The following is a 288,358-nucleotide window of genomic DNA, read 5'->3' on the forward strand; positions in this document are numbered from 1 at the left end:
ACTGAAACTAATACAGTGATTACATACTGTACACTATACTAATGACACTGTCTGGGAAGGGGTTAACATCTAGGAGCAATCAAGATGTTAACTGTGTGCCTAACAGATGTAATGTGTGCTGCTTTTACTCACATATCTAGCTTTTTTTTCTTTTTATCCCTGCTTTTCCTGGAAAAGAAACAGCCAGATCACTGTTGTGTTACACAGAGTTCTTTGTGTTTGTAAACACAGAATTCTGTGCTGTGATTGGACACAGCAGGACAGCAGCTTTCAGACAAAACCATTGGCTGAAACCTGCTGACAAGCTTGTGCTGTGTCCAATCACAGCACAGGTCAGCAGAAGGCATGTACCCGAAACCCAGAAGCCTGACGGCAACGTATGGGTATGGATGCCTAGGCTGTGCCATGTACTGCAGGTGGACGGCAGTTAAAATGGATTTGTAGGGCTTTGTACAATGTGATGTTCAATACATTTCACAACTTTAAAAGTGCAGAATATTTTTTATTTCCATGGCTGGTGGTGTTGTTGCTGAGGATGGAGAGTCGATAGTACACACGCACGCGCACACACACGCACATACTGTGTCTGTGTGTGTATATATATATATATATATATATATATATATATATATATACACTATATTGCCAAAAGTATTGGGACTCCTGCCTTTACACACTGTGAACTGTAATGGCATCCCAGTCTTAGTCCGTAGGGTTCAATATTGAGTTGCGTCTTCTGATGAGGAGGGTTGATGAAAATCACCATGCAGGTTCACTGCAGTTAGCTAAAGAAGTAGAAAGCAAAACTGGGGTAATTGTTGCCACAATACGGTGTATATTGCAGAAAAATGGCAAGCATGGGTGTTGTCCATGAAGGAAGCCTCTCCTAAAGCCCATGCACAAAAAAGTCCATGCTGAAAAAGAAGACTACTGGGACTCTGTACTCTGGAGTGATGAGACCAAGATAAATGTTTTTGGAACTGATTACAGTACAAAGAAACATGCATGGTGACTACAGTAAAATATGGTGGTGGCAGTGACACCCGCATGAGTGCTGCTGGTGTTGGGGAGCTTCATTTCATTGATGGTATCATGAATTCACAGATGTACTGCTGTATATTAAAATAAAAAATGCTACCATTAATCCGTGCCCTTGGTCCTTGTGCATTTTTCCAACATGACAATGATCCAAAACACACATCTAAGGCCTGTCAGGAAAGGACTCATCGCTGCTGGTGCTGATGGGCTGCAGTACCAGTTCTTGCCAGCGGGTGCTTTTCAGCAGCCAGGATCTCACCTCCTGCAATCAGGCCATCACCTGAGACTGATTGCAGGAGGTGTATTTAAGCAGCAATCATGCCTGTAACCAGTGCCTTGGTGTTTTGTTCCCATGTGCCTGTGATAGCCTGTTTCCCTGTTTCCCTGCTCCCTGTTCCTGTTCCTGTGATCTGCTCCGTGTCCTGTCTGCCTCTCCCTACCCCATGCTTGATCAACTGTGTATGACCCCGGCTAGCCCTGACTACTCTTTTGTTCTGTATATATTGGGTGAAGGTTTCTGATTATTTGGTTTTTACTTGCACGGTGTGTTTTGTATATTGGTTTGTCGCACAAATAAACTATATTATTATTACATTACTCCTGAAGCCTGCTATTACCTGTGTCAGTCCACACATCTCTGGTCACATCCGGATCCTTGACATAACACCAAGGCCAGTCCTGACCAGAAGTGGCTGCACAGGGAAGCCATCTTGGTTTGTTGTTTGTGAAGGATGCATCCTGAGGAGGTTGTGTATTTGTCTCTGCTAGCAATAGAAGATAGAGAATACTGCTATAAGATTCTGAAGGAGTGGGCCAGGGATCAGCTGCTAGAGTGCATGCAGGTTGCTCATTCCCTAGTAGATCAGGGCACAGTGTTTTCTGAGGTGCAGCCATTGATCCAGGCTTGTGCTGAATTGGCTCTGTCCAGTACCCCTGAAAGCAGGAATGACTTTTCTCCGCCATTCAGTACAGAACAAGTAGAGTCACAGGTATGGTTGTTGGAGGATGATCCAGATTATTTCTTGGAGCATTATTCAGCATGTTCACAACATATGCTTGTTGATTGTATAAACGCAGTGCAGTCTTTGGTCAGACAGGCTAGGTGTAGGCTGAGCTTTATTAAACCAGTACTACAGACATGGTCAGATTTGTTACACCCAGCCTCAGTCAGCTTGCAAGAACCCAGTCCCGCTTCTAATCCATTTTCTCAAAGCTCTATTCCTGCATTCCCGACGGCACCCCCAGTTACAGCCCAGTATACCCTGCTATCAACCACATGTCAGTACCCTGTTCCCACTCGCTGCACCTATCCTGCCTTTAACCCCGTCAAGAAGTCCTCTGTAGCAACTGCTCCCTCCTCTGTTCCATCCTTCAGCTCTTCTCTGTTTTCAGCTGCTCCCTTTGTTTACAGCCCTGCATTCACTTGCAGTGCTCCAGTATCCAAACCCAAGAAGAAGCAAAAATTCTTTCCAACCAGTACCATCCAGCCAGTATCCAAATTGGCCAACCTGGTGTCTGAGAACCCGCCTTCTGTTATCCCGCCTGATGACTCGATGCCTGTTATCCAGCCTGATGACCCGGTGTTCTCTATCCAGCCTGATGACCCGGTGCCTGCTGTCCAACCTGATGACCCGGTGCCTGCTGTCCAACCTGATGACCCGGTGCCCGCTGTGCAGCCTGATGACCCGGTGCCCGCTGTGCAGCCTGACGACCCAGTGCCCGCTGTCCAGCCTGAGGACCCGGTGCCCGCTGTCCAGCCTGACGAACCGGTGCCCGCTATCCAGCCTGACGACCCGGTGCCTGCTATCCAACCTGAGGAACCGATAATTGCCATCTGGCCTGAGGACCCGGTGCCTGCTGCCCAACCTGATGACCCGGTGCCCGCTGCCCAGCCTGATGACCCGGTGCCTGCTGCCCAGCCTGATGACCCGGTGCCCGCTGCCCAGCCTGATGACCCACTGCCCTCTGCCCAGCCTGATGACCCGCTGCCCAGCCTGATGACCCGGTGCCTGCTATCCAGCCTAATGACCTGGTGCTCTCTATCCAGCCTGATGACCTGGTGCTCTCTATCCAGCCTGATGACCCAGTGCCCGCTGTGCAGCCAGATGACCCAGTACCCGCTGTCCAGCCTGACGATCCAGACACATATGGATCCTTGACAAGGCCACTGTTGCATTTCTGAAGAAGAACAGGGGGAAAGTGATTCAGTATGTGTCCTGATCTGAACCCAATTGAACACCTATTGGGAATTCTGAAGAGAAAAGAGACTGATAAGAGGCATGAAGGATCTCATCTATGAGGAAAGATTAGAGGAACTGAATTTATTCTCTCTTGAGAAGAGGAGATTAAGGGGGATATGATCAACATGTATAAATACATCAGTGGTTCATATAGTGAACTCGGTGTAGAGCTATTCACCCTGAGGTCATCACAGAAGACAAGGGGACACTCTTTACGTCTGGAGGAAAATAAATTTAATCTCCAACCACGGAAACGTTTGTTCACAGTGAGAGCTGTGAAAATGTGGAATAGACTCCCTCAAGAGTTGGTAAAAAAGGGCAGAAATGTAATAATATCTCCATCTTTAGTGCCTTGTTTCAGGCCAAAAGGCACTTTTAATGCACTGGAAATGTCCCTCTACTCCATCCCCGCAAGTCTGGACTGCTCAGATGAGCACCATTCTCTGGTTTAAAAAAAGTCATCTACCTACACATGGGCTGTTCCCAATGGGATGGATGGTTGTGCATACCAGGCTTAGCACAGGTGGAATTCATCTTGCATCAACTGCTGCATTAGGGGTGAATATACGTATGATTGTTTGGATTTTCTGTAGATTGCTCAGTGGTCTGATTGCATTAGCTGGGGTGAATCCATGCTTTATCACTATGTAACCAGTATCATTGTATGTCCGACAGCAAAATGATCTGCTGTACTTTGATGTTGTAACACATATGTTCTGGAAAAGAGCAAAATAGGGCACACTCTCCTTGTACATTACCGTGATAAAAAATAATTTATTAAAAATGACAAAGTGTATACTCACAAACAAAGAATCATAAATAAAAGCAAGGAACCAATGTGACAGTCCCAGCAAATGGTAGTCTTGCAACAGGGTGTGCACACGGTAATGCACGAGGAGAGTGCGCCCTTTTTTGCTCTTTTCCAGTATTATCATGATTCCCAGATCTTTAGAGGGCTGCAAGTCAGCGAGTGACTGCTACCATGTTCCTAGGACGTTTATGGACCTGAGCGCTGGTTTTGCTTTTCATTCTTGTGTTAACATACGTTCTGGAATCTGTCTTTGTTTGTGACACAGATGTTCTGGAATCTGTCTTTGTTCATTCAATAAACTTTATTCCTGTTTGACAGGACAAGACTCTGTCACTGTGAAATTTATCAGTTAAAGGACACAGGGTGTACACATTAGATGAGTGCAAGACTACGGAGTATAGCTGTTGAGTGGAGAAAACTGCTTTTGCAGCTTTCTCCAGGTTTTGGTATTCCTGAAAGGGGCTCCGTAGTTTGGAGATTCCATGGTGTCTTGGGCAGGACAGAATCTCCAACCCAGTATCTGGATTTTGTGGAGGAACAGCAGGGTGTGTGCCCAGCTGCACACAGCCCTTATAATGGAGGTTTAGTAATACCTCAGGGCTCCACCTAAGAGAGACAGAAGGTCTCCTACAGGAGTCAGAGAGGCTGCATGTGGCAACTGAAGTATGAATGTCTGCAAGAGACAGTTAATGGCCTAAGCAGTAGGCCAGAGGAGCCGTGTGTATGAGAAGCTCTAAGCTGTGTGCCTGGAAAAGCTGGTGGTCAGAGGGACCAGTATCTAGAGCAGAAGTGCTAGGTAGAGTAGCCAGGTGCAAGAGTAGCCAGGTGGGCTAGCATTTTCATTTGGACTGTGTATATTTTACTGGAGAAGAATCCCTGCGTGGGAAACCTTATGTTGGACTTTTGTTTTTGCCTTTCCTTTTAATAAAAGTGGGCTACCAAGCCCTGAAATATAGTTCCTGACTGGCGTGAACTCACTTGAAAATGCAACCACCACTGAGCTAAACATCACGAATGTCACACCTGATTTTAAAAAGAAAATAGTATCATTAGTAGTAACCAGCATGGATTTATGAATGTGTGCTCTTACCAGACCAATGTCACATACCTGAGGGGAGACTGAAATGAGGAGGTTGACTGCTCTTGTATCTTTAGCCCAGGCCCCACTCAGAGTGGAACAGAGGGTACCGAGGAACAGGAGGAACATCAGTGCCATCGGATGTTGATAGGAGAACTTGCAGCAGGAGATGCAATACCAGGAAGGGAGGTGGAACATCAGGTTAGGAACAGCAGCTGTGCTCAGTGGTCCAGCTGAGGTCAAAGGAGCACTCCAGATGTGCTTCAGGTCCTGGACGTGTGGCTTGTTGGAGCTCTCAGCAGACTTGAGACAGAAGCACCCAATAGTGTGCAGAGCTGGTATAGTGGACAGCCAGGCAGGCACCTGAGCAGGATGGGAAGCCAGGATTAGAGACAGAAGCATGGTCACAGGAATAACTAAGGTCATCAATGGGTGGACAGTGAGTACCAAATCATAAGCAGAGCAGAAATCAGGAACAGAGCCGAGGTCAGGAAGAGATAAGTCAGAAGCAGAATCCAAGGTTAGGTCAGCAGCAAGCCGGGTCAGCAACAAGGGAGCACACAGGATGAACGCAGGACACAAGGAACAGATGAAAGACCAGTCAGCATAGGTTGTCTGGTGCCAACAGGCACCGTGAGTGCGCCTGTGCACGCATGTTCTTTCCCGTGCACATTGCTGCACGCATGCGTGTGCCTGGTCACCATAATATGGGAAATGCCAAATGCATGCACATTCCTGCATGCCAGAAGTCATACAGTAATTCCCTGACATTGCCCCCCCCGTCAGGGATCCTACCGCGGTAGCCTCTAGCACTCCACAGACCAGACTCCCCCAAGGCAAGGAATCTAAGCTCCGACCTGCTTGTTCACCAGGGCCCCTGATGGTGGGGATGGACTTGGAGCAGGCCGAGACCAGGTCGCGGCCCCTGGGTTCACCCAGCTGTGGTAGAAACACTGTTGGAGGTGTATAGCAGGTGAGAGTCTGATGTGAGGAGGTAACAAGAGCAGCGTCGGGCAGGCCGGGTCGGTAACAGTGGTGGCGGTGTAGTACAAAATCAGCAGGCACAGGGATAAACAGGTCACAAGCCGGGTTTGTTAACAGGAGATCAGGAGAACGTGCAGGGTTAAGCAGGAGAATGGTCAGACAAGCCAGGGATCAGAGCAGGAGACAGACAGCAAATCAGGGTCAGGCAGGGTTGGCAACAAAGCAATCTACTAATCAGGAACTTCAGGAAACAGGTAAGACCATACAGCAATTCACTGCAGTCTAATCCTGTTTCAAATAGGGCGCCATGCGCCCTGATTGGTGCCAGGCTCGCGCCCGTGATCGCGAGTGCGCATGTGCGAGCGCTGCTGCAATCGCAGGTGCCCTGGTCCCAATGCTCGCATGCTAGTGCAGCCAGGCACACAGCGCATGCGCAGACCCGCACACGATCGCGGCAACCACTGGGGTCCCTGACATTGCCCCCCCTTATGGGCAGCCTCCGGATGCCCACCTGATTCTTCCTTTGGGGCTGGTTACGCAGCAATTCCCGCATTAATCTGGGGGCATGGACATTCTGGGCAGGTTCCCACGAGTTCTCCTCTGGCCCATAGCCTTTCCACTTAATTAGGTATTGTACCTGACTATCCCTCCTCCTACAATCCAAAATTGCCTCCACCTAGAATTCTTCCTCCCCGTTGATGTCTATGGCTTCTGGAGGTCTAGACCTGCGGTCTAAAAAGGGATCTGGAACTGCAGGTTTTAACAACGATACATGGAAGACTGGATGTATCTTGAGGGATTCGGGGAGAGCCAGTTTAAACGCTACTTCATTAATCTTGCATTCTACTTGGAAGGGTCCCACAAACTTGGGTGACAATTTTCTGGATGGGCAAGTCAGTTTTAGGTTGACTGTTGATAACTAAACCCGATCCCCAGGGTGTATAACCAATTCTCCCTTTCTCCTCCTGTCACAGAACCTTTTACTGTCTTCTTGGGCCTTAGCCATTGTTTCCTGTAATAGCTTGTTATTGGTAGTGAAGAATTCTAAGGTGTCCTGGGCTGCCGGGACTGAGTTCTCAGGAACCAGGTCTGGCAGGAAGGTAGGGTGGAACCCATAATTAGCGAAGAATGGAGATTGGTTGGTGGCGGAATGATTCGCATTATTATATGAATTCCGCCATGGGTAAAAGTGTCAGCCAGTCATCCTGCAGGAAAGATGTATAGTATCTCAGATATTGCTCAAGCGTCTGATTGGTTTGCTCTGTCTGCCCGTTTGTCTGGGGGTGATATGCTGACGAGAAAGAAAACCTAAACTACAGCCCCTCACATAGCGCTTTCCAAAATCTGGATGTAAATTCACCCAGCCTACCAGTTGCTATACTTTCAGCTTAATCCGGTCACAAGAGCCCACTGAATTGCAGTGCACCCTCAGTCACCAATGAGCTCCTGTATTGCTGTAGTTTGCCACTTGGGTCACAAGAGGAATTAATCCCTATAAATAGGGCTTCTGTTCACGCTTTAATCCCTGCCTAATTTTAGATTTTACCCTGTGTGTGTTAAAGGGGTACCGTCAAGGCTACCTACCACTTAAAGGGGCAGCTCTTTTCTTTTGTACTCACACCTTATTAACGTCTACAATTGCTTCTAGAGGGATTTGAATTCTTAAAATGCACCAACTAGGGCCCCACTGATCACGCAGAGGATCTTATACTGCAGTTCAAAGAGAAAGTGACCTACTCAATCCAAGAGTTTTCTTTCTTAGCCTCAGAAATAAACCCTGTCCCCTGGTTACTGGGGATACCATGTAGTTGGATCACTTCTTTGATAAAGACAGATGCAGTCTCAGAAGCAGAAGGAATAACTTTTAACGGCACAAAATGGGCCATTTTAGATAAATGGTCCACCACCACAAAGATGGTGATAAATCCTTCTGATGGGGGTAACTCTACAATAAAGTCCATGGAGATTGTGCAGCATAAGTCATTAGGAACAGGAAGCTGTTCCTGTAATCACCAATTCTTAGCTCTATCAGATTTGTTTTGTAAACATACATTGCATGATTGCACCAAGTCTGGCCACCAGAACAAGCGAAGAACTAAGTCTGAGGTCTTATGAGCTCCAAAATGACCTGCCAAAGGATGATCATGGCACATGTAAAGAACTGTAGCCTGAAATTGAGATCCTTCTTTATTTGAAGATGAAGTTCCTGAGGTGGAGAATGATTCATGACTATTGCCTTCATCCGAAGGTCAGCCTGTATTAAAAGGAAATTTTCAGTGGGTAAAATCGTGTCAGGTTCCGGGGCACCCCAGTATTTTGAAACATATGAAATGGGGCATCAGGCTTTCCATTCTTTGATCCAGGCCAATAAGTAATATGGAAGGTTAACCTAAAGAAGAAAAATGCCCATCTGGCCTGGCCTTAAATATTTAGCTGCCTTTAAATACTCTAGGTGCCTATGGACTGTGAGGACAAGAATAGGAAGTGCCACCCCTTCCAGCAGGTAACACCATTCCTCCAAAGCTGATTTAATGGCTAGTAGTTCCTGATTGTCTACATCATAGTTCCTCTCTGGAGGGCTTAACTTTTTAGAGAAGAAGGTGACAGGATGAAGTAAGGGCCCCCAGTGGCGTCCCGAGGCAGGTGCGTGGGGGTGCGGTCCGCACCGGGTGATACTGACCGCACGGGGTGACACCGGACCCGCTCCAAGAAAAGGTAAGTTGTAAAGAAAGCCGACGATCCCCGCAGGATGGATCGGATCTGTGGATTGAGCATAATGGATCGGAGTCCGATCCATTATGCTCAATCCGCAGATCTGATCCATTCTGCGGGGATCATCAGAGGGGGTGTCACCAAGTGTTGCCACACCAGGTAACACCAACCCTAGGGACGCCTCTGAGGGTCCACATGGCATTTTTGGAAGCATCCACCTCCAGGACATATGGTAATATGGGATCAGAATGTTTTAAGATTAGAGTAGATGTAAAGAGATCCCTCAGCTTCTCAAAAACAGCTTGAGATTCCAGAGTCTATCTGAAAGCTGTGTGTTGTTTTAACAGTTTTATCACGTTGGGTAAAAAATACCAGAATAGTGTTTGATGAACTTTCTGTAGAAATTATACAAAACGTGAATACAGTGAGTGATAGTACCGCAACTGCACCACATCCCTTTAAACATAGAGAGGGAATCAGTAGAAATTGGATTTTTGAGGTGCAAAATATGTAGACTCCAAAGTATAATACATATTAAAAAATATTTGATTGTTAAAATCAGGTACATTCATATCATGATCACATGTAATATATTTGGTCTAGTGGTGTACAGATGTTTTGCCCAATCCGGGCTTCTTCAGAGAAAAGCCACTATTACTCAAGAATCATATCAAAGATACACGATGGCAGCTTTTTTCCACAATAGACACAGCTGGTGGTAAGATGATTGCACCTTAAAAATTCCCATTTCTACTGGTTCCCTCTTTCTATAAAATTAGCAAACCCCACTAACTGCTGTTTTCTTGTCCATGGCAGCAGGCCAATCAAGTATTGCAGACTTTTTCTGATGGTCCATGGCAATTCCATTAGCAGAGATAATAAGTCGCAGAAACTGAATGGTACATTTCTCTAATTCATACTTTTCGGGTTTCACATAAATGGTGTTCCCTTAGCTTGCTCAACATTTTCCTTATGTGGATTTCTAATGAAGTAGAAAAGATGAGAATATCATCTAAGTACACGATAATGAACAGTCTAGAAAGTCCTGAAAAATGTTGTTCACAAAGCCATGAAATGTAGCTGGCGCATTGCAGAGGCCAAAGGTCATCACAAGATATTCAAAGTGCCCAAAGTGAGCCTAGAAGTTCATTTTTCACTCATCCTCTTCCCTGTTTCTTGTTAGAAATTCTGCATATATCCCTAAAGAACCCTACAGCCCTACAGTTTCATCGACAATTACACTTCTACTGATGGTTATCTTGTCATGTCTTGGTGTAGAATTTTGTATCCCTTTTGAGATACCCCACAAGTATACTTTCCTTTGAGCAAGCATCCCGTTTTGTATGTTTTTCTTTTGGAATGTTCACAAAGGCTTTGCTTCCAAAAAATTTTAGATAGTTCAAATTCACCTTTTTATTCCAAAGTTCATATGGAGTTTTGTCAGTTGATTTTTCTACTAGTCAATTTTGGAGATAGCATGTGGTTATAATTGCCTTCCCTAAGTATGTGGTTGGCATATCTGCATCAAACAGCATGATTTTTCTACTCTCACATAGATTATGATTCATTCTTCTGTAACCCTGTTTTATTTTGGGTTGCATGGTACAGTAGTTTGAAATATTATGCCTTGCTTTCTGAGAATTGCCCATCTGTCATCACCTGTGCATTCATTTCCATTGTCTGTGCGCAAAACATTCAACAATTTTGCCAAATGTATTGCTTACTTAAGCCTAATACTGTTCACGTTTCTCTGGTACTTCACATTGAAAAGATCGGAGTAAATTAGGTTCAGAGGTTTTTTAGCTCTGCTGTTACATAGCTTTAGAAAGACTTTTGTTGTAATGTTTCCTTTTATACAGTTGGTGCATTTCATTGTGTCATCACATGGACTCATTTTTATTCCACTTGCATAGTCATTCTCAGTTAATTTCCTTATTATGTCAGGACGTCTTTGCCCAAGTTGTCTGTGCCATACGTGAATGAAGTTTGAATGTCATCCTCCTTGGCAGTATTAACCACCTCATTGCAGTTCAGCTGATAGAATTCATCTGTAATTTTAGCCTTTGCAAGTAAGATTTCCCCTTTTGTGACGGCACAACTTTCATCTTGGAAGGTCGCTGTTTGCTGAGCTAATTCAGTGACAAAAGATTAGATTCAAGAGCAGGAACATAGAGGACATTTTTCACAGGTATCATTCTGGTGACACCCAGACAGTTTCTTGAAACCTGTACTGCGCCCTTCTGTAGCTTAGAATTGTGCCCTCCTGATCACCCCCCCCCCCCACCCCATACTGAGCCCTTCTGCCTCCCCCCGTTCCTGTACTGTGCCCTTTGTGTTAATTAGTCTTTGATTTATGGCATGTTTTCTTATTGTTTAAAACTGATACATACTGTACCAACCATGTGGTGCACTATCCCTTTATATCTCTCAATACAAAAAATAAACCCTAAATTAAATATGTCTATTAATAAATACTAAAAAAGTCCATAATAGTGTTTATAGTCCATTATCACAAATTTGGTGCTGTGCAAACAAAAGTTGTGCTGTCCCTCCTTTGTGTGAAAAACTTGCTCACCTTGTGATTAGACCTACAAATCAATATAGGTCAAGTGTGCTGTGTTATTGTTTCAGACCAACTCTTCTATCTGGACTCTCCTTGATGGTTTCAAAGATGTGGAAAATATGCTCGAACAAAAAAACATATATTTCATAGTGCAACACTGTATGACTAATATGATGTGAATAACCTCAACAAGTGCACTCACATACAAGAGTAGTTAGAAATGTGCTCATTCAACCAAAATACCCTCTCTTATGGGTGGTGGCGATTCTCAAACAACACCTTCAAAGTGTGTTCAATACCCAATCACCACTAGGTGCAATGCACGCTCACCTTCTCAATTGACCCATATAATCAAAGGTCACAATTTCTTGACATTCATCCCACTTGGTGTATTAGCTTCCACCTCTTTGCAGCTACTTCACTCCTCCTGTCCCTTTAAGGGACCTGTAACTTGCTGTATGCATCCAGATGAGTATAGGCTCAAAGGGAAAAAGGATAATTTATAGTGCAAACCCATATAAACATAAAATCATTTATTGAAGTAAAATATCACCCTCGCAGAGTAAAAAGGAAGGCTGATTAATGAGGAAGGCATGTGAGGAAGTCACGTGACCAGTGACACAACACGTCAGGAGGAGCCTAGTGACGTCACTTCCGGTACCGCAGAAACCGGAAGTATTACTGCAAAAGCCATTTTGATAAAGGGAATCAGCTACAGGCCTCAGAGTCCAAGATACTGGAAATATAGTGTGTAACTGAAGGGAAACTGTCAGAATAGTATGAGCAAACTGTTGTAATTCCTACACCGTTCACCTGATTTGGATGTAAATACCCTCAAATTAAAGCTGACAGTCTGCAGTTATAGCACATCTTGTTCGTTTCATTTCAAATCCGTTGTGGTAGTGTATAGAGCCAAAAATGTTAGAATTGTGTCGATGTCCCAATATTTATGGACCTGACTGTATATATACACACACACAGACACACACTGAACTGGATGGACTGGTGTCTTTATTCAAACTTATCAACTATGTAAGAGTGTGTGGCCACTTTGGGCAGGCATACCTATTGAGTGTTGTTCTTGCAGAAATGCAGTGGCAAAATAAATTGCCTGTCAATCACCCGATATATGGTACAACCACATGCTGGCATTCGACATTGAGCTGCAGCAGCTGCACCAGAAGTGGGGAGCCATCTATGAGTATCTATGCTTTTATGAGAAAAGGACAGCCTGTGGAGAGTTGGGATTTTTTTCCACCATGTCAGTGGCTTCTGATTCAAGATGCATACATCATCTTGTCACCATCTGACCAAAATGGTCCAGAATGGTAAGCCATAATGAGGCAGGGATTAGCAGCACTATCCCTATGGTGTTCTTCCTAGAGCACACACTGTGTGGTGTTATAAACCAGGCACTAAAGATACAGTACCAGGAAGAAGATGAGGACTTCCTGCTGTCTATGAGCTATGAAGAGTTGTACATGGGTGGGGTGAAGACTGTTTTCTTCAGCAACACATAGCACTCAGGTTTCTCTGCTGTAGGACGTTTGTGGCATTCATGCTGAAATGCCTGCACAAGAACCCCAAAATTCAAAATGGGGAAGCGCTTGTCCTTAATAGGGATATCATTCACATAGCTCTATTCTCCTCTGACATCAACAAGGTATTCTCATCCACACAACTGTTACTCACTGGATATTTTCTCTTTTTTAGACGATTATCTGTAAATCCTAGAGATGGTTGTACGTGAAAATCCCAGTAGATCAGCAGTTTTAGAAATATTCAGATCAACCCGTGTGACACCAACAACCATGCCACGTTCAAAGTCACTTAAATCCCCTTTCTTCCCCATTGTGATGCTTGATTTGAGCTTCAGCAAGTCATATTTCTTTAATATAAACCGGTAGATATATTATAAGACAAAAAGAAAGTGAATAGCGAAAAATATAGGTGCATAGTCTTCAATTCAGAAACGTATTTCTTACTAAAATTTATGTATCTCTGGAGAGATATATAATCCAGGGGTTCTCCAATAAGGTAAGTTTATCATTTAAGATTGTGGAGAAATGTTCATTATCCAAGAAAGTTTTGTATTAACTAACTCAAATGGGATTGTTGGTGATTTTCAAGATTTGACAATAGATATTTTAGCTGCCATAAATATAAAGGCAATTAATCTTTTTATATGTCTCGGTGTTTTCCTCACTGAGTGACATAATGAGGTTTGTTGAGGGGATTTTTGTAAATGTATGTAGGTGAGAGTGAAGATAAGATTATATATGTGTCCAATACGTTTTATCTTTGGGCACTGCCACCAAATATGGAAAGCTCTCCCCTCGTAGACACATCCCCTAAAGCAAAGCTGAGAGGCTTCCAGGACATACGATGCTACCAGGACATACGATGCTAATTGGAACCAAACACCATTTTAACATAATTTTGTATTTAGCCTCTATTGCTGACGTGTTTATGATAGATCTGAAAGTGTATTGAGCAAGTTTATGCCATTCTGTTAATTCCAAAGTCTCACCAAGGTCACGTTCCCATTTATCCATATAAGGTAATTTTTGCAACACCGTAGTCAATATGGCATAAATTCTTGAAATATGTCCTTTCAGACTTGTTACAAAGAGTTTCCATATCGGACATGTAAGGTATATCTGTATTTTGCTTCAGATTGATTAAAAATGTTTTAATTAATTATATCAGAATAGTTCCGAATGTGGTAATTTGTATTTTTCCTATAAAACCTGCTTAGACAAAATATCGGATTTATCACAAAAATCTGCAATGCGTAAAAAACATTTATTAATCCACTATTTGAATGAGTAAAGATGGAGGCTGAGTTATAAAAGATGGGAGCTAGAGAACTCTGAGAATATGAGACGTGATTCTTGTGAGCTACTATGGTGTATCTTATAAAAAATATATATTAAGTGAATATAGAAAAAAATACAGTAAGTTAATATACTGAACTGAGTGGCATATATACAAAGATAAAATATATATTAAATAAACTAGTGTGTGAAATATTAAAATAAATAAATGAGTGGGTCGCCTACACTATACACATACTAGTACAAGTCTGTCACTATAAATTAATCAAAATACACTGTCCCTAGGGGACAGCTTACGCGCATAAAGAGGAATTGCACAAGGGATACGGACTATATGGAACAAAGTGCAATTCTAGCACACAGGTTTACTAATAAAGGATATAAGCAAGATATGCTAGAAAAAGAAAGGCACGTAGTAGGACAGTGTGATAGAAACACCATACTAAAGGATAAACCACAAGAAAATAAGGGGAATTTTGATTTACCAGTTGTTTTACAATATAATAAACAATACAGAGCAGTGGAGAACATTATTTCAAAATACTGGAATGTATTGAGATTTGATAAACATCTTAAAAATATTATACCAGAAAAACCTAAGTTTATTTACAAAAAGGCACCCAACTTGAGAGATAAATTGGTGAAAAATGTTATAGAGCCCCCCACACACACATCGAAAGTTAGTTTTTTTCAGAGAATTGGCTTCTACACATCTGGGAGATGTTATAGCTGTAGTAGAGTCACTAACAACCTGAGCAGAAGATTCACCTTCCAAAATTCCCACACTGGGATGGAATATGAAATCAAACAATTTATCTCTTACAATACGAAGGGAGTAGTTTATGCTCTAAAATGTCCTTGTAACCTTATCTATATAGGGAGGACTAAAAGAGCCTTGAAAGATAGAATAAAGGAACATGTCTATAACATAAATAGGGGTTACAAATATCATCATTTGTCACAGCATTTTCGTATATTCCATAACAAGGACTCCAGTCTTCTGCAATTTTGGGGCATTGAAAAACACACCAGCCATTTGAGAGGGGACAATAAAATCAGAGAATTAAGTAAAAAAGAATCCAGATGGATTCATGAGATGAAGAGTCTAGCTCCAATGGGCCTTAATAAAGAATTTGATATCTCGTGTTTCATTTGTAACTATTAAAATATATTTTACCTTCATTAAGAATAATTAACTTAATATTCACAATAGCATCAACATACAATTTATATTTATACTTAGCAGTGGTAGTAGATATGGTCATCCGCCTCTGGGCAGAGTGACTACCAAGATAATTTTTAAATATTTGTATAATTATAAAATATATTTATAATATACAATTTTATCATACTTTTAATTTAGTATATACACTTCATACTAATTATAGAAATAATATAACATAATATAGGCTCATAGAGCAATATTGATCTGATGTATAATAATTTTATTTATATTATTTTGCACTATTTGCACAAAGAATTAAACCTCTATCTTATTATCAATTATAAAACCCACATTTTCAATATGATTTAATTCCACCAATTTAACATCCAGAATAGCATCACGTTTATTATATTTTTAATTAGTAGGAATATGGTAGCACTGGTACTAGTTACAGTCACCTGCCTATGGGTAGAATGCAGATACTAATATTTATTACAAATTTTGAATTTAAGTGGTATATAATAATATAGAGACATAGAGCATTAGTGATGCTATATGTATGGATTATTAATTATTTTGCACAACTGTACCTTGAATTTTAATTATTTATATGTAAATTTTAAATGTAATATTTTTATATTTTTTCTTTATTTTTAGAACATATTATTTAAAATATATCTTCGTTTGTGTGCCCCACACACACACACACAATACCTGCCCAGATACCTGTTTTTTTCCATAATAGCTGTGGCAATTATTGTCCTCATTATATACCCACATAAGGTTAAATGTACCCAGCAAATAAATTGAAATTCATCTATATATAATTTATGCCACAATAATTAGCAAGTCATTCTATTTAGCCATAAATATGGTGGGGGAGAATGGTGAAAGTAGCAATGCAGCTGGATCCATCACGTTATCAAGATGGATCTGACACACTGCACGCTGATTGTACAAACTCCGATTACTATAAGATGAATCTGGCCCCATAAACATGGCTGCCGCCATGCGGACCACTAGAAAATGGCACCCGAAGTTCCTATATAAATCAATGAATGCCATGTCGTCCAATCATTTCCCCCTGATGAAGCCACGTGACCCAGTGGCATAATGCGTAGCGGAGGGGCTCTGATGTCACGACGCTTAAAGGCAACTACACAGCAAGTATATTGGAGTGTGGCAAACACATTGAGGATCCTGTATTTTTGTATAAAAAGCAATTTGAATTCATATTTCATTTGAGTGCACTACATTTGTTTAATAAATTTAAGAAGAAGATAAGGTACTATATTCTATTTTTTAAATTACATGGCACTTATACATTATGGAGAGAAAAATTTGAAGGGAGTGAAGAGATCCCTTAGTGGGAAGAGGGATAACTCCATCCATCTGCCTCCAAGAAATAGGTCTATAGGAAGTAGCGAGACCCCCTGCTGGGAAAAGGGAAACACTCCACTCATCCATCCATCCAGGAAGCAGGGATACATGTATCTACTGATCTCTGAGTCCAATTAAAGGGACACAAGCTTTTTTGACCTCACGTAACGGTTTGGTCACCTACGTCAGGTGACAGCACAACTGGTGAAGGAGCACATAAGTTAAAGATTGGTGGACTATACGATACCTATTTTTATTACACTATTGAAAGACACATCATAGTCATGGATTATTTAAAGACAAGCACGCAGCATCAGTATGATTGCAATATCATGCTGCTGAATTAATGATGAACTCACTCACGTTATTTTATTAATATATTATTTATATATATATATATATATATATATATATATATATATGCAGCGCTCCTTCAGTGTTACCTATAATACTGCCTCCTCCTCTTCACTCCCTTTTTCTGTAGGGGTCCCTCAAGGTTCTGTCCTTGGACCCCTTCTCTTCTCCATCTACACCTCCTCCCTTGGTCACTTGATAAAATCCCATGGCTTTAAGTACCATCTCTATGCTGATGACATACAAATTTATCTTTCTACCCCTCACCTCACCCCTTCAGTCTCCTCTCGCATTACTAACCTACTAAGTGACATATCGGCATGGATGTCACTCTACTTCCTCAAACTCAATCTTTCCAAAACTAAGCTCTTAGTATTCCCCTCAGCCCGTGCCCCCTCCCCTGACTTCTCCATCAAGATCAATAACACAATCATCAGTCCCTCCCCTCATGCCAAGGTACTAGGTGTAATCCTAGACTCCCATCTGTCCTTTCAGCCCCAAATCCAATCACTGTCCAAATCTTGTAGACTCCACCTCCGCAACATCTCCAAGATACGCCCGTTCTTAACCTCAGAAATCACTAAGCAACTTATTCACTCCCTTGTTATATCTCGCCTTGACTATTGTAACCCCCTCCTCATTGGCCTACCTCATCGCAGGCTATCCCCTCTTCAGTCTATCATGAATGCTGCTGCCAGATTCATCCAGCTTACTAATCGTTCTGTATCTGCCACCCATCTCTGCCAATCCCTCCACTGGCTTCCCGTTGCCCAACGAATAAAATTCAAAACACTAACAATAACGTGTAAAGCCATTTATAACTCTGCTCCGATCTTGTCTCTAAATATCACCCAAACCGTACTCTCCGCTCCTCGCAAGATCTCTTACTCTCTAGCTCCCTTGTCTCCTCCTCCCATGCTTGTCTCCAGGACTTCTCCAGAGCTTCCCCCATCCTCTGGAACTCTCTACCCCAATTTATCAGACTATCCCCTACTCTGCTCACTTTTAGACGATCTCTGAAAACCTATCTCTTCAGGGAAGCCTATCCTGCCCTCAGCTAATACTGGAATCTTCTACTCTTCCAACCAGTCCATCCCCCACAGTTACAAACTTTTGTACCACTAGCCCCTCCCTCCTAGATTGTAAGTTCCAAGGAGCAGGGCCCTCAAATCCCTCTTGTATTGAACTGTATTGTTACTGTATTGTCTCCCGTTATATTGTAAAGCTCTGAGTAAACTGTTGGTGCTATATAAATCCTGTATAATAATAATAATTATATATATATATATATATATATATATATATTTGTGTATGCTTATATTTCACATTATATTTATTTATATTTTTTGTCAGTGGAGCGCGACACCTTGTATTTTGATTGAACTATGAGAAGACTCTTACATATGTGTTAGGGACAGTCTATCCCATATGCTAAATAAATGGGGTAAGGAAGGGCATAAGATAGCAGGTCTGTCTTTAGGCACTAGCCATAAAAAATGTGCAATCGGCTTGGATGCTAGAGCAGAAGATTCCACTTTCATCAAAGTAGGTTTCTGTGGGGGCTGCGATAAACACCTCACTAAAAATAAACATTAAATACACAGCACATCAAAAAAATAATTTACACACACAAAATTTAAAACATGTAAATATACGGTCTATCGTATATTGTATATATTATGAGGTTCACAGGTGTATAATTTTTAGCTCACACCACAATGCATCCATATTGCTGCTTTTAAGTCATGAACAAAATCTAGCGTATGTTGTCCTCATTCCACCAATAACTATCTGTGCACTCTGTGACAATCTCTTTGGCACAGGAACTGCACTATAAACTGGACCTCAACTAATGTACATGATGGAAACCAATAGACATCCAGGTTCATATAAGGACAAAATTTATCACTGTCTTCCCAGTCAGGGCCATCTTTAACCCCTTCACGCCTAAGGGTAAAACAAATCTAAATGCCTAAGCACAATTCTGCAACGTTGACGTGTTAGTAAAACCGTACATATCGTCACAACTACTTTGTACATCCAGGTGGATTATACCTTGTTTTTTTCAGGACAAATTGGGCTTTCATTTGGTGGTAAATGGTAATGGATAGCTCCTAATTTTTTTTTTATTATTAAAGGAAAACTGGGCCAAAATAGTAAAAAAAATCATTTTTTTAAATTTAACTGTGTGTTTCTTGTTACGACCATAACCTACCACCAAAGAACAACCCAAAATACATTCTCCAGTTCTTGACGATCGCAGCGATACCATATATGTGTATGTTATTTGTTGTTTGTACCCGTAGTACAGTCCAGAAACAACAGTGCGCATTTTGTTTTTGTCTTTTTTTTTTTTTTACATAAAATACACTGTCACTGACATTAACACTAACTGACACTGATACCAATTTTTTTTTAAATCCTGACCTTTGACCCTGACCTTTGCCCTTGACCCTGACCTTTGACCCTGACCTTGACCCAAACACTAACCCTGGTACTGAACTAGATCAAACCTTGATCTAGGTATTTTTCTTTATTTTTTCTTTTATTTTTTAATATTTATTTATCTTTTTTTTTTTTTTTTACAAACTTTTTTTTTATCTCTCTATGTCAGGAGTTCGAGAGATACAATGTATCTCTCTTCTCCATTCATAGAGAGAGAGAAAACAAGGGGGCCGGGCTGCACAGTGATTGATCACTGTGATAGCCAATCAGAGGCTATCACAGCGATCACGTGACCCGGAATCGGGAGTCCCGGGTCCCGATCGTTAGAACGGGACCCGGGACTCTCAGTGACACCGCGGTCTTGCTGCTGGGAGCGCGCCGAGCGGCGCGCTCCCAGCACAAAGACAGGTACGCAAATATGCGGCCCCACGGAAAAAAGCCCAGGTCCGTGAGGCCGCATATTTGTGTTATGTCGGTGTCAAGGGGTTAAGGAAGGGCAAAAGAGGCAGCTGCCCTGGGCCAAGTCATTGTTGTGGGACCCAATGCAGCTGCCCCATGCTTGCCAACTGTCCAGGTTTAAATTCCTTTGAAGTGTTTTCCCATGCTGTGTCCAGATATCTCAGTGTGATAGTGCTGCCACTTATGATGACCAGTTCTGCCCTATTTCCATGTACAGATAACTCATGTGAGCAGACCATGTCAGCATTGACACATAAACAACTGGCATTCATATGTAAATAACGATGGCACTGTGGCATTCATATGTAAATAGCGGAGGCATTCATGTGTATATTATGTTTCAGCCACCATGACCTCTGCTGAATTCTGGCCACTGAGGAAGGTAAACATATAATATATATAATGTTTGGGGGTTTAAAGTAATTTTCTAGTGAAAAATACAGATTTTTTTCATGTTACAGGGTCAGAAAAGGCTTAATCTTTAAGTGGTTAGAAGAGTGGGTGATGTTTAGCATAAGATTCTAATGTTGGGCATAAAATTCCAGGACAGTTCAAATACCCCCCAAATGACCCCTGTTTGGAAAGTAGACACCCCAATCTATTTGCTGAGAGCCATGTTGAGTGCATGGAAATTTTTATTTTTTCCACAAGTTTTTGGAAAATGACAATCCATTATCTGGATCTTATAAAAATTGTTGAAGATACAAATAAAATGTCATGCTGGGTTTGTATGGTACAATATAGTACTAAAAATGAATAATGAAATTCCTGAGCTAATGTATTGATAATGAAATAAAGATTTTTTAAATATTTTCTACTGAATTATATAGTGTGGATCTTTTAAAGGGATACATTACTAAAGTCACTAAAGGAAAGACAAGTGGTTGATGAATTATACACTATATTGCCAAAGGTATTGGAACACCCTTCCAAATCATTGGATTCAGGTGTTCCAATCACCTCCATGGCACCTAGCACCTAGGCATGCAAACTGCTTCAGCAAACATTTGCGAAAGAATGGGTCGCTCTCAGGAGCTCAGTGAATTCAAGCGTGGTACCGTGATTGGTTCCCACCTGTGCAATAAGTCCATCCGTGAACTTTCCTTGCTACTAAGTATTCCACGGTCAACTGTTAGTGGTATTATAACAACGTGTAAGCAACTGGGAGCAACGGTAACTCAGCCATGAAGTGGTAGGCCACAAAAAATGACAGAGCGGGATCAGCGCATGCTGAAGTGCACAGTGTGCAGAAGTCGCCAACTGTCTGCAGAGTCAATAGTTAAGACCTCCAAACTTCGTGTTGCCTCCAGATTAGCACAACAATAGTGCATAGAGAGCTTCATGGAATGGGTTTCCATGGCTGAGCAGCTGCATCCAAGCCTTACATCATCAAGTGCAATGCAAAGCATCGGACGCAGTGGTGTAAAGCACACCACCATTGGACTCTACTGCAGTGGAGACGTGTTCTGGAGTGACGAATCACACATCTCTGTCTGGCAATCCAATGGACATGTCTGGGTTTGGCTGTTGCCAGGAGAATGGTACTTTTCTGACTACATTGTGCCAAGTGTAAAGGTTGTTGGAGGGGGGATTGTGGTGTGGGCAGAGGTGGACTGACCATTCAACCACTCGGGCACTGCCCGAGGGCCCGGGGTCAGTAGGGGGCCCCATGAAGTGTCCCTGGTACCTTTTTTATAGGCTTTTTTGGGTGTGCTTTGAGCGTGGGCAAAGACACAGGGGCACCATGATCCCCTATTGCCCGGGGGCCCCATGACTTATCAGTCCACCCCTGGGTGTTGGGTTGTTTTTCAGGGGTTAGGCATGGCCCCTTAGTTCCAGTGACGAGAACTCTGAAGGTGTCAGCATACCAAGACATTTTGGACAATTTTATTCTTCCAACTTTGTGGGAACAGTTTGGGGATGGCCCCTTCCTGTTCCAACATGACTGTGCACCAGTGCACAAAGCAAGGTCCATAAAGACATGGATGAGTGAGTTTTGGGTGGAGGAACTTGACTTGCCTGCACAAAGTCCTGACCTCAACCTGATAGAACACCTTTGGGATGAATTAAAGCGGTGACTATGAGCCAGGCCTTCTTGTCCAACATCAGTGCCTGACCTCATAATGTGCTTCTGGAAGAATGGTCAAAAATTCCCATAGGCACACTTCTAAACCTTGTGGACAGCCTTCCCAGAAGAGTTGAAGCTGTTATAGCTGCAAAGGGTGGGCCAGCTCAATATTGAACCCTATAGCCTAAAACTGGGATGCCATTAATGTGTGTGTAAAGGCAGGCGTCCCAATACTTTTGGCAATATAGTGTATATGAACAAACAGTGTATATTATAAAATGATATAATAAATAAAATACAAAAGGTAAAAGGGGATAACTTTGGAACAAGGAACTAAAATAAATTGAATTGAAACGGTATCATAAAAAAAAAAATTATAAGAATATATCAATATTATATAGTTTTTTATAATCCATGGTGCTGAGTGTATGCTTATATGTGGCCTCATGGAAGTGGGTCTTTATCTGTGAGGCCACATATATGCACCACTGTGTGTTGAGAGTGCACTGCACAAGGAGGCCCGGATCCTGATTGTCTTATCGCTGTGATAGTCTCTGACTATCACAGTGATCAGTCTGTTCAACTTGCCCCTGTGGTTTTTTTCTTCTATTGAATGTAGAAAAAGATACATTGTATTGTTTTCTTCTTGCTAGAGGAGAAAAGTGTAATCAAGGAAGTGTGTATAAAAATAATAATAATAATAATAATAATAATAAAAAAAAAGAAATACATTTGGTTTGATCTAGGTCAGTGTTAGGGTTAAAGTAAGGGTCAAACTGCAGAGTCAGTGTATTTAAGGTAGGATTAAGAAAAATAATTTTTAAATTTAGTGTCAGCCTGAGTTCACATATATGTGGTTCGATATATCGAATGTGATTCGCACAGGAACCACACAGCCACTTTGTATGGCTCTAATTGCACCGCACCCACATCAAAAAAGGTGCAGGACACTTTTTTGGGTCCACACTAGAATCGGATTGCATGGGTATTCACACCTATGCGATCCGATTCTGCACATTGCACCGTATTTTGTGGACTGCTTTGGGGGTGTTGTTAACTTACCATACACACCCACAGTGGTTTGCATGAACGGGGCGCGATTCTGATGCGGCACAGAATTTGCACAGAAAAAGCTGCGAATTCTGCACCGCATCAGTGTGAACCAGGGCTCAGTGTCAGTGTGTCAGGAAGGATTAAAAAGAAAAACATGCGCTATTGTTTCTGGGACCTACTACGGGTAAAAATAACAAATGACATACACATATGTGGTATCGCTGCAATCGTCAGGAGCAAGAGAATTTATTTTGGGTTGCTCTTAGTGACAGGTTATGGTAATAGGAAGAAATATACAGCTTACTTTTAAAAAATATATTTGATTAGTATTTTATGCCAGTTTTCCTTTGATAAAAAATCAGAAGATATCCATTACTATTTACCACCAAATAAAAGCCCAATTTGTCCTGAAAGAAAAAATTCCTGACAAAATTCACCTGGATACCTTGAGTAGTTGGGCTGACATGTACAGTTTTACTAACATATGTCAAAAGTGTGGTCAGGCAATAATATGTGTGTTACCCTCCGTCATGAAGGGGTTCATTTGCCTATAGTCTCACTTTACATATCATCTACAGTGTTGTGCCTAATTCATAACCATTTTTTGGCATTGCTTACCCTTTAAAAATCTGAACCTGCTGCTACATAGCTCTTTACAAATACTGTAGTACAAAGTGAGCATAGCGTCATCTGACTATGGAAAAGTCTTCTTTAACCGCCTCCCACCTGCCATATAAGAAAATGATGGGAGCAAGGCAGTTCTCTCGTTCTGGGGAGGACGTCATATGACGTCCTCCCACTTTAACTGCGGGGGGCACGCAGCGCAGTGATCAGTGGTGCACTGTGTTCCTGGGACACAACGGATTACCGATCAACGGAAGGAGCCGAAGACGTCGGTTCTGTCATGTGATCAGCTGTGTCCAATCACAGCTGATCGCATGTAAATAAGGAAATGCTGGTTATTGGCAATTCTATCCTCACGAGCTGTCAGTGCCGCCTATCAGTGCCAGTCAGTGCCACCTATCAGTGCCATATATGAGTGCTGCCTTTCAGTACCCATCAGTGATGCCTGTCAATGCCCATCAGTGCCACCTACCAGTACCTCCTCATCAGTGCCCATCAGTGCCGCCTATCAGTGCCCATCACTGCAGCCTCATTAGCGCACATCAATGAAGGAAAAAAATAACTTATTTACAACATTTTAAAATAGAAACTAAGAAAAAAAGTTTTTTTTTCAAAATTTTCAGTTGTTTTTGGTTTGTTTAGCAAAAAATAAAAAACCCGGAGGTGATTAAATACCACCAAAAGAAAGCTCTATCTGTCTAAAAAAAAAGATAAAAATTTCATAGGGGTACAGTGTTGCATGACCGTGCAATTATCATTCAAAGTGCTACAGTGCTGAAAGCTGAAAATTGGCCTGGGCAGGAAGGGGGTATAAGTGCCAAGTAGGCAAGTGTTTAATTGACTTTACCATGCTACTTTCAGTTTTGTTTTATGATTGAATTGCAAACATAGAAGTGTGGGCTACAAATCGGCAAAGACGACAGTGGGCTTTATGAAGACAAGTAACAACTCGGCGACGTTTATTGCATGGTTCACAATATTTACAGGTTTGTGCTCATGGTAAAAAGAAAAGGCTGGAACAGACTCTGTGCCTGCACAGTCCACCTCAAGCACCTCTATGAGAAGTAGCAAGTTCAGGGAGCTGTCTGGACTACATCATCCTGCAAGGTAAGCGCGAGAAACCTTTCAAATGTGTTCCAGGGTCTGCTTAACAAAGTGATGGGATGAGTACATTGTGTAAGACGGAGACATATATGAATTCCTATGTGTAGTTTGTTTGGTAAATGTCTGTACAGGAGTGACAAGCTGTGCTCCTTCCTGAGGTCCACATGTCAACTTAAACCTAGAGGTGTGGAGGGGGGCTCTTCTCTAGTTTTCTAAAATAGACTGATTTGTTTTCAATTGGTATATACATACATTCATATAGTATAGAATATAGTTCATATAGTATATACAGTCATACTATAGTATATATATAGCTCATATGGTATATACATTTATAGTATAGTATATATATAGCTATAGTTCATATAATATGCACATTCATAGTATAGTGTAGTGTAGTATATATAGCTCATATAGTATATACAATCATACTATAGTATATATAGCTCATATAGTATATACATTCATAGTATAGTGTATATAGTTCATATAATATATACATTCATACTATAGTGTAGTATAGTATATATAGCTCATCTAGTATATACATTCATAGTATAGTGTATATAGCTCATATAGTATATACATTCATAGTATAGTGTATATAGTTCATATAATATATATATTCATACTATAGTGTAGTATAGTATATATAGCTCATATAGTATATACATTCATAGTATAGTGTACAGTATATAGCTCATATAGTATATTCATAGTATAGTATATATAGCTCATATAGTATATACATTCATAGTATTCTATAGTGTATATAGTTCATATAGTATATACATTCATAGTATAGTGTAGTATAGTATATTTAGCTCATATAGTATATACATTCATAGTATTCTATAGTGTATATAGTTCATACAGTATATACATTCATAGTATAGTGTAGTATAGTGTATATATAGCTCATACAGTTTACATATTCATACAGGGGCGGACTGACCATTTGGAAACTCGGGCACTGCCCAAGGGCCCGGGGTCAGTAGCGGGCCCCATGAGATGCCCCTGGTACCTTTTTCATAGGCTTTTTTAAGTTTGGGCAAGGACACAGGGGCCCCATGATCCCCTATTGCCCGGGGGCCCCATGAGTTGTCAGTCCACCCGTGCATTCATAGTATAGTGTATATAGTTCATATAGTATATTCATAGTATAGTGTATATAGTTCATATAGTATATTCATAGTATAGTGTATATAGTTCATATAGTATATTCATAGTATAGTGTATATAGTTCATATAGTATATACATTCATAGTGTATTATATATTGTTCATATAGTATATACATTCATAGTGTAGTATATATAGTTCATATAGTATATACATTCATAGTGTAGTATATATAGTTCATATAGTATATACATTCATTGTATAGTATAATATTGTATATAATATATAGTATGTGCATCCATAGTATAGTATAGTATATAGCAGTAGTTGTCAACTTATGAGCTAATGGGGGCCTCAAATGCAGCCCTTGACATCACCAAAGGGCCGCACATAATGTTTAGTATATGCAATGCTCAAAGACTTTCAGAAACAACAGATCTACGACCCCGGTCATGCTGGATACGAATTGGCATGCGATTTGCAAATCGCATGCCAAATCGCAGTCTATTGTCTGCAATTGGTGCGGTTCCAACTTGGTCAGGGCCGCACTGATTTCTAAAGTAGTACATGCACTGCTACATGTGATTTGTGTGCAGTGTGATTGGAGCCATACATTTTGTATGGCTCTAATCGCACCGCACCCGCACCAAAAAGATGCAGGACTGTTTTTTGGGTCTGAACTAGAATCGGATCGCGTGAGTATTAACACCTATGCGATCTGATTCTGCACATCGCACTGTGTTTTGCGGACCGCTTTCAGGGTGTTGTTAACTTACCATACACACCTGCAGCGGTTCGCATGAACGGGGTGCGATTCTGATGCGGTACGGAATTTGCACAGAAAAAGCTGCAAATTCCGCACCACATCAGTGTGAACCAGGGCTCAGTGTCAGTGTGCTAGGAAGGATTAATAAGCAAAACGTGCGCTATTATTTCTGGGACCTACTACGGGTAAAGACAGCAAATGACATACACATATGTGGTATCGCTGCTATTGTCAGGACAAGAGAATTTATTTTGGGTTGCTCTTAGTGGCAGGTTATGGTAATAGGAAGAAATATACAGCTTACTTTTTTTTTTTACTATTTTATGCCAGTTTTCCTTTTTTTAAAAAATCAGGAGATATCCATTACTATTTACCACCAAATGAAAGCCCAATTTGTCCTGAATGAAGAAGAAAAAAATCCTGACAAAATTCACCTGGATACCTTGAGTAGTTGGGCTGACATGTACAGTTTTACTAACATATGTCAAAAGTGTGGTCAGGCAATAATATGTGTGTTACCCTCCGTCATGAAGGGGTTCATTTGCATATAGTCTCACTTTACATATCATCTATAGCGTTGTGCCTAATTCATGATCATTTTTCGGCATTGCTTACCCTTTAAAAATCTGATCCTGCTGCTACATAGCTCCTTACAAATACTGTAGTACAAAGCGAGCATAGCGTCATCTGACTATGGAAAAGTCTTCTTTAATTGACTTTACCATGCTACTTTCAGTTTTGTTTTATGATTGAATTGCAAACATAGAAGTGTGGGCTACAAATCGGCAAAGACGACAGTGGGCTTTATGAAGACAAGTGATAACTCGGCGACGTTTATTGCATGGTTCACAGTGTTCACAGCTTTGTGCTCATGGTAAAAAGAAAAGGCTGGAACAGACTCTGTGCCTGCACAGTCCGTCCTCCAGCACTTCTGTGCGAAGTAGCAAGTTCAGGGAGCTGTCTGGACTACATCATCCTGCAAGGTGAGCGCGAGAAACCTTTCAATGTGTTCCAGGGTCTGCTTAACAAAGTGATGGGATGAGTACATTGTGTAAGACGGAGACATATATGAATTCCTATGTGTAGTTTGTTTGGTAAAAGTCTGTACAGGAGTGACAAGCTGTGCTCCTTCCTGAGGTCCACATGTCAAGTGTAGTGTATATAGCTCATATCGTATATACATTCATAGTATAGTGTATATAGCTCATATCATATATACATTCATAGTATAGTATATATAGCTCATATCGTATATACATTCATAGTATAGTGTATATAGCTCATATCATATATACATTCATAGTATAGTGTATATAGCTCATATCATATATACATTCATAGTATAGTGTATATAGTTCATATAATATATACATTCATAGTATAGTGTATATAGCTCATATCGTATATACATTCATAGTATAGTGTATATAGCTCATATCATATATACATTCATAGTATAGTGTATATAGCTCATATCATATATACATTCATAGTATAGTGTATATAGCTCATATCGTATATACATTCATAGTATAGTGTATATAGCTCATATCGTATATACATTCATAGTATAGTGTATATAGCTCATATCGTATATACATTCATAGTATAGTGTATATAGCTCATATAGTATATACATTCATAGTATAGTGTATATAGCTCATATCGTATATACATTCATAGTATAGTGTATATAACTCATATAGTATATTCATAGTATTCATAGTATAGTATATACAAAATATAGTATATATAGCTCATATAGTATATATATTCATAGTATAATGTGTATATATATATATTTAGTTCATATAGTATTTACATTCATAGTATAGTATATATAGCTCATATAGTATATACATTTATAGTATAGTATATATAGTTCATACAGTATATACATTCATAGTATAGTGCATATATATTCATATAGTATATACATTCATAGTATAGTGTGTGTATATATATATATATATATATATATATATATAGTTCATATAGTATATACATTTATTGTATAGTAAATACATTCATAGTATAGTGTAGTATAGTGTATATATAGCTCATATATACATTCATAGAAAATACATATATATAGTTCATATAGTATATACATTCATAGTATAGTGTATATAGCTCATATTCATAGTATAGTATATACTGTATAGTTCATATAGTATAAATGTTCCTAGTGCAGTATATATAGTTCATATAGTATATACAATCATTGTATAGTATAGTATTGTATATAATATATAGCTCATATAGTATGTGCATCCATAGTATAGTATAGTATAGTATAGTATAGTATAGTATAGTATAGTATATAGCAGTAGTTGTCAACTTATGAGCTAATGGGGGCCTCAGATGCAGCCCTTGACATCACCACAAGGCCGCACATAATGTTTAGTATATGCAATGCTCGTAAAGACTTTCAGAAACAGCAGACCTACGACCCAAATCGCAGCCTATTGTCCGCAATCAGTGCGGTTCAGACTTGGTCAGGGCCGCACCGATTTCTAAAGTAGTACATGCACTACTTTTGGTACGGTTTGCATGGACATCTGTATCAGATGTCTTGCAAATCGCACCTGAAATCGGCATATCATTCTACTTTGAACATTTTTTATCCATGAGTACGGATACTTTGCAGTGTGATTTGCGTTAATGGATGCAAATCTCACCGCAAAGAATAGGATGCGATTTGAACAGGAATGTGATTCGTGTCCAAATCCCCCATGAGTTGTCAGTCCACCCCTGGTAAATATCTTTCTTTTTTTAAATACATCACCGTACACTTTAAACTGGAATGTTACTTAAAAAGTCCTGCTGGTTCACTCCCTTCTCCCAGGTTTTGTTTTGGGGGGGAACAAGTTGTGTGTTTTTTAAGCAATACCTTCTCCCACTTCTGCGGTCCTCACCTGAGTGAGAATAACGCACCTTGCCCCCCTCGCCTCCCGCAGCAGGACCATTCACAATGTGCCGCACGGGATCGCACGTGAGCAGTGGGGAGCTAGGGACCTGCAGAGGTAGCAACTACAAACTGTGGAAGACTGCAATGGACTACAGGCACCTGATCTTTTAAGTCAGCACCTACAGTAATATATAAAAACAAAAAAAACTGTAGTTCCTCATAATGTGTAATGGTGTGTATCCCATTGTCTGCAGGTGACTGTTCTGCTCAAAATCCTTCATGCTTTGTTGCCTTCACAGTCACCACATAATGCACGCAGTGGCTGTCTTTCTGCACTGTGAAGGCTAACAGCAGCGTTTCCTGAAGTTGTGCCGCTCAACTGCCCCCTCCTTCCTGCGCCATTCATAGAACTCATACTACATTCCCATAATGCATCATATTTTGTGAATGGGTGGAGGGGGTGCTAAAATTCTACTCCTCCAACATTTACAGAATGTGATGCATTATGGGATAATAGTAAGGCAAGTTCTATGAATGGCGGAGGAGGCAGAAGTGAGTGGGCGAGTGGCTCAACTTTTTGGATTTCGAGCTGCTGCTGTTAACCTTCATTGACTGAGCTGTCATCAACACCTTCCATAGTCGCTAGTTATGATTGGAACGGCAGGATGGACTACTAAGCAGTCATATTATGAGAAAGTCCATCCTGTCCCCTCCTCCCGCCTAAAGTCTCTACAATGAAAAAGGTGCTGCAGTTGGGAAGAGATTAAACTTCTTTGGCCAGCTCTACCACCTACTGAATGGACAGCAAAGGCTTGTCTGCAGGTACTACATACATCGGGATGAAATTAGTAGTTATACATTACACAACTATAGAAAATATGTTTTTGGTTTATTCAAAAAAGGTTTATGTGGAAAAAGGGCCATTCTGTGCATGTTTAAGTTCTCATGCACACTTGACGTTTTTACAGCGGCTGTTTTTGGCTTTTGACGGGGTTTTTTTCTACAGCTAGTAAACCCCCCAGCATGTTATCCTATGGCTGGCCATACACTATACAATTTTCTTACAAATTTCTGTCCTATTTCATTTAGATTTACCTTCAACTATGTAGTGCAGGGACCTGCCTAATTGGATACAATTGGAAGTGTTGTTTAGGTTTGATCTCATACTATATGGTTTTTGGTAAATCTAAAGCAAAATTCTCAAGAAAATTGTATAGTGTATGGCCAGCCTATGTGTTCATGCACACATAGACTGTAATCAACGTTTTTTGGCAGGGGTGTTTTTTGGCTGGAAAAAAAACCCAGGACTAGTGGGTTTCTAGAGGAGTTTTTAGCTGTAAAAACACTCTAATGCTGAAAAATGCGGAAAAATTTGGTAAAACACAGTAAACTGCCGCAAACCTGCGTTTTTGGACTTTTTTTGAGCCAAAAAAATTTTGGGGGGTAACAAGCCACTAACAAATGCAAATACGGAAAAACACGGGAAAACTCCACTAAACGCTAAAAAAAAAGCTGAAAAACTTACACAGCTATCATTACCAGTGTTACCAAAACATCCAGCGTGCATGACGATTTAGCTTCATGCACACTGGGCGTTTTTACAGCTGCTGTTTTGGGCATTAAGCATTTTTTTCTGCAGCCAGTAAACTACCCAGCATGTTATCCAATGTGTTCATGCACACATAGGCTTTTACCAGCATTTTTGGCAGGGGCTTTTTCAGGCTGGAACAATAACTGCATTTCTAGAAGAGTTTTTCTGCTGTAAAAATGCTCTAACACGGAACAATGCTGCAAAATGTTAAGTAACGCTGAATAACTCTGAAAATGTGGCTATCCAGCTTTTATGAGAATTTTTGATCCTCAAACTTTTGTGTGAGTATAATTTTGCTAAAAAAACACTGCAAAAATGCTAATACAAAGCTACTAGAAAACTAGACAAAACTGGAGTCTTTCACGCAGCATTCTACAATTAACACTGCTGCGTTTTTATAACATCCAGTGTGCACGAGGCCCTAATGTGGTTTTCTGTATTAAATGTTACATCTGCTTGGGGAGTATTTTATCAGCTTACTTCCTCTTATAAATAAATATGTTTTAGCAGCTTTAGATCTCTGCAGTATAGTTTCTAATTAGATTTGAGCATATATTATCCATTCATTTGCAGGTGAAGTAACATAAACTCTTAATCTCAGGGTTTTTTTTGGCATTTGAAGATTTTTTTTATTAGTGTAGTTTGTAGCAATCATCGAATGTGTTTAGGTCGTGTTGTCCATGCTATTTAGTGTTTGTTTGCAACTACTGTGTATCGTTAATTCAGACTCTGGCGTGTTGCCATGTGAAAGCAAAAGTAAAATGATTATGGGCTGACATCCAAGGAAGACGGGATAGGGACTTTCCAGGAGCCTCGTTTATTCTACTCTCTTCTGAGAAATGGTCTGACTTTGAAGATACTTAGGAACAAACAGGTGTATGCCTCCCATTCTCTTTATATAAGGGCGTGATTGCATAGATCATTGCAAATACAGCACAGAACAGGCTCCATGTCTGTCTACTGAAATATCTGAAATCATTTCATGTTTGTTTGTATGCACAGGACCAGTTCACACTACATGCGTTTTAGTTGCTTTTTTTCTGCATCCAAAAAGCACAGAAAGGTTATATTGTTGTCAATGACATCATTCACATCAGTGTCAATAAATCATAAAACAGTGCAGTGCTCTAAGAATTAAATAATAATAAATCAATAAAATAAAATAAATATGAATAAAATAATAGTGCCAAAAAACATAAAAAATTAGTGCCAAACCATAATAGAAATAAAGACAAGGTGTCAAACCATAAAAATAAATGGTGTGTACACAATTGATAATAATAAATCACACTCCAAAAGAAACCATCCAATGTAAGAAAACTTAGCAGTGCTCACATAGTGCCACAAAAAAATGAACATGAGTAAATGCATCCAAAGCAATGTCCTTATAGTGAAAAAATGACATAAATCTTAACAGTGCTCACATAGTGCCACAAAAAAATGAACATGAATAAATGTATCCAAAGCAATATCCTTATAGTGAAAAATCACATCAGTGCTTGCAGTTTCAGTGCATTCCAGTTGCAGAAAAAAAAAAGTAGAACAGGTTGTATTTTTCCTGCACAGAACTGTACTGGAACGCGGTAAAACGCATCAAAAACACACTGGAACACACATGTCCCTATTTAAATTGAAGAAAAAGAAAAAGGAAAAAATTAACTGGAATGCATCAAAAACGCACTGGAACCCATCAAAAACGCATGAAAAATGCACTGGAATGCACCAAGAATGCATAAAAAATGTTCATTCAAAATCGCATCCGGAACGCATCTGGACTGCGTTTCTATAGTGTGAACCGGCCCAAAAATGCACTCCAGATGCATTCTGGATATGGTTTTGCTTACAGTTCACACCATACACAGTTCCGGTGCCATTTTGATGCAGTTTGCTATGTTCCAGTATGGTTCTATGCAGAAAAAATGTTCTACTTTTTTTCGACACCGGAAACGGACTGGAACTGACTGCACTAGTGTGAACCAGGGCCATTGCAATACATGAAACACTGTGCATGCATTTTTGATGCAGAAATAAAGCGCACTGAACTGCATCTAGTATGAACTAGCCCTTAGGGCTAGTTCACACTACATGCATTTCAGTTGCTTTGTTTCTGCATCCAAAACGCACAGAAAGTAGGTTATATGGTTGACAGTGTCACATCAGTGCTTGCAGTTCCAGTGCGTTGCAGTTGCAGAAAAAAAGTAGAACATGCTCCACTTTTTCTGTACACAACTGCACTGAAACGTGGTAAAATGCATAAAAAATGCACCGGAACGCACTGCAATACACCAAAACGCACCAAAAATAAACTGGAATGCACATGTTCCTAATTAAATTGAAGAAAAAGATAGAGGAAAAATAAACTCGAATGCATAAAAAACACCCTGGAATGCTTCAAAAACACGCCAAAAACGCGCATGCAAAAAGAGATCCAGAACACATCTGGACTGCGTTTCTATAGTGTGAACCGGCCCTTAGTGTACTAAACTGTGAAGTGATCTGCTGTGCAAGGATGTAAACTTGTATTGACTTTGCATCAGCAGATTACAGTGGCGTATTATGAAATCAGTCACTGTGTCGGAGTCAGTGGGAGGAAGAAATGCTGTTGTGTTGGTGATGTCGATTTGAAGAGAACTGATTTGGCAACTATGTCAGTGGGAGGAAAGTAGGGAGCTACAAGACTGGGTGGGCTCTTTGGGGTACACTGAACTGTGGAGGACGAAATTCAGAATTAATACTAACGATTCAAACACAACAGGATGTACACAAAGGAATTTGGACTGTGAGACTGCTTGGGGCCGCTGTGTAAATTGGGGCTGTGAGCTTGTAGGAATGTTCTGGGGTGTTTTGCAGGTAGGGAGGGAAAAAGAATAAGACCTAAATTACACTTGCGGTTTGGTGGTTTTTCTTTATTTTATTCTTCTTTGTTTTACTTTTCTTTTCTGAAGTCATTTTCCTGTTCTGCTAATATTTTTCTCTTAGAATATTTTGTGTAACAACAACACGTTATTAATTTTTCTTAAATTTTTGCATTAAAAAAAGCAGAAGAAAAATGCTTGACCATTAAATCCTATGGAACTCTTCGTACTGGTCAATGGAGGTCCATTGTGTCCAGACACTACGAGACACTATGTTCATTAAAGTGGTTGTAAAGGCTAAAGGTTTTTTTACGTTCATGCATTCTATACATGAAGGTAAAAAAACCATCTGTGAGCAGCAGTCCCCATCCAGCCCCACTAATACTTACCTGAGCCCCATCGTGATCCAGCAATGGGCACGAGAGCCTCGGCTATCCCAGATCTCTCCCTCCTCATTGGCTAAGACAGCAGAGGGAGCCATTGGCACTGGGAAAACAGTTGATTCCCTGTAAAGGATGGGAAACATTAAATTTTTTTTTAATAAAGGTGGGCATGTGGCCTGGTATTTTTCAGGAGAGGGGACTGCATGCCTGGTATGGATTGTAAGGGACCCCAATGCCATTTTTATTTTTTAGCTTCCCTGACAGGATCCTTTGCATACATTCTGCTTTCAGCTGGGCATCCCCAGCTGATAGCAGGGCTGAGTCATTGGTTGTTAGGATGCTGCTGGGTGCTGCCTCCTTAATAGCCTATGACTCATCCCTGCTGCTGACAGCAGGGATAAGTCACTGGTTGTTAGGAGGCTTGCGGGTGCTGGCTTCTTAACAACCAATGATTCATCCCCGCTGGCTGACACAGAGGTGTGGGAATGTTTTAAAAATTACTTGTCCAGGGACTAAATCGGGGTCCCAATCTACTTGTCCCTCATGACAATCTACTTATCCTGATAAAAAAAAATAATTCTAACCAAGCCATATTTAAATCTGAGGTGCTTTTAGGAATGTCTGGGGCTTTTAAAAACAAAAGGGGTTTTATTGGGATTTAAACTTTTAATGTTTTTAACATTGCACTGTTTGACTCTGCGTGTCTCCAGCACCGCACCCGGGGACTAGCAGGGAGGAGAGAGACCTTGCAGTGTAATGAGCACTGATTGAGTGCTTGTCAGGAAAGGGGAGTGTCGGGCTGTCTGAACACTCAGCAGAAGCGCATTTGATGAGTGAGTAAATGAGGCGCCGACCCCAATGAGAAAAAAGAAAAACTTTATTCCTTCAGGTTACCCTCGCACGTGGAAACACTTGGCTGCTCGGTACAAGCTCTTGCTGAGTCAATCTCCACTGTCCACTCCATTAAAGGATAAGTTCACATTTTTTAAAAAAATGTGCAAGTACTTTTTTTGCAAGTAAAAAAAGCATGCATTTAATTTTTTTTTTATAGGAGCCTGTAAAGCATTGCACCAGCGATCAACAGATCTCTGGTGCCATGCAGGACTCCAGCAGACTGTCAGTGTAGTCTGTCTGTCCGTATATTGTACAGGCAGACAGTTTCACACTGACAGGAAGAATCAATGACTACCAGAGTGCTCCACAGCACCGTAGTAGTTCACTGAGAACTACAAGCTGACATTCGCAAAGTATGTTGGTACTCATAGTTGATTTATTCACAGAACTCTGTGAATGGATGATACAGCCATGTTGGCGGAACCCCACACAGCTGCACTCTTTTAAAAAAGTGACATCTTGTACGGGGAACTAATCCCTGCAGTGCTGTCATACAGAGTGCTCAGATCGCCGAGTCACTGCAGGAGCAGGAACATGTTACATGTTCTACCCTTAGCCCTCATGAACACTTGATGTTTTTACAGCGGCTGTTTTTGGCGTTTGATGTTTTTTTCTACAGTCTATAAACCCCCCAGCATGTTATCCTATGTGTCCATTCACACATAGGATGTAATCAATGTTTTGTGGCTGGGACATTTTTTGGCTGGAAAAAAACCCCAAAACTAGTGGGTTTCTAGAGGAGTTTTTCAGCCGTAAAAACGCTCTACCACTGAAAAATGCGGCAAAACACCACAAACCGGCGATTTTGGGCTTTTTTTGACCCCCAAATAAATGCTAAAAAACGCAATGTGGAAAAACGCAGGAAAACACAGCTGATCGCGGCAAAATGCCACTAAACGCTAATGCAAAAACACTAAAAAAAGTTTTTAATGTGACTTTACACAGCTAACGTCAAAGTTTCTTTCACTTCCCCCCCCCCACCCTTTTTTTTTTCTTTTTTCTTTCTCTCTCTCCTTTTGCTGTTTTTTTTTTTTTTTCGTTTAGTGCATTTTGTCTTCTCATGGTATTTATAGTGCCTGATTGTTTATTCCCCTTTTTTTTCTCTTCCTCTATAAATGCACCATATATAATATTGTATATATCAAATAAGCCGTACCTCTCCGGAGCAGTTTAATTGCCCCCCATACTTACCATCGGTGCTTGAAACGGTCCATTGACACTGTCTATTGGCCCTGCCCTTCTGGTCCCAGTGGTGAGTATTAGACATTTAAGTCCATTCAGTCTTGTTATTTGGTCAAGATACTGGTTATCTTTTGACCCCCTGGTTATGTTTATATACACTTTCGTTATTAGGTTTGTACATTTGTAAGTTATACATGTTGGAAGATCTTTGTCAATTAATATATCATTTCAGATCATACAGATATATGTATCTATAATTGTAAGTTGGAATTGCATGTGTACTGATGTCATGGATGTTTTCACTGTCGTTTTGGTCATATCATATACATATGGAGTGGAACTGCCCGTCATAAAGTGGTGATTATATTTGGTCTATGCTCTATAACCCTTATGTTTTTTTTCAGCATATTATAACCATGTCTATACTTTTTGTTTCAACTTGTTTTTTAAAAAATTATAATGGGTCTTAAGGTAATACATGTACAAGGTTTTAACCTTCCTCAAAAACGTAAAAAAAGCCTTCCGCCACTACAAAAGATTGAAAGCGGATATAATCCTTCTACAAGAAACTCATTTTTCAACTTCTAATCACCCATTGTACGTTGACAAATCTTACGGTCAGTTTCACCATAGTTCATTTTCATCTAAATCTCGTGGTGTGGCCATTTTTATACGCAATTCATTCGTTTTTGAAACTCAGAATGTTTATAAAGATCCTGAAAGTCGCTTTTTGATTTTAAAGGGTTTGTGCAGAGGTTGGCTTGTTACAGTGGCCTCAGTTTATGCCCCCAACAAATCACAGGTCACTTTCTTTAAAAAAAGTTTGAGGTTCTTGATCGTTACCACTCCCCACATCTTATTATTTATTTTGACTGCCCATCCTATATTAGATAGAAGTAGAGTTTTACCTTCCACTAAGGCATTTACTAAATCTCTTTCTAGCTCATGGAACAGTTTCCAATTGATTGATACATGGAGAACACACAACATTGGGGTTAAGGACTTTACATTTTACTCCCATCCACATGATAGTTACGCCCTCTTCGACTATATTTTTTTTACTCCAATACTGCTAGCTAATTCTTCTACTGCAGACATACATATATGCCCATGGTCGGATCATCATATTGTTTCCTTCACTACCTCTCATATTAGTTTAGCTCCTACTCCATATAGATGACTCCTTGTTATCATCTCCTGAAATTATACCTCAACCTTCTACATACATAGAAGATTATTTCACCCTCAATACAAACTCGGATATATCTCCCACCTCCCTTTGGACTGCACACAAAGCAGTTATGCGTGGACACTTAATTAGCGTGGCTGTTGCAAAAACAGAACTAAATTGTCTGATATTAGAATGCTCACTAGAGAATTAGACCGTTTATATATTAGACATAGTCAATCCCCCTCCCCAGATCTCTTTGGCCAAATACAAAATAAAAGAAGGGATTTAGACACTATATTATCTTCGGATACTGAAAAATCTCTTAGATGGTCCAGAGCTAAATTTCTTTTACATAGCAATTCCACATCAACCATGTTTGCTAGAAAATGAAATCATCCAATCTAACCACCCCACATATATAAACTTAAAAATGTGTTGGGAGATTTGGTTTCTCACCCTCAGGAAGTTTTGAATATCTTTTCCGACTTCTATAAGAATTTACTTTATACTCCCCAAACATCTCCTGATTCATCTTCTATGTCATGGTTAGATAGAATTTCACTTCCTGCTCTTTCTTAACAACAAACCGATATACTTAACGTTCCATGTTCTGACCTGGATATAACCAACATTATTAAATCACTTAAGACTTCTACTGCTTCAGGCCCCGATGGTTTTTCGACCACGTATTATAAAAAATGTTCTTCAATTTTAGTTCCCCACTTAACTAAATTATAGAACTTCATTTTTCAAGGAAATCACTTTCCTGAAGAAATGCTATTAGCAAACATGTCCCTGCTACCCAAACCCCATAAAGATCACACTTTGCCACAAAATGTTCGCCCAATATCTGTTGTTAATAATGATCTCAAAATTTTTGGTCGTCTACTAGCTGATAAACTAGCTAAAGTTATCACTTCTTTGATTCAACCAGACCAAACTGGATTTATCCCAGGTAGACAAATAACAGATAATTTTCACTTAGCCACTAATATTATTTAAGACTCAAATCTTCATTCCTGGTTAGTTTGTATACTCAGCCTGGACATACACAAGGCTTTTGATAGCGTTAGTTGGCCCTATTTAAATATGCTACTCCCTAAATATGGTATTTCTGATAAATTCCCATTAGGATTTAAAGCTTTATATCATGCTCCTCAAACAAGAATTAAACTCCATGGTAGTAATTCTAACTTTTTTTCTTTAACACGTGGAACTAGACAGGGTTGCCCTCTTTCCCCACTTTTATTTGCTCTGTCTATTGAGCCACTAGCTTGCGCTATTAGAAACAATATGAATATTAAAGGATATGTGCGGGGTCCAAAGGAGTTTAAACTGAGTCTTTATGCAGATGATGTACTTTTGTTCCTAACAGACCCCCTTATATCCATACGAGATCTGAACTAAATATTTTTCACAATCTTTCAGGTCTAGGGGTAAGTTTATCCAAATGTTCAGCGATGCCTATTAATCTTTTGCCCTTGTTGTTGGCTTCTCTGTGGGAAAGCTTCCCATTTTCATGGTATACACACTATTTTCATTATCTGGGTATCTCCCTTACACCTTTATATAAATCACTTTTTCAAACAAATTATCCATCACTCTTTATATGTATCAAATCTTTATTATCAATATGGTATTCTTATCATGTTTAATTTCTTGGAAGGGTGGTGGCGGTCAAGTTGGTCATTCTATCAAAATTGCTATTCTATTTTAGAGCTTTACCAGTATTGTTCTCTAAGTCTACTTTAGACTCTCTGCAGAGAGAGATAAATAAATTAATTTGGTCAGACAGAAGATCTAGATTTGGAAGATCTCTCGTGCATAGATCCCAACGCAAGGGCAATTTAGGACTCCCCTACTTATGGTTGTACTATTTATCTGCAAGATTTACTCAATTAGATCAATGGTTCGCTCCTTCATGTAATATTCCTTGGCTCTCTTTTGAAAAAGATTCAATATTTCCTTTTTATCTACAAGGGTTGCTATGGTCTAAATCGATCCTTCCACGTTAGCTTTAGCAATACTTTCTACTTCGTTCCACTTATGGCATCGGCATAAAAACAAATTTAATTTGATATCTTCCACTCCCCCCTTAGCCTCATTCATTGGTGACCCAAATTTCTCCCCCCCCCCCCCCGCTTTCCATTACAAAGTCTCTTTTATTTCATGGCAACAGCACAAACTCACTAATTTAAAATCTTTTATCAGAAATACAATAGGTTCAGATCATTTGACTCCTTATAATCAGAATATAACTTACCGATATGAGACTTTCCAAATTATATTCAAATTAGAGATTTTTTTACGAAGTACTACTCTTTAACTCTTCGTATACCTTTTACTCCATTTGAACAAATTTGTATATCTTCCCCTAGGGACAGGGTGGGTCATTTCTCGTATACAGTTGCAAGAAAAAGTATGTGAACCCCTTGGGATTACGTGGATTTTTGCATGAATTGGGCATAAAATGTGCTCTGAACGTCATCTAAGTCACAACAATAGAAGAACACAGTCTGCTGAACATAATACTACACAAACATTAGATGTTGCCATGGTTTAATTGCACATAACATGTAAACATTCACAGTGCAGGGAGGAAAAAGTATGTGAACCTTTGGACTTAATAACTGACTGACCCTCCTTTGGCAGCAATAACCTCAACCAAACGTTTCCTGTAGTTGCAGATCAGACCTGCACAACAATCTGGAGTAATTTTGGACCACTCCTCTTCACAAAACTGTTTCAGTGTAGCAATATTCTTGGGATGTCTGGTGTGAATCGCTCTCTTAAGGTCATGCCACAGCATTTCAATTGGGTTGAGGTCAGGACTCTGACTGGGCCACTCCAGAAGGCGTATTCTGTGCTGTTGCAGCCATTGTTTTGTTGAATTACTTGTATGCTTTGGGTCATTTTCCTGTTGCATCACCCATCCTCTGCGGAGCTTCAGTTGCCGGACAGATGGTCATACGTTTTCCTGCAAAATGTCTTGATAAACTCTGGAATTCATTTTCCCATCAATGACAACAATCCATCCAGGCCCTGAGGCAGCAAAGCTGCCCCAAACCATGATGTTCTCTCCGCCATGTTTTACAGTGGGGATGAGGTTTTGATGTTGGTGTGCTGTGCCTTTTTTTCTCCACACATAGTGTTGTGTGTTCTTCCCAAACAACTCAATCTTGGTTTCATCTGTCCACAGTATATTTTGCCAGTAGTGCTTTGGAACATCCAGGTGCTCTTTTGCAAACTTCAAACGTGCTGCAATATTCTTGTTTAATGTTTTCCCTATTGTAGATGTGTCAACAAAAATGTTAGCATGTGCCAGAGATTTCTGTAGGTCTTTAGCTGACACTCTGGGATTCTTCTTTACCTCATGCAGCATTCTGCACTGTGCTCTTGCAGTCATTTTCACAGGACGACCACGCCTAGGGAGAGTAGCAACAGTGCTAAACTTTCTCCATTTGTAGACAGTCTGTCTTACCGTGGACACATGAACATCAAGGCTTTTGGAGATACTTTTGTAACCCTTTCCAGATTCATGCAAGTCAACAAATTCTTGATCGTAGGTCTTCTGAGAGCTCTTTTCTGCGAGGCATGGTTCACATCAAACAGTGCTTCTTGAAACCAGTAAACCCAAAACAGGTGTGTGTTTTTTAAGGGCAGGACAGCTGTCAGCAACACATCCAATATCACCACACTGATTGGAGTCAAGGTTGGCTCACTCCTGGCTCCAATTAGCTCTGGGAGAAGTGATTAAGCTGGGGCCTCACATACTTTTTCCTTCATTCATTCTTTGAAAAACAGGTGGCAATTATTGCCCTTATTTAAGGAAGGAAGGCAGCAAATGTTGTACATGCTGGTTACAGTGCATTTGTCTCTGAAATTCTGAGGAAAATGGGTCGTTCCAGACATTGTTCAGAAGAACAGCGTACCTTGATTAAAAAGTTGATTGGAGAGGGGAAAACATATAAAGAAGTGCAGAAAATGATAGGCTGCTCAGCTAAATGATCGCAAATGCTTTAAAATGGCAACCAAAACCTGAAAGACGTGGAAGAAAGCGAAAAACTACCATTCGAATGGATAGAAGAATAGCCAAAATGGCAAAGCCAACAATCAGCTCCAGGAAGATCAAAGAAGGTCTAAAGTTGCCTGTGAGTACTGTTACAATTAGAAAACGCCTATGTGAAGCCAAGCTATCTGCAAGAAGCCCCCGCAAAGTCCCACTGTTGAAAAAAAGACATGTGCTGAAGAGGTTACAATTTGTTAAAGAGCACATTGACTGGCCTAAAGAGAAATGGCGCAACATTTTGTGGACTGATGAAAGTAAGATTGTTCTTTTTGAGTCTAGTGGCCGGAGACAGTTTGTCACACGACCCCCAAACACTGAATTCAAGCCACAGTACTCTGTGAAGACAGTGAAGCGTGGTTGCGCAAGCATCATGATATGGGGATGTTTCTCATACTACGGTGTTGGGCCTATTTATCGCATACCAGGGATCATGGATCAGTTTGAATACATCAGAATACTTGAAGAGGTCATGCTGCCTTATGCTGAAGAGGAAATACCTTTGAAATGGGTGTTCCAACAAGACAACGACCCCAAACACACCAGTAAACGTGCAACATCTTGGTTCTAGACCAACAAGGTTGACGTTATGGAGTGGCCAGCCCAATCCCTGAATCTTAATCCAATAGAAAACTTGTGGGGTGACATCAAAAATGCAGTTTCTTGGACAAAACCAAGAAATAGAGAAGAACTGTGGAATGTAGTCCAATCATCCTGGGCTGGAATACCTGTTCACAGGTGCCAGAAGTTGGTCGACTCCATGCAACACAGATGTACAGCAGTTCTCAGAAACAGTGCTTATACAACTAAATATTCATTAAGTGATTCAAAGGAAAGCAAAATCTTCAAACATTTTTCAGTTTATATAGTGAATGTTTGAGTTTGTAAAGAAGAATACAAACACTGCTATTTTTTTGAACAGTCTAATATTCACTTTTCTTTAATTTTTTTAGAGGAACAACACAAATTTGATATATTTTTCTTCATGTTTTGATTTGGAATAGAATGTGTAGCGTTCCCAATACATTTGTGTGTATGGAAATAAAAGCTATTAGAAGGATTTTGAGCTTTAGTCACTTTTTTTCAACACACTGCTATTATTTTGAACACAACTGTATGTCTCAATATTTAAGTGAGGTTGTTTAACTCTGACTTCTCTGTACCTGATACTCCATAGCATTTTTGTATTTATGTCTATTTGATTGTACTTGAACTTGATCTTCCCAATAAAAAAATAGTTTGTAAACAAAAAAGAATATGTAACATTCCCGAAGGTGAACTTATTCTTTATCCCATTCCCTGCAAGAGTTGATTGCACACACGTTTAAAAAATCATTTTAGGCCTGAAGATTACACAAAACCCCAAAACATTATATATTTTATGAAAGCAGACACCCTAGAGAATAAAATATTGGTAGTTCCAATGTTTTTATGCCACAGGATATTACCACAAAGGTTTTAGTAAAAAACACATTTATGTTAATATTAGGGCACAGAAAGGCAATAAATTACCCATTTTTTGGTAGAATACAATAGATGAGGTTGCACCAAGTAAATAGATACTCAACATGGCAAACCTTAAATTTGCATGCACTTGAGAGAGCGACAAACATTAGTACCCTATATTTTTTATAGGCGACACTTTTAAAAGCCCCTTATAGGTCATCAGTTTAGTGTTATGGAGGAGGTCTAGTGCTAGAATTATTGCCCTCATTTCCGCGTACTGGGCGATCTGTAATGTGTATCATCATTGACGTTGTAATGGGTAGGCGCCCAACGTGTGCGTTTACGTTCATATGAGTATATGTTAGGGGGCCTCAAAACTTTTGGGGGGAAGGGAGTTATGTGCTTGGGGGTAACTTTTTGCAATGAAAAAAAAATTTTTTTTTTGTACTTAACTTTTTTTTCCCCATCACATAGGGAACAAAAAGTATCAATGGTTCAGGCTGGTGGTGTAATGGTGTGGGGATATTTTTTGGGCACTAGCAAAGTTTACCTAATAAAGTGGCCAGTGAGTATGTATATATGTGTATATATATATATATATATATATAAACACACACGCACAGTATATATAGTTATAGTGCTTTTAGGCCCTGTTCACATCTGAGCAATGCAGAATCACAGGCAGAATTGCAGAATTCTGCCTGCGATTCCAAATCACACTAAAATAGTGTCAGAATGTGCAACACGCTTTTGGGTGCCATTCATTGTTAATGCAACCCCAATTACGGATACCAGATATGCGTTTTGCCTATTTTTAAAAAACACACAACGCTGCATGCTGCAGGGGGTTCAATTTTGTATGTTGTCACTTTTTTAACGTGCATTTTGGTACAGTTTTTTTCAATCACATTTTGGCTATTTTTTCAACACATTTTGGCACTTTTTTAACGTGTTTTAGCACACATTTTAACACATTTTAAAGAGCACTAAAATGCATGTTAAAAACCACACCAAAATGTGCATAAAAAAACCTGTGTCAAAATGCGTGTTAAAAAAGCACCAAAATGCACCTTAAAATACCAGAGGCAAAATGCACGTTAAAAAATTCTTCAATATGGCCGTTAAAAAAGGGGCAAAATGCTTATTAAAAAAATGCTAAAATGCACTATAGAAAGGGCAAAAATATGTATTTAAAGAATGGGCCACAATGCGCATAAAAACAACTGCACCAAAATGCATGCTAAAATAAAGCACCAGTGCTCAGTGCTTATTGATTTCATGTAATTATGTTTTCTTTATGGTTTCACTTTTTAATCTTGACTGCATTGTAATCTCACACTATCTTGCAAGGTCACAGGCTTCCTTCCCCCTTTCCCTTAGATCTCAGCCATTCTCAGAGGAAAATCATTTCCTCTCTTCTCCTTCTGAGAACAAAAGTAGTCCGCTTCATGAGCAGTCTGTCAGAGGACATGGTTTTTCCTCTGAAAATTGCAGAGAAGTGAGTTGAAATAAATTATCTCCATTTCATAAGTGTGTCCCTAAGCACGATGCCACAAACCACAATAAGAATCTAGCAGGTTTCCTCTTTGTGGGAAATGGCAGGTTCCCTCCACATTGGAGCGCTGGCTTCATTAAGAGAGAAATAACATGATTTAGGAACATTTCCCCCCCCCCCCATGGGCATAACATAGAGTGGGACATCAATTGTTTCATTAATTACAGCTGATGGTCCCTAGGATTGTGACACGTAGAGTATATGAGAATGTTTCACCAATAACAGTTGATGAGTTCCAGTGTTGCGATACATGTTTATGTGACTTTTGTCAGAAAAGATAGTTGGTAAAAATTTGTGGAAATTTTCCAGCGTGCTGGATATAGTGTAAGCTAGTGAGAAGGATGTAGCAGATGATTTCCAGCTGCTAGGACAGTTTTTCTACATTAATTCCATTTAGGTTTTTTTGCTTTTTTCAGTGTTTACACATGGCATTTAATAGTCTGGTGACTGCTTATCACTGTGTAAGAATATTCTCAGTTTGTATGCATTTGTGATTATGTGCTATTTCCTTGATAATGTTTTTATTTTATTATTGCATGTCTGTAACTGTTTGGAGATACTTTACAATTTGAGTGTATGTGCACATTTATTTGTTTGAAATAATTCACTTTAGTTCTCTGGTGATGTGATCCTTCCTCTTTTTGTTATTTGTTTTTTTTTTTGTATTTAATTCACATAGATTTTTATGACAACCATTTATATCCGCTTGATGGCGCTATTCTAATGATGTGTGCATTTTGTTTGCTCTCTATTTGGATGCTTTTATGCTCTCAGTGTCCACTAGAGGTTATTTTTCTAATACAATTCATTGCCAATGAGGACTATATAAGCTGAATGATGGTGGTGTGCGTCCATGACCCTGATCTACATGCAGCAGGATTTCGAATGCTTCCCGTTTGGGCACATATATGCCATCGCAATGTGATTCGGACCTGTTTATATCCATTTACGCATAGAAATGCATTTCTGTCCGCTTTTCATCCATTAATGGGTGGATGAAAAACAGACAGATGGAACAGCCGTGTCAAAGGGACTTTACTTCGGCACTTTTTTATATGTAATTATCTCACCCACCACAAAGCCACCAAAAAAAAATTCTGTTGCTGGGAAATAAATTCAGTAAACAGTTCCTTAAAAACGGTGCAACCTTTGTTCCAATACTGAGCAAAACCATCTAAACAGCACGAGTGCCAGCAGAAGGAAGCACAGAATGCATTAGGGGACTCTGGCATCTAACACACCCAGAAATATCAGATGTAAGGAGCCTTCAGGTAGCTTTGCTCAGTAGTGAACATTCGAAAAATTGGCACCGAACCAGGTAAGTATAAACTCTTTTCTTAACAGGAGCTTCTTTACTGTATTTTTTTACTGACAAGAGTCAGTTTAGAATTTTTTTGGAATGTTATGTTTTTTTTTCTTTCCCTTTCTTTCAATGCAATATATTTCTACAGTCCCCTTAAAAGTACCTTTTGCCACAGTTTATATTTCTCTCAGCAAGATTTTGTTATTAAACAATAGACATACTCAGACACCTGTTTTTTTCCTCTATTGAACTACTTGATAAAGGGACTTAAAGAGTATGTAAACCCAACATTTCATATTCTTTATATGTTCCTGCTGTACCATGTACTTGTATGAAAAAGTATCCTGTTCTCTTTGTACTGCTTCCTTTGTGTAAATCGCTGGTGTTCCTGCCAGTCTCTCTGCTTTCCTATTAAAAACCGACCACACTAGGCATGAGAACACAGTATTGTCAGTTTTCTAGCTGTGCTGGCAACTTAGTTTGCTCTCCTCCAATGATCAGACTTGTCCTGAAACCTCCCCCCCCCCACCAACAGCATTTCACTGGGAAGATCAGTGTTCAGTGTACTGCTATTTCTCCTCCCCCAGCTCTTATGCAGCTGAGAACAAAGGGTATGTGATATACAAATATATAAAAAAAAAGTGTTTAGAATGTGTTTTTTATACAGTATCTATAAACAAATGTTTTGTCTTTCATTTCTATTTTAAACTGGATTGTTTTGCAATTCACATCTGAGCGTAGCATTTTGTGTGCATATTTTACTGTGATATTTGTGTGTTTTTGAGCTTTGACGTTCTTTTATTAGCCAACAGAGAAAAATATAATCTGTTGCATCATTTATTGCTAGGTTTTTCTGCTTCAGCTTTTCCATCAGCTTTTATTTATTTTTTATTATTATTAAATTATGAATTATTTTGTTAATTTATTATTTATTAATTATTTTTGTTAGGGTGATTATGATAATGATAACAAAAATAATAATAATAATAATAATAAAAATCAATAAATAAATGTTAAATAAATATACAAGTAAATAAATATAATCATAAATAAATGCTATGTAATAATAAATAAATAATAAATAATCTTAACCCCTAAAAGTATATTACATTATTATTATTATTATTATTATTAATAATAATAATAAATACCTAAACTAAACAAATAATAATACAAAATTAAAAATACACAAATAAATAAAAATAATCATAAATAAATACTTGTAATAATAAATTAATATTAATAATTAACCCATACACTTAACCCCCTAAAACTAAAAAAAGTTAAAAAACAACAACCAACCAAACAAACAACAACCCAACAACCAAACAGCAACAACCAAACAAACAAACCAACCAACAGCAACCAAACAAACAAACAAACCAACAACAACCAACCAAACAACAACAATCAAACAAAGAACAAGAACAACAAAAACCCTAACCCTTTTTTGAAGGTTAGGGGTTAATTATTATTTATTTTACATTTATTTATTCATATATTATTACTATTGTTTTAAAAACATATGTTCATTTGAGCAGAAAATCGTGCAAAATGTTAAAATGCGCAAAAACACGCCAATTGCACATTTCTATTCTTTTCTATGAGAATAAAAACGCACCAAAAACTTGCAAATCTGCCCAATTTGAGCTACAAAAGTAGCTCCAAAACTTTTTCGAGCTTCAGGTGTTCTACTTCAGGCAACTGGGAGTAGAGATGTGAACCATCTCCATAGAGTTTTTTTTATTTTTTTCCCCCATGAGCATTTTGGAGCTTCATGCTACAAAGCGCTCAGGTGTGAATGGGGACTAAAGGTGACAACAAAAAACATAATTTTCCGTGCCTGGAAGGGCTACAACCAGAAACGTTGGGTTATATAATCTATATGTCTGTAGTGTTTTAATAGATTTTTAAACTGGATAATATTGTTCTTTTGATTTTTTTTTTTTTAAGTTTCCCCATGCAAAGTAATATCATAATGTGCTAGTATACATCGCATACTAGCACACTATTAAACGCTTGCCTTTAAACAAAGCCCTTCAGTGGAGCACTGTCACTACTGACAGGGCTTCCATCCTCACCCAATCTTCCTTCCGGGTTCACTGGCTCCAGCTGTCTGAGGGTATGCTGTTGCTTCAGAGTCACACCGGCGGCTGCTAGCTGGAATATATCCTAAATGGTGCATGTTTACGAGATATTCATTTTACCTACAGGCAAGTGTTATAATAAGCTCACCTGTAGATAAAGCTCAACATGGAGAGTTTACAACCACTTTAATAAATAAAGTTGTGTACTTTTTTTCTTCAGTTCATTAGTGAGTGTGAATAATGCTCCTATATGCACCCTTATTGGATTCTAATGTGTCATTATTGTCCTTATGTTTTGTGATTGGCTTTATATATTACTATACGGCTTTCTAAGATGAAGATCGTGATGAAAGAGGAAGTAAGGTAAACTTATTTCAGCTTCTCTCATGTGCTATAATCGGAAGTTTTGCATAACGTCTCCGGATCTGTGGATAAATATATCACTAGAATTCAGAGCATACAGTAGGTCTACAAATGTGGCTATTTGTTCCAACCAATGGGAAGGTTCTGGTAAAACCGTTTACATTCTCTGTTTGAGAACTTATTCATGTGATTAGCAGAGAAAAGATAATAGTACCCTGTTGTGACATGACTGGAAAGAGAGAGTAATATTTACATATATTTCTGTTCTGGACATGACAGTGATATTAGGTTGCCTACTACAAAATGAATTTTGTTATTTTTTAGCCTTGTCATAAACTTTTTTTTATTTGGGTTGTCTTTTTGCACAAACAGGTTTAAAGTATTTTTTTCATTTCATTTTAATATTTAGGACAAATAAACCACCATCATGAGGGTTCTTTCGGACGAGTGTTCTGATCAAATATGCATGTCAATTTTTCAGAGAGATCTGAAAAGAATCTCAATGTTAGTTTATGGGCAGGTGGATGTAAACTTGTATGCATCCATCTATATCTGATGACCTCCATGTCTGTGTAGATCCACAAAAAAAGGAAAAGGTTTGCGTAATTTTACATTTTTTTCACTAAAACTAATCATGATAAATTGGAGGTAAAAGGATGTAAATGAAAACCCTCCCTTTTACACCCACCTGCCCATAGACCACACAGTATGTCTGTTACAAGATGCAGGAAAAAACTGACTGGACAAGGATATCACAATGCAAACCTTTTTGCAGATGTCCCTAGTGAAGACTGTTAACTCATATGTAGGTTAAAAAGGATTCCTGTCGGAATTAAAGGAAAAGTAGGGACGAAGCTCTTTTGTCCCTGTGTCTCCTATGGATCACAAAACTGCACTTCATTCTGCAGTCCTGTAACCCATTTTCAGCCGACAATGGGCTAAAGCCCGCTTTTGGCTGATGTCACTGAGCCTCTCCAGGTCCTGGAGAGATTCTGACTTTAAAGTCGGGATCCACTCAGATTCCTGATTGGCAGCTGGCTCTTGCTCCTTGCACAGCCTGGCTCTCCAGAGAGTGCTGAAAAGGCAGAGCAGTCACTCGGTCTTCAGTTACTGAAGACCGAGAGTTGAGCATTCAGCATTCTTTGATTGCTCGGTTTTCGGTCTTATAGGCAGCGGGGGGCCGCACGCAGCATCGGACCGATGCTGCATCCACCTAGGTGAATATGCATTTAGTTTTTTTATTCCCAAACTTCTCTTTTAAATCAGAACTCTGATATCCATATTTTATTTGCTTCAGGGAATTAATGAATGTATTGAATCCATTTTCTGAGCATGACAGCCAGACAGCTAGCATTTTCAAAAGAATAGGAAATCAGTGTCAGTCTACATGTTCCCTTAGTACAAGTTTCCTTTAAAAAAAAATAGAAAACATAAATATAGAAAATAGAAAAAAAAATCACTTTTCATCATTGGAGCCCTTAGCCCCTAGCTGACCCACAGGAAGGGAAAAAACTTTGCAAAAGCATTTATATGGCTTGCACACTGTTATTCACAGTTTGAAACTAAATGGAAGTTCTTTAAAGGAAGCAAAACAGGTTTACTTGGTAAAATTGCTTCAAGAAATTAACATATAGTAAAATCCATATAAAGTTTATCACGTATCAGTTCTGGAAAAGTCTTGCAGCCTCCAATAAAACTAAAGAAGGAAACATTCAAACTTAAATAGAAACACAAAGGAAGCTCACTGAACTAATGCTGTAAAAATCAGTTATTGTTTAATTATTGAGAACATATAGTGATACATTTACATATCCACATTTCAAAGCAGGACTGTAACATACAAAACAGTTATATACAAGTTCATGTATGTTACAGTCATTTTTTTTCCTATGGACAATTCAAGCTTTTCAGTGCTTATAGCCAGTCCTTACTATTTTTTAACTCCAGTACTGAAAATCTGAAAATCCCTCCTTTTGGTGTATTTAAGGTAGAACTACAGGGAAAAGTTTTTTCAGTTTGGATAGAGTAAAGAAATTTTAGAACCCCATTCAGTTTTTTGCCATCAATGTCCTATTGGGGAACTTTCCCTTTACTTCCGGTCCCATAGCCAAAACAGGTAGTTACTAGGATCACCAGAACTAGGGCCTACATTGGAAGATTTTTCATCCATTCCTGTCCTGGTGAAAACCCAAAATTGTGGATTTTCTTTTACTTTCACTCTTGGTAATAACCACAGAAGGCACAGACAACAGAAAAACCTGACAAGTGTTTACACACACACACACACACACACACACACACCACCAACACCACCACTCTCCAAAATGAAAAAAAAAAAACCTTCCCACATGGAAGAAAAATATATTTGAGATATATTTAAAAAATATTCTTCCCAAATATTTTGACATATATTTGAAATACTACAATTTTGGCAATATTCAATATATTTGTATATATTACATATATTTGTAAATGCATTCCAAAAATGTAAAATATTCTTCATATATTTTGTAATAAAAATGCATTTCAACATACTATATATATATATATATATATATATATATATATATATATATATATATTTATATTTATTGAAATATAATTTGAAATATATTGAATATGGCTGAAATTGTAGCATTTCAAATATATGTCAATATATTTGGGAAGAATATTTTTAATATATATTTCAAATATATTTTTCTTCTATATGGATTACAACTTTAGCTAAAAGTTGAAATCCAGGCAACCAGCTGAGCTAGAGTGGCTTGATTTGTCTCTACTGCAGTTAAGCAATTTAGATTGGCCACCACCCTGGCTCCAGCTTGTTGTGTGTGTGTGATAGAGCTTGACTGAAGTGAAAATTGGTTCTGATGGACATACGTAGGGTACATTCTTCTTCAAAAAGCAGATCTATGATGAAAATATACTTGTACTTTGTTCTTGGCCTATGCTACTACCTCTTGGATCATGACAAAGGGAGTGCTAAATAGATGGTAAATTATTGGACATGCATGGAGGAGCAGCAAGTACAAAAGTTAATTTCACTTAAAGGTCTTTCTGAAATATTTAACAGTTAAGAATATCAAATACAGCCAATGTGTTTGCTGGGCAAAAGCCTCTACCTTCTTCAGGGATTGAGCAGTTGATAGACCTGTATTAAAGTGTTACTAAACCCATGACCCTGCACACTATATCTGGTCTCCAACAGAGCATGGAGCTGCAATTGATTTAGTAAATATAAACTGCTAAATACCTCTTCAGCAGTATATACTGTATTTTACACATTTTCTAGTAAAGAAATAGCTGAATCCTTTTTTTCTTTCTACTGTAGATTATGATTGTTCAAGAAAGGAGTTCAGCGGGAGCTACCCACAGCTATTGAGCAGTGATATGGATCAGCTTGATTGTGATATAAAAGGTAATTTAGCTTTTAGTGTCCAGGATCATTTTATTATGTTCTCCCCCTTTTCATATTTTGACTCTCCAGGTAATATTTTAGTCTATAAATCTGCTAAAAGGGTATATGTACTATAATGTGTTAACATAAACTACTACAGGAAAAAAATGCAGACACCTCAGTTATTTTCAACTGTTTAGGAGTCCCTCTAATTCAGTGCCTCTCTGTTGGTTAGTGAGCCTGTCTATTACATGGTAGGAATGATAGTTGGGTGTTGAGGGGGTGAGCCAGAGGTGCATACTACTGTGCAAAAGTTAATATTTGTATTATAGAACACCTTATCTTTGGGAGCTCCCAGGTGCTATAGAAGATAGCTAGGTTCCTGATTTTGCTGCCTACTTTCAGTTAATTCTGGTAATCTTTATACATGTCAGAAGCATGCCAGAAGCTCATTAAAATATTTTTAAAATACAAGCTTTTTAAATATTAGTTTTGTTCTTTAGGTATTGTAATAGATTAGCCAGAGCTGGATTTCCCTTTCAGAAGTCTATAGACACAGAAAATCTGGTGCCTTAAGCAACATAAGCAGGCCATATCCCAAACCACACCCCTGTTCTGTTTTTTTCACCATCACACAGAAAAAAAAAACGAGCAGTTGGATTGGGTCTACCTTTTTTAGACGGACCGAATCGGACCCTCCAATCTCCTCGATGAAGCTGCGGATGTAACTGAACACCCGCTTACCTCCAAAATATTCTGACAAAAACAAATGTATGGAGATCTGTTCCCATCCATCTGGGTGGATCGGAGCACAGCGCAGTCGGGTGTTAATATCCGACTGCCCATAGAGCTGTGTCCATGTTGTGCCCATACCCCCAAAAGACAGGCTCAAATAATTATATTCAAAGCAAAGTCCAACAAGGGTATTTGTCCTCTACTGGACATAAAAATGCTAGGCCTAATGGTGGCCTCATTTGAGGCTGTTCAATTCGACCAATTTCATTGGAGACCTCTGCAACACAGCATCTTGTTGACATGAAACAAGCATGCTCTTTCTCTCAACCTACCCATGCTCCTGTCCAGCCAAGCACAAAATTCCGTGGCATGGTGGTTCCAGCCCAGCTTTGACAATGGGGAAGTCTTTTCTTCCTTATCACTGGAAAGTAATGACAACAGATGCCAGTCTTTCAGACCAGAGAAGAATATTCCAGTCCCTTGTTGTAAGGGGTAACATGGCCATCAGTGGAAGCCAAACTCCCCATCAGCATCTTGGAGCTCAGGGCAATAAGGATGTCTCTGAAGCACTGGACACCCCTTCTGCATAGACACCCAATCGGTGCAAGCAGATAATGCCATGGCTGTGGCCTATGTTAACTGTAGAGGGGGGCACTAAAAGTCATGCAGCCTTGAAGGAATTAAGACAGATCATCTCATGGATGGGAACTCACTGTCCAGCATTGTCTGCTGTCCACATCCCAGGAGTAGACAACTGGAATACAACTGACCTCAATTGCCACTGCCTGGACAAAGGCCAGTGTATCCTCAATGTGTATGTACAACCTGATAAGTCAGAGATGGGGGATCCCATATGTGGATATCCTGACCTCCAGACTTAACAGCAGACTACCACAGGTTGTGGCCAAGACAAAGGTTCCTCTAGCACTAGCATTGGATGGCTTTATAATCTCGCGTTCTCAGGTCAGAATAATTTATGCCTTCCCTGTAGTGCAAATTCTATTTTGGTCCACAAAATACAGCAAAAGAATAAGCCAGTAATTCTCATTGCACCAAATTGGCCCAGAAAAACCTGTTTCACAGAAATACTCGCACTACTGTGTGATGTAATAAAAAAAAGAAAAAAGAGGCTTCGCCAACCTAGTGCATTACCTCAATGGTGATTTTATTGATAATAAAAATAGTAGATGTGTACACACAAACAACACAAATGAAAAGGCATATCAAACTCCATAATGAACATGAGAAAGTCTGGTCTCCTAGACTAATCCCAAATGCGTGAAGACCTGGCTGACACGTTTCAAAGGGTGAGCCCTTGTTCCTCAGAGCCAATTTTGGATGCTGCATAACAAGTCTTTAATACCTGAATAGGTTCACATGATCAGCCCCCAAGTCTCCTCTCCTTTGTGAGAGGGTATATAGAGTGTTTACCAAACCTTTCTACTCAAACAGACACAGTATATAGTTCCGTGCTTTAGGATGGGTGCTGTCAATAATGTTAAGTTGTATCAGGATCTATATCTGGATATAGTAAGCACTAGGTTTGGAGAAACACAGATACATTCGTATAGTATAGTGCAAGTGTATACATATAATATGGAATATGTAGTAAAGTTCTGTATATAAATATATAATTCTATATAAAAACTACACAAACCCATTAATAAGAGGCAGTGAAGTACAGCCTAGTTTTTACAGGCGTACAGAAGTGTGTCTTGTCAGAACAGCTACTCATGCTTGGGAGCATAATAATCCAAGATGGATGGCAAGCGGCTCTGGAAAGCATGCTGTCAAAAACAAAAGTGCCTCTAGGCAAAGGTCTAAATGAGGACCTTGAGATTCATAACCTTTTACAGTAATATTCATCTTTTTATGCCCAGATGTGTGATTCGCTTTGGGCCAGGACTTGTGATTCCTTAGATCTCATTCTTTCCATTTTTTCTGTTCAGCGCCTTCTTGTGTGTGTGCTCCTTTTGATGTCCTTTACCTATAACTAACGTCTAAGAATACACTAGTAATGAGGCGAAAGAACCACTCTAATTTTCCAGGTTTTTTAGATTTGTTATAGATGTATATACAAAAACATTTTTCATATATACAGTATCTCACAGAAGTGAGTACACTCCTCATATTTTTGTACATATTTTATTATATCTTTTCATGTGACAACACTGAAGAAATGACACTTTGCTACAATGTAAAGTAGTGAGTGTACAGCTTGTATAACAGTAAATTTGCTGTCCCCTCAAAATAACTCAACACACAGCCATTACTGTCTAAACCGCTGGCAACAAAAGTGAGTACACCCCTAAGTGAAAATGTCCAAATTGGGCCCCAAGTGTCAATATTTTGTGTGGCTACCATCATTTTCCAGCACTGTCTTAATCCTCTTGGGCATGGAGTTCACCAGAGCTTCACAGGTTGCCACTAGAATCCTCTTCCACTGCTTCATGACGACATCACAGAGCTGGTGGATGTTAGAGACCTTGCGCTCCTCCACCTTCTGTTTGAGGATGGCCCACAGATGCTCAATAGGGTTTAGGTCTGAAAACATGCTTGGCCAGTCCATCACCTTTACCCTCAGCTTCTTTAGCAAGGCAGTGGTTGTCTTGGAGGTCGTCCCACACCGGCTAAAATGCCTCCTCACCTCCACGCCCAGACCCCAAGGGGCCAAGAGGCTTTCAGGACACTCACTGCAGGGGCCCTATAAGTGGAATCCTAAATGGCGATGTAGGGATGATATCCCCCTCACTGGTGGACCATACTATCATTCTTCACAAAGACAGGTTAGTCATTTGCCCAAGACCATTTTTTCTATCAAAGGTGGTATCTGTGTTCTACCTTAGTGAAAACATAGTCCTTCCATCTTTGTGCCCTACTCCAAAGCATCCAAAGGAAATTGCTCTTCATTGCCTGGATGTAGTCAGAGCCATCAGAGTCTGTCTCAACAGCTTTTGTCAGGAAGCTGGACTTCCAGGATGGTGGTTGTTTCCTGGTCATTCTGACACCAATTTTCTGCAGCCAAGCTTTGTAAGGTCTCCACCCGTTCTTCTATTCATACCTCTTAAAAGTGTTATCAGGTGGACACCCGTTTTGGGTATGCAGGTTTTGACTGCATGGTCCTTGTAGCAGGACTCTGAAGTTGGGTCAGTTGATCCATGTTGTTGGACCTATTGGCACACTTTCTGTTTAACTAATTATTGCCCACCACTGTCATTCATTGCTCAGGGGTCCCAGTGTCTATGAATACTGTGTGTACTGTGCCTGTGTACTGTACTGAACGATTAAGAAAATAATTTTCACATACCTGTAAACACCATATCCTGAAGTACAGCACAAGACAGAGCTACCCTCACTTCTATTCATTGCTTGTTACAAAACTCAGGACTTACAAAGTGAGGTTGGGGTTATAGGGGAGGTGCACAAGGGGCATGTCCTCAAAATATTTGCCAGTGTCCAGTCACCTGAAGGTATGAGCCTTTACACTCACTGCCAACTTTATTAGGTACACCTGGATCAATTGCTTAGTAGCACAAATTGCTAATCAGCCAATCACATGGCAGAAACTGCATTTAGGCATCTAGAAGTAGCGAAGACGACTTGCTGAACTTGAAATCGAGCATCAGAATGGGGAAGAAATGGGATTTAAGTGACTTTAAAAATGGCATGGTTGTTGGTGCCAGACGGGCTGGTCTGAGTATTTCAAAAACTGCTGATCTGCTGGAATTTTCACACACAACTATCTCTAGGGTATACAGAGAATGGTCCGAAAAAGAGAAAACATCCAGTGAGTGGCAGTTGTGTGGACGAAAATGCCTTGTCGAGGTCAGAGGTCAGAGGAGAATGGGCAGACTGGGTTGAGATGATAGAAAGGCAACAGCAACTCAAATAACCACTTGTTATAACCAAGTTATGCAGAATACCATCTCTGAATGCACAACACATTGAACCTTGAAGCAGGTGGGCTACAGCAGTAGAAAACCACACCCAGTATCAAGGTGTACCTTATAAAGTGGCCAGTGAGTGTAATTCACAGGTAAGTCAGAATACCTCTTATCTGTGTCAAAGTCAAAATTATTTGGGAGTGCTTTTAGAGTCTTTCTGTTAAAAGAAACTTTTCAAACATTTTTGTGTAATGTGCTGTTAAAAAGTCTTCAGCATGCTTATGCAGTGTATTTATTCATCATGTATAGAGAGGATAGTACCTCCTGCTCAAGTTCCTCTACTTTACAGGAAACTTGAGATGAGGTTCCAAATTATATTTATTTATTTACATATACATATATGGGATGCGTATATGGGAAATACAGTGTCTGCCCTCACTGTATTAGGCAGACCCACAGTTACAATCTAGATATGTGTTTGCAATAAACAACTTGAAATATCCACCTCCCATCGGGCCGTTGTATATAAACAGCCGGACGGTGGCAGTGCAGGGGCAGGTTGCTGTTTATAAATGGCCTCCCCGCCCCCTGCTTGTGCGTGCTCCCCAGGAGCGCGCAGCACCGCGATCCAGTGCCTGCTGTGTCCTCCAGACAAAGTGGAACACTGATCGTCGTATGGGACCTCTGTGCGAGGTCCCGATCATGTGATCACTGATTGGCCAATCAGTGATCACATGCAGTGTAGTAAGCAAGATGTCACTTCTGACATCATTGCTTACTACGTGTGAAATCTGTGAATGATCACAGAGGTCACATGGTACAAGGCTATTCGCAACAGCCTTGTACCATGTGACAAGCTGTGACCAATCACAGCTCACTCAGTAGTTCTCAATGGCTGCAAGAATGCAGCCAGAGAAAAGGAGAAATGATTGCTTTTACAGCCTTTAAGGGTGTAAAAGCAATCAGTGTGAAAGAAAAAAAAAATCTTCATCACCCCCACAAGTAGTACAGTGTCACCATAGTGACACTGTACTACTAGGGTGACAAGTATGTAAAAAACAAAAACATAAATAAAAATATAAAAAATAAAAAAAATGTAAAAAAAATTTAGAAATTATAATTTTCTGGTTATTTTATTAGAAAAACAAGTTTTTTCAAAATTTTTGGACTTTTTCATTTACATAGCAAAAAAAATAAAAATCCCAGTGGTGAATAAATACCACTAAAATAAAGTGTTATCTGTCTCGAAAAAAATGCTAAAAAATGCATATGGGTACAGTGTTGCATGACCGCGCAATTGTCATTCAAAGTGTGATAGCACTGAAAGCTGAAAATTGGTCTGGACAGGAAGGAGGTAAAAGTGTCTGGACTGGAAGTGGATATGTGAAGTTATGGATAGAAGCACAAAATGGAGTATATATAGCCATCTTATAATATCATATATATATATATATATATATATATATATATATATATGAGTGACTCAGTAAGGATCATAGTTATCCCTACACAATCATTAACAAATAAATGGGCTTCTACTTTACCTAACTTATCAAATAACTGCAATTCTCTGTAGAACAAAAACAAAATATACTTTTGGTATAAGGATAACTTATATAATGCATTGTTTTTGTATCTATTAGACATGCAAAACTCTGTGGATATACCTTTTGGTATTGATCTATGTGATGACAGCTGTGATATAGATATTAACTTCAGTGACACAGGTAAGAAATATTAAACTTTTCAATTATCTTTTTATTTTTTGTGCTGTTTGAAGGAATCTATTCATGCAGGATTTGGAAATGTTTTTAGTGACATACAGCTTTAAAAGGCTTTCTTGTTTCAAGTTTAGTGGTTCATATAGTGAACTCAGTGTAGAGCTATTCACCCTGAGGTCAACACAGAGGACACTTTTTACGTCTGGAGGAAAAGAAATTTAATCTCCAAACACGGAAAGGTTTCTTCACAGTGAGAGCTGTGAACATGTGGAATAGACTCCCTCAAGAGTTGGTTCTGGCCAGCTCAGTGGATTGTTTTAAAAAAGGCCTGGATTCTTTCACTGGATACACAGAATATAACTGGTTACTAACATTTATAGGTAACGTTGATCCAGGGAATATCCGATTGCCTCTCAGGGGATCAGGAAGGAATTTTATTTACCCTGCAGGTGCAAATTGGATCGTGCTTTGCTGGGTTTTTTTGCCTTCCTCTGGATCAACTGTGGGTATAAGATTATAACTTTTTTTTTTTTAATGGTTGAACTGGATGGACTTTTGTCTTTTTTCAGCCAGACTGACTATGTAACTATGTAAGGTGATACATACTGTAGATGCCTCTATGTTGAATAACTCACAATATTTTTATATCTTTCACCTGTTGTGGCAGTTATCATAGGAAATGAATAATTTGCATTGCTAGGTTCCAAACAATTTGTTGTACATTGAAGAGAATGATCAGGAGTGGAACCCCTTCACTTAGCTTTGCAGTGGCCATGATGGTAGTCATCAGACCTGAGCTTGCTGTTTGAGTCTCATAGCAATGTAAGACATTGGTGAGGGATTCAGCCTATTATGTACTCAAACTAAAATATGAGTTTTGATCTGGGTTATAAAAGTGAAAGTACAGTTTAACCAACAGAATATGTGTTCCAAGTGGGTTTCAGATTAGTTTGCATCACCGCAAGCAGATTTGTTTGCAGACATCCTGACCTCATCTAATAAATAGAAAACGGTCAGCAAGCATTATCCCCCAAGCTGTGCTTTATTCTGGCAACAGGCAGTCTGATCAGAGAAAGGTGCAACCCCCTGCCAGATGCATACGTGTGTTTCTTATGAATTTCTTTCTGTTCTCTTTAAGACATGCTATGCACAACAAGCTGTCAATTTTTGACTAACCTTCCTCAGTGGAGTTGGACAAAAATGATTTGAAGAAAACAATGTAAAAAATTTAATACTTAGAATTACCATAATTATGATTGTTTTATATTTCCGTCATGGCCAATAAGATAATTAATGTTAAATCAAAGTGTAGCTTTAGAAACAAAAAGAGAAATAGTATAGTCACCACAAATTTTCCTGTTCTTAAAGTCCAATTCAGGGATTTGAGATCTCTCCAAACAACCTCCCTATTCCCCTGGTGCCCCTACCCCATCATCCACCACCCAGTGTGTATGGTATGATTGTTTTGTTCTATTATACCTAGCCTTTTTTGGTGTCTCCTGGTCGGTCACATGATGTGGTGGGTCCTCTTTCTCTCCTAATCTTCTCCATCTGTGGGCTGTCCTTGGAGGTGCTGGAAGAGGCACTAACATAATGATCAATAATATTGGCAACTCAGAAAGCTTCTTAATGGAAATCTCTTTTGGTTACATAATTGCAGGATCCATAAAGCTGATGTGTTTCAGCTTCATAAAGCCTTATTCATAGAATACAAAATGTCACTAAAAACTCAACATATATAGTATAGAAAATACTACCCACAAAGCTCTAATGTGGTAGTGTATCAATTAAAAGCAATTAGGATAATTACTGACACATGGACAGAAAACCAAACAACAACAAAAAAATAAAGCAGAAGAAAGCAATAAAGAGCTTTTTCGGCTTCAAGATGATGATTTTTTCCCAGTTGGTGGCTAATAAAAGAGAAGTGCCTGCACGTTGTTTTCTATAGATTTTAGTGGTCACCTCCCCACTCATCATATGTCCTGCAAGGGTCAGGTCCAGATCAATCCGTTCGGGGTGATAATTACAAAATAATTCTAGATTCAAACAATTATCATTTAAATACACCCTGAACTAATCAATTACAGTAACTGGACCCTTCCATACTAGGATCAGGTCGTCAATGAAGCAACCATACCAGATTATATACAGTTGTGTTCAAAATAATAGCAGTCAGACATCACTAACCTGATCAATAACTGTTTTTGGTAGAAATGATATTTCTACATGGCAAATAATTTACTAGCAGGTGTAGTAGAGTAATAGAAATCCAACAGACCCAACAGTCATGACATGCATGCTGCTGATTCTGTGTAATTGAATCACTAATTGAAAGGGGCATGTTCAAAATAATAGCAGTGTGGAGTTCTATTAGTGAGGTCATTCATTCTTTGAAAAACAGGTGGCAATTATTGCCCTTATTTAAGGAAGGAAGGCAGCAAATGTTGATCATGCTGGTTACAGTGCATTTCTCTCTGAAATTCTGAGGAAAATGGGTCGTTCCAGACATTAGGGAAGTGCCAAGCTATTTTTATCCTGTGTACATGTACCTCTGGTCTGGCCGTTTATGAGCAGCTGAACCTTTGTTAGTAAGTTCTTTTCTGATTATTTATCTACTTTAATAAACGATATCACACTATTTGAGGCCTTTTTCCACGGGCTCTTTATTTCTGGGGAGCCTGTAATTCTGAAGGTCCTGGGGCTGAGCTTAGCAAAGAACACATCTGCAAGTGACATCCCTGGATCCATGACACAGCTCCTCCTGGAACGGATGACATCTAGTGGTCGCCCTATAGATGACATCCGCCTGATCCTCTAATACAGTGGCTGGACTCAGCTTCCATCCGGATAGATGACATCTAGTGGTCACCCTATAGATGACACCTCCTTGCTCCAGTGATACAGTGGCTGAGCACCAGGGGCAGGTCTTAAATGCTCCATGCGCTTTAATATGCGCTATCTGGTTAGTGCATTATTTGGCTATTTCTTATCATTTCTGAAAGTCACTACTTTTGGTTCTTTACATATTGGAGACTGTATGCATTTTCAGTACATCTGATGAACTTACACTGACATTTTACTGATCCACAATCATATGTGGTCTATCATATGTTTAAACGCTATTTGGGTTAGCGCTGCACTCTCATTCTTTATCGTTCCAGACATTGTTCAGAAGAACAGCGTACCTTGATTAAAAAGATGATTGGAGAGGGGAAAACATATAAAGAAGTGCAGAAAATGATAGGCTGCTCAGCTAAAATGATCGCAAATGCTTTAAAATGGCAACCAAAACCTGAAAGACGTGGAAGAAAGTGAAAAACTACCATTCGAATGGATAGAAGAATAGCCAAAATGGCAAGGACTCAGCCAACAATCAGCTCCAGGAAGATCAAAGAAGGTCTAAAGTTACCTGTGAGTACTGTTACAATTAGAAGACGCCTATGTGAAGCCAAGCTATCTGCAAGAAGCCCCCGCAAAGTCCCACTGTTGAAAAAAAGACGTGCTGAAGAGGTTACAATTTGCCAAAGAGCACATTGACTGGCCTAAACAGAAATGGTGCAACATTTTGTGGACTGATTAAAGTAAGATTGTTCTTTTTGGGTCTAGTGGCCGGAGACAGTTTGTCAGATGACCCCCAAATACTGAATTCAAGCCACAGTACACTGTGAAGACAGTGAAGCATGGTTGTGCAAGCATCATGATATAGGGATGTTTCTCATACTACGGTGTTGGGCCTATTTATCGCATACCAGGGATCATGGATCAGTTTGAATACATCAGAATACTTGAAGAGGTCATGCTGCCTTATGCTGAAGAGGAAATGCCCTTGAAATGGGTGTAACAACAAGACAACGACCCCAAACACACCAGTAAACGTGCAACATCTTGGTTCCAGACCAACAAGATTGACGTTATGGAGTGGCCAGCCCAATCCCTGGATCTTAATCCAATAGAAAATTTGTGGGGTGACATCAAAATTGCAGTTTCTAAGGCAAAACCAAGAAATAGAGAAGAACTGTGGAATGTAGTCCAATCATCCTGGGCTGGAATACCTGTTCACAGGTGCCAGAAGTTGGTTGACTCCATGCAACACAGATGTACAGCAGTTCTCAGAAACAGTGGTTATACAACTAAATATTAATTAAGTGATTCAAAGGAAAGCAAAATCTTCAAACATTTTTCAGTTTATATAGTGAATGTTTGAGTTTGTAAAGAAGAATACAAACACTGCTATTTTTTTGAACAGTCTAATATTCACTTTTCTTCAATTCTTTTAGAGGAACAACACAAATTTGATATATTTTTCTTCATGTTTTGATTTGGAATAGAATGTGTAATGTTCCCAATGCATTTGTGTGTATGGAAATAAAAGCTATTAGAAGGATTTTGAGCTGTATTCACTTTTTTCAACACACTGCTATTATTTTGAACACAACTGTATGTTTTATATGGATTGTTGTGGGGGAATAAAAACATTTCCTCCTATGTAACTTGGCTCCCATCAAGGCACCTCTACATTGAACATAATATTTCTGATCAAATATAAAAAAAATTATGCTTCAACAGAAATTTGATTGCCATACATAGAAATTCTCTCATTTCTGGGCTATAATGCTGTAATTATCCAAATGATATCGAATGGATTCCAATACTAGATGATGGGGTATACTAGAGTATAATGATTTAACATCAATCGTTAACCATGTGCATTCGGTACACCACTTGATCTCATGTATGTGAGCTAAGACATGGGCAGTATCCTTTAAATATCCTGGTAAACGCATGACAAGCGGTTGTAAATACTCGCCAACCCATTCACTGAGCCTTTCCAGCAAGGAACCTATCCATGCTACAATGGGCTGTCCTTGCACTGGAATGCCTTGTGTGTGAACTTTTGGAAGATGGTGGAATATTGGTGTTATAGGGTGTTCCACCATCAAAAAAAAAAAGACCTTCTAATCTAGGACAAACATCTCCTTACCCATGTCTAAGAGATGTCTCATAGTGCGATGAATGGCAAGTATCTATATCACTTAGTTGTCTGAATTCTTCTTGCCTATAGCTATCTGTATCCAGAATCACAATGGAACCACCCTTATCAGCCTGGTGGATAATTATGTCTTTTCTATCTTTTAAATTTTTTAAAGCTCTTAATTCTGCCTTCAGATGTTTCTGGTGACCTGAAATTAACCTTTTTATTGGCTGCAGACTCAGATATTATTTTGAGTATATATTGTGGAAACCTTTTGCTTTTATTGCGAACATACACCATGGCTTTCTCATAATCTTTTAAATTGCGTAGGTATTTGGATCTTTTAGTTTTGATAATCTCAGCTTCCAGATTCTTAATATTAGACAGAAAATCTGAATTCCGATTTTCATAAGAGGAAAGCTGGCGATATTGCAAAAGGATTTCTTTTGAGGAGATTATGCTTTGATTTACTTCCACCAATATTTCGTCTTCATATGACCGTATTAACTTCATGAGGTTGAGAGAACAAGTGGTAAGGATGTCATTCAATTCTGTAAGGAAAATATATGAATAAATTGTAGAAGGAAATTTTCTGATCCTTAAACCACTAGGAATCATGCTCTCATTAATATACCTCTGGAGACCTGTGTAATCCCACCAGAGCCGCATTTCCTTACGCATCAAAGTATGAATCTGGTATGGATTTTAAGGGGAACCCATGCCAAATTAAAAAAAAATGGAATGGGGTCCCTCCCTTAAATCCATACTAAACCCTTATTCGAGCATGCAGCCTGGTAGGCCAAGAAAGGGGGGCAAGTGAGCATTCCCCCCCCCTGAACCATGGAACCAGGAAAGAGGGGGGAGTACATGTCAGTTACCGGGTGACCCAACCCCCCTCCCCCAAAGCACCCCTCATGTTGAGGGCATGTGGCCTGGTATGGTTCGAGGGGTGCTCACTTGTCCCCCCTTTCCTGGCCTGTCGGGCTGCATGCTCAGAGGGTCTGGTACGGATTGTGGGGGGGGGGGCACACCATTTTGTTTGTTTTTTTAATTTTGGCATGGGGTTCCCCTGAAAATCCATATCAGACCCAAAGCGCCTGGTATGGATTGGGGGGGACCCCCATGCTGGTTTTTTTTAATTTTTAACTGACACTTCGTTTGTTTGCATTCTGCTGACAGCAGGGAATCCCTTTGACAGCAGTTGAGTCATGGTTGTTAAGGACATGGCGCCCTCTCCTTAACAACCAGGCTATTCTGATTGAAACTAGCCAAATACTAAAGATTCAAAATTAATTCCAAAAATGAATAGGGTCCATTAACAAGTGCATCCAAAACAAATTCTTCAATTAATAAAACAAAATAAAAAATTTTCGGAATGTCTACACTACATTCTCATGCATTCAGGAACATTTAGGTATGCTGTGTTAGGCACCCCATTTACAATTAATGGGCTACAACACACCTCAAGTCATGAAAAATAGCTCATGCTGCATTTTGGCATTGTGATGTGCTGCCATGCATTGCAGTGCACATATGTTGTGAAGGTGCATTTGGGTGCTGTTCAAATTGAATAGCATTGAAACACTCCAAGACTTTTAATGTGTGTTACTGCATCAAGGTTAGTGTGAATGAGCCCTTAAGGATCCTACAGATAGGAAGCCAGAGGTCGTGGTGGTGATCTATGTGTTCTGCGACTGGATAACTAATTTGTCCCATGCTGGCCTGGGTTCCAGATGACCCAAATGATTGAAGAATAGACAAGGCATTTATGTTATAACTTAGCAAGGAATCTCTTATTTACATGATCTATTAGAAGATGCAAGACCTTCTGCTTCTGTTAACCTCTGGAGACACATCTCCGAACCCTGGGCCTCCTTTATTTAACTGCAACCAAAGCACCTATCACCCTGCACCCTCTAGCAGCAGCCACAATCCACAAAATTTAGTCTCCATTCCTCTTTTTCCCCAAACCAGTCCACCCTTCTCCTCTGCCCTCTTGAATGCTCGCTCTGTCTGTAACAAACTCACCTCTGTTTATGACCTCTTTGTCACTAACTCATCTACTTGTTATCACTGAAACCTGGCTTCATGCATCTGACATTGCTTCTCCTGCTTTCCTCTCCCATAGTGGTCTTCTCTGAACTCACTCACCCAGACCAAGTGGACGCAAGGGAGGTGGAGTGGGAATCCTCCTATCCCCACAGAGCACCTTTCAGGTTCTGCACTCTCCTTCCCTTCTGTCCCTCTCATCGTTCGAAGCACACTTTGTACATCTGTTTTCTCCAATTTCTTTTTTAATTTTTATCATCTACTGGCCACCTGGACCATTATCAACTTTCCTTGATGACTTCTCTGCCTGGCTACCCTACTTTCTCTCTTCTGAAATTCCCACAATCATTCTCGGAGACTTCAACATCCCTGTTGATACTAACACTCCTTCTACTTCTAAACCTCTTAGTCTAACCTCCTAATTTGACCTGAAGTAATGGGTACATGCTCCTACTTACTCTGAAGGCAACACCTTTATCTTTGTATTTTCCTACCTATGCACTTCGTCCAACCTATTCAACAATCCTTTTCCTCTCTCTGATCACTACCTTATTAGTTTCACTCTTTCCCTGTTCTCCACCACCTTTCCTTCCAACTGCCTAACAATTACCCGTAGAGACCTTTGCCACGTTAACCCTTCTCTTCTCCACTGTGCTACTGACCACCTCTATGACAATATCTCACCCCTGTTCTGCCCCAATCTAGCCACTTTTTTCTACAATAGATCCCTGTCCTCCACCCTTAACGAGCTCGCCCCTCTCAATACACACAAAATCAGGCCCTGACCCCTACAACCCTGGCAAACAGACAAGAGCAGAAGCCTCAAAAAACGCAGCCATGCTATTGAGTGTAAGTGGCGTAAGAATAAGTCTCACAAAAACTTCAACCAATATAAAACTGCCCTCCAAAAATACAACTCCTTCCTCCACACTGCCAAGCAGACCTATTTTATCACTCTCATTAACACCTTCTCATCCAGTCCCTGTCAACTCTTCTCTACTTTTAACACTCTTCTTCGTCCTCCACTGCCTCCACCCACTAACTCACGCACTGCCCAGTAGATCGCCAATCACTTCAAAAATAAGATCCATGCAATTTATAATGAAATCTCCACTCTGCAGATAACTCCCTCACTTAACACCCCATGTCCACGGGTACACTTAACATTACCCTTATTCAACCTTGCTACTACAGACAAAATTGCTAAACTTCTTTCTAATACCCACCTAACCACCTGTCCCCTGGACCCTATTATCTCGAATACTGTGGTCACCCTCTGGCTCTATACTTCACTTTCTAACTCACATCTTGAATCTTCCTCTCTCATCTGGCACATTTCCCAACACTCTAAAATGCACACTAGTCACCCCCATACTTAAAAAGCCTTCTTTGGACCCCACCAATCTTAACCTATGCCCCATCTCCTTGCTCCCCTTTTCCTCCAAACTCATTGAACTCCTTGAATACCTGATCTATTAACAACTGAGCAGCCACCTCATCATGAATAACCTTCTTGATCCCCTTCAGTCTAGATTTCGCCCTCAACACTCCACAGAAACTGCTCTCCTAAAACTCACAAACGATTTACTAACAGAAGAAACCAATGGACACTATTCTGTACTCCTCCTTCTAGACCTCTCAGGTGCCTTTGATACTGTTGACCACCCCTCCTCCTCAAAAAACTTTACTCCCTTGATATACGTGACTCTGCTGTTCGTTGGTTCTCATCCTGCCTGTCTCACTGCACCTTTAGTGTCTTACAATTCTACTTCCTCCTCTCCTCTTCCTTTTTTCTTTTCTTGGACCTCTCCTATTCTCAATCTACACCTCCTCCCAACGTCAGCTGATAGCCTCCCATGGCTTTCAATATAATTTCTATGCAGATGACACCAAAATATATCTCTCAACCCTTCAGCTCACAACAGTCTCCTCACGTATCACTAACTTACTGACCTACATATCAGCCTGGATGTCCCACCACTTCCTCAAACTCAATCTATTAAAAACCGAGCTCATAATATTTCCTCCCCCATACGCCCTTTCCCCTGACCTTTCTGTCAAGATCAATGGCACAACCACCAACCGATCCCTGCATGCCAGGGTGCTAGGGGTGATCCTAGACCCTGAACTCATCTTCCAGCCCCACATCCAATCACTTTCCAAAGCTTGCCGTCTCCACCTCCGCAACATCTCCAAAATACGCCCCTTCCTAACCAATGACACCACAAAGCTCCTAATTCACTACCAGGTTATCTTTTGCCTCAACTACTGAAACTCCCTCCTCATTGGCTTACCTTTACATAGGCTATCCCCCTCCAGTCCATCATGAATGCTGCCATACCCTCCATTGACTGCGCCTCACCCAACGAATTAAATTCAAAATACTAACAACAACTTACAAAGCCATCCACAACTCGGCCCCCACCTAGATCACTAACCTAGTCCCAAAATACCAACCAAATCACACTCTTCATTCCTCCCAAGACCTCCTGCTCTCTAGTTCCCTTGTCACCTCCTCCCATGCTCGCCTGCAGAACTTCTCCCAAGCCTCTCCCATCCTATGAAATTCCCTACCCCAATCTGTTCGACTGTCCCCTATTCTGTCCACTTTTAGGAGATCCTTGAAAACTTTTCTCTTCAGAGAAGCCTATCCTGCCTCCACCTAAGAACTGTACATGCATTTTCTCCATAAACTTATCCACCACAGTTATTACCTTTTGTATCACTTGACCCTCCCCTTTTAGATTGTAAGCTCTAACAAGCAGGGCCCTCTGCTTCCTCCTGTATTTAATTGTAACTGTACTGTTTGCCCTTACATTGTAAAGTGCTGCTCAAACTGTGGGCGCTATATAAATCCTGTATAAAAAAAAAAAAATTAAGTACTTTACCATTGTGGTGCTGGATTCTGGGGCTCTGACATCTCAGCTTTGTGATGTACTGTATCTATGTGGGATCTTCTGGCTGAAATTCAGACTAATGAAAGAAGTGTCTAAAAAAGCTTTGCAGATCTACTATTTGTGTGACTGTCTGTTTGGGGTGACACTGCATAAGATTATTAAGAGTCTAACAGGTGGTAAGAGTACTATTCTGCATCAGCCACACAAGGACAAGGAACCTATTGTAGGTTCCCAAGGGAACTCTGACGCAGGTACCAAAATTCCAAGGTCTTCAGTGTCAGCAGCCCTTAAACAGGCTAGCAGGGCACGTCTTCTCAGCCAGCAGAGATGTTCTCCTCCACATGAAATTTTGCCTGCATCTGTTTCCTTTTAATCATCTATTCAGTTTATTTATTGTAGCGGAAATTCAATAACAGTTTATGCCTCCTCCCTTCCCTTTTCCCTTCCCTTGGTTGTTTACCAAAGTGTTAGCACCAATACTGGCTCTTCTATGCCTGGGGTATCTCAGTGGTTGGAATGTCTTAGTGACCTATTACTCTGAACAGATCTTTCTCTACAGTTGGAAACAAATGCATTACTCTGAGATCACTGGAGGATTTCAGTGGGTTTAAAAATTAGGATTCAGAATACAAACATATACATGTATCTAAGTACAAATATTTGTTTCTTATATAGTTGTGTGTGTATTTGATGTAGAGGCAGGGTGTCATTTCCAAACATGTTCTGAGCCAAAATAAATCTAATTATATCACTTTGGAGGCCATGCTGGGGAGTGTATACATCATTGATCCTGGGTATATAATAGTGGGACCTATTGGGCACTTTACATGACTAACCAATATCTGCTGCAGTGCCCTATATGGTGTTTCTCAGCTACTTTTAAAGGTGAGTACTTTCCGTTTGGATTTGCTCAGCACCTATTGGCTTGCTGTGGTACATTTAGATGTAGTCTCATTTGTTCTCATCCAAGAACGTCTCTGCCTTAGTGTCTCCTGTCACCAATCCAGGAATTCCTGTCTTACACAAAATTGTTGTTTAAAGCAGTTTATTGGACTTCTTTACAATGCAGGGTCAATGGACATAGGAGGTAGCTCAATTGTCTGTCAATGCTCTGGAGGTTCAAACCTTTCTGCTGAATCTCCTCCTGAGGACAGATTTCCTTGCAGGACACAAATTAAAGATGCAATTTGGCAATGCCACAGTCATGGTTTATGTAAATGTCAGTGGGGAAACCACGTTTGATAGTGATACAGGAAGTGGGTCTCATCCTACACTAGGCAAGAAGGTACATTCTACTCCTTTCCACAGTGTAATTCCCAGGCAGCAGCACTTTGCAGGCAGCCTGGAATTAGTTCTTGAATCAGGAGGCATTAGTTAGATCTGTGGGAGATGACAGATGCTGGATATACAGTGGGGAAAATAAGTATTTGATCTCCTGCAGATTTTGTAAGTTTGCACACTTACAAAGAAATTAAGGGTCTATAAATTTTATCATAGGTGTATTTTAAATTATAGAGACAGAATATCAATCAATAATCCAGAAAAAACACATGATACAAATGTTATAAATGGAGGTGCAGTTCAGTGAGTAAAATAAGTATTTGATCCCCTACCAACCAACAATAATTCTGGCTCCCACAGACTGGCTATGTGCTCATGTGGTACACAGATTAGTTCTGTCAATTTAAGAAGGTGCTCTTAGCAACAACTCATCCATTCACACACGGAGCCGTGACTTGGCCCCACCTCCTCTCTCTTCTCATTGACTGATTGGCTGTGATTGACAGCAGTGGGAACCAATGGCTCCCGCTTCCTGTCTCAGCCAATGAGGAGGCAGAGACCTGGGACAGCCGAGGCTGTCGTTCACATCACTGGCTCGTGATGAGGTTCAGGTAAGGATTGAGGGGGCTGGGGGCACAGCTGCACACAGAAGGTTTTTTACCTTCCTGCCTTTACAACCACTTTAAGGATTTAGAGAAGATCTGTAAAGAAGAGTGCACCAAAATCCCTCATGAGATGTGTGAAAATCTGGTAACCAACTGCAAGAAATGTCTTACCTCTGTACTTGCCAATAAAGGTTTCTCCACCAAGTACTAAGTTTTGCTTGGGAATCAAATACTTATTTTACTCACTGAACTGCAACTCAATTAAGAACATTTGTATCAGGGTTTTTTTCTGCATTTTTGGTTGAAATTCTGTCACTATCACTTAAAATACACCTATGATAAAAATTGTAGACCCTTCATTTCTTTGTAAGTAGGCAAACTTACAAAATTTGCAGGGGATCAAATAATTATTTTCGTCACTGTAGATCCTTTGAAAGACAAGGGATTTATTGGCAGACAAGACAGATGCTTTGGTAGCTTAATAGAAACAGTACCACTTAATCTATGCATTTTCACCAAAAAAACCTATTGCACAACTGCTTCACAAAATAATGGGGATCCTAATCTTTCTCAAGGGTCTTGAATTGTCTAGAGGACTTGGTACACGAACTTGGTTGATCTGTCATCAGTTGCCCTGTGGCATCCGCCATGGGCCATCTGTCACACGGTCTAATCTTGCTCCCATCTTGGTCACAGGATTTAATGGCATGGCAGTTGAAGCCCAGTTACTTAAAGACACAGCCAAGTCAGTCTTTTCAACTATGTTGAAGGCTTGTAAATCAATTTTGTGCAAGGTCTGTAATCAAACCATGACAACCTTTATTGGTTGCTGGGAGGCCCTGGATGTTCATTTACATTCCTTTTTTGATTGGCATGATTTTCAACTTATTAGAAAAGGTGAATGCCTCACCTTGAGTGCTATTAATTTTTTTCCACACTTTCATACAAGAAGTGACTCATGTTGTTATACCTGTTTGTACACCCCTTGCTCAGTGAAACTTACAGAAGGTCAGGCTGAATGAAAAAAATTAAACAGATTCCCCTCTCTGCTCTGTAAAGTTCAGATGGATGATTCTACCACTGTGGCAGTGGCTATTGTGTTCTGACAGCCAGTTGCTGTCAGAATACCCAAACAGCAGCTGCTTCTGAATTGAAAATGTATATTATATAGGGCGCGCTTGTTGGAGCCCAACCTCTGTAGCTGTAGGAAAAAGGTGCCAGTTGGATATCAGGGATGGATGGATGCATGGATGGGAGCAGTAACACTGAGGCAGCTCTTCTTAGAGTGGAAGCAAGGCTCTAATGCAGTAACAAGAAAAAGAGAGGAAGGCACCTCTAAGTGCAGTATTGACAATTTATTTAGTAAACAATGGATAAATTGCACTTACAAGATAAATAGTTAAAAAGACTCATCGTGTGATGTATTAAGATCCAGGTGGGACATCCAGCCGTCCAGCAGCAAACTCTGTCTATAGGATCAGGAAGTAGAGTCCAGGATGTGCCTGTGCATCAAAATGAAGCTTGGAGTGCGGAGTCGGATGTAAGAGGTGAAGGGGGCAGTAATGCATTTTGGAGCATGCTCCTGAAGAAGGAGCCTATTGAGCATGCTCCGATATGCATTACCGCCCCCTTCACCTCTTACATCCAGAGGGTGTTTCCAAAGCTATGGCAGCTTTGAATTTTTAAACTCTAAATGTTTTTTACTTTAATACATTCCTTGCATTAAGATAAAAATGCTCCACTAACTGTTTCCCCACCCCCTCCAACCCTAAACACTTACCTGACACCTCTCACCGCTCCAGCGCCATTCCATCTTCAGCCTTCTCTCTTCCTTGTCTTACAAACTCCTGTGAGGAAGGAGTGGGGACGTGGCTTGCTGACACTGTGTGTGTATGGACGCACACAGCCCAGCTCAGGAGCATGCTCACATGGGTGCCCTCTTAGCTGATGGCTTGCTGAGGGGGCTTTTGGAAGGAGAAGGGGTGGACAGCACTGATGTGGAACTGCTAAAGAGGAGGTATAGGACCTCTCTGTGCAATATCTTTGCCTAGAGCAGGTAACTATAACATCTTTTTCATTTTAGGGAAAATAAATTGCCTTTAATATAACTTCCACTTTCACTAGGTGGATACGCCAGGTTTTTTTTAGGCTTATGCCTTGAATTATAAGAAACCACCTTTTCCCATTACTTCTTATTCCACCAGAGCAGTTAGTGCTTCATGGGTTTCTGCCCTCTAGTCTCTATGTCTCAGGTCTCTAATGCGGCAAACTGGACTTTAGAGAATGCCTTAGCTAATCTCTATAAGGTTGTTGCGGCAGAATGTAGTTTTGCCACAAGGTTGTGCAGCTGGTGGAGTGATTCATCCAATGTGGGCTTAGGCATCTTTATATTTTTGTTGGTGTTTTCTGCCTACCTGCTATGGGTAATGTTTGTGGATGTTCTGCTTGTCTAATTAACAAAGCTGTATCACTCAATGAACGAGAAAATATAATTTTTGTACCTACTGTAAAATTCTTTTCTGTGAGTTCATTGGAGGACACAGCTTCTGAACTGCTAATATTTTGCTTGACCTGTTGCCTGTGTTAAAGTTTATGCTTCTCTTACTGCTTGCTATTAACTGAGCTCTCTTTCCGCAAAGTTAGCCATTGAGTGTTGCTGCCTCTTTAGGCTGCTTTTTTTTTTATATTTCAATGGTTTTTATTAATTTTTAAACAGTATAAAACAGAGGCAACAAAACACGCCCATGCAGGGGCTATCACTTGCACAGATAAAAAAAATGCAAAAAAAATTTAAAAAAACAGTGCTCTAACGCCAACAGGGCAAAAGGTACGCCCACGCAGGGGCTATCAATTACACATAAGTTACAAAACATTAATGTAACTGACTATAATAACTAAAGGTAGCTGTCCACTGTCACACCAAAAACAAACAGAGAAAGAGAGAAAGGAAGAAAAAAAAAAAAAAGAGCAGGGGTCCAAGAGCGCCAATCCCAAACGCCATTACATCCCCAGACCAGCAGGGGGAGCGTGGGAAAGGCATATTGCAATCACGGCTCCCATATTTTCAAAAATTTACGTTGGGAGTCGTTGCAGATACTCGCCATCTGTTCGTTAAGCATCATAGTGGTCATACGATCCCGCACCCCCTGAAGAGGGAAAAACTGACTCTTCCAGGCCTGAGCAATTGTTCTAGTAGCCGATAAAAACAAATAGGAAGCCTACTTCTGCTGGTGAGCCAAGAGGCCGGGTATGGGGCAATGAAGCAAGGCACACCGAGCATCCCGGCGTATGGAGAGATGGAACAAGGTGAAAAAGAAGCCAAACACACGAGACCAAAAACGAAACAGTCTCGGGCATGACCACCAGATATGCAAAGGCTGCTTTTTTTTTAACCCAGCATCCTCCTCCTGCAGGAAGCATGTTTAATGAATAAAGCCATGTCCCTAAAATTTCACAGGGAAAAGAATTTTACAGTGAGTACAACAATTCTGTTTTTTCTATTATAGATTTTAATGGACTTTTACGGTATGTGAATGATGAAAAAATTGATGAAGAAAATAAAGACCAACTGCAAGATTTACTGAGTAAGTAAAAATCAAAGGAGTAGTTTACAAAACTCAAATTTAAAAAACAAAATCAGGAATGTATAATTTTTTTCTGTTCCTACAACATTAAAATGGAACTTAAAGTAGAACTATAGGCAAAACCTTTTTTTTTAGTTTTGGATGGAGCAAGGGAGGGTTATAGACCCTGTCAGATTTTTTTCACCATCTTAGTCCCATTGTAGAGATTTCCCTTCACTTCCTGTCTCATAGCCAAACAGGGAGTGAGAGGAAATCCCAGCAAATTAAGGGAATTTCTTGGGGACCCCCAGGTCACCAGAACTAGTGCCCCCATTGGAAGATTTTGCCTTTATTACTTTTCTGGAGACAACCCAAAATTTGGGAATTTCTTTTACTCTCACTTTCAATAACCGTAAAGAGAACAAATAGAGAAGGTGAATCTCCTTAATGGAGGCAAAGACAGCAATAGAAACTGACAGGTGTTCTAATCCCTCTTCCCTCTATCTGAAACTAAAAAAGTTTTGCATTTATTTATACTTTAACTGTATCTGAGCTCCACAAACCCAGAACACTAATTAATTCATTTTTAATATGCAAAGCAAACTCACCCTTCCATCCATGTCTCCATGCTTTATTTTGTTTATGAATGGACTTGGGTTATTCTGCCGAGAGTGCTGTAGGGCCATGTCATTCTTACAGGCTAGACCGGCAGAAGAACTCCGGGCAGATGACTAAATGCACCACTAAATTATCTGTATGTTTATTTGTCATAGCTGTAGTAATTTTGTTGACCCAGTCTTGTGATATACATACTTTTTAAAGGTAAAATGAAATTGTAGCCATGTTAGTGCAAAAACAACAGAGTACTATGCATGATACATTTTAATTGTTGGAGCCTATACAGTGCTAGGGACCCTGACCCTTGGCAACTAGCCACTGCTATCTGACAGCATTATATTAATGTTGGTATAGGTCAGGGGTCTGCAACCTTTAAGACATAAAGAGCCACTTGGACCCATTTCCGAAGGGAAAAAAAAGACTGGGAGCCGCAAAACCATTGCAACATTTAAAACGAATCCGACACTGCATATATTGTTTCTTACCTTAATGCTATATACAGGATCGTGCAGTTAGCTGTCAATCTGAAGAAAAAAAGAACTTTTTCACTTAACAATGTAAAATATATTTTTGCACATTAATAGCTAATTAAAATATTTAATTTATCTGGTTAATGGGATTTTTTCTCCTGAACCTCAGTGCACAGTGTCTGCACATCAGGGCTGTAAGACGTCACCTTCATTTTCACACAGGCTTGCAAGCTGTCATCTGTGAGGCGTGATCGATGTTTGTTTTTAATATAGTTCATGTTGGAGAAGACCTGCTCACATACATATGTGGAGCCGAAGATCGACAGCACTCCAAATGCATACTTTTTATTTTGAGAGCCACATTTTTAAAACTGAAAATACATCCCCCATATAGTAATTCATCCCCCATAGTAATTCATCCCCCATAGTAATTCATCCCCCATATAGTAATTCATCCCCCATAGTAATTCATCCCCCATATAGTAATTCATCCCCCATAGTAATTCATCCCCCATATAGTAATTCATCCCCCATATAGTAATTCATCCCCTATAGTAATTCATCCCCCATAGTAATTCATCCCCCATATAGTAATTCATCCCCTATATAGTAATTCATCCCCCATATAGTAATTCATCCCCCATAATAATTAATCCCCCATAGTAATTCATCCCCCATATAGTAATTCACCCCCCATAGTAATTCATCCCCCATATAGTAATTCATCCCCCATAGTAATTCATCCCCCATATAGTAATTCATCCCCCCTATAGTAATTCATCCCCCATAGTAATTCACCCCCCCTATAGTAATTCATTCCCCATAGTAATTCATCCCCCCTATAGTAATTCATTCCCCATATAGTAATTCATCCCCCCTATAGTAATTCATTCCCCATATAGTAATTCATCCCCCCTATAGTAATTTATCCCCCATAGTAATTCATCCCCCATAGTAATTCATCCCCCATAGTAATTAATTCCCCATATAGTAATTCATCCCCCCTATAGTAATTCATTCCCCATATAGTAATTCATCCCCCCTATAGTAATTCATTCCCCATATTGTGTCAATTCACTTACCTTTGCTCCGCGCGTTCCTCTCGCCGTGTTCCCGTGCCGTTCCGGTCTTCAGGGCGGACTGTGAGAGGAGCCTAGCTCCCCTCACGTTCGTCACGCTGCCCCGCCTACACACATTCTGACAGCCAATGTATCCCGCGCCGTTCCGGTCTTCAGGGCGGACTGTGAGAGGAGAGGAGTTTGTCATGCTGCCCCGCCTACATCCTGACAGCCAATGTTTGCCACGCTGAAACCCTATTGCCTGTCACCTGGTGGGCAGTGTGCTCCAGAGCCGCAGCAAAGGTGAAAAAGAGCCGCATGCGGCTCTGGAGCCGCGGGTTGCCGACACCCGGTATAGGTGATCTGGCCACTCAGCAGGCAGCTTCTACAGCCAATGGAATACAGTATTAATAAGAGCTGAAGCACCACAACACTGCTCAATACAATAAAGCAGCCAAACCCGCTGCTTAGAGGACCTTGTGAAAATACCACCCAGGTTCCAGGTAATATTCAGTCCTATGAACTGTCTTCTATTCCAAGCACTGATGAAGGGGCATTTTTTGAGCCTCAAAACACATTGGCCACCTTTTTAAATGTTTGTCTGACCTTTAGGCAGAAAAACTATCCAAAACCAAAAAGAGAGGGGCATATAAATGTCTATATTATTATTAAATAATACCACATCCATAATTAAATGTATACAAAAAACCCTAACACAGAAAAACTACAGGACTTTAAATGTACCAGCTCTTAACAACATTATATAAAATTGCATATTTTATTCACATCATTAGAGATATTGATATAAAATACATGTTAAAAGCTTTTCCACGTACATATAAGCTTAATATACATCAGTTGACCCCAGATACTCCAACACTGATATTCAACTATATTAGTTAATTCGCATTACGTAATTCCATTATTTCTTTCAAGTAGGTATTGGGGTATCGAATACTGAGCACATTTCTTGGGTCAGTGGCTGCTTCTTCAGTAAACCGCAGACAGTAATCTGCAATGCAAATCACAGATTATTTGTATCATATTGTATCAAAAATAGCATACAATTTTGTATAAGGGCCAAAAGACCTACCTCTTGTACAGCAATAACCCAACATTTTCATTCAGATTACAATAAAGTTCTCAGTGGTGAATAGATTCCATCATCCAGCATGTTAATCACAGAGGAGGGGCTTTACCAAACAGTCAATAAGGGAACAGCATAGGCCAAAAAGACCTCATAGAGGTTTGGTGGTAGTATACGCAATCCCATATAATAATATAAAATCCTATATAAGCTATTGTACTAACTGTAAACCTATGTAAAGAAAATATCATTGCTCTATTTCAGTTATAAAACTCAATAAAAACATAATATAAATAAATGTAAATAAATATTATTAATATAACTATATCTGGAATATTAAGCAGTAGTATGGTGTATCCATTCTTAAGTATACTGTTTGTCTGTAAGAAGACCTGTTCCTGTGTAAAGGGTGCACATCTTAAGTCCCTTCCCAAAGCACAGGAATAAATAAAAAGAAATCTAAGAAGGCATTACACTCAATCACAACGACAGCTCACCCTATTTTTTATATTACATGAAACGACAGCTATGCTAAGTACTCTTTTCATATACAGAGGTTAGACAAAAAAATAGAAACACTACATGATTTGCAGGTGGAAAGCAGAAGTGATGTAACATTATTTTGCTTACACTGTGTGATGAGACAACTAGCTAACAGGTGGGAAGCCTCACTTTCGTCATTCACTGCGTGCATTGCTACATTGCTAGCAATACATCATGTCAGAGCTTACTGAGCTTCAAAGAGGGCAGACAAAGTTTTCCTAAAAACTGTATATGTTGTCATAACCTTTAATACTGTACCTTGAGACACAGCATATACATTGCCAACTTCAGTCACAAAGGTAACAGCTAAGTGGGCACCAAACAATTTGCCTCTTTGAAGCTCAGTAGACTCCGTCCAGACTCCATTTTACTAGTAGTGTACACAGTGAATGACAAAAATGAGGCTTCCCTCCTGTTAGCTAGGTGTCTCATCACACAGCGGAAGCAAAAGAATGTTACATCACTTCCACTTTCAACGCAAAACATGTCAGCACTTTCACACCTTCAAATCATGTAGTGTTTCCATTTTTTTGTATAATCCCTGGAAGTAACTTCACATTGATGGTAACAAGTAGAGTCCTTTTAATTTGATTGGTGTACACATTATAGGGAGGGGAAAGTCACCTGGAATGGCTGTGGAAAAAAACTTCAGAAGGAACAGAAGCTGCTATTGCAGTCACTAAATGAAATATATATGTAGCGTCCTGTGTATTTGCTGATTGACAGTCTTTGTGATCAGGACCATTACATTTTTAGGGATTGCACTGCACACATCTTGTGGTGTTTATGTGTGAGCCCTAATCAACAAAGTTGTGAAGACAAACATATAAGACAAACTATCTATGTGTTTTTATGCAGAGGAATTTTCAAAAGAGGCTCAAGAGCCACCAAAAAGGCACGTGAGAAGATGTGAGTAGCTAACCTTTGTTTTATTATAGCAATTTGTGCTGTATTTGAATAATAATGAAATTATTCATAGTATTATTATATATAACGTAAAACTAACAAAAGTGTACCTGTCCCAGAACAGTGAGGTAGAGATTAAAACAAACAATGGTAAATCAGGAAAGGAATGCAGAAGTACAACAATGGTCAGTATGTGCAGGATTGGAGTATGGAGGATATGACAGGTAAGGAATATAAAAAGGATATGATAGGATATGAGTTCAAAGGGTATGATTGGAAGCAATATGTACAGGAGAAGCATGCATGGGTATGATGATGGGAGAGAAGTGTAGAGAGTATAACAATGGGCAATATGTGAAGGAGGAGGCTGTGGAGTATATGATAGTAAGCAGCATGTGCAGGAGAGAAGTGTAGAAAGTATGACAACAGGCAATATGTAAAGGAGAGGAGTGTTGAGGGTATGACAGTGGGAAGTCTATGCAGAAGAGAAATGTGGAGAGTATGAAGGTGCAGGAGAGGAGTATGGTGGTATCATGGGGGTGGTATGTGCAAAAACTAGAGTGCAGAGGGTATGATAACTTGCAGATCAGTATATTCTTTGACTTTACATAGATAGGAAGTAATGATCCTTCCTTGTGTGTTATCTATTCAGTGTTTCCAACTCTCTGTGATACCGATATCTCTTACATGGTCATAAATCCTCCTACGAGTTACCTTTTAGTTTTACCCATGCAAAATGCATTACATGAACATTGCAACAAATATATCACTGTTACTATTGCCAAGCTTCCTCCTCCAGCCAACATACCAGGTCCAACACCACACTCAAAACTCTCCTCCTTCGACCCAGTTACCACCGAGGAAGTTACAGAACTCCTTTCCAAGGCTTACTTCACCACCTGTCCCCTGGACCCTGTCCCCTCTTGATTATTGCAGCCTCCTTCCTGCTCTATCCTAAACTCTCTAACCCACATCTTCAACCTCTCACTCTCCATGAGAACCTTTCCCTCCCCGCTCAAACATGCACTGATTACCCCATACTTAAAAAACCTTCACTGGACCCCATCTGTTTGAATAACTTAAGACTCATCTCTCTGCTCCCGTTTGCCTCCAAGATTCTTGAGCACCTTGTTCACAACCGTATGAACTGCTACCTCACCGACAACAACCTTCTTGATCCCCTACAGTCTGGCTTCCTCCCACAACATTGCACTGAAACTCTACTACTAAAACTCACTAATGGCCTACTAACTACTAAAACCAATGGCCATTACTCTATACTCATACTCCTAGACCTTTCTGCTGCCTTTGACACAGTCGACCATCCACTCCTCCTCAGTAAACTCCACTCCATCGGCCTCCGTGACTCTGTTCTCTCCTGGTTCTCCTCTTACCTTTCTCACTGCACTTTCAGCGTCACATACAACTCCTCCTCCACTCCTCTCCCTTTTAATGTTGGGGTACCCTAAGGCTTTGTCCTTGGGCCCCTCCTTTTCTCTCTCTACACCTCCTCCCAGGGCCAATTGATAACTTCCCATGGCTTTCAATACCACATCTATGCTGATGACACCCAGATCTATCTCTTTACTCCCCACTGGCTAAATCCTGCCGCCTCAACCTTCGGAACATTTCCAAAATCCGGCCCTTTCTGACCAATGACACCACAAAACAACTTGTCCACGCCTTGGTTTTATCCCACCTTGATTACTGTAACTCCCTCCTCACTAGTCTACCATTTTCCCACCCTTCAGTCTATTATGAATGCTGCTGCTAGACTCATACACCTTACCAACCGATCAGTGACTGCTGCCCCTGTCTGCCAATCCCTTCACTGGCTTCCACTAACCCAACGTATAAAATTCAAAATACTAACCACAGCATAAAAAAGCCATCCACAACACTGCCCCTAGCTACATCACCACCCTCTTCCACAGATATCATACAAATCGCCCACTCCACTCCTCACAAGACATCTTGCTCTCTATCTCCCTTGTCATCTCCTCCCACACTCGCCTCCAGGACTTCTCCAGAGCCTCTCACCCTCTGGAACTCCCTACCGCAGTATGTCCGGTCAGCCCCCACCCTGTCTGCCTTTAGGCGATCTTTGAAAACTCACCTATTCAGGGAAGCCTACCCCACCTCCACCTAAGAACTGTACTTGTCTCACCTCCATCAGAACATCACCTACAGCTATCACCTTTTGTACCACCTCCCCCTTCCTTTACATTGTAAGCTCCACGAGCAGGGCCCTCCTATTCCTTCTGTACTGAAATGTATTGTAATTGTACTGTCTCCCTTATATTGTAAAGTGCTGCACAAACTGTTGGCGCATATAAATCCTGTATAATAGTAATAATAATAATAATAATATTGTTGAACAATTTACAAAATGCTTTGGAAAAAAACGTTGCCCATTCAGTAGTCTTATTTGTTTGGATGCATAGATATGACAGCATTGATTGCAGCTGCCACATCTGAATATTCCTTTAACCACTTCCTGTCACTAGGCCAGGGGTGGGCAAACTTTTTGACTTGAGGGCCGCAATGGGTTCATATATTGGACCCGGGGGCCGGACCAAGAGTAGATGAATGATGTGTATGTGTCATCCATAGTAAGTATAGTAATATTCCCCCATAGTAAGCATAGTAATTCATCCCCCATATAGTAATTCATCCCCCATATAGTAATTCATCCCCCATAGTAATTCATCCCCCATATAGTAATTCATCCCCCATATAGTAATTCATCCCCCATAGTAATTCATCCCCCATATAGTAATTCATCCCCCATAGTAATTCATCCCCCCTATAGTAATTCATCCCCCCTATAGTAATTCATCCCCCATAGTAATTCATCCCCCATAGTAATTCATCTTCCATATAGTAATTCATCCCCCCTATAGTAATTCATTCCCCATATTAATTCATCCCCCATATTAAGTCCCCAAGTCCCCCCTGTGTCAATTCACTTACCTTTGCTCCGCGCGTTCCTCTCGCCGTGTTCCCGCGCCGTTCCAGCGTAGCATGAAAATCTATCTCCTATGAGGATCTGTCCCCCTCGACGTATCTGCGCATGTGCCAGTTTCAGGCATTAGCAGCCGATCGGCGATCTCCGGCACATGCACAGATACGTCGAGGGGGGACAGATCCTCATAGGAGACAGATTTTCATGCTACACCGGTCTTCAGGGCGGACTGTGAGAGGAGCCTAGCGGGAGCCTAGCTCCGCGGGCCGGATTAAAAGGTCCGCCGGGCCGTAGTTTGCCCATTGCTGCACTAGGCCATTTTGTCCTGGACTTGAAGTCTTTAAAAGTGTCATTTTTCAGCCGTCGATCGACTGTTCAGTAAAAGTGTCACTGTAGTTTTTCATCATTTCATGGGCACATACAATTTTGAGTCTTGACATGTTTAATATCTACTGTATTTACTCAATGCAACTGCATCCGTTATATTTAAAAAAAAATGGGTAAAGCATTGTGTTTGTGTCTAAAATTAACTTTAATGTATTTTGTTCTAAAAATATGCATTTTATAAACAGCTGCACAAATGTCGTGCAAAGGAAAACTGCAACAGCCACCACTCCAGGACCTCTCCTTTCAGAAAATATCAAATGCTTTGGGGTCCTAAGTAATTTTCCAGCAAAAAATGCTGTTGTGTGTGTGAAAATTTTTTAAAAATGGGCATGTTAAAAATAAAAAATTGCAACGGACACAATGTGGTCAGTAGAGGGTGCAAAAATATGTTTTTCTGAATCGTAAGGATTGTATATAAGGGAGTCTCTCAGAAATTGTGCCCGTCTACATGTAATATGTGGACTGTCACTAAGAAATTGTTTTAATGTTCTATTTCCTTTTTAGTAAATACCAATGTTTTATAAGTAAAATCTACCATTATATTAATGTTTAAATCTAGTAATCAGTCTTCCTTATTAGTGTTCTTATGTTTAAAGATAAGATCCCCCTATATTTCTCTTTTGCCCCCATGCACGTTTTCCTGAAGGTCTTTTTTTTACCTTACCTTCTCTGTCTAATGCTGGGTATACACGCATAGTTTTGTTTTGGTTCAGCCCGTGGGTTGAATGAAAAACAATCTGACATACTCACGCATCCACATAAGCGATGTGGATACTGGGATCTCCTCTGCTATTCGCTGCATGTACTGATTGACTTCTGGTTTTCCAGCAGGACAGTTTTACAGATGCCAGTCATTAGACTGGCTTCTATTGAACAGACAGGGGTTCCTGATGAACTTCGGTCTGTGTGTAAATAAAGGTTTGTCTCCTTCCTGTTTGAGTTCTTGTTCTTTTGAACAGTTACAGCAGAGTCTCAGACACTGACCATATGGGATAAATTTAATGAGAAAAGTACCACAAATGCAACAACTCCTCCTGCGCTCAGGGACCCAGATCCGTAGGGGACCGATGGACCAGTACTCTTGAAGAATATGGAGGTTCGGCCAAGACCGATCAAAGGCTGTGCAGCTCAGACAAAAAGCTGGGGAAGCTCGATACAGGACACTTATGCTCAAAGGCATAACTAGAACCTTTAGGGCCCCCTTGCAACAAACCACAAAGGAGCCCCTTGACCCTTGCCCAGGGCCCTTCCCACTGATCTGGGTGCCCTTTACTCCCATTGTGGGGCCCTTTATTACAGTCCTGCAGCAAGACCCTTTCACATATTCTGAAGTGGGTACCCTTCCTGCCATCTTGGGCCCGCCATGGTGAGGGAACACCAGTGTCCAGTCGCAAATAAAACCTTTGAGACCCTGGTAGGTATACCACTGGTATCAGTAGGGTTTTTTTTGTTATTTTTTCATGATTTGTTTACAATTTAATTTTTTTTTTTTTTTTTTTTTACAATTTTTTTAGGAGCCCCATTGGGGGGCTTTAGTGAGATATCAGGGGTCTAAACAAATCTCTGGTGTTCACTTTTGAGACAGAGAAAGGAGATTAAGGACACAGCCCTTAATCTCCATCTCTGCATCCTCAGCAGCATAGAATGAATGGACAGGAATAGCTCTGTACAGACATTCCTGTGCATTTGCAAACTGAAGCATAGTAAACATACCAATCACTTACTCTGTCCATTTAGAAAAGGCCATTAAATGCCATATTTACCGGCCCCTTTCCTGCTCTCCATCCTGAAAGCATCCCCTGCAGCAGCCAGCAGGAGGGGAGGGGGTTCTGGCAGAGCTGTGGGGGACGAGGAGGTCCAGGAGAGCACAAAGAAGCCCGGGGACAGCAGGACCTGAATAGCAGGGCAGCATATGGAGGAGGCAATGCCCTCCCTTTTCCTCCTGTAGCCGTTGAATGCCTTCATGAGGGAGATAGGAGGAGAAGCAGGGCATTGGTTCCTCTATATGATGCCCCCACCACCCCTTCTATCCAGGTGTACAGGAGAGTCACACCAGCCCCCTTGAGCATGGGGCCGTGTAGCAAATGTGACCCCTATAGTTACACCCCTGCACGTGGTCCCCATAACAACACCCTCACTAGAGGTAGAACCCACAATACAAAAGTATTATCCCCAGAATAAATCTTTGCAATTGAATAGTAAACACATGATGGTCTGAATTGGTAGATTAATTTAAAAAAGGTTCCACAATTTCTTGTCCTATGTTGTGGGGGATGTTCAAATAAACATCCTCCAGATCAATGGTCACTAGAATTGTTTTTTGTAGAATGTGAAAACCCTATAAATTACCCAAGAAAGAAAATATATCTAGTGTGTAGGAAACAAGTTTTTCAACATGAGATCTAAGTTGTTTAACAATAAATTTACTAAATGCTTAAGATAACTGACCTCCCAGGTGGCATAGCGCTATTCTTTCAGATGCTCATAGAATGTAGTTTCAATAATATATTCAGCAAAACAGAACTTTTCCTGTTCATTAACTTATTTTATTAAAGGGGCAAATTCATCATGGAATCTCCTACTTAGCTACATGTGGATTTTTTTATGCACCATTTTGCAAGGTTTTATTACACTCTATGATGATCATTCAGAACAATATAAATGTGGGTTAACACACATGCTGGCAACCTGCCACTTAGGGGTCAACATATGCAGAAGACTAATTGCTGATGGGTTAAAGCACATATGTTGGGTGCTGAGGGGTTAATTCACATGATCTGGGTGCTGAAAGGGTTATCATACATGAGGAAAGACACACATACACTGCAGGTACTGAGTAGAAATTAGTTTGGGTACCTCTGCAGAGGGCTGCAGGCAGATACTGCTGTTGAACTAAGCTTCTTCTCTCTGAGTGCTGAAGCTCTAGACTGTATGTCTGGAATTAGTGATCAAAGTCTATGGGAATTATATGGACAGTGCTATATGTACATATTGTGTGGTGTAGATACTGCACAGTGAGGAGTCTCAGGGAGGGGAAGTTGGCGATTGACTGTTCTGGTAACAGGATACACTTATATACATGTGCTGGAGCAGGAACTTACTGGTAAAGTTCAATCTGTATGCTGGAAGTGGGATCTTACTGGGGAAAGACTAGTCTGTGTGCTAGAGGTTGGATCTCACTACTAGTGCATGAACTGTTAACGTCAAACTAAACCCATTGATTTAAAGCATAGCTAAACCCTCCTATGTTTTACATTCAAGGAAGCTGCCATCTTAGAACTTGTTTGTTCTGCAATTGCCATGGTGCTGCACATGTGATCAATTATGACACCAGCCATTTGATGGCTTGAGAGTTTGGTTGAGCCTTGAATGTAACTGATTTGGGAAACAGCTTGGTTTAGTTCTTTAACTGTTAACTTCAACTATTTCTAAAACAGTTTTTTAGAACAGTTACCTTGAAGGCATGTCTCTGGTAATAAATGTCACAGCTGCCATTATGCATATGTCAGGCCTTAACTACATTTTCAAGCCCTCAAATGGCTGGTGGCAAAGCTGATCACATGTGCAGCACCATGGTAGATCTAGATAGATGTTAAGATGGTTTTATCTTCAGCTGTAAAGGATGGGAGGATTTAGATCTGCTTTAAGCTAAATTTGACATGGCAGAAGTCCCCCCCATGACAAACTGAACTGTATATTTTACTAAATAAGATAGGATAACTGGATTTTTGTCTGACCTGTAAAATCCATTTCTTGGGTTATCCTAAAGCAATGGCCATGAGGGAAGGGAGACACAGCAACCACCAACAGGTCAAAACTTACTATACAGCAGCCGGCAAATTACACCAACCAAAAGCTGCGTCCTTATCGGCTTATACAGTGAGGAACAAAAGTATTTGAACACCCTGCGATTTTGCAAGTTCTCCCACTTCTACCAGGAGCGTGGGTGCCTCCTGGAATGTCCATCATCAGGCTTTGGTGGCACAGGTCTGCAAGGCTGAAACCTGGTCTTCAGTGCACATTTGTACAAGATTTTACCAGGTGAATGTACAGTACATTCACCTGGTAAAATCTTGTACAAATGTGCACTGAAGACCAGGTTTTAGCCTTGCAGACCTGTGCCACCAAAGCCTGATGATGGACATTCCAGGAGACACCCACACTCCTGGTAGAATGAGCCTTCACTAGAAAGAGCAGAGCCCTTCCTTTCAACTCATAGGCTTGAGAGATAGTCTGACAAATCCCATGGGAAATGGTTGACTTAATAGCCGCCTGACCCCGCTTTGGTCCATTTGGAAGGACAAACAGAAAGTCTGACCACCTGACTTCAGCAGTCAGTTTCAGATACAACCTGACTGTCTGAAACACACCTAAGGTGTGGAGGGCCTTGTCTCCTGGCTACCGAGGCCTTGGGAAAAAAAGAAGACAAACCAATGCCCTGGTTGATATGGAAGGCTGAATCCAACTTTAGCAAAAACTGCAGCAGAGCCCAAAGAATCACTCATAGTAGAATACTAGATTGAAGCTCGGACCTTATGAAAGTAGGTCTGGGTGAGCTGAAAGGGGCCAAGGAATATCCACCAGCATGTTCATGGTCGGAATACTACATGCTCCTGGGCCAAGCTGATGCGATCAGAATCACCGGTTCCTTCTCCACCTGAATCCTGCAATACGGGCACAGAAGAAGCTGTAACAAAGAGAAGGCATGAATCAGGGAGAACTTGTCCCATGGGGGTTTATTTACTAAAGCTGGAGAGTCCAAAATCAGACTCCCTTCTGCATAGAAACCAATCAGCTTCCAGGTTTCATTGCCAAAGCTTCATTGAACAAGCTGAGGTTAGAAGCTGATTGGTTTCTATGCAGAAGGGAGTCTGATTTTGGACTCTCCAGCTTTAGTAAATAAACCCCATGGTGTCACCAGAGCATCTACTGCAAATGCTTATGGATCACTGGTTCTGGAAATGAACTTGTCCAGTGTGGCATTGAACCTGGACACCAACAGATCCACATCTGGCGTGCTCCACCGCAAACAGAGTGCTTTGAAAACCTCTGAGCAGACAGACCACTTTTCCGGTGACAACTGTTGGTGCCTGAGGAAGTCCGCTTTCCAATTCTCCACTCCAGGAATGTGAACTGTGGACAGAGCAGGGACAGGAAGCTCTGCCCATGACAAGATGAGATCTACAGTATCTTTTACTGAGATGCTCAGCTCCTGTTACCCCCTTGATGTCTGAGGTATGCCACGACTGTGGCATTGTCGGACTGAACCCTTATTGGAGGGCCTTGCAACTCTCCTGACCAATGTAGGATAACCAGGCAAATTTCTTGCAGTTCCAGAAGATTGATGAGTGATGACCTCTTCTGCGGAGAATAAGTTCCCTGCACTGAAAAGTGAAATTGTAAAACAGACCCAGTTACCTGATACCTCTCCTGCTACATTTCTGCAAATGCCAGCAAATGTTCCCTCTCCCAAATGATTGGGCATGCTTCTTCATTGCGAGGAAGATTGAGTCCAGTTTTGCTTGCTTGGAGGACCAGGACTTCTTATGGAGCTGGGCCTGAGGCTTTGCTCTGCAGGCTTAAGCCTGGAGGTGATGAAAGGACTGCCTCATGAAAACAGGAGTAGAAGTAGAAGGAGCAGCTGCCCTCTGCAATGAGTACTTACCCTTCTTCTGGAGTGCTAAAAGAGAACGTTTACCTCCAGAAATCTTCTGGATATACTTATCCAAATCAAGCCCAAACAGACATTCCCTGTGAAATGGTAAACCTGCCATAAAACTATCATTTTGCATGGCACCCCTGCAGACCAACATTTTAGACGCAGAATCTTACACATGTGTACAGACAAAAATCCTAAGCGTGAAATCTGCCAAATGGAATCCTTTAAGCATCCACAGCAAAATAAAGAGCCCAAGGGAAACCTACTAAACCTTTGACTATCACAGCCTCACTGTGTTTTCTAACCTCCTGGATAAATGCCTCATTCCCCCTTTATTGCTGGGCCGGCCCGCACAAGGGAAAAGGATGCCTTGAGCAAAGATTCCAGACGTTTGTCAGCAGCATACTTAAGGACAGGGAAATGGTCCACCAGACATGTGAGACTGAATTCTCCCTCCATAGGGTATAACTGAATAAATCTCTTTGGTAGAGAAAACACCTCAGAGTTAGCCCAATCCATATACACCAACTCTTTGTGATGAGGGTGTAAAGGAAATGAATGGAAACCTTGTAGCAGCTGCCATGATCCCAGGGGTGAAACTTTCAAAGATACAGACTCGGGAAGTGGCAGTGACAGATTAATGCAGACCATTTCGACTAGAAAATTCACTGAGGCCTTCTGGGTTAACCCCTGACCCTGGGTTTCTTTGGGTGCAGAGTCCTAAGCATAGTTATCTTCTGCCTATTCATCCTCCAGTCCCCCATCATCTGCCTCTTCCTCATTGCCCACCCAATCCTCCTCCAACCAAGAAGAGGAGAAGGGGGGGGAATGCCTTTGCTTCCAACTATCTTGACCTACATTGATGAGTACCTTGGAGAGCTGCCATTGTATCCACACCAAACAGACGACAAATCCTCCTTAATTACACAAGGCTGTGTGTCTTAGATGTAGCCAAAAACCTGACAATGGAAAGGGTTTCAGACCTACCTGGACCCTAAGGGGAAATTGCAGTAGAGGGGTTACTTCTAGAGTCTTCCTGACCTGATGAAGGTACTTGTCACCCCTCCGCTCCTGTGTTCCCAAATCTCTGGCTGCTCCGTTTGGAAGACATATGGCCTGCTGATGATTCATGTAATTAGCTGAGAGGATTCTGTGCAAAAAAACAGAACAGTAGACTGGTTACTAGAGATGAGCGAATTATTCAAAAATTCGATTCGGCTGATTCGCCGAATTTGAGGAAGAAATTCGATTCGATGCGAATTTATTCGCTACGAATTTAACTTATAAAAAGGGTTTCTAGGCTTCAGAGAGCCTTTAAATTAGTGCAGAACACTGTACCTTTAATTTAAATGCCCTTGGAGATGAGGAAGGAGAAGGAGAAGGATGAGAAGAAGGAGAAGGATGAGAAGAAGGAGAAGGATGAGAAGAAGGAGAAGGATAAGGAGAAGGATGAGAAGAAGGAGAAGGATGAGAAGAAGGAGAAGGATGAGAAGAAGGAGAAGGATGAGAAGAAGGAGAAGGATGAGAAGAAGGATGAGAAGAAGGAGAAGGATGAGAAGAAGAAGGATGAGAAGAAGAAGAAGGATGAGAAGAAGGAGAAGGATGAGAAGAAGAAGAAGGATGAGAAGAAGAAGAAGGATGAGAAGAAGAAGAAGGATGAGAAGAAGGAGAAGGATGAGAAGAAGAAGAAGGATAAGAAGAAGAAGAAGGATGAGAAGAAGGAGAAGGATGAGAAGAAGAAGAAGGATGAGAAGAAGAAGAAGGATGAGAAGAAGGAGAATTCCAAGCCGGCAAAAAGTGTATCTGCAGAGCTCCGCTATTTCTTAGCGGAGCTCTGCAGATACACTTAGTGGAGCTCTGCAGATACACTTTTTGCCGGCTTGGAATTCTTCTTATTTTCATCCTACTTCTTCTTCTTCTTCTTCATCCTCATCTTCATCCTCTTCTTCTTCTGAGGATGAGGATGAAGAAGAAGAAGAAGAAGTAGGATGAATATAAGAAGAATTCCAAACCGGCAAAAAGTGTATCTGCAGAGCTCCGCTAAGTGTATCTGCAGAGCTCCTCTATTTCTGACAGTTCTCTGACATTCACATTTACAGCGGTTGAAACATTGTATCTATTTGTTTCCATAAATGGAAACAAATAGATACAATGTTTCAACCGCTGAGCTCTGCAGATACACTTAGCGGAGCTCTGCAGATACACTTAGCGGAGCTCTGCAGATACACTTTTTGCCGGCTTGGAATTCTTCTTATTTTCATCCTACTTCTTCTTCTTCTTCTTCTTCTTCTTCATCCTCATCCTCATCCTCAGAAGAAGAAGAAGAATGAAAAGAAGAAGAAGAAGAATGAAAAGAAGAAGAAAAAGAATGAAAAGAAGAATGAGAAGAATGAAAAGATTCTTCTTCTTCTTCTTTTCATTCTTCTTCTTCTTCTTCTTTTCATTCTTCTTTTCATTCTTCTTTTCATTCTTCTCATTCTTCTTTTCATTTTTCTCATTCTTCTCATTCTTCTTTTCATTCTTCTTCTCATTCTTCTTTTCATTCTTCTTCTTCTTTTCATTCTTCTTTTCATTCTTCTCATTCTTCTTTTCATTCTTCTTTTCATTCTTCTTCTCATTCTTCTTTTCATTCTTCTTCTTTTCATTCTTCTTTTCATTCTTCTTCTTCTTCTTTTCATTCTTCTTCTTTTCATTCTTCTTTTCATTCTTCTCATTCTTCTTCTCATTCTTCTTTTCATTCTTCTTCTCATTCTTCTTTTCATTCTTCTTCTTCTTTTCATTCTTCTTTTCATTCTTCTTTTCATTCTTCTTCTCATTCTTCTTTTCATTCTTCTTCTTCTTTTCATTCTTCTTTTCATTCTTCTTCTCATTCTTCTTTTCATGAAGAAGAAAAGAAGAATGAGAAGAATGAAAAGAAGAATGAAAAGAAGAAGAATGAAAAGAAGAATGAGAAGAAGAATTAAAAGAAGAATGAAAAGAAGAATGAGAAGAATGAAAAGAAGAATGAGAAGAATGAAAAGAAGAATGAAAAGAAGAAGAAGAATGAAAAGAAGAATGAAAAGAAGAAGAAGAATGAAAAGAAGAAGAAGAAGAATGAAAAGAAGAATGAAAAGAAGAATGAGAAGAATGAAAAGAAGAATGAGAAGAATGAAAATAAGAATGAAAAGAAGAAGAAGAAGAATGAAAAGAAGAAGAAGAATGAAAAGAAGAATGAAAAGAAGAAGAAGAATGAAAAGAAGAAGAAGAATGAAAAGAAGAATGGAAAGAAGAAGAAGAATGAAAAGAAGAAGAAGAGGAATGAAAAGAAGAATGAGAAGAATGAAAAGAAGAAGAAGAAGAATGAAAAGAAGAAGAAGAATGAAAAGAAGAAGAAGAATGAAAAGAAGAATGAGAAGAATGAAAAGATTCTTCTTCTTCTTCTTTTCATTCTTCTTCTTCTTTTCATTCTTCTTCTTTTCATTCTTCTTTTCATTCTTCTTTTCATTCTTCTCATTCTTCTTTTCATTCTTCTCATTCTTCTTCTCATTCTTCTTTTCATTCTTCTTCTCATTCTTCTTTTCATTCTTCTTTTCATTCTTCTCATTCTTCTTTTCATTCTTCTTCTCATTCTTCTTCTTCTTCTTCTTTTCATTCTTCTTCTTCTTTTCATTCTTCTTTTCATTCTTCTTCTCATTCTTCTTTTCATGAAGAAGAAAAGAAGAATGAGAAGAATGAAAAGAAGAATGAAAAGAAGAAGAATGAAAAGAAGAATGAGAAGAAGAATGAAAAGAAGAATGAGAAGAATGAAAAGAAGAAGAAGAAGAATGAAAAGAAGAAGAAGAATGAAAAGAAGAATGAAAAGAAGAAGAAGAAGAATGAAAAGAAGAAGAAGAATGAAAAGAAGAATGGAAAGAAGAAGAAGAATGAAAAGAAGAAGAAGAATGAAAAGAAGAATGAGAAGAATGAAAAGAAGAAGAAGAAGAATGAAAAGAAGAAGAAGAATGAAAAGAAGAAGAAGAAGAATGAAAAGAAGAATGAAAAGAAGAAGAATGAAAAGAAGAAGAAGAATGAAAAGAAGAATGAAAAGAAGAATGAGAAGAATGAAAAGATTCTTCTTCTTCTTTTCATTCTTCTTTTCATTCTTCTTCTTCTTTTCATTCTTCTTCTTCTTCTTTTCATTCTTCTTTTCATTCTTCTCATTCTTCTTTTCATTCTTCTCATTCTTCTTTTCATTCTTCTCATTGTTCTTCTCATTTTTCTTTTCATTCTTCTTCTCATTCTTCTTTTCATTCTTCTTCTTCTTTTCATTCTTCTTTTCATTCTTCTCATTCTTCTTTTCATTCTTCTTTTCATTCTTCTTCTCATTCTTCTTTTCATGAAGAAGAATGAGAAGAATGAAAAGAAGAAGAAGAATGAAAAGAAGAATGAGAAGAAGAATGAAAAGAAGAATGAAAAGAAGAATGAGAAGAATGAAAAGAAGAATGAAAAGAAGAAGTATTCCAGTACAGCAAAAAGTGTATCTGCAGAGAGCTCCGCTATTTCTGACAGTTCTCTGACAGTTCCTTCACATTTACAGCGGTTGAAACATTGTATCTATTTATTTCCGAATAAAAACATCTGTATCCTAAATGGAAACAAATAGATACAATGTTTCAACCGCTGTACATGTGAAGGAACTGTCAGAGAACTGTCAGAAATAGCGGAGCTCTCTGCAGGGACACTTTTGCCGGCTGATCGGGAAAAATCCGATTCGCGCACCCGAAGTATGCAAATATTCGGATTCGGCGCGAATCAAATTTTTCCTGAAATTCGAAACGAATTCCACTTCGCCTGGTTCGATTCGCTCATCTCTACTGGTTACCTTAGGAGACTAATCAAGTTGCCAGGTACCCCCCCCCCCATAGGTGTGCTTACATAACTTGTAACACCGGGGCTGAAAAACCTGGCCTTTATTGCTCCAGAATGCCTCCTTTAGCGCTAATTACTGCTGCCTGTGCTCCTCAGCACGTGATCCTTAGCATGTGCATTGCGTATCCAGATATGTTTGTTCTGGTCAAAATGGCTACTGCTACCAGGCCCCGCCTCCAGACATCGCCTGTGTGCGAGCGCTAATCCATCTTTATCCACTAGGGCCCCAGCTGTGTTCCCAGGAAACAGAAAATGGTGATCAGAGGCACACACACTCACTCCACACACTTTTTTGTTCAACCAAATAAAATAAATGAATAAAATAGGGCACCAAAGCCAAAAACTGTGGAACATCCAGCAGTTAGGCATTCAAGATCATGGAACACAGCTCCATGGTCATAGCCCCATCACTCTGTAGAGGGGAAAAAAGGGAGGGATAATCTGTACAGGTGGCTATACTACCTATACCCAGGGTGAATATCCTCTACAGGTACCCAAAGGCAACCCAGGCACTCACCATTCCTGCCACAGGACCTATACCTTTAAAGTATAAGATCAACTTTGGAACATGTTACATGTTCCACCTGTATTTAGGGTGGAATCTGTAACATGTTCCAGCTCCTGTCCCCTCTCCCCCCAACAACAGGTGGGGGTTCTTCTCCCCACACCCACTGTCACCTGCAGTCACTGCTCACACAACCATGTCAGTCATTCACAGAGAACACCGCAGCAGGTGTGCTTGTAGTTTGAATGAACTGTGAGTGCATTGATCAGCACACAGTCTTCTTCTAGCTTTGTAGCAGAAAGCCTGTATGGGAAATTGGTACAAAGCTAGAGGAAGACTGTGCCAGTGCCTGACATTGCACCCATGATTGCAGGTGCAGTGCTTTTCAGCTTTCTGTAAAAATAAATAAATAAATGCAGAATTTTTTTAACCTGCAAAATCGTATGCATTTATTATTTTTTATAAGGTGAACTTAGCCTGTAAAGTTACATGTCCCATATTCACCCATCATGGCTGGTAATGCTTTATTGGACCTTCAGGAACTTGATCCCTATTGCTGGGGTCCACTGCCCTTGTCCTATAGCGCACCCTGCCAGAATCACCTTGTCAGTTATTACTCTTCAGGGTTCTGTGTACGCAGGATCCAGCGCCGACTGGTTGAATTACAGGCAACCCACAACTTGTCTTCTTCAAACGCTGCTGGGTACAGGTACCATTCTGAGCATTTTGTGCTCTAGGAATGGATTTGGATAAGACCAATCTCCTGATCCCTGCAGGAACCTTTGGGCATCTTGTAGCATTGTACAGAGAGCTGCACAGCAGTGACCATCACCTTCATACACTGGTGAAAAGCTTGAGGTACTTCCTGTGTAGGAGGTGTTATATAGGAGAGGACTTCCTGTTTTTTATGCCAGTGCTATACCAGTTATACCCGTAGGTGGCACATAACCCTATGAGTGAGGAACAATATTGCAGCTCTGTATCCCATAATAATATCATATGCAGAAGTGATGAAAATGCACTATATCAATTTATTTTCATAATTATTTATGTATGCATTATATTTTCATCCTTATAAAATCTCTGTTTTAGATATATCAAGAAGCACATCTCCACCCGAAAGACCACCTTCAAAACGTAGGAAAACAGGTACACATTTCCACGGCAAAAAAAAGTAATGAACCAGTTTTCATTGTGAAGTATCTTGATATCTACAATATGTTTTATGCTTATGGAATTTTTTCATCCTTTGCAAGCAAGTTAAAATGGAGTTCCAGCCATTTTTGTGTTTATTAAAAGTCAGTCGCTACAAAAACTGTAGCAGCTGACTTTTAATAAACAGACACTTACCTGTCCCAGGGTCCAGTGATGTGCTCACCTGCTCCGTTCCTTCTCTTCTTCTTCTCTCCAAGGTGCCAGCATCTCAACTGTGGGCACCAGGCTGTGACAGCTTGTGGCTTCACAGCTGGGTGCCCACTGTGTATGCGCGAGTCACGCTGTGCCTCATGATTTCTCCAGCAGTCTTGTGGGACCTGTGAAGGTTCCCAGGAGACAGCGGGAGAAAAGAGGGGGCCGCAGTTCCGGCTCAATTCACTGTGGCAAACTGAGCCGGAAGTGGTCAAAACCAGATACCCCCAAAAGGTCCCCCCAAAAGGTGCCAAATATGGCAGTGGAGGAGGGAGGAGGCAAACAAGAGGAGCTTCCACTTTTGGGTGGAACTCCACTTTAAAGCGGCCCAATCATTAGCATTCACACATAAATCAATTGAACATGTCACTCTTACCAAATCTTACCAAGAATAAAACCTTTGTTCTTTAGCTCTCTTATGTGAGCCAAAGCTTAGACAAAAAATACCATGGTGTTTGACTTCCAGGTGCATTATGTTATACAATTAAAGCAAATGTGGAGTACAGTTAGCTGGAGTGGCACCACATCCAAATACATATATGAAAACCAAAAAAGAAGAAAGAAAGGACTTTAAAGTGCCACACATAACTCCCAAAAGATTGAGTACTCAACTTAAATAAAAGCAGTAAACTGATTTAATACTTGTTAAGTGTACATCAATAAAAACAATCCATTCAATACAGTAACAGGTTAGTTGTGTAAATATCTCTGAGATAGCGCTTGTCCTGCTAGGCCTTATTACCAAAAACTGTGTTCATACAAATACATATTATTATATGGTAGACAAGTTGGGCCAGAATGCAGGAGGATAATCACATGCCTCAACTCGTTGCGCCATTTATTGGCTTCATCAAGAGACCCTAATGTGCCAAGGGTTAAATCACAGGTAATTTACATATGTACATTAGTGTACATATACAACACTAACATATAACAGTCAAGTACTTACAAATGCATAACCATAACTTTGTTTGTATAGCACTGCATCCAAACAGGAAATAACCCAAAACAAAAAGGCAGCACACAAGACAATGGAAGAATACAATCACATAATATAGGACAAAAACAATGAACTATGATATGGACAGCCACAAACTATCACAACAATCAACACAACATACACAAATCAACACCAACATTTCATCTCCACACCAAACATATACCACCCTAACAACCATCCAAACTACCCCAAACATCCCACAGCCAAATACAGATGAAGAACAAAGGTCTTGACACAAATATCCAACAAGCCTCCCCAAAACTGAAAATAAAAACCCCTAGTGTGCCAATCTCCATCCAAGAACCAGCTCAGAGGCGCCCATCTGAATACACATGCCACATTCATGCTCTTGATAAATAATGATGAAAATCAAAATCAATTGAATGTAAATAACATACAGTACATGGAACAGCCAAAGGGGAAATTTGCTAAACATGGATTAGGACAAAAACATGGAAAGGTGAAAAGAGACAACTTGATATAACATAAATAGCATAATCTTCTATTTTATAGGAATGGTTTACAGCTGATGTGTTCATTAAACCCAGGAGTTTTAGTCGCACTAAGTGTAATGATCCATTTTGTTTCCAATCTCAGTAACTGGGGATCAATATCCCCCCACATTCAGATGCAGGCACTTGCTCCAATTATGGTTATACAGTACAATTACAGACTTCAAAGAGTATATTGTTTTGAGTCGTACAGCCTGTTTCTGCTTGACTTGCAGTGACAGAATTTTCACATGGCATTACCAGGAAGCAGAGCCTGCATATGCAATGAGTAACTGGTGGTTGCACCCATGCACATTTATAGTATTTGTATAATCTATAAATAGCTACAAGAACAAGGAAAGCTTAATCCATGCTGATGAGATTATGCACATTACAGCGTTAACTTGCAGTATGATACAGGGTAACAGTAGGGTTTCAGCAGTTTTATACTGCATAATAATATGGTAGTGGGATCAGCACAGTTCCTAAAGAGGTCCAGTTCAGAATTCAAATATCTTCAAGATTTCTGTCCTATACATTCTTGAACCTCTAAGCCCCCATTCCAATTACTGCAATGTGACATCAGGCATTGTATGCATTATCATGCTTCACATGGAGAGCTGTCCAATCATTTCAATGAGCTACCCTACATGTAACAAACATCATACATAATCCCATACACTTTTTGAGTTTTGCACATTTTAAACTTTGCTCTCTGCCACATTTGTCATGTGTTTTCTTGCACATCTAAAACCGCAGTTCTTACTCGGTGTGTTTGGGGTGCCATTAGCAATAAATGGCGTCACTGCTGGGCACTGACTGGCAGCACTGCTGGGCAGCACTGATGGGTTACACTGCTGGGCGGCAATGATGGGCATTGGTGGTGACACTGCTGGGCACAGGTGGGTGGCATTGCTGGGCACTGCTGGGCAGAACTGGTGGGTGACACTGCTGGACACTAATCATCAGGGCACTGATCATCAGTGCCCTAATGATCGGTGCCGATCCCTCCTCTGACAATTGCCGGTTATTGGTAGTACTTTCCTCACGCTGTGACAGTGTGAGGAAAGTACAGCCGATAACCAGCAACTGCATTTACCGTTGATCTTCTGTGTCATTGGACATGGCTGATCATGTGGTAAAAGGCTGCTGTGATTGGCCTTTTACCACATCACGTGATCAGCTGTGTCCATAGGACACAGTGACCATGGAGATCGCAGGGTGCGCGCCCCTGGGGGCGCCGGGGAGGGAGCATTCTGGGAGGATATCATTTGACGCCCTCCCAGAACTGGCCGGCCGCAGTGAAGCCGTCAATCAGCTATCTGCGGTCAGCAAGTGGTTTTAAGATTGATTTGTTTGAAGATAATTCTGAGAAATGGCTGGGTTTTTGAAGTTTTGTTTATTTATTGCAGAGCATGGTACAGTACCTGTACATAGTTTATAAATAGCATGAATAAATGCACCACCAAGGGAGCATTGCACTAGCTAACAACCCGCAGCTCACAATAATTTCAATAATACACTGTCAGAGAGTAAACAGAATGGTGATATTGATTTAGGCTAGGTTCACATCTTTGAATGTTGCGATTGATGCATTTTTCCAGTGCGTTTTGTGGTGCGTTTTTGAACCCACATTTTTGATGTGTTTTGCATTTCTTTTGCCAATAGGAAAGTTTTGACTGATGCCACTTAGATGTGTCTTTGGTGTGACTGTAAATGGGTGCAACTTGGATGCGAGTTTGGATGGGTGTGACTTGGATGCGACTTGCTGAATGTAAAAAAAAAGAACGCTGGTAAAAAAATAAAAAAACTACGTGGGGATCCCTCCCTAATCTGTACCAGGCCCTTTGGGTCTAGTACGGAATTTGAGGGAAACCCCATGCCAAATATTTTTTTAAAAATCCCCTTCAAAATCCATACCATACACTTATCTGAATACTGGCCAACCAAACCCAGACAAAAAAAAAATTTAAAAAGTGCAAAATGCATCAAAAAGCAACACTTGCATTTTTGGTGTGGTTCCATTAAAGTCTATTGCACAAAAAACACAATCTGCTGTGGGAAAAGAGTCCCTAATCCTTTAAAAAAAAAACACAGTGGCTCAAAACGCACCGATGTGAACTAGATCTATAGGAAATCATGTTAAATGGAGTGTAGTGCATTTTTGCAAAGTGGAAAACGCACTGAAAAATGTGTGAAACTAAGCTAAGAGAGTAGGAGCTATACTTGTAATAGAACAAACATGGATGTGGGATAGATGAGAAAAATCCAAGAGTTGAAGATAAAGCCTAAACATAGCTGATTCCCAGAAGCTAACAATCTGATTATACTAAAGGGTATTGCACTGTAAGACCAGGGAGTAGTTTCAGATGAAACTCCAGAGGTAGGAGGAGGAGAGGAGAAGGGGGAGTTAGAGGAAGGGGGACCAAGAAAGAGGCAGACACTGGGAGAGGTAAGCAGGGGAATCAGATTGCTGTCCCTGGGAGAAAAAGAACAGGGCTTAGCAGGCTACTCAGGTTGGGTATGTGCATTCAGATAGGTGTCAGTGTAGACAATATTACCAGGGCATCCAAGTGGACCTGAAGGCCTCTTCAGTTTTATGGAGAGTAGCGCTAAGGTTTTCCATGTGCCTGATCTTGTTGACCTTTGTGCACAAAAGAGATTTATTGGGTAGGCACATTTGTTTCCACCATAGCGGAATACAAGCCTTCACCATGTTCAAAAGATGAATGGTCAAAGAAGATTTGTATTTCTTAATCTGTCTCTCTGAAGGATGCAACAGGCAAACAGTAGGGTTATCACTCACATCTACTGAAGTGAGCAGTTTGATGATGCCCATCACATCCTGCCAAAAAGGTTCTACTTTCGGCCAGTGCCAGAATAAATCTCTGAAATGTAAGCAGTTTAGAGCAGAGCTCCACCCAAAAGGGGAAGTTCCACTTTAAGGCTTTGTCGCCCACTCCCACTCTCTGGCTGTGTCCATGCTGGCGGCCCCTTGTAGCTGCAACCGCTAAGTATGCACTAAATAGTGACATGACTAATCACAGACTGAGGATTCTTCCGGCCACAGCAGGATGCCCTGGGACGAGAGACAAGGTGGAGACTGAAAGGTGGAATCATTGCTCCAAGTGCTGGATAGGATGTACTGAAGATTTGACATGCTAGTGAGTCATGAGAAACTTTATACGAAAAGGATAAGTGCCATGGGCATTTGGAACGTTTGAATACAGGCGTTACTATGGCTTTGTTCTCCCCACTCAGATGTATGCCGCCAGTCTACTCCATGTCATCTGCTTTCTAACCTGCTCCTCATTTGTTTCCGACCATTGTTTCAATACAAAAGCCTATACACGGTGCAATGCTGGGGACTATCCGTAGTGGTGCAGTAATGATCTGCCTTTGAATGAGTACTTATATGCGTTATGAGGCAATGAATCTTTTTAGATCCGGTCTCCTTTTGGACATATGAGATGACAATTATATAAATTTTCTGGCACTGGAGCGTTCCCTGTGGTACAATTTTGTGGTATTGAAAGCAAGTTGTGCTGATTCAGATACTCAGTATTACGTGATATGCATGTGGGTATGACTGTAGCGTGTGACAGCCCAGGCTCAAATGGGGTAATATTGAGTTGACAATGTTGTGAGCCCCTATTTTAAAAGTGGTTTGGGAAAATTCAGTTACTGTATATTTGCCTTTTGATAGTGATTAATTTTTTTATATATGATATGTATTTAATAAAGTTTTTTAATTTTTTTTCACAATATGCTGCAGTTGGTTTCCTTGTGAGGCTGCTTTCTATAAGTTAATACCTCTTTGGCACTACGTATATACATTTTTGGATGACAACTACACTAACCTACAGTTGTGTCCAAAATTATTCAACCCCCAATGCTGTAAAGGGGTTTAGGGACTATAGTGTACATTTGGAATTGTATTCAGAATCAAATCCTACAAGGACGTTGTAACTACCCAAATGCAACTAAAATGACATCAATTGTTTATGTAATACAGTAGTAAATGGTTCTTATGTGGTTTCTTCATTGCCACAATTATTCAACCCCTTAAAGACTACCACTCTGAAGAACAGAGGTTCATACAGGTGCTTTCCATCAGGTATTGAAAACACCTGTGGATGTCACCGAGCAGCAATCAAGCATAATAAGCACCAATTAGGCAGCTTTAAAATGACTGTGATACTCAGCTCCTTCTAGACATTTACTGGTGTGGTTACAAACATGGTGAAGGCAAGAGAATGGTCCAGGAAGACAAGAGAAGAGGTGATTTCTCTTCACAGGAAGGGCAATGGCTATAAGAAGATTGCAAAGATGTTAAACATACCAAGAGACACCTTAGGAAGCATCATTCGCAAATTCAAGGCAAAGGGCACTGTTGAAACGCTACCTGGTCGTGGCAGAAAGAAGATGCTGACTTCGACTGCTGTGCGCTACCTGAAGCGTAGAGTGGAGAGAAGTCCCCGTGTGACTGCTGAGGAACTGAGAAAAGATTTGTCAGATGTGGGTACAGAAGTTTCAGCCCAGACAATAAGACGCACACTGCGTAATGAAGGCCTCCGTGCCAGAACTCCCAGGCGTACCCCCTTGCTGTCTCCAAAGAATAAGAAGAGTCGACTGCAGTATGCCAAAAGCCATGTGGACAAACCACAAAAGTTGTGGGATAGTGTTCTGTGGACTGATGAAACAAAATTAGAACTGTTTGGGCCCATGGATCAACGCTATGTTTGGAGGAGGAAGAACAAGGCCTATGATGAAAAGAACACCTTGCCTACTGTGAAGCATGGTGGAGGGTCAATCATGCTTTGGGGCTGTTTTGCTTCTGCAGGTACAGGGAAGCTTCAGCGTGTGCAAGGTACCATGAATTCTCTTCAGTACCAGGAGATATTGGATGGAAACGTGATGCAGTCCGTCACACACCTGAGGCTTGGGAGACGTTGGACCTTTCAACAGGACAATGATCCCAAGCATACCTCCAAGTCCACTAGAGCATGGTTGCAGAGGAAAGGCTGGAACATTTTGGAGTGGCCATCGCAGTCACCAGACTTAAATCCGATTGAGAACCTCTGGTGGGACTTAAAGAAAGCAGTTGCAGTGCGCAAGCCTAAGAATGTGACTGAACTGGAGGCCTTTGCCCATGAAGAATGGGCGAAGATACCCGTAGATCGCTGCAAGACACTTGTGTCAAGCTATGCTTCACGTTTAAAAGCTGTTATAACTGTAAAAGGATGCTGTACTAAGTACTAAGATTGAATGTCACTTGGGGGTTGAATAAAACTGATAATGCTGTGAGCACAGAAAAGACATTTGTGGTTATTTCATTATAACTGTTATGTTATATTTGTCTGACCTACAAGTGCCTCTTTAATGTAAATGTAAGCAAGATGACTGAATGATCAAAAGCAATGTCAAACTGGCCAAAACACTCAATTTCAGTGGGGGTTGAATAATTTTGGACACAACTGTAGCAGACATATTAAAGTAGAACTACAGTATAAGCAAACTTTTTTTTTTTCATTTTGGATAGCGTAATGGAGGGTTATAGCCCCTGACAGATTTTTTTCCCGCCATCTCTGTCCCATTTTTGGAGATTTCCCTTCACTTTCTGCCCCATAGCCAAACAGGAAGTGAGAGGAAATCCCTGCAAATTAAGGGAATCCCTTTGGGACCCCCAGGTCACCACAACTAGTGTCTCCATTGGAAGATTTCCCTCTATCATTTTTTTGGGGACAACACAAAATTGGGGATTTAGTTTCACTTTCAATGACAATGGTAAACAGGACAAATTGAGTGGTTGCATCTTCTTAACAAGGGCACAGGCAGCAATAAAACCTGACAAGTGTTAAAACCCCTTTCCACTCTATCCAAAACTAAAAAGAAAATTGCCTTTAGTTACACTTTAAGTTATTTAAGTGGGTAGATTGTTATGCAGCTATTTTTTCATCTGTTTATGTTTTTACTTTTTGTACTCTGATGAAACATGCTACTTTAGATTCATTGCAAGTTTGTTGTTTTAAAAAACACTAGGTGTACCTTTGACGACTGCTATCACTAATGGAAGCAATAACTCACTGGAAGTATTCGGTATTTCATATTTAGCTTCACCTTCAGAATCACTTGGATTACCAGGTATGAACAGCACTTGCAGCTATTAAATAGTCACTTATTTGGGGAAAAAATACTGATAAAACATATTTTTATTTTTCCTAGGAGTTCACACGTTCCATTCCAGTGCTCTTCCAGATATTTCAGCAATTTTTTCCCAGCAAGCTCTCGGGGTTCCAGTATTTCCTTTATCAAATGTGATTATTTGCACAGGCAAGTACAAAATGTTGACCTTGAGATAAAGATTATAAACATAGACTACTGCCAGGATTGGTATTAAAGCCTTGAAAAACACAGAAAGCACTCTGCCTACTCAGAAAGATTTTCTTCCTGGTGTTGTCACAGTGCATCAGCACACCAAATTCTATTCTGTTAGTAATGTGGGAATCCTGGAACATGTCTGCTTGTGTGGTATACCCAACTGTTCACATTCATTAATCACATTCATTAATCCTGATGAAAAAAAAGGAGCATTACCGTTTTTGACTGCCACCAATGAGATATCAATTTGCCTTTGACGTTTGCACATTGGGGTGAAAGGATATTATATGGGCTTCAGGAATTACACTGCTACTGCCTATTTACTAGTTTTGAAAAAGTAGTCTGTGTTTGCTGTGGATTGATTAGTGTTCAGATAAGGGTAGATTGTATTTTTTCATTTTAGCACAACTCCAGTGTGTTTGGATGGTTTAGTAGCAAACAACGTAATAAAAAAGGCAGTTGAAAAGCTAGGCATTCTTTCAACGGGGGTCAGTAGAGCAGTGGATGGTGTCAGTCAGTAGAGTAGTTGACAGTGTCAGTAGGGCAGTGGCTGGTGTCAGTAGAGTAGTGGCTGGTGTCAGTAGGGCAGTGGCTGGTGTCAGTAGGGCAGTGGCTGGTGTCAGTAATGCAGTTGACAGTGGCAGTGGGGATGTATGATCTATAGGAATTGCCTGGGATTTAGACACCATCTAGGAACACATAGATCAGATTCCCACAGAGCTGGAGCTGGTCATCTTCACCTTCCTTCAATGCCCTGCACCCCCCCCCCCCACTAATCTTCCTAGGACCAAGCTTGGGGTCTGGATCACTTCAAGATTGTTACCCCCGGGTACTATTGGAGCTGACTTTGGCTCGGTTTCTGGCCAGATCTTTTCAAAAAGCAGCAAGGTGGCCAACGCTGCAGGCTGAATCCCTGGCTGGGTCCAGATGCCAGCTCTGCTCAGCAGCAGTGTGGCAGGGCAGGCTCACTGTCACTCATACCAAGCAGATGGTGTGTGAGTTCACTCCCTGTGTGAATACAGCTCGGGTGAGTCTATGACAATCCAGCACAATCTTCAAAAATCCCAGCTAATGACAGCTGCAGTCATCCAGCTGACTCTCTTAATTTGGCTCCCGGGGCGGCGCCCCTCTCAAGTTGGTGCCCAGGACACATGCTTCCCCCTTAGTTTCAGCCCTGGAAACAGGAGTCAATCAGCAAAATACAACAGTAAACTCAGATTTTTGTGCAAAGTAGATCATAATTTACATGAACCTTGCAATGTTTTACTAAAGTGTATATACAGGCAAAACTTTTTTTAACTACTTGACCCCCAGGCCTTTTCTAATGCTTCACACATACATGTAAAAATCAGCATTTCTTGGCTTGAAAATTACTTAGGACCCCCTAACATTATATACATTTAAGCAGAGGCCCTGGAGAAAAAAATGGTTGTTGTGCATTCTGTACAGAAGGATTTTCAGAATTTGGGCCAGAATCTTCAACAGTTAGGGTGTACTTTCACATTTTCAGAGGTCTTACCTGTCTATAAGGGACAACAAGAGAAAAGTACTTTGTATAGCAGAGTTCAATGCTTGGTTAAAGAACTGGTGCAAATCTGAAGGTTTTGGTTATATTAGTCATGATGCTAGCTGATGGTCTGACATTGAGCTGTGCAAAAGTGATTGTCTACATCCCTCACACAAGGGCACTGAGCTTCTTAGAATAAAATTCATGAGTTTTTTGGAAATACATTTAAACTGAGAGCTGGGGGCAGAGATCTAATTGTTGAGGAGTATTCTGCCACCAGCAGGTAAAAAACAATGTGAGGGTTTGTGTTGCTGAGGACTGAGGTAATGGGGTAGTTACTAAAGTTTCTGGTGCTAAAAATAAAGCAGTAGATAGAAGTGTTTGTCATGTCATGTGCACTAATGCTCATAGTTTAGACAACAAGCTTTGTGAGCTGACAGCTCTGATGTCTAGGGAGTTGATCTTGTTGCAATTACAGAGACATAGTTCAAGGTTTCCAGTGACTGGGAAATAACTGTAGCAAAGTACACATTATACAGGAATGACAGAGTAGGGAAGAGGGGAGGTGGAATTGCCATATACAGTTGTGTTCGAAATAATAGCAGTGTGTTGAAAAAAGTGAATACAGCTCAAAATCCTTCTAATAGCTTTTATTTCCATACACACAAATGCATTGGGAACACTACAAATTATATTCCAAATCAAAACATGAAGAAAAATATATCAAATTTGTGTTGTTCCTCTAAAAAAATTGAAGAAATGTGAATATTAGACTGTTCAAAAAAATAGCAGTGTTTGCATTCTTCTTTACAAACTCAAACATTCACTATATAAACTGAAAAATGTGAAGATTTTGCTTTCCTTTGAATCACTTAATTAATATTTAGTTGTATAGCCACTGTTTCTGAGAACTGCTGTACATCTGTGTTGCATGGAGTCAACCAACTTCTGGCACCTGTGAACAGGTATTCCAGCCCAGGATGATTGGACTACATTCCACAGTTCTTCTCTATTTCATTGTTTTTGCTGCATTTTTGATGTCACCCCACAAGTTTTCTATTGGATTAAGATCCGGGGATTGGGCTGGCCACTCCATAACGTCAATCTTGTTGGTCTGGAACCAAAATGTTGCACGTTTACTGGTGTGTTTGGGGTCGTTGTCTTGTTAGAACACCCATTTCAAGGGCATTTCCTCTTCAGCATAAGGCAGCATGACCTCTTCAAGTATCCTGATGTATTCAAACTGATCCAAGATCCCTGGTATATGATAAATAGGCCCAACACCGTAGTATGAGAAACATCCCCATATCATGATGCTTGCGCAACCATGCTTCACTGTCTTCACAGTGTACTGTGGCTTGAATTCAGTGTTTGGGGGTCGTCTGACAAACTGTCTCCGGCCACTAGACCCAAAAAGAACAATCTTACTTTCATCAGTCCACAAAATGTTGCACCATTTCTCTTTAGGCCAGTCAATGTGCTCTTTGGCAAATTGTAACCTCTTCAGCACGTCTTTTTTTCAACAGTGGGACTTTGCGGGGGCTTTTTGCAGATAACTTGGCTTCACATAGGCGTCTTCTAATTGTAACAGTACTCACAGGAAACTTTAGACCTTCTTTGATCTTCCTGGAGCTGATTGTTGGCTGAGTCCTTGCCATTTTGGCTATTCTTCTATCCATTCGAATGGTAGTTTTTCACTTTCTTCCACGTCTTTCAGGTTTTGGTTGCCATTTTAAAGCATTTGTGATAATTTTAGCTGAGCAGCCTATCATTTTCTGCACTTCTTTATATGTTTTCCCCTCTCCAATCATCTTTTTAATCAAGGTACGCTGTTCTTCTGAACAATGTCTGGAACGACCCATTTTCCTCAGAATTTCAGAGAGAAATGCACTGTAACCAGCATGTACAACAATTGCTGCCTTCCTTCCTTAAATAAGGGCAATAATTGCCACCTGTTTTTCAATGATTGAATGACCTCAATAATAGAACATGCCCCTTTCAATTAGTAATTCAATTACACAGAATCAGCAGCATGCATGTCATGACTGTTGGGTCTGTTGGATTTCTATTACTCTACTACACCTGCTAGTAAATTATTTGCCATGTAGAAATATAATTTCTACCAAAAACAGTGATTGATCAGGTTAGTGATGTCTGACTGCTATTATTTTGAACACAACTGTATGTCAAAAATAGCATAACGCTAACATTAATTAAAAAAACAAATGACATACTTGAAGCCCTCTGGATTTGCCTTACAACCAGAGAGGGATCCTCCCTTAGAATTGGTGTAGTATACAGACTCCCAGGACAGACTGATAACTTGTTGATTGATAAGATAACTGAAATGGCAATTAAGGGAGATGTTTTAATTATGGATGACTTCAACATACCTGATATTAACTGGAATTCTCAAACTGCTATTACAAGCAAGAGCAGGAATGGAATGGAGGCAATAAATGGGGTTTCTCTGAAACAGTAAAAAGCCAAGGAGATCATATTCTAGATATACTGACAAATGGTGGTGAGTGAAAAATTAGGTTCTAGTAATCACCACTGTCTTTGGTTTGATATTAAAACAAGGCTGAAAATCATATACAAAACAAAAGTTTTAAAACTCAAAAGGACAAATTTAGCTGAAATGGGGTAATTTCTGAAAAATTAATTAACAGGTTTGAGTAATAGAACAGGAGTCAGTAATTAGTGGGTACTGTTAAAGTCTGCCATTCTGGAGGTAACTAGATTGTATGTCAGGCAAATTAGTAAGAATAAACAGAAGAAATAAAAAAAATATGGTTCACCAAAGTGGTAACTAGAATAGTAAAGGAGGAAAAATCATCATATCAGAGATTCAAGGAAACAGAATGTGTAGCTGAAAGAGAAGTGTATACAAATAGACAAAAGGAGACAAAACACGTTATAAGTTTTGCCAAAGCCCACAGGAAGATGAGGAAATGGCTAAATTTAATAAGAAAGGAAACAAAACCTTTTTTTTGGTATACCAGCGATGGAAGAAAAAAAATACAGTGGAAGCACTAAAATGAAAACTGGGCACAACATTTATGTTGAGGGAGACCTGGATGTAGCAACCCATTTAGGCAATTACTTCTGTTCAGCCTTTCCAGAAATAGATTGCACTAACAATAAGTTAGGAGATCATATTGTGATGGTTCATTTTCAGCATTTCTGGACAGAGGTAGCAAAGAAACTGGCTCAGTTAAAGCTTAATAAAGTAGTGGGCCCTGATGTTGATCATCCCAGATTTGTAGGAGAACTTCAAGGTATAGTTGTTGGACCATTATTGGATGGTAGGACTGGCAGACAGCTAATATTGTAACTATCCACAAGAAAGGTAGCAAAGTAGAAACAATTATAGGTCAGTGAATTTAACATTGGTTGTAGTCAAGTCAATGGAATCACTCCTGGAAAGAAGGATCATTGATCACTTAAAAACACACAACTTGCTGAACCCAAAGCAACATGGCTTTACTGAGGGCAGATCATGTCAGACTAATCTGATTGATTTTTCTTTCTACAGTGGGTATAGAAAAGAATCACCCCTTTAAAATAATCACATTTTGTTGCTTTGCAGCCTGAAATGAAGACAGACACAGTATTTGTTTTATCCAGCTGTATTTACTCAGCGCAACTTATAACATCCAAGTGAAAGATATGACAACAACATGTCAGAAAAAAATGTACAAAATTCAGAAACAGAACCACTGAGTTGGAAAAAGGATCACCCCTCCTAAAAAAAACTCAACCAGCTGTAGTTAATCACCTTCTCAATGGCACGCAGAGACATTTGACTTTCAACTGTGATTAGCTCAGCATGAAAAGAGCTTTCCTGGAGCATTTCAGTCCCTGATGGTGCAACTGACGCAAGCAATCAACTGTGGGTAGAATGGCATTGTCAATAGATCTCCAGGATAAAGTCGTGGGCAGGCACAGGTCAGGAGCTGGATAAAAAAAAATTTTCAAAGGCTTTATCAATGCCTAGATGCACAGTGAAGTCTATTATTAAGAAGTGTAAGTTATTTGGTACAACACAGACACTCCTTGGATCAGGGCGTCACTCCAAACTGAATTAACAAGCCAGGATGAAACTGGTCAGAGAAGCTACCAAGAGACTTACAGCAACCCTGAAGCAGTTGCAGGAATTTATGACAAAGAGTGGTCATTGTCTGCATGTGATAACAATATCACATATTCTCCAGAAAATTGGCTTGTATGGGAGGGTTGCAAGAAAAAAAGCCACTCCTCAAGAAAGGCCAAGATGCACCTTGAAGATTCTGAGGCCACATGAAAAAAGGTTTTATGGTCAAATTAAAGTAAAATTGAATTATTTGGCCTCAACACTAATCAATATGTCTTGTGGAAATCCAATACAGGTCACCATCCAAATAACAGCATTCTTACAGTAAAGCATGGAGGTGGTAATATCCTGTTATGGGAGTGTTTCTCTGCAGCAGGGACTGGAGCACTTGTCAAGATGGAAGGAAAAATGGATGAGGCAAAATACCGTCAAATTCTGGAGGAAAATCTGCTGCTCTTTGTCAGGCAGTTGTCAATGAGAAGAAGGTTTACCTTCCAACATAATATTGACCCAAAGCACACAGCACAAATGACCACACAGTGGTTGAAGGAGAAAAAGGTGAATGTTCTTGCATGGCCTAGTCAGAGCCCAGACTTAAACCTCATTGAAAATCCGTGGAATGACTTAGAGTGCAGTCCACAAACGGTCACCATCAAATTTAACTGAACTTGATCAGTTCTGCAAAGAAGAGTGGGCAAATATTGCAAAGTCTAGATGTGTAAAGTTAGTAGAGACATATCCCAAAAGGCTAAAGGCTAGAATTAAAGCAAAAGGTGGTTCAACAAAATACTGAAACAATGGGGCAATCATTTTTCCAACTCATTGATTCTGTTTTTGAATTTTTTTTTCTGAAATGTTGGTGTTATGTCTTTCACTTGGATGTTATAAGTCATTGGGTTAGTGCTATCTAATTCCTTAGTATAGTTAACTAACCTTTTTTTGTGTTGCTATTCTGCTTTTAATTCCCTCTAAAAAACAACCCTTTCTCTTACGGTAATTAATGGATACACAGCTCTTCCATATTCTTGATCATCGGGTTCAAGAGTAGGACACTAGGTAGCAAAAAATAACACAGCACTACCCATGGGCAGTCCTAGCTGGTAGTAAACCCCCTTTCTGCTATAGGCAAGTCAGTTTTTGCTGCCTAGTGTTAGGAGGTAGGACCTTGTCTCTGCTGGGACCTGTGGTTCCATAGCTTTTACTGTTTTGTTTTTACTATGGTCATAGGATTTTTTCTATGGAGATCTTCAATAAACAGCCAGGCTGGACAGTAGGCTGGATAATCTAGATCCAGTAGTCACCCCAGCCTGGACAGTGAGCATCCACAGATCTTTAGTTTTGTACTGGGTCAGCTGCAACAGTTCCCTTCTAGATCAGGGTGGCAGCCGAGTTAAACATCTCATACACATATGACTGGGTAGCTGACGTCTGTGTCACAGTGTTTCCCTGGCCGACACCCCCCAACCTTGTTGGGAGGTGGTTCTGTCTTTAGAGTGTTACCCACTACTTCTGTTGAACTGGTTAGTAGTTGTGCCCTCCCTTTTTCTCCGTTAACCACAAGCTGCAGGTACTCCCTGTTGAGGACAGTTCTGCAGGGTCCCCTCCTCTCCTCCAGAACTGGGTGGCCTGTCCCCTGTCCCCTCCTCTCCTTCACCTGGTAGAACCATCTCTCTTTTTGGTCTGTCCTGGTTTTCCCCTGGTGGGTGGCCATTTTGAAAGGGATTTTGCTTGTGGCCATTTTGATGGGGACTACACAACTGCCATCTTGGTATAGCCACATGGGGCAGCCATTTTCTACAGCCCTCTAATTACAAGGCCTATGTGTATTGGGGGCAGTTCTCCCATTGGCTCAGGACTTGATCGGCAAGTTCCTCCATGGGCCTTCTCTATTTGGTGCCAACACTGCTCACAGCACTGTGTACATGGTGACTTCAGTTTCCTTTTTGGTGGTAACTCTTGCTGGGATCCCTTTCCCTCTGAGGCAGCCTGTTAGGCGTGGTCTTTTTCCTTCTCCATGGTTGTTTTTGCCCAGAAATGCCTGGGTTGGGTACTGATATTTGGTTGGGAGTAAAGTATATTGAATTGCAGCTGTGGTTGCTATAGGTAATGGAGAATAATACTTTTGAGCAATCTTGTGTCTAGAGATGGGAATAGATTGGTGCAAGTTAATTGAGGCAGAGAATAATATATCTGACCAGACTTGGGGAAGGGTTGAAGAAAACTAAATCTACAATTCCCTTGTCTGACTAGAGAATATACCACATTAATACAATCCAGCAGAGCCTCTCATGAATATACTGAATAATGTTCAAATAAAGAGGGTTTACCATCTTCCAGAGACACAACGTGAGACACACAAGGTAGGTGAAAGATCGGTTACAAGACAAGGCAAATCTGAATCAGGGGCTGAACTTCAACAAATAAAACCCAACAAAGAGAATAAGCCAGACAAATGCATTCTATCAGCTAATCCTTTATCTGCTCCTTTAATATTTTCCAGCAATATTCCATTTCCTCTGTTGCTACCAACACATAGTAAGGCTAGGTTCAAAACTGTGTGGCTCTACGAGTCGTGGTTTGCATGGGCACGCCAGTACATTCATGTGAATGGGCTGCCATGCTTCCTGAAACACAGGGAAAAGGTCCCTGCAGCATTTTAGAAATTGCAGCCCACATGGGAACTGCAAGTGCAGTACTACAAGTATTCCCAATGTGGGAGCAATTGCAAGCATGAATGGCACCTACACACAGCTCCTGCTCTTTTTTGTGCAGGTGGTTGCTACTGTTCCCACAGCGGTAATCACCCGCACAGATGTCAACTTAGCCTAAGAGACGTCATCTGGATGCATCTTGAAATACCAAGGAAGTGAACACAATCAAAGTAAAAGATCCCCTGTACAGTCAATCTGGTTGTTACTGACTTCAGTGTCGTGTTAGTATCCTGTAGAGCGAATGTGACCAGATGCATGGACCTTCACAGAGAAAACCAAACCTAAAACTAAGTGAAAATAAATGTGATTTGTTAGGGAAACAGTACAGGTGGCAAGTAATAGAAACACTGCAATCTATACAAACATTCATTAATGTACAAAAACACAGAAAACTAAGCAGCTGAGCCAGGTGCTGGTCAGACAGCTGAGTGGATCTCAATATTAAAGTTGGGATCCCTGCGGAGCCTGAACCAGCTCTCGATGTCTGCTGACAGCCGCCTTTAGCCCACTGTCTGCTGAATCTGGATCACAGGAGAGCAGAACTAAGTGCACTCCTGTGACCCAGAAAATACATATTACTAAAAAAACTGTTGGCTTTTTTAATGCCTTTGTTAAGGAAGTAGGTCACATATCTTCCTTTTTTTTTGTTCCCCTGTATCCCTTGGGATCTTAGCCTGGTTCTCTCAGCTCTTTAGAGGCTGCCCTTTGAACATGTCAGGTATATTTCCTTGTCTGACCTTACTCACAAAGCAGTTGAAAGCCTTATCCTGAAAGGATCCCTTCTTAGTGATGCAAGAAAATGTTATTTTGAGGCCTAAGGCCTCTTTTCTCTCAGAGGTAGTGCTTTCCTCCTTAATCAGGATATTGTCCTTCCTTCCTAATGTCCTGCTCCAAAGCATCCTAGGGACATTTCTTTCCACTGCCTGGACATAGTGTGTGCATTGGAAATTTACCTCTCAGCTACTATCGCTTTTTGGAAATCAGATTCTCTCTCTGTTATTTCTGCAAGGGTCTCCCTGTCTTTCGTTCCACCCTTGCTAGGTGGATCAGGAAAGTTACCATTCAGGCCTGTATTTCCTTCATTCTCTGGTAAAGCACATTCTACAAGATTTGTTAGAGCTTCATGAGCTTTTCAGCATCAGGCATCAGTTTCTCAGATTTGAAAAGCTCCTGCCATATGTTTAAGTTTTACCTGGTGAATGTTCAAGCTTCCTCTGATGTCAATTTCAAACATACGGTTTTATAATCTGTTATCTGAGTCTGTTGAGCCCTTCCTGACCTGTTTGTTATGTGGCCCTGTTGGTGTTGTTTGCCAGCCTGCCCACCCCTCAGTTGGACTGCTTTTGGACATCTCAGTCCTAATGATTTAAAGTGTCCTATACTTTATGATCAGGAAAATAAGATTTTTGACTTACAGTAAAATCAGTTTCCTTGAGTAAAGTACAGGATCCTACCCTCTGTTCTTATGGCCTCCCCATTTCTTGCTACAAAACTGAGGTTAACAGGACGTAGGAGGGGTTAGATAGGGAGCTGTCCCTGCAGCTTTTTTTTTTTTTTTTTTTGCTAGTGTCCAGTCCTGAAGGTAGCTGCATATAACTCAGTCATATTGATTTAAAGATGCCTGTGTCCTGTACTGTACATATTATTATACAGGATTTATATAGTGCCAACAGTTTGCACAGTGCTTTACAATATAAGGGAGACAGTACAATTACAATACATTTCAGTACAGAAGGAATATGAGGGCCCTGCTTGTGGAGCTTACAATCTAAAGGAAGGGGGAGGTGATACAAAAGGGGATGATCTGTGCTCCTGGAAATGGATTTTACTGGTAGGTAAATTAGTTGAGAGAGATGTAGTATGTCCATTTTTGGCATTTAAAATAGTTATTTCAGAAATGTATTGCTTACTTCTTTCACTGATGGCTACTCTTGGAATTACTCTTTGTGTGCACAGTAAACTACGGGAGAAAATGCTTTTACGGTGAGTACAAAAATCAGTTTTTTTGATCTGGGATTATTAGCTAATGATCCATTCCTTATATTTCCACATAGGCTCTTCTACAGTTGATACAAGTACAAGTATTCCATCATCCCTTGATAGGAATTGCTCCACCAGCCCTTTTGCTCCATCAGAAGTTGACTTGCCAAGTTCACCAGAAGCAGCTTCCATGTGTCATTTCCCTTTAGCAGGTAGGTTTTTTTTTACCCTTATAGCACATTCTGTATTTGGTTAACTTTGACTTGTGATATTGGGTTATTTGTGTTTGCAGAGATCAGAATTGACCTACCATATGTACTTATAGCAGGCTTCTACCACTACTAGTTCTCTTTAAGTATTTTCGTTTTGGAAAACAGAAAACCGCTTTGTTTTAGATTTTACAAAGTAAATTCAGTGGTTCAAGGTTTGTATGAAATAACAATGTGCAAACCAGTTATGTGGAGCAGAATAACCAATCAATTACAAATTGCTTGAGGAAAGCTAATATACAAGTAGTAAAGAGTATCTGCCATCAAAGAAGTACTATGCACTGCCTGTTAGGTGTCACAGAACACAAAGAGGTCAGTGCACAGGTTAGGATATAGCCTCAACAGGCTTTATATTTTCCAGATAGCTGCAAAGCAGAACATCACACAAAATAAAAAATCAACTTTTAGCAGACTAAATAGCAGACTTTATTTTGCTACGTCCATAGCTAAATTAATGCACATTTACTTAAAGCCAAGGATGTTTGAGATATCCATATGCTTAATCTTAGGAAATGTGTTTTTGAGGCTAGAGCATCTCAAGCTTTCTATAAATTTCAATAACTGTAGACAAAGTAACTCTTATCCCTTTGCTAAGTGTAGTCAGATTCAAACAGAATATACGGTAAATGTAGCTTAAATAAAATATATGGCAATGAACATGATTTGTAAGATATGATTGACTGCAGTATCTCATAATTTCTGTGCTGCTGTCTGTGCTGCAAAACAGAAGCATGCCACCAAATGAGAAGTAGGTATGCAAACAAGGGGGAAAATTTACATTAGTCAGGAGTAGCATTGGGGTCAGTTACAGGCAGAGTTCCAGTGAGGTGGTCAATAGAGTAGGGCCATTGCTATTACTGTTGGTAGCTCTAAACTGAAATCCATCAGTACCAAGCGTCCTGCAATCAGAGCTAATGCATGCTGGGCCCCTTTAGCTGTGGGCACAAGAGCAGTTTTAAAGCTACGCTCTCAAGTACATAAATAGTTCAAAATCATCTTCCTGCAAAAAAAGCTAGTAAAAAGGAATCCCTCCCACTACCCACTCCACTGAAAGATGTTCTATTCAAGAGAAAGCATCCGATGAAGTATTCTTGTGAACCCCACATTTCTTTAAGTGTCAATGTCTTGGTCCAGCACAGTGATCATTGCTTCGTACCACTGACTTCCATAAATTCTTAACAGGGTTACTTTAATGGACAGCCACCACTATAAATTGAATGTGGACAGTAGTATACATTTTAACATGTATTTCACATCATTTTTTTTTCTTTAAATAGATATATGCACCAACGAGAAAAACATATTTGTTCAAATGGAGAAGATAAAGAATGGTAAATTTAACATTGCATGTTTTTATATTATAAGGGAATTCTGCGCATTTATCTCAGGAAGCGTTTTATATTATATGGGACAGATTTTTTTTTTGGTATAACAATATGTAATATTATAAAAAGGATAATTTTCCACCTTCCCAGTGCAAATTAATAAATCTCACTGTGTCACATCTCTTGTATCTCTCAGGTACAGGTGTAGTGATACTCTCCACCATTCACCACTGCTTTCACATCAAATGATGGACCTGTCACTTTCCAGGTCTTAAAGCGCCTTTTTCCCCTTAATGGGACTCCTTATGGTGGCTCCACTCCAGTATACCAACCATATTAAGGCTTCTGTAGTTCCTGGATATGGGATCTGTATGTCCCCGTGTGCAGTGGTATGGTCCTTTAAATCACGGTTTCCATCTCTCTATAAAGTGCTTGTGCAAGATAGAAGTATCCCATAGTGTAGTATATTATTTAAAAGCAAAATGTATTAAATGAATTGTACTTATTGTACATATCACAAATCACAGGCTTTTCACATAGACAGCAGGGCTGCAGCTCCTGCAACACTTCAAGTTTTGTCAATTTTGACACCCGGCTCCGCCTACACGTGTATCGTCACACCATGTGACTTCCTTGGAGAAGGAAGGACGAAGTCACATGATGTGTTAGATACACATATGCACATTTTGTACAAATAGAGACGCTAAATAAATTTTGATATAAAAATTATAACAATATGTTGTCTACAGAATTTGGACACTGGCAATAAAAACATTGTCTAGCCTGGATAGATTTTCCCACTGTTAGCATGCTGTGTTTTTTTGCTAGTGGCCTAGGAGGCAGGACACCTTTTTTCTACGAAGGAAATCTTAACTATGTTTACTAGTATTTTTTTTCTTTTTTTAAATATATTTTTGCTTCAATCAAGACCATCTATATGCTTATATTAAACAATAACAAACATTTTGGGAGTACCCCTAATTTAAATTACACACTGACCGGCTCATCAATTTAGGTGGTTGCCCCATAATCAAAACACATATTCACTCCAAACTACTATCCCTGAAAGAATGGTCATATATAAAGAGGTTAAATAAAGGGACATCCAAAGTCCAGCTGACAACTATTTTATTAGTATTATAAGGCACCAAAAAAGGAGATTTAAAGTACGGTATATGTGAACCCTTACCTTATAAAACAACCTATTCAGTTTAAAACAGTGAAAGGTAAAACATCAAAATAATTTTTCATCACAAAGGGAAAGATGTAGGTATCACCCAATGATAACATATAATACGAATACTCCAAAAATGCTCTTAACCCCTTCGTGCCTAAGGGTAAAACAAATCTTAATGCCTAAGCACAAGTTTGCAACTTTGGCATATGTTAGCAAAACCGTACATATCATCACAACTACTTTGTGCACCATGGCGGATTATACTTTGTTTTTTTCACGACAAATTGGGATTTCATTTGGTGGTAAGTTGTAATGGATATCTCCTGATTTTTTTTTTATTACCAAAGGAAAACTGGCCCAAAATAGCAAAAAAAAACCCCATTATTTTACATTTAGCTGTATATTTCTTGCTACTACCATAACCTACCACCAAAGTTCATACCACATGTATGTATGTTAGTACCCGTAGTACAGCCCAGAAACAATAGTGTGCCATTTGCTTTTTTTTTTTATCCTGCTACTAACCGATACTAACTTAAAAATTAAAAAACCCTGACCAAAAAAAAGGACCTGACCTTTGACCTTGACCCAAACAGTAACCCTGGCACAGACCTAGATCAAAGCTTGATCTAGGTATTTTTGTTTATTTTTTTATAATTTTTATTTATTTATCTTTTACACTCACTTGTTTTTTTCTTTTTTTTTCTCTCTGAAAGGACAGAGAGAAATACAATGTATCTCTCTCCTCCATTCAGAGAGAGAAAACAAGGGGGGCGGGCTTCACAGTGACTGACTGCTGTGATAGCCAATCAGAGGCTATCACAGTGATCAGGGGACCCGGAATCAGGAGTTTCAGGTCCTAATCGTTAGAACAGCTATGCAAATTAGCTGCCCCATGGAAATAAGCCCAGTTCTGTGAGGGTGCTAATTTGCGTGCGGTCAGCATCAAGGGGTTAAATAAATGTATGTCTGTGGTATCCTACCCCATCCCAATGTCAATTATAATCTCACTGCGAACAAGATAAAAACAAACAAATACAAAAGCAAGCACAATAGAATCGGATAACTCCAATATACATACTTCCAAAGCTCAATTTGTGCATATGAAAAAATCTCTAAATAAATCTGGGGTATTGTCCGTTAACACCCCAAGTACAAACAAGTGGCAACTGCCCCAACCTATAATTTGCTGCAAGAAGCATATGGAAGGGTGACATATATCAAACAACAACAAAGAAGAATTCCCAGCTCAACTTACCAACCAGCCTGCAACCAACTGAATTATCCTGTTTTACAGTTCACATTAAAAACTGGGGGTTAGTTTGCAAACATTTGCAAATACAACCAAATAAGCTGCAGAGCCACTTCATGGCACCCCAGTATTATTTGCAGTCCTAACTCTAAATGTTGAGAGCCTCCATAGTAGAAGCACATGTATATTAATGGATAGATTGAGGGCAGGTAAACCTGGAGGGAGCCCACCCCTCCTTAAAGGCACACTGAACTACCAATACATAGCACAGCAAAGGTGTCCCTTTGGTGAGGGGACGCACTGGACACCTTTGCTAAAACAATTCAGTTAGTCGAAGGCTGGTTGGTAAGTTGAGCTGGGAATTCTTCTGTGGTTGTTTTTTACATCCATTAACATCCCAGCATCGTACAGACACAGATATGGACTGTCCAGGACCAAGTCATCAGTGTATTACCCTGTTACACAGAGTCATGTGTGAAACATCAATATATATTCTGAAAGTCCAAGTCTATATCACTAGGTGTGTGGGAGGGAATCGGAATCACCCTCATACGCAGACGATCTAACACATATCTAGAAGCAGTCAGATAACAACACTATGACTGTATTCTTTGCGCTGGATTTAACTTACTGACTCTATTGCAAGACTGGAATTTTCCACATATTTTCACTCCAGGGGTGTGTAGGAGTGTATCCTCAGGCTGGCCTGAAGTAGCGTTACACAGTCTGACATATTGAAGCATAAGATCAAGCAGATAGACATTGCAGGGTTATAGGAGTAGGTTTAGCACAGCGCATCAGGAAACTATGATGCTGATAAAAAAGTTATAGGCAGATGCGAGTAAATTTAGTTGTTTGAACAACTTCTAGTCAGATGACTGCCGTCACCAGTGCTTTTAGGTTAGATGTTATCTGTCAGTCTTATTGCTGCCCTGGCACTATGCATAGTCCTCTTTATGAAGTCCCTTACATTCTCTCCCTCCAATGGGATACATACAAACAAGCTGCATGGATGTAGGGCCAACATGGGGCTAGTATGGGTGTACCAAGACCAGTGACTTAGATACGTTTTAAGCATCTCCAACGCAGGCTTTGTCAGGCCTATTATAACCTCTTTATATAGGACCAGTCTTTCATTCATCTATACGCTGATTGAGCTTGTTTTATTATACAGCTACCAAGATGGGTGTGTACTCAGCAATAACTTGTTTGGAGGTGCACCCAGATCCTGTTGGATTGAAGATTGTAGGACTAGCCTGGAATGTGACCTTCAGACAGTGGGTTCAGGTTGTGGCACTTTCCAGACCTATGTGTAATGTGGTAATGGCAGAAAGCTATCTAGGTCCAGAGCTCAAAATATTCTATGACCCAGTTTCAGAAGACTCATTATGAGTTGGCTGTGTTGGCCAAGCATCCGGAGCTACTGAATTCAGTTGAGGCCTTGGACACCATTATTGTCCATATTTTCCATTGTTCTCTGTGAAAATAGTTAACACCCTGAGAAACTGAGCACTGGGTCACTTGGTCTTCAGTTCTTAGTGTTGGCTAACATCTTCTCACAAATGCTCCTATATGCAAGAGACACGTGGTTCCACCCCAGGTACTCCTTACTGCCATCTGTAATAATCTGGTACCCCCTGACCATTGAATCTCTTCTGCTTTCAGCAGCTGGTTCTTGAGTACTCAATATTTTTTTTTCCTGGTGTTCTCAGAGTTATCTCTGTCATGCCATGCCACATGTCACATCATGGGCACAAGGGGAGCAGTTTCTCTGTAATGGGTCTTTCCAACATTGAACCACTAATAGTGTCCCCCCTCCTGCAGTGTTCTTTCTGAAGGACCCAGCACCAACACTCAATGGTAGATGCGTTTTAAGGACGTCCACGTTAGTCCAAACTTCAGTTTTAAAGGCACGACAGCCCACTTTTATTTAAACGAAAAGCAAAGTAAAAGTTCCAGCAAAGATTCCCACACAGGGGATTTTCCAGTTTCAGCAAAACAACTGATCACTGAAAATACTGAGCCACATGCCTCTCTTGTCAGCTGCTCTCTCTGGTCTCCCAGACCACTGGCTATTCAGGCACTCTCAGCCTTGGTTACAGCACCTTGCTGTATGGGTCCACTCCTGTGGACATGATAGGGTTTTCCAGCCCCTGGAGCTTGCTGTCTCTAGAGACTTCCAGATTCCCTCTAGCCTCCGCACCCACTAGCTGCCTCAGCTTTCAGACCAGCGTCGCTGTCTTGACTTTTTCAGTCCTTGGGCAAGGAATCCCCCTCACAATGGATGCAATCTCCAGCAGAAACTCCCAGTTCTCCTAACAGGGTTCTGTCTTCAGATGGCAGAAGCTGCAACTCTTACTGCTCTGAGCTATCCTCAGACTGGCTTATAACAAGTGCGTGCACCTGAAACCTGCAGACTTCAGGAAAACCTGGACTAGAGATGTAAAATTTCCAGAAATGGTGAAGCCATGTGAAAAAATGTTTTTTTTCTGAAAAAAATAAAATTTTGGAAAAACTGAAAACAAATTCAGTGTGGAGTAGTTTTACAAATTAGAAAGTCATTTTGTTACACTGGGATGGTGAAATGCAGTGTCTAAAAGTATTATGCTTGAAATACTTGCAATAATTTAAGATATAACATCTCATAAATCTTTCATTAAGGTCTTCACGTTATATAGTTTGAATACCATGCCATAGATATATTAAAGAACATATTCCACTCTTTTTTTTCTGTATTTTTCTGGAAAACCCCGCAAATAAAACAGCTTTGAAAAAATGGAAAAAAACTGTTCACACCTCTAACCTGGACACAAGATTGAAGGTTCCATCCCACCCACAACTGTTTCAAACTTTCAAACTCTAGGACCCTCTCCAGGCTTACCAAACCCAGAGAAAACAAATACTCTGGAGCTTTGCATTAAGGCTTAATGTGAATCCTGTGTCATTTCTGCCTTCCCTACCTAAATTCACATAGCGGCAGGGCCTCGCATTGTCACAAAGGATAAAGTGGTGTTCAAAGCCAGAGCCTTCTTCCTCCAAAAGGTAGTTTCTACCTTTCACCTTGATCAGTACATTTTTCTGCCATCTCCCTGTCCAGCTTCAGTACAAGGAAAAGAGATTTCACTGTTTGGATTCAGCTCTTACTATATGGGTTTACTTCACTGCTGCTGCTTCCATTAGAAAGACTCGATCTCTTTTTGCTATCACTAATGGAGAATTGGTGTCTCATTCCTTGTACCGTTTCTCGATAGCTCAGACAGATCGTTGTTCAGGCTTATAGTCTTAAGATTTGAATGCAATTTTTTCCTGTTAAAGCCCACTCTAATGGATTTGCGAGTGCCTTTTAGACTTTTAGGTATCAGGTACATGTTTGTCAGATTTGCAAGGCTGTCAGGTGGATGTTCAAGTCACAGTTGTGTCTGATTCATTGTATCTTAATGAATGAGAAGTAGGATTTTTGTCTTAACATAAAATCCATTTCTTGGAGTTCATTAAGAGGGCTACAGATGCCACACCTCTGTGTTTTGCAATCTTAGTTTTATTATTACTTTTCTACAAAATTGAAGCATGCTGGGAGTGGGAGGGATTAGCCAGACTGGTTACCGTTTTTGGTGTTATCAGTGTCTAAACTCTTTTGTAGGCGACAGTATAACTCTGTCCTTTAAGGAACTCCAAGAAACAGTAAGAAAGTAAGAAGGAAACCAAGAAAGTAAAAAGAAAATCCTATTTTTCAAACTTGAGCAGCCAGTGTTGTATAAATCCTTAAAGGAAAGTACAGCCAAAGCTCTTTTTGCTGTAATTCTCCTGTGGATCACAGGAGTGCAGTTTGTTCTGTACTCCTGTGACCTGTTTTCAGCTGACAGCGGGCTGAAGACAGCTGTCAGCTGACGTCAGCTGGGGAAATATGCTGACTTCAAAGTCGGGATCCACCCCAGAGTCTGGAGGCACCTGGCTCAGTCTCTCAGTGATCCGCTGAGAACCTGATCTAGCCACTCCCTCCCCCTCCACAGCCCAGCACTCCAGTGAGCGCTGGGGGAGGAAGCAGAGAGGTGTGACTGACAGTCACCGCTCTCAGCTCAAAGCAGTGGTGGGAACTTAGCGATCATATGACCACTGAGTTCTCACCCTTAGAGCCAGCGGGGGACATCCACCTAGGTAATTTATAATTTTTTTCCCATATTCGTCTTTTAAGCGGTGTAAAGTACAGATTGACAAATTAAAATATAGTTTTGCTAGACAATACATTTGGAATATAATGGAAACAAAAGGTTGATTGCAGATGTGGTTTCAATGTGCTTCTTGGAATTAGTTATTCACTGAATTAGATATTGGGCAAAAGAGGTTTCATGTGATTCTATTAAATGACTTTATTTCATTTTAATCTTTTAAGAAAATGTGAATGCGTTTCAAGATACACAGAAGAAACAGTACAAAGAAGCCTTTGCAATGGACAGTGATTTCCTATATACTGATATTGAGCTTTTAAAATGCAGAATTAACCCTAAAACAGGAAAGGTTGGTAGCAAAACAGCAGAAAAGGGATTAATCAATTATGATTTGGCTGAACGGAAACTGGCAAAAGTTGAGCTTGGGAAGCTATTTGACAATACGGAATGGAAAGAATTGGAAACTAGAATCATTGCACTACTAGGAGACACAGGGATAGGTAAAACTGTGCTTGTCAAGCAGATCTGCCAAGAATGGTCAAATGGAAAATATGATCAATTCAGTTTTGTGTTTTATTATGAATGTTGCCATCTAGATGCAAAGAAACATTTCAGTCTGAAAGATTTCCTGTTTCAACTGCCTTCTTGTCCATCAGAGAAAAACATGGACATCTACCAGTACATTCTTAGAAACCCTGAAAAAGTTCTCCTCATATTTGACGGCTTTGATGAATTTCAGAATTCAGAAACTCTTATACTTGGTCCTTCTACTACACCTCCACTTGGTAAAGCAAATAAAGTGCAAGAAATATTTACAAGTCTTTTCCAGAAGAAATTACTCCGTGGCTGTACCATGCTGATAACAGCAAGACCCAAAGAAAAGTTCAATCAATATTTGGGAAAGGTGGATCAAATCATTGAGGTGATGGGCTTTAGACCACAGCAGGTGGAGTGCTACATCAAAGAATACTTTTGTAAATCCAACTCAAATTTCACAAATGTACTGAAATGGATTAAAAATCACGAGTATTTGTACAGCTACTGCTATATTCCTTTGGTATGTAAATGCATGTGCTTGTTTGCAAAATCAACTTATAACACTGGAAACAAAGCCTGCCCCTTGTCTTTATCATCATTGTTCTCTAACATATTACAGAATTCACCACATACATCCGGATGTCACAATATGACTTATTTAAAAAAATATCCCACAGTGAATTCTTCAGTCTTGAATTTAGAATCTGACAAAAAAAAGAACTGTGCCTTGCCTGAGCACAGATGTCTCCCTTGCACTGCAAGTGCAAAGAAAAACCTGCCCCCCTGTGGTCTGATACAAAGTTTTTATAAAGCTCAGCATGCACTGGAAAATATGAGGGACAAGAACTTGGTCAGGTATGCTTCACTGGATCTCAAAAAAAGACGTAACCAAGAAAACTGCCCAGACATGGTACGGAGATTCCTAGTTGGACTATTGCATTGTAAAAACACAAGTCCTGGCAAGTATGGCAAAGCAAAAAAGAAAATGGCTGACTACTTTCAAGCACTAAAGATTACTGAGCTTTGCCCACATAGACTACTAGAATTTCTTCACTGTACGTATGCAGCACATTCCACACGGCCATCTCAGTGCTTGGTCCCATTGTTCAGTGAAGAGCTGTCCTTTGTACACAGTCGAATTACTCCACCTGATGTGTTTGTGTTAAAGCACTTTTTAAGAAAGTCAAAAGTAAAAATATGTCTAGATCTTCGAAAGACCAGTATCAGCGAAGAAGGAGTGCAAGAACTTGTCTGTCTAAAAAGCATTACATCATTCAGGTCAGTTCCCTCTATATCTGTATTAGTTTATATTGCTCATTTCAACAATGTACTGTTATGTTGCAAGAATATATGCTTTAGGCAAACCATTATGTATATCAGCTTTACTAATTTTTTTTTTTTTGCCAGAGTGCAACTGATATCTGTGATTTATCTGGACTATTTGATGGATTTAATGGGTAATTTTTAGGGATGCAGAGAAATCAGGATTGGTGCTGATACCGAGTATTTTCACGAGTATTCGCTCCCATGAAAATGCTCCCGATACCTGAAAGAGATACTATGCAGTGTGATTTGCGCCTATACAAAATATCAGAATCAGAAGCTGTCTAGCACATACTGTCATCCCTACAAGGAGAGGAGAGAAAGCTGCAGGGATTTCAAATCGCTAGACCCGAGAAGCGTCTTTCTCTCCTCTCCTTGCAGGGATGACAGTTCGGGCTAGATGGCTTCCGATTGGTAAACACTATGGTGCTGACTAATAAAAAGCCATCTAGCCTGTACTGTCATCCCCGAACTAAGAGGAGAGAAAGCCGCAGGGATTTCAAATCTCCAGCTTTTCCTTCTGTGACAACATGGGTTTGGTGCAGGGAGGTTTCCCGCAAAGCTCCTGTGTGAATTATGACAAGCCTGTGTGAGGCTATGAAAAGCAGGAACAGTGGGAAAACCACATGTGATTTGGACAGGAATCACATTTCTTTTCAAATCGCATGCTATTCTTTGCAAGGTATGGGTACTCGGTACATCCCTTCCCCCCTCTCCTTGCCGTTGGTTCCAGTACCCTTCATGCACGGTAGGTCCCGCATGCTGTGTGGAGTGGTGGCGGCCCCACAGGGCTGGTAGTACTGAGGCTGCCTAACATAGCTAGATATCTTAAGAAGCTTTACGGCGAATGTGACGATCCAGGACAGGAGAGGTGGTTAATGACACTCTGATGTACCCGATGACTTCAGTACTTCATATGAGTGCATTGGATGGAATTTTTAAATAAATTTTTAATAATAAAACTGTTACACTAGGGTTGTCTGGCGCTCTTTTTTGTTGTTTATGCTAGATGTATCCTGCCACCCGGTGGATGTTTAGAGAGCTGCAGTGACCTATGTCTCATTCTACAGTTTAGCAAGAGTGAACTCTACACATCAGTTTATTTGTTTTGTGTGTCAAATCAATTTTCTGTTGTGGCTATACCCCTACACCAAACAGCTAAGATTCAGCAGGTTATTTCATGCCAGATCTTTGAATCCTAGATAATCTCTCAACAAGCGAAGTGTTTCCTGGATAGATGTAAATTTTCTAGTCGGACAGTACAAGACAAAGGTTCTTTAATCATTGACTGCGATATATGCAGCTAACTTCAAATGATTGGACACTGCCAAAAACAAAAGAAGCTACAGTGATATCCCCCTATATAACACCTCCAACTCACAGCTAGCCTCAGTTTTTTTTCTAGTGTCCATAGGTGACAGACCTCTAGCATATATTCATAGGGGGTGTAAGGGGAGATAAGGCAGGCACACCCCCTATGAGTATGTGCTAGAGCACGAAACACGTCAGGAGGAGCTGCAACATTGTGACGTCACGATGCCGAGGCCCCTTCCAGGTCCGGCGACCATCTTTGCTACACACATGATCAGTTTCTGGTTTTCTGTCTTTTATTGTCATATACCTGTGATTGGATAAATAAAACCCTCTGAAGCAGCATCATGCTATTCTGGCATCCTTTCTTGGGCTCTTGATGAGCCTAACCACCCACAGAGCCAGTTAAGGAGGAGGTGAGAGGTGATGCAATCCATGGATAATCCAGAGGGGAGTCCATACCAAGTTATAGATGCCCTTAAGAGGATCCAGCTAACCTACTGAGAAATTGTGTTCTCAAATGCGTGATGATATTGCACATCTGGTGAGTGCGCAATTCTATTATTTGATATATCACCAGAAGATAGAACGTGGATCACCTTTATCTGAGATCTTATATTGGAACTTCACGTCTAGTAATATATCTGGACTTTGCCACTTTAATAGCACTATTAATCACTTTGAGAAGTAATATTTTACATTTTGTCACTTTATGTATTTGCCAACACCAATTTGCTTGTCATTTTAATTAGCACTATCTTCACTTTAAAGACAAAAGAGTGATATAACTAATGTTGTCTGCAGGTTTATAATTTTCATTTTGTTGGATTTATTGTACTTTACTGTATCTTGGAATTTATATTGACCTCAGCGCTGCACCTACTCTTTGTTATATTGATCTCGGAAGGTTTTTTTGGTACCTTTTTTGGTGTTACAGCAGCTTACCTATAGTGCTCACTTTTGTGTTTTATGCTCATCTAACAAACATTGTTTGAGTTCAACCGGGTTGTTAACATCATATTGAGACCCCTTGTATGTAAATGACAATTTAACTACTTGCCCTCTTGAGGATTTACCCTCCTTCCTGACCAGGCCATTTTTTGAGTTACGATGCTGTGTTACTTTAACTGACAATTGCATGGTCATGCAATGCTGCACCCAAATGAAATTTACGTCCTTTTTTTCCCATGAATTGAACTTTCTTTTGGTGGTATTTGATCACCTGTGCTCTTTTCTATTTTTTGCACTATAAAAAAAAGACTGACAATTTTGAGAAAAAAACAATAGTTTTGACTTTTTGCTATTAAACATGTCCAGTAAAAAAATTTTAAACATCAAATTTAGTCATAAATTTACACCAAAATGTATTCTGCTGCATGTCTTTGCTAAAAAAAAATCCCAATACATGTAAATTAATTGGTTTTTGTGAACGTTATACTGTTTACAAATGGCGGTATATATACTGGAATTATATTTTATTTTTACTAGTAATGGCGGTGATCAGCGACTTATAGCGGGACTGCGGCAGACATTCTGACACTGGGGGGAACTGACTTGGTGTCACTGACATCCCCAGTGACACCAATATAGTGATCAGTGCTAATAAAAAGACCTGACACTGTACTAATAGCACTGTGCAGGAAGGGGTTAACATGAGGGGCAATCAAAGGGTTAACTGTGTGCAGAGAGTGTTTTACTAGGGGCCATGTCAGTGTGCTTTACTGTAATCACACTGCTCTGGATGGCTGTGCTGTGCACAGCCATCCAGAGCAGTGTGACCGAGCTGACAGGGAGGATGACTGGTAGTAAACAAAACAGTACTCCTCCCCATCAGAGATCTTCGTAAATCACTGGACACTGGCAAGTAATTACCATCCGGGACCCGGTGATCGACAGCTGCAGCCGCGAATAGGGTAGGGCATGCAAGTGACTCGCTCGCGTGCGCCACCCTACCCGGAACTGTAAAATCACTTGTATATATATGTGATTTTGTGCACCTGTAGCAGTATTTCTGCTATAGGGTGGATGGGAAGCGGTTAAATGGGAATCCCCAACGATAGCGGATGAGGTTGTCTTGTAATATCGGCAGCTACGGTTTCATAGAGCGCCTCTTCAAGATCGGGGATTGGGAGAGGTCAGAGTAGATCTGGTAAGGATGATTCTGGAAGGAAAGAGTCTTAGCCTCCCTGGCTGCTCGCATCACTGGTCCTTGGTTCTATAGAAATGGAATTTCAGTATTAGGTCCCGGGGAGGACCCTTTGGTTGCAGTTGAGTCAGGGCCCTATGCACTCTATCCATATCCAGGTGCTCAACCGGAACATCAGGGATTAGTTCTTGAATTAGAGATAACACTGAGCCCTGGAGGTCTGTAATAGTCTCGGGTAGGCCTCTGATGTGGATATTACTGCGGTGGGCTCTATTTTCAACATCTTCCAGCTGATTCCTAAAGGTATGCAGTTCAGCCTGTAGGTGCTCTATATATCCCTCATGCCCATCCAAGACCATGGTGCCATCATCCATTCTATGTTCCAGTAAGGCTGCTCTATCTCCCACATCTGTAATATCTTTTAGTAAGTCAGCCGACAGCCTGCGAGAGACCTCGCTAAGCTCTTCTTGAACAATTCCCCTTATCTTACCCAGGAGGACAGCATCTGGGTCCTGGTGTGAAGGCTGCAGGGTGGATGGAAATTGTAGGGAGCTATTGGCCAATCCTCATCTGCTGGGGGCGCCAGTGCCATCTTGGCGGGAGGCTGGCAATGTGACTTTGGATCTGTTTGCTGCTTCTGCCTGGTCCTGTCCAGCGAGCCCATGATATTGGACCGATACCTGAGACTCACCGGTGCAGCAAGGAACCGTCAGGGGAATGATAGGTATCTGGTAGCTGAGGAAGGAGGAGGTAGAGTGCCCAGGGTGAGGGGAGCTAGCTCAATCTGCAACCATCTTGGGCAGCCTCGTGCATGTGCCCCTCCTATATTTTTTTTTTCATACTGTCACCAGTGAGTATCCCTGATCACTGCCACACCAGTCAAATTATGACACTTACTGCTGTGGTGACAGAATGTAAAAAAGACATGAAAAAAAAGTAATTTCTTCATTTTCTAACAAATTGTACCAAAAAAATTACAACTTCAAAAAACTCTGTATCTCTTACTAAATATCTTTGTCTATTTGGGGGGTATTTGTATTGCTCTGGCATTTTAGAGCCTCAAGAAATTAGATAGGCAGTCAGTACATCAGCATTGATCAATTTTGAAATATACTGAATATGCCATAGTTTGTACACTCAATACCTTTCACACAAACTAAATAAAATACACTGATTTGAGTTATTGTTACCAAAGAAATGTAGCAGAATACATTTTGGCCTACATTTTTTAAGAAATATTATTTATTTGCGAAATGTCATAACTGAAAGAAAAATGTGGGGTATTTTTTTTTTTTCAAAATTCTCTGTATTGTTTTGTTTATAGAGCAGAAAAAAACAGTCATGATTAAATACCACCAAAAGAAAGCTCTACCTGTCTCAAAAAATGATAAAAGTTTTATTTGGGTACAGTGTTGCATGACTGAGAAATCGGCAACTGGTCTTCTCTCTGTTGTTTTCTAGCACTTATTACTCCTTGCTGCTTCACAAAAATACCTTACAGTCACAAGAGGTGGTCATCTCTTTCCCCTTTAGAAATATTTAAACACTTCTAAATGCTACACAGGGCCCTTTGTCGGCTTACATCCCATCATGTACTTAAAACATCTGTCCTAATTACTGCAGTAGCTATGCATCTTCCTGGTCTCCTGTAGGCTTGCCATTATACAGTATCTCACATATGAGAGTTTTTATCCAGCTTTAATAGCAAATGCAACTTGATTGGTTATACTCCTTATCTGTTCACAAGACAATCTAGTCCTTGTATTGCTGAAAATATTACTGCACTACATGGTACTATTTTATTAGACCTTTATTTACACCCTAAACATTTATATCTCAGGATGTTTTGGAGAGCTTTTGCTACACAGCTCCTGAACCTCTTTGAACAATTCTGATGCTCACACATCATTGTTATTCGCATTCACTTTTCATTATATCCTTCCCTCCTCATATCACGGTTGTGGATTACCAAGTTGCCTGGTATATACCGTTTTTAGTCATCTTGTCCTTGTCTTTAAAAAAAAATGGCCTTTTGCATTAAATGACTGGCATTTGCTGGCTTAGTACTGGAAAGGGTTGTGTTACCTCTGTTCTTAGTGTTTCCTTTGTGCATTTTGCTCCCTCTCCACATGCATTCTGTAGGTGCCCTGGCACTTGCCTGTCTCTCTCACCAAAAGTTTCAATTCAGTTTCAAAGTTTCTCTACAGACTTTTGCCCAGAGATCTCCCAGCATCTCTAAATCACTGAAATCCACCCATTTAAGCATACTACAACCTCTAAGTTGGGTGCCCCTGTTTCCTTGGGGCATGCTGATCACTTTCTCCATACTCTACAATCTATCATGTGGTGTAGTTCTCGCCTAGGGTGCTCAACAAGTGAACTTAGGGAAAGTATTCCCTTTCCTCATCCTGCAATTTCTTCTGTTTAGACTTGCCGAACCTGCAGGTATTGGTTTGACCTTGTATACTGCTTCCTACCATCTTGGCTTTATTTTTTCACTGTGCTCTCTTTTTGCAAGAAATTGTGCTTCTCTGTTGCCTGTTGTTGTCTTCTGTGCCCCTGTGGGTCCTTCTTCAGGTGATTTTAGACCATGCAGATTGCTCCCGATATGTTTGTAGCACTACCCCTGTAGGAACCGCTTTTATTTTTGCACTGGTCTCCCCTGTCTTTGCCTCGCAGTCAAAAACAAGGTATTTTCTATAGCCAGGTGCAAACACACTTTCGCTCGTTGTTTTCAAGGATCAGTCTAGGGGATGTTGTTTTTGTATTTTTAAGTAAAATTGGGGATAGGGTTGGGATATTTAGTAGGATACTCCAGAGTTAGAACTAATTACAGTTGAGTACATCTAACTGATCTCCTAGCACTGTCGAAGTCCTGGCTAGAAGAAGATACCAGACTTCTCTTTGGTAATAGCAACAAGTAGTTTAGGAGTGAGCAAAGTCCCTTTAGCAGTAATAGTAGTTGTAGCAGGGCAGAGCTCTTCAGGTACAAGCCAGTTACAGCAGACTGTGGTAGTCCAAATGTAACAGAAACTGTGCAAAGTCCTATGCAGTATCAGCAATTGGACAAGCTCTTCAGAACATTAGCCAGTGTTCCATTTTTCTCAGAACTATACTAGTACCTCCTTCGTAATGAGGTGTTAGCAGGATCAGCCCGTTCACTGTCAGCACTAGCGTTTAGCCCCTGTTTTTCACTGAAGATTTGTGTCAATTGATTGTGGGCCAAAGCAATTTATACGCACAACAATATATTGCTGCCCACCCAAATTCAGCTCTTGCCAGACAATTTGCATGGAAACCTATCGTGGTTTCCAAATTTACAACTTTTTTGGGCTTAACCCTCAACATGGCCATTACAAAAGAGAATGAATTGCGGTCATATTGGGCCACAGACCCAATTCATCATATGCCTCATCATATGTTCTCTGCAGATACATGTATGCCCAACAAGGCCCAGTAACATACTGGTACATCGCTAGATTTTGAGTGGTTCTACCAGGATGATGTCTGTAGCTACAGGCATCATCCTGGTATCATTTGTTTCAGCTGGTGGTCAGTTTTCATTAAAAACCAATATGATTAAGCACTGGATCGCTTTTACAAGCAGTCGGAAGGTACATTTCCCCCCCCCCCTCCCACTGCCTTCCACTGCTTTCTTGGGCTCTCCTGTCCTACCAGGGAACCCAAGAATGCAGCCAACAGCTCCACCAACTGACCACAGAGCAGATCGGAGACCGGAATGGCTCCAATTATCTCTACGGTCTCAGAAACCAGAATCTACAGGCATTTCATAATTTCAGTTTCGTTAAACAACTCCACTTTAAAATTGCAGGAATTGCAGGAAGAGCTCACAGGCAGTTGCATCATGTGAGTCAGCTGGTGGGGTGCTAAACAGATCCAGGACCATGGTCCACTGTGGTGGAGCCTTGTTCATGAAGACTCTTAGGGATAAGCCTGACCTGGAGAGATGAAGATTGAGCAAGGTACTGGATCTTTAGCTTTGCAGCAAAGGACATCTGACACAGAATTTCCCTGCAGAGATACACAGGGCTTCACCTCCGAAGGGTCTGGGATGCGAGCACCCCATTTAGGGAAACAGGCACATTGTGACCTTGGACACGGAGGGGGAGGGTAAACTGCAGGCTTTTCCAGCACACAGAATGCAAAAGGTAAGGGGATTAATGCTTGATATTCTTTTGGTGAGCTTTGTCATTATTGGTCCCTTTCTTGACTTCAACGAGTCTTTGTAAGCACCAGGGAATTTCTTTCTTAATGATATATTAGTTTCCAGGGAGTAATTTAACGCTGCACTGTCTAGTGATATAGATCAGTTATCTGATATCTGGGCACGCAAGGGTAGCAAATACTCCAGGTCTCCCTCTCCTTTTGTTTTTGCCTGTGTTCTTCCTCTGTTGCCCTGAAGGCTTCAGAAGAGAAAGGAGTAAAAGTAAGTGTAGCAATCGTGCACACAGAGATGGATGCGAACCTCCATTTTGGCAAAGGCCTCCATCTTGTATAATTTTCTACTCCCAAATCAGTTTCCCTCATCCCCCCTCCCTCTCTGTTGAGTGACACGTGGTCCCTGGATGCTGAGTTCAAAAAGGCATCAAGGCCCAGCGGGAGAACTCATGGCTATAAACCCCAATTAGCCTGGCCCCCAGATGTCTGTGAGACTCTGCTTGGAAAAGGATTGTAAAACCATAAACCAGTCCTTCGCTGAGCCTCAAAGACATTCCAGATAAGCCATAAAGCAGACATCACATTCCACATCCACTTTCCCCTATGATTACATATCTTGGACTAAGAAAGACATACATAAAAACCAGGCATATATTCAGATCGGTCTCTTTGATACAAGTTGTCTGATATATTACCTCCCCTAGCTGACATCAACAGGAGAGCAGAAAATGATATCTCCTTAACCATCCCAGCAGGTATGTCATATTTCATATCTAGACGTTCAGCAGATGATTCTGCGTATTAATCTACTAATGGCAAGGCTGCCAAATGCACTGAGAGTAAGTTATGAACCATGACATCAACTGTGAGGGTTTTTGGTTCTAGCTTGGGTCTCCGCCCCAACACCCCTCACCAAATGAGGAGATTGGTTCTTTGCTGTAAGGAGACACCCTGCTGAGTTCCTAGAAAAAGGTTGTTATGCTTGGAGTTAAGCTGAGCTGAGTTGAGCTAAGTTGGAGATTCTCCCTTGTAACATCAGAACCAACTTTGGGAGATAAGGCACCCTTTTGGCTCAGGAAACTTGAAAGCTGCTTAAACCAAGGCTTTGACAAGTACTTTATCTATCTAAATTCCTTTCTGTTATCTCTTTGCTGTGTTATTGTTCTCTGTATATTTATATATATATATATATATATATATATATATATATATATATATATATATACAGTCAGGTCCATAAATATTGGGACATCAACACAATTGTAACATTTTTGGCTCTATACACCACCACAATGGATTTGAAATGAAACGAACAAGATGTGCTTTAACTGCAGACTGTCAGCTTTAATTTGAGGGTATTTACATCAAAATCAGGTGAACGGTGTAGGAATTACAACAGTTTGCATATGTGCCTCCCACTTGTTAAGGGACCAAAAGTAATGGGACAGAATATTAATCATAAATCAAACTTTCACTTTTTAATACTTGGTTGCATATCCTTTGTAGTCAATTACAGCCTGAAGTCTGGAACGCATAGACATCACCAGACGCTGGGTTTCATCCCTGGTGATGCTCTGCCAGGCCTCTACTGCAACTGTCTTCAGTTCCTGCTTGTTCTTGGGGCATTTTCCCTTCAGTTTTGTCTTCAGCAAGTGAAATGCATGCTCAATCGGATTCAGGTCAGGTGATTGACTCGGCCATTGCATAACATTCCACTTCTTTCCCTTAAAAAACTCTTTGGTTGCTTTTGCAGTATGCTTTGGGTCATTGTCCATCTGCACTGTGAAGCGGCGTCCAATGAGTTCTGAAGCATTTGGCTGAATATGAGCAGATAATATTGCACGAAACACTTCAGAATTCATCCTGCTGCTTTTGTCAGCAGTCACATCATCAATAAATACAAGAGAACCAGTTCCATTGGCAGCCATACATGCCCACGCCATGACACTACCACCACCATGCTTCACTGATGAGGTGATATGCTTAGGATCATGAGCAGTTCCTTTCCTTCTCCATACTCTTCTCTTCCCATCACTCTGGTACAAGTTGATCTTGGTCTCATCTGTCCATAGGATGTTGTTCCAGAACTGTGAAGGCTTTTTTAGATGTTGTTTGGCAAACTCTAATCTGGCCTTCCTGTTTTTGAGGCTCACCAATGGTTTACATCTTGTGGTGAACCCTCTGTATTCACTCTGGTGAAGTTTTCTCTTGACTGTTGACTTTGACACACATACACTTACCTCCTGGACAGTGTTCTTTATCTGGCCAACTGTTGTGAAGGGTGTTTTCTTCACCAGGGAAAGAATTCTTCGGTCATCCACCATTGTTTTCCGTGGTCTTCCAGGTCTTTTGGTGTTGCTGAGCTCACCGGTGCGTTCCTTCTTTTTAAGAATGTTCCAAACAGTTGTTTTGGCCACGCCTAATGTTTTTGCTATCTGTCTGATGGATTTGTTTTGTTTTTTCAGCCTAATGATGGCTTGCTTCACTGATAGCAACAGCTCTTTGGATCTCATCTTGAGAGTTGACAGCAACAGAGTCCAAATGCAAATAGCACACTTGAAATTAACTCTGGACCTTTTATCTGCTCATTGTAATTGGGATAATGAGGGAATAACACACACCTGGCCATGGAACAGTTGGGAAGCCAACTGTCCCATTACTTTTGGTTCCTTAACAAGTGGGAGGCACATATGCAAACTGTTGTAATTCCTACACCGTTCACCTGATTTGGATGTAAATACCCTCAAATTTAAGCTGACAGTCTGCAGTTAAAGCACATCTTGTTTGTTTCATTTCAAATCCATTGTGGTGGTGTATAGAGCCAAAAATGTTAGAATTGTGTCGATGTCCCAATATTTATGGAACTGACTATATATATATATTGGCTACATCTTTTTCTGTAAATATTTTTATTGCACCCTTTTGACCTTTTAGTAATAAATCTTACTTTCTGAAAGTGTTGAACTGTTTCTAAAGCTCTTTAATGCAAACTAAGAACCCCTGTCTCTGAAGAGCACTACTGTGTGTGTTTAAACCTCTGTATAACCTGTATAACACATCAGAAACATATATAGATTTGATAAGGGTAACCAGGGAAGTTAGAAACCTATAAAGAATTATTATGGTAAATATCGGAGATCAGTATGGGGACACAGGTATGAGAGGTAAAATAGAATGGGAGGAAAGATGTGGACGAGGGAGATGGGGGGGAAAGCAAAAAAAAAGGGGGAAAATTAAGGGTATTGGAATATACTGTATATGTAATATTCATATAAGTGACAATTTTTTTGTTATGTAAAATGCTCAAATAAAAATGTAAATAAAAAAAAAAACTTCTGTATAACCTGCCTGCGGTGACAGTGGTATACAAACGATTATTCAACCATCATAGTGTTATTGCTGATATTGCCGAGTTTCCTCTTTCTCTGTACAAAAAGGAGATGGTGGCAATGTGAAGGATTAATTGCGTAATTAACCTGACCCAGTAACAATCGCTCCCAGGCTGCAAGTACACAGATTGTGGTCCATTAGCTGGAAAATCTTTGTGCAGGGTGCAGCTGGGCGTGGCATTGTTACGCATGTGACAGCGCGGTTTTAGATTGGCTAGTCTTTCGGTCACGAGTTCTGGTGAGAAGGGCTGGGGTCTGACGCCGCGATCGTCACAGTAAGAAGCAGCATCTTCTTTAGTAGTCCTTTCCAAAGAGGATAATCAGTCTTCTGCCGTCCCTCAGGTCCTTAAATCCACAGTCAGGGTGCTCATGGATGTGTTGATGGAGAAACCTAAAATTACAGCAGACAGACATGGCCATGCCAAAAGTCATCAGTCTGGGGTCCAGGAAGGTTCCCAAAATCCCTGGGATGTTTCCACCTCAAGCCCACACTTAGTAAGTCCTCTATGAAGGATGGGCAAATCCAGAAAAGAACTCCCCCAAAAATGTTTGTGCAGTAGTATCCTATGGAGGAGGACTTCCCAAGAAATCGGCATTTCAGTGGACCCAGTGATTTCTTACCTAAACAAGTTCCTCATATTATCAATATATGAAGTTCCAGCCCTTGTACCAGGTGGACAAGAGGTTGAAACGCTACTTAAGGCATCCAATTCTCTGGCAGGTGCAGCCATCCAACCATAGTCTGGGCCAAACGCACGGCAAAACAGGCTGAGGCCCTTAAAATAAGTTCCCGTGCACATCAATGCCTGGAGCTGTTCCTTGGGACTTCTGCATGAGAGGGCTGGGACTTTTGCTTAGGCCTCCTGTCAGTGCACACGAGATGTAACCTCTGGCTCAATAATTGGTCGGTAGAGCATCCTTGCAAAAAGCAGCTGGTGCGGATGCCTCTAATTTGTTTTGCCTGTCCATAGAATCATGGGTTTTCACCAAGATGCTAGCCTCTACAATGGTGCTCCTCTGAGCCCAGACAACACCCACTGTGGGCTATCTGGATGATCTCCTGCTTTGAGAGCAGTCAGAACGGATCTTTTTGTTCATTATTCAACAGATGATGCAAACGCTCTATAGAGCATTAAATTGATCCTGAATCGAGGGCACTGGTTTTCTTGCACCACCTGAAGCTTTTGGGCTTAGTCGTAGTCCTAGCCCTGTTGTGAATATTCCTTCTCCAAGAAAAACACACTGACAAAATAAGAGAAACAGTCTCAGCCACTGGATTCTCTAATACGTCTGACTAGAAAAAACAGGTTAGCCTGGGAGCAGTGAATGACTAATCCAGTGCTGGAGTTGGGGAAATCCTTCCTCCTGATGGTCTGCCAGTGATCTGAGAGTGATGGCTAGCCTCAGGGGACCTGATTGCTCAAGGAAGGGAAGCTCCCAATCAATACTCTGGAGCTCACGGCGATCCAGCTGTCCTTTCAGCATTAGACCTCCAAGCTTCAGGGTCACCATTTAGGATGCATACAATCTAGTGAGAGCACCAAATGCCCAAAGGTAATTTAATGATAAAATTGATTCATAGTATTATAGAGCCAATGCAGGGGCCAAACACACTCCACCTTTATCAGGGCTTAAGAATTCTGACTGTGCCTAAATGGACTCAGGTGAACAGATACCAAATAAAACTGCACTGTGATTTACTGCTTGGACTTTCCCTCACTCAAACTTTTTTCCTGAATGCTTCACAGGATAGAAATGGAAAGCATTCACTAACAATCAGGATTTTCCCATTCTCAACCTTTTCCACCAAACATTTCTCTGGGTAAAGATAGAAGGCATTCCATTTGAACTTTCCTGGATCAATTAAATGTCTGAATGACCTATGCATCATCCTACTTCACGATCTATAGCTTTGGCTTATTGCTTATGGCTTAGATGTTGAAGCCTAGATCCTGAGGGACAAGAAGCTCTCGGATTCCTACCCTCCTTAAAGATAGGAAGTCTGTTTCCCACAAGGTCTACCATTGCACATGGTAAGCATTGTTGACCAGAATGAAAGCGGGACAAGTGTTTCTTTTCTTCAGCATGGGGTTGGACCTGTCCCTGGCCTTAAGTACTATTAAGGATCAGATATTTTCTCTGGCAGTCATCTTCCAGAGGCCTCTGATCTCTCACTTGTTAGTGAAAGCCTTTGTTTAGGGGTCATGTACATTGTTTCACCTATAAGTTTTTTGTTGTCGCAATGGGACCACAGCTTGGTGTTGTTGGTTCTTAAACCAGTTAGCAATTTTCCCTTTCCTGTTCTTACTTGGGAGGTTGCCTTCAGGCTTTGGTTTCTTTGGTGTGCAAGGCTGCTCCTGGTACAGAAGGCCACCTTTCTAGTGGAAGTTTGTTTGCAAAGTTCTTAGGCAACCCTGTGAGCTGGGCTTCTGTTCTTGTTCATCTTGGGGTTATTGGGCTGTGGTTTGCTGTATTTCCCACCCTCATGGGATTACTTTAGGTCATCCTGTTGATCTAAGAGTACAGTCCTGTGATGTACAGTACAAAAAATGGGATGTTTTAGCTTGCCTGTAATTACTTTTCTTGGAGTATATCATAGGACCTTTGTCTATGTTCACTCCTGTATTCCTTGCTATGAAACTGGAGGTATTCTTGTCCATTAGCCTAAGATGCACTCCAAGAAAAGTATTTTAAAGGTAAGTATAAAAAATCCTATCTTACAAAAAGAAAAAATATCATAGTTTGATACATAGTGATTTAGCAAACAAAAAGTCAGTTAGGGGTTAGATCTACTTTATTTTAAATCAAGTGCATGTGCAAGTAATGTATAAAATTATTACTTTTCTGTTGAAAGCATTATGCATTTTCCTTTTCAGAGCTTCGCTTAGTGATACTGTAAACCTTTGGAAGAAATTGCTAGAGGAGCAAAATTACTCTGTGCTTAAAACGTGTGTTAGAAAATTCACTGTGGAGCCATTCAGAGCGGAGCATGTAAAAGATATCGCTGACCTTGCTGCTCTTGTAGACATCCAGGATGACATATGTAACAAGTAAGTAAAATTTTTATTGTTAGATCTCCTTTTAAAGGGTACAGTTCATTAGGAGCCCCTGGTAACAGGTGTTTCTCTTTGCTGACAGGAAAAGGCTTTAACTTGAGGAGTTTTGGCAAGAGAGCCATGAGGTCATTCAACAGTTTAGTCAGTTGGTACCAGGCTATGAGGAGGTTAGGAGCACAGTAATTCTGCTCCAGATGAAAGAAGAACTAAACAACAATGTAGGCCAAACGATGGGAGTCCCTTACCCAGGGGAAATTCACTACCTTTGCCCATGTTCTCTGTTAGGCTCGATTGCCCTACCAATGGAGAAAATGAAGACTGGCAATATTAGAGCAGTGTGGTTGTTGAATACTCTCAAGAGAGGGAGAGTGCATTGTAGGCCATGCCTGAGAAGTGCAAAGCAACAGTTGTTTTTAAAGGTGGAACCTGTTTGATTTTTGTTTTAGTTATTTATTTTTACATATTCAGTTGTTTGGAGATCACGTTGTTAATGTATTGATGAGGAAGGGGATAACTAATGGATGCAGTGAATGTGATGTGAACAGAGTAGTATAAGTCTGGTTTCTGAGTATCTGAATTGAGAAGTCGATGAGCCTGTTTCCTTTGAAGTGAAAGTGGAATGAAAAAAGATGGATGCTGGTTTTGTATGTTTAAAGTGACACTAAAGCTTTGGTTTTTTTTTTTGTTTGTTTGTTTTTTTAAACATGTCTATACTTACCTGCTCTGTGCAGTGATTTTGCACTTTCCCTGCCGGTGGTCCTGGCTCCTCTCCCTTAACCTATCCCCCATAGATTGACAGGAGTGGGAGCCAATGGGCTCCCGCTTCTGTCTCACCCAATGAGGAAGAGTCCCCAGACATCAGAGGCTGTTGAGAATGCCGCTGGTTTAAAGGGGCTTAGGTAAGGACTGGGGGCGGCACTGCTGGTTTTTTACCTTCATACATAGAATAGAAGAAGGTCAAAAATCTTGAGCCTTTAGAACCACTTTAAATGGAGAAGGGGCTAAAGACGACAGTAATAAATATACATCTAGTTGTGAACTCTCTGTGGCAAGAGTAAGTAAATGTAAGTGCAGAATTTATGGTAAAGTAACATAATTACAGGGGGTGTGGCTAGATTGTGAGCGGGACTGGTCTCACCGCTCAGGAGATCCATCAAATCCTTTCATAATCCTGGGTTATTGCTCGCCTATATATTGTCTGCCTATCCTCCTTTGTTGTCACTACATTTTGGGAACTCCAGGATACTACTATTATGTTGGCTAAAGGGAAGGTGAAGCCACCCAAAGATCCACAGTCGCAAAGACCTGTGAGAAGACTGATCACAGGATCCTCCTCCGCTATCTTGTTGCTTTCCTTCTCCCTCTTCTCAAGAACTGTGGGGACAATGGGGCCACACTTTACCTAACCGCCAGAAATACTATCTAGCTGGACAAATGGTGTTCGCATGTAGGTAGGTACAAAGTGAAGATGGGGATTAAGCCACAGTGCTGAAGTTTGCACTTTTGGGATCATATAAGAGCCTGAAGTTTGTGCTTCATAGAGGAACTCTTTCTACTCTGCCCCTCCCTGGCTCCATGAATGCTACCATTATGGTCTGGGAGCATATCCAAAATATATTGCAACCACAGATGACCAGTGTCTCCTCTTCCCTGCTGTGGATGTATCTCTGTCTAACACAGATCTCTGCTCTTCCAGACTCTGCGATATGGGCTTTTAAAAAGCATAAAAATAGTAGAGGATGTAGTAGAGGGGGTAGTCTGTTGACCTTTGAGCAATTAAAAGCAAAATTCTCCCTTCCTAATCATAATTTTTTTCCACTGCCTCCAATTATGCCATGTCTCTTGGTCACAGTTTCGTTCCCTTGCAGTAGAGACTCAGCCTTCTGTCATTGAAACCATACTTCTTTACTCATTGGAGAAACTTTATCAGGGGTTTACAAAGAATTATTTTCAGGTCACCATCGTGGCCACATTGTCGTATATCAGTGGCCTGTTGTAAAGCTTAGTGGGTGGAGAATGATCCTTATTTGCAAAGTGAAGATTGGGAAGACATGTGAGACTACCCCTTCACACACTTGGTCCGTGCCAGAGATCGACTAATCCAATTTAGACAAGATTTACATAACTCCTGCTAAATTGTGTGGTATATATTCTTCCCATTAATTATTATTTATCCTGTGCTGAGGATAGTAAACCCTTTCGTCAATTGAGTAACTGGTGATAACAACAAAAAATATGCAAAAATCCAATGAACCACAAATTATACCAGAAGAAACTCATAAATTGGCGGCAGTTCCTACTAAGGGTACTGACCCTCACAAATAATACAGTCATAAATATAAGTGCACTCTCCTATGCGGTCTTCTAATAATTACAAATCAAATCAAACATCCAATTATGTTTCAATAAAGTCCTTTGTGCAGAAATAATAATATCTCCCAAATTGTGCACGTGTATAATCCATGAAGATCGTGCAATTCATTCTCTGTGCTCCCAGTGGTCCCACACTCTCACTGACTCCTGTGGACTCTTAATTAAACAACAGTCTAACTCGCTTGGATGGAACAAATCGCTGGGTCTTGTAGTCCTCCTCTGCCCAGTTGTCACCATATGTTGTCTCAATGCGGCGTTTATGGAGGTAGCATATTCATATGTAAGGAATGGAGGAAGGCAGCCAAATAGTGTAATTCCATTTATTAAAAGCAAAATAAAAAAGTATATTGCACTCACATTAATCCAATAGTAACAGGCATAAAACGCCGAACCAGGAAGTAACACACCATCGTGCGCTCCACCAGATGGATATGATGTCACCACGGTCCGCACAGACACATTTCGCGAAAAAGAGAGGAAGGCGCCTCTGAGTGCAGTATTGACAATTTATTTAGTAAACAATGGATAAATTGCACTTACAAGATAAATAGTTAAAAATACTCATCGTGTGGTAAAATGGAGCTTATTTCAAGCTCTTCATTTAGGCCACCAGGGGATAACACATCCAAGGTGTAGATCCAAAAAAAGAATTGAGCATGCTCCGAAATGCATTACCGCCCCCTTCACCTCCTCCAACTCTGCTCTCCTAGCTTCATTTTGATGCACAGGCACATCCTTGACTCTGCTTCCTGATCCTATAGACAGATTTTCTTGCTGGACAGCTGGATGTCCCACCTGGATCTAATTACCACAAGATTAGTCTTTTTAACTATTTATCTTGTAAGTGCAATTTATCCATTGTTTACTGAATAAATTGTCAATACTGCACTTAGAGGCGCCTTCCTCTTTTTTTTTTCTTGTTACTGCATTAGAGCCTTGCTTCCACTCGCTGCCTCGGTGTTAATGTTCCCATCCATCCCTGATATCCATCTGGCACCTTTATCCTACAGCTACAGAGGTAGCGCTCCAACAAGCGCGCCCTATATAATATACATGTACTGATGAGTTTCGCCCCTCCCAGAGGTCAGAACCTGTGGTGGTAAGCGGACATAGTTATAAATCTAAAAATCACGTCTACTACACCCCTCCTGTATACTGAGGCCGTATGTACTCTAAAACCGGAAAGGATCCCGCGGCCATCTTAATACTCTCAAGAGTGTACCAAAATTCCCAAGCTTCATCTACTGCACCATCTCGTTAACTAAGGCCGAATGTTATAGGGCCAGGTGTGATACCAAGTGCGGCCATCTTACTACTCTCATGGGTATATTAAGCCGTAATGTACGATTGACAATTCTGCCTTAAAAATAATAAACTTTACTGCATGTCATCCCACTACTACTTTTTGGAAAAACCTATCTGTTCTAAAGGTTCCAAAGTACAGACAGGTATGCTGAGAGCCTGTTAGAGCCTAAAATTGCACCCCTGATCTGCTGATTTAGTGCAGGGCTGATTTGTGAGAGTTCATAGACACTGTGGTGTTTGTAAACACGTTTCCCCTAGCGGGAGCAGCTACAAGAATGCACCTAAGCCTTGTTTTTTTGTAAATACATTTAGGTGTGTTTATGTATGTCAAGCGCTTGGGCATTTGTTTATTTAATTGGCCGGAATAATAATATTAATTAACCCAACCCCCCTTAGTTTCAGAACTGAGGCCTCTTTCAGTGTTTCTTTCTGTCGAATCAAACCTCTGCACAGTGCTGATGGTGCTGGGCAGGCAGGAAACACCAGGGAAGGTTGCAACTCCCAATAAGTAAGTAGCTGGGAAGAGGGAAGTTTTGTGTAATGTAACTTGGGAGGGTTGAAGAGAGTGTTTAGTAAAAGTTAATATAAATTTACAGTTACCCCTTAATAGTGCCTGTTTTCTAATGTTTGAGAGTATTAATGTACCTACTTTTTAATACTATATTCACATATATTTAATGTATTCCTGTATTTCAGCAATCCAAAGTCACTAGGTACTGTCAAAGAAATCCCTGCTGTGAAAAATCTTAAAAGCATCATATTTGGGTGAGTTACAGACATGATCTAGTGTCAAGAAGTGAAAGCAGTGTTATAGACTGTTTAGTATGAATAATAGATCTTCGGATTATTAACATTAACAATAAGTAGAAAGAGCCAAGATGTAAAGAATTCTTCCTCAATTCACCCTGGTGTCCCTGTACTTGGTTCTCTCTGATAGTCACTTGGTCTGATAACAATAATAAGGACTACAACTAAGACCGTCCATAGATGCATCAAAATTTGGCTGGTTCAGCAGGAATCAGACAAATTTCAATCCATATGGGCAACCTGTTTGTATCTATCGATTGACTTCAGTACAACCAACCTGTTGGGTTTTTTTTTGTATGATTACTGCCAGCATCTATAACTGCCAGCAGTGATCCTTGTATACTGACAGCAGGGAAATTTCCTACTGTCAGAATACAATAATGCAGTGGTTGGGGTTCCCCCATTAACACTGTGTTGATAGGGAATCAAGCAGTTTTTCTTCTTTAACCCATGATTGAAGAAAATACAATTGCATAATCTATGGCTTTCTTAAGAGTTTAGTTTTTAGAAAAGAATTCTAGTGGGCAGGTGGGGGGCAATTTTTAACTGATTCCATTATAAGTAAAAATATATATTGTAATTGGTTGTGTTGAAGAGTCAGTGTGTTAAATTGATAAGTTATAAAGGATTTTGAATGTATATATCCACTCTTGTAATGCTTGTGGTGATGGTGAACTGTTAAACTGTATGTTCAACCAAAACCTTTATCTTAATCATACAGTAAAGGACTCCGGCTGGATATTCATAGACCCTGGATTACAGACTGCTACCTTCAGGTGATTGGACTCTGGCATAAGCTTTGTGGGGACACCCCTAATTTGTAATCCACAACTCCACTCCCACTCCATGAATCCTCAGTTTTTTCTAGTGTCTTTAGGTAATAAAATTCTTCTCCCTTATTGATGATGTGAGGCACTGTGAATACTGAGGAGTACTGGAAGCACTGTAAATATTGAGGAGTACTGGGAGCACTGTGAGTACTGAGAGGGCGCAGTGAGTACTGCAGCGCGGTGAGAATATTGAGATCATGATCTACCAGTAGATCTTGGCCAGGTGACTGGTAGATCGCTGTCAGGGCTTACCATCCCAGACCATCAAACAGACTGCAATGCAGAGGGACTACTTGTAAAGTTGGAGCTGTAGTAGAGAGCAAGAGCCGCCGATGTCTCCTCTTTAGTTAAGGTTGCCACCTCATCCCTTTAAACCCAAATACACATTAGTTCAACAGGTCCTGAGGCTAAATTAATGCACATAAGGCAGTAAGTGAGTTTAACTATCACTTTAATCAGCCACTTAACCTGTGTAATTAATATGTGTTCGGTTTTATTTTTCAATCTTTTTATTGAAAAGACCAAACGTACAATCCGACAGTACAAAAAGATGAGAGATGTTGAGCTCTCAGGACAATATTCACATATGAACATAGGTGACAGTGGCATTGTACAGAAAGATTGAGGAAATGAACATTGCATACATAGGTAGGACCAAGAAATCCCTCTGGTGTAATCTACAGGTAAAAAGGGTAAACAGCAATAATGAACAGAATTCCAGTACATATTTCACTATGAAAAACGATTAATAATGAGCATGACCAAGCAGCAGTCAGGTACTAAAGTCAGATACATCAAAAGGTAATATTGGAAACAAGAAGTATGAAGAAAGAATAGGAGAGAAAATGAGAAGAAAGGAATAAGAAAAATCAGCTGTGAGGAGGCGACACTGTGTTTGGTGATCTTTGATTAAGCTTTAATTAAAAACATTTTATTATTCACATTATGTTAGTGGGTAAAATGTCCTACAGGAGTGGTGATGTGACCTGTTGCAAATTTTGCTCCATGTATACATTCCTTGAACAACTGTTAAAGGGTGAATACTGCTGTGCGAGATGTAAGCATTTTGTTTGTTTGGAAGCCCAGATCCTGGATTTGAGAATCAACTGGCAACACTGCGAAGCCTCGACAACCTGGATAGGAGTGTGGAACCTACCCGTCAGGTGCTGGCTGGGGCCAGTATAGACAACGGTAGTGATATGGAGAGATAGGCACTAAAGGCAGGTAGTTGGGTTACATTTAGAATGAGGGGTAGAGGGAAAAGCATTAGAGTCCTGAGTTGATGCATGCCAATAAATATGCCAGGTTTCATGATGTTGGGGATACCAGCTCAGGAGTGGTAATGCTGAAGAAGACTATCTCCACTAGCTGCCAGGGGAATTACTACTCTGGTAAGGGGGCAAGGTTGCAGGCAAGGATAGACAGAAACTGGTGGTAGGGGGCTCAATTATTAGAAGGACAGTGCAAAGTGTCACAAAGACTGTGCTTACTGAACAGTATGTTGTTTGCTGGGGCACTCAAATTCAGAACATTGCAGATCAGATAGACAGATTGTTGGGTGGGTGTGGGTAGGACCACGTTGTCATGGTACATACTGGAACAAATGGCAAGTTAGGGGAAGATGAAGCATCCTTAAAATTATTTCATGGACTTAGATGCTATATTAAAGAAAAGTATTTCTAAAGTAGTATTCTCAGAAATATTCCCTGTAACTCAAGCCACGCCAGAGAGGCAGCATGAGATTAGAGAGGTAAACAAGTGGCTGAGGAACTGATGTAAGGAGGGTTTTGGGTTCATGGAGAACTGGTCTGATTTTGCAGTTGGTTACAAGCTTTACAGCAGAGAAAGACTGCACTTAAATGGGGAGGGTGCAGCTGTATTGTGGGAGAAGATGGCCAGAATGTTGGAAGGACTTTTAAATTTGGGTGCAGGAGAGGGATCAGTGAAAGGTATACTATGCAGCAAGCAAGGGTCAGTATGTGCAGATGTGGGCAAAGTTGGGGGGGGGGGAGCTGGCTTCAAATCAGATGATGGAGAAACTAAAGTTTCAAGGACCTGTACTCCTTGACTATAAGTTTAAGCGGGAAGAATCGTACTGTAACCTAACAGTGAGGGATAATAAAATGGTGTGTGCTGGTACACAATTAGAAGGCATATTCACAAAGGCTAGAAGTATGGTTAATAAAATGGAAGAACTAGAACTCCTGCTACATGAGGAGGATTTTGACTTTGTGGGAATACAGCAGGTAAAGTAGGTATTGAACACATCACAATTTTTCTCAATAAATATAGGGCCTTGAAAAAGCATTCATACCCCTTGAAATTTTCCATGATTTGCCATGTTATACAACCAAAAACCTAAATGTATTTTATTGGGATTTTGTTTGTTCGACCAACACAAAGTGACCCATAATTGCAAATGGAAGGAAAACGATAAATAGTTTTCAAAATTTTTTACAAATAAAAATCTGAAAAGTGTGGCATGCATTTGTGTTCAGCCCCCAAAGTCAATACTTTGTAGAACCACCTTTCACTGCAATTACAGCTGCAGGTCTTTTTGGGTATGTCTCTTTGCACATCTTCAGAGTGAAATCTTTGCCCATTCTTCTTTGCAAAATAGCTCAAGCTCTGTCAGATAGAAGCAGTTTTCAAGTCTTGCCACAGATTCTCAATTGGACTTAGGTCTGGACTTTGACTGGGCTACTCCAACACATGAATATGCTTTGATCTAAACCATTCCATTGTAGCTCTAGCTGTATGTTCAGGGTCATTGAGACTGGGGTGGAGGTTCACCTTCCAGTAGGACAAGTCTTTTTCAGACTCTAACATGTTTTATTCTAAGATTGCCCTGCATCTTCCCATCAACTCTGACCAGCTTGCCTGTCCCTGCTGAAGAAAAGCATCCCCACAACATGATACTGCTACCACCATGTTTCACGGTGGGGATGGTGTGTTCAGGTGATGTGCAGTATTAGTTTTCAGCCACACATAGCGTTTTGCTTTTAGGCCAAAAAGTAAAATTTTGGTCTCATCTGACAAGAGCACCTTCTTTCACATATTTGTTATGTCCCCCACATGGCTTCTTGCAAACTGCAAACTGGACTTATGGCTTTCGTTCAACAATGGCTTTCTTTTTGCCACTCTTCCATAAAGGCTAGATTTGTGCTCAAGTAATAGTTGTCCTGTGGACAGATTCTCCCACCTGAACTGTGGAACTCTGCAGCTCCTCCAAAATTACCATGGGCCTCTTGGCTGCTTTTTCTGATTAATGCTCTCCTCGCCCAGCCTTCAGTTTAGGTGGGCTGCCATGTCTTGGTAAGATTGCAGTTGTGCCATACTCTTTCCATTTTTGGATGATGGATTGAACAGTGCTCTGTGAGATGTTCAAAGCTCAGGATATTTTTTATAGCCTAACCCTACTTTAAACGTCTCCACAACTTTATCCCTGACCTGTCTGGTGTGTTCCTTTGCCTTCATGATGCTGTATGTTCACTAATGTTCTCTAATTATAAGCCACCTAATTAGGTGGCTTCTGAAGGCAATTGGTTCCACTAGAGTTTAGTTAAGGGTATCGGAGTAAAGGGGGCTGAATACAAGTGCACGCCACACTTTTCAGTTATATATTTGGAAAAAAATTGGAAAAACATTTATCATTTTCCTTCCTTTTTGGTTGTAACATGACAAAATGTGGAAAATGTCAAGGGGTATGAATACTTTTTCAGGGCACTGTATATTTCTAAAGGTGCTATTGGTATGAAATTTTCACCACATGTCAGTAACAACCCATGCAATCCATACATACAAAGAAACCAAAACAAATAAGTTCAGAAATTCAGTTATGTGTAAGAAAATGGAATGATACTGGGAAAAAGTATTGAACACATGAAGAAAGGGAGGTGCAAAAAGGCATGGAAAGCCAAGACACCAGCTGAAATCTATTAGTAATTAGAAAGCAATCCTGCCCCTTGTCAGTGCAAACTAATATCAGCTGGTTCCGTCACAACCGATGGTCTATAAAAAGATGTCTCATTACCAAAGTGTCACACAAGAAACATCTTGTGATGGGTAAAAGCAAAGAGCTCTCTCAAGACCTTCGCAACCTTATAAACATACTGATGGCATTGGTTACAGAAAGATTTCTAAACTTCTGAGTGAGCCCTTTTGGGGCCATAATCAGGAAGTGGAAAGAACATCATTTCACCATAAACCGGGCACAACCAGGTGCTCCTCGCAAGATTTTTGACAGAGGATTGAAAAGAATTATCAGAAGAGTTGTAGAAGAGCCAAGGACCACTAGTGGAGAGCTTCAGAAAGACCTGGAATTAGCAGGTCAATTGTTTCAAATAAAACAAACAGTAATGCACCCAAGGCCTGTATGCACGTTTACCATGCAAGACTCCATTGCGGAAGAAAAAGCATGTTGAAGTTTGTTTAAAGTTTGCTGCACAACATTTAGACAAGCCTGTGAAATATCGGGAGAATATAGTCTGGTCAGATGAGAGCAAAATTGAACTCTTTGTATGCCATAATACACACCATGTTTGGAGGTCAAATGGCACTACACATCACCCCAAAAACCCCATACCGACAGTGACGTTTGGAGGTGGGAACATTATGGTGTGGGGCTGTTTTTTAGCATACGATACTGGCAAACCTTATTTCAGACGACTTTATTTATAAGACAAAATGAGGGTGGACATTTCAGCAAGACAATGACCCTAAACGCAAAACCAAGAAAATTCTCAATAGGTTTCAAAGAAATAAAATAAAGCTGCTAAAATGGCCCAGCCAATCACCTAACTTGAATCCAATAGAAAATCTATGTAATGAACTAAAGATCAGAGTTAATAGAAGAGGCCCACAGAACCTTCAAGTTTGGAAGACTGTGTGGAAGAATGGGCCAAAATCACACAATGCACATGACTTGCTTCTCCATACAGGAGGCATCTTGAAGCTGTCATTACCAGCAAAGGATTTTGTATGAAGTATTAAATAAATTTCAATTAGTGTGTTCAATACTTTTTCCCAAGCAAGGCTAGAATACTATTAACATGCATGCATATATTTACTCAAGAGATAAAAGTATGATTCTACCATCATAAGGGTACCAAAAGTCAGCTATCCTTAAAAGAAATAAGTTTGAGTCCCTCCTGCGTGGGGAGCCACTGTCCAGAAATCTCTTTTTTTCACATTTTTAGAATGAAGTTGCAGACAGATTTCATCACCACCTGGGATGGGAGGAATGGCCCCTTCATCCTGACAGCTTCACTCTCCTATGCTAGAAATGGGGAGCTCCAGATATGGACATCCTGGCATCCAGGTTCAACAAGTTACCCCTGTTTGTGGCCAGAACCATAGATTCTGTAGCTCTAGAACTAGGATCAGATGCGCTGGTAATTCCCAGGGACTACATCCAGGTTAAAATATGCCTTCCCTCCAGTGTGGATTTCAAAGTGACCTTGCTAGGCCATGGAAGCACATCCATTGCAGCATGGCCAGTTTTCATCTTTGCATCCTTACTGGGAGCACAGCATGCCTGTAATCCAACAGTCACTTTTTTGTGCCCTGCTCCAAAACACCCCAGAGAACTTGGGATGTGTTGATCACTGTCTAGATGTGGTCAGAACTCTCAAGGTCTATCTGACAGTCACAACTTCTGTCTGAAAAACAGACTCTCTTTGTATTGCTGAAAGGGTCTCATAAAGGACACAATGGTTCTACACTCATGATTGCTAGGCGGATAAGACAACTCATTGTGATGGCCTATGTTCTTAAAAACAAGTTACCTCCATTTACTTTACATGATCAATCATCTGTTGCCCATCTTTGTAAGGCTGCCACCTGATCCTTGGTTCATGCTTTGTCCAAGTTCTTCCAGGTAGATGTACAGGTCTCTACAGATGCAGCCTTCAGCTACAACGTTCTTTTAACTGCACTCTGAGTTGGGTATTTGACTCTTGGTTGTTTACTCTGTCGTTTTGCCCAGCCCTCTGTTTTATTGCTTTGGGTTGTCTCAGGGTCTATTAATATTGAATGGGGAAGCAATTTGAGGGTCCATTTGAGGGCAGCAAGGTGTGCATGTTCCAGGACATTCTTAATGTGGTTGTAGCCTGCATCGAGTCCATCCCCAAGCGCAGGAGCATTTGTGTTTGCTGGTTCTATTAATATTGAGCCTGTGACCTGTACATTTAAGATAAAAGGAATTTTGACTTGCCTGTAAATTGCATATTTTGCAATATAGTAAAGTAAAGAAAGGATTGTTGGGGTCAAAGGCTTACAACTAGGGGTATGTCCACCAAAGTTTTTGCCAGTGTCCAGTCACCTGAAAGTATTCTGGATTTGATTACAACTAGGCACATTGTTCTGTTTATTAATACGCACAAAATTAGTAAAGAAATATTGATATTAAAAATATGCCTCATTTTCTATACCCATAGTAAGAGGCAGTGAGTATGTTTAAGAATGTTGGTAGTTATTAACATGGACAAGGTGGTTGAAATTCACCTAATTGTGTGTGTTTTATATTTTTTAGCCTAGGGAAGAAACATGGACAAGATGGGTTTTTGAAGCTTGTTGATATTCTTCCAAAACTTCCAGGACTACAGGTGTTAGAGTAAGCAACACAAAAGCTTTTTGTTTTTTTGTAAGATATAACTACATTTAATAATGGCAAACTGGGAAAGCCCTGTATGTGGTTAGGTTAAGTGAATGCCAAAGATATGTGTGTGTTTCATTTTGGGTGGAGTACATCCATTTTATTAAAGAAAGACTGTATATAGAAAACACAAATACTGCTTACTTGGCTGTCATGCTAACTCCCTGGCTTCAAAACTATGGGGGTCATTTACTAAAACTGGAGAGTGCAATATCTGGAGCAACTCTGCATAGAAACCAATCAGCTTCCAGGTTTTATTGCCAAAGCTTAATTGAACATGTTGAAGTTAGAAGACGATTGGATACTATGCACAGCTGCACCAGATTCTGACTGCACCAGTTTTAGTAAATCTCCCCCTATGTGTCACATACCTGAAAAAAGTATGTAGATCTGGAATTCTGAGTTTACTTGTAGCATGCAGGTTTTCTTTGTTAATCTTGTAACACATTTCCCAGAATCTCTCTTTAACCCTTTTACTGCCATCTGCTGTAAGTACTATGATGGGGCAGTGATATATCTTGTAGAAGCGGTCATTGCTTCTACAGCCAGAGAAAGTCTGCCTCTTTTCCCCCTTCCAGACATGTAATAATTTATATTTAACTCTAAACCCATGAGCTTATAGGTTTTTAAAGCATCATGCAGTGTATGTAATGCATGCAAAATCAAAGCAGAAAAGCGAGCGCTAAAACCATAAGCAGCTGAAGCACCAAAAAGGTAACCAAAAACAACCTCCAAAGCAATCAGATAAATGTAGGTGCAGCGCTAGAATATCAGAATTATCCAAAGAATGATCTTAGGTAAGTGCTTCATATATTCTAACGATTATTCAGTGATGTGCCGGAAATATGTTAAGATTGCGCACTCACCAGATGCGTAATAATAATACGCGTTTGTATATAATGTTGTCAGCCAGAGGTCCCCTTAAGGATGTGTACAGTCTGGTCTGGTCAGAGACATCCCCTTCCCCTGGGTTATCTGCAGCACCTCAGCCGTCCTCCAGAATGGGCTCTGTAGTTTTGTCAGTGGAGTTACAGTTTATCCTGATACAGTCTCCTAACAGGAGCTCTCCGGAGGGAACATAATCCCGGAACATCACCGAATAATCGTTAGAATATATGAAGCACTTACCTAAGATCATTCTTGGGTGGATCTTCACAATTAGCACTTTTTGGACATTTTTTTGTCATATACTGGATTTTGATATTTTAGCACTATTACATGCTCACGATTGTCACTTCATTAGCACTTTATTGTGGATATGACATAATACAATAACAATAAAATTAATAAATATATAGTGAGAGTCCAGTTCAGTGAGTAGAGGTGTGCAATTATCAGAATAGATCTCATCTAGTTCATACACAACTCTCATGAAGGGCAATGAGTGGTAGGTGATGTAAGCCAAGCCAGAAGAATACTCCATCAGTAGTCACACATAGCCTCTTACCAGATATCCATGACCTCTAAAAGTAAAGCGGTCAGATAGTGCAGTTAGGCTCAAAAGTTTGGCCCAGATACCAGACAGATCCAGTCCTTCAGTTCACACCTTTTGGTCACACCCCTGACTACATCTTTTGATGATGTTGGGTGGAGCATTGGTGTGTGATGTCACTGTGCATCAGAACAGATGGCAGCCATTTTGTTGGTTTTAAACAATGCTGTGTTAACATGCTTTTTCTTTATGGATTTATGTAAGAGCAATACTTCAAATAAATGAAGTTTTTAGAATTTACTACACTATGAGATGTTTTGCCCGCTCTATGACCTGCGTATTTTGGGAGAAATTTGCTGCATAGTGTCAAACCAATGTGGATTTTTTGGAAAGTGGACCAAGAGTTGTTATATACAGTTGTTCTCAAAAGTTTGCATACTCTTGGAGAATCAGTAATACACAGTACAGTATGTACTATTTTTAAAGAAAAACTGAGTGAACAGGCAAAACACTTTTCTTTTATTTCTTATGGGATGCATATTCAACTGTAGGTAATTACAGAATGACACAATCCTAAAACAAAACACGGCAACAAGTAAACAAATGAAATGACTCATATTTAAAAGTTTGCATACCCTTAGTTCTTATACTGTGTTTTGCCCTCTTTTGCTTCAATGACAGTGTGCAGTCTTTTGTAATAGTTGTCTTTGAGGCCCTGAATTCTTGCAGGTTGTATAGTTGCCCATATGGTCTTCTTGCATGAACTGCACATTTAAAATCTCCCCAGAGTAGCTAGATGATATTAAGGCCTGGAGACTGTGATGGTAACTCCAGAACATTCATCTTTTTCTGCTGTAACCATTGTTGGGTCAGCTTGGCCTTGGGCTTATGGTTATTGCTGTGCTGAGAAGTCCAAGAGTATCCCATGCGCAGCTTTTGTGCAGAATGCAAATTGCCAGTAATTTCATGCTGTATTCATCTTGCCATCAATTTTCACAAGATTCCCCATGTCTTTAGAGCTCACATACCCCCAAAACATTAGTGAGCCACCACCATGCTTCACAGTGGGGATGGTATTCTTGTCACTGTAGGCCTTGTTGACCCCTCTCCAATTATAGTGCTTATGGTTGTGACCATAAAAGCTCTGTTTTGGTTTTGTCACTCCAGATTACAGTGTGCCAGCTGTGAGGTGTGTCAAGGTGTTGTCAGGCATATTGTAACTGGGCTTTTTGGGGCTTTGGCATAGTAAATGCTTCTTTCTGGCAACTCGACCATGACGTTCATTTTTGTTTAAGTATCACCGTATTGTGCTCCTTAAAACAACCACACTGTCTTTTTCCAGAGCAATCTGTATTTCTTCTGAGGTTACCTGTGGATTTTTCTTTGTATCCCGAACAATTTCTTCGGACAGTTGTGACTGCAATCTTTCTTGGTCTACCTGACCTTGATATCAAGAGTTCCCCAAATTTTCTACTTCTTAATAAGTAACTGAGTAATTGAACAGTACTGACTGGTATATTCAAGGCATTGGATATCTTTTTATATTCTTTTCCATCTTTATAGTGTTCCATTACTTTGTTGTGCAGATCTTATGACAGTTCTTTTCTGCTCCCCATGGCTCAGTATCTAGCCTGCTCACTGCATCCACTAACAAACTCATTGACTATTTATACACAGACACTAATTGCAATTTAAAAAGCCACATACAGTATTTGTGAAATTAACCTTTAATTGCCATTTTAACCTGTGTGTCACCTTGTGTGTCTGTACAATGGCCAAACAATGCAGGATAAGTAAACTTTTGATCAGGGCCATTTGGGTGATTTCTGTTGCCATTGTGATTTTAAAAGGAGCCAAACAACTATGTGATAATAAATGGCTTCATATGATCACTATCCTTAAATAAAAGACACTTTGTTGTCATGATCAGTCATATTTTCAATATCAATGCCAAAATTTCACAGTTTCTGCCAGGTTATGCAAACTTTTGAGTACAACTGTAATATGCAAGACAGTGAATGATGGCACTTGAATGTACCCACATGTGTGGCCAGGGAACATTGCACCCTTGCATTTCTCAGTACTGGATATGAGTTATGCTGTTCCATGTGGAGCCTGTTTGTGCTCCCTGGATTTGTGTGGGTTCCCTTCATATGTTCTGAGTTCCATTCACAATCTAAGAACATATTGATAGGTTAAGTGTGTATAATTGTCTTGGACATTATTAATGGTTATATTAAAAATGTGTAATGCATATATTATTGCAGGAGATACAACCCAATACCAAAAAAGTTGGGATGCTGTGTAAAATCTACATGAAAACAGAATGATATTATTCATAATAGAAAATAGAAAACATATGAAATGTTTAAACTGAGAAAATGTACCATTTTAAGGTTAGTAACATGATTGGGTATGAAAAGAGCACCTTAGAGAATCAGTTTCTTAGAAGTAAAGGTGGGCAGAGGTTTGCCAATCTGATAAAAGCTGCATCTAAAAATTGTCGAATATCAAAATAATGTTCCTCAACATAAAATTGCAGACTTTAAATATATCATCATCTACACTACATATCATCACAAAATTCTGAGTGTTTTGTATGTGGATGCTTTATATATACAGTGTGTGTGTGTGTGTATATATATATATATATATATATATATATATATATAAAGATTCAGAGAATCTGGAGAAATCTCTGTGCGCAAGGGAAAAGATCAAAATGAAGTATTAGATGTCCGTGATCTTCGGGCCCTCAGACAGCACTGCATTAAAAACATGATTCTTTGATGGATATCATTCATTGCATGGGCTCAGGAATGCTTCCAAAAAGCACTGCCTGTAAATCTAGTTCGCAGTGCCATTGAAAAATGCAAGCTAAAGCTCTATCATGCAAAGAAGAAGGCATATCTGAACATAATCCAGAAATGCTGCTGTCTTCTCTGAGCTAAAGCTCATTTAATATGGTCTGTTGCAAAATGGAAAACTGTACTGTGGTCAGCCAATTGAAATTTGACATTCTTTTTTGGCAGCCATTGGCGCCACAGCCCTTGAACTAAAGAGGAGAGTCAGCTTATTATCAGCACTCAAAAGACTGCATCTCCAATGGTAATGCGGTGCATTAGTGCATATGGAATGGGCAATAGTGAATCTGGAAAGGCACCATAAATGATGAAAGATATATCCAGGTTTTAAAGCAGCAAATGCTCAGGAAAAACTGAACAACATTCCTCTCCCAAAACTTCAGCAACTGATCTCCTCATTTCCTAGAATTTTACAGAGTGTTTTTAAAAGAAGAGGGGATGCTACATTGTGGTAAACATGGCCCTGTCCCAATGTCTATGGAATTTGGGTTGTACTTTGCCAGCTTTTTTTTTCCTGTCCCAACTTTTTTGAGACGTGCTGTTGCCATCAATTTCAAAATTACCTTATTTTTTCTTAAAATGGTACGTTTTCTCAGTTTAACATTTGATATGATTTCTATTTTCTATTATGAATAAAATATGGGTTTGAGATTTTCAAATCATTGCATTCTGTTTTTATGTAGATGTTACACAGCATACCAACTTTTTTGGAATTGGGGTTATAAACTATGATATTGAAGATGTTCCCATAGATCTTCACAAAAGGTCATAATGACCAGTCAAGTATTTTTATAGTACTTGCTAACATTTTCAGAAGGATGCCAGAAATCGTAGCCCAATTTTTTTTTCATAACATGTTATACTAACTCTATTCAATTACACTTCTGTTTGCACTAATTATTTCTGTGTCACTGGTATCATGGAGGCAAATTTCAGCTGGTTTGAAGCTAAACTCCGGAATGAGCAAATACAGCCTAAATACAAGAGGCATGTGTATTCCTACTTGAATTTTGTTGTGTTTGGTGTATTTTAGGGATGCACAAATGCCCTTTTTTACCCATAGCCTCACTCACTAGAGTTCACATAGGAGCGGTGTGGGAAACCTTCCTGCACCAAACCCATGCTGTCACAGAAGAAAAAGTTGGGGAGTTGAAATCCATGCAGCTTATTCTCCTCTCCTTGCAGGGATGACACTACAGGCTAGATGGCTTCTGATTGGATAGCTCTATGACAGTGCTGACCAATCAAAAGCCATCTAGTACATACTGTCATCCCTGCACTGAGAGAGAAAAAGCCGTAGGGATATCAAATCCACAGCTTTTCATTCTGTGAATGCATGGGTTTGATGTGGGGACGTTCTCCCCCAGTGGGGAAACTGCATGCGATTTGGACAGGAATCACATTCCTGTTCAAATCGTATGCTATTCTTTGTGGTGCAATTTGTGTCTATACATTTTGTATTGACACAAATTGCACCGCAAAGTATTGGTTTCAGGTATTGGGAGCATTTACAAGAATACGAGTACTCATGAAAATACTCGGTATAAAAATTTAAATATAAAATGTGATGAAAAAACGATGAGTTTGTGTGTAGAAATCACTACACAAATACATTTTTAAAAATATGTTTAGAAACAATCACAGCACTGCAAATTACCAACTTTCCACAAAATTTACAAATATCATAAGAGTGCTGGGCTATTACAACAGTGCTGAATACAATTGGACCAGTGCATCTGTAACAAAAAAATATCTAAAAGTGATACAATGATTGTGGTATCCACATCAAACTAATAAAGTACAGATGCACTGGTCTAATTATATTTTACACTGTTGTAATAGCATGGCATTTTAATGATAATTGTATATACCAGTCACTTCTGTTATTTCTGCCCTTGTGCAGGGTAAATGGTCTTGTATCCTTCCACCCCGTAGTTTTCATCAAACAGCTGTGGTTTTATCTGCTGGGTGCCTCCCAACAGCATTGCTCACTGCCCAGGCTCCTTCTATTAATAATATCTGAATTTGCAAGGGCATTTATTTCACACAAAGTAGATCTATATCCTTGGTGGCTACTGAGGAATATAGTTTAAATGAACGTTTTTGTACCCAGACTTCAGCTTTAAGTCAGATTGTTGCCTTATATATTGTGAATCCTTGTGAGCTATTAAGAATGAGGCATTCAATGGGTGTTAAACAATTAGTTGCTAGTATTTTGTGTTTGGTGCGCTGGCACTTACACAAACTCACTTGGTAGTGTCAGATCAATATATAAGGTATTTATAGTGCCGCGCTCCTACTTGTATGCATATATATCTCTATATCCAGTCTGTACTCATTCTACTATATTGATAACTATATAAATCAAATGTAAATATTAATGATAAGTGATATTCCATAAACTAATATAATTGGATGATTACCAATATATTGCCAATACACACATACACAACCTAAATTTGTGTGATAAATAATAATCAATATAGGACCTTAATATAATGTGAACAAAACATAAATAAATAAATGAATATAGTATAGATATAAATATAATTCGTGCCACTCTGATTATATGTGATCAATCCAGCAATATTTGTGCAAAAATATATTCCAATGTGCACGTGCATTAGTGTAATACATAAATACATAAATAAAGTCTTTATAAAGAAGTGCCAAAGTGTAGGTGATTTCTTAATCCCTCTCGCCAGGTGCCTTATGGTCTCCCTATTCGCTCACCTTTATGTTTGCCTGAATTAATTCAGGCAAATAGACTTTTTGATCCTTCCAGGATCGGTGGGTTAATGCTCTGTATTTAGATGTACCAAGGTGTAGATGTAGGTACTCCTGTACTCTCCTCTTTCTCCTTTTGCAACTGCTCATACACCGATATTAAGACCAGCTCTATCTCCTTATTCCCCTCCAGGGGTCATCTCCTTCTCATTTCCTCCTCTCACCCATGTGGATTATAAGGGTCAGATGTAGAGAAAAGAAAAACAAACCATGGTGCCTTTATCCTTTTAAATAGTGGAAATTTATTTCTGCCTGTAGCGATATTACACAGCGATATACAGTTCCTTGGTAGTCCAGGGCGGCATAAATATTACAGTCAATAGTGGGTGAGCAATCCTATACCTCTGCTCTCCCTCCCTGCCTGCCTCTGTCTGCGTTGGAATCGCCGAGCCTCGCCGCTGCAACGTCGTGACGTCAAAGCCCCTCCCCTACGCGTTGCGTCACATCGTCACGTGACTTCATCAGGGGGATAATGATTGGATCCAATCAGAGGCAGGCAGGGAGGGAGAGCAGAGGTATAGGATTGCTCACCCACTATTGACTGTAATATTTATGCCGCCCTGGACTACCAAGGAACTGTATATCGCTGTGTAATATCGCTACAGGCAGAAATAAATTTCCACTATTTAAAAGGATAAAGGCACCATGGTTTGTTTTTCTTTTCTCTACATCTGACCCTTATAATCCACATGGGTGAGAGGAGGAAATGAGAAGGAGATGACCCCTGGAGGGGAATAAGGAGATAGATCTGGTCTTAATATCGGTGTATGAGCAGTTGCAAAAGGAGAAAGAGGAGAGTACAGGAGTACCTACATCTACACCTTGGTACATCTAAATACAGAGCATTAACCCACCTATCTTGGAAGGATCAAAAAGTCTATTTGCCTGAATTCATTCAGGCAAACATAAAGGTGAGCGAATAGGGAGACCATAAGGCACCTGGCGAGAGGGATTAAGAAATCACCTGCACTTTGGCACTTCTTTATAAAGACTTTATTTATGTATTTATGTATTACACTAATGCTTGTGCACATTGGAATATATTTTTGCACAAATATTGCTGGATTGATCACATATAATCAGAGTGGCACGAATTATATTTATATCTATACTATATTCATTTATTTATTTATGTATTGTTCACATTATATTAAGGTCCTATATTGATTATTATTTATCACACAAATTTAGGTTGTGTATGTGTGTATTGGCAATATATTGGTAATCATCCAATTATATTAGTTTATGGAATATCACTTATCATTAATATTTACATTTGATTTATATAGTTATCAATATAGTAGAATGAGTACAGACTGGATATAGAGATATACAGTTGCAAGAAAAAGTATGTGAACCCCTTGGGATTACGTGGAGTTTTGCATGAATTGGGCATAAAATGTGCTCTGAACGTCATCTAAGTCACAACAATAGAAGAACACAGTCTGCTGAACATAATACTACACAAACATTAGATGTTGCCATGGTTTAATTGCACATAACATGTAAACATTCACAGTGCAGGGAGGAAAAGGTATGTGAGTCCCTAGCTTAATGACTTCTCCCAGAGCTATCTGGAGCCAGGAGTGAGACAACCTTGACTCCAATCAGTGTGATGATATTGGATGTGTTGCTGACAGCTGTCCTGCCCTTAAAAAACACACACCTGTTTTGGGTTTACTGGTTTCAAGAAGCACTGTCTGATGTGAACCATGCCTTGCAGAAAAGAGCTCTCAGAAGACCTACGATCAAGAATTGTTGACTTGCATGAAGCTGGAAAGGGTTACAAAAGTATCTCCAAAAGCCTTGATGTTCATGTGTCCACGGTAAGACAGACTGTCTACAAATGGAGAAAGTTTCGCACTGTTGCTACTCTCCCTAGACGTGGTTGTCCTGTAAAAATGACTGCAAGAGCACAGCGCAGAATGCTGCATGAGGTAAAGAAGAATCCTAGAGTGTCAGCTAAAGACCTACAGAAATCTCTGGCACATGCGAACATTTTTGTTGACACATCTACAATAAGGAAAACATTAAACAAGAATGGAGCACATGGGAGGACACCACGGAGGAAGCCATTGCTGTCCAAAAAGAATATTGCAGCACGTTTGAAGTTTGCAGAAGAGCACCTGGATGTTCCACAGCACTACTGGCAAAATAGACTGTGGACAGATGAAACCAAGATTGAGTTGTTTGGGAAGAACACACAACACTATGTGTGGAGAAAAAAAGGCACAGCACACCAACATCAAAACCTCATCCCCACTGTAAAACATGGCGGAGGGAGCATCATGGTTTGGGGCTGCTTTGCTGCCTCAGGGCCTGGAGGGATTGTTGTCATTGATGGGAAAATGAATTCCAGAGTTTATCAAGACATTTTGCAGGAAAAGGTACGACCATCTGTCCGCCAACTGAAGCTCCGCAGAGGATGGGTGATGCAACAGGACAATGACCCAAAGCATACAAGTAATTCAACAAAACAATGGCTGCAACAGCACAGAATACGCCTTCTGGAGTGGCTCAGTCAGAGTCCTGACCTCAACCCGATTGAAATGCTGTGGCATGACCTTAAGAGAGCGATTCACACCAGACATCCCAAGAATATTGCTACACTGAAACAGTTTTGTGAAGAGGAGTGGTCCAAAATTACTCCAGATCGTTGTGCAGGTCTGAGCTGCAACTACAGGAAACGTTTGGTTGAGGTTATTGCTGCCAAAGGAGGGTCAACCAGTTATTAAGTCCAAAGGTTCACATACTTTTTCCTCCCTGCACTGTGAATGTTTACATGTTATGTGCAATTAAACCATGGCAACATCTAATGTTTGTGTAGTATTATGTTCAGCAGACTGTGTTCTTCTATTGTTGTGACTTAGATGACGTTCAGAGCACATTTTATGCCCAATTCATGCAAAACTCCACGTAATCCCAAGGGGTTCACATACTTTTTCTTGCAACTGTATATGCATACAAGTAGGAGCGCGGCACTATAAATACCTTATATATCAGTTTGTTGCCTGTTCAAATATAATAAATGTACGAGATGCATAGGGTTGCCACTTCATCCCTTTAAAACCGAACAAATATTAATTACACAGGTTCTGGGGCTAATTTAATGCAGATAAGGCACCAAGTGAGTTTAATTACCACCTTAGTCAGCCACAGAATCTGTAATTAATATTTGTTCAGTTTTAAAGGGATGAGGTGGCAACCCTACAGATGCATCTTATTAAAGTTCCTGTGTAATAGTCAAATTATATGTACTGACAATTTCTTCTCTGGTCTTGTTCAGCTTGTGCAACCTTACAGAAAATCACATTGGTGATAAAGGTGTAGAAAAGTTGGTGGAGAAATTTCCAGAGCTGCAGACTCTTCATACACTGGAGTAAGCATAAATTAACCATTTCCAATTTAAATGAGTGTGTTGCTGCTATCTAGACATTCTGTAGAAAGGTATTGCCTTGATCTTAGGATAACGATATGACAACTGCAAAGACATGCAGTGTCATGACAGTGACTTGTAACAAATTGTTTCTTCCAGGTAGTACTGAAAATTAATGTGTACACATTGCTTAACCCCTTCACGCCTAAGGGTAAAACAAATCTTAATGCCTAAGCACAATTTTGCAACTTTGACATGTGTTAGTAAAAAGGTACATATCATCTCAACTACTTTGTACATCCAGGTGAATTATACCTTGTTTTTTCAGGACAAATTGAGCTTCATTTGGTGGCAAATAATAATGGATATCTCTTGTTTTTTTTTTTTTCATTATGAAAGGAAAACTGGCCCAAAATAATACAAAAAAATCTTTTTTTTTATTTAGCTGTGTGTTTCTTGTTACTACCATAACCTACCACCAAAGAACAACCCAAAATAAATTTTCCAGCTCTTGACAATCGCAGCAATACCATATAGGTGTATGTTATTTGTTGTTTGTACCCACGGTACAGCCTAGAAACAATAGTGCGCATTTGTTTTACCTAAAACACACTGACACTACCTGACACCAATTTAAAAAAAAATCCCTACCTTTGACCCTGACCTTGACCCAAACCCTAACCCTGACATTGAACTAGATCAAACCTTGATTTTTTATTTTATTTTTAAATATTTATCTTTTTTTTTAACAAACAGTTTTTCTCTATGCAAGGAGAAAGATACAATGTATCTCCTCCATGCAGAGGGAAAAAAAAACAAGGGGGGCAGGCTATGCAGTGACTGATCACTGTGATAGCCAATCAGAGGCTATCACAGTGATCATGTGACCCGGAATCGGGAGTCTTGGGTCCCGATTGTTAGAATGGGACCCGGGGCTCTCAGTGACACCCCAGTCTTTGAGCTGGGAGCTCACTGTGCAACGCGCTCCCAACACAAAGACAGGTATGCAAATATGCAGCCCCATGGAAAAAAGCCCAGTTCTGTGAGGCCGCATATTGGTTGTCTCTGATCCTGCAGAGACAACCAAGTCATATCTTCTCCGTAAGTGCTATGCATCTGCAATCTGTGTGGAGATGCACATACAGGCCATAGCTTACATGTGGAAAATGTGCTACAAAATGTCTTTTGGAATGTACACTGCAGCTTCTAAGATATGCTAGCTAGGTGGTAGCATGCCTAAAATAAAAATATGATGTCTTTATTGTCCATTGAGTGGACACAGGTTGATAGTAAGAGACCTAGGGTTATACTGTCACCTGCAGCAGAAATGGGTATTTAGCACATAGAAAACTGAAGTACCCCTCTTGTTATAACCCCTCCTACCTCACCCCTGTTCAGATCTGCTTACTATACCTAGGAGAACTGATGCCTCCATCCCTTTTGCATTAGGCCCCATTCACATGGGGTGCTTACCTCTGTGCCCCATGCAGGGCCATCTTTTACCAGCACAGGGATGCACAGGTGCTGAGTGCATCCCCATGCTGGCATCCCATTTTAGTCTATGAGAGTGCTTGCAGGTGCTGGTCCCCAAATTAATCCCATGTGCGTTCAGGGACTTGCACCCACATTTCATATAAGGACACTGTGCCTGTGTCCTTGCAGCCACATGTCGCAATAGACTAAAATGGGGCATTGGCACAGGGATCCAAACAGCACTTGTTCATTACTGTGCTGAAAAAAGATGGCACTGCATGGGGCACAGAGCTAAACTACCCATGTGAACAAGGCATTATTTTTTGACTGAGCTCATTTTCTTTTTTGTTGAAGAAGACAGCAGATATCTAGTAGATTTTGAAAATTGGGTCATAGTGCCACCTGCAGTAGAATTCTAGACACAAAAATAAAAACACAGTATATGGCCCTTTCTGCCCTGCAGAAACCACCTTTTGTAGCCATTAGAGATTAGGTGATCCCTCCTGCAAAATGGCCTTCTGAGTGGCTATTGCATCTGTCTTATGTTCAAAACCGCCTTTATTAGTAAGGTGGTATACGCCTTCTACCATAATAAAGACACTGTCCTTCCTTCCTTGTGCTCTGCTCCCAAGCATTCCAATAAAATTGCTCTTGATTGTTCGGGCATAGGGCTTTCATAGTCTATCCGAAAGCCTCAGCTTCAGTATTAAAAACAGACTATTTTTGTCCTGCCTAAAGGGTCTCAAAAAAATAAGTGTCTCACTAAAATAAATCAACTGTAAACACCCGGCAGGGCACCACACCCTAACCAGGGAATATCAAAACCAAGGATAATTGTGAAAAAAAATCCCAATTATTCCGAAATGAGAGGTGCAGACATTCAATATACATCAAATCTTCAAATCTTTATTGTGCTCACCAGTGATCTTCCACTTAAAATCAATCACCACTTGTGCTCTTCCACCTGCCAGCATGCACACTCACCTTAATAGATGACCTATAGATACAATAGGTCACATGCCCTTTTATCAGATGACACTTAACATCCTTAGATGTCTCCACAAAAACAAGCGTATGGATCCTTGGCAATTCCTCTCTCTTAGACCCATGCTCAAGACATAAAGAATACAGGATCTCTCATAGTGTAATAACTTCTGTTGATGCTTCTGTTCAGAGATCTACACCACTCTGTAAAATGATCCTTGTTTAGAGCAGGGCTTTCCAGAATTTGGAGCTTTTGCTGAACCACATCTCCATCATGCCAAAAAGGACATGGAATAGTAAACACTGTGCAAAGCTTGAGGGTTCCTTCATATGTCAGCTGCCCAGCTTTCCCCATTCTTTAACATCCAGAAATGCACTATTGTTTCATCCTCTCCCCATGTGATCACTAAAGTGTGGCAGAGCACAAGGATTATTTTCTTTTATTCAATCAGTGGGGAAGTGCATGGGTCATTGGACAGGTGCATAGGTGCAGGGCCAGTGTAGAATGTAATGGGTGCAGCGGTGTTCAGTCGAAAAGTGCACAAACATGCAGTAGCTTCACTGTAGGAGTACATGGATGTTGTGGTGGTTAATGGATAAGTGCACATGGTCAGTAGTGGTCAGTGGAGAATCTTGCTGTGTGTGTCTGAGATTTGCAGCAGTAGCAATCAGTGAGGTGGTTACAGTGGTGAAAAATGGAAAAGTGCATGTGTGCAGAAGCAGTCTGTGAGTGGGTGTAGTGACAGTCAAAGGAGAGGTATGCAACAGTCCAGTTGCAGTCAGTGAAGTGCAGTGGTGGTCTGTGCAATAGTGCAGAATGTCATAGTTCAGAGTGTCAGAGTGGCAGTCAATAACCTGTACCAGTTCTGGCCATCAGTGTGACACATCAATGCAGTGACAGTCAATGAAATGTATGGGTACAGTGGCGGTTAGTGAGGTGTGTGGGTGCAATGGTGGTCAGTGAGGGTTGTGCATGTGTCAATGTTTACTTGCCTGTATTATACATACACAGCTACATTATACAGGGACACTACCTAAAAATCCCAAAAAGGAGACGTACCAACATTCCAAGTTGTAGATACAAACAGAACAAATAAATTCATGTATACAAAACATTTCAAAAACCATTGCTGAAATACATATAATTTTATTAAACATTAGATTAAAACAATAAAATAGCTGATGCATATTCATAAAGATGCTTATTCTGTCGTCCACATGGATACCTCATCATTCTACAAATATGGCTGCTGTTACCAATTACATTTCATTTGATATGCAATATAATGTAGAGAAATCAGTGATTGATGATACATTTTCAACATGTTTCATAAACCAAGAGTCCTCTTCTTCAGGTGAACGCAAAGAACAACAAGGTATAAATATACAAATGATATTGTTATAACAACCATTTAGCGCCAAAACATTTCTGTTTTTATAACCAATAACATACACTTAGCTTGGGTTCACATATATGCGGTGAAGTATACCGTATTCCTGTGCAAATTTGTGTGCAGTGCGATTGGAACCATACATTTTGTATGGCTCTATTCGCACCGCACCCACACCGAAAACGTGCAGGACTCATTTTTGGGTCAGCACTAGAATCGGATCGCATGGGTATTCACACCTATGCGATCCAATTCTGCACATCGCACTGCGTTTTGCAGACCGCTTTCGGGGTGTTGTTAACATGCACACCCACAGCGGTTCGCTTCAATGGGGTGTGATTCTGTTGCGGTGCAGAATTCTCACTGAAAACGCTGCGAATTTTGCACCGCATAAGTGTGAACCTGGTCTAACTGTACAAGTATTACTATTTATTGAAAATTTAGAAAAATAGATCACTGGCTCCTGTAGTCTCTAATATTCTCTAAAAAATATAATGAAGCCCCTCCATGAGTACTCCCAATCTCATGCATCATCTACCTATTAAAGTTGTGATATATATATATATATATATATATATATATATATATATATATACACATATCGGTATATATATATATATATATATATATATATATATACTTTTTTTTACATATATAATAAACATACTTTGACAAGATTTCTTTGTTTTACAGCCTATCACAAAACAATATTACAGGAATAGGTGCAACAAAACTAGCAGCCACACTTCCATCTCTTTGTTCACTGCAGACACTAAGGTAAGTTCATTGCTCTTTTCTTATTGACTTTATGCAACGACCTTTAACAGCAGATTTAACCTCTTATACATTTATGCATATACACATTTGTTTAATGGGTTAGTTCACCTTTACAGACATCCCCCCCCATCCCTGCTGTAGTTACCTCAGGGGCTGCCAGGCTGTCAGCACCTTGACAGTCGCTCCAGCAGTCCAGAGATTTCAAATCCTCGCTCTTTTCTCTCTTCTCTGTCACCACTTCCAGGACAGAGCAGATGGATTTTGAGTGGTCAGCGCTATCAAAAGACAGACCAGATGGGTTTTGATAGAATGTGATGGCACTGACCAATCAGAATCTATCTGGTCCATACTGGAAGCACTGATGGAGAAGATAGAGAAGATAAGAGATTTCAAATGTCTGGACCACTGGAATGGCTACAGGGGTTGCTGACAGCTTGGCAAACACGTAGGTAAGTACAGCAGAGACCGGGGGGAGGGTTTCTGATGTTAGTTCGCCTATACATTTTTTTTCTGTACATTTTTTTCGTAAAGGTGAATTAACACTTTAATGCCATATTTTAGCAAAAAATTAGACTAGTAAAGCACATGTTTGCACTGTACATGTCAATGATTTTTATTTTGCTGCCTATAAATTGTATCAACCTATATATTTTAACTTTAGCTTTTTCCATCTGAAAAAAAAACATTACATTAATACGAGGGGTCTTAAAAAAATAATAGATACACTGCTCAAAAAATATAAAGAAACACTTTCAGAACACATCAGACCTCAATGGCGAAAAATATCACGCAGGATATCTATACTGATATGGACTGGGTAATGTGTTAGGAACGTAAGGATGCCCCATCGTTTGATGGAAATGAAAATTATCAACCTACAGAGGACTGAATTCAAAGACACCCCGAAAATCAAAGTTAAAAAATGATTCAGCAGGCTAGTCCATTTTGATGAAATTTCATTGCAGCAACTCAGAATGGTACTCAGTAGTTTGTATGGCCCCCCACGTGCTTGTATGCATGCCTGACAATGTTGGGGCATGCTCCTAATGAGACAACAGATAGTGTCCTGGGATATTTCCTCCCAGGTCTGGACCAGGGCATCACTGAGCTTCTGGGCAGTCTGACGTGCAATCTGGTGGGATCGGATGGACTGAAAAATGATATTCCAGAGGTGTTCTATTGGATTTAGGTCAGGTGAGCGTGGGGGTCATTCAATGGTATCAATTCCTTCATCCTCCAGGAACTGCCTGCATACTTTCACCACATGAAGCCAGGCATTGGCACCAGGAGGAACCCAGGACTCACTGCACCAGCGTGGGGTCTGACAATGGGTCCAAGGATTTCATCACGATACCTAATGGCAGTCAGGGTGCCATTGTCTAGCCTGTAGAGGTCTGTGCGTCCCTCCATGGATATGCCTCCCCAGACCATCACCGACCCACCACCAAAACAGTCTTGCTGAACGATGTTATAGTCAGCATAACATTCTCCACGGCTTCTCCAGGCCCTTTCACGTCTGTCACGTGCTCAGGGTGAACCTGCTCTCATTTCTGAAAAGCACAGGGTGCCAGTGACGGACCTGCCAATTCTGGAGTTCAATGGCAAATGCCAATCGAGCTCTATGGTGCCAGTCAGTGAGCACAGGGCCCACTAGGGGATGTCAGGCCCTCAGGCCACCCTCATGAAGTCTGTTTCTGATTGTTTGATCACAGCAATTCACACCAGTGGCCTGCTGGAGGTCATTTTTTAGGGCTCTGGCAGTGCTCATCCTGTTCCTCCTCGCACAGATATCATTACTGCTGATGGGTTAAGGACCTTCTACGGCCCTGTCCAGCTTTCCTAGAGTAACTGCCTGTCTCCTGGAATCTCCTCCATGCTCTTGAGACTGTGCTGGGAGACGCAGCAAACCTTCTGGCAATGGCACGTATTGGACTGCCTGTGCAACCTCTGTAGCGTCCAGGTATCGCCTCATGCTACCAGTAGTGACACTGACCCTAGCCAAATGCAAAACTAGTGAAAAACAGTCAGAAAAGATGAGTAGGGAAAAAATGTCAGTGGCCTCCACCTGTAATACCATTAATGTATTCTGATTAAAAAGTGTTCCTTTAACTTTTTTGAGCAGTGTGTGTATGTATGTATGTATGTATGTATGTGTGTGTGTGTATATATATATATATATATATAAATATATATATATATATATTTTTTTAATATATATATATACAGTTGCAAGAAAAAGTATGTGAACCCCTTGGGATTACGTGGAGTTTTGCATGAATTGGGCATAAAATGTGCTCTGAACGTCATCTAAGTCACAACAATAGAAGAACACAGTCTGCTGAACATAATACTACACAAACATTAGATGTTGCCATGGTTTAATTGCACATAACATGTAAACATTCACAGTGCAGAGAGGAAAAAGTATGTGAACCTTTGGACATAATAACTGGTTGACCCTCCTTTGGCAGCAATAACCTCAACCAAACGTTTCCTGTAGTTGCAGATCAGACCTGCACACTGATCTGGAGTCATTTTGGACCACTCCTCTTCACAAAACTGTTTCAGTGTAGCAATATTCTTGGGATGTCTGGTGTGAATCGCTCTCTTAAGGTCATGCCACAGCATTTCAATCGGGTTGAGGTCAGGACTCTGACTGAGCCACTCCAGAAGGCGTATTCTGTGCTGTTGCAGCCATTGTTTTGTTGAATTACTTGTATGCTTTGGGTCATTGTCCTGTTGCATCACCCATCCTCTGCGGAGCTTCAGTTGGCGGACAGATGGTCGTACGTTTTCCTGCAAAATGTCTTGATAAACTCTGGAATTCATTTTCCCATCAATGACAACAATCTGTCCAGGCCCTGAGGCAGCAAAGCAGCCCCAAATCATGATGCTCCCTCCGCCATGTTTCACAGTGGGGATGAGGTTTTGATGTTGGTGTGGTGTGCCTTTTTTTCTCCACACATAGTGTTGTGTGTTCTTCCCAAACAACTCAATCTTGGTCTCATCTGTCCACAGTATATTTTGCCAGTAGTGCTGTGGAACATCCAGGTGCTCTTTTGTGAACTTCAAACGTGCTGCAATATTCTTTTTGGACAGCAATGGCTTCCTCCGTGGTGTCCTCCCATGTACTCCATTCTTGTTTAATGTTTTCCTTATTGTAGATGTGTCAACAAAAATGTTAGCATGTGCCAGAGATTTCTGTAGGTCTTTAGCTGACACTCTGGGATTCTTCTTTACCTCATGCAGCATTCTGCGCTGTGCTCTTGCAGTCATTTTTACAGGACGACCACGCCTAGGAGAGTAGCAACAGTGCTAAACTTTCTCCATTTGTAGACAGTCTGTCTTACCGTGGACACATGAACATCAAGGCTTTTGGAGATACTTTTGTAACCCTTTCCAGCTTCATGCAAGTCAACAATTCTTGATCGTAGGTCTTCTGAGAGCTCTTTTCTGCGAGGCATGGTTCACATCAGACAGTGCTTCTTGAAACCAGTAAACCCAAAACAGGTGTGTGTTTTTTAAGGGCAGGACAGCTGTCAGCAACACATCCAATATCATCACACTGATTGGAGTCAAGGTTGGCTCACTCCTGGCTCCAATTAGCTCTGGGAGAAGTCATTAAGCTAGGGCCTCACATACTTTTTCCTCCCTGCACTGTGAATGTTTACATGTTATGTGCAATTAAACCATGGCAACATCTAATGTTTGTGTAGTATTATGTTCAGCAGACTGTGTTCTTCTATTGTTGTGACTTAGATGACGTTCAGAGCACATTTTATGCCCAATTCATGCAAAACTCCACGTAATCCCAAGGGGTTCACATACTTTTTCTTGCAACTGTATATATAAAAAAGCACACACACACACTATATATAATAGTGAAAAGCACTCTGGAGTTCTGCACATTCTTACTGTATAGGGATTAATGGCTAATTTGCTATTAACCACTTGTTCTCCAGAGGATTTACCGCCCGTTCCTGAGCAGGCCATTTTTTGCGATATTCTGCTTTATTTTAACTGACAATTGAGTGATCATGCAACACTGCACCCAAATGAAATTTACGTACTTTTTTCTCCACAAATGGAGCTTTCTTTTGGTGGTATTTGATCACCTCTCTGTTTTTAATTTTTTTGCGCTATAAAGAAAAAATGACCGACAATTTTGAAGAAAAAAAAAACAATATTTTTGACTTTTTGCCATAAAACATATCCAGTAAAAAAAATGTAAAATATAAAATTTCATCAAAAATTTTGGCCAAAATGTATTCTGTTACATGTCTTTGCTAAAAAAAATTCCAATATGTGTAAATTAATTGGTTTACGTGAAATTTATAGCGTCTACAAATGGTGGTATATATGTTGGATTTTTTTTTTTTATACTAGTAATGGTGGCGATCAGCTACTTATAGTGAGACTGTGGCTGGCATTTTGACACTGGGGGGAACTGATTAACTGCCACTGACATCCCCAGTGACATTAATACAGTGATCAGTGCTAATAAAAATTACTGACACTGTACTATTGACACTGAGCAGGAAGGGGTTAACATCTGGGGTGATCAAAGGGTTAACTGTGTGCTGTGTGTGTTTCACATTATGTGCTCTGTGCTGTTTTGCTATGTAAGCATGCTGCTTTGTATTGCTATGCAGAGCAATACAAAGTAGCATGCTGGTGCTGACGTGAGAGATCTGTAATGTTTACGTACAGACCTCTCCCCTGTCAGTGTTCCTCGGCGATAGCCGGGCGCTGGCGAGGAATCTCCGGCCCGGTGATCAACAGCTGTAGTCGCCAATGGTGGCGCGTGTAGGGCAGCGTGCACGTGCGCACACGCCCCCTACCCATAAATGCAAAATCACACATATATATACGTGATTTGCGCAGCCCTGCCGCCCTGTACCAGTAGCTCTGCTATAGGGTGGTTGGGAAGAGGTTAAACCTGTATTTAGTACATTGTGCTATTCTATGGTGAACAATAAAGTATAAATAAATGCTATTCTAACATTTCCAGCTTATATAACAACAATGTTTGTGATATGGGAGCTGAGAAGCTGGCAGATGTACTTCCTAAAATGGCTTCACTGGAGGCTCTACAGTAAGTGCACACCAAATAATTATATATTTAATACAGAAACTGTGTTTTTCAGCCACTTTCCCTTTTCTGTTGACTTTGTATGTATCAGTCCCAGTCTATTGACAGTAGATAATTAACCAATTCACACCCTTAGGATATCCCTGTATGTGGTTATACCGATACCCTCCCCTCTGTGACAGATTAACGGCAAGGATTTCTGGTTTCAGTTTGTTGTTTACAAGCCAGATGCTTTGAGGGCCGAGGAGAGAAGTTGGCTTTAATAGACACCCAAAGCTGTCAGTAAAGAGTACCTGTTACTGCTAATGCTAACACAAGGGATGTTGTTTATCTCTTGTGATAGCAATAACATTGATCCCCAAAAAAACACCTAGAAAGACAGTGTAAAAAAATGTAAATAATAAAACTTAAAAAATGTTAAAGCACCCCCGTACCCCCATACAGATGTGGAAATGTGAATGCATATGTAGCTCCCCCTTCCCAAAATCCATACCACACCAATATCTGAGAATGCAGTCTAGCAGGCCAGGATAGAGCATACCCACTTTCGTCCTTAACCGAACCATACCAGTGCACAAGCCTCCAACATGGGGGAGGGCACTTTGCCGGGGGAGGGAACAACCCCTCCTGGCAAAGAACCTTGTCCCCATTTTGATTTGAAGGGTCTCTTCCCCACAACCCTGGTCCAATGGTTGTGGCAGTGGGAGTAGCTAATCAGAATTTGGAAGTCCAATTTAACAAGGGGCCTCCCAGATCCCAACCTCTCCCCATGTGAATGAGTATGGAGCACGTATTACCCCTACTCATTCACTACAAATAATTACAAAATAAATAAAAACACAATACAAGTTATTTATTAAAATATCATGATGAACACCAGCTGGCAACCTGCATGAAAAAAAAGAACGCTGTCATAGCTTGACACTTACCAAATGACAGCGTTGTTTCCCCCTGCTGCTAAGTTTTCAAAGGGGGGGGGGGGGTGACACATGTCAGCCCTCAGGAAACCATGCCCTTTGGTGTCATAGGATGGGGTCTCTGAGGGTCAGAATGTGTCATTATAGAGGTCGGAGTCATGGGCGGGGGTCTTCAAGGGACGCCACAGGGGAAGGGTCACAAGGTGAAGTCACTAGGTGATCCTGCCTCTTTATTTACTTAGTGGCTGGCGAGCGATGCTGTCATTTGGCGACTGTCCAGCAAAAGGAGCGGATGTGTTTGGTGGGTGGCAGTTTTTTCCATGTTGATTGGTGGCCGGCGTTCATCGGGATTGATGATGGATTTACATCAGGGGACATTTTTATTTATTTTAGACAACAGGGATGACTCATTGTTAGGACGCAGGCAGGTTCTAGCTCCTTAACAACCAATAACTTTTCCCTGTTGGCTGACAGCAGGAATGAGTCAAAGCAGTAAAACACGTATTAAAAATGTATCAAAAACTCTGCAAGTAGCACTGCAGCTGCACTATAAAATTGCTAAATTCCATGAAATAATCTCTATGCCAAATAAAATGAGTCTTTTAATGTATTTTTTGTGATGTTTGCAAAAGGGCCTATGCTTCCTTTTGTTATCAGTTGCCTATGTTTCCTAAATCAAGGATACATTGTTACAAGAGTACATCCTACATAGCATAGTACATATTAACACTGACGGTCATAAATAACAAACATTTGCTAAACTGCTGGATCTTATAATATTTTCCATCTTATTTTCCATGGGAAATATACTCAGCAGCAGGGTGTATTTGATTCCATGAATGAATCTGCACAGGAGGCACAGCAGACAGCAGGTCTTGTTGAAAACACACCTGCAGTTTATTTTGCATTATTTCAAAGATATACATGCAGCACAACAAACGAAAAAAATTCTTACCACTTTGGGTGATTTACTAACGGACTGGGCCCTGACTAACTGTCCTGGAGTAATATACTGATTCCCAGGCGGCTGTCAGCAAACAGGTCCTTAGTAAATTAAATGCCACTCAGGGTTAATGTTTGGTTAAAGCAGTAGTAAACTCTTTTCCCCTGCAAGGCAATGTCATAATGTGCTAGTATGTATTGCATACTAGCCCATTATATGAAACTTACGTTAAAACCAAAACCCCCAACGGCGCACTGTCACTGCTGACAGGGCTTCCATCTTCACTCGGTCCTTCTTCCGGGTTCGCGGGCTCTGGCGGCTTGAACGATCGAGCAGTGATGTCATCACTGCCATGCATGTGCGTTGGAGTCACTTTTTACGGTACACAGCTCTTTAGAAATGGCATGGGCATGCCAGTGCACGTTTAGGAGATATTTACAGTGCCTAAAGGTAAACCTTATTATAGGCTTACCTGTAGGTACAAGTAAAAAAATAAATCAGACTTTACAACCATTTTAAAATGGTAGTAAACACTTACATATACCCAGTGAAGTGACTGGCCTCAGGTGATATACACAGATGAAAGAAATCCTCTTACAGAAGTTGAACCTGTTTATCTGCGGTCTTCACTTCTCTACATCAGTTCAAAGTGCTGTAAAGCTTGTCCGAGTTTTCAGAAAAAAAGTGGGGTAGAGAGATGAAATCACACTCTGCAGAGCTCAGTGAGAAGAGCTGATTGGAGGGAAGAGACACACCCTCCTCCACACAGCTCAGGGGAGCAGAGCTGAGGCTGTCAATCTCCTGGAGTTCCTTCCCGTCACCATTTTTCTCTTGGTGTCAGGAAAACTTGTCAGAAGTGATTCATGCTGATAGCAGAGGAATGAAGCAGCAAACAGAAATTACACTTAGTGTTCTTAACAGAGACAAGTACACACTAGAGAAGGATATGTTTTGTTCATATTTTATATCTGAGGTTTACAATCACTTTAAGAGCCCATACACATTATGTGGAGTTTCCTGCATTTTTCCTCATGGATAAATGCAAGTGCCTGCATTGATGCACAGAAAACAATAGTTTTCACACCAGAATGCAATGCTTCTCTGCATTCCATAGCTGTGTGGTATTATGCAACATGTTTGCATAATATTGCATTGCTCTGGCTGGCTCTGCATGTCACTGCATAGCAAGTGTGACATTATTGAAGAGTCACTTTGTACACTTCAAATAAAGTTCACTTAAAAAAGGGGGAACTGTGTGATAAGATAAAATGTGCATCACATCCCTGAATGACTCTGCAGCTCAAAATGCTGGAGCCCACGCGCTAAACCACTGCAGTTCAGTGTGCGGGCAGCAGTGTTTCGGGCTGTGGGCTAGTGTGAACGTCCTTTAGGGTGATGTACTGGCTGTGTTGTTCAACTCGGACAGTGCAACCAAATGACACTGTTTTTAGAAATAATATAGCATTTATGTATGTAATTAAAGTTGTATTTAAAATTGCAAAAATGGCAGTGTTTTAAGATTCTAATATGTTTTCTTTGTAAAGTTTGGACTGCAACAGGATCACAAACATTGGAGCGAGAAAACTTGCAGAAAGCCTTCAACTATGTCCTCAGATGAAAAGTCTAGGGTATGTATTCACTTACTATAATTCTCCAGCAAAGATACCTAATAGATGACTGAGATAGATAGATAGATAGATAGATAGATAGATAGATAGATAGATAGATAGATAGATAGAGTGATTTGAATGTGACTCTGAATTAACAAACAACTCTGAAGGGATTCTAATATTTATAATAAATAAAATTGCAGTTTTATTTCAGAGAGTTGTTGGATTACATAGTTACATAGTTAGTCTGGCTGAAAAAAGACAAAAGTCCATCCAGTTCAACCATTAAAAAAAAAAAAAAGTTATAATCCCACAGTTGATCCAGAAGCAGGGGCGGACTGACCATTTGGGCACTCGGGCCTAGGGTCAGTAGGGGGCCCCATGAGATGCCCCTGGTACCTTTCCTAGGCTTTTTTGGGTGTGGTTTGAGTGTGGGCGAAGACACAGGGGCCCCATGATCCCCTATTGCCCGGGGGCCTCATGAGTTGTCAGTCTGCCCCTGTCCAGAAGGCAAAAAAACCCAGCAAAGCATGATCCAGTTTGTTCCTGCAGAAAAAAAATTCCTTCCTGATCCCCTGAGAGTCAATCAGATATTCCCTGGATCAACTTTACCTATAAATGTTAGTATCCAGTTATATTCTGTGTATCTAAGAAACAATCCAGGCCTTTTTTAAAGCAATCCACTAATGCAGGCCATAGATGGGTCGAACATCGGCCGATTTTTCGGCCGAAAATAAAATCGGCCGATTTTTCGGCCGAAAATAAAATCGGCCGATTTTCGGATCGTTAGTGGGCTATTTGGTCGGCCGTTTTTCGGTATTTTGGCCGTTTTTTTTTTCTGTAAAGTTGGCCGATTTTCGCGGCAATTAGTGGGCAAATCGGCCGATTTTTTGCCGATAAAAAATCTGCGCATGAGCAGTCACCTGCAAGAGGAAGACAAAAAGAAGAAAAAGAAGAAGAGGAAGAGGATGAAGAAGAGGATAAAGAAGAAGAAAGGAAGAAGAAGAGGATGAAGAAGAAGAAGAAGAGGATGAGGAAGAGGAATAAGAAGAAGAAGAAGAGGATGAGGATGAAGAAGAAGAAGAGGATGAGGATGAGGAAGAAGAAGAAGGAGATGAGAAAGAAGAAGAGGATGAGGATGAAGAAGAAGAAGAAGAAGAGGAAGAGGAAGAAGAAGAAGAAGAGGAGGAGGAGGATGAGGATGAAGAAGAGGATGAGGATGAAGAAGAGGATGAGGATGAAGAAGAAGAGGATGAGGATGAAGAAGAGGATGAGGATGATGAAGAAGAAGAGGATGAGGATGATGAAGAGGAAGAGGAAGAAGAAGAAGAAGAGGAGGAGGAGGATGAGGATGAAGAAGAGGATGAGGATGAAGAAGAGGATGAGGATGAAGAAGAGGATGAGGATGAAGAAGAAGAGGATGAGGATGAAGAAGAGGATGAGGATGATGAAGAAGAAGAGGATGAGGATGATGAAGAAGAAGAGGATGAGGATGATGAAGAAGAAGAGGATGAGGAAGAAGAAGAGGATGAGGATGAAGAAGAAGAAGAAGAAGTAGGATGAAAATAAGAAGAATTCCAGTCCAGCAAAAAGTGTCTCTGCAGAGAGCTCCGCTATTTCTGACAGTTCTCTGACAGTTCTTTGACATTTACAGCAGTTGCAACAATGTATCTATTTGTTTCCGAATAAAAACATCTGTATCCTAAATGGAAACAAATAGATACAATGTTTCAACCGCTGTAAATGTGAAGGAACTGTCAGAGAACTGTCAGAAATAGCGGTGCTCTCTGCAGGGACACTTTTTGCCGGCTGTAGAAGGGATGAAAATCGGCCGATTTTTTTTACCATTGATGGTAACGTCGGCCGCTTGAACGACCGAATTTTCGTTTTTTAAAAGAAAAATCTGCCGTTTTTCTCCCCATCTATGGCCTGCATAAGCTGGCCAGAACCAACTTTGCTTTGGGAAAACAGGAAAAATGTTTCTTTATTGTCCAATGTGGGGCACAGTGTTTCATAATATTAGCATCCACGTGGAGCACATAAAAGCAATACAACTTCACTTACAAACATGGCCACCGGACCATCGAATGGACTCCGCAGAGTGACGTCTGCACGTAGGCTCCTCCCTGACGCGTATATATGGCTGTAGATAAATCTGCCTTCAGTCCTGGAGGTGCTGTGTCCGACCCTCTCCGACTAATCCTCCGCTTCATCTCTTCTTCCAGATATGGGAAGTGAACAGACAGCTCTCCCTTCCCTTCTACAGTTTGACACACTGACTACACAGCCTCCAAACACACTGTACACACAGGAAGAGCACAGGACCACAACACCTACAATCCTGTGTGTGTGAGCGTTGGCCCCATGCCAGTATGTAAATAGCAGTTGCACTATGCATGTGACGTATTGCCACAAACGTCAGATTAAGGGCAGTAATTCTAGCACTAGACCTCCTCTGTAAATCTAAAATGGTAGCTTTTAACAGCTTTTAAAGTGTTGCTTATGGATATTAAAAATGTATGCAGTTTGTTGCCATTGCATGAGGTGTGCGCAGTTTTAAAGCATGTCATGTTTGGTATCCATTTACTTGGCATACCATCATCTTTTATATTTTAGCAAATAATTGGCCAATACACTGTGTTTTTGTGCATTAAAAGTAAAAAAAGTGTTTTTGTTTTTTTTTTCTAAATTTGCGTTTGAAAAATCATTGCACGAGTACTATGTGACATAAAAAACTGCAGCACCCACCATTTCATTCACTAGGGTGTCTGATTTAAAAAATATATAATGTTTGGGGGGTTTCAAAGTAATTTCCTAGCAAAAAATACTGATTTTTTCAGGTGAACAAAAAGCGTCAGAAAAGGCTTGGTCTTCAGGTGGTTATAAGAGTGAATGATGTGTGGCATAAACTTATAATGCTGGGCATAAAATGCCCCCACCCCCCAAAACGACCCCTTTTTGGAAAGTAGACACTCCAAACTATTTGCTGAGAGGCATGTTCAGTCAATACAAGTATTTATTTTTTTACCACAAGTTTTTTGAAAATGACAAAAAATTTTTTTTTTTTACACACAATTGTCACTTAAATGATATATTGCTCACACATGCCATGGGTATATGTGGAATTACTCACCAAAATACATTCTCATACTTCTCGCGAGTATGGGGATACCACATGTGAGAGACTTTTTGGCAGTCTAGCCAAGTACAGGACCCCAAAATCCAAAAAGCACCTTCAGGCTTTTAAAGGGCTTTATTTCCTCATTACACTTCCTGACTACCTATCACAGTTTCGGAGGCCCTGAAATGACAGGATAGCACTAAACCCCCCGAATAACCCCTTTTTGTCAAGTAGACACCCCAATGAATTTGATAAGAAGCATGGTAAGTATTTTGCAGATCTTGTTTGTTGCCACAAGTTTTTGGAAAATGAGGAAAGAAAACGAAAACATATTTTTTCTTTTTTTTTATATTCCAAAACCTTGTGAGAAAAAGGGGGGGGGAGTGTTTGGTGCTATCCTGGCATTTCAGGGCCTTCGAAACTGTGATGGGTAGTGAGGAAGTGCAATGAGGAAGTTACGCACCTTCAGGCTTTCAAAGTGGTCATTGGATTTCAGGCTTCTCTATGTGGCTAGGCTCCCAAAAAGTCTCACACACGTGGTATCCCCATACTCGGTAGAAGTAGCAGAATGTATTTTGGGGTGTAATTCCACATATACCCATGACTTGTGTGAGCAATATATCATTTAACCACTTGCCATCCAGAGGATTTACCTCCCTTAATGACCAGGCCTCTTTTTGCTATTTGGCGTTGCAGTCTAGCAATAAATGCTACAGTCTAGCAATAAATCATTTAAGACACAATTTTTTTTTTGTCATTTTCCAAAAATTGTAGTAGAAAAATGAATTCTTCTATTGACTCAATATGCCTCTCAACAAATAGTTTGGGGTGTCTACTTTCCAAAAAGGGGTCATTTTAGGGGGTGGGGGCATTTTATGCCAAGCATTAAACGTTTATGCCACACATCATTCACACTTCTAACCACCTGAAGACCAAGCCTTTTCTGACACTTTTTGTTCCCATGAAAAAAATTATTTTTGTTAGGAAATTACTTTGAACCCCCAAACATTATATATTTTTAAAGCAGACACTCTAGTGAATAAAATGGTGGGTGCTGCAATTTTTTATATCACATAGTACTCGCGCAACAATTTTTCAAACGCAGATTTTTTGCAAAAAATACACTTTTTTACTTTTAATGCACAAAAACACAATATATTGGCCAATTATTTGGTAAAGTATAAAAGATGATGGTATGCTGAGTAAATGGTCTGTGGACCAATACAACCGCAATTCATTTTTTGTGGTAATGCCCATGTTGAGGGTTAGCCCCAAAAAAAAAATACATTTGGAAACTGTAATGGGTTTCCATGTGAATGGTCTGGCAAGGTTTGAATTTGGGTTGGTGGCGATAAAATGTTGTGCATATAAATTGCTTTGATCCACAATCAATGCATACAGATCTTTTGTGAAAAACAGCTACAAAAAATCAAGGAGTAGTTAAATTTGCTGTTTCCACCTGAATTCCGGGTTGGGCAGTGAATGGGGGAAGTATGGGTGCTGATTCTGCGGATTTGTGTGCAATGTATCAAGTGACAGTGACCTACTGACACTGCACTTGCTGGGGGAGAAGGGGGGCAGGTAAGCGTAGGGGCTAAACGCAGGTTCTGACAGGTGCCAGGGCTGATCCCACTAATGCTGTGTTTTTGGGGACGCTATACTAATGTGAACGTTGGAATAGTGCTGATCTGAGCAAAGCTATTGCTCAATTCAGACTCTATACTAGCAATGGAGGTTTGTTGTATGAGCGTTTTCCTGGCAATCAAGGGGTTAAATGTGATTACTGGTGTACTGACACTATCTGGGGCGTGAAAACCATGGGAGCACAAATCACGTATATATACGTGATTTTGTGCAACCGTGCTGCAACGTTGCACCCAAATTAAATTTACATCTTTTTTTTCCCACGAATTGTGCTTTCTTTCGGTGGTATTTGATCACCTGTGCGTTTTTTTATTTGTTATAAAAAAAAGGACCGCCAATTTTGAGAAAAAAACAATATTTTGGGGTTTTTGCTATAAAACATGTCCAGTAAAAAAAAATTTAAATCAAATCTAGTCATAAATTTAGGCCAAAATTTATTCTGTGACATGTCTTTGCTAAAAAAAAAAATCCCAATACGTGTAAATTAATTGGTTTATGTGAAAGTTGTAACGTTTACAAATGGCAGTATAGATACTGGAATTTTTTTTTATACTAATAATGGCAGCGATCAGCAACTTATGGCGGCAATCAGTGACTTATGGCAGGACTGCGGCAGACATTCTAACACTGGGGGGAACTGGCTTGGGGTCACTGACATCCCCAGTGACACCAATACAGTGATCAGTGCAAAAAAAAAGCACTATATTAATAGCACTAGGGAGGAAGGGGTTAACATTTGGAGGCAATCAAAGGGTTAACTATGTGATGGGAGTGTTTTACTAGGGGGCGGGGGGTGTGTGCTTCACTGTAAGCACACTGATCAGGATCTCTGTGCCCAAACTGACATGGAGGAGGGCTGCATTTTAAACAATGCAGCCCTCCTCCCTATCGGTGTTAGCCGGTAATCACCGGGCTCCGGCGGGTAGTCAGCGGCCAGGACCCGGGGATTGACACCCGCGGCCGTGATCGGTGGGGCGGATAGGGCAGTCACGCCCCCTACCCAGACATGCAAAATCACGTATATATACGTGATTTTACACAGCGGTGCCGCCCTGCCGCAGAAAAAGTACTGTGGCTGGTCGGAAGGGGTTAAGTGACAACTTTATGCAAAAAAGAAAATTTTGGCATTTTCAAAAAGCTTGTGGCAAAAAAATAAATCTTCCATGGACTCAACATGCCTCTCAGCAGATAGCTTAGGAAGTAAATTTTCGAAAAAGGGGTCACTTGGGGGTGTTTGTACTGTTCTGGTATTTTAGCACCTCAAGAAATGTGATAGGCAGTCAGAAAGTAAAAGATGTGTAAATTGCAGTATCTATACCATAGTCTGTAGACGCTAGAACTTTCACACAAAGCAATCAATATACACTTATTGGGATTTTTTTTACCAAAAACGTAGCAGAATACATTTTGGCCTAAATGTATGACTAACTATGAGTTTACTATAAATTTTTTATAGGCAAAAGTAAAAAATATTGTTTCTTTTTGAAAATGTTTGCTCTTTTTTTTGGTTATAGTGCAAAAAATAAGCACACAGGTAATCTAATACCACCAAAATAAAGCTCTATTTGTGTGAAAAAAGGACATACATTTCGATTGGGTGCAGCATTGCATGACCATGCAATTACCAGTTGAAATAGTGCAGTGCTGAATAGCGAAAAAAGGCCTGGTCAGGTAGGGGGGTGTCACGTACCTGGTTGGGGAGCCTGACGTGGAGAGAAGGCGTCCTCTTACGACTCCCACTCGGAGACCCTGATAGTGGGAACAGAGGGCACAGAGTCAGGAATGGCACGAGTGCCGGGTGGATCTGGAGCTGAAGGTATGACGACAATCGGGATGCAGACTGGGACTGGACACCAGAGCGTGGATGCAGTAGCAGGCAGGTATGGCGGTGACCAGGATGCAGGCCAGGTGCAGGACCGTGGGTGCAGTGGCAGGTGAGTATGGCAAACGTCAGGATGCAAGCCAGATGCAGGATCGTAGGTGCAGCGGCAGGTAAGTATGGCATCCGTCAGGATGTAAGCCAGGTACAGGTGCAAGTAAGTAGATGCAGCAGAGTCAGACAAGTCGGGTCAGTATCAAGCGGGCAGATCAAGCACAAGGGAGCAGGCAAGCGGATGGTCAGGGATAGCCGAGGTCTGTGCAGGCGGAGTTCTTTCTTAGTCAGGCAAATCAGAATACAGGCAACAGGATCAGGTAATATGTGCAGAAACGTTGTAAACCAGAAGGCATTAATTGTACTGTATTGCAGGTTTAAATAGCCCGCCTGGCGGTGAAGTGGGCTCTACTGCACATGCGCGCCCGCACTCTCCCGTGCATGCGCACTCCCACCGCCACGACCTGAAGGGACCTGTCGCCGTCGCACGGCTGCACGGTGACAGGGTCCCTGACAGGGGGTATATCCTCTGGAGGTTAAAACTGAATTTCGAGATAAGCAAATATTGTCTAAAGACAAGAGGCATGTGTTTTCTTGCTTGGATCTTGGTGTACTTTGTGTATTTCTTCCAGATATGAATGATAATCCATTGTGAAACTTTGCCTCTGCGCCGGAACTTCCTGTAACAAGGACCTGTCACTACTGCTCTCTCCTTGTGCAGGGTAACCGGTCTTGTATCCACCTCTTGTAGTTTTCTTCAGGTAGACTGTAGTGGTTGGACCTTCTGGGTCCCTCCCACAGTTCTGCTTTCTGCACAGGCTCCACAGTGGTAATGCCAAAGCTACTTTTACAAACTAATATCTGTGTTTGGATATTTTATCCAACCAAAGTGGATTTATACCCTTTATGGCTATTGAGGATTATATTTAAAGTGTATGTGAACCCCCACCTTGTAAAACAATCCATTCAGTTTAAAATATAAATGAAAGGCAAAATATTTGTGCATAGATATAAAATATGGTGGTGGGGGGGGGGGTATCTATAATGGTTTTTTTTATAAGTGCTCACATAATTTCTGTTCTCAGCAGCATAAGGAACACAGAGAGCTAGGGGAGGAGAAACAGCAGGACACTGATCTTCCCAGTGAATGGCTGTGCCGAGGAGGGGCGTTTCAGGACACGTCTGATCAATGGATTAGCTCAGACACAGCCAGAAAACTGGCCACACTGTGTTATCATGCCTAGTGTGGTCAGTTTTTAATAGGAAATCAGAGGAACACCAGGGATTTCAGACAAAGGAAGCAATATAAAGAGAACAAGATACTTTTTATACAAATACATGGTACAGCGGGCACATATCAGGAATGTGACATGTTGGGTTTACATAACCTTTCGCTGCCAGGTTCGTACATCACAGGGACCTGACAGCAGGAAGTTTTGGTGGTTGTTAGCCATCGGGATTGTGTCTAAAACTGACACTCTTGCCTTTCATGTGGAAGCAGTTGGGCGGTTGCGCTTCTGCCCCAATTGCTTCCACAGCCCCCGGTAACATGGCTGCACATTACAATACATCCAGTGGAGCCCAGAGGAGACCCTTTTAGACCCTGCATGTCTCATTAAATAGAACCTGTAACCTAAAAATCATCACGTAGGGGACTTACGTGACTTACGTGCCCCCTATGTAATGAAAAAAAAAGTTAAGTAAAAAGTTTTTCTTTTCAAAAAAATAAAGTTACACCCAAGCACATAACACCCGGCCCCCCAAAAAATGTTGCCACCCCCACATATATACGCACGTACGAATGTAAACACATGCGTCAGGGGTGCCTACGCATGAAAATGCCGTTTGAGATATACACGTTACATATCCCGGTGCACGCTAGAGTGAGAGCAATAATTCTAGCACAAGACCTCCTCTGTAACACTAAACTGATGACCTGTAGGGGCTTTTGAAGCATCGCCTATAGAAAATCTAGGGTACTGAAGCTTGTCGCCATGTCACAGCCACACGCAAATTTATGGTTTGACATGTTGGGTATCTGTTTACTCGGCACAACTTCGTACTTTATATTTTATCAAAAATGTGGGTAATTTATTGCGTTTGTTTGCCCTAAAGTTCACTGTAGCGTGTTTTTTACTGACATTTTGTATTTCCTAGACTTTTGCGGTAATATCATGTGACATAAGAAAAATTGTAACTACAACTATTTTATTCTCTAGGGTGTCTGCTTTCAGAAAATATATCATGTTTGGGGGTTTTGTGTAATCTTTAGTCCTAAAATGATTAAAAAAAAAATGGCTCTGGCAGCAAAAGGGTTAAAAGAGAAGTATAGACATAGAAAAAAAAATAAACTTACCAAGGTGGGTGTAGTATTGATCTGATGCTGCATCTGTCCCCCACCAGCTGTGCAATGAGAACTAAGAGATCAAACATTGCTGATCGCTCAGTTCTCCCTTCTGCTCTAAGCAGAGAGCTTTGGCAGAACAAACTGCACTACGGTGACCTACAGAAATATAGCCAAAGTACCTTTTGGCTTTATTTCTCCTTTGAGTGAAAAGGTTTTTTTTGCCTGGCTTTCAGCTTTAACTCCTGAATCACCGTCTCCATCTAGTGTCCAAAATGTGGTATATATTCTCATTGAGATATTTCAGAAAACTGTACTGCTTTTTGGCCACTAGATGGCACTGATAATTATTATATTATTATTATTATTATTATACAGGATTTATATAGTGCCAACAGTTTGCTCAGCGCTTTACAATATAAGAGGAGACAATACAGCAACAATACAGTTCAATACAAGAGGGATTTGAGGGCCCTGCTCCTTGGAGTTTACAATCTAGGAGGGAGGGGTGAATGGTACAATAGGTTTCCTCCCACACTCCAAAGACATGCTGGTAGGTTAATTGGATCCTGTCTAAAATTGGCCCTAATATGTGTATGTATGAATGTAAGTTAGGGACCTTAGATTGTACACCCCTTGAGGGTTAGGGACTGATGTGAATGTTCAATATATATGTGTAAAGCGCTGCGTAAATTGACAGTGCTATGTAAGTACCTGAAATAAATAAATAAATAATAACTGTGGGGGATGGACTGGTTGGAAGAGTAGAGGATTCCAGTATTAGCAGAGGGCGGGATAGGCTTCCCTGAAGAGATAGGTTTTCAGTGATCGCCTAAAAGTAAGTAGAGTAGGCGATAGTCTGATAGATTGGGGTAGGGAGTTCCAGAGGATGAGTGACACCCTGGAAAAGTCTTGGAGACGAGTATGGGAGGAGAAGATGAGGGAGCTAGAGAGTAGGAGGTCTTGCAAGGAGTGGAGAGTACGGTTTAGGTGATATTTAGAGATAAGATCGGTTATGTAAATTGGGGCAGTGTTGTGGATGGCTTTACATGTCATTGTTTGTGTTTTGAATTTTATCCGTTGGGCAACTGGGAGCCAGTGGAGGGGTTGGCAGAGAGGGGTGGCAGATACAGAATGGTTAGTAAGGTTGATGAGTCTGGCAGCAGCATTCATGATAGACTGAAGAGGGGATATCCTGCGATGAGGTAGGCCAATGAGGAGGGGATATCCTGCGATGAGGTAGGCCAATGAGGCGAGATATAACAAGGGAGTGAATAAGTTGCTTAGTGGTTTCCGAAGTTAGGAACGGGCATATCTTGGAGATGTTGCGGAGGTGAAGTCTACAAGATTTGGACAGTGATTGGATCTGGGGCTGGAAGGACAGATGGGAGTCCAAGATTACACCTAGTACCCTGGCATGAGGGGATGGACTGATGATTGTGTTACCGATATTTATGGTGAAGTCAGTGGAGGGGGCACGGGCTGGGGGGAATACTAAGAGCTCAGTTTTCGAAAGGTTGAGTTTGAGGAAGTGGAGTGACATCCAATACATAATACAAGCGTTAATCTATTTGAAACTATATGATGAGTGTCAGCTCAGTTTGCTCAATGTTTCTGACATTTGTGCAACGATTGTTTTATAATAGATCCCTCTTTGTGAATGTGTGCAGTCTTTTTTTTTGCAGTTGAAATACTAAGACAATCTTAACATCCTTATTTTGTTTTATCTTCTTTAAAAAGGTAAATGTGAATTGCAAGGAAATAAGTCTCAGCCCAACCAATCAAATGTTCAAGTGTTAATACTATATGTGATATTGTCTGAAATGCTGCTTTTAGCATGATATCATAACTTTATGCATCAGGCCCTGTGCATCTCTTAATAAAATCAAGGGATTTGTTTTATGTTCTTTTGAAGGTATATGCTCATTGAACATATTAATAACATATTTGTCATTTTGTATTGTTGCAGGATGTATAACATGACCATCCCCCATGCAGTTCTGTTGCATCTTCAGCAACAAGATTCAAGAATCAGTTGCCTGTCTATTGGTTGACAAGGTTAGTTACTTTTTCTGCTCGCAAATATGTCTGTCACATATGTATTGAAAACTCTAAATTGTATTGTAGTTACATAGTTAATTTGAAAAAAAAGACAGAAGTCCATCTAGTTTAACCAAATGAAAATAAATAGAATAATTAAACAGAAAACCACGATATACAGAATTCTGTACCCACAGTTGATCCAGAGTATATATTGTAGATATTACAAAGTCCCTAATTGAGGCATCACCAACATATAGAAATGTTAAAAAGTCCCCCCACATACTGTACCTGCAGCATATTAAAGCAGAGTTCCATCCAAAAGTGGGAGCCCTGCTTGTTTGCCTCCTCCCCTCCTCCATTGCCATATTTGGCACCTTTTGGGGGGGGAGCAGATACCTGGTTTTGACAGGTACTCGCTCCCACCTCCAGCTCAGTTCGCTGCTGCGAAGTGAGCCGGAAGTTTGCCCCCCCCCTACCTTTCCTCCTGTAGTCTCCTGGGAACAGTCACAGGTCCCAGAAGACTGCCGGATCAATCGGAATGTGCAACGCAACTCACGCATGCGTAGTGGGCACTCGGCTGTGAAGCTGCAAGCTGTAGCAGCCTGGTGCTAACAGCTGAGTTGCTGGCACTGGGCGGAGAAGACAGAGAGAGGATGAGTATGTCGCTGGGACAGGTGAATGTGTGTTTTATTAAAAGTCAGCAGCTACAATTTTAGTAGCTGCTGACTTTTAATAAACACAAAAAGGGCTGGAACTCCACTTTAAAAACAGAACCTAGCATTCAGCCTTATCTGGAGCCTGACAGGAAAAAGCTCCAATACTAGAAGACAAGGGCCCCAGACATACAACCTTTCCATTAAAAACTTCCAGAAATAGCGTATGGTATGCACTCGTATACAGTCATGGCCAAAAATATTGGCAACCCTGCATTTCTACCAGATAATGCACCACTTCACCAAGAAAATTGTTGCAATTACAAATGTTTAGGCATTGTCATGTTTATTTCTTTTGTTTGTATTGGTATGACACAAAAAAGTAGAGAAACAAAAAGCCAAATCTGACACATTCCACCCAAAACTCCAAAGATGGACTGGACAAAATTATTGGCACCTTCTCAAACTTGTAAGAAATAATTGTATTTCAAGTTTGTGATTCTCCTGTAATTTATAATAAAACTCACCTGTATCAGTTAGGCTGCATGCACACTTTTTTGCATTAGTGTTTTTTCGTGTTTGCATTTTTTTAACCAAAAGATTTTGTTTTTTTGCTCAAAAAAGTTCAAAAATGCCGGTTTGCTGCGTTTTTACTGCGTTTTACTATGATTTTCAGTGTTGGAACGCTATTACAGCTAAAAAACTCCTCTAGAAACCTACTAGTCCTGTGTTTTTTTCCAACCAAAAAACATTGATTACAGTCTGTGTGCATGAACACATAGGATAACATGCTGGAGAGTTTACTGGCTGTAGAAAAAAAAAAGGCCAAAAGCCAAAAACAGCAGCTGTAAAAACGTCCAGTGTGTATGAGGACTTTAACAGGTGCTGAAAATATAGAAATCACTCCGGCAACCAGTTAAAATTGACTCAACCATTCTGTTGTGTATCTCTGTGTGCCACATGGACCATGGAGAAGAGAAAGAGCAGCAAATAATTGTCTGAGGATTTTAGAACAAAAATTGTGGTCCTCATTGATAGTGCACACAGAATACTGATTCAGCAGTAATCTTCTCATGAATGTGTAGTAATATTCTGGTCAGCCTTTATTTACAAGTACTTAACTTAACAATAAAGGCTGAGCAGAACACTTATCATTAACCGCTTCAAAACCGCGCTATAGCCAAAAGACTGCTACAATGTGGTTCTCGAGTTCTGGCAGGGCGTCCATGGACATCCTCTTAACGTCCATGGACATCCTCCACAGCAGATCACAATGTAAATACAGTTGCCGGTTATCAGCTGCACTTTCTTCACGCTGTCACAGCGTGAAGAAAGTACTGCCGATAACCGACAGCTGTGCACTGATAATCTGCAGCGCCCAGCAGTGCCCAGCAATGCCACCCATCAGTGTCACCCATCGGTGCCCAGCAGTGTCACCCATCAGTACACAGCAGTGTAGCCCATCAGTGGTGCCCAGCAGTGTCGCCCATCAGTGCTGCCCAGCAGTGCCGCCCATCAATGCCCAGCAGTGCTGCCTATCAGTGCCTCCATTCAGTGCTATCGGTCAGTGCCCATCATTGCTGCATATCAGTAACTATCAGTGCCCATCAGTGCTGCCTATCAGTGCAGCCTCATAAACGCACATCGGTGAAGGAGAAAAAAAACCTGTTTGCAAAATGTTATAATAGAATCAAAAAAAACCTTTTTTTTATTTTTTTAGTATTTTTTAATTTATAGTGCAAAAAATAAAACCCCCATTGGCGATTAAATACTACCAAAAGAAAGCTCTATTTGTGTGAAAAGAATTATACAAATTTCATATGGGTACAGCGTTGCATGATCGCACAATTGTCATTCAAAGTGCAACAGCACTGAAAGCTGAAAATTGACCCGGTAGGCAAGTGGTTAAGGTATAGTTGCCGGTATAAACTAGAAATTTATAAAGAATCACACATATTGCAATACATGTTTAAGCTGGCCAACTGTGGTAAAGTAATCCCTCTATGGCCAGTCCTATTCTGCTCTGTAAATGCTACTTCTGCATTACAGGTCAATGGCCAGACCTGAACCTAGTAACTCTCTTCCACTTTGTGTCTGTTTGCCCCACATTGGCATTATGTCCACAGCAGCATTTGCATTGGCAGAGCAGAGTATGACTGGTCATAGAAGGATTGCTTTGATGCAGTTGGTCAGCTTAAACATGTATTGCAATATGTAGAACTAAAAAATCCTGTTTTTTATTAAGAGATTATTTGTTAAATATCATTGTCCTTTTCAACAGCCATTGTCTTTGTTTTATAGGCAAGATTCAAACCAGCCTGAAGGAGAATTGTGTACTAACAAAAAAAAACCAGTCAAGCACACAATGAGATTAGTCCAGCAACTTCTTCCGATCTTCATTGCAACATAAGGAAAAACATTTGCATTCAACTCTGTTAATAAAAACTTTGAAGTGATACTAAACAGAGAAATGTTAATTGCCATAGAAATCTGCATAAATCAGAATATAAAGTATCATGCCACTATATTTTTTTTAATCCTGAGTACCTTATTCCTGCAGTAGTGTTGTCAGGATTACATGATCTTTACCTGTTCTATGACATCTGCAGGGAAAGATCATTGGAAAGGGCTTTTATTACTCTGCCAATGTATGTTCTCTACAGTATGAGTCTGTGTCTGCACAACCTTGATTGGAGCTGCGCCAGTCACAAAAAATTTTTCAGAAGAGCATTAAAGATATCGAAAGACAGTTTAACAGCTCCCTGTACATCTTTATTGAACATTAAATCTGTATTTTTTGTGCCTTAATAATGGTGTAGGTGGAGACAAGGATGATTGACTTTACAGGTATTAGCAATTACATTTGATATATTTAATACTGATTTATATTAAAACTAAGCTTTTTGAGAGTTTCTTTTGTTAGTTTTAGCAATAGAAGGACATGGTGGAGGAGGGAAGGGAGTGTCATTTACCACTGTGTATAAGCCCAGATATCTGACTCGATACTCATGTGGGATGCACAGATAAGAAAAGGAGAAAATGAAGAGCTTAGAAAGGAACTGAAACAGGAGCATGCTCAGTAGATGACAACAGCAGGTCTACACAATCTCAGGCTGTAGTGGAGACACAGGGAAGATGGGAAGGACAACAAAAGGCAGAAGCCAGGTATATTTCACTCTACACAAAATAAATGTGAGGACATGAAGAAAAGGATGCTGCTCAGACCGACCCCATGCTGTAAGTGTCAGTGTTGGCCTCGGCCCCTACTCCGGCCATGCCCTCTGACACATTTCGCCCCTCCCACCGGGAGCTTGGTCACCAAGTGACCAAGCCCCAGTGGGCAGGGTACAATGCGTCAGTATCATGGTCTGAGCGGGGACTGATGCCAACACTTGCTGACACCATGGGGTCGGTCTGAGCGGCATCCTTTTTTTCATGTCCTTACACTTTGGATTGCTCCCAGGACACCTGCTCCAGAGTACCGGTGGGGCTATTTCACATAGTCCAACCTCGAGCGGTGCTGAAAGGCTATCATTGCACAAAATAAATACTTTAGTGGCTTTGTAGATATGCATACTCTGTTATATAACATGTACTGAGTTTTTCATAGTCTGGATTTAATGACACTCATAACTTTTGCTTGAATTGTATGTTTTATTGTTGTACTAAAGCTAACCAAATGATTTTAAGAAGTTCTTTACGGTCAGCTGAAACAAACCAAATGGAGAAATTTTGGAAATATTAAGTTGAATTCATAGCAAAGCACGCACAAAACATTTTTGTTATATTAAAAGTTTTAAAATCTTCTCTGTATACTACATTTGAAAGATACTTGTTCCAGTAGAAAATTTCACAGAGAACCAGAGAATTTTCTTGCTAACTACAGAACACCAAATTATATTCAGATGGCTGAAAAACTTCCTACAGTATACAAGAAAATGAAGTTTAACACATCACTGAAGATTAGTTTTCTGCATTCAGAGTTCGACTTCCTTCCCAAAAATCAGGATGCAGTCAATGACAAACATGGTGAAAGGTTTCACCAGGACTTTGCCACATTGGGAAAACCTTGTCAAGGCAACTGGACTCCCTCACTGTTGGCTTACAATTCTTGGACACTGCAGAAAGATGCACTGGACACTGTATACAAATGAAAATATGCAGTAAAACACTTTTAACCCTTTTAAACTCCTGCAGCATGTCAATAACATTATGTGAATAAATACATTATGGTCAATAAAAGTGGGAGGAATACTATAGAAAGTCGCTGAGTGACAGCTATATGTCTGTTGGAGTTGCTGACATTGCATCGATAAATGCGGCACCCAGCAGCAGTCTCATGACTTTTTGATGTCCACACATGGGTACTTTTAAATGTAACAACAGATATTTTTGTTGAAATGGTCTGGCGACATTGTCCCTTTTTAGGTTACTTTGTAGAAAATAATGTTTTCATATGATAAATACCTAAAGTCTTGCGTGATTAACTAGCCTGCTAATTTCTCAAAATAAAATACTGTATTCTAATGTAATTCCTTTATAATGTAAATAATAAATTAAATATTTTTATACATACACAATGTGATTTTATTTCTCCATAACTGAAACCATACAATTATGTGGATCCCATTTCACCACCTTACTAGGATACAACATAATCACCAGCATGTGGCCACCATGCTCCTCTAACACCAGTTACTGCAACATTAACAAGTGGTATTGTGAAGTATTTGTGTGCTCTGAATGTGCAGGTGCTGTGTGTTGTCAGGGTCCGCATCTGAACCTAGGACATCTGTGGTGTATGGCTGTGGCACTTCTTGCTGTTCTGCCTGAGATGCTGGACAGGTCCCTGCCTGCACCCTTAGACAACCTTGCCTTATATAATGTTTCTGGTGAACCTTGACCTCTTTGCTTCTCTCATGAAATTCCTGGATTAAGACATATCTGCATTTCCAGTTTGACAGATTATTGTGGTCTCTCCATCAGATATCTTGCTCCTTGCATACCTGCTGTCTTCCGTATCTCTGCTGCCACTTGTTATTGAACTTTGGCTTGTTCATTTACTATGCTTCCATATGATCCCATCCAGCTTCTACTTGATAATGACTTTTGGCTTGTTTACTGACTACACCTCTGCTCAATCCCTACCTGTAACATCTGCAGCCAGACCCTGGCTTACTCCTGGCACTACCATACAGCAAAACCCATCTCCACCATCAAGAGCTCTGATGGGTACCAGCTAGTTCTTAGACCTCGTGCCTTGAGTGAGTCAGCACCATCCGCTAGGGGGAACCTGCTTGTATATTTCCAGCTGACTAGTCATGAACCTCTCTACTGCTACAGCCACTGGCCTCTGAGCCTGATCCCAGATTATGACAGTTGTATGTCTTTTCAGCATGCTGAGCTGTGTATTGTGTGTCTGCCCTGAAATTGTGTACGCCTGCCCTGAAAGCATTTTTGCGTTTTTGTCCTATGTGTAAGCAACTTTGACCTGACTGAATGTGTGTGTGCCTATCTACCCTAAATCATTCAATTATCCCTTCCTGGTAGTAAATAATTTTATTTTGGGTAGTAGAAATTCTGGGAACATTGACTGGGGGGTGTTCAGTCTGGTCAGAAAGGCAAGTAATTTGCTACTTTCCCTCTGTGTTAAACTGCTTGCCGACTGCACACTGTAGTTTTACTCCTACAGTGCGTGGGTGGCTGTGTAGAATCACGTATATACATGTCATTGTTTGTTTCCACGTAGGGGGCACACCCACCGACCCACTGTGTTGTCACTGGCTCCAAAGTCTGTGAGCACTTCTGGACAGCCAGTTCCAGGCGAGCTAGAAGGGGCTCTAGAAGGGACCTGGAAAGAACAGGAAAGAAAAGGAACAGCGCCTCTAGGTGCAGTATGTTGAACGCTGGTTTAATATAAGAAGAAAGCAACTCACAAAAGTAGCAGTACTAAACGCTTGTCAACATTATTATTATTATTATACAGTATTTATAAAGCGCCAATAGTTCGCTCAGCGCTGTACATTACAATGGGAGACAATACATGAGACAGTACAATAACAATACAGTGCGATACACGAGGGGTTCGAGGGCCCTGCTCCTTGGAGTCAACATAAAAAATCCTGCAGCGTAATGCCTGGGTGATACTGCTGAGTGTCTCTGTGTCCAAGCCAGTGATGACACTGGTGGTATCTAGTGCTTTCTGCTCTGTTTGTGGAATGGTGACAGTTGGGGGATGATGTCCCTTTGGAGCATGCAAGCGGAGCTATGGGTACTACTTCATCAGGCCTTCTGAATGTGTTTCTCAATTTAAAAAGAAGGACTTCATATAGGATTTCTCTTAAGATCAGCATGAAGCAAAGTGCAAAGAAGCGCATAGACCCTTACCCAAAGTCTGCACACCCTGGGACAGGACCACCAAATGTGGTTCCCATCTGTGAGCATCCTCAGAAAACAAGTTGGTGAGTAAGAGGGGACAAAGTGAGCCTGCCTACTCGGCATATAATATTACCTACACAGAACATTTTAGGCATTTTCTAATATAAGTATGTTTTTCGAGCTCTTAGTGTCAAGGTCATGATCTGCCAGACCTTCGGATTCAGTCGCATCCTTATTTCTCTTTCTAAATGCAGATGGTAAGGTTGTAGCGGGGCTTTTATGGAAGATACTATTGAGGAGTATATCACTGAGATTAGACTAGGAGAATGAGGTCGGGCCCTACAAAAACTCTTGAAAAGGGTCAGTGTATGGGGAGTGGGCTGAGATCCAAGAAGTTGTGAAATAAAGTGACAGAGTTGAAGGTAACTGTAGTGATCCTGCAGCGGAATGTCGTGGGAGGACCTAAGAGCATCAAATGTTAAGATTCTAGTGGGTGTGAGAAGGGAGTGAATGTCAATAAACCCATGAGAAGTCCACCAAGAAAACTGTCCAGGGTTATCAAAACCCAGCGGACACCAAAGACGTAACAAAGAGAGATGGGGTGAAATCAGGCCTGCAGAAAATTTGACCAAGACCCACAAAGGAAGAGTATGAAGCAATATTTTGCTGAAGGGAATCATATAAAGCTGTTATCCAGTGTAAAAAAAAAAACTACTTCATAATGGTAGAAGATAATCATAAGATAAGGCCATGATAGAGTGTTGAATGCTTTATTAACATTGAGTGGTAAAAGCATTGTTTCCACAGTGCGACAATGGGCTAAGTGCTGCAGTTGAAAAATCTGTCGAAGAGCATCCCCAGCCTGCCATCGCGGGACAAATCAAACTTTTTCTTTTTTAATCAAACGGATCAAAAAGGAATGGGTGAGTAGGATTTTTGTGAGAATTTTCATATAAATATTGATATTGGGAAATGGGCTCAAGTCGGCCCAAGAATTATTACGGACCGGTTCAGAAAGTATCACAATGTTAGCAGTCAGTAAATTCGGGGTCAAAGCCGAACTGGTTTTAACAGTTCTATATTGCCAGTATTTTTTTATAATATAACCCTGTATCCGAATGTGTAGGGTCAGCATATAGCCTGGTAAGGTGATACAGGATCCAGCCTCCATAGCAGGTTGCTTGCAAGGACATTTTGATGGGTGTGTATGGAAATCGGGCTGAATTTGGGAGTGAAGGTGCACAGCCTATTGGCCATCATTGTGTATGGTTTATTTGGTTTATCTGGTTTATTTGCTTTGACATACCATTTCTGGCAAGTCTAGCATGAGGAGCATTCAGCCACGCCAGTAAGGCAGAGATCCAATTTGGTGTAATTTGGTCTAACAATTTACAATTGTAAGGGGTAGGAGATTGTTTAAATTGTGCCGAAAGGGACTCTCTTATGCCTAATATTGGTGTTGTTTATGCTTGCGTTCCCGTTTACGTTTTATGGCTAGTTGGATAATGTGGCCCCAAAGGACTGATCATAAGTGAAGATTATAAGACGTAGTGGATTGTAGATGATTTGCTGTTCAAAATATATTGTGTGTGGCTGTAGACTATATATATTTTAATTGATATAAAATTAAAAAGGGACCAGCTGCAGAGGAGAGCGGAGTGGTGGGCGGATCCCCAAAGCGCGAGGACTGGGTCCCGCTGTCAGTAAGCGCCGGGACTTGCAGGATGGCCAGAAGGTGCCAGCAGAGGAGGAAGAAGAAGAGGATGAGGTCAGGGTGGAGGAGCCCCCCACTTTTTTGCAGCCGCCACCGGAGATCCTGGGGGAGATGGGACACAGGCGCCCCTCCTGGAGTGATCCTGACACCATCTGGCGGAGCTGATGCTGGACAAGTGCTTGGAGGACTGGTGCTTCCCCACTCTTGTCTCACTGCCCCCCCGACACACTGCCCCCCCACCTGTCCTACTTCCCTCCCCCGTCGCATTGCCCCCCATCCATCACACTGCCCCCTGTCACGCTGCCCCACATTGTCCCACTGCCCCCCATCTGTCCCTCACCTGTCCCTCTGTGCTCCTCCTGTCCTGCTGCCCCAATCCTGTGCCATGCCCCCCATCACGCTGTCCCCCACTTGTCCCTCTGCGGTTCTCCTGTCCCACTGCCCCTCACCTGTCCCTCTGCACTCCTCCTGTCCCGCTACCCCGATCCTGTCCCATGCCCCCGTCATGCTGCCCCCCACCTGTCCCTCTGTGCTCCTCCTGTCCTGCTGCCCCTATCCTGTGCCATGCCCCCGTCACGCTGCCCCCCACTTGTCCCTCTGCCCTCCTCCTGTCCCACTGCCCCTCACCTGTCCCTCTGCGCTCCTCCTGTCCCACTGCCCCCCACCTGTCCCTCTGCGCTCCTCCTGTCTCACTGCCCTTTACCTGTCCCTCTGAGCTCCTCCTGTCCCACTGGGCTCTTCCTCCTGTCCCACTGCCCCAATCCTGTTCCATGCCCCCGTCACGCTGCCCCCCACCTGTCCCTCTGCACTCCTCCTGTCCCACTGCCCCTCACCTTTCCCTCTGCACTTCTCCTGTCCCACTGCACTCCTTGTCCTGTCCCGCTGTCCCAATCCTGTCCCATGCCCCCCATCACGCTGCCCCTTACCTGTCCCTCTGCACTCCTCCTGTCCCACTCTGCTCCTCACCTTTCCCTCTGTGCTCCTCCTGTCCCTCTGTGCTCCTCCTCCTGTCTCACTGCACTCCTTCTGTCCTGCTGCCCTGATCCTGTCCCATGCCCCCCATCACACTGCCCCCACCTGTTCCTCTGCCTCCCCAACCATCACGTTGCCCCCCATCATGCTGCCCTCCCCTTGTCAGGCTGCCTCCCTCTTCTCCTGCTAACCCCCCCCACCTTTTCCGATGGCCTAATCCTGTTCTGATATCCCACACCATGCTGCCCCCCTCCTGTCCCACTGCCCCCTTCCTGTCCTGGGCCCCCCCATGTCACACTGCCCTCCATCATGCTCCTGTCCTGAAGAGGTGGATCTTAAACAGCAAAGGAGGAACAAATTTAGATGGGGGGAGGGGGTGCCTGATTTTGTTTGCCTAGGGCAACACAAAACCAAAATACACTACTGGCGGTGGCCATCTTGGTACATTTTTTATGCTTTTTGATTTCTGTCTCCACGTGGATACTTTTTAATGTTCCAATAAATACTACACTATATGCAACTTTATTGGCTCCTGTGGTGAGCTATTCCCTCTAGGACAAGGGCTAACTTCACATCCGAATGGTCAGGATGAATTTGATTCGGTTTAACCCTTTGGCTGCCTTCCATTCTCAGATGCTTAATGCTTGATTGCCTGTTACCAGTTTTCATCTGGTGAGTGGTGTACATCCGAGAGAGGTGGTGGATTCTTTTGTGTAATCATCAGCACATTTGCACTCTGCACCTTAATTATACTGTGCCTTATGGTTAGAGATGAGCGAATTATTCAAAAATTTGATTCGGCTGATTCGCCGAATTTGAGGAAGAAATTCGATTCGATGCGAATTTATTCGCTACGAATTCAACTTATAAAAAGGCTTTCTAGGCTTCAGAGAGCCTTTATATTAGTGCAGAACACTGTACCTTTAATTTAAATGCCCTTGGAGATGAGGAAGGAGAAGGAGAAGGATGAGAAGAAGGAGAAGGAGAAGGATGAGAAGAAGGAGAAGGAGAAGGATGAGAAGAAGGAGAAGGATGAGAAGAAGGAGAAGGATGAGAAGAAGGAGAAGGATGAGAAGGAGAAGGATGAGAAGAAGAAGGATGAGAAGAAGGAGAAGGAGAAGGATGAGAAGAAGGAGAAGGATGAGAAGAAGAAGAAGGATGAGAAGAAGGAGAAGGAGAAGGATGAGAAGAAGGAGAAGGAGAAGGATGAGAAGAATGAGAAGAAGGATGAGAAGAAGGAGAAGGATGAGAAGAAGGATGAGAAGAAGGAGAAGGATGAGAAGAAGAAGAAGGATGAGAAGAAGGAGAAGGATGAGAAGAAGAAGAAGGATGAGAAGAAGAAGAAGGAGAAGGAGAAGGAGAAGGAGAAGGAGAAGGATGAGAAGAAGGAGAAGGAGAAGGATGAGAAGAAAGAGAAAGAGAAGGATGAGAAGAAGGAGAAGGATGAGAAGAAGGAGAAGGATGAGAAGAAGGAGAAGGATGAGAAGAAGGAGAAGGAGAAGGAGAAGGATGAGAAGAAGGAGAAGGATGAGAAGAAGGAGAAGAAGAAGGATGAGAAGAAGGAGAAGGATGAGAAGAAGGAGAAGGAGAAGGATGAGAAGAAGGAGAAGGATGAGAAGAAGGAGAAGGATGAGAAGAAGGAGAAGGATGAGAAGAAGGAGAAGGATGAGAAGAAGGATGAGAAGAAGGAGAAGGATGAGAAGAAGGATGAGAAGAAGGAGAAGGATGAGAAGAAGAAGGATGAGAAGAAGAAGAAGGATGAGAAGAAGAAGAAGGATGAGAAGAAGGAGAAGGATGAGAAGAAGAAGAAGGATGAGAAGAAGAAGAAGGATGAGAAGAAGGAGAAGGATGAGAAGAAGAAGAAGGATGAGAAGAAGAAGAAGGATGAGAAGAAGGAGAAGGATGAGAAGAAGAAGAAGGATGAGAAGAAGAAGAAGAAGAAGGATGAGAAGAAGGAGAAGGATGAGAAGAAGAAGAAGGATGAGAAGAAGAAGAAGGATGAGAAGAAGGAGAATTCCAAGCCGGCAAAAAGTGTATCTGCAGAGCTCTGCTATTTCTTAGCGGAGCTCTGCAGATACACTTAGCGGAGCTCTGCAGATACACTTTTTGCCGGCTTGGAATTCTTCTTATTTTCATCCTACTTCTTCTTCTTCATCCTCATCCTCAGAAGAAGAAGAAGAGGATGAGGATGAAGAAGAAGAAGAAGAAGAAGAAGAAGAAGTAGGATGAAAATAAGAAGAATTCCAAGCCGGCAAAAAGTGTATCTGCAGAGCTCCGCTAAGTGTATCTGCAGAGCTCCGCTATTTCTGACAGTTCTCTGACATTCACATTTACAGCGGTTGAAACATTGTATCTATTTGTTTCCATTTATGGAAACAAATAGATACAATGTTTCAACCGCTGTAAATGTGAATGTCAGAGAACTGTCAGAAATAGAGGAGCTCTGCAGATACACTTTTTGCCGGCTTGGAATTCTTCTTATTTTCATCCTACTTCTTCTTCTTCTTCTTCTTCTTCTTCATCCTCATCCTCAGAAGAAGAAGAAGAATGAAAAGAAGAAGAAGAAGAATGAAAAGAAGAATGAAAAGAAGAAGAAGAATGAAAAGAAGAAGAAGAAGAATGAAAAGAAGAATGAGAAGAATGAAAAGATTCTTCTTCTTTTCATTCTTCTTCTTCTTTTCATTCTTCTTCTTTTCATTCTTCTCATTCTTCTTTTCATTCTTCTTCTCATTCTTCTTTTCATTCTTCTTCTTCTTTTCATTCTTCTTTTCATTCTTCTCATTCTTCTTTTCATTCTTCTTTTCATTCTTCTTTTCATTCTTCTTCTTTTCATTCTTCTTTTCATTCTTCTTCTTCTTCTTTTCATTCTTCTTCTTTTCATTCTTCTTTTCATTCTTTTCATTCTTCTCATTCTTCTTCTCATTCTTCTTTTCATTCTTCTTCTCATTCTTCTTTTCATTCTTCTTCTTCTTTTCATTCTTCTTTTCATTCTTCTCATTCTTCTTTTCATTCTTCTTTTCATTCTTCTTCTCATTCTTCTTTTCATGAAGAAGAAAAGAAGAATGAGAAGAATGAAAAGAAGAATGAAAAGAAGAAGAAGAATGAAAAGAAAAATGAGAAGAAGAATGAAAAGAAGAATGAAAAGAAGAATGAGAAGAATGAAAAGAAGAATGAAAAGAAGAAGAAGAAGAATGAGAAGAAGAAGAAGAATGAAAAGAAGAAGAAGAAGAATGAAAAGAAGAATGAAAAGAAGAAGAAGAAGAATGAAAAGAAAAAGAAGAAGAATGAAAAGAAAAAGAAGAAGAATGAAAAGAAGAATGAAAAGAAGAAGAAGAATGAAAAGAAGAAGAAGAAGAATGAAAAGAAGAAGAAGAAGAATGAAAAGAAGGATGAAAAGAAGAAGAAGAATGAAAAGAAGAAGAAGAAGAATGAAAAGAAGAAGAAGAAGAATGAAAAGAAGGATGAAAAGAAGAAGAAGAATGAAAAGAAGAATAAGAAGAATGAAAAGAAGAAGAAGAAGAATGAAAAGAAGGATGAAAAGAAGAAGAAGAATGAAAAGAAGAAGAAGAAGAAGAATGAAAAGAAAAATGAGAAGAAGAATGAAAAGAAGAATGAAAAGAAGAATGAGAAGAATGAAAAGAAGAAGGAAAAGAAGAATGAAAAGAAGAAGAAGAAGAATGAGAAGAAGAAGAAGAATGAAAAGAAGAAGAAGAAGAAGAATGAAAAGAAGAATGAAAAGAAGAAGAAGAAGAATGAAAAGAAAAAGAAGAAGAATGAAAAGAAGAATGAAAAGAAGAAGAAGAATGAAAAGAAGAAGAAGAAGAATGAAAAGAAGAAGAAGAATGAAAAGAAGAAGAAGAAGAATGAAAAGAAGAAGAAGAAGAATGAAAAGAAGGATGAAAAGAAGAAGAAGAATGAAAAGAAGAATAAGAAGAATGAAAAGAAGAAGAAGAAGAATGAAAAGAAGGATGAAAAGAAGAAGAAGAATGAAAAGAAGAAGAAGAATGAAAAGAAGAATGAAAAGAAGAAGAAGAATGAAAAGAAGAAAAAGAAGAATGAAAAGAAGAATGAGAAGAATGAAAAGATTCTTCTTCTTCTTTTCATTCTTCTTTTCATTCTTATTCTTCTTTTCATTCTACTTCTTCTTCTTTTCATTCTTCTTTTCATTCTTCTCATTCTTCTTTTCATTCTTCTCATTCTTCTTCTCATTCTTCTTTTCATTCTTCTTCTCATTCTTCTTTTCATTCTTCTTCTTCTTTTCATTCTTCTTTTCATTCTTGTCATTCTTCTTTTCATTCTTCTTTTCATTCTTCTTCTTCTTTTCATTCTTCTTTTCATTCTTCTTCTCATTCTTCTTTTCATGAAGAAGAAAAGAAGAATGAAAAGAAGAATGAAAAGAAGAAGAATGAAAAGAAGAATGAGAAGAAGAATGAAAAGAAGAATGAAAAGAAAAATGAGAAGAATGAAAAGAAGAATGAGAAGAATGAAAAGAAGAATGAAAAGAAGAAGAAGAAGAATGAAAAGAAGAAGAAGAATGAAAAGAAGAATGAAAAGAAGAAGAATGAAAAGAAGAAGAATGAAAAGAAGAATGAAAAGAAGAAGGAGAATGAAAAGAAGAAGAAGAAGAAGAATGAAAAGAAGAATGAGAAGAATGAAAAGAAGAATGAGAAGAATGAAAAGAAGAAGAAGAATGAAAAGAAGAATGAAAAGAAGAAGAAGAATGAAAAGAAGAAGAAGAAGAATGAAAAGAAGAAGAAGAATGAAAAGAAGAAGAAGAAGAATGAAAAGAAGAATGAAAAGAAGAATGAGAAGAATGAAAAGATCCTTCTTCTTCTTCTTTTCATTCTTCTTTTCATTCTTCTTCTTCTTTTCATTCTTCTTCTTCTTCTTCTTTTCATTCTTCTTTTCATTCTTCTCATTCTTCTCATTCTTCTTCTCATTCTTCTTCTCATTCTTCTTTTCATTCTTCTTCTTCTTGTCATTCTTCTTTTCATTCTTCTCATTCTTCTTTTCATTCTTCTTTTCATTCTTCTTCTCATTCTTCTTTTCATTCTTCTTCTTCTTTTCATTCTTCTTTTCATTCTTCTTCTTATTATTTTCATTCTTCTTCTTCTTCTTTTCATTCTTCTTTTCATTCTTCTCATTCTTCTTCTCATTCTTCTTTTCATTCTTCTTCTTCTTTTCATTCTTCTTTTCATTCTTCTCATTCTTCTTTTCATTCTTCTTCTCATTCTTCTTTTCATGAAGAAGAAAAGAAGAATGAGAAGAATGAAAAGAAGAATGAAAAGAAGAAGAATGAAAAGAAGAATGAGAAGAAGAATGAAAAGAAGAATGAAAAGAAGAATGAGAAGAATGAAAAGAAGAATGAAAAGAAGAAGTATTCCAGTACAGCAAAAAGTGTATCTGCAGAGAGCTCCGCTATTTCTGACAGTTCTCTGACAGTTCCTTCACATTTACAGCGGTTGAAACATTGTATCTATTTCCGAATAAAAACATCTGTATCCTAAATGGAAACAAATAGATACAATGTTTCAACCGCTGTACATGTGAAGGAACTGTCAGAGAACTGTCAGAAATAGCGGAGCTCTCTGCAGGGACACTTTTGCCGGCTGATCAGGAAAAATCCGATTCGCGCACCCGAAGTATGCTAATATTCGGATTCGCCGCGAATCGAATTTTTCCTGAAATTCGAAACGAATTCCACTTCGCCTGGTTCGATTCGCTCATCTCTACTTATGGTTTCACGGACAATTGCTTCCATTTATGGATATTTGACTATATAAATAACACGTTTAACCGTGGACATTGATGTAGAGTTTTATTCTATTTATATATCTCAGATTTTATATGTTTATTGTAACATCATTTACTACTGCACTTTACTTCACCGATCACCACGGATATTATTGTATTTAGATTCTGCCTGTGATACACTTTATTGTTTGGAATTTGCTTTTTGAGCTGTTTAGCTGATATTCTCATGCTTTTACTTGACGCACTTTACTGTTTCACTCAGCTCATTACATTTATTATGCACTTTACCATATTGTTTGATTTTTAGATTTTGCATTTACTAATGTCTTTTGCACTTACATGTGTTGCACTTTACCATTCCGTAATATACAGTTGTGTTCAAAATAATAGCAGTGTGTTGAAAAAAGTGAATAAAGCTCAAAATCCTTCTAATAGCTTTTATTTCCATACACACAAATGCATTGGGAACACTACACATTCTATTCCAAATCAAAACATGAAGAAAAATATATCAAATTCGTGTTGTTCCTCTAAATAAATTAAAGAAAAGTGAATATTGGACTGTTCAAAAAAATAGCAGTGTTTGTATTCCTCTTTACAAACTCAAATATTCACTATATAAACTGAAAAATGTTTGAAGATTTTGCTTTCATTTGAATCACTTAATATTTAGTTGTATAAGCACTGTTTCTGAGAACTGCTGTACATCTGTGTTGCATGGAGTCAACCAACTTCTGGCACCTGTGAACAGGTATTCCAGCCCAGGATGATTGGACTACATTCCACAGTTCTCTATTTCTTGGTTTTGCCTCAGAAACTGCATTTTTTATGTCACCCCACAAGTTTTCTATTGGATTAAATTTCGGGGATTGGGCTGGCCACTCCATAACGTCAATCTTGTTGGTCTGGAACCAAGATGTTACACGTTTACTGGTGTGTTTGGGGTCGTTGTCTTGTTGGAACACCCATTTCAAGGGTATTTCCTCTTCAGCATAAGGCAGCATGACCTCTTCAAGTATTCTGATGTATTTAAACTGATCCATGATCCCTGGTATGCGATAAATAGGCCCAACACCGTAGTATGAGAAACATCCCCATATCATGATGCTTGCGCAACCACGCTTCACTGTCTTCACAGAGTACTGTGGCTTGAATTCAGTGTTTGGGGGTCGTGTGACAAACTGTCTCCGGCCACTAGACTCAAAAAGAACAATCTTACTTTCATTTTGGCTATTCTTCTATCCATTCGAATAATAGTTTTTCGCTTTCTTCCACGTCTTTCAGGTTTTGGTTGCCATTTTAAAGCATTTGCGATCATTTTAGCTGAGCAGCCTATCATTTTCTGCACTTCTTTATATGTTTTTCCCTCTCCAATTAACTTTTTAATCAAGGTACGCTGTTCTTCTGAACAATGTCTGGAACGACCCATTTTCCTCAGAATTTCAGAGAGAAATGCACTGTAACCAGCATGTACAACATTTGCTGCCTTCCTTCCTTAAGTAAGGGCAATAATTGCTACCTGTTTTTCAAAGAATGAATGACCTCACTAATAGAACTCCACACTGCTATTATTTTGAACATGCCCCTTTCAATTAGTGATTCAATGACACAGAATCAGCAGCATGCATGTCATGACCGTTGGGTCTGTTTGATTTCTATTACACTACTACACCTGCTAGTAAATTATTTGCCATGTAGAAATATCATTTCTACCAAAAACAGTGATTGATCAGGTTAGTGATGTCTGACTGCTATTATTTTGAACACAACTGTATATATATATATATATATATATATATATATATATATATATATATATTTTTAGTGCTGCACTTTCTTACATATACTATTTAGGGGATTGTTACCTTCATCTTGTGTGCTAGCTGCTCCCCAGGTATCACCAGCGCTCACCTATATATTCGATTCTGTTAATCACAAAAGACCCAGTCATCATAGGTGGTCTATCCTAGAATAGGCACACATTAACCACTTCCCGACCGGCCGTTGTATATAAACGGCCGGACGGTGGCACTGCAGGGTCAGGTGGCCGTTTATAAACGGCCTCCCCGCACCATGCTTGTGCGCACTCCCCGGGAGCGCACAGCACTGCGATCCGGTGCCTGCTGTGTCACAGTGAAACACCGATCGTCGGACGGGACCTCTGTACGATTTATGATGAAATATTATTTATTTGCAAAATTTTATAAGAAAAACAATTTTTTTCAAAGTTTTTGGACATTTTCATTTACATAGCAAAAAAAATAAAAATCCCAGTGGTGAATAAATACCACCAAAATAAAGTTTTATCTGTCTCAAAAAAATGGTGAAAAATTCATATGGGTACAGTGTTGCATGACCGCGCAATTGTCATTCAAAGTGTGATAGCGCTGAAAGCTGAAAATTTCCCTGGTCAGGAAGGGGGTAAACGTGTCCGGACTGGAAGTGGTTAAGAGTAACATTAACTACAAAATGATCAGATATAGTTTTGATGATCTATGTCTTATTTGATTGGCATGAACATATAATTGGCTTGTGATATTTCCAGTGTCCATAAGAGACATACAGTGGATATAAAAAGCCTACTCACCCCTTTTGAAATGTCAGGTTTCTGTGATGTAAAAAAATGAAACAAAGATAAATCATTTCAGAACTTTTTCAACCTTTAATGTGACCTATAAATTGTACAACTCATATGAAAAACAAACTGAAATCTTTTAGGGGTGGGAAGTAAACAAAAAAAAAAAACACTAAAATAATGTGGTTGCATAAGTGTGCAACTGGGCATGTAGCTGTGTTCAGAATTAAGCAATCACATTCAAAATCATATTAAATAGGAGTCACGACACACCTGCCATCATTTAAAGTGCCTCTGATTAACCCCAAATAAAGTTCAGCTGTTCTAGTAGGTCTTTCCTGACATTTTCTTAGTCGCATCCTACAGCAAAAGCCATGGTCCGCAGAGAGCTTCCAAAGCATCAGAGGGATCTCACTGATAAAAGGTATCATTCAGGAGAAGGATACAAAAGAATTTCCAAGGCATTAGATATAAGATGGAACACAGTGAAGACAGTTATCATCAAGTGGAGAAAATATAGCACAACAGTGACATTACCAAGAACTGGACATCCCTCCAAAATTGATGAAAAGACAAGAAAAAAACTGGTTTGGGAGGCTGCCAGAGGCCTACAGCAACATTAAAGGAGCTGCAGGAATATCTGGCAAGTACTGGCCAGTGTTTACCTTATCTAGTTTTTGAAGCGTTGAAAGTGTTCTGTTGTTGTTTGACAATTCACACCCTGTTTAACTGCCTTGATATACAGTAATACATTTAATTAATCTACCATCCGTTTGTTGGTGGCTTACTTTGTGTGTGCTGATATACAGTGCAGGTATACCAACAGATAAGTCTCACACAAATGTAAGCGAGTCTTAGACCACAACCTTGAATGTCAGTGGGGATCAAGCAGAACAGAGAACCGACCATCACCAGCAGCTCCTACAAGAGCAAGTGCTACACATGGGGGCTCGTCCGGGATATCTCTTTTTTACAAATGTTATCAAGACAAACACAGCCAACATACACTCTGAGTTCCAACCTGTTTCCAGGGGGTTAGTCTGCAGCGAACTAACAATGCCAAAACTCACCTGGTTCAGCTGAACATCAACCTACAAAGTCAGGCAACTCCAACAATATAAATATATGTCCCCGCTCAGTATCACAAGATTGATAAATCACATTATTTAAGTAGCTGCTATACACCAAAAACACAAATATAATACATAAATACATTTTGCAGCTCTAAAAAACAAACATCACAAAAATCCACATAAACAAATAAACACCCGTGTAAATAATACAGTTGCAAGAAAAAGTATGTGAACCCCTTGGGATTACATGGAGTTTTGCATGAATTGGGTATAAAATGTGCTCTGAACGTCATCTAAGTCACAACAATAGAAGAACACAGTCTGCTGAACATAATACTACACAAACATTAGATGTTGCCATGGTTTAATTGCACATAACATGTAAACATTCACAGTGCAGGGAGGAAAAAGTATGTGAGGCCCTAGCTTAATGACTTCTCCCAGAGCTAATTGGAGCCAGGAGTGAGCCAACTTTGACTCCAATCAGTGTGATGATATTGGATATGTTGCTGACAGCTGTCCTGCCCTTAAAAAACACACACCTGTTTTGGGTTTACTGGTTTCAAGAAGCACTGTCTGATGTGAATAATGCCTCGCAGAAAAGAGCTCTCAGAAGACCTACGATCAAGAATTGTTGACTTGCATGAAGCTGAAAAGGGTTACAAAAGTATCTCCAAAAGCCTTGATGTTCATGTGTCCACGGTAAGACAGACTGTCTACAAATGGAGAAAGTTTAGCACTGTTGCTACTCTCCCTAGGCGCAGTCGTCCTGTAAAAATGACTGCAAGAGCACAGCACAGAATGCTGCATGAGGTAAAGAAGAATCCCAGAGTGTCAGCTAAAGACCTACAGAAATCTCTGGCACATGCTAACATTTTTGTTGATCAAGAATTGTTGACTTGCATGAAGCTGAAAAGGGTTACAAAAGTATCTCCAAAAGCCTTGATGTTCATGTGTCCACGGTAAGACAGACTGTCTACAAATGGAGAAAGTTTAGCACTGTTGCTACTCTCCCTAGGCGCAGTCGTCCTGTAAAAATGACTGCAAGAGCACAGCACAGAATGCTGCATGAGGTAAAGAAGAATCCCAGAGTGTCAGCTAAAGACCTACAGAAATCTCTGGCACATGCTAACATTTTTGTTGACACATCTACAATAAGGAAAACATTAAACAAGAATGGAGTACATGGGAGGACACCACGGAGGAAGCCATTGCTGTACAAAAAGAATATTGCAGCACGTTTGAAGTTTGCAAAAGAGCACCTGGATGTTCCACAGCACTACTGCAAAATATACTGTGGACAGATGAAACCAAGATTGAGTTGTTTGGGAAGAACACACAACACTATGTGTGGAGAAAAAAAGGCACAGCACACCAACATCAAAACCTCATCCCCACTGTAAAACATGGCGGAGGGAGCATCATGGTTTGGGGCTGCTTTGCTGCCTTAGGGCCTGGACGGATTGTTGTCATTGATGGGAAAATGAATTCCAGAGTTTATCAAGACATTTTGCAGGAAAACGTACGACCATCTGTCCGCCAACTGAAGCTCCGCAGAGGATGGGTGATGCAACAGGACAATGACCCAAAGCATACAAGTAATTCAACAAAACAATGGCTGCAACAGCACAGAATACGCCTTCTGGAGTGGCCCAGTCAGAGTCCTGACCTCAACCCGATTGAAATGCTGTGGCATGACCTTAAGAGAGCGATTCACACCAGACATCCCAAGAATATTGCTACACTGAAACAGTTTTGTGAAGAGGAGTGGTCCAAAATGACTCCAGATCGTTGTGCAGGTCTGATCTGCAACTACAGGAAACGTTTGGTTGAGGTTATTGCTGCCAAAGGAGGGTCAACCAGTTATTAAGTCCAAAGGTTCACATACTTTTTCCTCCCTGCACTGTGAATGTTTACATGTTATGTGCAATTAAACCATGGCAACATCTAATGTTTGTGTAGTATTATGTTCAGCAGACTGTGTTCTTCTATTGTTGTGACTTAGATGACGTTCAGAGCACATTTTATGCCCAATTCATGCAAAACTCCACGTAATCCCAAGGGGTTCACATACTTTTTCTTGCAACTGTATACTTAAAAGTTATATAAAGTAAAAAAGTCCCATTATAATCTCTTCTTTGGTGAAGTATCTCACACGTTCCACATATAGTGGCTTGAACTGTGCTGAACCTCCACCTTAGGTAAGAATGCACACTCACCAAACTCTGTTGCTGCCTATGCAAATAAAACACGCTTAATCACAAGCTGAGGTTTCACCACAGGAACCTGATGTTCAATTTAATCTCTCCTTTATTTTCATAGCCCATTCAATCTGCAAAAAGACCACCAGCAATAGAAAAAATCTTACAGTGCAGTAATTTATTTTAAAAAATAGGATATCCAAACAATAGCAATAAAAACATCCACACGTTGGTATCACTTACATATTTAGCCACCAATCTTGCTTTAGAATGGCGGTGGGACCTCTGGCATGTTAAATCACTCTACAGTTGTTTCGCACAGTCATGCATCATCAGGAGCAAACATCTCAATGATCTATGCGGCCATACTTAAATAGTCCATCCTACTGCTGAACACAACCTCATACGATTGTTGTTCCAGTGTCATAGAGTGTGCGCAGTCACTTCTGGGATCCGTGCCATCTTAGTTGCATCACTTCCGGTGTCTTGGAATGCACCGTGATAACTTCCGGTCTCGGTGTCATCTTAGTGGCATCATTTTCGGTACGGCGCCATTAAGGAGCAGAACAAATTCATTGACTATTTATACACTGACACTAATTGAAATTTAAAAAGCCACAGATGTGGGACATTAACCTCTAATTGGCATTTTAACCCGTGTGTGTCATCTTGTGTGTGTCTGTACCAAGGCCAAACATTCCAGGGTATGTAAACTTCTGATCCTGGCCATTTGGGTGATTTATGTTATTATTATGATTTAAAAAGGACCCAAACAACTATCTGATAATAAATGGCTTCATATAATCATCATCCTTCAATAAAAGAGCATTTTTGGCAGGATCAGTCATATTTTCAATATCAATTCCAAAATTTCACAATTTCTGCCAGGGTATGCAAACTTTTGAGCACAACTGTATATATATATATATATATATATATATATATATAGTACTCAGCATAAATAAGTACACCCTATCAGACTTGTCAGAAAACCTTTACTTTCCTTTCAGAATCAACATTTTCTATGGGACACTATACTACAAAATACTACAAAAAAAATGTGGGCCATTGATTGCGAACAAGATTTGCATGCACAAAAAAGTATTTTTCCTTACAAATTCATTCAAAACCATGTTGCAAAAATGAATACACCCCAATGACAGTCTTAGGTGCAAAGCTAAATTTTAGACAACAAAATCCTAATTAACAAGAATTCAACTACAGGTTTAAGGCTAGGTTCACATATGTGCGGGTGGTGTGGTTGCGGATCCGCACGAAAATCCGTGCAGCTGCAACTACCCGCACAGAGGAATAGCAATTAACATGCTATTCAACATTCAATCCCATAGGATAGAAGGACTTCAGTTCATATACCCACTTCATTTCTAACTTAGAGACCTCCCTCACACGACGACAACCTCTCCAATGAGGGTGAAGTTTGTATAGCTGTAAATTTCAAACCCTTAGGATCCCTATTATGACATGTTTGGGAGTGGGCTGAAAGGATATGATTTTTAAAACCTTTTTTAATATTGTAAACATGTTCTCTTAATTTGTCTCTTAATCTTCTAGTAGTTCTCCCCACATATTCTTTCTTACAGGTACATTCTAGTAAATAAACTACACACCTAGGTTCACAAGAAACAAATTTATCAATCAGATATTTCTCTTCTCCTGATAGCTGAAGAAAAAAATGTACTTTTGGTTTTTCTATTACCATCTACTCTGCATATAACACATTTGTTACAAGGATAGAAACCTTTTAGTTCTCTAAAAAAGGGAACATTGTTTGGAGGATTTATAACATTAGGAGCTAATCGATCTCTTAAATTTTGAGCCCTTCTAAAGACAATTTCTGGTTTACCTGGCAATACTAATCGAAAAATTGGTTATCAGAGGATACAATTATTTGCTTTCTTATTAACATTCGGGGCTAGTAGTAAATCTCTATCTATGGCAACAACTTCTTGTGTAGTTTGAGTTAAAGTATTTTCACTGTAATCCTCTAAAATCTCTGCAATTTTGCTTCATTCTTAAAAATTGTCCTTTAGGGACATATGTTAGCCAAGATAGATGGTGGCAGCTGCTCAGGGGAATATCGCTGTTCCTATCTGAACTTTTAATTTTTTTGATTTTCTATATATTTCACCATTAACTATCCTTAGATTGAGATCTAAAAAATGAACTTCTGTTTTACTATATGTATATGAAAGGTCAATATTATGATTGTTATTATTTTAAAAAGCCATGAAGTTCTTTAAAGACATTTCATCACTCCTCCACAAAAGTAGAATATCATCTATATACCTTTTATAAAAAAGCAAATTTTCATATCTTTTGTCATAAATAGCATCCAAATCCCACCTAGACATAAAAAGATTAGCTGAGCTCGGAATGAACTTAGCTCCCGTACCCACTCCCGTACATTGTAAATAAAAGGATCTGTTAACCAATTCTGCACTGCCCTATAGCAGGAATACTGCTACAGGGTGGGACGAGTGTGCAAAATCACATATATATACATCATTTTGCAGTTCCAGGTAGGGGGCGCTGCCATTCGTGGCCTCGGCTGTCAAACACGGGTTCCCTGCCAGCACCCGGCGATCTTTGAATATTACCAACGGGGGGAGACCTGTATGTAAGCAACATAGATCTCTCCCGTCAGCTCCCGCACACTGCTTTGTACGGCTGTGCATAGCAGCACCATACAAACAAGTGTGCTTACAGTGAAAGACACACACAGCCCACATAGTAAAACAGCACACAGTTAACCCCTTGATCGCCCCACATGTTAACCCCTTCCTGCCCAGTGCCATTAGTACAGTGCCAGTGCTTTTTATTAGCACTGATCACTGTATTGGTGTCACTGGGGATGTCAGTGACACCAAGTCAGTTCCCCCCAGTGTCAGAATGTCCGCCGCAGTCCTGCTATAAGTCCGTGATCGCCGCCATTACTAGTAAAACAAATAAATAATTCCAGTATATATACCGTCATTTGTAAACGCTATAACTTTCATGTAAACTGATTAATTTACACGTATTGGGATTTTTTTAGCAAAGACATGTAGCAGAATACATTTTGGCCTAAATTTATGATATAATTTGATTTTTTAAATATTTTTACTGGACATGTTTAATAGCAAAAAGTCAAAAATATTTAATTTTTTTTCAAAATTGTCGGTCTTTTTTTGTTTATAGCACAAAAAAATTAAAACCGCACAGGCAATCAAATACCATCGAAAGAAAGCTCTATTTGTGGGAAAAAAAGGACATTAACCACTTGCCTACCAGGCACTTATACCCCCATATTTACCAGGCCAATTTTCAGCTTTCAGCGCTGCCGCACTTTGATTGACAATTGCGCGGTCATGCAACATTGTACCCATATGAAATTTTGATCATTTTTTTTTCACAAATAGAGCTTTCTTTTGGTGGTATTTAATCGCCACTGGGCACTTTACTTTTTGCGCTATAAACAAAAAAAGTGCAAAAAATTTGAAAAAAAAAAAGTTTCTTTGTTTCTATTATAAAATTTTTCAAACAGGTAATTTTTCTCCTTCACTGATGTGCGTTGATGAGGCAGCACTGATGGGCACTGATAGGCGGCACTGATGGGCACTGATAGGCAGCACTAAAGGGCACTGATAGGCAGTACTAATGAGGTGGCACGGATAGGCGGCACTGATAGGCAGCACTAATGAGCTGTCACGGATAGGCGGCACTAATATGCAGCACTGATAGGCGGCACTGATAGGTGGCACTGATAGGTGACACTGATGATGGGTACTGATAGACGGCACTGACTGGCATCACTACTGGGCACTGACTGGCAGCACTGACTGGCACAACCGCTGGGCACTGACTGGTGGCACTGACTGGCAGCACTGCTGGGCTGCACTGGTGGGTGGCACTGGTGGGCAGCACTGGTGGGTGGGCACAGGTGGGTGGCACTGGTGTGCACAGGTGGGTGGGCACAGGTGGGTGGCACAGCTGGGTACAGGTAGGTGGCACTTCTGGGCACAGGTGTGTAACACTGCAGAGTGGCACAGGTGGGTGCATTGCTGGGCACAGGTGGGTGCACTGCTGGGCACAGGTGGGTGATCTGCTGGGCACAGGTGGGCGGAGCTAGTGGGCGCACTGCTGGGCACAGGTGGGCGGAACTTGTGGGTGGCACTGCTGGGCACCGATCATCAGGGCACTGATCATCAGTGCCCTGATCATCGGTGCCGATCCCCGCTCTGACAACTGCCGGTTCTCGGCAGTACTTTCCTCACGATCTGACAGCGCGAGGAAAGTGCAGCCGAGAACTGGCAATTGCATTTCCCTGTGATCAGCGTGTCATTGGACACCGCTGATCACGTGGTAAAAGGCCGCTGTGATTGGCCTTTTACCACATCACGTGATCAGCTGTGTCTGTAGGACACAGCGATCACGGAGAGCGCCGGGTGCGCGCCCCCTGGGGCGCGCAGGAGAGCGCGTTCTGGGAGGACGTCATATGACGTCCACCCAGAACTGGCCGGCCGCAGTGCAGCCGTCATTCGGCTATCTGCGGTCGGCAACTAGTTAATTTTTATTTGGGTGCAGCGTTGCATGACTGCGCAAATGTCAGTTAAAGTAACGCAACGCCGTATTGTGGCCTGGTCAGGAAGGGGGGTAAATCCTCTGGAGAGCAAGTGGTTAAACCAACAAAAATGATGTGACATCGCAAAATCCAGTAAACACAGAATAAAGTCTCTCTGTGCAGGATAAAATAGTACTGCTCTCCTGCCATCAATATGTTTAATGTTGGTATAGAGAGAAGTCACATCAGCTGTTACCAGGAAAGTTTATCTATTACAAAATTCTTTAGTTCATTAAGTACTTGTTTAGTATCCTTTAAGTAAGTGGGAGTCTCTACTAATAGTGTTTGCAAAAATACATCAATGTATTCCCCTATTCTCGATGTTAATGATCCTATTCCGCTGATATTAGGTCTCCTGGGCGGATGTAGAGGGTCTTTATGGACCTTAGGGAATGATTGCAATTCTTGATTCTTTAGGAATTAGATATTAACGTTCCTTTTTATTCAAAATCTCTTGATTAAATCCACTTTTTACTACCTCTTTAAGAACTTTTTGTAGATTCTTTAGTAGGATCTCTATTTAACAAAGAATATGTGGTACTATTATTAAGGATATCTTACATTTTATCAATATATTTAAATTTATCCATCACAGCTATTACCCCCTCTCTTTATCTGCCGGTCTTATTATTAAGTTTCGTCTAACAATTTTTTCATACCCTCGTAACTCTCTTTATCTTCTCTAGCTTTCTTAACATTAACTTTATCTAAATCTTGAATGACTAAATCTTTAAATACACCTATGTGATGATTACTAGAGATGAGCAAATCGAACTTGGCGAAGTGGAATTCGTTTCGAATATTAGGAAAATTTCGATTCGCGAGGAATCCGAAAATTAGCAGAATCGAAATTTTTCCAAAAATGGCGGCGACATGTGCGGCGACGGAGCGGGGATCTCTGGGAAGGCGCGCAGACAAGGCGCGCTGACCCATAATGCATTCATTCATGACATGTGATCGCATTAGCCAATCAGCAGCCAGCCAGCCAGCACTGTGTAATGGTCGAGCTATAAATTGCGGCCATTTTAGAATTCTCCATTTGCCTCCAGTCATTCAAGAGAGGCAGACCTGGCTGTATTGAGGGAGAGAGTTAGGGACACAGAAACGTTACTTAGGGCCACAGAAACGTTACTTAGGGACACAGAAACGTTACTTAGGGCCACAGAACCGTTACTTAGGGCCACAGAAACGTTACTTAGGGCCACAGAATCGTTACTTAGGGCCACAGAAACGTTACTTAGGGCCACAGAAACGTTACTTAGGGCCACAGAATCGTTATTTAGGGCCACAGAAACGTTACTTAGGGCCACAGAAACGTTACTTAGGGCCACAGAATCGTTACTTAGGGCCACAGAAACGTTACTTAGGGCCACAGAAACGTTACTTAGGGCCACAGAATCGTTACTTAGGGACACAGAACCGTTACTTAGGGCCACAGAAAGGTTACTTAGGGACACAGAATTGTTACTCAGGGACAGACACAGAATTGTTACTGAGGGACACAGAATTGTTACTGAGGGACACAGAATTGTTACTGAGGGACACAGAATTGTTACTCAGGGACAGACACAGAATTGTTACTCAGAGACAGACACAGAATTGTTACTCAGGGACAGACACAGAATTGTTACTCAGGGACAGACACAGAATTGTTACTGAGGGACACAGAATTGTTACTGAGGGACACAGAATTGTTACTGAGGGACACAGAATTGTTACTCAGGGACAGACACAGAATTGTTACTGAGGGACACAGAATTGTTACTGAGGGACACAGAATTGTTACTGAGGGACACAGAATTGTTACTCAGGGACAGACACAGAATTTTTGCTCAGGGACAGACACAGAATTGTTACTCAGGGACAGACACAGAATTGTTACTCAGGGACAGACACAGAATTGTTACTGAGGGACACAGAATTGTTACTGAGGGACACAGAATTGTTACTCAGGGACAGACACAGAATTGTTACTCAGGGACAGACACAGCATTGTTACTCAGGGACAGACACAGAATTGTTACTCAGGGACACAGAATTGTTACTGAGGGACACAGAATTGTTACTGAGGGACACAGAATTGTTACTCAGGGACAGACACAGAATTGTTACTCAGGGACAGACACAGAATTGTTACTGAGGGACACAGAATTGTTACTGAGGGACACAGAATTGTTACTGAGGGACACAGAATTGTTACTCAGGGACAGACACAGAATTGTTACTGAGGGACACAGAATTGTTACTGAGGGACACAGAATTGTTATTGAGGGACACAGAATTGTTACTCAGGGACAGACACAGAATTGTTACTCAGGGACAGACACAGAATTGTTACTGAGGGACACAGAATTGTTACTGAGGGACACAGAATTGTTACTCAGGGACAGACACAGAATTGTTACTCAGGGACAGACACAGAATTGTTACTCAGGGACAGACACAGAATTGTTACTCAGGGACAGACACAGAATTGTTACTGAGGGACACAGAATTGTTACTGAGGGACACAAAATTGTTACTGAGGGACACAGAATTGTTACTGAGGGACAGACACAGAATTGTTACTCAGGGACAGACACAGAATTGTTACTGAGGGACACAGAATTGTTACTGAGGGACACAGAATTGTTACTCAGGGACAGACACAGAATTGTTACTCAGGGACACAGAATTGTTACTGAGGGACACAGAATTGTTACTCAGGGACAGACACAGAATTGTTACTGAGGGACACAGAATTGTTACTGAGGGACACAGAATTGTTACTCAGGGACAGACACAGAATTGTTACTGAGGGACACAGAATTGTTACTGAGGGACACAGAATTGTTACTCAGGGACACAGAATTGTTACTCAGGGACACAGAATTGTTACTCAGGGACAGACACAGAATTGTTACTGAGGGACACAGAATTGTTACTGAGGGACACAGAATTGTTACTCAGGGACAGACACAGAATTGTTACTGAGGGACACAGAATTGTTACTGAGGGACACATAATTGTTACTCAGGGACAGACACAGATTTGTTACTCAGGGACACAGAATTGTTACTGAGGGACACAGAATCGTTGAATTAAAGAGTATGTCAGACAACATGCAGAGGAGTGGCAGAGGAGGCAATGTTTTAGGAGCGAGCAGACGTGGCAGCAGAGGAAGGGGTCGAGGCAGCACTAGTCGCAGCCAGAGGCCAGTGCTCCCGGTGTCATCCAGCGGTCGTGTCTCCACCGACAACCCTGCCGTCATCGATTGGTTGGCTCGGTCGTCTTCCTCTTCCCAGGTCACCTCTGACACCTACAGCCAACGGTCGGTGGGTACGTCAGACACAACCGTTAGTTGGCATGGCCCGGGAGCAAGCCCACTGAAATCACGTGTCCTCTACCTGCCCCTGTCCTTTGGTGTTCCCTCACCAAGCGAAGTATCGCATGCTGTGGGCTCAGCCCCACTGTACAGTGAGGAAGAGCTAACAGAGGGCGGTCAGGAACGGGGGGAGACATCCGCCTCTTCAGCAGCCAGGCGAAGAAGTACTGGCGAGGAGAGTGGCTCGGTAGCCGGTCTAGAGACAGGTCTGTCTCCTGACCCACACGCAGCCGAGGGGGCTAGTAGTGAGGTGGAGACCCTAATTGATGATGATGAGGCTGATCGCACTTGGCAGCCTCGTCGTCATCAGGCTATTGCTTCCGCATCATCAGGAGAAGAGGGTGCCAGCTTGGCAGCGAGCAAAACAGTCGGTGGGTTGCCCAGGAGGCAGCAGGGTCGCAGCAGTGTCAGTGGAGGCAAACGGCCACGGAGTACAGCACCAGCTCCACTGCAGCCTACCACCACGGCCAGTAGTGGTGCCGGTGTGCACGGAGGAAGTAGCAGTCAGCCAGTGAGGAGTAGCGGGGGCAAAGTTTCCTACTCGGCGCTGTGGCAATTTTTTGTCAAGCCGCCCGAGGAAGTAAACGTAGCCGTATGTCGACTATGTGGCCAGAAAGTCAAGCGTGGCCAGGGGGCCCATGTTGGGACTACAGCGTTGCGTCAGCATATGCAGCGTCGCCATTTGGTGGCCTGGGAAAACCGTGATAAAGATACGGCGGTTCTGCCTGCCTCCTCATGCTGCTGCCAGGTCCAGAGTGTGGCATGGGTCCCTGTACGGCCTCCCATTGCTGCTGTCTCCATCGCCACACTCTGCCATGTGCCACTTTCAGGTCTCCTCACACTGCTGGTGTGTTCCATTTTGTCATAGGGTGCTGGCAGATTACGGGCCTCCCATTGCTGCTGCCAGGCCCGTAATCTGCCATGGGCCCCCGTACCGCCTCATCATGCTGCTGCCAGGTCCAGAGTGTCTCATGGGTCCCTGTACGGCCTCCCATTGCTGCTGTCTCCATCGCCACACTCTGCCATGTGCCACTTTCAGGTCTCCTCACACTGCTGGTGTGTTCCATTTTGTCATAGGGTGCTGGCAGATTACGGGCCTCCCATTGCTGCTGCCAGGCCCGTAATCTGCCATGGGCCCCCGTACTGCCTCCTCATGCTGCTGCCAGGTCCAGAGTCTCTCATGGGTCCCTGTACGGCCTCCCATTGCTGCTGTCTCCATCGCCACACTCTGCCATGTGCCACTTTCAGGTCTCCTCACACTGCTGGTGTGTTCCATTTTTTGTCATAGGGTGCTGGCAGATTACGGGCCTCCCATTGCTGCTGCCAGGCCCGTAATCTGCCATGGGCCCCAGTACCGCCTCCTCATGCTGCTGCCAGGTCCAGAGTCTCTCATGGGTCCCTGTACGGCCTCCCATTGCTGCTGTCTCCATCGCCACACTCTGCCATGTGCCACTTTCAGGTCTCCTCACACTGCTGGTGTGTTCCATTTTTTGTCATAGGGTGCTGGCAGATTACGGGCCTCCCATTGCTGCTGCCAGGCCCGTAATCTGCCATGGGCCCCAGTACCGCCTCCTCATGCTGCTGCCAGGTCCAGAGTCTCTCATGGGTCCCTGTACGGCCTCCCATTGCTGCTGTCTCCATCGCCACACTCTGCCATGTGCCACTTTCAGGTCTCCTCACACTGCTGGTGTGTTCCATTTTGTCATAGGGTGCTGGCAGATTACGGGCCTCCCATTGCTGCTGCCAGGCCCGTAATCTGCCATGGGCCCCCGTACCGCCTCCTCATGCTGCTGCCAGGTCCAGAGTCTCTCATGGGTCCCTGTACGGCCTCCCATTGCTGCTGTCTCCATCGCCACACTCTGCCATGTGCCACTTTCAGGTCTCCTCACACTGCTGGTGTGTTCCATTTTTTGTCATAGGGTGCTGGCAGATTACAGGCCTCCCATTGCTGCTGCCAGGCCTGTAATCTGCCATGGGCCCCAGTACCGCCTCCTCATGCTGCTGCCAGGTCCAGAGTCTCTCATGGGTCCCTGTACGGCCTCCCATTGCTGCTGTCTCCATCGCCACACTCTGCCATGTGCCACTTTCAGGTCTCCTCACACTGCTGGTGTGTTCCATTTTTTGTCATAGGGTGCTGGCAGATTACGGGCCTCCCATTGCTGCTGCCAGGCCCGTAATCTGCCATGGGCCCCAGTACCGCCTCCTCATGCTGCTGCCAGGTCCAGAGTCTCTCATGGGTCCCTGTACGGCCTCCCATTGCTGCTGTCTCCATCGCCACACTCTGCCATGTGCCACTTTCAGGTCTCCTCACACTGCTGGTGTGTTCCATTTTTTGTCATAGGGTGCTGGCAGATTACGGGCCTCCCATTGCTGCTGCCAGGCCCGTAATCTGCCATGGGCCCCAGTACCGCCTCCTCATGCTGCTGCCAGGTCCAGAGTCTCTCATGGGTCCCTGTACGGCCTCCCATTGCTGCTGTCTCCATCGCCACACTCTGCCATGTGCCACTTTCAGGTCTCCTCACACTGCTGGTGTGTTCCATTTTGTCATAGGGTGCTGGCAGATTACGGGCCTCCCATTGCTGCTGCCAGGCCCGTAATCTGCCATGGGCCCCCGTACCGCCTCCTCATGCTGCTGCCAGGTCCAGAGTCTCTCATGGGTCCCTGTACGGCCTCCCATTGCTGCTGTCTCCATCGCCACACTCTGCCATGTGCCACTTTCAGGTCTCCTCACACTGCTGGTGTGTTCCATTTTTTGTCATAGGGTGCTGGCAGATTACGGGCCTCCCATTGCTGCTGCCAGGCCCGTAATCTGCCATGGGCCCCAGTACCGCCTCCTCATGCTGCTGCCAGGTCCAGAGTCTCTCATGGGTCCCTGTACGGCCTCCCATTGCTGCTGTCTCCATCGCCACACTCTGCCATGTGCCACTTTCAGGTCTCCTCACACTGCTGGTGTGTTCCATTTTGTCATAGGGTGCTGGCAGATTACGGGCCTCCCATTGCTGCTGCCAGGCCCGTAATCTGCCATGGGCCCCTGTACCGCCTCCTAATGCTGCTGCCAGGTCCAGAGTGTGTCATGGGTCCCTGTACGGCCTCCCATTGCTGCTGTCTCCATCGCCACACTCTGCCATGTGCCACTTTCAGGTCTCCTCACACTGCTGGTGGGTTCCATTTTTGTCATAGGGTGCTGTATGGCCTCCCATTGCTGCTGCCTCCACCGCCACACTGTGGCTCCACACTCTGGTTTTGGCCCCGTGACTGCCCAAATGAGTGAAGTGTGCGGTGATTCTAAGATCGACGGCACTCATCTGCATGTCATACTGACTGACAGTATTATTTCTCTTCCCCAGCAGACTCCAAGGGCATTTAAATTAAAGGTACAGTGTTCTGCACTAATATGAAGGCTCTCTGAAGCCTAGAAACACCCTTTTATAAGTTAAATTCGCAGCGAATATATTCGCATCGAATCGAATTTATTCCTCGAATTCGCCGAATCAGCCGAATCGAATTTTTGAATACTTCGCTCATCTCTAATGATTACCACTACTCGGGGGGGTTGAACAATGAAGCATTCCTAAGGTGGTATGTTGATATAGACAGTGTTTGTTATTCAAAATATAAATGTTTTTAATGCTGATCTGATGGGTAAACATTTGTATATCCATGACAGTTTGAAATTTATTCAACTGTGCACTTGGGGTAAATTCAGCTGAAGAAGCATTCATATGAGTGCATGTAGCTCTAATAGGGCCTGAATTCATTGCTACTTTGGGAAACCATGGTGAAGTGCCAGAAGAATAACCCTACATACATTGGATCTGCGTATAGAAAACTGAGGACCATTTTTAGGGAAATAGCCAGTGCCTGATGGTGAGGAGAGTTTTGATGAATGACTGAAGCAAGCCAAGCAAGCCTTAGATGAATGGGAATTTCCCATGGACCTAGAAAAGCAGAGAATCACTGAGAGTTTAAAGTATAATTAAAGGCATAACTTCTTTTTTTAGTTTCAGATAAAGTAGAGAGGGATTAAATTGCTTGTCAGTTTTCATTGCTGTCTGTGCCCCAGTTAAGGAAATTCCTCCTCTCTATCTGTCCTGTTTACCATTATCATTGAAAGTGCAAGTAAAATAAAATACCAAATTTTGGGTTGTCCCCAGAAAAGAAATAGAAAGGAAATATTCCCATGGGGACACTAGTTCTGGTGACCTGGGGGTCCCCAAGGAAGGTTTTCCTCTCATTTCTTGTTTGCCTATGGAACAGGAAGTGAAGGGAAATCTCTGCAATGGGACACAGATGGCAAAAAAAAAAAACTCTGACAAGGTATAACCTCCCTTGCTCTATCCAAAATGAAAAAAAAGTTTTGCCTTTAGTTCGACTTTAAGGGGGCCTGCCTAAGAAGCTATATGCAACCTGAAACTTATACACAAAATGGGAGAAGATGGAAAGGAACTTTTTAGGTGCCATACATAACCTCAGGAAATGGACACACAATCTCAATTCATAAAAAATTAAAAATATTTTATTTTGCACTAAATTCTAAAATCACTCCATAGAATCAAAATAAGCAAATCAATCATCCCTTAAATCACTGTTCTCTGCTAAGAAGACCATTTCTAAGAAGACCAACTCTTTGGAAAGCACCTCAAAATTCCCCAGGGTTATGGTGACAAAGGAATGGGAAATGAATGACAGCGGAGCTCACTCTGGTGGCTGCCAGCCTAACAAATGAAATAGGGAAATATTTGAATATCCCAAGCATATCCAAGCACCTCAGTGCATCTAGTGATAGTAGAATCACATGGGCCCTTTGTGTGTATTAGTCGACCAAATATGGTTGGCAATAATTGCTGACCCGACCCTAGTAGGTTATCAAGTACTGTAAAGTATACTTACTATTCTACATGGATCCAAGAGGGCCACCAGTGACCCAACTTTCTGTTACTTCCTGTTTGTGTTCCAAAGACCAGAAGTAATGCACATAAAAAGCAAAAGTCTCTCAGAGCTCTCAGCTTAGTACATGAACAAGTCAAAAGAATATAAAAAGTTCTGGCTCAGGTTAATGGGTAAAAGTATTCTCTGCTGCCGTGGCCAGGCATAGATATGAGAATACGTGATTTATGCATTTCAATGACAATACACTCTGTCATCCTCGGGGTGACCCTGAATATGACCTGCTCCACAAAATTCGGCCCCTCATAAATCAGACTATACATATAAGTTTCATATATACATATAAGAAAAGATAGTCACGTGGAGCTCCCCAGATGCCCAGACTACATGGGGAGCAGTGGCAAGATAGTTTGGGACTTGGTGTCACCCTTTTTCCATATGGGGTACCACTTATACATGGACAATTTTTATACAAGCGAGCCACTATTCAGACATTTTTACAATCTTGGAATTGGCACATGTGGCACTGTACGACCTAATCACCTGAGCTTCCCCCAATGGCTTTTAAATACCCTTCTTAGAAAGGAGGAGAAAACATGCTTGAAAACTATGAATTGCTCACAGTGCAGTGGAAGGACAAATGGGATGTTTTCGTCCTGTCTTCCACTCACGCAGACACGACCATCTACATTTCGATGGCAGCTGGTGTTGAGAAGCCCCTCTGTGTCTACCACTATAACCTTGATATGGGCAGTGGTGTATTTAGGTCCCGCGGAGAGAGCCTGACATTGACCAACAAACCCCATCTGGGAGAGCCTTCCACTACCCCCCCCCCAGCGATAGAGAGATACTCATCTTCACAGCTCTGGACATCCCCGGAAGCGAGAACCAGGCTCTACATTCACCATCAAACAGCCCACAGCCTCTCTTGGATCCCACCTGGTTCCCATGGTGCCCATATCCCTTCTTTCATCCCTTCTTCCAGGGGGAGGTGCTGCCCCCCTGAAAAATGCTGCCCTAGGCAAGTGCCTTGTTTGCCTTGTGGTAAATACACCCCTGGATATGGGGGTTGACTTTAATGACCAGATGATGAAGCCGCACTTAGTATCCTGTAAAGTCAAACGCTGGTACAAAAACGTGTCTGTATATTTATTTCAATTGGCTCTGTACAACGCTTTTGTGCTTTACAAAGCAACTGGAGGAAGTGGATCCTTACTAAAATTTCAGGAAGAGATCATCACAGCACTTTTGTATCCAGAAGGTGCTGTGGCCCAAACCCACAACCCAGAGACAGGTATCCCAACCCAAAGGTCACCCCAAAAAAGATGTTGTGTCTGTAGCGGACAGGGAATTAGGCGTGACACCCACTTTTTTTTGTCCCTCCTGTCTTGGCCAACCTAGTCTCTGCCTCAAGGACTGTTTCTGTCACTACCATACACTAGTGGAGTATTAGTATAGGGTAGAGCATGGCATAGTCTAGGACACATATATACACAGGGTCTCAGAAGATATTAGGTAGTCAGGAAACTGGCTATCACATTTTGAGAGACCCTAATATCTGGATGTTACAGTTTAAAAAAAATTAGTAAAAAACATACAAAATAAAAAAGGTAGAAAAAAACAAAAATAGTTGTCATTTTATTGAGTTACTGTTTTATTGTTAACCATTGCTGTTTTCTTTGCAGGAATGCCATTCAGCTGCAGCGCTGATCTGTTTATTGTGACAGCAAACAGGGTCTTGCGCTCAGAATATACGCAAGTGTGTGCAGTGCTGTTGGATGAGGTTTTTCATCCACAGTTAAAAAAAGAACATATAGTGCTCAGCATAAATGAGTAGACCCCTTTTGAAAAGTAAGATTTTAATTAATATCTCAATGAACACAAGATCAACTTCCAAAATGTTGACAAAACTGAGTTATAGAACATTTGTTTAGCTCATTAAATGAAAGTAAGGTTAATAATATACCTCAGATTACAAAATCTTCAGTTTTACTCAAATTAGTTGATGCAAAAATGAATACATCCCTCAACAAAAACTACTACATCTAGTATTTTGTATGACCTCCATGATTTGTAAGGAAAGCACAAAGTCTTCTAGGCATAGAATGAACAAGTTGGCGACATATTGCAACATCTATCATTTTCCATCATTCAAGAACGACCTCTTTTGAAGCTTGGATGGTGGATGGAGAGTGATGCTCAACTTTTCTCTTCAGAATTCCCCATAGGTGTTCGATTAGGTTCCGAACAGGAGGCATACTTGGCCACTGAATCAGTTTCTCCCTGCTCTTCTGCAGAAATGCAGCAATGGCCTTAGATGTGTGTTTTGGATCACTGTCATGTTGGAAAAGTGCATGACAACCAAGGGCACCGTTAGAAGCTTTCCTTAACCTAATATCTAATATCTACTTATTAACAGTACTAACATATGTATGAATGAGTTGGATCTTAATAGAATAATTGAGTTGTTATATTTCTATTTCTTCTAGATTGGGAAAAGTAAGATAAATAGACTTTATATAGTCTGTGAATATATATGGGCTTGTTCTTTACATTTAAGCAACATGTGGTAGTAATTAGTCTAACTATTCCTCCCCCATCTACTGTATGTAAGAGATTATGTTTCACTAACAAGAGAATTGTAAGAATCTATTTCATACATGTTAGGCTAGAGGGTGAGCGGGGCAGGGAGTAAGGTAACGCAAAAAGGGAATTGGGTGTTTTTTGTGAATTCTATGAGTATAAGGTTGTTCTTCTGTTTTTTTACTGAAACATTTAATAAAAGATAATTTAAAAAAAAAATTACTTCACATTGTCATTATGGGGTTTTGTTTGTAGAATGTTGAGGAAAAAAAATTAATTTAATCCATTTTGGAATAAAGCTGTAACATAACAAAATATAGCAAAAGTTCATTTCTGGATGCACTGTATATACCTTTCCGCCAGCACAGCAGGCCCCCTTTCATTTAGGTACAAACCATCACTGGATTGTACACCATTGAAAAGTCAGCCCAGTGCTCTAGAAAACCAAATCCTTCCCTCTTACACCAGGTCTTTAGCCATGCATTCAGTTCTCTAAGCTCCACCCATCTTTCCTGTGTTGCGCATTACATAGGCAATATTCCATAGAATATCACATTTTAGGTCCTTCCCTTCAAGCCAAGTTTGTTTAAATTGATTCTTAATAAGCCTTCACCTTCCATCTGTATTCTATCATTGGTTCCAACATGGACCAAGACAGATGGGTCATGACCAGTCCCTCACAGTATTTAGCCTGGTTCACCGCATGCTGAATCCAGGCACCAGGAAGACAGCAAACCATTAATTTAAGGTGAAAAATTATTCTGATTATAGAATCCCCTATTACCACCAACTGTGTAGTAGATCTTTCCTGCACTACCCTCATCACCCGTATTAGATTGGCTGCTCCCCGGGCTGTTAGGGGAAGCAGTAAAATTTAGGGCTACCACCTCTTGGTTTGCCACCCCCACATCTTCACCCAATTTGCCAAATTTGTTTCAGTTCTAAAACCCAGGACTAGCCTTCCTTTTCTGTAAGCCCCTACCACTCCCTCCCAACTACAGTAGCCCATCTTCTTACATGAGCTCCTGACTTACCAATCAACCATCCACATCAATCCCCTTAAGTACCTGCTCAGAAGACACATTTTTTTGCAGGAAACAAAAATGCATTTATTAATTTTTATTTCTGGAGCCTCTAAAGCATTGCACCAGCGATCAGCCGATCACTGGTCCCATGCAGGTCTCCTGCAGACCTGACAGTATATGGAATGTATGGGCAAGCAGATATATAGTACCTTGAAAAGGTATTCATACCCCTTGACATTTTCCACATTTTGTCATGTTACAACCAAAAATGTAAATGTATTTTATTGGGATAGACCAACACAAAGTTGCACATAATTCTAAAGTGGAAGGAAAATGAAAAATGGCTTTCCAAATTTTTTTACAAATAAATATCTGAAAAGTGTGGCGTGCATTTGCATTCAGCCCCCTTTACCCTGATACCCCTAACTAGAATATAGTGTAACCAATTGCCTTCAGAAGTCACCTAATTAGTAAATACAGTCCACCTGTGTGTAATTTAATATCAGTATAAATACAGCTGTTCTTTGAAGACCTCAGAGGATTGTTAGAGAACATTAGTGAACAAACAGCATCATGAAGGCCAAGGAACACACCAGACAAGTCAGGGATAAAGTTGTGGAGACGTTGTGGAGAAGTTTAAAGCAGGATTAGTTTATAAAAAATATCCCAAGCTTTGAACATCTCATGGCACAACTGCAAACCAACAAGACATGGCCGTCCACCTAAACTGACAGGCCAGCAAGAAGAGTATTAATCAGAGAAGCAGCCAAGAGGCCCATGGTAACTCTGGAGGAGCTGCAGAGATCCACAGCTCAGGTGGGAGAATCTGTCCACAAGACAACTATTAGTCGTGCACTCCATAAATCTGGCCTTTATGGAAGAGTGGTAAGAAGAAAGCCATTGTTGAAAGAAAGCCATAAGAGTCCAGTTTGCAGTGGGGGACACAGCAAACATGTGGAAGGTGTTGTGGTCAGATGAGACCAAAAGTGAACTTTTTGACCTAAAAGCAAAATACTATATGTGGCAGAAAAACTAATACTGCACATCACTCTGAACACACCATCCCCACTGTGAAACATGGTGGTGGCAGCATTATGTTGTGGGGATGCTTTTTTTCAGCAGGGACAGGAAAGCTGCTCAGAGTTGATGGAAAGATGGATGGAGCAAAATACAGGACAATCTTTGAAGCAAAACCTGTTACAGTCTGCAAAAGACTTGACGATAGGGTGGAGGTTCACCTTCCAGCAGGACAACGACCCTAAGCATACAGCCAGAGCTACAAATGAAATGGCTTAGATCAAAGCATATTCATGTGTTAGAATAGCCCAGTCAAAGTCCAGACCTAAATCCAATTGATAATCTGTGGTAAGGTTTGAAAATTGCTGTTCACAGACGCTCTCCATCCAATCTGACAAAGCTTGAGCTATTTTGCAAAGAATGGGCAATAATTTCACTCTCTAGATGTGCAAAGCTGGTAGAGACATCCCCAAAAAGACTTGCAGCTGTAATTGCAGTGAAAGGTGCTTCTACAAAGTATTGACTCCGGGGGCTGAATACAAATGCACACCACACTTTTCAGACACTTATTTGTAAAAAATTTTGGAAACCATTTCTCATTTTCCTTCCACTTCACAACTATGTGCCACTTTGTGTTGGTCTATCACATAAAATCCCAATAAAATACATTTTTGCATGTGAACTGTGCTCTCAATGAGCCGTGGCCGTGACCCCCGTGTGCATGTGGGGGAGTAACGTCACCAGAGCTCTGCCAGTCAAGCCCACGAACCTGGAATGAAGACCGGGTGAAGATGGAAGCCCTTTCAGTGGCAGTCTGGAGGGCTTCATTCAAAGGTAAGTCTTTTATAATGTGCTATTATCCTACAGGGGACCATTTCTGTGGAATCTGTATTTGCGGTTTACTACCACTTTAAAGCCTACATTTGTGTTGTGTGGGCAGCAACAGGTTAATGCTTTTCTACAGACTAGCACTCTAGCTCAGACATCACAGGGACAGAATGTAAGGGAACATTCCCCAATAGGAAATACATAAAGTTCTCCTTTGTGCCCCCCCACCATTCTTGGCACATTTTATTTTTGGGGGGAGTGGGCACCTAGTTTTTGCAGGCACCTGATCTCACTTGCGCTGGAATTGCCTGGGCGGCGCACACATGTGCGGTGGGGATCAGGCTGTGAAGCCACAGGGAGCCACAACTTCCTACAGTAAACACGCCGGCCTTGACAACTCTTCTAGCCAAAAAAAAAAATGGTTGAAGTGTTTCCTTTTTTCGGACAGCGGGGGTGAGGATAGGTTTTTCTTTCATAGCTGCCAGTGACCTCACTTTGAATACAGGAAGTGAAGGGAATACTCCCAATGGAGACACAGCAATAATATTCGATGGAGGAGCTAAAGCTTCCCCATTCTGTGTGGTGCTGAATGGCAGACACTTAACTATGGCTTGGCATATACATATACATTTTGAGGGCAAGCTGTACTAATCTCTTGGAAGCGACAACAAGCTTCCTTCACCCACCTCAGCAGTGAGGCGTGCTTCACAACCAAGCTTGTGCATGCTGCTGCGTAACTCCGCCCACTGGCCATACTGTGCGCCAGGAGCCGCCCCCTGTGGTATGTGTACACAAGGCAGTGTAATATGCGGCGGGCGGAGTGGGAGGAGCTCTCTGACTGCAGTGACAGGCGCTTTCATGGTCCCTCCACAGCTTCATGCTGTGCGCCCCCCTCCGGCGGTGTTGATCCCCCTATACGAGGTGCTGCAAGTCCCAGGACACTTGGTTTGCTCCCGTAGCTGCGGGCTGTATGCCCCCTCCTTCCGTCCTAGTAGTGCCTGCTGTCCGCACACCTGGATTCCCCGGGACATACGCTCAATGAGACCCCCTATATGTTTTACATGGGATTGTTCTTTGTCAACGTGCTGATCCTGTATTATGCCTTCCTGATGGAGTACATCGCCCTCAATGTGGGCATCGTCTTCCTGCCCGAGGACATGGACCAGGCGCTGGTGGACCTGGGGGTGCTGTCAGACCCCGCTTCTCTGCTCTACGACGCTGACAACGAGCTGGAGGGATACCTGGAGTAAACCCGGACTGCAGTGTGCGGGGATGGAGCCGGGGCTCGCCTCCCCTCCGCCAGGCACCGTCATCTAAAGGCGTTCAGTGATTTGGTGGCTCCAAAATGGCCCCTCTGTTCAAGCTGCTGCGGCTCCGGGGTACACAATAGGCTTCGGGCTGGGTGGACGGCAATCCCGCAGCCCGGCAGATGAATAGTAAGTTCCCAATACAGGACTGCACAGCAGGCGTCAGATGTCACTGAAATCCAGGCCAACTGTCACTTATCCTGGTTGGAACTGACAATGTACTGTCATAAGAGATACTCTAGCACAGATCAGACCCCCATAACAGAGATGTGCCAATCAGAGCCCCCATAGCAGAGATTAGTGCCACTAATAACCCCAAAGTCAAAGATCACTCTCACCCTGAACCCACTTCTCAGCGATCACGATCACTCTGACCCCCCCCCCAGATCACTATCGCTTCAACCCCCCATATCAGATCACTGTCACTCAGAACCTCCATATCAGACATCACTGTCACTCTGACCCCCCCAGATCACTGTCGCTTCAAACCCCCATATCAGACACCACTGTCACTCTGACCCCGCCAGGTCACTATCGATTCAAACCCTCATAGCAGAGATCTCAGTCACTCAGAACCCCCATATCAGACATCACTGTCACTCTGACCCCCCCCCCCCATCACTATCGCTTCAAACCCCCATATCAGGGATCGCTGTCACTCAGAACCCCCATATCAGGGTCACTGTCTCTCAGAACCCCCATATCAGGGATCACTGTCACTCCAACCCCCCAGATCACTATCGCTTCAAACCATCATATTGGAGATTACTGTCACTCAGAACCCCCATATCAGATCACTGTCACTCTGACCCCCCAGATCACTATACTTCAAACCCCCATATCGGAGATCACTGTCACTCAGCACCCCCATACCAGAGACTACTGTCACTCAAAACCCCCATATCAGACATCACTGTCACTCTGACCCCCCAGATCATTATCACTTCAAACCCTCATATCAGAGATCCCTGTCAGAACCCCCATATCAGAGACCTGTCACCCAGAACCCCCATATCAGAGATCACTGACACTTAGAACCCTCATATCAGAGATTTCCACTCAGAACCCCCATATTAGAGATTTCTGTCACTCAACCCCCATATCAAAGATTTCTGTCACTCAGAACCCCATATCAAAGATGACTGTCACTCAGAACCCCCATTTAACTGATCACTCACTCCTAATTCCCATATCAGAGGTGACTGTCACTCTGAGCCCCAATATCAGAGATGAATATCACTCTGAGCCCCCATATCAGATGAATGTCACTTTGATCCCCCATATCAGAGATCACTGTCACTCCGACCCCCTAGATCACTATCGCTTCAAACCCTCTTATCAGAGATTACTGTATGAACCCCCATATCAGAGATCACTGTCACAACCCTCCATATCAGATTTCGCTGTCACTCTGACCCCCCAGATCACTATCACTTCAAACCATCATATCAGAGATCACTGTCACTCAGAACCCCCATATCGGGGATCTGCAACTCAGCACCCCCATATCAGAGATCACTGTCACTCAGCTCCCCCATACCAGAGACTACTGTCACTCAGAACCCCCATATCAGACATCACTGTCACTCTGACCCCCCCCCCCCCCCAGATCATTATCCCTTCAAACCCTCATATCAGAGATCCCTGTCAGAACCCCCATATCAGGGATCTGCAACTCAGCACCCCCAATTCAGAGACCTGTCACTCAGCACCCCCATATCAGAGATCTGTCACTCAGAACCCCCATATCAGAGATCTGTCACTCAGAATCCCCATATCAGAGGGCACTGACACTTAGAACCCTCATATCAGAGATTTCCACTCAGAACCCCATATCAGAGATTTCTGTCACAACCCCCATATCAAAGATTTCTGTCACTCAGAACCCCATATCAAAGATGACTGTCACTCGGAACCCCCATTTAACTGATTACTCCTAATTCCCATATCAGTGATGAATGTCACTCTGAGCCCCCATATCAGAGATCACTGTCCCTCAGAACTCCCATGTCAGAGACTGTGGACACCAGGAACCCCTATATTCGAGATCACTGTCACTCTGAACCCCCATATCAGAGATAACTTCCACTCAGAACCCCCATATATAAGATTACAGCCACTCTGAATTGCATATCAGAGATCCCTGCCATTCAGAACCCCCATAGATCACAGCCACTCATCCTCATGTCAGAAGTCACAGCCACTCAGACCCCCATATCAGAGATCACAGCCTCTTAGAACCCAAAAACAGAGATCTGTTAGAGATTCTGTATACAGCACAGCCCTACAGAACAGACAGTGCACAGTCCACATGTATTTATCTTCTGCTTCACTGCAAACAGGAACTTTATTATAGAGAAGAGACTACAAACCTATAAACACTACCATCTACTGGTTGAAGAATATATCTCTACTTATAACTGATAGTTGCTGCACAAAATACCCCCACTTGTATTCCAACACCCCCACCCAACAACTACTCCTTATGTTAGTCCCATCTCGGTTCCTAGTTCTATCAGTCTGTTTCAGTTCACTAAGAGGTACCTCTGAAAGTGTCCATGTCTGCAGTTCACCTCAAAATGTCGTCTCTTCATCAGCAGCTCTGATCCACTTTTGTTTCTCATGGGTTGGAAGTCTTTGCATCTCATCCCATGAATCTGGCTCTGGTTTTAATGCTGATGGTTCACATTTTGGGCTTTTGCATTCCACAGTTAATATGGAGCTTTCTCAGTTGATTTTTCTGGTGGTTGATTTTGGAGATGGCATGGGATCATAATTTCCTCCCCCCAGTATGTGGTTGGCATATCTGCATCAAAGAGCATGATTGTTCCACTTTTATATAGAGTATAGTTCATTCTTTCTGCAATCCCATTTTGTCCTGGGTTGTATAGTACAGTAGTTTGAAATGTTATGCCATGCTTTCTGAGAATCACCTGTGTATTATCACCTGTATATTCAGTTCCATTGTCTGCACAATACACTTGGCATTTTCCAGATTTGTTGCTTACTTGAGCCAAACACTGTTCAAGTTTCTCTGGTACTTCACTTTTGTTGTGTAACAGATATTGTGAAATAAACCTGGAGTAAGCATCTATAAAAGTGAGAAAATTCCTCTTCTTTGCTGGAGTCAATTTTTCCATTGGACCACAAAGATCTGAATAAATTAAGTCCAGAGGGTTTTTTTTCAGCTCTGCTGTTACTTTGCTTATTTTTATATAGCTGGTGCATTTCACACATCATTTCACATAGACTAATTTTTATTCCACTTGCATAGTCATTCTCAGTTAATTTCTTTATTATGTCAGGACTTCTGTGCCCAAGTCATCTGTGCCATGTGTGAATTCAGTTTGAATGTTTTTCCATTTTGGCAGTATTAACCACTTCATTGCAGTTCAGTTGAACTGTAATTTTAGCCTTTGCAAGTAAGATATCCCCTTTTGTGATGGCTCAACTGTTACCTTGGAAGGTCACTACATTGCCTTGTTTTGTGAGCTTCTTAACCGACAAAGAGCAGTTTCAAGAGCAGGGACTCACAGGTCATTTTTCACAGGTATCTTTCTGGTGAAACTGGGAAATAGGATAGTAAAGAAAACCGTCTTCTATTTCTTCTGATTTAATTATTTGCCAATGAGTTGTGATTTTTTTTTTTCTGGTTTACTCTGGTCAAGGTGAATAAAGAAATTTCTGTCATTTGTCATGTGACTCGTAGCTCCTGAATCAGCACACTATGCCTGCAAAGATGAGGTGCAACCTTTGGATTGAAAAACATATTAATTATCTGAAGAAAAAAATCAGTTTCTTCCTTCACAGTTTTGGCCTTTTGTAGTTTAGTTTGTTTTTGCATTCAAGCTATCCAGATTCTTCAGTCTGCTTTTAAATGGCATTGTTTCTTCCACATAAAGCATGCACATGTTTCTTGTTGTGTGTTACTGTTTTTATTCCTATTTTTCGTCTTTAAAGCACACTTTGCAATAGAAGCACCATTAGTATTAATGCTTTCTGTTTTACACATTTTATATTCATCCATAAGCTTGCCCTTATATCTCAATGTCAGTTTATCATCTGGGTTTGCATCAAGTGCTGTGACAAGCATTTCATAACTTTGTGGTAAACCACTAAGTAATAGTGCTGCAACATGAAAATCTTTTATTTTTTCTCCTATACCTCACAGGCATTCAACCATTTCCAGGGTGTGCCTTGTGTAATCCTGCATATCCTGGTCTTTCATCAGCTTGATTTGGTATAGTTTTCTAATCACGTACAGTGCCCTTTGAAAACATGCACGAGCACGAAACACGCTAGGGAGGAACCCAGCTAGTGACGTCACGCCGCACAGGCCCCGAGGAAGGCCGGCACCCATCTTTGATACTGTTATTCATGCCAGATGTGAGTGCAAATATTCTTGTTTCACCATTGTGCTATACTTTTCAATAAAATACTGCACTATTAGAGATTCCTTTTCTGGCTTGTATTTTACAAGCCCCTAAGGTGGATACCTGCTACTATCATTTTATGCCCATGACTGGTCCATACCATCGGAAAGTAAAAGCCTGCTGATCAACTGATGTGCTGACGTGTGCCAGATGATCCTCTGAGTTACCCTTTCGGATCCAGATGACCAGGAGTGGTTTAATATACTCAAATGCGTGATTTATTGCGCTTTCTGGTTAGTGCAATATACATTAGCTTCCATTCACTGGAGTCATGGAATTCACTTTATATCAATTTTGGACTTTATATTTATATTTTTATTTATTCTTTTGTGACAACTGCACTTTATACGTTATTACCACCATCTAGTATAGCACTCCACAGCGCATTTATTTGTTTTATACGTATATTACGGTATACATATATATATTTATTAGTTTACTATTTCCTTAGCGCTGCATTTGATATTACTGATTTATTGGAAGGATTTGACGTTTACCTTTATGCTAGCAGCTTATTATACCTAGCGCTCGTTTAATTTTTATTCTTTTACCTATTACATACAGTGTCATCTGCCTGCTTGCAGCTTGTTTAGAGTGATAGCCAGCATTCTGATTAAGATCTGTGTTAACAAGCCCATGGAAAAACTGAAGAACATGTTAAAGTGATACTGTAGCAAAAAATGTCTTTCTATCTCCTTGCATTAAGGTAAAAAAAACATTTTCTATTTTCATGCCCCCCTTCTCTGTGTGAAGGGGAAGAGAGGGGAGAATAAAATCCAGCGCTGTGCACATCTGCATCTATTCTCCCCTGTCTTCCTCTTCACACAGCGCTCGAGCAGCAGCAGGAGACAATGACTCCTGCTGCTGTCAATCAAATGCAGTGAGGAGGAAGTGGGGGCAGGGCTAGGTCCCGCTGTGTAAGGCTATGGAGCTCCATAGACAGACAGCTCAGGAGCGTGCATACTGTGTGTCTCCATAGCAAATGGCTTGTTATGGGGGATACACGAAGAACAGTAGGAGCCAAGATCGCCGGTGGGGGACCCAAGAAGAGGAGGATCAGGGCCGCTCTGTGCAATACCACTGCACAGAGCAGGCAAGTACAACATATTTATTATTTTAATAACTTATGTGCAATGTGCTCTTTTGGAACATGCGTTGCATGTACCAAATCAGTACATATGAGTCCTCAACACACATCCACCTTATGCTTTGTTTGCCTTTGTGCAATGAAATGCAGCACAGGTATTTACTGGTATATATGTTGCGATGCTTAGAGGAGTCCCCAAAAGATTTGAATATCCTACTGTGCCCACGTTTCCCATGGTAAAAAGCTTGCATGCTCCTTTTAAAAATGCAGCCGCAGGGAAACCACAAGGTCTTTTTGACCATGTGGTTTCCGGAAGCTGTAAAGGTGCTGTGGGCTGAGATGTGGGTGGGGGGTGCCATTCAGAATTATATCTTGCAAAAGCAGTGAAATTTAGCTGCGGGTGGTTGCTGGAACAAGTGTGCACAGCCTGCAGGCAAGTGTGAATCTCCAAGGAACTAATCCTCGGTGTTGCGTCTCTGGGACAGAAAGCATAGGGAGCACCTCTACCCTCAATCCCCAGCAAAAGGAACACAAAGAAAAACCTGAAAGGAGATTCATCCATTCCCTGCAGTATCCACAACTGTAACAAAATCAAAGTTTTGTTTTTTTTTTCTTTTGTTGCTATAAACCTTAAAAAAGACTTTGCTTTTAAACTGTGTTTGATTTACTCATACACCACCTTAGGCAAATTCTCATAAACACTCTCTAGGAGAGAAAAGAAAATAGGGAAGATCTGATTGATTGATAGGGAGTATTTATTAATGCATCTCTTCAAATATCTAATCTCCTTTATCTTTTTTTCAATACAGGAATTACACCATGATGTATGTGGACCACAAGGAAAAACTTGAAACGAGAACTAAAGAAAATATCTGAACATAAAAGAAAAACTGAATAATGGAGAGCTTATTCTCTGACCAGGATTAACTCTGATGGATCTAATGTTTTTTTTTGTTTTGTTTTTCTTATGTTATATGTGTTCTCAGCAAGTGACAAAAGTGCCAATGGGCATGGAAGACGTTTTCCTAAAACAGCATTAAGCTGTGATGAGAACTATTCTTGCTGTTTTCAGGACAATATGTGGTCTTACAGCTGCTCCCGAATCAAAGCAATAGCAGATTTGCTCTATGGTTTCCTAACAGTGTTATTCCATTAGGTGTTTTGTATCTCAAAGATTTAGCTATGAAATGATAGTGCTTCACATGGTCCAGGATTTTATAATAAACATGGCTGCACACCCTCATGAAAGAGAGAAAACTGACTTTTTCTCTGCACGTTATAAGTTACAAATGGCTGCTTTATAATATATTCTAAGGTTAGCATACCCATTCACTGCATCAAAGACATGCAAATATTTATTTTTTAATGAATTAACATAATGTGACTTGTAATTTTATGACTTGCTCTGATAATACCAGACATGATGTCTTCCCAAGAAAAGAACATTTTTAAGTTTGCAATTTAATAAAAATATTCCTCATTTATATGTTCAACAGACAACCCTGGCTTATCCCCTTCAGGGGAGGAATTGGCCATCAGCGATGTTGGATGTTTTCAGCCAACCAATATTGCCGAACGTTTCTACGTGCTGACCTTCATAAACATAAACATGCGTGCTTGGGTGATCCACGTGTCCATGTTAATAACTTCATCATTTGAAAATAAATCTTTCTGAAGTTTAATTATGAAACCCCTGTATTTGCTGTCTAATTTTTATGGCCAGTTTGATTTATTAAATAATTTAATATGGTAATATAAAGGTTAAATGGTAATATGCAACATCAGCCATCCTATCAACCAATCTTATTTCAGTTTACTGTTAAATGAAAAATTAATTTTGATTGGTTGCTATTGGATACTGCACCTCTATGTTTGCTTTATAACTTGAAATGGTATTAAACACAAAAGCAAACATTTTATTATATTGCAGCTTACCAATTCATAGATGATTCTTTTGGCTTTCTTTCCTCTAAATTCACTTGGTGATTTGTTTGTTGTTTTTCAATAAAGCAAGCTGTCCTGTAGATTTTTAGCACTTAGAAGGTTGAGGCAAACCATTTACCACTGACAGTGGTGTCTACAGTGGTCAACTTTATTTATTTAAAACCTTTACCGAAAAACAAAAAAAATAAATGTTGCTGTAAATTTCTTAAAAGTATATCTAAAAATACCCCCCCCCCCCAGATTAACAATGCTGCTGTCCAATGGTATGTCTGTTGCTCCTTCATCCACAGTGTAGGCACCCTAAGACAGAAGTTTTGTTACTGGCCAGATCACCAGATGAAAGCAGGGGGGAAAAAAATTTAAAAAAAGGAAAACGTGCAGCCACCAAATCAAACAATTAGAAAGATGCAATATATTACATTTTACGTTTTGGGTTTAATACCGTTTAAAGGATAAGTTCACCTTTTGGGAAAAATAATAAATTCCCATATTTTTGCAGGAAAAAAGACGTGCATTTATTGTTTTTTCCCACAGGAGCCTGTAAAGCATTGCACCCATGATCAACGGATCATGGGTGCAATGTCAGGCTCCTGCAAACAAGTCCTACAGCTTTCAGCTCGTACCTTTCTACAAGCTTTCTGCTTGAAAGTTGCAGGGCTTTGAACGACAAGCGTGCTCATCAGTGCCCTCGCAGTTCAATAAGGACTAAAGGCCGTCTGCCACGTTGGCAGCTATTTGCTCATCAAATATACACAAAATAAGTTACATTTACATGTATTTGTTTTCTAGCAGGCTTTTCTCGCTTTTTCTACTGTTAGCGCCTACTCACTCAAAGTTGCTTGGCAAAAATAGCATTTAGGGGAATCTAGCAAATTACAAGCCACTTAAAGTGATTATAAAGGTAATTAAAAAAAAATAACAACAAACATGTTATACTTACCTGCTCTGTGCAATGGTTTTGCAGCCCCGATCCTCTTCTCGGGGCCCCTGCCAGCCCTTCTGGCTCCTCCCCCCTGCTAACTGCCCTTTATAACAAGCCATTTACTCTGGGGGCATTTGTGTGTGTGCTTGCTCCTGAGCCAGCTCTGTGTATCCATTCACACATAGAACCAGCTCGGCCCTGTCCCCTCGCCTCTCCTTATTGTCTGTGTTTGACAGTAGCAGGAGCCAAAGGCTTCCAATGCTGCCTCTCTGTCCAATGAAATCTGGGAGAGCCCCTGCTCTCATGCACATGGCTGGATCTCGACCAGGCTCAGGTAAGTAAAAGGAGAGCTAGAGTAAAAGCTGCTTGCTGAAAGTTTTTTTACCTTCATGCACAAAATACATGAAGGAAATAAAACCTCTGACTTTTAGAACCACTTCATGCACTATTTTTTTTTCAGAATAAAAAATGGACTCTAGTGTGTCTTCCAGTTGGGAAAAAAGCCCCATACCAACAGTCAAACAAAGAGCTCCACCACAAACCAGTAACTTTGTTTCGGCTTTATGCCAATAAATTGACCAACCTGTATAAATTATATTGAGCTCCAAAGGTCCAGTGTGCTGGTTCACGTGTTTGGGATTGTTGCAGGTTTCTTCCACTCATTGTATCAGTGAGAATTCTTTCCACAAACATGAGCCGAACGTGATGATGATTTGTCACTGTACATTGGTTGTGGAGTGCATTTGGCTGGGTTCACACTGTTGTGGTGTGTTAACGCACTTGTGTCATGCTGCACATTACCATGTATTGCATTAAGGTAGCCTATTCACTTGAATGGGTTGCCTAAAGGACCAAATAAGGTGCATGCACTATTCCTTGTAATTCGGTGCACTGCACGATAGTAGCGTATTCTCGTGTGTTGTGATGCCATTAGGAATGAACGGCACCGCAATGCAACAACACGCATAATGTGCTTTGCCTCAATGCATACGTGTGAATCCAACTAAACCATGCATTATGGTGCACTGCATTACAAAAAATAGTGCGTGTACTTTTGGTGCATTAGGCAGTCCATTCAAATAATGGTTGTTACTTAAGGAGGCATTTCACCCCCAGAATATTTGCCTCCTGGGCTGCCATCTTTAAGCATGTGCACATGCAAAGTTGCAGGTCTCTACCAGGTATTCAAGACCTATCAGAGACTCGTGGCATGTCTGATCACATGGTGGGTTCTGGTATTTGGGACCATGCACAGATTTGCAGCATCTGTGCACATGGGTAGGAATCTCCCATGTGTCTGCAAACATGCCACAGATCTCTGCCCGATCCTAAATACCTGGCAGAGACCTGCGGTACATTTGTGCATCATGAGTAAAAATGCTGCCTTCGGGGATAAGATGTGGTAATCCCAGGAGGCATTGCTACAGAATTCTCACCTAGGTGTGGAATCTGGATGTGGTGCAGCACAAAAGAGGTACTGTTCTGTTAAAAAATAAAGATTTTACAATTTTGTAAGAGGGAGGGGGTAAGAACCAGTAGATAAATAGTTTTTGTAATAGGTGAAGATCTGCTTAAGCACGCAAAACAGCGTGCAATCAACCTAAAAAGTGATTAAGTATGATTTCAACAAACAGGTTGCCTTGTTAGTCTACACTCTAAAGTAAATGATTGATTTTTGGCTATAATGAATAACATTTATTATGTTTACAACCTAGTGTCTGCACTTCTAAAATGACAAGTGTGAACATGTTACGAGTTTAAAAAGGCTGCAGTGGGGCAGATACTACTACCCCCACCATTTATCTACTAATGTGAATGCAAAATATAAAACAAATGTATATTTTTAGGCATAACTGTGTTATATTTTTTCACCTATAAAGTATTTTAACCAATCTTAAAGCTGCAATGGCCTTATTTTAAGAGTGCAGAGAACATACAGAATACGTTTAGCAGTCAACAATAAACCATGTTTCTGACTCCAATGAACTGCTGAAAGGTAATATTTGGTTGTCACTGATTATTGTTCACTGCACTTTGATTATTATGATATATTCATTGTAAATTCAGCTCTTGGTATCCCTCAAAACTGTTTCAAACCTATGCCAGTTATTTATTTGTTAAAACTAGTCTCTTTAATAAAAATGTTATGTAAAAAGCAGCATGTTTTTTTTTTTTTTTTTTGCTTTTGTACAGCCTCCAAAAGTGCTGCTGAACTATTACTTATTTTACGGTTTAAATGATGAATTCTGTGGTTGTTGAGGTGCAAGTGCCCATTGGGGAAGTGCTATACATGACACTTTTAAAACTGAACTCCTGCTTTCTGTCATTTTAAAATAGTTTGATAGGACCATGCTGGTTCAAATGAACGGTTTACTTTACTAACACATGAAGTGGCTGTGAATTTTGTCTAAACTGTATTTAGCATCAGCTACCTACAGTATACAGTGCTGTGTTCCAGCAGCGGGACAAGGATTTCCCATCCTACTCCCGGAACAAAATCCATTCACAGGAAGCCTTGTACTTTCTGAATGGGTACAAGGCTTCCTTTAAATATAGTACAATATCCCTGCACTGCTGTGCACAGATCCGCCACCTAATTTAAATATATTACGAGAGTTGGCTAGCACTCAGTGTGATTCACATAATCAAAAGCAATACAAAAGTAGCACTCTCTGAAATTCAAATAAAATGGAATTAAATGCTAAAGCATTTTTAATAAATTGATACATTAATGTCGAAATCTTCACTGAGAATAAATATATAAAAAAATGAATATACAGAATATAAATATATATATATATATATATACAATGCTCAGCATAAATGAGTACACCCCAACAGATTTGTCAGAAAACCTTTACTTTCCTTTCAGAATGAACATTTTCTATGGGACACTATACTACAAAATACTCCCACCAATGTGGGCCATTGATTGCAGACAAGATTGGTTAATTTGCACACACAAAAAAGTATTTTTCCTAACAAATTCCTTGAAGACCATGTTGCAAAAATGTATATACTGCAATGAAAGTCTTAGCAAAGATACATTTTAGACAAAATCTTAATGAACAAGAATTCAACTACAGGTGAGTCTAATTATTCATTAAACAGGTGTCTGGCAGACAGTTGATTAAAAAAGGGCATTGCTTAACTACTTGCCTACTGGGCACTCCCCCCGCCCAGGCCAATTTTCAGCTTTCAGTGCTGTCACACGTTGACAATTATGCGGTCATGCAACATTGTACACATATGACATTTTTATAATTTTTTTCACATGGGTGCATGCTGCTGGGGGCGTGCAGGAGGTGTGGTCTGGGAGGACGTCCTCTCAGAACTAGAGAATGCTCTGTAGCCATCCTTCGGCTATAGCGCGGTTGGGAAGTGGTTAACCACTTGCCCTCAAGAGGATTTAACCCCCCTTCCTGATCAGGCCATTTTTTGAGATATGGCGCTGAGTTACTTTAAGTGACAATTGCACGGTCATGCAATGCTGCACCCAAATTAAATTTATGGGGTTTTTTCACACAAATAGAGCTTTCTTTCGGTGGTATTTGATCGCCTCTGTGTTTTTAATTTTTTTATACTATAAACAATATAGACAATTTTGAAAAAAAAAATATTTTTGAGTTTTTGCTGTAAAACATCCAGTAAAAAAAAAATGTAAAAATCTAATTTCATCATAAATTTAGGCCAAGATGTATTCTGCTACCTGTCTTTGCTAAAAAAAAGTCCCAATACATCTAAATTAATTGGTTTACGTGAAAGTTATAGTGTCTACAAATGGCGGTATATATACTGGAATTTTAAAAAAATTGTTATACTAGTAATGGCAGCAATCAGTGACTTCTAGCTGGACTGCGGTGGGCATTCTGACACTGAGGGGGGACTGACTAACTGCCACTGACATCTAAATGACAGTAATACTGTGATCAATGCTAATAAAAAGCACTGACACTGTACTAATGACACTGGGCAGGAAGGGGTTAGCATCTGGGGTGATCAAAGGGTTAACTGTGTGCTGTGTTGTGTTTTACTAGGGAGACAAGCTGCTTTGTATTGCACTGCTGTGCTGTTGTTTACACACAGACCTCTCCCCTTTCACTGTTTCTCGGCGATCACCGGGTGCTGGCGGGGAATCTCCAGCTGGGACCCGGTGAGCGGCATCTGTAGCCGCCAATGGCGGCGTGGGTAGGGCAGCCCAGGTCCTCTACTCGGAAATGCAAAATCACATATATATACACACGTGATTTTGCGCAGCCCTGCCGCCCTGTAGCAGTAGTTCTGCTATAGGGTGGTGGGGAAGCAGTTAAAAAAGAAAACCCCTTCCCATGTCAGCAATGGCACCACATGGAAGAGAAATGTCATAAAGCCTGAGAAAGAAAATTTCTTTACACAAGAAAGGTGAAGGCTACAAAATGGTCAGCAAAGCTTACTTATCGGTCAGAATAAGCGATAAAAAAAATTTACAGAGATGGAACTGCAACCATCTCACAGAGCCAACCAGGCCATTAACACCTCGACAGGAGGCTCCTCTGGTGAGAAAGGTTGAAGGAAAGGGCCATGCAAGTTCACTGCAGTTAGCTGAAGAAGTAGAAACCCAAACTGGGGTGATTTTCTTGTGACGCAATACGGCATACACTGCAGAGGAATGGCATTGGTGTCGTCCATGAAGGAAGCCTCTCCAAAAGCCCATGCACAAAAAAGCCCACCTAGAATTTGCCAGGACCCATGCTGAAAAAGAAAAAGATTACAGGGACACTGTACTCTGGAGTGATGAGACCATGGTAAATGTTTTTGGAACTGATGGCTTCAAAACTGTATGGCGTAGCAAAGATGAGGAGTACAAAGAAAAATGCATGGTGCCTACAGTGAAACATGGTGGTGGCAATATCCTTCTGTTGGGCTACATGAGTGCTGCTGGTGTTGGGGAGCTGCATTTCAATGATGGTATCATGAATACACAGTTGTACTGCTCTATATTGAAAAAGAAGATGCTACCATCACTCCGTGCCTTGATTGTCGTTGTTATGATCCGCCAGGTGGTGCCTCAGGCTGCCAACTGACAGACCTACCCAGAGCGTGGGGTCTAAGCCCGGGCTGTGCTTTCACCAGGGCCCCTGATGGTGGGGATGGACTTGAAACAGTCCCGGGCCAGGTCACGACCTCTGAGCAGGCCCACCAGTGGCTGAGGAGACCTCCGGGAACGTATGCAGGTACCGGGAGAGCCAGATGTGAAGAGGATGGCGGCCCCAGCAGGGTGGTAACGGATCGTGGTCCCGTGGGGGTAAGCGGGGTACAGAATTGGCGGGCAAAGAGTAGTCGGGTCACACGCAGGGTCAGAGGGTAAGTCAGTCCGTAGAATGGTCAGGGCAATCCGGGTCAATCACAGGAGCAGGCAGAGTAGTCAGGGCAATCCGGGTCAATCACAGGAGCAGGCAGCGTAGTCAGGGCAATCCGGGTCAATCACAGGGGCAGGCAGCGTAGTCATGGTCAATCAGGGTCACTAGACGGGTGCAGGAACTCAGAATCACAGATAGACCTTGCGGCAATCGATGACAGTGCAGGGCATCTTTAAATAGTGCGCCCTGCACTGTCATTGGCCGGCTAGGACGCGCCCCCGGCTGTCATTGGACGCCTGAGGCGCGCCCGCGGCTCCTACTGCGCATGCGCAGAGTCCTGTCAGCCGCGGCTCGCCGGGACCTAGTGCCTGTGTCCTGGCGTGATCTGCCGCCAGTGCGCATGCGTGGGGGAAGGCGCCGCGATCCCTGACATTGCCCCCCCAATGGGCACCCTCCGGGAGCCCCACTGATCTCTCCACCGCGGGTGACTACGAAAAAACTCCCGGATGAGCCGGGGTGCGTGAACGTTCTGGGTGGGTTCCCATGAGTTCTCCTCAGGGCCATAACCCTTCCATTTTATCAGGAACTGTGTCTGGCCCCCCCTCTTTCGGCAACTGAGGATAGTCTCCACTTCATATTCCTCCTGGTCACCTATGGTGACTGCCTCGGGAGGTCTGGATTCACGGTCCGGGAAGGGATCCGGTCTGGACGGCTTCAGGAGAGACACATGGAACACAGGATGTATCTTGAAGGTTCGCGGAAGCTCGAGTTCGTAGGCCACTTCGTTGACTACTCGTTTTACCGAAAATGGGCCAATGTACTTGGGTCCCAGCTTCCCTGAAGGACACAGCATCTTCAAGTTGGTCGTTGCCAGCCAAACCTGATCCCCTGGTTGAAGCAGTAACTCTCCTCTTCTTTTCCTGTCGAGCGCCCTTTTACTGTCCTCTTGGGCTTCCTGAATCGTTTTGTTATTGACAGAAAAGAAGTTCAAGATGTCTTGAGACGCCGGTACCGGATTTTCAGGCATCAGATCAGGGAAGAATGTGGGATGATACCCGTAATTGGAAAAGAACGGGGATTGACCCGTAGCTGAGTGATTCGAGTTGTTGCACGAGAATTCTGCGGAAGGCAACAATGTCAGCCAGTCATCCTGAAGGTAGGATGTGTAGCATCGTAAGTACTGTTCCAGCGTTTGGTTGGTCCTCTCGGTTTGGCCGTTGGTCTGTGGATGGTAGGCGGATGAAAGCGACAGCTTGATTCCCAGCGCTTTACACAAGGCGTTCCAGAACCTGGAGGTGAATTGGACTCCCCGATCTGACACTATATCTTCGGGAACCCCATGAAGCCTCACTACTTCCTTAACGAAGATCCGTGCCGTTTCTGGTGCCAATGGGGTCTTCTCCAGGGGTACGAAATGTGCCATCTTTGAGAAGCGGTCGACGATCACCATTATTGCTGTGTAGCCTTGGGATGGTGGGAGTTCGACCACAAAATCCATGGCTATCATCTGCCAGGCCCGTTTGGGTATAGGTAATGGACGTAACAATCCTAATGCCCTGCTCCTGGAGGGCTTGTTCCTTTGACAGGTGGGACAGGTCTGGACGTAACGCTCGCAATCCTTGATCATATCCGGCCACCAGAATGAGCGCCGTAGTAGTTCCAGAGTTTTCATAACCCCGAAGTGACCCGCCATTGGATGGTCGTGGCAGTGCCCTAGGACCAAGGTTCGCACTTCTTCTGGGACCATGATCCGGTCTTCCTTCCAAAACAGCCCACCGTGGTTCTGGAGGGGTGACCCAGACGGAACTGGTAGTCCTACAGAAGCATCAAGAAGTCGGGAGCGAAGTTCTGTTTGTAGAGCGAGGAAGCTTCCGGAAGGTAAGATGGTGTCAGGTACCACTGCGTCGTCGGGGTCCTCAAACATGCGGGACAGAGCGTCTGGTTTTGTATTCTTAGTACCGGGTCAGTACGTTATATGGAATGTAAATCGAGAAAAGAAAAGAGCCCATCTCGCCTGGCGAGGTCTCAGTCGTTTTGCCGTTCTTAAATATTCAAGGTTTTTGTGATCTGTGAATATTAGGATTGGGTGTGTGGCTCCTTCCAGTAAATACCTCCATTCTTCTAGAGCGGATTTAATGGCCAGGAGCTCCCAATCTCCAATGTCATAGTTACGTTCCGCCGGTGTCAACTCCCTGGAGAAGAACGCCACAGGGTGCAGTAGTTCCTTGGTACCATTCCTTTGGGACAGCACCGCTCCTACCGCGTTTTCGGAGGCGTCCACTTCCAAAACATATGGGAGAGAAGAATCCGGATGGCAGAGAATGGGAGCAGAGGTGAACAATTTCTTGAGCTTTTCGAATGCCATTTGAGCTTCGGGAGTCCACTTAAAGCGGACCCCTTGTTTCGTCAGTTGCGTGATGGGGGAGACCAGACCGGAGAAGTTCCTAACAAACTTTCTATAAAAGTTAGAAAAGCCGATGAAACGCTGTACCCGCTTTTTGTCGGCGGGTATTGGCCAATCTAAGATCGCCGTGACTTTCTAGGGATCCATCGCGACCCCCGTGGAAGAGAGAACCAGTCCCAAGAACGTGATTTCGCGCTGTTCGAAACAGCACTTTTCTGCCTTAGCGTATAGCCGGTGTTGACGCAACCGTTCTAATACACGTGACCTCGATGAACCTCCAGTGATGGGGAAAAAATTAGGATGTCATCCAAATAAACCACCACGAAAACATCGAGGAAATCACGAAAAACATCGTTGATAAAGTGCTGGAAGGTTGCCGGTGCGTTACAGAGCCCAAACGGCATCACCAAATACTCATAGTGGCCGAATCTCGTACGGAAAGCCGTCTTCCACTCATCCCCCTCCCTGATACGAACAAGGTTATAGGCCCCCCGCAGGTCTAATTTAGTAAATATCATTGCTGATCTCAATCTCTGGAGGAGCTCGGGGACTAGGGGTAAGGGATAACGATTCTTTACCGTTATTTTGTTCAGATCACGGTAGTCTATGCAGGGCCGTAACGATTTGTCCTTCTTCTCTACGAAGAACAGCCTGGCCCCGGCTGGGGATGTGGATGGACGAATAAATCCCTTCCGAAGGTTTTCGTCAATATATTCCCTCAGTACTCCCGATTCCGTTTCAGACAAAGGAAAGATACGGCCGAACGAGATTTCAGATCCGGGTAGGAGGTCTATGGGGCAATCGTAGGAACGGTGCGGAGGAAGAATGTCAGCTCCTCGCTTACTGAAAACGTCTAAGAAGTCATGGTAGGCCGGAGGAATAACCTGGGATAGATTGGTGTCGCCATCCAAGCACAGGAGGAACCGGGGAACCACGGATCCTGTGACGTGGCAGTGACTCAAACAGTAAGGTGACCGAAATTGAATTGTTCCCTTTTCCCAATCTGGGGGTTATGGGCCCGCAGCCAAGGGAGCCCCAGAATGACTGGAAAAAGGGGAGATGCGATGGCATCCAAATGGAGGAACTCCTGGTGATGGTCTACCATTGTGGTGAAAATGGGTGGTGTCTCCTGGTCCACCACCCCTGATTTTATACTGGACCCATCTGCCAAGAAGATGTTGAGCCCCCTTTCTTTGGTCTGGAGAGGGATTTTTTGCCGGTGGGCAAAAGTCAGATCGATAAAACAACTACAGGATCCTGAGTCAACGATTGCGGTCACCGACAATGTTCCTCCGGGGAGCTGTAAAGACACAGGTATGGCCAGGTAACTTGACTGATCATCCCTTCCTGCAGGTAAAGTAAAAGAAAAGGACGTGGACTTATTCATTTTTGCAGGACAGCAGCGCACCTGGTGACCAGCTTCCCCGCAGTACAGACATAGGTTCTGTGATCGTCTCCTCTGACGTTCCTCGACCGATAAGTGGGAACGGGCCAGTCCCAGTTGCATGGGTTCCAGGTTGTCCCCTGATTCCGTGCTTCGCGGATGGTTCCCTGGGGCTGGAGCTGTGTCTCTCGGTGGAATCCATGCCACCCTTTGACCCTGGCTGCTCCTTTCCAGCCGACGTTCCCTTAGTCTACGGTCAATTTGAATGGCCAACTCAATCAGTTTTTCCAGGGAGTCAGGTAGGCCTACTCGTGCTAGTTCGTCTTTGAGAGACTCAGACAGCCCGATGCGGAACTGGTGACATAAGGCCGCATCGTTCCATCTGGTGTCTCCCATGCAACGCCTAAAATCGGACGCGTATTCTTCGGCTGTCCGGCGGCCTTGCCGTAGAGAGTATAGGGTAGCCTCTGCGGAAGCAGCCCGCTGAGGGTCGTCATACAAAACAGCCATGGCCTGAAAGAACTCGGTCACGGAGTCAAGATGGGGGTCGTGCTTCTCCATCAGACGGTGAGCCCAATCCTGGGGCTCATCCTGAAGAAGAGAGACTATAAACCCCACCTTGACGGTCTCGGTGGTGAACGTGCGGGGCTGCAAGTCGAAATACAGGGTGCAAGTGTTCCGGAAGGCTCGGAAGCGGCTCCGGTCACCACGGAATCGTTCCGGCAGGGGAACACGGGGTTCAGGAGCTAGGGATGTGGCAACCGCTCCGGATGCCGGGGTAGCGGGAGGTTCTGCAGATGGAGGACTCTGAGCAGGGGGAGTCAGGGGGGCTAACGACTCCATGCGGTCCTCCAGTCGGGCGCAGCGACTGTGGAAATTCTGGAAAGCCTGGGTCAAAGTTGCCAGGTGCTGGCAAATATCCTCTAGGGACGCCGGTCCACTTCCTGGCTCTGTCATGGCCGCAAGGTACTGTTATGATCCGCCAGGTGGTGCCTCAGGCTGCCAACTGACAGACCTACCCAGAGCGTGGGGTCTAAGCCCGGGCTGTGCTTTCACCAGGGCCCCTGATGGTGGGGATGGACTTGAAACAGTCCCGGGCCAGGTCACGAACTCTGAGCAGGCCCACCAGTGACTGAGGAGACCTCCGGGAACGTATGCAGGTACCGGGAGAGCCAGATGTGAAGAGGATGGCGGCCCCAGCAGGGTGGTAACGGATCGTTGTCCCGTGGGGGTAAGCGGGGTACAGAATCGGCGGGCAAAGAGTAGTCGGGTCACACGCAGGGTCAGCAGGGTAAGTCAGTCCGTAGAATGGTCAGGGCAATCCGGGTCAATCACAGGAGCAGGCAGAGTAGTCAGGGCAATCCGGGTCAATCACAGGAGCAGGCAGCGTAGTCAGGGCAATCCGGGTCAATCACAGGGGCAGGCAGCGTAGTCAGGGTCAATCAGGGTCACTAGACGGGTGCAGGAACTCAGAATCACAGATAGACCTTGCGGCAATCTGTGACAGTGCAGGGCATCTTTAAATAGTGCGCCCTGCACTGTCATTGGCCGGCTAGGACGCGCCCCCGGCTGTCATTGGACGCCTGAGGTGCGCCCGCGGCTCCTACTGCGCATGCGCGGCGTCCTGTCAGCCGCGGCTCGCCGGGACCTAGTGCCTGTGTCCTGGCGTGATCTGCCGCCAGTGCGCATGCGTGGGGGAAGGCGCCGCGATCCCTGACAGTCGTGCACTTTTCCAACATGATAATCATCCAAAACACACAGCTAAGGCTACTGTTGCATTTCTGAAGAAGAATAGGGTGAAAGTGCTTCAGTATCCAAGTATGTCTCCTGATCTGAACCCAATCGAACACCTATAGGGAATTCTGCAGAGACAAGTTGAGCATCACTCTCCATCCACCATCCAGGCTCTAAAAGAGGTTGTTCTTGAAGAATGGAAAAAGATAGATGCTGCAATATGTCACCAACTTGTTCATTCCATGCCTAGAAGACTTGATGCTGTCCTTACAAATCATGGAGGGCATACAAAATACTAGATGTAGTAGTTTTTGTTTCGGGGTGTATTAATTTTTTGCATCACTTTATTTGAGTAAAATTGAAGATTTTGTAATCTAAGTTATATTAATAACCTTACTTTCATGTAATGAGCTAAACAAATGTTCTATGAAACTCAGTTCTGTAAAAATTTTGGAAATTGTTCTTGTGTTCATTGAGATATTGATTAAAATCTTACTTTTCAAAAGGGTATACTCATATATGCTGAGCACTGTATGTGTGTGTATATGTGTGTGTTTGTGTGTATAAATATGCAACCATCAAGTACCACTTGGATATACAGTGGGGCAAAAAAGTATTTTGTCAGCCACCAATTGTGCAATTGCTCCCACTTAAAAAGATAAGAGAGGCCTGTAATTGGCATCATAGGTAGACCTCAACTATAAGAGACAAAATGAGAAAAAAAATCCAGACAATCACATTGGCTGATTTGGAAAGAATTTATTTGCAAATGATGGTGGAAAATAAGTATTTGGTCAATATCAAAAGTTCATCTCAATACTTTGTTATGTATCCTTTGTTGGCAATGACAGAGGTCAAACGTTTCCTGTAAGTCTTCACAAGGTTGGCACACACTGTTGCTGGTATGTTGGCACATTCCTCCATGCAGATCTCCTCTAGAGCAGTGATGTTTTGGGGCTGTCACTCGGCAACACAGACTTTCAACTCCCTCCAAAGGTTTTCTATGGGGTTGAGATCTGGAGACTGGCTAGGCCACACCAGGACCTTGAAATGCTTTTTACGAAGCCACCCCTTTGTTGCCCGGGCAGTACGTTTGGGATCATTGTCATGTTGGAAGACCCAGCCACGTTTCATCTTCAATGCCCTTGCTGATGGAAGGAGGTTTGCAGTCAAAATCTCACGATACATGGCCCCATTCATTCTGTCCTGTACATAGATCAGTCGTCCTGGTCCCTTTGTGGAGAAACAGCCCCAAAGCATGATGTTGCCACCCCCATGCTTCACAGTAGGTATGGTGTTCTTTGGATACAACTCAGCATTCTCTCTCCTCCAAACATGACGAGTTGTGTTTCTACCAAACAGTTCTATTTTGGTTTCATCTGACCATATGACATTCTCCCAATCCTCTTCTGGATCATCCAAATGCTCTCTAGCAAACTTCAGACGGGCCCGGGCATGTACTGGCTTAAGCAGGGGGACACGTCTGGCACTGCAGGATCTGAGTTCCTGGCGGCGTAGTGTGTTACTGATGGTAGCCTTTGTTACGTTGGTCCCAGCTCTCTGCAGATCATTCTCTAGGTCCTCCGTGTGGTCCTGGGATTTATGCTCACAGTTCTTGTGATCCTTTTGACCCCACGGGGTGAGATCTTGCGTGGAGCCCCAGGGAGATTATCAGTGGTCTTGTATGTCTTCCATTTTCTAATTATTGCTCCCACAGTTGATTTGTTCACACCAAGCTGCTTGCCTATTGCAGATTCAGTCTTCCCAGCCTGGTGCAGGTCTACAATTTTGTTTCTGGTGTCCTTCAACAGCTCTTTGGTCTTCACCATAGTGGAGTTTGGAGTGTGACTGTTTGAGGTTGTGGACAGGTGTCTTTTATACTGATAACAAGTGCGAACAGGTGCCATTGATACAGGTAATGAGTGCAGGACAGAGGAGCCTCTTAACCACTTGACGCCTGGCCTATGGCCAAATGGCGTCCGCAAAAGTGCATTACCTTTCCGGGAGGACGCCACATGCCCCATCACAGCAGGTCACATGACAGTTGTATACAATGGATGGCTTCATTCATGCCATCCATTGTATACTACTGCCTAACTGTGAATGGTCACAGCTAATCACATGCACATGTCATGTGATTAGCTGTGGCCAAATCACAGCTAAGCACAACAAAAAAAAACCCCTAAATGAATCGATGTCATTCAGGTAAATGCTTGCTTATAGCAAAGTAATTCTTTGCTATAAGCAAATTGTGTAAAAAAAAAAAATACTGATCACTTCCCCAAAGTAGTACAATGTTACTATGGTAACATTGTACTACTTTGGACATAGTGAAATATGACAAAACAATCTTAAAAAAAAGAAAAAAAATTTAATAAAAAATTTAAAATAAAAAAAAAATATATATTTTTTTTTTTCACACTGTCACCAGTCAGTGTCCCTGATGACCGCCATGCCAGTTATATGATGACGCTGTACTGCACTGGTGACAATATGTAAAAAACAAATAGTGAAAATAATTTTTTTTATTTTTTCATTTTCCGAAAAATTATGACAAAAAAAATACGACTTCAAAAAACTCGCCATTCCTCTTATGAAGTACGTCGGACTGTCTACTCTGCAAAAAGTGGTCATTTGGGGGATATCTGTACTATTCTGACATTCTTGGACCTCAAGAAATTAGATTGGCTGTCAGTACTTCAGGATTGATCAATATTCAGATCTATACCATAGTTTGTGAACTCTATAACTTTCCTACAAACTAAAAAATACATCCTAATTTGGGTTATTTTCACCAAAGACATGTAGTAGAATACATCTCGGCCTAAATTTATGAAGAACAATTATTTATTTGCAAACTTTTATAACAGAAACAAAGAAAACTTGTTTTTTTTTTTTAATTTTCGGTCTTTTTTGTTAATTTAGCAAAAAATAAAAACCCCAGCGATGATTAAATACCACCAAAAGAAAGCTCTAGTTGTGTGAAGAAAATGATAAAATTTTAGTTTGGGTACAATGTTGTATGACCGCGCAATTGTCATTCAAAGTGTGAGAGCGCTGAAACCTGAAAAATGACCTGGGCAGGAAGGTGTAAAATTGCACGGTATTGAATTGGTTAAAGAAGAAGGTACAGCTCTGTGAGAGCCAGAAATCTTGCTTGTTTGTAGGTGACCAAATACTTATTTTCCACCCTAATTTGCAAATAAATTCTTTCCAAATAGCCAATGTGATTGTCTGTCTGGATTTTTTTTCTCATTTTGTCTCTCATAGTTGAGGTCTACCTATGATGCCAATTACAGGCCTCTCTCATCTTTTTAAGTGGGAGAACTTGCACAATTGGTGGCTGACTAAATACTTTTTTGCCCCACTGTACAATAATGTCCACCATTGGTTACACGGCGTGGCATAGATAGCTTACTGACATATATGAACGCTTGTTAAAGCAGTAGTAAAGTACGCTTTTTGACTTACAGTGGATATCAAAAGTCTACACACCCCTGTTAAAATGTTAGGTTTCTTTGATGTCAAAAAATGAGACAAAGATAAATAATTTCAGAACCTTTTCCATCTTTAATGTAACCTACAAACTGTACAACTCAATTGAAAAACAAACTGAAAACTTTTAGGGGGGGGGAGTAAACATAAAAAAACTAAAATAATGTGATTGCATAATTGTGCACACCCTCTTATAGATTTTCAATCAGATTCAGGTCTGGCCTCTGGCTGGCTGGCAAAACTTTAATCTTCTTCTGGTGAATTCCTTTGTTGATTTGATGTATGCTTTGGGTCGTTGTAATGCTGAAAGATGAAGTTTCTCTTCATTTTCAGCTTTCTAGCAGAAGCCTGAAGGTTTTGTGTTAATATTGACTGGTATTTGGAACTGTTCATAATTCCCTCTACCTTGACTAAGGCCCCAGTTCCAGCTGAAGAAAAATAGCCCCAAAGTATGATGCTGCCACTACCATGCTTCACTGTGGGTATGGTGTTGTTTTTGCGCCAAACCTTAGAATTATGGCCAAAAAGTTCAAAGTTGGTTTCATCAGACTATAACACATTTTCCCATATGCTTTTGGGAGACTTCAGATTTAAATTTAGCTGGGCTTGGATGTTTTTCTTCGTAAGAAAAGGCTTCCGTCTTGCCACTCTACCCTATAGACCAGATATATGAAGAATATGGGAGATTGTCACATGTACCAAACATCCAGTACTTGCCAGATATTCCTGCAGCTCCTTTAATGTTTCTGTAGGCCTCTTGGTAGCCTCCCAGACCAGTTTTCTTGTCTTTTCATCAATTGTGGAGGGACATCCAGTTCTTGATAATGTCACTGTTACACCATATTTTCTCCACTTGATGATGACTGTCTTCACTGTGTTCCATGGTATATCTAAAGCCTTGTAAAATGTTTTGTACCCTTCTCCTGACTGATACCTTTTAACAATGAGATCCCTCTCTGCGGACCATTGCTTTTGCTGTAGGATGTGACTAAGAAAATGTCAGAAAAGACCTACTAGAACAGCTGCACTTAATCTGGGGTTAATTAGAGGCACTTTCAATGATAGCAGGTGTGTACTGACTCCTATTTAACATGATTTTGAATGTGATTGCTTACTTGCTTACTGAACACAGCTACATCCCCTGTTATAAGAGGATGTGCACAATTATGCAATCATATTATTTTAATTTTTTATGTTTACTCCCCCCCCTAAATGTTTTCAGTTTGTTTTTCAATTGAGTTGTACAGTTTATAGGTCACATTAAAGGTGGAAAAAGTTCTGAAATGATTTATATTTGTCTAATTTTTTGTACATCACAGAAACCTGACATTTTAACAGTGGCGTGTAGACTTTTTATATCCACTGTATACCTACAGGTAAGCCTATAACAAGGCTTACTTGAATGTATAGTAAATATCTCCTAAATATGCACCATTTAGGAGATATTTACTTTAGTAGCAGCCAGTGACATCACTGCACTACGCTCTGAAAAGGCAGTGCCGTCCATTCAGAGCTCTGTGCCATGTCCCGACTCCTGAGTGCTTACGTGATTCAAATGGCCAAAGCCTGGAAGACCCGGCAGCGGTGACAGCGCACCGCTAGAGGGGTTCATTTTACGGTAAGTCTGTCTTAATGTGCTAGTATGTGATTATGACATTATCCTGCAGGGACCCAATTTTTTTTACTTTTTTTTACGGTTTGCTACCACTTTAATGCTCCCATACATGTGAGTCATTTTAATCTTCATTTATTTTAATAAAATGGAAATGATGAGCACTATGGAGTGTTTTATATATTTCCTTTGAGCTACATTAAAAACTTTGTGGAGGTGTTCACAGGAGTGGCAGAATGGGTAGTGCATTTATATCCAGTGTCTTGATACCGGATGTCCCCTGGTGTAGATCCACCTAAAATCATGATGCCCACTGCAGATCTGAAAAAAAAGTCTCCTTTACTGACGAAGGCTCCCATCATCTGAAAGCCCACCCACCTAACAGTTCTTAAATAAATAAAGGGCAGGGCCATCCGGCAATGTCACTGGGTGACCACGTCCGTTATAATGTTAAGAACTACGGGGTATTTACTGAACGTTTTTGCTATTTGCGGTAAATACTGCATACTAGCAATTGTTAATTGACATTTTGCGTAAAATCTTTTTGACAAAACCTTACTCTTGGCTCCTCCTGGAAAATTGATAATTCTAATGTGCATTGGAGACCCTACTAGGAAATATAAAAAACAATTAGAGCAGCTGTTGAGGAAAGAAGCCAAATGTAAGGTTTTAAATAAAAAAAGAAGCCACATTTTTGAACATTAAAGCCCCTAAGAAACCAGTAATTTACCAGATCCCAAAGATTCATAAAGATGAAACTAACCCCCCAGGCTGACCCATTATTAGTGGGATTAACTTGGTCTATTGAAGATTGGGTCAGTATGTTGAGTTATACATGCAATCTTTGGCCAGTAAAGGTAGATTCTTCCTGAAAGACAGACAGCAAAGATCTTATTAATATATTACAAGGAGTTGTAGTTATTGAGCAGAGGTTTTAGGTGACAGTAGATATTGAATCACTCTATTCTAATATTAAGCAGAGTGATGCCCTGGCAGCTACCAAATGGGCTTTGGATAGCATATCAGATCTTAAAAAGCCTCAAATTCAGTTCATATCGGAGGGGTTGAGTATGGTCATGTCAAACAACTATTTTTGGCCTAAAGGAGATTTTTATAGTCAACAAAAGGGAGTTGCTTTGGAGTGGTGAATACACTGGTAACTGGCCCCAATTAAAGGTATTTAAACAGTATATAGATGATATCGTAATGCTATGGGAAGGTAAGGAACACAATTTAAAAGAATATTTAGATTACCTAAACACCAATAGATATGGGATCAAATTTACAAACAATTATGACAGAAATTCTATATATTTTTTGGATCTTGAAATTTTTAGGGTAGGTCAGTTCTTGGGGACTCGAACATATTTAAAAAAAAAATGACAGAAATAGTTATATTTCCACTAGGAGTTGCCATCATCTTGGATGGATAAGTGCAGTCCCCAAGGGGCAGTTTATGTGAATTAAACGGAATTGTAATAGAGCTACTGATTACTGGACCCAAACTGAGATTTTTTTTTTATAGATTTAAAGAAAAAAGTTTATAAGGAGAAATAACTTCAACATGTCAAAAAATTGGAAGGTTCTATGAATAGAGAGGAGATGCTTAAGATAGGGACTAAAGCAAAACCGAGGTTTGATTTAGCTTTTGTCATGGGCTATAATGTTCAATATAAGGAAATAAAAAAGGTTTTTAATAAATATTGGAATATTTTGTTAGGTCAGACACTCAAAGCTATCCTTTTAAATAGACGTACGTTTATTTACAAGAGGACTGTAGGTCTATGTAATATAATTGCCCTTAATGTGCTGGACCCACTCAGAAGAAAGATCACCTTTCTGGAAAGGGATGGTTTTTATAGATGTAGCTGATTTGCAGCTTGTAGAATTACTTCCGAGAAAACCTATGGGACAGATCAATTTAGCTACTCGGTCACAGGTAAGACTTAATAAGTTTGTGACGTGGGAGCAGAGTTGTGACCCATTTATTAATGTGTCCATGTGATAACCAATATGTACTGTAGGTAGGACTACGCAAAAGATGTTGAAACGTATTAGTGAACATATCGTTAATATAAAAAACGGATATCAAAAACCAGTGTTTCCAATCACTTCTGCCTTGAGCACAATAAAGATCTGTCCCAATTAAGAGTTTATGGTATAGATAGGGTAATTAAACATTTGAGGGGCAGTGATCTCTGCAAAATGGTATCTCAGAACAAGAGCAAGTGGACATATTAGTTAGATACTTTGACTCGCAACATAGATATCAATCTAAATTGTTTTCTTATTGACTTTTAAAATATTAGAGTTACATTTTATGTAGCAATATGGATTACAATAGTGTGGATTAGTATTTGTGATGTATCTTTTGACAGCATTGGTTACGGTTTTGTTTTTATTTTTATATATTTTTATTTTTTAGATTTTTATTTTAATATGTGTTCATATTTAGTCTTAATATTATATATTTTTTTCCATTTTTTTCATTTTGTATTTATTTAGTTTACATCTATTAGTTTTATCATTTTCCTTTTTGTTCATTTTGTATTTTGGGGTTATTTATCAAATCTATGAACAGAAATATAAATTTTCCCCACTAGATGGCATATGGATTTTAAAAGTAGAAGCTATATAATGAGCTATTTATTGGTATTATTATTATACAGGATTTATATAGCGCCAACAGTTTGCGCAGCACTTTCACAAAATAAAGGTAGACATTACAGTTACAATACAATTTGGTACAATAGGAAACAGAGGGCCCTGCTTGTTAGAGCTTACAATTTAAGAGGAAGGATTGAGTGATACAAAAGGTAATAGCTGTGGGAGATGAGCTGATGAAGGAAATAAAAGGCAGTTTACTAGGTAGAAGCAGTATAGGCTTTTTTAAAGAAAGGTGTTCAGGGATCGCCTAAAGGTGGATAGATTAGGAGATAGCCAGACAGATTGGGGTAGGGAGTTCCATAGGATGGGAGAAGCTCGGGAGAGCTAGAGGCGAGCATGGGAGGAGGTGACACAGGAACTAGAGAGCAGAAAGTCTTGGGAGGATGGAAGAGAGCGGTTTGGTTCATACTTTGAGACCAGGTTGGTGATGTATCTGGGGGAAGAGTTGTGGATGTCTTTGTAAGTTGTTAGTATTTTGAATTTTATTGGTTGGGTGAGATGAAGCCAGTGGACGGATTGGTAGAGAGGGATAGCAGACACCGAATGGCTGGTAAGGTGGATGAGCCAGGCAGCAGCATTAATGATGGACTGGAGGGGGGATAGCCTATGTAAAAGTAAACCAATGAGGAGGGAGTTGTAGCGATAACCAAGGAGTGAATTAGGAGCTTTGTGGTATCATTGGTTAAAAGGGGGCATATTCTGGAGATCTTATGGAGGTTGAGGTGGTATGATTTGGACAGGGATTGGAATTGGGCCTGAAAAGATAGTTCAGAATCCAGGGTTACCTCTAGCACCCTGGCATGCGGGGATGGGTTGATAGTTGTGCTATTGATCCTGACCGAGAAATCAGGGGAAGAGGCATGTGGGGGAGGAAATAATATAAGCTCAGTTTTGGATAGATTGAGTTTTAGGACGTGGTGTGACATCCAATCTGATATGTCTGTTAGTAAATCGGTGATATGTGAGGAAACTGATGGGGTGAGTTGAAGAGTAGAGTGATAGCTTTGTCTGTCATCAGCATAAAAATATTATTGGAAACCCATAGTTGCCAACATTTAAGAAAAAAATTTTAGGGACACTTTTTTTTATTGTATGTCCAGAAAGCCAGTGTAGGTGGAGCGATATGTAAATTAGGGGTGGGGCATCAATTGAGGGTGTGGCTTGGAGAAAAAATATGGCAGAGTGCGCCACGCCAAAAAGTGGGTGTGGTTTAAATTGCTGTAACGGTTGGGCATGGCTTAAAGGGGTGTGGTTAAATAGAGTCTGAGATTTTCTTGGGCTCCCCCATACAATTTTACTCTCAACCCCAACAGCCCAAAAAACAAATAAACACACACATGGACTTATCTAAAAAAAAATACTTCAATACTATAAACATAAAGAACTAGTCCGCACTCCATAGTGATTGGTTGCTAGAGGTTACGGCACATTACCTCTCACTGATTGGTTGCTAGAGGTTACTGCCGTTAGTACAAGGGAGGGTCAGAGACTGCAAGAGTAGTACAAAAGATGGTCAGAGACTGCAAACATAGTACAGGAGATGGTCAGAGACTGCAGACATGGCACAAGGGATGGTCAGAGTACAGTATGCTCCACCATAAATATTACAGATGCTCCACCGTAAATATCACAGCATGCTCCACCACAAATATCACAGTATGCTCCACCATATTGCACCCCCCCACACACACACACACAACTCTGCACCCCCCACGCACACACCCACACCACACACACACACAACCCTGCACCCCCCTAGACACACGCCTCCACTGCTGCCTCTTCACATGCTCCCGGAGGTGATTGGTCACCCTCGGCTGGCCACGCCCCCTTGCTAATACTGGCTAATCATGTTATGAGGAAAGAATCACCTGACTTCCTAGAAGTGGAGTAGGGGAGTGAGTGGTCTGGGTGTGTCCAAATCGTCCATGTCAGGTATCAGCTGTCCGTGACAGATCCAAAAATTTGTGATTTTGCCAGGGATGAGCTTCCAGCATGACATTGGTCAAATATTCGTGACTGTCCCGGGCAATTCGTGACTTTTGGCAAGTATGGAAACCACAGGAAGCTATCAGCTGACCCAAGGAAGAAGGGTAGATCGAGAATAGGAGAGGTCCAAGGACAGAACCTTGGGGGACCCCGATGGTAAGAGGAGTAGGAGAGGAGGAAGTAGAGTTGTAAGTGACACTCAAGGTGCGGTAAGATAGGTAAGATTCGAACTTACAGAGAGTACAGTCATGAAGGCCAAGTAAATAGAGTTTTTTTGAGGAGCAGGGGGTGGTCAACTGTGTCAAAGGCAGCGGAGAGGACCAAGAGTAAGAGTACGGAATAGTGGCCACTGGTTTTAGCGCTTAGTAAGTCGTTTGTGAGTTTTAGGAGAACAGTTTCTGTGGAGTGTTGCGTGCGCAATCCAAACTGAAGGGGATCGAGATGGTTATTCTCAATAAGGTGGCAGCTCAGCTGGTTGTAGACTAGATGTTCAAGGAGTTTGGAGGCAAAAGGGAGTAAGGAGATGGGTCTTAGGTTGCTAAGATTGGTGGGGTCCAGTGAGGCCTTTTTAGGTATGTGGGTGACTAGCGCATTTTTTAGGGGGATGGGGAAGATGCCAGTAGAAAGGGAGAGATTGAAGATATGAGTTAAAGAGTGAAAGATAGAACCAGAGGGTGACCGTAGTATATGCAAGAGATCAGGGTCCAGGGGACAGGTGTTAAGGTGAGCTTTAGAAAAAAAGTTTACCAAACTTCTCTATAGTAGCTGGGTTAAACAAGGGAAGTATAGATTGTGCAGTTGGACAAAGAGTGTAGGGTGAAGGAGATATCTGTAGAGTGGAGATCTCGTCACGAATTGTATCAATCTTATTTTTGAAGTCATTAGCAATCTCCTAGTCAGTGAGTGAGTTAGTACGTGGAGGTAATGACGGATTAAGTAGAGAGTTAAAGGTAGAAAAGAGTTGGCGGAACTGCGTGAGAGGGCGTTAATGAGAATGATAAAATAGGTCTGTTTGGCAGTGTGGAGACAGGAATTGTATTTTTGAAGGGCAGATTTATATTGGTCGAAGTTTTGCTGGGTCTTAATCTTACCACATAAATACTCAAGAGCACAACTACGTTTTTTGAGGCATCTGGTATTGTCTGTTTGCCAGGGCTGTAGCGGTCTGGGCCTAATTCTGTGTGTAGTGAGGGGAGCCAATGTGTCCACTGTCGATGACAGTGAACTGTTGTAGACAGAAGTGGCCAGGTTGGGCCAGGACAGGGCTGAGATTTTGTCATAGTGACAATCTGTTGCAGAAAAAAGAAGCGAAAGGTTAAGATAGCAAAGGTTTTTACGGGTAACTGTCCGGTAGTTGGAAGACAAGGAGGAGGAAGCCAAGGAGAGAGTGAAGCTAATAAGGGAGTGATCAGAGAGAGGAAAAGGAAAGTTGCAAGAAGTGCATAGGTACTAGGTAGCTTACAAGGTCGAGGCAGTTACCATTAGAGTGAGATGAAGCACGTGTGCATTGTTTTAGGTCAAAAGAAGTGGTTAGTCTCAGTAGTTTAGAAGTAACAGGAGTGTTGAGATTAATAGGGATGTTGAAGTCACCGAGATTGATTGCGGGAATTTCAGAAGAGAGAAAGTAAGGCAGCCAGGCAATGAAGTCATCAAGGAAGCTTTATACCTGTCCAAGAGGCTGATAGATAACAGCAATTCTTAAAGAAACTGAAGAGAATAGACGAATACAGTGAACTTCAAATGAAGAGAGGGACAGGGAGGGAGGTGAATGAAGGTGCTTGGAGGGGAAAAGAGGATTCCAACTCCACATCCTTTCCATCTACTAGGCCTGGGAAAATGAGTCCAGAGGAGACCACCATGGGAGAGGGCAGCAGCAGAGGAAAAGTCAGATTTATGAAGCCAGGTTTCCGTAATTGCAAGTAGGTTAAAGGAGTTTGTTATAAAAAGGTAATGGACAGAGGTGAGTTTGCTACAGAGGGAGCGGGCATTCCATAGGGCACAGGAAAAGGGGGGTCTGGTTCTAGGAAGGAGAGGAATAGTAACCAGATTGTGTGGATAGCGGCTGCTGTTAGAGGATAGGGGGTGCCGGGTGTTGGTCAAAGGAAAAAGATGGTGGCCCAGGATTTGAGGAAATGTCTCCAGATGTTAGCAGAAGCAAAAGGGTGAGAGAGGTAATATGGGAGTATAACTTATATGGAGGGACAGGTCCCAGTGTCCTGGAGGTTAGTTGATGAGTACAGTAATAAGGTGAAGACAGGAGTGAGGGTGATATATATATAAGCTGTGGGTTGGAGAAGAGGAGTGAAAGAGAGAAAGTTTGAAGAGAGAGGATTCAACTGTGAGAAGTAGGGGTAGGGAGTGCATGTTACAGAGTTGGTGAGATGAAGAAGCAGACTGGGTAAGAGCTAAAAGAGCTGGATGGGGAAACAGGTCACCTGTAGTCTGTTTAGTATTTGAAGTTGTCTGCTGTGCTTTCTCGCTTTGTGCTTTCGCTGAAGTGCAGAGCCAAAGTGCAATCCTAAATAATTAATACAAATCAACACTTTAAACCTAGATTTGATGGCTTTAGATGATTATTATTATTATTATATTATTATTATTATTATACAGGACTTATATAGAGCCAACAGTTTGCTCAGCACTTTACAAAATAATGGGAGACAATACGGCAACAGCACAGTTCAATACAAGAGGGTTAGGAGGGCCCTGCTTCTTGGAGCTTACAATCTAAGAGATTATATATTGTTTTGATAATGAACGTTTGTAAGGTTTCCAGTGTACACAACTGATCTACTTTATAAATACTTATTAACCAATCAGAGCTAAGTTGGGGTATGTAAACTCCTCTGCTAAAATGTCAGCTCTGTAGCTTCCTGGAGGCACAATTTGAGAAACTAGTTGTCAGGGCAGGAGCTGAGGAACGGACAGGCAGGCCTAACAATGTAACGCACTGGCTGACGACAACCACCACCCACAGACCGAAGTCCCTCAGGGCGCGGAGTCTAAGTCCCAGGCTGCCCTTCACCAGGGCCCCTGATGGTGGGGATGGACTTGACGCAGCCAGGAACCAGGTCGCGGCCCCCGAGACACCTCAGCTGCGGTAATGGCCGCCGCCAATGGCGTGTAACTGGTGGAAGAGACAAAAGAGTAGTCAGACAAGCCGGGGTCAACAACAACAGGACAAAACGGTACAGGACAGCAGACAAGAATCACAGGTCACGAGCCGGGTTCAGCAACAGAGGATCAGATCAAAGGAGAATACAAAGAATAGTCAAGTCACAAGCCGAATCAGAATACCAGGAGAGTCACAAGAGTCAGAACAGAGTAATAGCAACACAAAGACACAAGACACAAGTGCAAAGAGCATGTGCGGGTCACAGGCTTATATGTCATCAGCCACACCCCTCTGGGGGATGGACCACAGAAACCTGAAGGCATAAAAGGATTCCCATCATGCACAGCAGAATCCAAGATGGACGCCAGCACATGGAGTAACATAACCTCAGGGAAAAGGTAGGACCTTGACACTAGTTGAGGCTCCATGTATCCTGTCACTTCTGGGCCTGTTCTGATGTCACGTCTAGCCCGAACTTCCAGCGTTTGGAATGCACGCCGACTCCTAGCCGCAGATTCAGCGGTACCAGCTAGTTCCAAGGCTGTTTACATTGGTGCCAAGGTTGGGCACATTTAAAGTGAGTGGAGTACCATTTTATATGTTTTTATTTGTTTAATAAAACACTACACTTAGTTCATATTTCTCTGGTGGTCTAATGTTGTGGTGTTCCTGGAGTGATTGTATGAGGATATGACGGTGTCTCAGAAGATCTACCTATCAATGATGTGATTGATGTGAAGGTGTATTTAGTTAATTCCACAGCGCTTATTGACCTTTATTGAGTTAGAGGTCACCAGATTGGTGGTGAGTGTGCATTCTGGGTGGTTGTGGTGCAGTGAATTGATACACTACTGTATGAACATCGTTCAACTATAGAAGAGTTATTCACTAGGTGTGGGGACTATTACTTATAATTTATGATAATTTATATGTGAACTTTTTCATGGATGTTTTGTTGTGTTAGCATTTAGTTTTTCTTCGTATCAAAAATTGTTTAAATGCTCATATTCTTTTATTAATACCATGTACTTTATAAAACACCCAGTGGTTATCCGTGCTGTGGACTACCCCATGTACAAACTACCTTACCAGGTGTTATTTCCACTTTGGCATATTTTCATGTTTCACATGACTGTCATATTGACTGTCATATGCCTTTAAGTGTTTCTATATTTTGTTTCTGGTCCTCCCTTTCCTTTGGTTTAGTTAGTGCTGTATAGATAGCCCTCCCCTTTCCCAGAAATGCATTGCAGCAAGCCTCATGTCATGGAGCAGGAAACATTATGATCTTTTGACCTATGGAATGTTCATTGTTGTAAGATTCTCTCAGTTTATGGAATAAACTTAACAAGATCTACAAGATGTCTTATTGATTGAGTCTCTGACTGTGGTATCCAACTGAGGTTGAAGTTATCGCTATCTCCTCACAACTGTAAGTTACAGAGATCACACTATCAATGCTTAGATTGGAGAGACAGAACACATATATCACCACTCACAAAAAGCTTCCCCTTTTCCAACATCCAGATGGTCCTAGAGCATGGAACCTTACCAAACCCTTAGCGCACTAGATAAGGGGCTGTATCAGTGTTCATACAATCCAATGCAATCCTCCCTTCCCACTCCACCAATGTTCAAATAGCAGCATGTAGGAAGGATTAAAATATGCCCATATTGCAGTATTTTCATAAAATCAAATTTATTAGACTGCAAAATGCTTATATTTGATGATGAAGTAACCAGCATATAGAAAGCCCACTAACAAAATGGCAGACAAAGCACTTCCGGTTTCTGGCGGTTTATCTGACGTTACCCACTGACACGTTTTGTCCAATAGGACGTCTTCAGAGGATGTGTATATTTGTTTCATTTACTTGGTTTTACAAGGCTTTCTCTGGATGAGATGGAGATGATAACATCACATGCCTGCTTCTCCACCTCATGTCAATTAGAGGAAGCCATATACTCTGAGCAGTGTTCAACCCATCGTGATTTTGTTCTAGGAGTGAGGTGGGAAGTCCCTGTACTGCTGCTGGAACACAACACTGTATACTGTATGTAGCTGATGCTATGTACAGTTTATGCAATGCACACAGCTGTAGTAGATGAAGTAGATAGTTCATTTGGACCAGCTCGGTGCAAACAAACTATTTTAAAGTAACAAAAAGCTGGAGTTAGGCTATTAATATCAGTGGTACAAGCTGATGTAATATGCAGTATGCACTTTAAACAGCTGTAACTGCAAGTAGTCTTTTATCTTGTACATTGTCCAGTGATTAGTCCAGCCATTTCAGAACCAAGCTGTGCTGGTGTCCCCAGCTGTCCCTGTTGCAGGTGGGTCACTGCAAAATCAGCCTGTTTCACCCTTTGACTGATTCTTTTTCTTTCTGCTCAGCACAGGACTCCTTGGGAACTGGTGCTAAGCCTTGGGTCACATGAACACTGGGCAAGTTTAGCCCATGCCTGTTATCCTGGAGTTTTCATTCAGGGGAAGGCAAAAGTGCACCATCCAGACCCATTGCCAGCAGTCTGTAAATACCTGACAGGCCAAAAAACGCAGCTAGTGGAAAGGCCTGAATGCTGTGTTGGTACTAATGTTTGGGGTCGTATGTGCCTAGGAACACAGACTCATTACAGTGCCCAGCTGCTGCATTTTTCAGCCTCTCATAGAGTTCTACAGGCTGCTGGCAGCGAGGCTGGATGGTGCACCTGTGCCCTCTGCCTGCATAAAACACCAGGAATCTCGGGCACAGGGGCTATACACTCAGTGTGCCTATGAGGCTTTAATCTGTCTGTGTGTTTAGACAATGTCTGCTACCCTTGTTCATATTGGAAAAGTGCAACTATATACTTCCTTTGTTGTCACATGCACTCCCTTCCAGCAGTGTGAATAAGCCCCCGGTCACATCGGGTGCGACTTGGCTTGTGATTTGCATGCCATGCGACTTGCAAATCGTGTGTCAACTCGCACCCTATTGTCTGCTATTAGAGCGGTCACATCGGTACGGTTCCGACTTGGTCGGAGCCGCACCGATTTCTAAAGTAATACATGCACTACTTTGTTGCGATTTGCATAGACATCTGTTTCAGATGTCTTGCAAATCGCAACGAAATCGGCAGGTCACCCGATTTTGAAATTGTGCATCTTCACTGTAAGTCGCAAGATTTCAAAATCGACTTTGATGTGACCGGGGTGTAACAAAAGTTCGCTCTCTGGTGCCGACAAAATCTCCCAGCCTTCTACCAGGTTCAGAATCTTTAGCTGCCTTGATTGTCTGGCCCAGGATAATGTTATACCCAAACATGTGCATGGTAGCTCATTCTGACACTAAGGCATACTTACCTGCTAGCAAATGTTTAATTTCTTTACACAAAAATGTAACTAAACATCCAAGGACATTCAGTATTTACAGTACATGTATAATGCAGTCTGTCTCTAGCATTAATACAGCAGTTTTTGTTTTTCTGATCCCCCTTGTAACATGATTTCTTACCTGTCCTAGAGCAGTTATCTTTCCACTTCCTGTAATTTACTGTGAGGAGAAGTGCTATATAAAGCCTGGTACATATGGTAAGCTTTGAGGAGCTGGTGCAGAAGTCTCTGTACTAATGTTAGATGTTAGTACAGTGATCTCCCCCGCTGAGACAGGGCGACCACCTTCCTTCCTCCCCCACCAGAACAATCCCGTTAGCGCTCGCAGCCATTCGCTGAGAGCATTGATCAGATGTCGATTGGCTGCTGGTTTTCCAGCATGCTTGTTTGACTGAGATGGTCTTCTGTCAAACAAAGGCCTGTACACACGGGCCTATCTACTGTACCAGCTGATTTCAGACAATATTAGGACCAAGTTTACAGGGCTTAAGTCTCAAGTCATTACACATTTCTAAAGGCTTCCTCCCTGCATCCATGACACAGCATTGGGTCCATCATCATAACCAACACTGTTCTAATAGAGGAAAAGAATTGAGTCACGTGCTTCTACATTAAACTGGAATACTAGGGTACCCCTACCCTCTTTACCTGTGAGTGAAATTAGCTTTCTATCTTTGTGCATACAATTTTCTCCACTCCAACAAACCTTAAGCTGGCAATAGATGGACTGAAATCTGTCCGGTTCAGCAGGTTTCAGTCAAATTTTGATCAGTGTTTGTCAGACGTCGATATGGGTAGTTGTAAAAAATGTTTTGATCAATGGTTGCAGTTGGACCAAGCTGCTGGATCAAGAAGCTGAAGACCATCCAGCATTGATGGCAGACCTCTGGATGAAATAGGCTACCGGATGCCAGACTCCACATGTGCACATTCTCATTCTTGTAAGTCCAGTGATACCTCTATGCTCATGTGTACTAGCACGAGCAAAGCTATGCACAGCTGGCCTTAGGTTCCTTTTTAAGAGTAGCCTCTAGATGCCCAAATGATCCATCTTTTTGGGATGGGTATAGAAAAAACATTGCAGCAATTCTTTTGCATAAGGGTTAGTTTCAGGTTCCCAGGAATTTTCTTCTGGCCTTTATCCATTCCACTTGATTAGGTACTGGACTTGGCCCCTCCGTTTCTTTCAATCCAAGATAGCCTCTACTTCAAAATTACTCCTCACCATCAAATATCACAGTTTCTGGAGGTCCCAACTCACGATCTGGGAATGGATCCAACACTTTGGGTTTGAGCAGAGAGACATGAAAAACAGGATGGATTCTAAAACAATTTGGAAGTTCCAGTTCATAGGCTACTGTATTAATTTTCCTCTTAATCAGGAATGGCTTGAAATATCTTTTTTATTTAAAGCAGACACCCTAGTGAATAAAATGGTGGGTACTACAATTTTTTATGGCACATAGTACTCGTGCAGCGATTTTTCAAAAGCAAATTAAAAAAAAAAAACACTTTTTTTTACTTTTAATGCACAAAAACACAATATATTGGCTAATTATTTAATAAAATATAAAAGATAATGGTATGTTGAGTAAATAGATACCAAACATGACATGCTTTAAAACTGCGCATGCCCCGTGCAATGGCGACAAACTGGAAACATTTTTAATATCCATAGGCAACGCTTTAAAAGCCTTTAAAAGCTACCATTTTAGATTTACAGAGGAGGTCTAGTGTTAGAATTACTGCCCTTGATCTGACGTTCACGGCAATACCTCACATGCATGGTGCAACCGCTGTTTACATACCGGCACAGGGTCAAGGCTTGTGCACACAGGTGTGCGCACATGGGAGGGGCGATTTTTTTTTTTAGTTATTTTGATTCTTTTTTTATTATTTTTACATTTGTACCTCTTCTTTTTTTTTTTATCACTTTTAATGCTATTATTATTATTATTATTACTACGAGTTTATATAGCGCCAAAGGGTTTGCTCAGCGCTGTACAATAGGGGGGACAATACATGGCACAGTACAACAACAACAAACAATGTACGAGGGGTAAGAGGGCCCTACTCTTACGAGCTTACAATACAGGGAATGCAAATATCCCCTATAACTTCAATGGGCATTGTCATATATTCTTTTTTGAGAAATATGGGGTCTGTCAGGCTCTAGATATCTCCTCTGCCCTTACATTATCTAATCAAACCAAAATCGGTGTGATCAGATGCTTTCCCAATTTACAAATGGCGCTGTTTATATCCTGCAAAACTGAAGTGATAAAATGCTTGTAGCTTCTGAATTCTTAGGCTATAGAGATGATTGGCACCATTCTGGTCTCCAATCAGCTATATGGTCAGCTGGCAGAAACACCGGCTGCATTCTCAGGTTCCCTAGATGGCACGAGACTGCCCGAGAAGGCCGTGGAAGGCAGCGGGGGAGGGGGGGCATCATCTCCAGCTGCTTGTAAAAGCAATCCCGCAGCTAATTAGCCACTAGGATTGCTTTTACATGAAAGCCGATCGCTAGTTGAAATAAATGATACCAGGATGATGCCTGCAGCTGTAGGCATCATCCTGGTATAACCATTAAAAGTCCAGTGATGTACCAGTACGTCGCTGGTCCTTGTTGGGTATATGTACTATGTTCTTTTTTTTTTTGTATGCAGCCTGTGGACTGAATGACAAAAAAGAGAATAAATCTCTGCCAGAAAAATTGTGTGGTATGCCCACCTTTAGAATATACCACCCTGCATCCACCCACTTATAATGGTGGGCATACATTAGGTCACACTTTGCCACAAGTGCCAGTTCCAAGATTGTACAAATGTCTAAATAGTGGCACGCTTGAATAAAAATTGTCCACGTAAAAGTGGTACCCCATATGGAAAAAGGATGACACCAAGTCCCAAACTATCTTGACACTGCTCCCCATGTAGTCTGGGCATCCGGGGGGCTCCACGTGACTATTTTTTCCCTCATAAATCTGAAACTTATAAGTATATCCTGTTGCCCTGTCACAGGTCTTCTACATCTTGACCCCATATCTGGCACGCTTGCAGGGGAGAAATTGTTTGAATGCAAGGCGGCCAGAAAAATGAATGAGGGACTCATCAACGCAGATGTTTTGCTGGGGAGTATAGACATCTGCAAATTTTTGGTTAAGGTGATTTGCGAGGGGCTGAATTTTGTGGAGCCGGTCAAATTCAGGGTCACCCCGAGGATGACAGAGTGTATTGTCGTTGAAATGCATAAAACACATTATACTCTCATATCTATGTCTGGCCATGGCAGCAGAGAACACGGGCATATGATGAATTGGGTCTGCGGACCAATACAACCGCAATTAATTTCTTTTCGTAATGCCCATGTTGAGGGTTAGGCCCAAAAAAAATGTAAGTTCGAAAAAACTGTAATGAGTTTCCATGCGACTGGTCTGGCAAGGTTTGAATTTGAGTTGGCGATAAATTGTTGCGCATATAAATTGCTTTGATCCACAATCAACGCATACAGATATTCCATCATAAACAGCTCCAAAAATCAAGGAGGTATGTGAAAGACCAAGATGTACTAGACCTCTGGTACTCGCCAGTTTACCAAAAGGTAGAGCGGCACTAGTACTGGCACTCTGCTGCATATGAGAGTCATCAAAATTTACCGGCAAGTGCTAACAGGTCTGATTCTGCGAACACTGCGGTTTTGTGTGTAATATATCAAGTGACAGTGACCTACTGACACTGCACTTACTGGGGAGAAGGGGGGGGGAAGCGTAGGGGCTAAACGCAGGTGCTGGCAGGTGCCGGGGCTGAACCCGCTAACACTGCATTTTTGGGGACGCTATACTAATGTGAACGCTATAGTGCTGATCTGATCAAAGATATTGACCCGTTCAGACACTATACTAGCAATGGAGGTTTATTGTACATAAGCGTGCTCCTGGCAATCAAGGGGTTAAATGTGATGACTGGTGTACTGACGGGCAATCTGACGCTATCTGGGAGGGGCGTGAAAACCATGGGAGCACAAATCATGTATATATATATATATATGTGATTTTGTGCACCCATGCCACCCTGTAGCAGTATTTCTGCTGTAGGGTGGTCAGGAAGCGGTTACAGAAGAGTTTTGTGTTACGGCGCTGCGTTACTTTAACTGACAATTGCGCGGTCATGCAACACTGCACCCAAATTAAATTTACATCCTTTTTTTCCCACAAATTGAGCTTTCTTTTGGTGGTATCTGATCGCCTGTGCGTTTTTATTTTTTGCGCTATAAAAAAAAACCTGACAATTTTGAGAAAAAAAAACAATATTTTGGACTTTTTGCTATAAATCATGTCCAGTAAAAAAATTTAAAAATCAAATTTCGTCATAAATTGCGGCCAAAATGCATTCTGCGACATGTCTTTGCTAAAAAAAAAACCCAATATGTGTAAATTAATTGGTTTACATGAAAGTTATAGCGTTTCCAAATGGCGGGAAAGATACTGCGATTTTTAATTTTTTTTTATACTAATCATGGCGGCGATCAGCGACTTATGGCGGCGATCAGTGATTAATGGCGGCAATCAGCGACTTATGGCAGGACTGCGGCGGACATTCTGACACTGGGGGGGAACTGACTTGGGGTCACTGACATCCCCAGTAACACCAATACAGTGATCAGTGCAAAAAAAAATAACACTGACACTGTACTAATGGCACTGGGGAGGAAGGGGTTAACTTTTTTATTCAATGAAAGAGTTAACTGTCTGAGGGGAGTGTTTTACTAGGGGGCGAGGGTGTGTACTGCACAGGAACACGCTGATCCGGAGAGATAAACTCTTCCCTCCGGATCAGCATGTCAGGAGCTGACAGGGACCTGACAGAAAGCAGAGGTGCAGTGTAAACACTGCAGCCGTGCTCTCTGTCAGTGATTGCCACTAATCGCTGGGACATGGCAGGTAATGACCGGCCGTGACCTGGTGACTAACACCTGCGGCCACAATCGGCGGCGCAGGTAGGGCGGTGGCGCGCCTCTCGCGCGCCCCTTACCTGTTTTGCAAAATCACGTTTTAAAACGTGTTTTTGCACAGCAGAGCCGCCCTGCCACCGTATTTTGCAACCTTTTGCAATGTTACGTTTCACCCATATTTAGGGTGGAACATGTAACATGTTCCAGCAGCTGCAACCTCTCCCTACCTCCCAGTAAAAGTGAGTGGGGATCTTTTCCCAGTGTCCACTGTCACTATTTGAAATTAATTTGGTGGTGCGGGGCTCTGCCGACACGGCCACGTCATTCGTTTACAGTTTCCTATGACTTGGAACTACAAGTACCAGCAGCCTTTGTGGCTGAAGGCTTGTAGTTGTGAATGTTCTACGGGATGGCTGATGAATGGCCTCGTAGTTCATTCACAAGTCCTACAGGTTGTATACAGTCAGCCCACATGTAGGTACAGGCTGAAAGCTGCAGGGCCTGTCCGCAGGAGTCTGGCATTGCCATTATTATTGTTTTTCCAAAAGGTGAACTTATCCTTTAATCAAAAATGAAAGGTGTTTGGGCCTATATAAGCGGCCGCAGCTTCTGGTAAGGATCCTGTATGCACAATGGTTTGGTGGAGGTGCACTGAAGTCACTGCAAAGAGTGAGTGGGTGATTAGCACTGGTTTACATCACTCAGATGAACGTTTATGGACTGTTACCGTATTGCACAAGGCATTTTATGGTGGATGAGTAGTGAAATAGCAGTCAATAGGTAGTAGGAGATCCGCTTCTATTTACAACACACAAATTCATTTGTTTAATGTTTTAATTATTCTTATTTTATTTATTATTGCACATATCAATTTTTTGCACTTTGCATGGTGTTTATGAATTTTGCATGCATAAATATTTGCTTATGGTAACACATTGTACAGATTGGAGAAGTTGATGCATCTATTTAGTATTGGATTATTCCTGAAGTGTTTGTGTATTCACATATTATAGTTTGTTGCTTCCTCTATACATTATTTTCACTATTTGGAAAATTTGCACTAAGCGCAGAAGTTTACAGACACAGCTGTGCATGTGTTTTTTATATTAATTTGTGCGAGTATGCAGTGGCAGAACTACCAGGGTCGCAAAGGTCACACTTGTGACCAGGCCTTGGAGTACTGCCGTCGTGAGGGGTCCCCAAGATGGCAGGAACATGTGAAAGAATCCCACGGTGGATCAGTTTGAAGGGTCCCAGGCTTGGAGGAAAGGGCCCCTGGGACCAATGGAAGGGGGTGGGGCCCTTAATGGTTTCTTGCACCTGGGCCTTGAAGGGTCTAGTTACGCCTCTGGGAGGGACGTATATTCCCCTTTCTAAGATTCTACTCGATGTAGTACTTTAAGCGGAGTTCAACCCAAAAGGGGAAGTTTCGCTTTAATGCTTTGTCCCCCGCTCCCCATTAAGGACTGGCACCTTTGGGGAATAGTTATCCGAATTTGACAGGTACCCGCTCCCACTTCTGCTGCAATTGCTTAGGAGATCGGAAGCGGAAGTTGTCCTTCCTCCCTTCCTCCTTGTAGTCTTTTGTGACACGGACAGGTCCCAGAAGACTACGGGGCCATTCACAGTGGGCACCCGGCTCTGAAGCTGCAAGTTGTCCTGTCGCTGGACCGAGGAACAGGTAAGTGGCTGTATTTTAAAAGTCAGCAGATACAGTTTTTGTAGCTGCTGACTTTTTTTTTTTAGCTGGAAATCCGCTTTAAGTTCCACAAGTTCAAGTTCAGAGAGCGGAAGGTGTTGCTAAGAGGAATTTCTGCCCCAGGTAACAGCTCAATAGGGCAGTCATAAGTCCAGTCAAGAGGAAGAATTTCTGCCTTTTGTTTGTCAAATACATCCAAGAACTTCTGGTATACTTCGGGAACAAATGTATGCACTTCAGATTCTGAGCTCAGGCAGCATATGGTTGAAGATGCATGACATAGGGATATACAACAGTATGTGAACTAAAAAATAACCCACTAGTAGTCCAAATAATTTGGGGTCGTTGACTTGTAGCCCTGGCATGTCCAGATGATTGGAAACAGTGGAGAGGAAATAATGCAAGGCAGAGCAAATTCTTAGTAAAAAGGATAATGGTGCTGCGCCCTTAAATTAGAACTGTGAATAAATAAATAAAATCAATTTTTGACAAAATAATAATTCTATAATTTATAAATACTTACCCTTAATTTCTCCAAATATAAAAATATATAAAATGTGCAACTCATTAATATACAAAAAAAAAAAGAAAAAAAGAAAAATTTAAAATAAATAAATAATCTAAAAAATAATTGATATTAATTGAAAAAAATAATCAATACTAATTAATAAAAATAAATAAATTTAAAATAAATAATTCATAAAATGTTCAATATAGTTGAAAATCCCATCTCATATTGAATCCCATCTAAGTGGGACTATATATTGCAAATGGACTGTTCACATGATTTCCAAAATAAGACTTCTCAGAATGAAATGAGTTACTTGGTGTATTCTTCTATTAGTAGAAGACTGAATGATTCTCCTCTTTGCTCCTATTGTTCTGCTGTGAATGGATCCTGGGTAAGGTCTTCCCTCCAAGAGTTATTGTATATTTTCTCCCTATTACTCAGCGTATCGCCAGAGGAAAAAGAGAAAGGAATAGTGCCTTATCCTTGATGAGCATAAAAATTTATTTGTGCCAATTTTGCACTTACAAGTTTAAAAACATCAAAGCGCTTTCTATATGAGATATGTGCAGCCTGAGCGGTGTGTGAACTCACACTGCCTGTACTTGCCGTGCATCGGAGTCCGGGTACGTGGTGACGTCTATGCCCCTCCCCAACGCGTTGCGCCACAGGGTCACGTGGCTTCGTCCGGGGGATATGATTGGGTGGACACCATGTATTGACTCCTTTTATAGTCACCGGTGCCATTTTCTTGTAGCCCTTATGTATAATGCTGTTAGGTAATGGAGGTTTATTATTGGCGATTTAACACGGACAAACAAATATTATTCCCTAATTCTAATTATACCCGCACTCTACGGCTTTTCAGGCAGTGTGTGTTTTCACCTCGCTATATAATCTTTATAGAAATGCATACATATATGACCTACACTTTATCTTATAAATAATGGAATGGAATACAGTCTATATAATGGATTAATACAATCAGATATTATAATCAATTAAATTATACATAAATAAATTAATTCAAATACAAAATGAAAATAAATTTAATAAAAATGGAAATAAATTTTAATGATAAAATATAATAAAATATAAAATACAAAAAAACAAAAAAAAACAAACTTTGAAATCTTAAAATTTCATATAATCTCCACACAAATCTAATTCGATTTTTACCCCTAATATCTTAGTGTCAAGTGTAAGTGAACTGTTATCTCATCAATATTCCTATCCACAATAATGTATTATTGGTCACTAATAAAGCAAGAGAGATCAAATTCTTTATTTAGGCCTGCAGGGGCCAGACTATTCATTTCATGTATCCAATATGATTCTTTTTTACTAATCTCCCTAACTATATTATCACCTCTCCAGTGCTTAATATGTTTTTGTATACCCCAAAATTCCAGTCCTATAGCTTGTTGCTGATGAAATTGACGAAAATGTATTGGAACATTATGGAATTTGTAACCCTTATTAATATTAGAAACATGTTCTTTTATGCGTTCTTTTAATGTTCTTTTTGTTGTGCCAATGTAGATTTTATTGCAAGGACACTTGAGAGCGTAGATCACTCCTTTCATATTGCAGGAAATAAATTGTTTGATTTTATATATATTTCCATTGATAGGATTTTGAAATTCTGACCTACATTTTGGATTATTTTTGGTTCTTAGGCAGCTATAGCATCTGCCACATTTATAAAAACCTGTTCCTTGAAAAAAAGTGAAATTAATTTTATTGCTAGGCGGATTTATAATGTTCTTAACCACTTTATCCCTAATATTAGGGGCTTTCTTGTATATGAATTGCGGTTTGGTAGGGATAATGTCTATTAGATCTATCTAATTTTAGTACATCCCAATGTTTCGTAATGATCTGTTGAATATCTCTATATTGCCTGCTATATGGCATAATCATAGCTACATTATTGTTACCCTCTTTACTTAATTTATCTTTTGTCGTGGATTCTAATAGATGTTTTCTATCAAGTGTTTCTATCTGTTTTCTAATTTGTTCTATATTCTCTTTTTTGTACCATTTATCTATGAATCTTTTTACTAAGATGTTACTTTGTTCTATATAATCTTCCATATGTGTACAATTTCGTCTTAGTCTTGTAAATTGACCCTTAGGAATATTTCTGATCCAAGGCTTATGGTGACAGCTTTTAGTTGATATATACGCATTCCTATCATTAGTTTTTTAAAAATAATTTTTAGTGAAAATATTCGTTCCATCTTTGATTAACCATAGGTCCAAAAAATTGACTTCTTTATTACTAATATTCCAACTCAGTGTAATATTTCTGTCATTGGAATTTAGATCTACATAGAAGTCTTCTAGAGATGTTTCTTTTCCATTCCATACTACTACTATATCATCTATGAACCTCTGGTATAAAATCAATTCTTCTCTCTGGCTCTGATATATGGCTAACTCCTCCCATTGTGCCATATATAAATTTGCTACACTGGGAGCAAAGCGGGCTCCCATAGCAACTCCCCTTATTTGTAGGTAATGGGTGTTCTGATACCAGAAGTAATTGTGGGCTAAACAAAACATTAGACATTTTAATAGGAATTTCTGTTGTTTTTTATGCAAAGTCGAATATTTCTTCAAAGCCCATTTAACTGCTTGTATTGCACCATCATGGTCTATGATTGTATAAAGTGATGATACGTCAGCTGTGCTTAATAATGTACCTTCTTTAATGTGAAGATCTTGTGTTAGTATGATAATATATCTTGTATCTTTCAAATAAGCCTTGGTTTGTATCACTAAGGGTTGGAGATATTGGTCAATATACTCCCCTAACCTAGATGTGAGCAAGTCAATACCATTGACTATGAGGTGTATAGGGGGATTCATAGGGTTTTTATGTAATTTGGGTACTGCATATATAACTGGTAACTTACATGTAGACGGTACTAGATATTTTGCCTCTTTGTCGTTTAAAATGTTTTTATGATTGCCATAATTAATTAATTTGATCAATTCTTTTTTATATCTCTGTGTGGGATCACTTGTTAATACTTGATATGTATTGGTATCTTGTAACATAGAATTCTTTTGAAAGGATTGCAATGCCTCCTCCCTTATCCACAAGTCTAATTACAATATTTTTTCTCTCATTTAAACTTTTTATCCCTTTTTTAAAAAAAGGGTCTTGTTTGTATTGTCTTGTATGTAATACTTCCAAATCTTTAGTTACTAGTTTTTTGAAAGTATTAATATATGTATTGTCTACATTTTTAGGGTAAAATGTGGATTTATTATGATTACTATGTTGTATTGTAGTGGAATGAATCTTGATTGCACTAGAGCAAATTCTTAGTGTTCCAGCAAATGAAAGCAGACAAAGTTTGAGTTTCATGTGCAGTTGGCCTCGATTTAATACTTGAACCATCAGCCAACTGTACAGAGTCTTTGCTATTTGGACTGCAGAGGAATGTGGTGTTGCTGGGCAAAAGCATGGTCAATGAAGCAACTACAGGCACAGGAATCAATTTATGGCCTGGGCCTGGAGCACTCCTCCTGTAAACTGCAGTGTAACAGAATGCTCTAGTTTAAATGGAGCCCTAATCTGCATTTTTAATCTGCCCAGCAACAAGTTAGCCCAAAATTTTTTTTAAAAAAGCAGAACGCACCAAAAACATACATGCAAAACATACTGCAACATGCACTGCAAAACAGACAAAATGCAAACTGCATTGGTTTTTGTGGTTTTCTGAACCAGGACTGAAATGCATTGAAAACGCAGCAAAAACACATGACAAAAGCATATGTTACGTTTTTGATGTTTTGTTAATCTGCTCACTTCATGGACTCCACACATTTGAATGGCCAAGCTGCAATGACATCACTCCCACACAAGCACACAAGAGCCACGATAACAGAGCTCAGTGCACATTTGCCAGTGACATCAGTGTATGTGTACGATTACGAGATATAAAAGAAGTTGTGTTTACTGCCGCTTTGAATGATATGATTGCACTCATTGTTGCACCATGTTTTACATATTATGTTTGCATGTTGCACTTGAGACTGGTTGAGACCACTCTCAGGGACTATATAGCCAATATGCACTGGTGACTATGCAAGAATTAAACTGACATGGTAGGCACAGTCAGGGTTTTAAAATAACCAGAAGGTGTGAAGGGGATAAAATGTACAGGGTAATTTATGGGAGGAGTAGTCCTTAAAGTTGTTCCTCTGCTGTATATCATTCGGGCCCTTTAAGTAGCATTGGTGCACTTGTTAATAGTGTTTAAAACCTGCAGTGTAGTGTGGAGAGGTGCAGTACAGCTTTAGGATAAGGTGCTGTGGATGCAGACCAGATGTGTTGGCAATTTGGTACAAACCGCTTAGTGTTTGTAAGGGTGCAGTATGAAATTAGTGAAAGTTCGGTACTGGTTTGGTGAAGTATGAGCTTGATGCACTAAATGTCCTGCTCTCAGTGGTTTGGTTTCTGCTAGCAAAGTCAGGCCAATGGCCTGCTCACCGATTTCCTGGAGATGGTGGCAGGCTCTAGCAGTGGAAGGGAGGCCCCTCAATCTCATCCTGGTAATTCGGTAGTTCAGTGATTTGAAGTGTGAAGTGAGATGAACACGCTGGTCCCCTGATGGCAACTGTGTTAAGGTAGCAGCGCTGAAAGGCTGTTGGACCTCTGGTGTCTCTGCTCCCAACCTTGGGTTTGAGTCTGGTTGGCTTGGTCTCTTGCTGACAGATGAGGGCCTCACAGCTGTGTCTGCATGGACTTCCATGGTGCCAAAGAAGGGAGAATTCAATAAAAACCTCTCCTGGCTCCTCCTGCTACCCAATGTCTTTTGGAACCTGTAGTTCGAAAAGTCAGCTGTTTATTTACTTGTCTGCTGATTTGGACTACATCTCCCACAGTTCCAAAGACTCTACAATAATGTATTTGGGCTTGCTTAACTTTAGCTCTCCCTCTGTTGGAGATTTGGATTTTTCTAGAATAACAGTGCAACACAACATAAGCATTTCAGTAGAGGGAGGGAAGCAGGTAAAAAACAATGTCTCCTGCTCAATGACACTGTAGCCCAACATATGGCTACATACTACCCTCACTTAAAATCTTTGGTCCCCAAAGATGGGACAGACTCCTTCAAACATGCAACGTCCATGGCATAGGAAAATCTGAATAAATATAATATTACATATAAACTTGAGTTAACAAGCACATAGATTCAAACAATATTCATTGACAGGAGGGGTAAGGTTGCCTCGTGCACAGGCCATTGATGCAGGGATGGCCCACCTAGGTGTGTCAGAGGATGAGTGCAGGTCTCCTCCTACCAAGTTAATTGTTCCGATGGGATCTGTAGGTCATATGCTTAGAGAAAATATATGGTTTGAGGGGTCCTAAGAACTATGAAAGCTGTAAGTGACTTTCTTACTCAGTGACTTACTTCCCCTGAAGCCCTTTCATCCCTCTTGTCCTGTTCTCTGCTTTTTTACTACAGGGAGACCAAGGAGGAGACACACCAGCAGTGTTTGTTCTCAGCGTTTTAGAGAAAGTTACTTCTATACAGCTTTCCATTTCTTGGATTTTCACTATTTTGCAAAAAAGGCACAATTTAAAATGTACAAATAGTTGTTATTTATTAACTCAGTGCAGTTTTAGCTTTTATATTTTGAAGGAACTTTGAAAGTTATGTTTTGTTTATGTCCACTAATAATACTTTTAGAGTATACTTCAATTTTTTTCTACCAGTCTTATACTTTAAAAAAATGTATGGTTTGTGGGCGTTAACCAAACTCTGAAAGTTGTAAGTGAAAAATAAAACACGATGAAAAAATTGCAAAAGTGGTCTGGCCACCTGAGTTAAAACGTAGATCACAGGGCCTGGCAGTAAAAGGGATAACAATACCCATTTAAGCCCCTTCCACAGTTAAACCAATTTGGCAACACCCATCAATCAGCACAGCATTATATGCACACCCCTATTAGCCCCTTTCGCTACTCCATCCTAACCCACCTTCATTAAAAGTGACGGAGGTCAGCAGGGTAAGTTTGAAAATCTGGTCATTTTATGAAGTAGTCATTAATCTAACGTGATTACACGGTTCTCCAATTGTGCAGGATTATGCCTCATTACATAACACTTGTGTAGTTCACACTTGAGAAGTTGGTCTGTAATGATTACCAGTGTTGGCCTAGGGAATAAAATCAACATAAAAAAGATGCAGTTTTTCTTTGATTATGCAAATCACAATTGGGCTAACTGTAATTATCTGGAATGCAGAGTGCACAAAGCAGTGTTAATGGGATCGGACAATCGACTGCTGGTGGTCACAAACACAGACATTCCCTTGTCTCAAATGCTCAGCATCTAAGACTTTTCCGGCCTGTCTAGCCGCTGGACATTGAAAAGTCTTTGAATTGTTTCCCAGGTGAACAAGATGTTGCTGGCACATTAATAACTGAGTTTAAGGACACATGATCAATTGTGTAGAAAAGGGTTCACCAATCTTTGATTTGAAGACACAGATGATTCATTGATTTTATTCTGTTGCCCTTGTAGTTGCTTTAGGAAAGTCAGACATTGTTCTCTAATTACACATTGCTATTAAGCCAGACTCTCAAGGATAAAATATAGCCAGGTGTATTTATTAAAGCTAAAAGCATTATGCAAAGTGCAGTTACCCATAACAGTCAGCACTCATATTTCATTCTTCTTATTGCTAAAAAATAATGAATGAAAATCTGATTGATTAAGCTGGACGCCTCTAATACTCCTACTAAATTTTAGTACCTTGATCCATTTGATTGAGGTTTTCTTTTTCAACTTTTTTCCAATATTTTTTTTCCCATCAACTGTTTTTTTTTTCTGTCAACTGTTTTTTTTCCTGCCAACTGTTTTTCCTCATTTCTTATGACTTTCTACCAGCTGCTTATTCCCTCTAACTTTTTCCACCAAATGTTTTTTCCCAGTAATAGTTTTTGCACCAACTGTATTTTTCTGCAAACCAATCTTACCAACAACTGTTTTTTTCTGCCAGCATTTTTCCTGTTATCTGTTTTTCCACCAGCAGTTTTTTTTTCTCGCCAACTGTTTTTAACATAAAGGTGTTTACCTTGCCATCTGTGTTTTTTCCTCCAAGTTTTTTTTTAAATTAAGCTTCTTTTTTTCCCAAAAACTATTACACCAACTGTTTTCCTTCCTTTTTTCTTCCAACTGCTGTTCTGTGAACTGTTTTTCCCTCTAACTTTTGTGTCAACTGTTTTTTCTACCAATAGTTTTTTTTACCATCTTTTCCACCATTTGTTTTTCCCTATCAATTGTTTTTTCTGTCAACAAGGACAGAGTGGGGTTCATTCCTGCAGCTTACTGTTCCCTGTTGTTGCTGGCTGATGGCATTTTTTTACACTATAATTTAGACACTTTTAATGATGAAGCTTTATTATTCATTGTTTATTTTATTATTAATTTAGCATTTTAATTTGTTAAAATTTTTGGGTGAGCTCAAAAAGGTTTTTGATTTATTAACTTTTTTTCTGCCAACTGTTTTTTCCTTCCTTTTTCCTTCAACTGTCTTTATTTCAACTGTTCTTTCTCCACCAGATGTTTTTCCCACTGTTTTTTCCAATCAACAGTTTTTTCTTGCAAATTGTTCTTTCTTCTAACTGTTTTTTTCCCACCAGTTGCTTTTTTTCACCCTTTCCAGCTTTTTTTTTATTTCCATAAATTTTTTTTTCTGCTGACTGTGGAATGCTTGATTTGGTTGGTCATGTACTGATAAGCACATATCAAACAGTTATTAGGTTTAACATCTATGTATATAGTATGATAACGTGTTGATTAGTGTACTGTTATGGTTCGACATACATGTATTAGGGTACTATAGTTGGGTAAGGCCCTTCTCAATGTTCAGTATCTGGAAGTGAGTTAATACATGGTTCTGAATGTATGCTAGTGAATGGTGAGTGAATGAGAGCCCCTTGCTTGTAATAGACTCTATTGTGAATATGCCAACAAGGAGAAGACACTGAATGGTGCCATGGAAGTTGTTGCTGAAGAATGGTGGTGGTGTGCCATTCAGATGCAAAGGGACAACTGTTTTTTTCCCCATTTTGCCATCAACTGCTATTTCCCAAATTTTTATTCTGCCAAAAATGTTTTTGTCCCCAACCTCTTCCAGCTGTTTTTCCAGACAACTGTTTTTTCTGCCAATACTTTTTTTCTTACCATCTGATTTTCCTCTTTACTGTTTTTTCCCCATCAAATGTTTTTAACATATAACTGTTTTCCTTATCAACTGTTTTGCCACTTTTGTTTTACTCCAACTACTTTTTCCACCCACTGTTTTTCTTCCTTATTTCCAACTATCTGCCAACTATTTTTTTCTAGTAACTGTTTTCCCACCATTTTTTCCACAGTTTTTTTCATCACTTTTCACCAGCTGCTTTTTTTCCTCAAAATTTTTTGTTTGTTTTACCCAGCAAATTTTTACCCACCAGCTGGTTTTTGTTTTTTACCGGCAACAGTTTTTTCTTGTCAACTGTCTTTTATGCAGGCCATAGATGGGGAGAAAAACGGCAGATTTTCGGCCGATTAACGAACTATCGGTCGGTCTAAAAAACTTACCTGACCACCAATTATTACGAAAATCGGCCGATTAATGAGTAACCTATAACGGGAAATGATGTCATTTTGTGACCTTTGTGATCCTTTTTCGGAAAACGATCGTTCGTTTTTGACCATCAATGAGGATAAAGTCGGGCGTTTTTCGAAAATTTTCCAACATCACCGATAATCTGAAAGTCCAAAATACACGAAAAACGGCCGACAAAATCGTCCACTAACGATAAGATAATCGGCCGGTTTTATTTTCGGACGAAAAATCGGCCGTTTTTCTCCCCATCTATGGCCTGCATTACTGTTTTTTTTCTTATAAACCGTTTTTTTCTGTCAATTTTTTTTCTGCCAAAAGATTTTACACCATTTTGTTTTCCATCAACTGTGCATGGATGGCCGAACACTTTATTACAGGAGACAGCCTCACTGCTGCTAGCCAGGTGGAAGAAACCAGGATGCAGGTTCAGAACCAGAGATCAAGAAGCCACAGATCTTGGTTGGAGCACAGGGCTGGATTGGTAATACTGCCAGACATTGCTGGAGGGCGAAAACTGCAGTCTGGTTTATGTGTTCCCTCCTATGGCTCTCATAATGAAGTTTCTCTCGAGGTTGCTGAGGGAGAACACTTTGGTTATTGCCATTCTTCCCTATTGGCCATGCAGGCTTTGGTTTCCTCTCGCCATCCTCCTCAGCACGCAGAGGCCAATCCCTCTCCCAGTATTCCCACGCTTTCTGTTACAGGTCGGCTTTGTTCATCCAAACATGCTCCTATTGGACCTGAGAGTGGATGTTGAAAGGGGGAGACTGGAGAACTTAGGGTGCTCTTCTAGACTGATCTCTACTCTGCTAAATGTTAGAAAGCCATCTGCCAATAATTTATATTCAAGAATCTGGGGCAAATTTGTAGCTCTCTCAGCTGGTCGGGCCTTTGATCCCACTACACCTTTGGTCACAGGTATTCTAGATTTCCTCCAGACTGGATTGGATATGGACCTTAGCCTAAGCTCCTTAAAATTTGGGGTCTCGGCTATTTCAGCAGTTACAAGAATTAAATGGCCTAAAGATCCACTGATAACGCAATTTCTGATAGAAGTGTTGAGGATTAGGCCTCCGAGAAGGAGAATCTTTCCCCAGTGGGATTTATCTATTCTGCTAGAGCGCATGCCCGCCCAGCAGTTTGCCCCAACAGAACAATGCTCCATTTGGGACATTAACTATAAAGCAGTTTTTCTTATAACTTCATGTAGAAGAGCGTCAGAATTGCAGGCCCTGGGGGCCACGGATAGTCATATTGTTTTCTTCCCAGATTGTGTAGAGCTACGTCCTGTGGAACACTTCATAATTAAGGTGCCAACATCTTTTCATTCAATGGATGTTGGGCCTTACCTAACTTTCCAGAAGATCACACAGGAAGATTGCATGAGCTATATGTTCCTTTTAGGTTCTCTGAGAGGCTCTTCGTCACTCCGACTGGGAAAAATCAAGGGAAGGAAGCCACTGCCAGAACCCTGGCTAGCTGCATTGCGAAACTCATTAACAGCACATACAGAGCGAGGGGCCTTGAGCCTCTTTCGGTGTTGACTGCTCACTCCACTATGACGGTTGCAGTCTCCTGGACTATTCCAGAGTATCCATGGAAACCATATGCAGAGCGGAATTGTGGTTATCTCAGTATACATTCTTAAAACATTACAGAATGGTTCCTTGTCAGCAGTAGACTTTGGAAGAAGGACTATACAGTCTAATGTCACATTGTAAAATAAAATCACTTTATCAAGCAGTACCCATCCTGTCAGCTAGTTATTTATCACAGGTGTGCTGCCATGTGGGCACCAGAAAAACGGAAAAGTGTATCAAATACTTGCTGTAATTTTCCTTTCCTGGTGCCCATCCACAGCAGAATACATGCCCACCCGAGGCGTGTTGGTATCTGACTAATTACAAAGAATGAGGGGGGCCTTGTCTATTCCATTTTTTAAGCTATTCACTGGTCCTGAGGGAGTGGTTAAGAGGTGGAGCTCTATCACAGGTATGCTGCCATGGATGGGTACCAGGAAAAGAAAATTACAGTAAGTATTTGATGCAAATTGCTGGTTTTTGCCAATTGTTTCCCTCTATTTTTTTTCCAACTGTTTTTTTAACAATTGTTTTTTTTCCAGTGACTGTTTTTCCCAGCAACTTTTTTTTTCTATCACCAGCAGTTTTCTTTCTTGCCAATTGTTTTTCCCTGTCAACTGTATGTTCCCATCAACTAGCATTTTTTTTCCAATTAACAGTTTTTTCTCGACTAGTTTTTTCTGTCAAAGGTTTTGTACAGCAATGCTTTTTCTCACTATCTTTTTTTTGCAAACATTTTCTCTTTATTTTTTGCCAGTTATTATTTCAACCAACGTTTTTTCCCACCAACTGTTTTTTTCAACAATTTTCCTCCGACTGTTTTTCCCTGTTTTTTTTTTTGATAACTTTGTTTTCAACCAACTGTTTTTCCAAGCAGCAGTTTTTTGCCAACTGTTTTTTTCTTCAATTTTTTCACCAACTGTTTTTCAATAATTGTTTTTTCCTCCCTTTTCCTCCAACTGTTTTCTCCTGTTTTTTTCAACCATTTTTTGCCAGCAACTGTTTTTTCCTACCTACTATTTTACCAATAATTTTTTCTTGCCAACTGTTTTTTTCCTCAACTGTTTTGGAGGGTTATAAGTAATTTAAATTTTTTTCTATCAGCTGTTTTTTCTTTCCAACTGTTTTTTTCTTTCCAGCTGTTTTTTTCTTCTGATTTTTTTGCCAGCTGTGTTATCCTTTTTTCCCTTCACTTTTTTTTTACCACCACCAAAGTAGTTTTCTTGCTTTTTTTTGGCTTTTTTTTCACCAAATGTTTTCCATCATTTGTTTTTCCCATAAACTGTTTTTTTCCTGACGATTATTGTTTCCTCCTATTTCATCCAATTTTCTTTCTGCCATCTCTTTTTCCCTCTGTTTTCCAACTGTTTTTAACTAACTGTTGTCATTTACTTACTGTTTTTTCCACCATTTGTTTTTCCCACTAACTGTTTTTCTCAGTTAACTGTTATTATTCTGCCAACTGTTTTTCCTCTTTTATCCTCCAACTGTCTGTCAACTGCTTTTCTGCTAATGGTTTTGTGCTGTTTTTCAACCAACTGATTTCTCCAACAACTGTTGTTTGCTATCAACTATTTTTTATTGCCAACTGTTCTTTCCCCACCAACTTTTTTCCACCATTTGTTTTTCTCATCAACCTTTTTCACATCAGCTGTTTTTTGCCAACTTTTTTTAACCCAAATGTTTTTCCCCACTGACTGTTTTTCCCACTAGCTGATTTTTCTTGCCAGTTTTTTTCCATTTGCTTTTTTTCCACACAACTGTTTTTTTCCACCTACTGTGTTTACAGTTTTATGACCATTTGTGTTTCCCATCAACTGTTTTCCATTTTTTTTCCTCTAACTCTCCTACCAACTAGTTTTCTCTTTAATTTTTTTGCCAACTGTTTTCTTCCCAGCAACTGTTTTGTACAGCCAACAGTTTTTTTGCTGTTTGGGGATTCTAAATAATTTTATGTTTTTCTGTCTAACTTTTTTGCCAACTGTGTTTTCAACCAACTGTCTTTTTTTAGCAACTGTTTCTTCCACACATTTTTTATATCACCAGCTGTTTTTTCCCACCAACTTTTTTTCACCAATTGTTTTTTCCTCCCTATTCTTCTGTTTCTCCTGTTTTTAACCATTTTTCCCAGCAACTTTTTTTTCCTACCAACTTTTTTACCACCAATGTTTTCTTGCCAACCTTTTCAGTTTTTTACTGTATTTTTGCCAGTTTTTTTTAGCTGTTTTTCCTCCCTTTTTCCTCCAACTCTCTTTCTGCTAACTGATTTTCCCTCTAATGCAGGCCATAGATGGGGAGAAAAACGGCAGATTTTCGGCCGATTAACGAACTATCGGTCGGTCTAAAAAACTTACCTGACCACCAATTATTATGAAAATCGGCCGATTAATGAGTAACCTATAACGGGAAATGATGTCATTTTGTGGCCTTTGTGATCCTTTTTCGGAAAACGATCGTTCGTTTTTGACCATCAATGAGGATAAAGTCGGGCGTTTTTCGAAAATTTTCCAACATCACCGATAATCTGAAAGTCCAAAATACACGAAAAACGGCCGACAAAATCGTCCACTAACGATAAGATAATCGGCCGGTTTTATTTTCGGACGAAAAATCGGCCGTTTTTCTCCCCATCTATGGCCTGCATAACTTTTTTGCCTACTGTTTTTTTTCTCAACTGTTTTTTTTTTTACCACCAACAGTTTTATCTTGTCAACTGTTTTCCACTGACTGCTTTTTCCCAGCTTTTTCCTTGTTTTTGCACCAATCTCCACCATTTGCATTTGCCATCAACTGTCTTTTCCCTTCAATTGTTTGCGGTTTTTTAAACAAGCTGTTTATTTTCTTGCCAATGTGTTCCCTGTTTTTTTTTCCAACTAGCTGTTTATCTCAGCTATTTTTTTTTTTTACCAACAACTGTTTTTCCCACCAATTGTTTTTTTTCCCCCACGGTTTTTACCTAATTTTTTTCCTAGTAACTTTTTCCACTTTTACCTTCAACGGTTTTTTCTAGCCAACTGTTTTTCCTCTGCTTTTTCAACCCACTATTTTTTACCAACCATTTTCCTCCTATTACTAAATTATTTTTTTCAATCTGTTTTCAATCAACTGCTTTTTTTCATCCAACTGTTTTTTCACACCAACATATTTTTTTGACAAACAACTTTTTTCCATCAACTCTTTTTCCTCCATCTGTTTTTTCCCCAATTTTTCCTTGCACTGTCTTTCTGCTAATTGTTTTTTCCCTCGAACTTTGTCAACTGTTTTTTTCCCCAGAAACCTATTTTTTTTACCACCAAAAGTTTCTAGTTTGTCAACTGTTGTTTACCACCAGCTGTATTTTTACCAACTGTTTTTTTTTCCCATCAACTGTTTTTCCCCCACCTATTTTACTGTTTTTTTCTTGGAAATTGTTTTTACACCATGTGTTTTTCCCATTAGTTTTTTTGCCAACTGTTCTTTGAAACCAACCTATTCCAACCTACTATTTTACTGTTTTTTTCTTGTCAGCTGCTTTTCCAACTGTATTTGTGCAATTTTGTATTGGTGAACTTTTTTTTTTTGCCAACTTCCTTAACCAATTGTTTTTCATCAACATTTTTTTTTGCTAACAGTTTTTAAAACCAAATTTTTTTTCCACAGCTGATTTTTCAGATCAACAATTTTACTGTTTTTTTCCTGCCGATTGTTTCCCCTCCCCACCTGAATTTTTTCAACTGTTTTTCCTATGAGTTTACCAGCTGTATTTTACCGCCAACTGTTTTTTTCCATCAACTATTTTTTTGCCACTTTTTTTAGCAACTCCTTTTCTTACCAACTGTATTTTCTTCCACAGTTTTTACTTGACACATTTTCCCCCTTTTTTGACAATTTTTTTTCCCATCAACAAGCTTTTTTTGCCAACTGTTTTTTTCCAACTATTTTTCTACCACCAACTGCTCTATTTCACCAATGGGCAATGTTTTTTTTTCTACTTTTTTCTTCCAACTTTATTTTTTAACCAACTGCTTCTCCTGGAGACTTATTTCTTGTCAATTGTTTTTTTTTTCCAACAAACGGTTTTTCCCTCTGTTTTTTTAATCAACTATTTTTTTACCAACAGTTTTTCCTCAGTTTACCTCCAACTGCTTTTTCCCCTCTTAACTGTTTTTTAGCCAACTGTGTTTTTCCCACCAGCCTTTTTTCTACCAGCAGTTTTTTTCTTGCCAACTTTTTGTCCTCCATTTTTTGCCACCAACTGTTTTTCCACCAACAGTTTTTTTAAACCAACTTATTTTTCCAAACAACGTTTTTACTGTTTTTCTTGCTGTTTTTCTTCTTTTTTTTTCTCTAACTGCTGTTTTGCCAACTGATTTTTTTCAACCAACTGTTTTTCCCAGCTACTGTTTTTTCAAGTACCTTTTTTTTTACCGCCAATTGCTTTTTCCACTGTTTTTTTTTCACCAATGTTTTGTCCTCCTTTTTCCTCTAACTTTTTTTCTACTGTTTTTAATGATAGGTTATTTCCTCTTTTACCTTTTTGCCAGCTGTTTTTTCACACCAAAATCTTTCCACCAACTAATTTTCCCACCAAAAATTTTCCACCAACTAATTTTCCCCATCAACTATTTTACTGCTATTTCTTGCCAGTTTTTTTTCCCTCCAACAGTTTTTTTTAAAACCAACTGTTTTGCTCTGCAACTAATATTTTCACCTGCTTTTCCTTTACAAAATGTTTTTTTCCACTGTTTTTGTTCACCAATTGTTTTTCCCACAAACCGTTTATTCTTTCAACAGTCTTTCTATTTTCTTCCCTTTTCTCCCCTTTTGGCAACTCTTTTCATTACTGAATGTTTTTTTCCCAGGAGCTGTTTTCATCAACTTTTCTTTTGTTCACCAACTATTTTTTCTTTTACCATAAACTGTTTATTTTCAAATGGTTTTACTCAATTTTTTTTCTACAGTTTATTTCTTCCCATTAACTTTTTGCTGTCAAAATTTTTTTGTCAACTGTTTTTCCACCAATTGTTTTTCCCCAGCAACTTTATTTTTTTTTATCACAATTTTTTTCTTACCAACTATATTATCCCACCAACTTTTTTTTAAACAATAGTTTTTTTCCCACCAACTTTTTTAACCATTTTTTCCCCCATCAAGTGTTTTTTGCTAACTGTTTTTTTCCATCAACTTTTTTATCACCAGCTGTTTTTTCTGCCAGCTGCAAATGAAGCTTCACACCTAGATGTCTGAAAGCAACTTAACCCAGGCCAGGGTAGCTGGAGATTCATGACCACATATGGATCTGCTGTATGTAAAAGGTTTTTTATGAGAAACATCCCCACCCCAATTCATGTGATCCTTATCAGTTCCTAATTGGGGCAGAGAAGAGTTGCTCATTTGACCATCTCCCTATAAATTTAGACCAGCACACGGGGGGAGGTCACAGATGGGGGGCACAGTCACAGATGGGGTGCAGGTCTCTGCGTGAGTGTTGTTTATGCTGGAGTGTGAAGCAGCAGCAGTTGAACACAGCAGTTTAACTAAAGCAGGACAACTCAAGCAGCAGGAATATACAACAAAGAACTCTACTGCACGCTGGATGGACTGCAAGCAAACACCCTGGGAAACATCTCCTACAAGTCTGAGTCCCACTCCATCTACCTTTTAATATGTCACCTCTACTCCTTTTCATTCTACTATCCTATGTTCCCAAAATCTCATTTCTTTACCCCTTTGCTCCACCCCAAAGCTTATAAATCTCACCCTCACTGCTACCATCTCCCTACTACTGCTCTCATCACCTCCTGCTAATACTTTACTCACCTGCTGACCCAAACACTAGGACTGGAAGGCATGTGCACTCGTATTCATCCTACTCCCATCTTACTTTCCTCACCCTCCTTCTTCTCCTAACCTCTGGGGATATCTCCCTGAACCCTGGTCCTTCACTATTTCACACCCACACAAGGCACCCTCTTTCTTCCAGGAATAGCCGCAATCCCCTCAATTAAATATCAGTCCCCGTGCTCCCAAAAACCGCCCCCCCTTTTTCATGTGTGCTCTGGAATGCCCGCTCTGTCTGTAATAGGCTCACCTCTGCCCATTACCTTTTTGTCTCCCGGTTCCTTAACCTACTAGCAATTACATAAACCTGGCTTCAAGCAGCAGATTCTGCTTTTCCCGCTGCACTTTCCTATGGAGGCCTTCTCTGGACCCACTCACCCAGACCCAGTGATCGGAAAGGAGATGGGGTTGGTTTGCTTCTATCCCCACTGAGCACCTTTCAAGTCCTCCTTAACCCACCCTCTCTATCCTTCTCTTCTTTCGAGACTGCATTCGGCTGTTTTCTCCCATTTCTCTGAGGATTGCAGTGATCTATCGGCCTTCTGGACCGGTGTCCCGCTTTCTTGATGATTTCTCTGCCTGGCTACTCTACTTTCTCTCCTCTGAACTACCCCCTATCATTCTTGGAGATTTTAACATACCCATTAATGTGAACAACCCGGCTACATCCCAGCTCTTCAACCTAACCTTATCTTTTGCGTTAACGCAATGGATACAGTCCTCCACTCACTCTGATGGGAATATATTAGACCTTGTTTTCTCCCATCATTGTACTCCCTACAACCTCACAAACACCCCCTTTCCTCTCTCTGATCACAATCTCATCACCTTCACAGTGTCCTCAACTTCAAACACCTATCCCTCCAAGAAGCAAACAATTACCTGCAGAAACCTTCACAACTTGAACCCTGCTCCTTTCCACTCTGCAACTGACCGCCTCTATGACATAATCTCTCCCCTGTCCTGCCCTGACCTGGCCACTGTTGTCTACAACAGTTTACTTTCATCCACACTAGACTCACTTGCTCCTCTAACAACACGAAGCATCAGGCCCTGACCATTACAACCTTGGCAGACTGACAAAACCAGAAATCTTAAACAACATAGTCGTGTGCAGGAGCGATTGTGGCGTAAAACCAAATCTCATCAAGCTTTCACCCTATATAAATCTGCTTTCTTAACATACAATTCATCCCTCCATGCTGCCAAACAAGCCTACTTTGTCACTCTCGTCAATAGCTTATCATCCAGTCCTCGTCGTCTCTTCTCCACTTTTAACTCTCTACTTTCTCCACCTTCACCCAGTACCTCACTCACTGCTCACGAGATTGCAAATCATTTAAAAAATAAGATTGATGCAATTCGTAGGGGCATCTCCACTGCACAGACATCCATCCCACTTAGCATACCTTATACTGAACCTCTCTCAACACTTTCCTCATTTGACCTTGCTACTACTGAAGAGGTCACTAAAGTTTTCTCTGAAGATCATCTCACCACCTGCCCCCTGGATCCTGTCCCCTCAACTACTACGGTCACCCTCTTCTTCCATCCTATGCTCCCTCACTCACATGTTCAATCCCTCCCTCTCTAACGGTGCCTTCCCCTTCCTAAAGCATGCACACATCACTCCCATACTTAAAAAGCCCTCCCTAGACCCCACCAACCTGAACAAATTAAGACGCATCCCCCTGCTCCCGTTTACCTCGAAACTCTTAGAACGCTTAGTCTACAATCACCTGAGCTCCTACCTCACTGACAACAACCTTCTTGACCCTTTACAGTCTGACTTTTGCTCACAACACTCCACTGAAACTGCCCTGCTAAAACTCACTAATGATCTACTAACTGCTAAAACCAATGGCTACTACTCAGTATTGTTACTACTTGACCTCTCCGGTGCTTTTGACACTGTTGACCATCCCCTCCTCCTCAAAAAAACTCCACTCTCTTGGCCTCCGAGACTCTGCTCTCTCCTGGTTCTCCTCCTATCGCAGCGCTCCTTCAGTGTTAGCTATAACTCTGGCTCCTCCTCTACACTTCCTCTTTCTGTAGGGGTCCCTCAAGGTTCTGTCCTTGGACCCCTACTCTTCTCCATCTACACTTCCTCCCTTGGTCACTTGATAAACTCCCATGGCTTTAAGTACCATCTCTATGCTGATGACACACAAATCTAACTTTCTACTCCTCACCTCACCCCTTCAGTCTCCTCTCGCATTACTAACCTACTAAGCAATATATCGGCATGGATGTCACTCCACTTCCTCACATTCAATCTTTCAAAAACTGAGTTCCTAGTATTCCCTCCAGCCCGTGCCCCCTCCCCTGATTTCTCCATCAAGATCAATAATACAACCATCAGTTCCTCCCCTCATGACAGGGTGCTAGGTGTAATCCTAGACTCCCATCTGTCCTTTCAGCCCCAAATCCAATCGCTCTCCAAATCTTGTAGACTTCACCTCCGCAACATCTCCAAGATACGCCCGTTCCTAACCTCGGAAACCACTAAGCAACTTATTCACTCCCTTATTATATCTCGCCTTGACTATTGTAACTCCCTCCTCATTGGCCTACCTCATCGCAGGATATCCCCTCTTCAGTCTATCATGAATGCTGCCAGACTCATTCACCTTACTACCCGTTCCGTATCTGCCATCCCTCTCTGCCAATCCCGGATAAAATTCAAAACATTAACAATAACATATAAAGCCATTTATAACTCCGCTCCAAATTACATCACCAATTTGGTCTCCAAATATCACCCAAAACATACTCTCCGCTCCTCCTACGACCTCCTGCTCTCTAGCTCCCTTGTCTCCTCCTCCCATGCTCGTCTCCAGGACTTCTCCAGAGCTTCCCCCATCCTCTGGAACTCTCTACCCCAATCTATCAGAATATCGCCTACTCTGCTCACTTTTAGGCGATCTCTGAAAACCTCTCTCTTCAGAGAAGCCTATCCTGTATCAGCTAATAATGGAATCTTCTACTCCTCCTACCAGTCCATCCCCCACAATTACTACCTTTTGTACCACTAGCCCCTCCCTCCTAGATTGTAAGCTCCAAGGAGCAGGGCCCTTCTATCCCTCTTGTATTGAACAGTATTGTTACTGTATTGTCTCCCTTTATATTGTAAACCGCTGACCAAACTATTGGCGCTATATAAATCTTGTATAATAATTTTGAAGATTTAGTGCTCATTCACACATGCATGTTGCCGTAACATGCGGTAACATTTTCATTTTGAATAGCACACATGATGTGCATTGCGATGTGTTGCACTGCAAAAATGCAGCAATCTCTTTTTGTGAGTTACAGCCCTGAATGAGCTGCATAACACAACATGCCTCAGCACATGAAAGTTATGTGAATGAGCCGTTAATTTGGGGGGGGGGGGGGGGGGGGAATTACTGCTGCTAATAGCCTGCAAGAACATGCCCTTTAGAGGTATAGATGATATGAGGAACCCAATGTGGCTAGAAAATGAAGATCATATTCAACAAAACCATCCAGTGCTCAGCTACTACAATTGCTGTCATTACTTATCATGGCAATGCAGGCAGATGAAAATGTAGGCTCAATTCTTCTGGATTCCATAAAATCCATCCATGAGCTACTTAAATAACCTTCGTAGTAAATACCATTACACTCCTCAGCCTCAATGGAAGAGGAATGGTTAAACATTTTGAGAACTCATTCAAAGAGCTTTCTTCTCTGAAAGAATGTCATCTCTACTTCTGATCTGTTCTGATTGTTAAAGACAAATACTGAGAGGATCTTTCAGAATGTCATTGTTATTATTATTATTAATTATAACCATGAAATTAAAGGTGAAATATTTTTTTGACAGAGTGGGAAAGAACTATGGTGGTTTGATCAAATTGAGCCAACCAGCCAGGGCAGAAATGATTGATTGTTTTGCATAGAACAACAACACTGAGACATTGTGAATACAATCATATTTCTGGAAACAGAGATACCATCAATAATATATGATTGTAAATTATAATCGTGTCTGTAGTATTGATGTGACACTTCCCTGTGTGTGGCGTATAGATCACATGGATTGTCAACTACAGATCGATTCCTATTGGAAGGAATAGATTGGAAAAGTAGGTCATTTACCTAAACATGTATGGCCACCATTAGACCCTTTGAAAAGTCAAAGCTTGTGAGTTGCTATGTGAGTGATGAATACTACTAGGCACTAATTCTGAATCGCCTGCACCTAACACATACTCATACTAGTGTGCCAAACCAATACTAATTACCAATTAAAATTGCTCAAAATAATATGTGCATCCAATTGCTACTATTTATAATGCATTTCAAAATAAATAAAGTTAAAATAAATGAATAAACCAATATCAATTTCCAAAAGCACTGTGCAGATAATTGTCAAAATCAGTCAAAAAAGGGGGTCCATATATGAACTTCTTCAAACGTGCATAGTTCACTGTAGAGTAAAATATCCTGTGCTTCTTGATTGTTTGTGTGAAAAAAAATTGCATTAGTGTGCTCCCCCACCAGTTGTGCTCTCACCTCAAGTATATTACCAAACCGTTAAGTAAGGTCATATAACGCTTGTGTCCCTTAAAATGGGCCAAAGTATGGATGGGGTGGTTTCTTGCTGTTTGGGGTCTTCCTCCATTCAATCGATGGGCTCCCCTTCCACGGTGGTTGATATAGAGGAGTGAATCAAATCATAGTGTATTATCCTTTTAAAACAGTTTTATTAATAAAAGCAATGCACTCACATATACTCTGTATATAAACCGCTTTGTGCACAAAATGTGTCCTCCAGATTTTTTTCAGTGGTGAAAATCCTAAAATTGCCAGCTGGTGTCAGTATAGAACCATCGAGCTTCGTGACGTTAAAGCCCCTCCCCTACACGTTACGCCACTGGTCACGTGGCTTCATCAGGGAAAATGACTGGATGACACACCGCTCTCATGCTTTATATAGGGATGCTTCCGTGTCATTTTGTTGAAGCCAGGCACGGATATCACATCGAGATGATCCTCCATGTCCGTGCATTATACTGCTAGCTGCCACTCTGCAATTATTGCCCCACATAACCAAATAGTGCTTTATCTGAATGATCTCCAGTTGGCACATGAAACAGGATCTAACCCTTTATCACTTCATCATTCAAACAATATACTAACAATGAACATTTGCATGTGGAAAACCAATCTATTTGTACCCGATTCTGTTCTTATTAGCAAAACAATTGTCATGTTTTAAATTATAGCATGCTAAAAGGAGGAGACCAGAGTGATAGGGAGTTTGTTCGTCATTTAGCTGCTTCTCTTTTCACTGTTCGATTACAGGTGACAGTTCTTCTCTCCTACCAGACACTGGACTGTTTAATGAAAATATAAAAATGTGCGCTATCCGATAAAACAACAAAAAGCTACATGCAATGGGTAATACAGTGCACCTCTTGAAACGTGAATAATAATTGCTGCACAATTAATAAATAGTGCAGCAATTTTTATTCACTGGACTGTTTTACCACATCCACATCTGGCCACTGTATTAAAATAGTCAGTGGAAGTC

At 41.0% G+C, this 288,358-nt stretch overlaps 2 protein-coding genes across 2 annotated transcripts; both read left to right on the forward strand.

Moving 5' to 3' along the window:
- Positions 1-27,572: 27,572 nt before the first annotated feature.
- Positions 27,573-188,378, forward strand: CIITA (class II major histocompatibility complex transactivator). The gene is made up of 20 exons (XM_089678238.1): positions 27,573-27,785; positions 51,941-52,027; positions 58,269-58,352; positions 73,660-73,737; positions 78,351-78,401; positions 93,894-93,950; positions 101,742-101,843; positions 101,925-102,032; positions 112,449-112,586; positions 113,921-113,974; positions 120,788-122,378; positions 136,325-136,498; positions 140,879-140,947; positions 148,352-148,432; positions 158,844-158,936; positions 163,475-163,558; positions 168,570-168,653; positions 172,055-172,138; positions 183,072-183,160; positions 186,100-188,378. The coding sequence occupies exons 1-19, from the start codon at positions 27,644-27,646 to the stop codon at positions 183,154-183,156; spliced, it is 3,246 nt and encodes a 1,081-aa protein (XP_089534364.1). The 5' UTR covers positions 27,573-27,643; the 3' UTR covers positions 183,157-183,160; positions 186,100-188,378.
- Positions 188,379-223,581: 35,203 nt separating this feature from the next.
- DEXI (Dexi homolog) lies at positions 223,582-231,307 on the forward strand. The gene is made up of 2 exons (XM_089678237.1): positions 223,582-224,226; positions 230,427-231,307. Exon 1 carries the CDS (start codon positions 223,843-223,845, stop codon positions 224,038-224,040), a length of 198 nt encoding a protein of 65 aa, XP_089534363.1. The 5' UTR covers positions 223,582-223,842; the 3' UTR covers positions 224,041-224,226; positions 230,427-231,307.
- Positions 231,308-288,358: the final 57,051 nt, after the last annotated feature.

This window comes from Staurois parvus, unplaced genomic scaffold, assembly GCF_062004578.1.
Source record: "Staurois parvus isolate SC_StPar_1 unplaced genomic scaffold, SC_StPar_1.0 ptg000200l, whole genome shotgun sequence".
Taxonomy (NCBI): domain Eukaryota; kingdom Metazoa; phylum Chordata; class Amphibia; order Anura; family Ranidae; genus Staurois; species Staurois parvus.

Coding starts and splice junctions, on each gene's coding strand:
- CIITA (XM_089678238.1), top strand. CDS start 27,644: ATGGTTCACAGTGTTCACAGCTTTGTGCTCATGGTAAAAAGAAAAGGC. Junction 148,433..158,843: donor CCAGGACTACAGGTGTTAGA/GTAAGCAACACA, acceptor GGTCTTGTTCAG/CTTGTGCAACCTTACAGAAA. Junction 172,139..183,071: donor CCTCAGATGAAAAGTCTAGG/GTATGTATTCAC, acceptor GTATTGTTGCAG/GATGTATAACATGACCATCC.
- DEXI (XM_089678237.1), top strand. CDS start 223,843: ATGTTTTACATGGGATTGTTCTTTGTCAACGTGCTGATCCTGTATTAT.